Source organism: Schistocerca nitens, chromosome 7 (genome assembly GCF_023898315.1).
Source record: "Schistocerca nitens isolate TAMUIC-IGC-003100 chromosome 7, iqSchNite1.1, whole genome shotgun sequence".
In the NCBI taxonomy this organism is placed as follows: domain Eukaryota; kingdom Metazoa; phylum Arthropoda; class Insecta; order Orthoptera; family Acrididae; genus Schistocerca; species Schistocerca nitens.
Genome location: NC_064620.1, coordinates 285,364,135 through 285,629,373, shown reverse-complemented (window position 1 = coordinate 285,629,373; position 265,239 = coordinate 285,364,135). Strand labels below are relative to the sequence as shown.

Sequence of the window (265,239 nt, the reverse complement as noted above, 5' to 3'; positions counted from 1 at the left end):
TCTAAATTTCCCTCCTGCTTGCTTATCACAATAAAAAGTGCACTTGGTGAAAATACAGCATACGTGATTTGTACACCACAGGCATCATAGACTGAAGGATCCTCTTGCTGGTATAGGAAGCCATGTGTTAGAGGGCAGTGCCCAATTTGGAGGCAGGTCAGGGCCACTTCATTCTGCCACAGTGACCAGCATCGGAAACACTGCGACCGGATAGTTGACTTCAACGACAACTGCATAGTAAGATTATTGTCCCTCACTGCCAGCCACTCTTTCTCCTGCAACTGCATGGATCTCCAACTCACTAGCGAAACGACAGCCCGCAGGGGAACGGCACATTGTGTCATGTCATGTTCCCTGCAGCCCTCCTTGGAAGATTGGTCTGTTTGCTCATTTCCCCAAATTCCCACATGCCCCAGTAAGCAGCACAATGATACCTGCTTCCCCCACTGGTGAAAAAAGTACAGTTGATCATATATTAGCTTAACTATTTTCTCTGCCAGCTGCAAGTTCTGCAAGGCACAAAGGGAATCAAAGCAGATGAGAAATTGTTTGCCCTGAACATGCCCCATCTGCTTGAGCTTTACTGTAAATACAGTATATTCCTGAGGAACACGAGTCCTGAACACATGGCCAGGAAACACCACTAAACAACCAAGGGAGTCCCCTTGTTTGGAACCATCACTGTACACAGCTTTAAATCTGCAATGACTATCTGAAATATTAAAAAACAAAGCTTGAAACGTAAAATCTGGACAGTAATATTTCTCAAAAATTGTGTTTATATCCAACCCTGCTGTGGTAGCAGTATTACAAAACTGAAGCTCCAATCTTTCTTCATGTGTTATGTACAAAATTAAAAAATAGTGATCAATGTAATAAGAACAAGGAGTGATACTCAAATAGAAGTGTTCCCTTCCGTATTAAGTAACAGCTCTATAACATGAATGGTCATACTTGGTTGCATCTTGAGGCAATCTTTTGCAGGGAAGCTCACTATTTGTATCTATTTCTGCTTGAGCATTAAATGCAGTGTGTTACAAAACGATTCATTTAGTTCTACAAGTCTATATCTTGTACATGAATGAAGAGCAAACCTTAGGTTTAATTTTAAATTGTGCGGCAAAACTTAAAGTTTGATTTGGCACTAGCTGCTACTTGCCAGTTCATGTGGTTGTCATTAGGGGTCCATCTGGTGCAGCTAGCTCGATCACTCACTTGCTCCCAAACCGTGTTGAGTCAAGATAACGCAGCAACCAAATACAATTTCCATTCTCTATTTCAGCAGGAGCAATTCAGTTACAGCTATGCAGCATGATTTTCAGGTGCAGCACTAAACCTCCTACAGCATGTGCATTGCACCAGTGGGTGTCCGAGGTCGCCTGATCTCACAGCTAGATCTTGATCTTCACGTGTGTGTGTGTGTGTGTGTGTGTGTGTGTGTGTGTGTAAGGCTCCAGCTATGTGCCGCTCCATACAGTTACCCCCAAAATATGGAGTATGTTTGATTATTGTCTGAATGTTTGTCATATGTCAGCACTTGTTTTGGGTAAATGAAAACTTTGATCCTAAACATAGTTGTAAAAAGTACTCCACAGTCATAGGCGCATGCATATGAAAGGTATATCCCACCATTTTAAGATTGGATTGTTCCTTTGAAAGAATGTAGAGTCCAGACCTTAGTCACAAGCATAAGTGGTAGGAAACAAAATCATATCAATATACCAGGTGATGGTTAGAGAGCTTAAAACACATGTACTGACTAGCAGTAGCTGACAGCACTGTTTGTATTTAATGTGAAACCAAACATCACATGCAGGTCATGACGTGCAACTGAATCCGAGGAGGAAGTGATGACTTGAATATTCATGGGCTCCACAGAACTCTTCTTGAGACCCTCACCTATGACTATTGTTATGCTGTCTTACGGAATACTAAACTTAACATAATGTTTTTTTTCCTCTTTTACAAACAAAACTTTTGCTGAATTGACATGAACCTTCTATTGATTGTATATAGCAGCTGCATGATGTAGTGTAAAGAATATGGATGTGTTAGAGCTGTACATGTGTAAAAACGTGGACAAAATGATGGCAATGAACAGTGTGGATGCTGCAAGCAGCACTGATGCAGCAGCACTGATGCAGTCTTTTTAAACTCTTTGGCAATGAACCTGCTTCTTTAAAGAGAACTCCTTACAAGGTGTTTAACAACATATTTGTGCAAACAGAGGAGACTTTGCTTCTTCAATTACATGTAATTTATGTCTCCCTTAAAGTCCTACAAATACAAAGTACACACAGCCAACTTTCCAGAGACTGCAGTTTATAATCTGCTGTAATTTCTAGAAGGCATAGCGGTATTTGATTTTGTCTACAAGATGTCCTGGCAATATTGTATAGGTGTATTGGAAAACTTGTCACGAACACGTTTGTTTATCCATCTGCCGATGACATACAGCACGTCAGTATGAGGTGTGGTGATCTTGCTTAAAAATTAAGATGCACAACAGTACCCCATACTGCAAGTCAGTCCATCCAGCAGTAATGTTTAAAACAGATGTACATGTGCATTCAGTAGGTGATCAGTGGACCATGGTGGTAGTATTACAGCCGCAAGTCTTCCATCTGGAGGGACCTATGTGCAATCAGCAAGCTTTTTGTCTGGGAATAAGGTGGCTACTCTACATACATAATGTCACAAGTTGTAGGTACTCATCCACTAGAGAATTTTCATGGGGGGTTGAGCCCATCGAAACATTTTAGTCACTGAGTACTTCTTGAAAAAATAATTCTGAACTTTTTTATGACTAGGTCATCCATCACGGCACCAAAAGTTTTTGCTACTTCATTTAATAGCAGTGAGGTAGTTCAAATCCCATCTTATGTCATGTACCATATACAGTACCATATTAAAATAGTGACATCGTAAATACATTACACCTACAAAAAGATGCAACAGATTTTGTACAAAAGTTAAAAAAAGGTGCTTTTGATATTAATTTAACAGTATTTTTTACAAAAAATTAGAGAGAATAATATATCAATATTTATGGTTTCAAGAGCTTGTGTGGTTTTACTTCTAACTACATCCTGTACTCGCTGACATCTAAAAACATACGCTTTATGATGTTACAGCTGCCATTTCCTGTTCATAATTCAGGATCTGTATACAGATGACTAACTAGCCTATATCTTCTCTTATTGTATCTGCGAATGCAAAAAATAATTGTCATGTAAAATGTTAGGATGACTAATGTCAACAGTTAATGCTGTGAATAACCCTTCAGTGATTGAAATATGAATTGCAGTAACAATACTGAAAACTACTTTGCATGTTTAATTTATCGAAAAGTGACTCACATAATGTGATGCATGATGTATAAAGGATTACACTTTGTTATGTGTGGATCATATTGTAAAACAATGCAGTATATTTGTGCTACTAATAACTCAGTAATTGTGATGATTGTTTCAAAATAATTTGCAATTAAATTTTCTCAAAGTGCAATTAATGAGTGCTACAAGATGTTTTGTAGTGGGTTGTTTTAATTCCTTCATTTTCCTAAACATTTTGTACCATTACAAAAAAATGATGAAAAATCACCAGTCATGAAAACAGTCTCCTTAAACTTCTGCTTTCATGAATGGAAAATTAAAAGGAAAATAAATAAAAATAAGAGAGAACTTATTACATTTTACTGGACACATTACCAATTTTGTTGAGTATTTCTCAGTTAGCTAATTGTTCCAAAACTTCTAATGCAGAAAACAATCCAACACTTTCTTATGAAATTCTATGCTTCATACATCATAGGACCCTTTGGATCATGATGATAGGAAAAATGGTTTTTAGTTGTTGATTACCAGTGAGTAGCTAAAAAAATTCCCTATGAAAGTAACAGTCAGTCATCAGTGTACATTAAATTTTCTTAGATTCTGATTATTAAGGCGTGATTATGCACCTATATTTCTTGACATTGTTTCAAATGTTATTTCTTCATTATTGGAGGAAAAATTCTGAAATAAATTGTGCTACTCTGAAGCTGTCTTGTCAATATTTATGAGTCCATGTATAGTTCAACATATTAATACATTTGTTTTCATACAAAATATTTATTTTTCATCTTTTAGTAGTAACTCTTGCACCCAAGGTACAACTGCTTTCTCATAATTTTGTGATGAGATCAGCATAATATTTAACATTATGTACAGTTACAGAATGGCTGTCCATAAAAGTGGAATAAAAATAAATATCAAACTAAAATACATACATGCAATGTACATCATTAACCAAAAAATCCTTATTTCTCATCACAGTTCTACAGGAACCATTTATGCACCTACAATCTATCCACATGACTCAGTTCTAGCATATGGATTATAGTGAACACAATTGGCAAGAAAAATGATTATTGAATGGTTGCTTAAACTAAGTGCTCTTCAAACATAGCAAGGTAAAAGAGCTTCTGTCTCTTATTGGCATCTACATTGTTTGTATTCTGTGTGTATTTCAAATATCAAAACTGTTTTTCAAGCTGTATTCTTACAATCTTTTATTGTTCAAAATGTGACTGAGACTTGGCCGAAGACAACTGTAAACATATTTTACATCAGGAAACATTTAAAATTTAAGATACATTGAAATAATATGCATTTAAGAAATGAACCACCTCCCCCCCCCCCTCCTGACTGTAATAAGTGTTTTTGATTCACACGTCATTTGAAAGCCCTGATTTTCTTACAAATATCGAACTTCTTATCTTCTTTCTGAATTTTATAATTCAGGAAATATTACTACTCAATTAGTTAGTTAGTTTCAAGTTTCATGGACCATTTTGCATAATAAATCATAATGATGTCGAATGAGTCATTTTACATTCAAACTGCAAACTAATTTGTAAATATGGTTGCATACCGAACATTTATAAGACTTTTTTTAAATACACTCCTGGAAATTGAAATAAGAACACCGTGAATTCATTGTCCCAGGAAGGGGAAACTTTATTGACACATTCCTGGGGTCAGATACATCACATGATCACACTGACAGAACCACAGGCACATCAACACAGGCAACAGAGCATGCACAATGTCGGCACTAGTACAGTGTATATCCACCTTTCGCAGCAATGCAGGCTGCTATTCTCCCATGGAGACGATCGTAGAGATGCTGGATGTAGTCCTGTGGAACGGCTTGCCATGCCATTTCCACCTGGCGCCTCAGTTGGACCAGCGTTCGTGCTGGACGTGCAGACCGCGTGAGACGACGCTTCATCCAGTCCCAAACATGCTCAATGGGGGACAGATCCGGAGATCTTGCTGGCCAGGGTAGTTGACTTACACCTTCTAGAGCACGTTGGGTGGCACGGGATACATGCGGACGTGCATTGTCCTGTTGGAACAGCAAGTTCCCTTGCCGGTCTAGGAATGGTAGAACGATGGGTTCGATGACGGTTTGGATGTACCGTGCACTATTCAGTGTCCCCTCGACGATCACCAGTGGTGTACGGCCAGTGTAGGAGATCGCTCCCCACACCATGATGCCGGGTGTTGGCCCTGTGTGCCTCGGTCGTATGCAGTCCTGATTGTGGCGCTCACCTGCACGGCGCCAAACACGCATACGACCATCATTGGCACCAAGGCAGAAGCGACTCTCATCGCTGAAGACGACACGTCTCCATTCGTCCCTTCATTCACGCCTGTCGCGACACCACTGGAGGCGGGCTGCACGATGTTGGGGCGTGAGCGGAAGACGGCCTAACGGTGTGCGGGACCGTAGCCCAGCTTCATGGAGACGGTTGCGAATGGTCCTCGCCGATACCCCAGGAGCAACAGTGTCCCTAATTTGCTGGGAAGTGGCGGTGCGGTCCCCTACGGCACTGCGTAGGATCCTACGGTCTTGGCGTGCATCCGTGCATCGCTGCGGTCCGGTCCCAGGTCGACGGGCACGTGCACCTTCCGCCGACCACTGGCGACAACATCGATGTACTGTGGAGACCTCACGCCCCACGTGTTGAGCAATTCGGCAGTACGTCCACCCGGCCTCCCGCATGCCCACTATACGCCCTCGCTCAAAGTCCGTCAACTGCACATACGGTTCACGTCCACACTGTCGCGGCATGCTACCAGTGTTAAAGACTGCGATGGAGCTCCGTATGCCACGGCAAACTGGCTGACACTGACGGCGGCGGTGCACAAATGCTGCGCAGCTAGCGCCATTCGACAGCCAACACCGCAGGTCCTGGTGTGTCCGCTGTGCCGTGCGTGTGATCATTGCTTGTACAGCCCTCTCGCAGTGTCCGGAGCAAGTATGGTGGGTCTGACACACCGGTGTCAATGTGTTCTTTTTTCCATTTCCAGGAGTGTACAAAGGTGAGTTAGTAATCCTTACCTACTACCTTTTCCACATCACAATAATACAAATTCTTCTACAAAATAAAAGGAGTTTTCAAGTAGACACTTTTTCAGTTTGTTTTGAAAATTTATTTTCCCATCTGTCACAGATTTTTATCACTGGGTAAGAGATGAAAGAGTTTAGCTGCAGCACTCTGCACCCCTTTTTGTACTAAAGACAACCATAATGTGAAGTATGAATGTCATTTTTCCTTCTGGTATTCAGTAGAACCCCTATTTAATGTTTTTCTAGGGACCAGTATTTTTTAACCTTAAATGGGGGTTTACCTTAAATCGAGGTTTTGATAGAAAGCAAACCTTTTCCAGAACTCTTTGCCGGTATTGACATGAATTGCACCAACACACATAACTTACACAATAACAACAATAAAACAAGGATATACCTACCCTACACATTATACTGTAATAACAACTTTTTTGTAGCACTAATACGGTAGTCAAAGATCATAGCTTCCCAGCACACTACATAATTAAAACACCCACAAAATACTTACACAATTACAGTAATATTAAAAATCGAGCTACGTTTCCTATATACAACACATTTATACAACTTTCACAGTGCCTCATTTTTTTAAAGACCTGTAATCAAAAATGGTAGTCTACCTTTTAGCACTGTTGGATTTTAGATTCAAAATGTCTGTCTCCAATTGATTTACTCTGTCTATAACAGAGTTGTCCACTTTAAATGCTGTGACAAATCTCCGGACAATGTCTATGCTGGCAATAGCTTCACTGAATAACGGTATTTACATTTCTTCATCCCAAACATGATTGTCTTCATCATTCTGCTTTACTTCATCTTCACAGATCTCCTCAACATCTCGGATGCATGTAGTAATGGCATCATCATGACAAGCCCCAAATTCATCAAAAGAGATCGTAAAATTGTTAGGTACTGGCACCCAATCATTCATGTCCACTACTGCTTCATTACTGTCTTTGTCGTGAGTGCTCATTTCATTAAATCCACCTTATGAAAGCAGTTTGAGATGGTTTCCTTAATTACCATTTTCCAATCTCCTGTGAGCATATGCATTGCTTGCAGGATGTTCAATTAAGCACTTCATTCCTATCAATAAAGGCAGTGCCATAAGGACAAGAGCTTTCCGATACTTGCTTTTCAGGCTGTGAATAATCCCTAGATCCATGGGCAGGAGTCTGCTAGTGCAATTTGCGGGAAAGAAATGCACTTTCACCATCCACAGAAATCCTAAGTCTGTTGGATGAGCAGGACACTTGTCCACAAAGAGAACAACCTTCCTGTGTCTAGCACCCATTCGTGCATCAAAAGCTTGCAAGAACTTTTTGAACAAGTCTGCAGTCATCCAAGCACGTTTGTTGCTATAATACTTACATGGCAGCACAGCACTGTTCTCAAAGCAATGTGGTTTGTGGAACTTTCCAATAAATATGGGATCCAGCTTGTCACTGCTATCTGTGTTGCTGCATAAGAGAACAGTAATTCTCCATTTGCTCATTCTTCCTCCATGGCATACCTCTCCTTTAACACTCAAGGTTTTAGAGGGCGTGAGTTGGTAAAACAGCCCTGTTTCATCCACACTGTACACATCCCAAGATTCTAAACCTTCTAAGAGGGGTGGCAGCATCTCTTCTTTCCAGTGTTTAACACTTTCATCACTAACTGCAGCACTCTCTCCACATACTGCCATGCAAGTTATCCCATAGCGTTTTTTGAACCTATCCAGCCAACCATTCGAAGCTTTGAACTCTGTTACCCCAAGTTTCCCTGATATCGTAGATGCTTCCATTTTTATCAATGCCCCATCGATTGGTAAATTTTCAGCACACGCTCCATTGAACCACTCCACTAGCTTCCATTCCATTTCTTCGTACGGCGACTTTTTAACATTTTTTCTCTGCTTTGCTTTTGAAACGCACTGTGTTTCTTGATCCAGAATCTTCTCCTTATTCTTCAATATTTCTGACAATGAAGACTGCAAGTCCCAGGCGTCGAGCCATTTCACTTATGGCACATTTGCGTTTCTCTCCACTTCCCGAATCAAGTTCACTTTCTCCACGACAGATAGAGTTTTTCTTTTTGCTGCCATAGTCAACTTCACTGCAACAATGAATGTGATTGAGCAAACTGATACACAGCTGGTTCTCCACGCAATACGCAATAATACACAAACTGATGCAAACCTGCGTAAACTGGCGCTATACTGTAATGCTGCTACGAACGTACAGAATCGGGCAGAGCTTGGCCGTGTGCAAGCATACTAAGTGGCGTGAGTGTTCGCACGCTGTACATTGTTAGTCTTCGGCCGCGGTCGGCCATATTCGAGCTTGGTCGTGCATGTAGCGAGGAATCGATCTGGAAGATCATCGATTGTATCCAATATAAATGCTGGAGTCAAAGGGTCTTGAAGCCCGTGTTACACGATACTTCCATTTGGAGGCAAAGCCTATGGAAAAATCCTGCTAGAAGCCACCGCAAGTACTGTAGTTACCGTATTTACCCGATTGCAAGCAGACCTCGAATGCAAGCTGAACCCCAGAAATGAGACTCGGAAAAAATAAATAAATTTTATACCGATTTCAAGCCACACTTAAAAGTGAAAGATATGGCTCATCATATGACGGATAGAGTATTAAGTGGCCCTACCTCTCAGGGATCTGGGAAACTTGAAATTACAATTACATCGCAAAACACTGACAACAGTAAAAATTCACAATATCTATCGAAATATACAGTATTCCGGATTTACACGCATGTGAGCTGTGAGCAGTGACATAGCAGGCGAGCCCGCTGCACTTGCCGCTGCTTTCATACAAAGCATCATCGTCTGTGCCATCAAGCGCATTAGAAATACAGTATTTTTTAAATGCGTGACGAACAGTTTCACTTGGGAGACATTTCCAAGATTGACTAATGCACACGCACACTTGAGACAAGCTTGCACACTTAACATGTCCTGTAGACGTTAATTGCCTATCTTCTTTCGTTAGGCACTGTGTATACATATTTTTCTGCTTGTCCATAAAAGGTTTGTTTAAACAAACATCTAATGGGTGCAAAATTGACATCAGCCATTGTGGAATTACAACTAAGTCCGTTTTACGCTCTGCCAATTTTTTTTTTTTTTTTTCCACAGCTGGTGTACAGTGACCTGCGTACGAATCTAACACAAGCATACGTGGTAAACCTAGCAAGGTACCAGAACGATGTTGCCAGACAGGTCTGATCCACTCTAAAACCATGTCCTCCGTGAACCAGCCAATTTCGTTAGCACGTACAATAACATCTTTAGGAAACACTTGGGACTTCGGTAAAGTCTTCCGTGTGAAATGAGTGGTGGTAGTTTATGGCCATCGGCTGTACAAGCAAGCATGAATTTTCGGTGCACAGTTTGATGATGTAGCGCTGAAATGCGACGAGTTTTTCCCCATATTTTTCAGGCCCAATTGCGGCTCCCTTTAAAATCCTGGATTTTCTGGCATGCTTTTACTTGAATTACGGTATTTCTGCAGTTACAGGTAAGCACTGTCGCCGCTTCCTCACAAAATCGTTCACTGCAACCTCCAACTCATAGTGGTGGCCATGTTTTGGTCCATAAAATGCTTTTCTGTTGCTGGAACAAGCTGAAAGTTGTTACTTTTGCTTTCTCCATGTCTTACCAAAATTCAAAACCAGACTGAAACAAACATTTTTGTGAGCACTGCTCTCACTAGCTGGAGTTGTCGAAATGTAAAGCGACACTTGTCAAGTTTCTTCAAAACGTCCGTATAGTTAGAGAGTTTTTTTAATTGCTGTGAATATTTGAAATATTGCTAAATTTGCCCATGATTAAAAAATACTTTAACATTCATTACTCGAAACCAACACAACGGCGTCTGTGGCAGCTTCTAGCGGCAAAAAGCAGCAATAAAGGCCGCAAGCGCTTACGGCGGCAATTAGCGGCATTTTTCGGAACGTCGTAGGCTTTGCACCCGAATGCAAACTGAAGGCGGTTTTTTGGATTCCGAAAACCGGAAAAGAAGTGCAGCTCGCATTCGGGCCGCAAAAGCCACTATTGTATTGTTTTCAATATTTAATACTCCTAACGCTAAATGCGGGTTTTGCCGTAATGCGAATTACGTTAAATCGAATATAAAATTGCATAGCACTTATGGAATAATTTTTGGGACTTGAAATTTCTTCCATTAAATGCGGGTTTACGCTAAATCGATGTCACGCAAAATCGGGGTTATATTGTATGTACATTGTTCCTTTTGCACTGAAGTGGCTTATGTACAACAAACTTCATGTGGGGATAAATATACCGTGACGTACTAGTCAGAGTGCCCAACTCATTGAACATATGTCAACAAGACGACGGTGTGTGGCTACCACATATTCTTACATTATGTTTTGAGCAATGAAAACTTTCTTTCTTAACCCTTTCAGACCTGGATTTTTTCTGGAGGAAGGAAAGTCTTTCATTATATGGCAATGCTCTTAGGTGATTTCTTAATGATTTTAGATGCATGATTTATACAAAAATGTATACCATTTTCAAAATATAGTTTGTACACTTGGTTCATTTTATGAACTAAAACAATTAATTATGAAATACTCTCTATTGTAATAAATAACATGATCATTCAGTAATTACCATGCAATATAAGAATAACAGTATTCAATTATACAGTGGAATGTAGCAAACCAACCATTCTGGTGGTCATGAGCTGCTACTCATTCCCACATTGACTTGCTGATGTTTTCACAGTGATGCCCAACAACTGGTAGTGCTTTGGCATGATGAAAGGGTTGACCATTCACAAATGTGTACCACAGACTTCCACTGCCGAAAAATATTTCTGTTGTACACAGTAAAATTTAACATGCACGATTATAACCACAGGGTCTGAAAGAGTTAAAAATGAGTTAGCCCATAACATTATTCCATGTGACATTACAGAATGAAAATATGTCGACTTACTTATTTGACTCTCCCCAAGATTTGGAATTGTTCTAAGTGCAAATATGGCTGAACTAAGAAGTTCCAAAATGTGCTGCTTCTAATTTAAGTTCTCATCAATATGGACATCTAAGAATTTTGAAGTTTACACCCTATTTATTATTTCCTCACCATGTGTTATACTTATCACTGGTGGAGTACTCATGTATGTGCAGAACTGAATATTTTGGGTCTTTTTAAAACTGAGGGTGACATTGTTCAGAGAAAAACAGTCTATGATACTTTTAAGAACATTGTTTACCTAAGTCCATTAAATTTCGGGCATGCAGTTGTGCACACGGCGGCACTGCATGTGTGGGTCACAGATGCTTTTCGGCAGCAAAGAGATACACTTACACACGCGCTGCCTGTGGCAAAGGCCTACAGACATTCAATTCACTTACTGATGTATGTTCGGCAGCGGTGACACGATGACGACTTCTCTGCAGTTTAATTACCCCAAGAGCCAGATTCCACACATTGTCCCAAACCAATATCTCCATTTATTAATTTATTAGCTAATCTAATATCTGTAGCTTCCTTGAAGACAGAATCCCAAATGAATATGTGGATGTTAAAATCGCCACATCACTGTAGTTCATGGAATGCCCAGTATCAATACAATGTTCGATCTCAGCTGACTTGTCTGGCTGTGATAAGCATGTGTATCTTTGATGTTTCACACATATCTCATGAACGGTGCGTTTTGTTTGACCTGTGTATGACTTCTCACAATTTCTGCAAATAATCTGATACACACCCACCTAACAAAAAAAAAAAAAAAAAAAAAAAAATCATCCTTTACAGAGATAGAGATGAGTAAAGCAAAAATCCACTCACTTTAAAAATGCTTTTGAGGTATGTAAGCTCTTCTTGCAAATTATCTTTATTGTATATACAGTGTGCGCTATTCACTAAGGTCTTAAGGACACCTAGGGCCTGTGAATGGTCACAGCAGCTGCTGGAATGTAGATAGAGGTTTTTATGTATCGGTTTATGATATATGTCCTAATGTGCCATCAACTTTACAGCAAATGACAACATTCAAAATGGGGAAGTAGCTGTCTTTTTCTATTTGCATGGCAAATTTGAGACTAGTGTGGATAGGATCAAATACTCAATAAAACGATGTAATTCATTAATCCCATGTGGCCTTACTACAAATGTGTCATCCTGTCATCCACGTACCTCCAGAAGACCACTGGTTTAAAACTTACTGAGTTCAGAGCCTTTTCCTTGAAGTCTTCCATGAGTAAATTGGCTATTAGAGGGGAGAGGGGGCTTTCCATAGATACTCCATCAACCTTTTTTACTGTTTTTATCTAAAATATAAATAAGCTGTACACATACTAACTATCTGTTAACCAGACATTTTAAATGAATCAATTTTATGTTATTAGTGTATTTCCTACTTTTATACTTTGACGATGGCGTCATATTATGAACGCTGATTGGCAGTTGTGAAGTAGTGTGACAGAAAGTAGGCGGAGCCTCTGCATATTTAAGCTCGTGCTCAGCACTCATAACCATCAGTTAACTTCGTAGCAGCTGAGGAGCTCCGCCTACCATCCTAAGGGAGCCATGGGTATAATTAATTTTATTTTATCTTGTTAAATTTTGACGCCATTAGACACTTTCATTTTATTTAAAGATTGGTTTCTAGTATTTCCTAAAATTAATCCACAGGTCTGATGATGTTTATGTAAAAATAACCGAAACCGGTTACCTATATCATTGAAACATAAATGGTGTGATCAAGACTGAACTTTAACAAAATATACTGCTCATAAAATTCACCATTAAATTGAAAATAAGATGACAAAAGAACATGTTCAAACAAGGCTGTGATGTTCTTATCAAAATATTGGCTGATAAGAGATAAAGAGTCCTTTACAGGTACCTTGGTATACAATGATACCACATCAAAACTAACAAGCACATCCGTACTTTTTAACCTACATTGCTAAGTCTCTGAATAAAATCCATAGAATTATGAATGTGGTGACTACATTTTCTTACCAATAGTTTTAATAAAGAAACTAAATATTTGACAGAAAAATATATAGGTGAACTAATAGGGCTCATTATAGGCCTCATAGACAAACCCTCTACACGCTCATCCTTATCCATCTTGTGAACTTTAGGAAGCCTATAAAATCTCGGTGGTACTGCACATCACATTTTTAAACGTCTTAGCCGGCCGGTGTGGCTGTGCGGTTAAAGGCACTTCAGTCTAGAACCGCGTGACCGCTTCGGTTGCAGGTTCGAATCCTGCCTCGGGCATGGATGTGTGTGCTGCCCTTAGGTTAGTTAGGTTTAATTAGTTCTAAGTTCTAGGCGACTGATGACCTCAGCAGTTACGTCGCATAGTGCTCAGAGCCATTTAAACGTCTTATGACTTTCTTTGGTAATGATGAAGCAATCAAGCAAGGCAGTAGTCCTTACTGTCATCTTGTTAGTAGAATCTTTGTTAATCTTATGGTATGTATCAGAACTGAGTAGCCCACATATCCTTTCCTTGTAGACTTCCTATAAGTGGATTCAGCTGAAGGAAACAGACGTGAAAGCTGCTGAGCAATTACTAAATGTTGCCCACAAAGAAGTAATATTTCCAAGGAAGAGAGATTTGTGATACGAAAGTTGTGTGAAGATACTGACACAGTCATCCTGCATGCTAATAAAGGTAATGCTACTGTCCTTTTGCTTCAAGAAGGCTACACTCACTCTCTCTCTCTCTCTCTCTCTCTCTCTCTCTCTCTCTCTCTCTCTGCACAGCTAGCAGAACTGCTCAACAGTGGCAGATTTCCAAAACAATCAGAAACTGATAGGACTCTACAGTAAAATTAATTAAGGAAAAAAGTGCCAATCAAATGCCTTCAGAAGTAATGAAACCTATGTGCAGGGACCTCGAAAATTTTTATTTACAATAAATAAAAATTTTGATGTGAATTCTGGCTCAAAATGCAAAATAAACTAATGGACACTCATAACTGCTTTCCTGGTGATGTTTTAAAATTGCTTTACTTTCAGCAAAAAATGTTGGTAAAGTGACCAATTTGCAGTTAGTATTCTACAACATCTAGCAAAGTTCTATTTAGAAATAGAATTGCAAAATAAGGAGAACAGCTGCGGATGAACACGGTGGTCTGTAACGATGCTCGTAAGTTACACTCTAGTGCTACATAATTTGTCGGGTGGCTGGAAGGTCTTTACAAGATATACACAAACTAAAGTAAGATTGTCTTCATCCATGGGACCTGGACTCGTAGAACAAAGAAACATGTAGTTCTGTCTGTAGCATTAAATAGTATGGGCTGCACAGCCACTTCATCAACATTGAGGTCATTAGGGATGGAGTACACACTCTGAATGTTTTAAGAATGGGAAAAGGATTGATCGTACCCTTTCAAAGGAACAATGCTAGCACATGCCTGGAGCAATTTAGGGAAAACAGACATTATAACAAATGCTACTTAGGCCTTATTTACCACTGATTCGAAAACATTTCTTTTCGGATTTTGCAATTGCTGAACTGGGTTGAAAAAGACAGATAATTTCGAGAAAGACATAAATTAGAGAAGCGTTAGTTGTTGACATAACACACCTGTAAAGACTGCTGTGCACAGCCACTTCATCAACATTGAGGTCATTAGGGATGGAGTACACACTCTGAATGTTTTAAGAATGGGAAAAGGATTGATCGTACCCTTTCAAAGGAACAATGCTAGCACATGCCTGGAGCAATTTAGGGAAAACAGAAAACCTAAATCTGGATGGCCTGACACGAATTTGCACCGTTGTCTTCCCAAATGTGAATCTACATTGCACCACCTCACTTTTTCCTTTTGAAGGAAACATCTGTCACAATATCATGTTCTAAAAAGAGGAGACTTTATGAAATCTCAAAAACACAAAATGTTACAGAAGAATTTCTGGTGTATGTCAAGAATTATAAGAGAGTGCTTCACAAAATCATAAAAGAAACTAAAAAAACATCAAATGATCACCATATAAAAACGGCCAGGAACAAAATGAAAGCCATGTGGAAGATAGTCAGAGAACAAGTAGGAAATGAGACCTCCCAAAATGTAAATCTTCAGGTAATCCAAGATGGCCAAAAAATTACAAATCCAGAAGAAGTAGCCAATGCTTTTAATACATACTTTGCAAATATTAGTGAAAAATTACTCTCTGACATAAAATCTACAAATAAAAATCCCGCTACAAAACCATCAAATCAAAATAGAAACTGCAACTCCCTATTTCTTACTCCAACCAACCCTAAGGAAATTATACTATCAGTTAGAGGGTTAAAAACAAAATTTTCAACAGGTGTGGATGAGATTCCAGATTATGTCATTAAAAATGTGGGTGACCTCATTGCAATACCATTAGCCCACATTTTCAACAGTTCATTAACAAATGGAGTCTTTCCTTCCCGCTTAAAGACAGTGAAAATGAAACCACTGTTCAAAAAGGGAAAGAAAGAAGACATAGCCAACTATAGACCTATTGCCTTGCTATCTACATTTTCGAAAATACTAGAAAAACTTTTTCATAAGACGTTGCTAGATTTTCTAGAAAAGTGCAAAATATTATCCACACCCAACATGGCTTCCGGAAAGGCCGATCAACAGAAACAGCAATATATGAATTTCTGGGTGAAGTACTCGAAAAAATTGATAGTGGACAAAAAGTAACCGGCATATGCCTTGATCTGTCTAAGGCTTTTGACATCATAGACCACACCCTATTGCTGCAGAAGCTTGAAAGAATTGGTATCAGAGGTATGCCTAACAACTGGCTTAGATCATATCTTACTGACCTCAAGCAAGTAGTAGAAATACATTTTCACAAAGAAAATAAATCAACAAGACACTATTCTGATTATAAAGCATTAAAATGTGATACCTCAAAATAGTTATATTTCATAATATGTAAAATGTACACTCTTTGACATAAAACTTGACCGGCGGCCGGCCGCTTCAGAGGCTAAGTCCGCGCCGATCGCGACATGGGACAAAAAAACTGGCCAACTCGCTAATTCTCTAAGTCCGGTTATCTGCACAATCTGGCAACACTGTAGACTGCGGCACTTCCTGGAAGAAAACTTGTCCCATGATAGAGAAACTCTAGGCTGATTACGCCTGTGGTCTAGCGGTAGCGTGCGTTGTTTCTGTTCATAATGTCAGTGGATCGATTTTTATAGCCTCTTCTGTCTGAATGCTGAAGACGTGAATGTAATGGTAGCGCAGATTCAATCTATTTCGCTTTGTGACACACCGATATCAAAATTTTATCCAGTAACGATTTTGCGGCAGATTTCCTGCAGACTGTCCTCCTCTGGACGCCGTATGCAGCAAAGCTCCGGGATCCATTTGCTGGCTACTGGCAGCGGCCGTGGCGACAGCAGCGGCGCTGCACTCCCCCGTTCTTCATCGAAAGCGCCTGCTACCGCTCATCGCTTTTGATGATTTAAAACGCTTTATTATTAAATGTTGCTCCACAGAAAATTTCTACAATTTCCATTCACGCTCAAAAGCAACGGAGACAGACGCCCTGATTAGTAGGCGGGTATTATATTACATTAATCGGCAAGAGCAGAGTATGGCCCGAAATTAATTTTATAGACTGGGACGAAATTAAACCACCTCACTACATTCGATGAATTTATAAATGCTTCATACCTCGTTTCTTTTCCTTTCAAACTCAATTATTTGTGCAACTTTTGGTCAATGTTTGGATGTTTTCGTCAAGCCAGAGTGAGCGTCTGTGGTGTAAAGTGTATTACAGTTCTTGTTTCATTCCTTATGGTAAGTCTATGCGATAAACTGTGTGAATACCTTGCAATGCTTGCTCTGTAGCAGTGCAGTAACACTGCACATTTGGAGTTCCATGTATGGGTTCATGAAGTATTTATTGTTGATCGGAAGTGATAGTTAAGGTCATCAGATTTAAACCAGAAAAATTTGTCGTTTTGAAGGTTTCAGAGAACGGAAAGGAATTGCTAACGCCGGTGTTAGAAAACGTCCACAGTTAAATGCTATTGCAAAAATTTAGAAGAAGGGAACTACATTAATGAACATGTGCACTTCATAAACAACCTTCTGACATGTTAGACCTATATGACGAACAAAGCTCAAATTTATATCGTTGACAGTCGGTTTGAATCTTTTCAGGGTCTATTTTACAGTGAAGCACCTTGGAATTTGCAAAGCAGAAATCCATGATATTAACTTAATTTACTAAGTCGAAATCGGACGAAGATTGATGTTTAAAGGCATTCTTCAGATGTCGCATAAGAAATTTTTACTAGCAGTTTGCAACTCCATTAATTAAAATGGAAAATAAAAGGTTGTAGTCAGCGGCTTCTACCGTGATTCGAACTGCTATGTCTTATAGTACAAGCACTGCAACGCACAAGGGAACCTCTGAGCTAACGACACACTGGCGGCCAGAGGCGGAATATAGTCACTGCGATGTTGCCTGAGCCTCAAAACGCAACCTTAAACACACGAACAGAGGAGGTGGAGATTACTGTTTTAACGTCCCGTCGACAACGATGTCATTAGAGACGGAGCACAAGCTCGGATTAGGGAAGGATGGGGAAGGAAATCGTCCGTGCCCTTCCTAAGGAACCATCCCGGCATTTGCCTGAAGCGATTTAGGGAAATCATTGAAAACCTAAATCAGGATGGCCGGGCGCGGGATTGCACCGTCTTCCTCCCGAATGCACACACAAACAGGTGTTACTTATGTGAAGAACGCCGTTCTTGGAGTCCAGAAATTAAATATACTTTCTAATTGTGTCATCTTGCAGTGGATTATATCGTACGAGTCTTCGATGTGGAAAACGAATGTCAAGTGAATTTAGCGAGGTAACGCCGACCTACACCCGGAAGTAAATGCACTATAAGAGTGTTGACAAATACTTGCTACGACGCTGCCATTTCTAGGCTCTCTGACGAGGCAGCTCTTCAGCGAAATGCTTGCCGTGATTCTCCGATACGGTTCTTCAGAGTGGAGACGCGCGCGCACGTTTGGTTTTTATGCGGCGTTCTCCCCTGATGGTTTCTGACGTCGCCTTGTGGGCTATGTATACATATGAGACATTCAATTATCATTAATCCAGAATGATACAAGTTTCAGCTTCCGGCGTGGAATAAGGCTGTTGACGCCGACATTATATCATTTCAACGTAGGGAAAGCAAAACGGATCATTCAATGTTTCTCATTAACATAAAGCATGTGAGATAATTTTCCGTAACGTTCATAATCATCTAAAAATACAAACGAAGTAAAAATACACCGGAAGCTTATTCGAATTGAATATAACGCTTTGCACCTCGATGTCGAATTCGTCCAGTTGCAATCTTTTGCAGCATACACATAGAATGTCATGATTACCACGAGAATGAAGAAATATGTTGGTAAGGATGGAAGCAAGAAGAGACGCAGTCAACAAATATTCTATTCCTGATGGCATTCATTTCATTTGACACGTAAGAAGAGGTAAAGCGGGTATTTACTTTCGTTAACACGAAAGATATGCCGCACATATTGATAACGAGGAAGTCTGCGTCTTCATACGTTTCCTCCTTGAAATCTGTATGCTCTATTATATACTAAGTAGCCCGATCATTGTTTCAGTAATGTTACCCTCTTGTTTGACCCCGTAACGATGAAAAGATTTCAAATGCATGTCTCCCTTCCTGGGTTGTTTTTTGTGTTTTATTGCTTGGAATTCCTGAAGCAGACCACTGTGCCTTCCCCCCTCGTGGGTTAGGTCTCAAAACTAAACCGCTTTGTATCCAATGGCATAATTTATTCAGACAGCATCAGCATAAGACTATCAAACAAAGCCTTCCATTTACAGTTGCAGCACTCTAACCAGCACTGATCAAAGTGTAATCCACGGTCATGGTCCTAAATTACCAGCTGTCTGCTACTGTGGCAAAGTCCGTACTACACTGTCGATTCCGCAGCACCATTTTATCTGGTAACACTGTGTAGTTGCACAGTTCTGCTACCAGGTATGTCCTCACACTGTCAACTTTATGTATCTCACTTCTCCTGTAGCGTAGATCACGAGGAGCCGAAGTAAAAGAGTGTATTCCGCATGACGTAACATTCAGTATTCCCTTCTTTCATAGCCACTCTTCATGTGCATCGATACCAAATAGGAATGCGAAAACTCTTGCGAGTGAGAGAATGACAATAACAATCGTAACAAGAACAAGCAAATAATGAATGATGTTTATTCCAACGCAGAACGAGAATGGCTTTAAATATAAAAATCTGTATCTATATCTATATCCATCTCTATTGATCTTTGAGTTGGCACAATGCAAATATATTCTTAGCATTTAGTTACTGCATTTAGTTCTGGATGTTTGCAGAGAAAAGGAAAAGTCGGTACTTCCCGCTAGTGTAATATAATGTGAACCAGCAACTACCCTTTCCTTAGAACACAACTCAAGCAGGTCCTCAAGTAGGTAGCAAGGCACTGCTGCATTCTGTTCCCTGACATTGCTCTGATGACGGTTAATGCAGATAGTTCCGATTATGAAATACAAAACGTATTGCAGGTTAGTTCCTAGGATAGTAACATTAAATTTGCGTTGTAGACGGCACATGAACGTGACGACTATCCATATTACTCATCAATATAAAAAGACAATATTTTGGGAATTTAGCAGGATTACTCAAAATGAATTCTGAAATTGGGTGACTGACTGCACAGGTGCTAAACGTCGTCAAGAGTATACGATGTCCTAATCGCATTAGGAATATAAAGAACGTCTTCGACAGCTCGCAACTTTCACATTGCTATCTCCACCCTACTCCAGACAGCCCTCGGTGGAGTTGCACTACGTTGCCGATGTTATGGGAGGCCTTCAAACCGACAACAGACCACATATTGAAAAATATAAGCGAATTCTCTTGCAGCGTAAGCTTATTGTAACTAATCTAAAAATTATTGGAGAGGAACATTGTCCTATTCAAAAAAAGTAAAATGTTACACACTGTTGACGTCAAACGGACATTATCTATGTCCTGTCTTGTGTCCTACTCATCTATAATATCAAGTGTACTATGAAAATGATTATATATAATGGATGATAGGGTAATGCATTGATACCAGATGGTGGGGGCCGGCCGGTGTGGCCTTGCGGTTCTAGGCGCTTCAGTCTGGAACCGCGTGACCGCTACGGTCGCAGGTTCGAATCCTGCCTCGGGCATGGTTGTGAGTAATGTCCTTAGGTTAGTTAGGTTTAAGTAGCTCTAAGTTCTAGGGGACTGATGACCTTAGAAGTTAAGTCCCATAGTGCTCAGAGCCATTTGAACCATTTGAACTATTTAACACAAAATGACATTAAAAATTAAAGTTATTCACGAGCAGCTAGTTGAGAATATGTATGAACATTAAATGACACGACGAACTGAAATAATATGACGAAGAGTTCAGCGCTCACTGGGAATAGAAAAAAATGGTTCAAATGGCTCTGAGCACTATGGGACTCAACTGCTGTGGTCATAAGTCCCCTAGAACTTAGAACTACTTAAACCTAACTAACCTAAGGACAGCACACAACACCCAGCCATCACGAGGTAGAGAAAATCCCCGACCCCGCCGGGAATCGAACCCGGGAACCCGCACTGGGAATAGAGCCCCACACATATCGTTGTTGACTACACACAAAGAGACGTCAGCTACCGAATTTTTCTCCACCAGCTGCTCAGAATAGCATCTTGAACTTACAGTCATCTCGCAAATAGTTCTGTGTCTCACTGGGAGTTAAAAACGTCAGATATCGTTAGTGTTGACAACGAATGAAAATACATTAAAAATCAGAATTATTATCCACCAGCAGATAGGTGTTCTCATGATAGAGCTTGATAATACATAATTAAATCTTTAGTGCCGGGCCAGGATTCGATCCGATTCACGCGTAATATGTGAAGGTGTTGAGGAATCTGCAGTTTTGAACAAACAACAAATTGTAGCCGAGCTGTATTGCCACGAAGGGATCAAATTCCGCGTTAAGGGCGGTCTGAGTTGCATTCCCAGTTTAGAACCAATTTTATCGACATACAGAAGCTCAAATAAAAGATGGAATAAGTTTCCTGTGACCATACATAGCGTTTGTGTCGTCACTTGAAATAAATAACTAGTATAAGAAAGGTTACTGGTGATAGAGTTTCTACATGTCGCCACTCCAGACTTTATTGTGGTTCAACCTACCGTCTACTTGGTAAAGAAGGAATATCATCTTTAATGTGAATTTTCAGACCACGCAGCCATTATATCTCCTTCACTTGGTGTAGCCAGGAGAGAATGGAATCTGTCTCTCCCTATCTAAAATCATTGACGGAAGTGGGAATCGAACCCAGACCATAGGTATAACAACCTACCATCCGTCCAACAGACCACGAAATCCTCTTCTCTACGAGTCATTTTTCTATCGTAACGCAGTTGCGCCACACTGGATGAGAATTCTGACACACAGGCTCCCTGTAGTAATTTGCAGCATGTTCAGTAAATTCATTTACTTGGTTGACCGAATCACCATGAACTAGCTGCCTCGGCTACCCAGTGCATACATTCGACTATTTTGTAATCACAGAAATAAAATCACGTAACTGCCACCTACACACAACTGCCAACAGTGTAGGATGCAGAAGTTTAAATAGGAAGTGTTCCTTTCCACTTGAGCTATTCTATTGCGCTATCTGTTACTAGAAAACGTCGTTCAGTCCAAAAGAACAGCTGTAACTGTTTGTCTCTCAGAAGTCAAGACCTGGCCATATGCATAATCTCACAGTGCTGTGGAATCCAAAAGTTCTGGAGGAATAGTTGCCGAGCTCTGGAGCTGCTGTAGCTACGTGTCAGCTTGTAGCATAGATAAGATGTCGCGAGTTAAAATACATTCAGTGCTACATTTTTTAAAACGCAATTCTGCTCTCTGCTGAAGGTATCAATCTAATGGAACTTTGAAATAATTCCCTTCACTTCTCAACCCAAAGTAGTCGCATGTGGAAAAAGGGCTAACTACTGTGACATTTTGTTCTATTCAGGTTTAATAGACAGCAGGCAGCAGATGCATCTCGAAGATGTGCAGGGAGAGCGCATCGTGCCATAATATGTCAGAAAAGTATTTTCTACATTAGCCGTCGTGTGGTAGTGATATTTTATTCTTCTTCAAACTTTGTTTGACAGCTTTAACTCAGAACAAGTTTTCTACATGCATGTAATCAATAAACTGCATGTGCATTGTCAGACTGTCATAGGTAACATCTGAGAATTCGCATATATCGTTGATGATTAATTTCTCTCTCATGTTTACTATTGTTTTAACAACACTAAAGGAAACCTTAAGAAAATTGTGCACTGTATTATAAGAAATGAAATAAAACTAACCATGATAACCTTACGACGAAAGTATCTGTACACAAGCATGCCTCTATCGACACGAATTAGTAAAATACTACTCACTAAGATTTTGATTGGGTCTGTGTTTAATTGGTATGCTGTGTCATACTCAAGAGGTATGCAAATGTGGCATTTCTTAAATATAGTTACGTATTCCTAGAAACCCAAAATTCGCTTGTCAGCAGCGGAAAGAGGCCTTACCTGTTGTGCAGCATTGTAGGTTTTTCAACATTGCACTATGAGCTGAAAGCATTTTCTTGCGATTTCCTTATTGATGTTTGATCTGACTGCTTGTAGCTCTTTCACAGAAGGGATAAAAACGTTACAGTCAGTGAGACTGGAACTGCGAACCGTAACAGACGCTTTTTCATAGGTCAGCACGTTACCACAGAGCTGGCGAGGAGGTATGGGTCTTAGCTTCCTATTACGAGAGCAATAGTAACTAGAACTCGTAAACCGCTATTTGAAGGTCGAGATTAGTTGCGGTTTCCACCTGCAACGACTTTCCTGGGCTGAAAACCGTAAATTTTCAATCTTTTGTTACCCTTCAAGCGATAATAACTCAGATTATTCAATGGAAATGACACGTAAAATCAAGTGAACTTTGAGGCTTAATTCCGTGCACACCAGGAAGTAACTCGTCGATCTCAGAGTTGCCAAACATACGTTACCTTGTTGCCAAATCTCAGTTACAGTACCAGCAGGAAGAAGACGAACCGATGTGATCCTACAGCGGTCTGGGAAGTGACCATAGCTGGTGTCTCCAAGTCACGGCTGCTACGGCCTGGAATACGTAATGCGTCTGATTCGCTTGCTGTAACTAGGTTTAGGGACTGGAGCGTAGTTTCTAATAATACTCAGAACTGACTGCAAACTGAGCATCATAAATCAGTAACTCTCATTGTTGTTTTTATATTTCTTTCGTAAGTGTACTCAAAACTAAGAAAGTCATTCACAGGCGTTTTCGTGCCTCGCCGATAGTCGAGCACAACATACAAATAAAAATAAAAAAGAATGTGTGCGTGTGTGTGTGTGTGTCTGTGTGTGTGTGTGTGTGTGTGTGTTTGTGTGAGAGAGAGAGAGAGAGAGAGAGAGAGAGAGATAAATAAAAAGCAATGAGAGAGAGTGTAAAAAATTGTTGTAAAGAAATTGAATCATGGTATTTAAAGAAATCTTTCATTAAAATGACACGTTCCACATCATTACGAAATGTCGTATTCATGATCTATGGAACAAGAGTTAATCTAATGTAATCTAATCTAATCACATCATATTGATGATTAGCCATGAAGAGTCATGAATTACCGAAATTTTGGCCAATACCAGTAACCAAATCTAAACTTGAAAATAAACGACGACAATTTTTGTAATAAACCGTGACTCCTATCAAGACCCTTTCGTCCCTGTTATCTAACCACGAAAGATGTCTGATATACCTCCATTCTGAAGTAACAAAGTGTGCATGCATTTACAGATGAAGTGCATGATGTGAAGTTCTGTGACGGAGATACGAACCCAACACGTAATCCGATTGTTAACTAAGAAAAATCAAATGTTATGTATCGGTTTTTCTTACGAGCCGCTAGGTGTCTGAATCTAAAATAAGGATACAAACTTTTGTGCCTAAGCGACAATCGAACTGCACACCTACCGTGCATCCACGAATATAGCTTAAGTATCAGTTGCTTACTCATGAACAGTAAGATGTGTGCGTGTTTGGCCAGAAATAACGACACCTGTTGCGATTGTTGGAAACACATGAACAGACATTGAAATTGCGCGTTAATTTTCACTAGCAGGTGGGTGTGCACTTGATAAAGCGAGAAATGAAATTATGAATATTTTTGTACTGGATCAGGTTTCAGACCCACATACTTACCTTTGGAGGAGACCTAGAGAAGATTGCAGTCTTGGGAAAAGGAACGAAATGACTGAACTATACTGTTCCGAGAGATTCAGATCCTCGAAAGAGGAGATACGAATTCGAATCACAGTCCAGCACCAAATTTTTAAACGTCTCTAGTTCAATCAAGTACAAGTAAAATAAGAGCCCTGTCCCTTTAAATGGCTATCGGGTCATCAAATAAAATAAAATTTTCTAATGTAAGTAAGCTTACTGGCGACTGTATTTCTGTTTACCATGACTTCCGCTGTGTCATTTCCCAACGTAAACCGGCTCTGCCCAGTTGGTAATGAAGGAACGTGATGTTTAATGCGGATTCTGGATTATAACGTCTTTCTCTTGAGGTTACCAGAGGTAAAATAAATCTGTTTGTGCCTCTTAAAAGTAAATGCCTGAACCCACGCATTGCACCTGTGATAGCTCGTTCCACCATACCATTGTGGCCACATTACCCAGCCCCAAGAGTGTGCTGTAACGGATGATGTGCTTAGCTTACAAAATAAGTCACGGTGGAAAAAATGCGAATCTATTACATGGTCAAGTAGAAGCAAGCTTCTGACGCAGAGATTATGCTATTCTCATGTCAGCAGGATGTAAAGACTCTTCTAGGCATCATAGGCTGGATGTGAAGCCATTTTGATTTTTCACAAATTCAGCAAATTTCTTAGTTCGAGAAAATCCACTGTGAAGTGGCGAGTTGCCGGATAATTCGATTATTACTGTTATTATTAATATCATTTTATTCATACCGCTGCTGGAACACGACCGTAGTCTTCAGGTAAAACGCGAGACCAGCTAATATGACGTCTGGCGACCGAAAGCACATATCGACAAAATATTTATCGCCCCTTTCCTCTCGGTGCTGAAGCTATGAGTGTAATTCAAGCGAATCTACAATATCATATTAGCTGGTCTCGCGTTTTACCTCAAGACTACGGTCGTAGTCAAGAGTAATGTACTAAGACTGGAGTCAAGACTTCCTCTGGGAAGTGCCGCAGTCTATATGTTGCTAGATCGAGCATATTGCCAGACATAGAATTCTGAGAGGAGCACGACTGTATTGTCCACCTTACGTGAACGACTCGGCGGTCAATTTTTTGGTCTGAGACTGTATCTACAACACATATTGCACGCTGAAGACCCAGAAGAATTTTAAAAAAAAGTAGTTTATGAGAGCAACGTTAACCATAGCGTTCGAAGTATTCATAGTATTGTATACGTGTGTGTAAACGCCTTCCAGTGACCACTCAAGAAAGACAAGGATACACAGTCTAGCTCCAATATTATAAATACGCCTCAGTTTGTGGATGAACTCAGACTTAGGTTGATAATAATTGTGAAAATTTAGCAGCACTGTACCCATTGGTGTTAAACTCGTTTTCAACCAATGATTCCCACAGCTACAGGGATACAACTTGTGATACCTCTTAGACAAAATACTTAAGCAGTGTTATCAGACGAAAAGGTCAACCTGACACGAACTGTGGTAAGTTTGTTTTACAACCTTCGTACCTGGATATTCAGCTTTTTCCTATTTGAGATATCTGTGAACGTTGCTGCTTAAGACGATTTAAGCAGAAACTAAATTCCCTCAGCTTCGACAATGTTTAAAGAAATCGTCTTATTGGCACTAAATCGTGGTTTGTGAATTGTTTACCGGCCGTACTCTGCCGTATTTTGCCGGTTGGAAGGCAAAAGCTTACTGACAAATTTCACACAGAAATTACTGTTACAGTGTACTTATGGAGCCAAATGAGTGAATTGCGTATTTTCCGGTGAGAAAGAGCACTGGCAAACAGTCTTCGCTACATTAGGTTATTTAAACTGGTGTCACTCTGAGCTAGAATTTATGGTCAGCGACTAAGTGTAAGGTCAACGTTTCGGATGCGAGTTTTGCGACTGTGAAATACTTTCCTACATTATAGAAGCGAATATTAAATTTGAACTAATATTGCGAAAATTTTGTACTTGGACAGCTTAGAATGAAAATACTTCTGTTTATTTCAAAGGGAAACAATAGATTTTCTAAAACACTGTCTGTCATACACAACTTGAAACAGGTCATGTCGACCAAATCATGTGGAAGAACTAACAGCAACGTATATCGGAAGGCATTAAGATCTCTTGCCTTTTGGTTTGTCAGTACTCGATAGCCATTTCTAGGCGAAAGTAAATGAAGAAAGGCAGTGCGTTTTTGTTACCAAGTAACGTCTTCGTCAATTACTTTAGTTTTAAAGTAATCTACGAGTAATTGCTGGTGTTTGATATTAACATGAAAAGGATTCCGTAGACAGGGAAAGAACCTGTTCTTGGGAAACTACATCTATAGTGACCAAAAGGCATTAAATGATGTTCAAGCACTTGTGTTACAGCAGCGGTATGAATAAAATGATATTCATAATAACAGTAATAATCGAATTATCCGGCAACTTCACACTTCACAGTGGATTTTCTCGAACTAAGAAATTTGCTGAATTTGTGAAAAATCAAAATGGCTTCACATCCAGCCTATGATGCCTAGAAGAGTCTTTACATCCTGCTGACATGAGAATAGCATAATCTCTGCGTCAGAAGCTTGCTTCTACTTGACCATTTAATTGATTCGCATTTTTTCCACCGTGACTAATTTTGTAAGCTAAGCACATCATCCGTTACAGCACACTCTTGGGGCTGGGTAATGTGGCCACAATGGTATGGTGGAACGAGCTATCACAGGTGCAATGCGTGGGTTCAGGCATTTACTTTTAAGAGGCACAAACAGATTTATTTTACCTCTGGTAACCTCAAGAGAAAGACGTTATAATCCAGAATCCGCATTAAACATCACGTTCCTTCATTACCAACTGGGCAGAGCCGGTTTACGTTGGGAAATGACACAGCGGAAGTCATGGTAAACAGAAATACAGTCGCCAGTAAGCTTACTTACATTAGAAAATTTTATTTTATTTGATGACCCGATAGCCATTTAAAGGGACAGGGCTCTTATTTTACTTGTACTTGATTGAACTAGAGACGTTTAAAAATTTGGTGCTGGACTGTGATTCGAATTCGTATCTCCTCTTTCGAGGATCTGAATCTCTCGGAACAGTACAGTTCAGTCATTTCGTTCCTTTTCCCAAGACTGCAATCTTCTCTAGGTCTCCTCCAAAGGTAAGTATGTGGGTCTGAAACCTGATCCAGTACAAAAATATTCATAATTTCATTTCTCGCTTTATCAAGTGCACACCCACCTACTAGTGAAAATTAACGCGCAATTTCAATGTCTGTTCATGTGTTTCCAACAATCGCAACAGGTGTCGTTATTTCTGGTCAAACACGCACACATCTTACTGTTCATGAGTAAGCAACTGATACTTAAGCTATATTCGTGGATGCACGGTAGGTGGGCAGTTCGATTGTCGCTTAGGCACAAAAGTTTGTATCCTTATTTTAGATTCAGACACCTAGCGGCTCGTAAGAAAAACCGATACATAACATTTGATTTTTCTTAGTTAACAATCGGATTACGTGTTGGGTTCGTATCTCCGTCACAGAACTTCACATCATGCACTTCATCTGTAAATGCATGCACACTTTGTTACTTCAGAATGGAGGTATATCAGACATCTTTCGTGGTTAGATAACAGGGACGAAAGGGTCTTGATAGGAGTCACGGTTTATTATAAAAATTGTCGTCTTTTATTTTCAAGTTTAGATTTGGTTACTGGTATTGGCCAAAATTTCGGTAATTCATGACTCTTCATGGCTAATCATCAATATGATGTGATTAGATTAGATTACATTAGATTAACTCTTGTTCCATAGATCATGAATACGACATTTCGTAATGATGTGGAACGTGTCATTTTAATGAAAGATTTCTTTAAATACCATGATTCAATTTCTTTACAACAATTTTTTACACTCTCTCTCATTGCTTTTTATTTATCTCTCTCTCTCTCTCTCTCTCTCTCTCTCTCTCACACAAACACACACACACACACACACACACACACACAGACACACACACACACACGCACACATTCTTTTTTATTTTTATTTGTATGTTGTGCTCGACTATCGGCGAGGCACGAAAACGCCTGTGAATGACTTTCTTAGTTTTGAGTACACTTACGAAAGAAATATAAAAACAACAATGAGAGTTACTGATTTATGATGCTCAGTTTGCAGTCAGTTCTGAGTATTATTAGAAACTACGCTCCAGTCCCTAAACCTAGTTACAGCAAGCGAATCAGACGCATTACGTATTCCAGGCCGTAGCAGCCGTGACTTGGAGACACCAGCTATGGTCACTTCCCAGACCGCTGTAGGATCACATCGGTTCGTCTTCTTCCTGCTGGTACTGTAACTGAGATTTGGCAACAAGGTAACGTATGTTTGGCAACTCTGTGATCGACGAGTTATTTCCTGGTGTGCACGGAATTAAGCCTCAAAGTTCACTTGATTTTACGTGTCATTTCCATTGAATAATCTGAGTTATTATCGCTTGAAGGGTAACAAAAGATTGAAAATTTACGGTTTTCAGCCCAGGAAAGTCGTTGCAGGTGGAAACCGCAACTAATCTCGACCTTCAAATAGCGGTTTACGAGTTCTAGTTACTATTGCTCTCGTAATAGGAAGCTAAGACCCATACCTCCTCGCCAGCTCTGTGGTAACGTGCTGACCTATGAAAAAGCGTCTGTTACGGTTCGCAGTTCCAGTCTCACTGACTGTAACGTTTTTATCCCTTCTGTGAAAGAGCTACAAGCAGTCAGATCAAACATCAATAAGGAAATCGCAAGAAAATGCTTTCAGCTCATAGTGCAATGTTGAAAAACCTACAATGCTGCACAACAGGTAAGGCCTCTTTCCGCTGCTGACAAGCGAATTTTGGGTTTCTAGGAATACGTAACTATATTTAAGAAATGCCACATTTGCATACCTCTTGAGTATGACACAGCATACCAATTAAACACAGACCCAATCAAAATCTTAGTGAGTAGTATTTTACTAATTCGTGTCGATAGAGGCATGCTTGTGTACAGATACTTTCGTCGTAAGGTTATCATGGTTAGTTTTATTTCATTTCTTATAATACAGTGCACAATTTTCTTAAGGTTTCCTTTAGTGTTGTTAAAACAATAGTAAACATGAGAGAGAAATTAATCATCAACGATATATGCGAATTCTCAGATGTTACCTATGACAGTCTGACAATGCACATGCAGTTTATTGATTACATGCATGTAGAAAACTTGTTCTGAGTTAAAGCTGTCAAACAAAGTTTGAAGAAGAATAAAATATCACTACCACACGACGGCTAATGTAGAAAATACTTTTCTGACATATTATGGCACGATGCGCTCTCCCTGCACATCTTCGAGATGCATCTGCTGCCTGCTGTCTATTAAACCTGAATAGAACAAAATGTCACAGTAGTTAGCCCTTTTTCCACATGCGACTACTTTGGGTTGAGAAGTGAAGGGAATTATTTCAAAGTTCCATTAGATTGATACCTTCAGCAGAGAGCAGAATTGCGTTTTAAAAAATGTAGCACTGAATGTATTTTAACTCGCGACATCTTATCTATGCTACAAGCTGACACGTAGCTACAGCAGCTCCAGAGCTCGGCAACTATTCCTCCAGAACTTTTGGATTCCACAGCACTGTGAGATTATGCATATGGCCAGGTCTTGACTTCTGAGAGACAAACAGTTACAGCTGTTCTTTTGGACTGAACGACGTTTTCTAGTAACAGATAGCGCAATAGAATAGCTCAAGTGGAAAGGAACACTTCCTATTTAAACTTCTGCATCCTACACTGTTGGCAGTTGTGTGTAGGTGGCAGTTACGTGATTTTATTTCTGTGATTACAAAATAGTCGAATGTATGCACTGGGTAGCCGAGGCAGCTAGTTCATGGTGATTCGGTCAACCAAGTAAATGAATTTACTGAACATGCTGCAAATTACTACAGGGAGCCTGTGTGTCAGAATTCTCATCCAGTGTGGCGCAACTGCGTTACGATAGAAAAATGACTCGTAGAGAAGAGGATTTCGTGGTCTGTTGGACGGATGGTAGGTTGTTATACCTATGGTCTGGGTTCGATTCCCACTTCCGTCAATGATTTTAGATAGGGAGAGACAGATTCCATTCTCTCCTGGCTACACCAAGTGAAGGAGATATAATGGCTGCGTGGTCTGAAAATTCACATTAAAGATGATATTCCTTCTTTACCAAGTAGACGGTAGGTTGAACCACAATAAAGTCTGGAGTGGCGACATGTAGAAACTCTATCATCAGTAACCTTTCTTATACTAGTTATTTATTTCAAGTGACGACACAAACGCTATGTATGGTCACAGGAAACTTATTCCATCTTTTATTTGAGCTTCTGTATGTCGATAAAATTGGTTCTAAACTGGGAATGCAACTCAGACCGCCCTTAACGCGGAATTTGATCCCTTCGTGGCAATACAGCTCGGCTACAATTTGTTGTTTGTTCAAAACTGCAGATTCCTCAACACCTTCACATATTACGCGTGAATGGGATCGAATCCTGGCCCGGCACTAAAGATTTAATTATGTATTATCAAGCTCTATCATGAGAACACCTATCTGCTGGTGGATAATAATTCTGATTTTTAATGTATTTTCATTCGTTGTCAACACTAACGATATCTGACGTTTTTAACTCCCAGTGAGACACAGAACTATTTGCGAGATGACTGTAAGTTCAAGATGCTATTCTGAGCAGCTGGTGGAGAAAAATTCGGTAGCTGACGTCTCTTTGTGTGTAGTCAACAACGATATGTGTGGGGCTCTATTCCCAACGAGCGCTGAACTCTTCGTCATATTATTTCAGTTCGTCGTGTCATTTAATATTCATACATATTCTCAACTAGCTGCTCGTGAATAACTTTAATTTTTAATGTCATTTTGTGTTAAATAGTTCAAATGGTTCAAATGGCTCTGAGCACTATGGGACTTAACTTCTAAGGTCATCAGTCCCCTAGAACTTAGAACTACTTAAACCTAGCTAACCTAAGGACATCACTCACATCCATGCCCGAGGCAGGATTCGAACCTGCGACCGTTGCGGTCACGCGGTTCCAGACTGAAGCGCCTAGAACCGCACGCCAAACCGGCCAGCCCCCACCATCTGGTATCAATGCATTACCCTATCATCCATTATATATAATCATTTTCATAGTACACTTGATATTATAGATGAGTAGGACACAAGACAGGACATAGATAATGTCCGTTTGACGTCAACAGTGTGTAACATTTTACTTTTTTTGAATAGGACAATGTTCCTCTCCAATAATTTTTAGATTAGTTACAATAAGCTTACGCTGCAAGAGAATTCGCTTGTATTTTTCAATATGTGGTCTGTTGTCGGTTTGAAGGCCTCCCATAACATCGGCAACGCAGTGCAACTCCACCGAGGGCTGTCTGGAGTAGGGTGGAGATAGCAATGTGAAAGTTGCGAGCTGTCGAAGACGTTCTTCATATTCCTAATGCGATTAGGACATCGTATACTCTTGACGACGTTTAGCACCTGTGCAGTCAGTCACCCAATTTCAGAATTCATTTTGAGTAATCCTGCTAAATTCCCAAAATATTGTCTTTTTATATTGATGAGTAATATGGATAGTCGTCACGTTCATGTGCCGTCTACAACGCAAATTTAATGTTACTATCCTAGGAACTAACCTGCAATACGTTTTGTATTTCATAATCGGAACTATCTGCATTAACCGTCATCAGAGCAATGTCAGGGAACAGAATGCAGCAGTGCCTTGCTACCTACTTGAGGACCTGCTTGAGTCGTGTTCTAAGGAAAGGGTAGTTGCTGGTTCACATTATATTACACTAGCGAGAAGTACCGACTTTTCCTTTTCTCTGCAAACATCCAGAACTAAATGCAGTAACTAAATGCTAAGAATATATTTGCATTGTGCCAACTCAAAGATCAATAGAGATGGATATAGATATAGATACAGATTTTTATATTTAAAGCAATTGTCGTTCTGCGTTGGAATAAACATCATTCATTATTTGCTTGTTCTTGTTACGATTGTTATTGTCATTCCCTCACTCGCAAGAGTTTTCGCATTCCTATTTGGTATCGATGCACATGAAGAGTGGCTATGAAAGAAGGGAATACTGAATGTTACGTCATGCGGAATACACTCTTTTTACTTCGGCTCCTCGTGATCTACGCTACAGGAGAAGTGAGATATATAAAGTTGACAGTGTGAGGACAGACCTGGTAGCACAACTGTGCAACTACACAGTGTTACCAGATAAAATGGTGCTGCGGAATCGACAGTGTAGTACGGACTTTGCCACAGTAGCAGACAGCTGGTAATTTAGGACCATGACCGTGGATTACACTTTGATCAGTGCTGGTTAGAGTGCTGCAACTGTAAATGGAAGGCTTTGTTTGATAGTCTTATGCTGATGCTGTCTGAATAAATTATGCCATTGGATACAAAGCGGTTTAGTTTTGAGACCTAACCCACGAGGGGGGAAGGCACAGTGGTCTGCTTCAGGAATTCCAAGCAATAAAACACAAAAAACAACCCAGGAAGGGAGACATGCATTTGAAATCTTTTCATCGTTACGGGGTCAAACAAGAGGGTAACATTACTGAAACAATGATCGGGCTACTTAGTATATAATAGAGCATACAGATTTCAAGGAGGAAACGTATGAAGACGCAGACTTCCTCGTTATCAATATGTGCGGCATATCTTTCGTGTTAACGAAAGTAAATACCCGCTTTACCTCTTCTTACATGTCAAATGAAATGAATGCCATCAGGAATAGAATATTTGTTGACTGCGTCTCTTCTTGCTTCCATCCTTACCAACATATTTCTTCATTCTCGTGGTAATCATGACATTCTATGTGTATGCTGAAAAAGATCGCAAGTGGACAAATTCGACATCGAGGTGCAAAGCGTTATATTCAATTCGAATAAGCTTCCGGTGTATTTTTACTTCGTTTGTATTTTTAGATGATTATGAACGTTACGGAAAATTATCTCACATGCTTTATTTTAATGAGAAACATTGAATGATCCGTTTTGCTTTCCCTACGTTGAAATGATATAATGTCGGCGTCAACAGCCTTATTCCACGCCGGAAGCTGAAACTTGTATCATTCTGGATTAATGATAATTGAATGTCTCATATGTATACATAGCCCACAAGGCGACGTCAGAAACCATCAGGGGAGAACGCCGCATAAAAACCAAACGTGCGCGCGCGTCTCCACTCTGAAGAACCGTATCGGAGAATCACGGCAAGCATTTCGCTGAAGAGCTGCCTCGTCAGAGAGCCTAGAAATGGCAGCGTCGTAGCAAGTATTTGTCAACACTCTTATAGTGCATTTACTTCCGGGTGTAGGTCGGCGTTACCTCGCTAAATTCACTTGACATTCGTTTTCCACATCGAAGACACGTACGATATAATCCACTGCAAGATGACACAATTAGAAAGTATATTTAATTTCTGGACTCCAAGAACGGCGTTCTTCACATAAGTAACACCTGTTTGTGTGTGCATTCGGGAGGACGACGGTGCAATCCCGCGCCCGGCCATCCTGATTTAGGTTTTCAATGATTTCCCTAAATCGCTTCAGGCAAATGCCGGGATGGTTCCTTAGGAAGGGCACGGCCGATTTCCTTCCCCATCCTTCCCTAATCCGAGCTTGTGCTCCGTCTCTAATGACATCGTTGTCGACGGGACGTTAAAACAGTAATCTCCACCTCCTCTGTTCGTGTGTTTAAGGTTGCGTTTTGAGGCTCAGGCAACATCGCAGTGACTATATTCCGCCTCTGGCCGCCAGTGTGTCGTTAGCTCAGAGGTTCCCTTGTGCGTTGCAGTGCATATAGGTCTAACATGTCAGAAGGTTGTTTATGAAGTGCACATGTTCATTAATGTAGTTCCCTTCTTCTAAATTTTTACAATAGCATTTAACTATAGACGTTTTCTAACACCGGCGTTAGCAATTCCTTTCCGTTCTCTGAAACCTTCAAAACGACAAATTTTTCTGATTTAAATCTGATGACCTTAACTATCACTTCCGATCAACAATAAATACTTCGTGAACCCATACATGGAACTCCAAATGTGCAGTGTTCCTGCACTGCTACAGAGCATGCATTGCAAGGTATTCACACAGTTTATCGCATAGACTTACCATAAGGAATGAAACAAGAACTGTAATACACTTTACACCACAGACGCTCACTCTGGCTTGACGAAAACATCCAAACATTGACCAAAAGTTGCACAAATAATTGAGTTTGAAAGGAAAAGAAACGAGGTATGAAGCATTTATAAATTCATCGAATGTAGTGAGGTGGTTTAATTTCGCCCCAGTCTATAAAATTAATTTCGGGCCATACTCAGCTCTTGCCGATTAATGTAATATAATACCCGCCTACTAATCAGGGCGTCTGTCTCCGTTGCTTTTGAGCGTGAATGGAAATTGTAGAAATTTTCTGTGGAGCAACATTTAATAATAAAGCGTTTTAAATCATCAAAAGCGATGAGCGGTAGCAGGCGCTTTCGATAAAGAACCGGGGAGTGCAGCGCCGCTGCTGTCGCCACGGCCGCTGCCAGTAGCCAGCAAATGGATCCCGGAGCTTTGCCGCATACGGCGTCCAGAGGAGGACAGTCTGCAGGAAATCTGCCGCAAAATCGTTACTGGATAAAATTTTGATATCGGTGTGTCACAAAGCGAAATAGATTGAATCTGCGCTACCATTACATTCACGTCTTCAGCATTCAGACAGAAGAGGCTATAAAAATATTGTATGCCAGCTGGCCTCGATCCACTAACATTATGAACAGAAACAACGCACACTACCGCTAGACCACAGGCGTAATCAGCCTAGAGTTTCTCTATCATGGGACAAGTTTTCCTCCAGGAAGTGCCGCAGTCTACAGTGTTGCCAGATTGTGCAGATAACCGGACTTAGAGAATTAGCGAGTTGGCCAGTTTTTTTGTCCCATGTCGCGATCGGCGCGGACTTAGCCTCTGAAGCGGCCGGCCGCCGGTCAAGTTTTATGTCAAAGAGTGTACATTACTCATGACGACATCGATTGCATGTAAATGCTTAAAGATGGATAAATAAATAAATAAATAAAAAGGGAAACATTCCACGCAGGAAAAATATATCTAAAAACAAAGATGATGTGACTTACCAAATGAAAGTGCTGGCAGGTCGACAGACACACAAACGAACACAAACATACACACAAAATTCAAGCTTTCGCAACAAACTGTTGCCTCATCAGGAAAGAGGGAAGGAGAGGGAAAGACGAAAGGATGTGGGTTTTAAGGGAGAAGGTAAGGAGTCATTCCAATCCCGGGAGCGGAAAGACCTACCTTAGGGGGAAAAAAGGACGGGTATACACTCGCACACACACACATATCCATCCACACATATACAGACACAAGCAGACATCTCACAAGCAGACATATTTAAAGACCAGTCTGCTTGTGAGATGTCTGCTTGTGTCTGTATATGTGTGGATGGATATGTGTGTGTGTGCGAGTGTATACCCGTCCTTTTTTCCCCCTAAGGTAGGTCTTTCCGCTCCCGGGATTGGAATGACTCCTTACCTTCTCCCTTAAAACCCACATCCTTTCGTCTTTCCCTCTCCTTCCCTCTTTCCTGATGAGGCAACAGTTTGTTGCGAAAGCTTGAATTTTGTGTGTATGTTTGTGTTCGTTTGTGTGTCTGTCGACCTGCCAGCACTTTCATTTGGTAAGTCACATCATCTTTGTTTTTAGGTACATAAATAAAAATTTGGAGTACCACAGGGCTCGGTACTGGGCCCCATCCTATTTTTGATATATATAAATGACCTAACATCAACCAACCAGTACCATAGCACTATCCAGTTTGCAGATGACACAAGCATATTAGTCAGTGGGAAGACTGCAGAGATACTACAGACAAGACTGCCTGAGGCATTAACAAATGTTGTAAACTGGTTCAACCAAAACAAACTAATAATAAATAAAAGTAAAACAGTAGCATTAAATTTTCATAATGTCAAGAGAAACACTGAAGAGGACATACGACTTCAGATGTCAGACACAGATATTGCAAGTGTGCCTAATACAAAATTTCTGGGGGTCTGGTTACAGGATAATCTTAAGATGGGAAACTCACATTGACAACATATTAAAGAAGCTAAGTACCATGTGTTATTTAATGAGAGTGCTGGAAAACTGCTGTCATAAGGACTGTCTAATGACAGTTTACTATTCTAATATACATTCTGTCCTAAAATATGGGATCACTTTCTGGGGTAACTCGCCATCCTGCCTAAAACTCTTCCGGATGCAAAATAGGATAGTGAGAATCATGGCTGGAATAAAAAGGAACAAACCATGTAGACCATTATTTAAAAGGTTGGGGATCCTTCCCCTTCCATGTATTTTCCTATTTGAAAGTGCAATGTTTATGAAGAAATATACAACAAATCCTAGTATCCTCCCCAAAAATGAAAATGTTCATCATCATAATACAAGACAGAAAACTGACTTTCATGTACTCCATACAAAAACCAGTTTGTGTCAAAAAGGAACATTACACCATGGAAAAATTATCTAAAATAAATTGCCAAGAGAAATTAAAGTAAAGACTGATGCAAAAAATTTTAAAGCAGCGTTAAAAGAATATCTGTTGACACATTGCTTTTATAGCATGGAAGAGTTCCTCCAAAATCCTCGAGAGTCTAAGTGATGATTATGCAAATACTGTAACCATTAATACTGGCCTATAAATACATTCAGATGTAATTCTCAAGTTTCTAATGGGATTCAAGTATAAGATGTATACCGACTTGCCCAATATATTAAGTAAAATTCTGCGAATGTAATTATCTAGTGTACGTGTCAATTAATAGTGTAGAAGAGTTCCTCGAAAATCCTTAGAGCTTAAGTGAGATCATGCAAATACTGTAATCGTTAATATTGGCTTATACGTGTATTCAGTTGTAAACTTCAAGTTTCTAATGTGGTTTAATTATAACTTACACATTGAATTGCCCAGTATATGAAGTGCTGTAAAATTTTTTGTACATAATTTTCTAGTTTCTAAAGTGTTTTCATTGTAAGATATACTTTGACCTGTCCAATATCTGATGCGCTGTACTGTACATGTAAGATTTACTGGACCAATAAATACAATACAATACAACCTCTTCACTAAACACACTTATAATACGTTAACTCTCCAATGTCTCATAAAAGAATAACACTCTTCCCTAACCAAATAGTAAACATACAATAAAAAATGAAAACAACATATTACTAAATTTAATTGCATTTTTGTCTGCATATTACAGTTTCATTCAATTTTAGATCCACTGCATCACTGACTTTTACTTTGCTAATTATACAATAAGACCATTCCTTGTAAAACATTGTGGTGTTCAAACCAAACTTTGGTTTGACGACAAATTTACCTGTCTTTAGTTAGATATTAACTTCACAATTATGCACCGCTGCACTTTCAGTCTATCTCAGTAAATAATAAAACCAGCAACGATTCTCCACCAAACCAGTGACCAATCTACATAGTGACAAATAACAAACAAATGATGCAATCACTTTAGGGGAATACCAAGTGGGCTGAAGTGTGAATGGGATTTTGTATTGAGGAGGGAGGTGTGCTAGGGTAGTCCGGGAAACTGCACAAAGCCATTGTGCCAGCATGGTGTATTGGTTAGCGCATCAGCCTAGTGCGTAGGAGATCTGGGTTTGAATCACAGCCCTTGTACAAATTTTTATTTGTCACATCAATCTGCATATTTACATCATAAATGTTCGAGACTTAAAAAGGTCTCTGGAACCACAGAGTTTCATTTGAATCCCATATAAGGTAGGCAGTAATATACACTTTAAACTACAAAAATGGAATCTTCTTATGGTTCTACTCATACAGCTTATCACCAAATGAAAGTGTCAACTAAAATTCATATACTGCAGCTACATATACATTGAAAATAACTGCAAACTGCCTCTGCAGGCATATTCATAAGTCTGCTGCAGAAATGCAACACATAGATTGCTACTCATAGTACAGTGGAGACACTAAGTCACTGATAGGCACACCCCCAAAAACACTGTCAAACAAAAAGCTTTTGGCTGAAAAGGCCTTCATCGGAATTAGACAACATACACACGCACAATCATACAAACACAGCTCGCACACACATGATCAGAGCTTCTGGTTGCGAGGCTAGGCTGCGAGCAGTGGTGCATGATGGGAGAAGTACTCTGGGTGAGAGGGGTAAGCAGGAGGCTGGTGCAGGGAGGTGGAGAGGTAGCAGTGTAGGGGTGGGATATGGTAAAGTGATGCTAGTGGGATCACACAGGGACAAGGTGGAGAGGGGGTAGGGCAGCTAGGTAGCTAGGTGCAATTCGGGAGGTTAGATGGACGGTGGTGGGAGGGGGCGGCAGCAGCAGAAAAGGAGAGAAGTAAAATGATTGTGGGTGCATTGGTGGACTACTGGGATGTGTAATGCTGGAATGGGAACAGGGAAGGGGACAGGTGGGTAAAGGACAATGACTAACGAAGGTTGAGGCCAGGTAACCTCCTGGCCTCCACCCTTCCTGTTCCTATTCCAGTTCTACACAGCCTTCTATACCACCAGTACACACCCAACTGTTTTACTTCTCTCCTCTTCCACTGCCTTTCCCCCTCCCTTCATTTTAACCTCCTGACTGCACCTAGCTGTCCTACCTACCATCTCTCCACCTTGTCCCTGCATACTAGCGGCCCCGAAATGAGATCCATCCTTCATGAAATCCTCCCCACTCCACCAAGAGTGTCCTTCCGCCGTCCACCTAACCTTCGTAACCTGTTAGTTCATCCCTATGAAATCCCCAAACCACCTTCCCTACCATCTGGCTCCTATCCTTGTAACCGCCCCCGGTGTAAAACCTGTCCCATGCACCCTCCAACCACCACCTACTCCAGTCCTGTAACCCGGAAGGTGTACATGATCAAAGGCAAAGCCACATGTGAAAGCACCCACGTGATTTACCAACTGACCTGCCTACACTGTGATGCATTCTATGTGGGAATGACCAGCAGCAAACTGTCCATTCGCATGAATGGACACAGGCAGACAGTGTTGTTGGTAATGAGGATCACCCTGTGGCTAAACATGCCTTGGTGCACGGCCAGCACATCTTGGCACAGTGTTACACCGTCCGGGTTATCTGGATACTTCCCACCAACACCAACCTATCCGAACTCCGGAGATGGGAACTTGCTCTTCAATATATCCTCTCTTCCCGTTACCCACCAGGCCTCAATCTCCGCTAATTTCAAGTTGACGCCACTCATACCTCACCTGTCATTCAACATCATCTTTGCCTCTTCACTTCCGCCTCGACTGACATCTCTGCCCAAACTTTAAATATGTCTGCTTGTGTCTGTACATGTGTGGATGGATATGTGTGTGTGTGTGCGAGTGTATACCTGTCCTTTTTTCCCCCTAAGGTAAGTCTTTCCACTCTCGGGATTGGAATGACTCCTTACCCTCTCCCTTAAAACCCACATCCTTTCGTCTTTCCCTCTCCTTCCCCTCTTTCCTGATGAGGCAACAGTTTGTTGCGAAAGCTTGAATTTTGTGTGTGTGTTTGTGTTTGTTTGTGTGTTTATCGACCTGCCAGCGCTTTCGTTCAGTAAGTCACATCATGAAACTTCCTGGCAGATTAAAACTGTGTGCACCGACCGAGACTCGAACTCGGGACCTTTGCCTTTCGCGGGCAAGTGCTCTACCATCTGAGCTACCGAAGCACGACTCACGCCCGGCCCTCACAGCTTTACTTCTGCCAGTACCTCGTCTCCTACCTTCCAAACTTTACAGAAGCTCTCCTGCGAACCTTGCAGGACTAGCACTCCTGAAAGAAAGGATACTGCGGAGACATGGCTTAGCCACAGCCTGGGGGATGTTTCCAGAATGAGATTTTCACTCTGCAGCGGAGTGTGCGCTGATATGAAACTTCCTGGCAGATTAAAACTGTGTGCACCAACCGAGACTCGAACTCGGGACCTTTGCCTTTCGCGGGCAAGTGCTCTACCATCTGAGCTACCGAAGCACGACTCACGCCCGGCCCTCATCTTTGTTTTTAGATATATTTTTCCCACGTGGAATGTTTCCCTCTATTATATTGTGTACATATATATGTATATACATGTGGGCCTGCAGTCTACTAGTTTGCAAACAAAAGCAATTTAAATTTAGCGAAAACTGAGACTTATCTATATGCTAAACATAGACTGATGTGTTTTAATCCCCTGGTATAAAACATTGTACTTAAATCCTCTTACCTTTTCGATACGTGGAATCAAATGTTAATATTCTAGATTATTATAATCTGTATTAGCAAAATTGCACAGAGATACAAAAACAATAGCTGTCCAGGAATAGAGAGATTTTCACATGATAGACTAGCATATAGAGCTGGATGAAACCAATCACTGGGCTGAAAACAACAACATTTGGAATATTAAGAGAGAAGATTCATACTCTTAACTCAGAATACACTTTGTTGAAAACACACAAGAAGATTTTACATGTGTGTACTCTCATCTGTTACTAAAATACCTTTTTTAACTACAAGAAACAGTACCCTGTACAAACAGATAATAGGTGGCACTCTGATTTCTCCTCATTCTCCAAGTCTATCTCATCTACATATGTGGATCAACAATAGCCACATTACTGTCCCAATAATGTGGAAGGAACTTAAAATTGTCACATTCTTCCCACTGGAACCTTGGATGGTCTACTCCCACTAAAAAGTTTTCCATGTACATATATGATTCTTTTTTATGGGTAATATACTCCATAGTAGCAGAAGACAACATGTTTGCATTGTGTAAAAGCACTGCCGTCAGACTTGCCCTTAAAGCATCAATCAACAGTTGCCATTATTCAGGACAGAGAATCACATTAACTACATTCATCAGACCATACATGCCTTTGCAAAACAAGAGATCACCCTTAGTTTTAAACAATGGCTTCTTTACCTTTACTAGGAAATATGGACACTTTCACAGTGTGTTTTAGACACTCCCGCTGTTTTACTGTGACGCCAAAAGTTTTTCCTTATTTTTAGTAAGTTCTAGGTCACTGGTGAGATAACTGAGCTTCCCTTGAACCAACTTTGGAATAAAGGAGTATGTGCTTGGAATGAAATCTGCAACTCTCAAAGTGCACTGTTGTCCATCTACAGATAAGCATTTATTAGACCTCACAGAAACCATTTCTGGAGGTTCAAGCAAAGGAAATTCTTTGTCATGGGGTACATGTTAACTTCTGTAGCATATATAAGGGGCGTTCAAAAAGAAACAAGACGGAGGTATAATTACAGAAACCAGTACCTGTATGTTATAAGTATTGAGCCTGGCTGTTGAGACACCTGTCCCACAAGGCAGTGAATGGCTGCCTCATAAAATTTATGGGGCTGCGATGTTAACCAGTTCTGCACGTACATCTGGACGTCGCCATCCACACGAGTGCAGGAAAGGTTATGCTGACGTTCTTCTTTGACCAAGATGGCACCGTTCTGATTCACTTCTTGCAGCAGGGGACAACAGTGAATGCCCAGGGTTACTAGCAAACCTTGATCACCCTTCAACAAGCGATCAAATCAAAACAACCTGGCAATCTCACCCGTGGGGTCATTCTGCTCCACAACAATGTAAAGCCTCATACGGCTAACACAGTCGCGGAACTCCTGCAGAAATTCAAATGGGAGGTTCTTGGCCACCCTCCACACAGTCTGGACCTCTCTCCCTGTGATTACGCCATTTTTGGACCCCTTAAAAAGGCTCTGAGGGGCAAATGATTCACTTCGGACAATGACGTTCAGCTGTATGTCTGGAACTGATTAACATCGAAGCCCTGGGAATTTTACGAGACAGCCATTCACAGCCTTGTGTCACAGTGGGACAAATTTCTCAACAGCCAGGGTGAATACTTCTAACATACAGGAACTGCTTTCTGTAGTTACGCATTGGCTCATTTCTTTTTGAATACCCCTTATATTGTAGTGTAGAACTGTTAAGTTTTTTCTGCATGGAGAACTACTAGTTACCAGTATGGTCTTTGGATTCCCAACAAATAATTGGCAATCAAAATGGTATTCAACAGTCTTTTCCACACATCCATGCAATTAGTGTTATTTCATGATATATATATGCAAGTTCTTAGTCTTGCAGCCAAAATACAGTAAATATGGTTTTCTATTGCATAGACAGCATGGAAGGGCATTAACTTGCAGAAAATGTCACTTCCCCACAAGTGTAACAGAAGTTATTGCATTATTTCCACATTTATGAACCACTGTTGTATGTCTATCACTAGTAAATTGCCAGTTCTCATGAGAACACTTTGAAGAGCAATCACTTTCTAATGTAAGAACTGAAAACCCTTTCCGGGCTATAATCTTTCTGATCATGTCTTGAACACCTGAGCAGATAATGGGCCTGACCACATATGCTGTGAAAATTATGTGCTTGAATAATGCTGGGAACTGCTCCACTTTGGGGCCCAATATTTCGTATGTTTCAAATTCAATAGCTCCAAATTCACATGGTTTAGCTCACTTCACTTCCCTGACAATTTTTGTGTTGAACAATGTATGTTAGTCTATAGGAATATATTATACAGCTGAAGTCATTACACTTTTGTATTGTTAAAAAAAAAACAATTTAAATAAAAAATTTATTTTCAAAATGTACAATTATCAGACACAACATATCTGGTCAAATATCTTTCCTTATGTACACAGTTGACCACATTTTTCATCACATGCCATTGATGCTACTCTTACATATTTTATTTACATAAATTACAAATAAAACTCAATAAATTAGAAAATTTACATACATAAAAATAATTACTGCAAAATATTAGTTGCCACATGTAACAGTAAACACTGTGGCACTGCCATATTGTGCTATTATTCCCCAGACAAAATAAATTATGCTTATCTTCGTACAAAATAAGATTACTATACCTTTCAATTTCTTTCAGTAAAAATTCAGTAGGCATTAGAATTTGAATTCATTACCCAAGCTGCTCTGGTGTAACTGATTTCAAATACTTAGAATTAAGCAATTTTTATTGTTGGTTACAGTGCTTTTCATACACTGGTTCGCCAATTCAGCACTTAAGTGAATGTGTCATCAAGGAAAGAAAACAATCACACGTTTCTGACAAAATCAGAGAATGAGACTTGACAGATACTTTACACAAAATACACAGAATTTCAGTTACATATTCTATACTGCAAATGCTGTCAATTTATAACTCTTTTCCATGGTGTTAGCCAAAAAGGAACATATCCGTGCACCAAGATGAAAAATTGCATATACCATGTAAAACATAAAGAGAGATTTTTTTCCACCAGTATTTGTCATTAATTTCACTGTGGTCTCCAATAAATATTGCAACAATATAAGGTTGACAAACAGACACAGATCAAATTAAAATTTTTAAAATATTGTTAAAAATGACTGACTAAAGTCATTGTGGTGATTTGAGATAGACAAAAATCATCTTTTCGAAAATACAATACATAGTATAATAAAAGATGTAACAGCTCAAGGCTGGAGGCAAATATTAATATTGATTTGGCACGAAGACATTGCATGGCATAGAGGAGTTTTCCAACAAACAGAACAAAAAAGGGACAGATATCATCATCAAATTATTTTTTTGTGACATTACCTGTAGGTTTCTTTTAATTCTTTGTAAAGAAACAGTGTATGTAAATTTAACACATATGTAAAGAGGCCTACACTTTGGCTTACAGGGAGGTGGAGCAGTGTAAGCACAATGTGGTGGGTGAGGAGGGAGGGAGAGAATATTATCAATTACTGCTTAATAATACATTCTAAGGTCAAATAATAAAAATGCTAAAGAAATGCGACAATTGATTTTTGGATATTTGTCTTTACAGTGATTGTTGTTTAACTACCCCTTCTATGGAATATGGACGAAGACAGAGGAAATAAAAAAAAAAAAAAAAAAAAAATACAAAGTTATCCATAAGTAAATGAGTGGGTTTGAGATACGAGAAGTCGGATGCTTGAAGAGATACAATGCTAACTAAGATCAGCATGAAGTGACAAGAAGTGTGAAGTGTGATGGAAAAGATAAGACTAACTATAAATATAAAATGCACTAGTCTCATTAACATGGCATTGGCTGTTACAATTATTCCTATGTTCCAGAAGTATTACTGTCACGAGGTGAGGTCCACGTCATCTGAGAGGTCATGTATAGCGTCCACCATGTGGAGAGCTAACTGGTACTCAGGATGATCATCTGACATATGTTGAACTGCCTGTGCCAACAGCTGTGATGTATCCCTCACTGAGCACATTGCCACTGAGCGGAGCGAAAGTCCATTCTGGGAAAAAAAAAAAAAAAAAAAAAAAAAAAAAAAAAAAAAAAAAAGTACAGCCAAATAATATAGTACACAAACATTACACTCATAAGCAGGTAATGGATTAGAAACTAGTGAAACCAAATGTTGAGTATACGTGGCCATGGGTGATGCTCTATCTTCTTTCAAGAGTTTAAATTTAACAAAAACTTTATAGGCTGCTGCTTCATGTCATTACAACATTTGTAAATCAACCTAAAGTAAGCCTTGTTTATAAACCAATTTAACTCAGAGTCTTCTACAGTGTAGCTAATCAGAGAGTCGAATGAAAAGTTCTTGGGTGAATGGCTGTATGATTTGACAAGACAATCATGCCTTTCACCATAAAAGATTTCATTCATGATGCACACTGGGAAAACTGAAGAAGCAGAAAGTTATATGATGAAGTATTCCATCATATGTTTTTTCTATGTGCCCTATAGCCCTATGCCACAGCTGCCTACTAGCACAAGTATCTCAGTAATGAATCTGTGATATATCTTCACGCTTTTCCAGTTTCGGTAGAACAGGAACTCAACCTAATAGTCTCATGAATAAAATGCCAGTGACACACTCCACAAGCACCATCAGATCAAAAACCTCAACTTTCACTTTTTCAGTGTTGACAAAGAGATCATATCATTCCCAAAATACACTAAGAAAATGGAACTTTCATTTGAGGGATGACAAACATAAGTTCAAACCATTCCATCGATGATTTGCAGGCGGTACGGCTTTTGTTAACTTGTTCAATCTCTTATTTTGTAATAATTTTTGTTGCATAACAAAGAAGGGTGGGAAATGCAAACACTTTTTCCATTCTTGTTTATTATTTTCACCCCACAATTTCCATTACTGTAAGATTTATTACATTTTATGTACTACACAACTATCTGCTAAAGTGCACTATTAATAATGTAGCGGCAAAGATCTAATGTATCCAAAATTTCTGCCATGTTACTTCTTTTTATATTGAAAGCCCCCCCCCCCCTTTTTAGTACATACAACTAAAAGCAAAGTAAATGGCATGGCATCAAACCTACATGATTGTTGTTGTAGGTTAGTGCCTATGCTCAGAATTGTTTGCTGGAATCTATGAGTTTAGCAATGGATTAGGTACACTAGTTTTAGTCCTTTGTAAATAGAGACCTGTTGTATGAGTTTATCTCATAAGGGAAGGTTCAAAACTCTCCCATGATATCAACATCAATGTGCTTATTGTCTCTTTTACTATAAGATTTTGAGATGGTACTCTTGGAAACTAAGTATAAATCACAAAACCTATAATAATTTTGGTCAGCAGTAACAATTTTAACAGGAAAGACAAAGGTGTTAAACTGGATAAAATTTGGATGTCAGCATTGCACCAGAAGTGTGACAATTGATTACTTTCAAACGAGAAGGTTGGCATTACCAGAAACAGTCCATAGCCGATGCCACGTGATGGGCTGTGGAGCCCTCTGTACTGCCTATATAAGCAGTGCTTCCTCAAGTTCTCTTTGCAGTTTGCCACTTTACCTTAGACGATGTCTCCCACAGTCGGAGACGAAACGTCTCAACCACAGCCTATCAGCCCAGAAGTTTGAAGTGAAGACAATACCGTCGGTGAAAGCCTACACTGTATGATCAAATGCCTCTACGGGAAGGATATGTCAGCACTGGTTCAACAATTTGAAGGAATGTGCAAGAAGAAAGCACAACAACTGTGTACTCTCACCTTCCTGTTACGCTTTAGGGACAATTCGACGGTTCCAAAATTTCTGAAGGTGAAGAGGATGTTTTGCTCGTCTCAGGCTCATCATATTTACAACCGTATGGAATCTGCAATGTTACGGGAGAGGATTCATCAGACGTGGCGAGCTCTGACAGAAACCAGCAGTAAGCTTTTTCATCTCCACTTGGTTATCAGTAATGGTATGAAGAGTGGTGATCGGAATAAGATTGATGGTCTAACATTCAAAACTATGGAAGTTAGTGCAGAAATATCAGTAAACAGACAGAAGAAGTAGTTTGCTAACTTACAGAAGAACATTTTGGGAGGTTCAGTTGAGGATAATTCTCGAATTGTTGTTAATCTGTCTGATAAAGATTTATCAAAAGTTGAAATTTCTGTACTAGTCAAAGGAGGCAATTTTCCTGTGAGACCCCAAAACGTACCCACAGACATACCCCAGACCAGCAGTCCGCTGATGTAATTAGGATGGAAACAGCTAAGATTTTACGTACATGTAAGCCACCTAACAGTAAATTGTCACAGGCACAAAGGAAGGCACTTAGAGATATAAACGCAGATAAGGGTAATGCACCATCATATTGAACAGTGAGGACTATTATGGAAAGATCAATGACATTTTGGTTCCCTCCAATTACAAAAAATCTTCAAAAGGATCCGACTATGAAGAATTTAAAAATGACCAATCGACTGGTGAAAACATCTTCATTGTCCTCCAACGATAAGAAGCTGCTTTGTAAATCAGAAGCATACCCACCTAGACCTCAAGGGTTACCCAAGGTGCATGAACTTGAGGTTCCGTTGAGGCCAAAAGTCAGTGCTACAGGCAGTCCCACACACGAGTTAGCCTCATTGCTGCAATCTTATGTTGGTAGGATGGACAGTCACATTAAAAAATTCTGCTCATTTCATTGATAACTTAATGGAAATGAGTGTGGGCCTGGATGATATCAGTTTTGATACTGTCTCATTATTTACCATGATTCCAGTAAACGAAGCTATCTTATCCATAGCGGATATTTTTCCTACCAATATTGCGGCATTATTCCGACAATGCCTCTACACAACCTACTTTCAGTACAATAGTGACTTTTAGAGGGGATGGCTATGAGCAGTCCTCTTAGTCCTGCTGTGGCTAACTTGTTTATGGAGACTTTCGAACAATGGGCATTGCAGACTGACTGTAGGAGACCAGCCAGATGGTATCACTATGTTGATGACATGTTTGTAGTATGGACACATGGAGCAGAGGAGTTGGATGCCTTCATGACAGATTTAAATAGCATTAATCCAAAAATCCAATTTAGTATGTAGATGGAGAGTAATGGGCAATTTAATTTCCTGGACATGTCTGTGATTAAACGACGGGACAGAATGTTGGGCCGTAAGGTGTACAGAAAGGCCACACATACTGATCGTTATCTGCATAAAGATTCACACCACCGCACAAGACAAAAAAAGAGTTGCAATAAAAACCTTGGTAGACAGGGTGTACAAAATTTGTGAATCTGTTTATTTAAAAGAGCAGATTAAACATCTACGGTCATCTTTTGTGAAGAATGGGTTTTCTAGCAAGGATATAGATCGAGCACTTCACTCTAGGCAGAGAATCAGGAACTATGACGAACAACAATCGCCCAACGACAAGGTTTTTCGTCTGTTCATTAGTAAGGTCACAGATCGCATTGGGAAAGTGTTGAGCAAGTATGGGGTGGAAACTATTTTTAGACCTACCAAGAAAATAAAAGAATATTTAAGATCGGCAATAAACGTGGGGCTGATGATGACAGTGATCACTACCTTATTGTTGCAAATTTTGACTAAAAATCATGGCTACAAACAGAAAGTTCGAACAACAGAACAAAAAATATGATGTGGGAAAACTTAGAATAACAGCAAAACAAGAAGCTTTCTGCATAGAGCAAAGGAACTGCTATGAGGCACTCCAAGAACCACAGGAAAATGATGAAAATAGTGTTGATGATAATTGGACTCAGATTAAGGACGTCTATTGCAATGTGAGCAAACAGGTCCTTGGCTTTAAAAACCATCTGAAGAAAGATTGGATGTCTGAGCGTACGTGGAATTTGACCAGCTGTACGAAGGAGATTAAGGCAAAATTAAATATGAGTAAAACAAGACAGCAGAGAACTCGAATGCAAGGTGAGTATGCAGCTACTGACTCTCCAACAAAGAGGACTGTGAGGAATGATAAGAGAAAGTGGATGGATGAGCAAGCTCTGAGAGCAAAGACAGCTGCAGCAAGGGGTGATGCAAAAGAACTGTATCACATCACCATAATGTTGTCCAAAAAAGGTTTCAAGAAGAACAGACTTGTGAAAAGCAAGGAGGTTCGACTGTTGACGGCAGAAGAAGACCTACTTAGAAGATGGAGAGAACATTTTTCTGAAGTCCTCAACAGAGAGCAATCTGAAGAGAGGGAGAGGCAATGGCATTTTCCAGATGCTAGTGACAGAATCAATGTAAACACACCAACTAAGACTGAAATTAAAATAGCTCCCAAACAGATAAAGAACAGGAAGGCTCCAGGAATGGATAATAGTGCACCTGAGGTGCTAAAAGCAGACATTGGCACCACCATAAATCTACTGCATCCATTGTTTGAGAAGATAGGGTCAGAAGAGAAAATACCAAAGGATTGGAAAGAAGGGCTGATTATTAAGTTTCCAAAGAAAGGGGATACTACCAACTGTAATATCTGGCGAGGCATCACCCTCCTATCTGTATCAAGTAAAATACTCCGTAGATTGATGCTAAATTGTATCAAGGACTCAGTTGAGGCACGACTGAGAAAAGAGCAAACTGGGTTTAGAGTGCATAGAAGTGGCATCAATCTCATCAACACACTGCATATAATACTTGAGCAGAGTACAGAATGGCAGAACGCACTCTACCTAACATTTATTGGTTTTGAAAAGGCATTTGATGATGATGATGATGATGATGTTTGTTTTGTGGGGCACTCAACTGCACGGTTATCAATGCCTGTGCAAATTTCCAACCTTTGCTCAGTCCAATCTCACCACTTTCATGAATGATGACGAAATGATGAGGACAACAGTCATCTCGAGGCAGGTGAAAATACCTGACACTGCTGGGAAAAGGCATTTGACTCTCTTAATAGGAGAGTTATATGATATACCTTGGAAGAATATAGAATACCATCAAAGGTAATAAATATTATTAAAGTCATGTATGATGGATATGAATGTAGGGTGCTACACAATGGGAACCTCACTGAATCTATCCAAACAAATGCTGGGGTGAGGCAGGGATGTATTCTGTCACCTACCTCGTTCTTGTTGGTTCTGGACAGCATAATTAAAAGAGGAGTTGATGGTAGAAGAAGATGTATTCAGTGGGGAATGCAAGACAGGCTTGAAGACCTTGACTTTGCTGACGATATCTGTCTGCTCTCGCAAAGATTTCGTGACATGGAAGAAAAGCTGGAAATAGTGAAAGAGGAAGCAGAAATTGCAGGACTTAAAATAAATGTTCAGAAAACTAAGGAAATGAAAATGCGATCTGAAAAACAAGTGAAGCTAACAGTGTATGGAAAGGAATTGGAACAAATAGACTCCTTTGTATATCTAGGAAGTACCGTCTGTAAAGATGGAGGGACCGAGGAGGATGTAAAGAGTTGGATACGGAAGGCAAATGGAGCCTTTGTACAACTATACCCTGTCTGGCATAATAAGAACATTTCGAGACGAACCAAGCTGCACTTGTTCAGTATCAATGTGAAGTCAGTCCTCCTGTATAGTTGCAAAACAGGGAAGGTAATAAACAGATTGTAAACTAGGTGCAAGTCTTCATAAACCAGTGTCTTAGGCAGGTGGCCAGATGTTATATCAAATGACGAATAGTGGGAAACGACAAACCAGCGACCAATCCGTGAACAAATGAAGGAAAGAAAATGGGGGTTGATTGGTCACACAATATGCAAACAACAAGGAGCTGTTGAAAAGGCAGCACTGGATTGGAACCCACAAGGCACACGTAGATGTGGCCGCCCGAAAAAGACATGAACATTGAGTGAAGTGAAATGTTTGGCTGCAAACAGAACCAAATGGAAGGTCTTTACTGCTGCCCTATTATCCAACAGGAACAACAGGAAATAAATCAAGTAAGATCGGCAAAAGATGCTCGACACCCTTTGGCTATACCGTGGGTATATAAAATTCCTTGCAGTTGTGGACCGGTTTAGATTGGTACCACAAAGAGTAGTGTGAACAACTGTCTTGTTGAACATAAGAGGAATTGCCACCTGGGTCACACGGATAAATCGGCCGTAGCAGAACATGTTTACCAGGGAGGTAATCATGAAATAAAATTCAGTGAGACTGTGGCAAAGCAAGCTGGGATGATTTCAATTCCCCTCTTGTTTTGCCATCTGCCTCCTTCAATTCATTTTTTTCAATTTTTAACTAATTACCATTAACGTGCATGAATATAATCTGCATTTTCATAAAAGAAAAAGGTTGGCCCTTAGTATTAAAGAATGTAACACCAGATCTAATTTTGTGCTTAATTTTATGTATGCAATTGATTTTCTAACTTATTTTGACTATTACTAGTTAGTATCTTTTCTTATAGCATGAAATCAGTAACTGTTTCGTAATTTAAAGTCTATTGTTGACGTATAAACAAATATAAATTCTGTACTAATTATAAGCATTTGGAAGACGAAACAATAGCATTCTTAAAGGATCTATTTGGCTCTGTTCGAAAACATGTTAGCAAAACCAGCCCTTCATTAATTCCAAAGTAATTAACAGTTTTGTCAAAAGTATTGGTTACGTAACTATATTTGTTAATTTCACGATTTAAACAAATAATTCGGCTTAACTCTTTTAGTAGAGGAAACTGTTGAAAAGAATCAATTTTTCGATATATTCAGTTAATTTAATGAGTTAAGATTTAATTGTGATTTCTGTAAATTTAACTTTAAACAATGCGTAGTTTCAGGGCGTATTATTGTAAAGTTTCAGACGAGGAACCTGTGTTGCTAAGAACGACAATAATGTATCAACTTCACAGTGAAATAAATGTTACACCAATAGGCCGTGTGTTAAAGCAATGACAGTGACTGTTCAATTTAATTGAAGAACTGTGAACTATGTGGTTATGTTTTTACTGCTCATAGGTGTTCAACAAAAAACTATTGTAGCAGTATGTGGAGGTTTGCCTGCAAACTATTAATGAGGCTTATGGAAAGATTTAACAATAGTGCACTCGTCGTACATATATAACTGTGTATTATTGGGGGGTTGTGCAAAGTGAAAGTAAAAGACTGTAAACTGCAACTGTGCATCTGTCGGCTACATTATTTACTGTAGTCAGTGTCCAAATTACAAACCCCATTTTTCAGCCAGCGTAGCAAAGCAGTACATCAACACCGAGGACAACAACCGAAATAAATATAGCAGGTAGAACCACTACAAGACAAGCATCACATCTAAAACCTCGCATTATTATGCGCACATGTATAGAGAGGTTGTCGAGATTGATAAACACCGTAATAATTTTAACAGGTAAGATGAATGTATTAAACTGGATAAAATTTGGATGTCAGCGTTGCACCGGAAGCTTTACGATCAATTACTTTCAGTCGAGAATGTTGGTATTACCAGAGACAGTGTCATAGCCGACACCTTGTGATGGACAGCGGCGCCCTCTGTACTACCCATATAAACAGCGCTTCCTCGAGTTCTCTTTGCAGTTTGCCACTTTATCTTGGAGAATGTCTCCCGCAGTTGGAGACGAAACGTGAGAGGAGACTTTTAAACATCGACCATGGCCTATCAGCTTAGAAGTTTTAAGTGAATGGATTCAGTAGTTCAGGGGAATCTGAGTAACTGGATAGGATTCTAGGCAGTGATTAGTGACATGAAGAAGATGATGCTTTGAGAGTTGACACCACACAAGAGGAGGGATTTTTTAATTTCTGCGTACGTTTGGGATGGGACCTATTGTTTTAGTTCACAAGTTCAAATATCAGAAAACACATCAATCTGCTTGTTCTTTACCTGATAATGACAGAGAAAACAGATACACAAACTTAAGTAATGAGTCAGTATATTGCTTGATTAGGGTTCCCATTCATCCTGATTTTTCCGGACAGTCCTCATTTTTAACAAAACTCTCTTTTGGAACAGCAAAATGTTTCAGATTTTTGTTTTGCATAGTATGACTTTTTTTCTTTCTAAACTGTTCTGATACAATATTTCACTTTGGATGCTGACATTATACTTCATTCATACAAAAAATCATTCATACACAAAATTACTCACAATGTCGATTCAGATCTCCACATTATAGAATATATACTTTACCCTGAGTAACACTGTGATAATCACCACGCGCAATCCAATAATACCAAGAACATTTGCCCATTAAATTGGCTACAAGCTTGTTGCTTTGCTTTAGCCGGCTGTAACTATGATCCTCAATTGCCCTACATACACACCAGGCTAATTATGTTAATTAAAGCAAAATGTGCAGAACTAGAATCATTTGTACTATCAATATTACATGATGTTACGTTCACAAGGGTACATGAAGAGATAAATAGTTCTCCCACATTCAACTGAACATCATTCCCCTAGCAACTGCACTAGAGAGATTTGGTGAAATTTGTGAACTGCACAATTTGTTCAGGATTGTGCAATTTTATCTTATATCTTGCCAATATATTATGTTGCCTTTTATGAAATTATTTTCTGTATTTATTCATTATCAGCAATATGGCAAACAAGAGAGAGAGAGAGAGAGAGAGAATGTGTGTGTGACATACATGAATTTCATTTGTAATTATTTATGAAAAGGATAGTTGCTACTCACCAAATAACAAGAGATGCTGAGTAACAGATAGGCACAACAAAAAGACTACCAGAAACTGGGCTTTCAGCCAACAAGGCCTTCATCGAAGATATAACATACACAAACACACTCTAGCCACAACTCACACACACCTGGCTTTAGTCTCTGGCTGCTGAGGCCACACTGCAAGCAACAGTGCATAATGGGAGATACAACCAGGTAGTGGGGGTAAAGAGGAGGCTGTGACAGGGAGGGGGAGGGATAGCAGGGTAGGGATGGAGGACTACTTCACAACATGTGTCATTTGGATCTTTTCCAACACTACCAACTTTCCTGAATTCTGCAAGTGGGAACTCTCCCTGAAATATATTCTATGTCCCTGTAACCGTCCTGGCCTCAACATTTATCAGTCTTCATCACTACCCTCTAGCCCCTTCCCCATTTCCATTCCAGCACTACACAGTCCTCTATTCCACCAATGCACCCACAGTCATTTTACCTCTCTCCTTTACCACTAACCCTCCCCCACTCTCTGTCTTACCTCCTGACTGCACCTAGCTGCCAAATCCTCTCTCCACCTCGTCCCTGTAAGCTCCCACAAGCAGCATTTGACCGTCCCCCATCCCTACCCTGCTATTCCTCCCCCTCCCTGCTGCAGCCTCATCCTTACACCTCCCCCCCCCCCCTCGGTTGTGTCTCCCACCATGGGCTGCTGCTTGCAAAGTGGCCTCAGCAGCCAGAGACTGCAGTCGTGTGTGTGTGTGTGTGTGTGTGTGTGTGTGTGTGTGTGTGTGTGTGAGTTGCAGTTGTGTGGGTTCTATCTCCAATGAAGGCCTTGTTGGCTGAAAGCTCATTTTCTGACAGACTTTTTGTTGTACCTATCTGTGACTCAGCATCTCCACTATTTGACGAGTAGCATTTGTCATTTTCATAATATTATTACAGTTCATCCTGGATTTTCCATTGTTGAATTTGTCATTTTCTGTTATATTCATTGTAAAATTATGTAGTTCATGCCAAAGTATAACAGACAGCATGTGGCACAGATGCACCAGCATTACACACAAAAGAATGCTTTGAGGTGCTCTGTGAAAACCCTTGCCCAAAGTGCAAGTGATGGAGAAGGCAGATGTCCTAAGAAGAACACTGTTTCCCACTGGAGAGACCAAACTGTGAAAGGCGTACGACTGATAGAGGGAACTTGTTGCCAGCCAGCTTTCTGCACTGCGAAAACAAATTATTTCAGTAAACCTGTGTCTCTGTGAAAAACATAAAAAGGAAACTATCCTTTCTGCAGGTGTGTGTCTGCCATGAAGCCACCCAGGGAGTCCTCGAGGGAGCAGGCTTGTTTGCAACATGCCAAAGCTGCCATCCTGAGGGACAAAACTGTGAGACTGCCTGTTGGATGCATGTTTGTGAAAGACTGAACATTTTTCAGCACAAAGTTGGCACCCTGGAACAAGGTATCAAAAGGAGGAGAACTGCCCAGGAGGAATGATCCATTGGCTGTCACTGATATATCGGCAGCCAATGATGAAACGTGATGACAAAATTTCAACAATCAAAAAGTGCAAGAGGAGGGAGACTGGGATCAAAACCAGACAACCAGAGTGTGGAGAGACCCTTTCAGCACAGTGATGAGATTCCGTGATCAAATTCCATGGAGTTTCTGGGTGGAGATACTCAGTGATGAGTGAGACTTCATTATGATTCTTTTAAGAATCTTCATATTAGAGTTTCATCTCAAGACCTGGTAGTCAGGACTTTGTCTGCACTTGCCATTGGTGCTGATCTGGTATTGTGATGACTCCAGTGTACTCCATGTTTTTCTGAACCCCTTTTCATTCTTTGTTGGATTTCATTCCAGTCTGCTGCTTATTCTCGAGAGCATCTGATTTTGCTTTCTTTTCCGAAGGGTGTGTTCCGTCTCTCACCTGATGCTGCCTTTGCAGTCTGATTCCAGTACTGATCTGAATTTAGACTCCGCTGCCGACAAGCCATCCAACTTGAATCTGATTCCTTGCGTGCCAGCTCCACAATCCAGCCATAAGCAACCCCCATGTTGGTGTGCCGATCTCTCGTAACCATATTACCTGAATGGCGGACATGCTGGCCAAATAGCTCTCACCAATGTTCTGTGGTGCTCATCCTCTTGACTTGCATAATGAGAACAGGGCATGCAACTGTCAATAGCTGTCAATCATCTGTCTTGCACTATCCGCACACAGAGATGAAAGACATCACAACAACCCAAGACACATGCTGCTCAGATAGACGCCTGTCGACAGCCAACTATAGACCATGGGGGTGAAACTAATAGGGACTTCCAATAACACAACCTAGGTTCGCTGCTAGTTTATCAATCCATAACTTTGCTTTGTTATTGGCTGATTTTTAGTCTTCCATGTTTGTTTTTGTTTTGTAGTTAACAGACATCCATTTCATCAGATTGTGTTTCTGATTAAGACTTCTCATGTGTACTGCCCTCTTTGAATGCATTGTAAATATGGTGTTCATATTTTGAATGGGGTCTGCTTACATCCGTAATATGGGGTGGGGTAAATGATTCCATATTTGTTTTGTTTCATATAAAACAGAAGTTATTTTCATTGCATGGTGTTCTATGGATCCATGTGTACCTGTTATTGCTTACGAATCTGTACATGACAAGCTCAATTTAAATGCATTGTAAGTATACTGCTTTTATTCTATTATATTTTTGTTTGCATCCATTTCCCGCATTTAATGGACAACTTAACCTTAGCTGGATTTGGCAATATTGGCATTCAACTTCATTACATCTTGTCATGGAATGAGTATTTAATTCTCCTTTGAATGGTGTTGCTCCCACAAAGGGAAGTGGATTGTAGAGTATGGATGTATGTGTAGGTGAGCAAACTTTGTAGTTTTGGTGACTAGAGCATTCTTCCTTGCAAATGCTAAAAATGTAACAGTAGTTACACAAATGTTTGTGCAAATTATTAACAGGTACTACAAAAAGTAAGATTTTAGCATAAATGAATGAAGATTTTCGTGCCCCAAATTAAATGTGAGAATAAGAAAAACTAATGGGAGCAAAAATTACGCAGAATACGAGCATATATTACAATGCATTTAAATCTAGCAGTTCACACATGGATTCATAAGCAGTAATAAACAGATATCAGTGTACAGAATACCACGAGACAAACATAGCTTTTATTTCTTGTGAAACAAAAACAAAAATGGTGTCAATTACTCCACCCAATATTACAGACAACAGCAAAACTTAAGCAGAATATGGGCAACATATTTACAATGGAATTCAAAGAGAACATACACACAAGGAGGTCATAGACAAGAACATACTTTCGACAGCCACAAGACTGATATTCCAATATTGGGTTTTATAAATAAATATACTTTACCACCAGTCTATCAGACCCACCCACAACATATGAATCAAAAATATTATCACATAGTGATAGAAAATATAGGCTAGAATAAAGGCAATATTATGAAAAGAATACTCGCTACTCACCATACAGTGGACATACAGAGTCACAGATTTCCACAACAAAAAGACTGTCAAACAGGCCTTCATCCAGAATTAGACAACATACATACATGCAAACGCAGCTCACACTCACATGGCCAGTCTCTGGTCGCTGAGGCCAGATTGTGAGCAGTTGTGTACGATGGGGGAAGCAAATTGGGTGGTGGGCGTAAAGAAGAGGTTGGGGCGGCAAAGGGAGGGAGGGATAGTAGGGTAGGGCAGGGGGTGGGTAAAGTGCTGCTTGTGGGAGTGTACAGGGACAAGTTGGGGAGAGGGTAGGGTAGCTAGATGCAGTCTGGAGGTTAGATGAAGGGCAAGAAGGGCAGGGAAAGTGGAGGGGGGGGGGGGTTGGAAAAGGAGAGAAGTAAAACAGTTATGGGTGCGTTTTTGGAACAGAGGGCTGTGTAGTGCTAGAATAGGAACAGGGAAGGGGACAGGTTGGTAAAGGACAATGACTAACGAAGGTACAGGTCATGAAGGTTACAGGAATTTAGGATATATTGTAAGCTTTCTTTGACAGTCTTTCTGTTGTGACTATCTGCGACTCAGCATTGCCGCTATATGATGAGTACCAACACTCCGACTGAGACATGTTATATGTAACTGAAAAGCCAGAGCCTCAGAACACACTTCTGTGCCATGCCTGTCCAGTCTAAGCAACCTGAGACCCTGTATTTAACAATGTTTCTCGTTGTTTTAATAAATTCTTTTGATTTTGCTACCTGTGTTCACCTGTAAGTCACTTCAATGCTTTGCACACATCCAGTGAAGTGGTGACTTTTGATTTATTTAATTTTTATCAGGACTGGAACCCAGCAAACAAGAAACAGTTTTTCCCATATATCACTGCTCAACATTTCTATTACCACATTTTAGCATTTAGTACCCAACATGGGGCTTGATATTATGTGAGTTACCAAAATAATATACTCACCAAACTGTCCAACCAAATAGATAATGAAGGGCTTATACGGGACAGACGATCACAAAAGTTTTCTGATGATGTTAGAAGCTTCCTTAGTCGTTGTCCTACAATTAGCAGCAACTGCGATGCTAACTTTTCCACATCATTCACAGCAGGCAATATCTAAGAATGAAAAAATTGCATTTAATCTTATACTGACGTTAATCTGTTTCTCTACATATTAAAAAGAACTTAATAATCTATTCTTGAAGTGACTGAATGACTATACCTTTCATAGCAAATTTTTGGATTATGGTTTATCATGAACACATGTTTTATATAATACAGGCCACATGCATGTTGCTAACAAAATTGTCAAAAGTATCTTTTGCCTATAATACTTGGTGTGACAGTAACCACATGTATATGCATACAAATGTGAGCTCAAAATGTAAGAAAAAAAAAAAAAAAGTGTAAGTCTCAATCATGTGATGGCCAACAGTTGAAATTGTGATGGCATCAACTGAAACATTCTGAAATTTTTAGTAGAACTTTAAGTATATTGTCCGAGTGTCATTCATCTTCTCAGTTGCCTGTTCTTTTTCTTATCTCAGGCTTTTTACTAGCGTTTCTCCTGCATGTACTACCTAATTTTCAATACATTACCTGTGCAGGCACATTGTGCCTCTCTTAATATATTTAAAAGTAAGACTAAAAAATGGCTGAAAGACAAAGCTTTTTACAGTGTTAAAGAATTTGAAAACTCTTCAAAAATAGACCTGACTTACGAAACAACTTGCAACTCTGTTTGAACCTCTTCCTAAGCTTTTTTTGTCTCTGGAGTTCCACATTTAATTGTTAAACATGTGGAGAAATCCTTATGTATGAAATGTATTTTTTTATTATGCACATTCTTTAAAATGCACACTTTAGTTATGTGGGATATCTTTATGTATCAAATGTATTCCTTTATTATGTATGTTCTTTAAAATGTATACTTTAGCTTTGTGTGATACCTCACAATAGTTATATTTCTTAATATGTAAATTGTACATTGCTCATGACGACATCGATTGCATGTAAATGCTTAAAGATGGATAAATAAATAAATAAATAAATTACAAAAACAGAAGACTTTAAGCACAGAATCATAGTTTTCTTTAAATTATCATCAGTCAAGTGGCTCAAATAAAATTAACTGAAAAATCACAGAAACAGACAGTTCACTGTCACTGAAGTGCCACTAACAAAACATGAATTTAAATATGAGAAAAAAATTATTTAAACACTAATGCAGTCTTTTAAAATGTTATGGATATGTTTTGTCTCTTGTAATTCACTACCTTTGTGAAGCAATGAGCAATAACGGGGCTATCTACTGTTACCTAAAAATTAGGCGCATTTCCTTCACAATTGAAAGCCTTTACAATTTTCTCTTTACTTTTATTTGAATGCTGCTGGGATTAAGCTTTGCCATCTGAGCCCATTCCAACTTCCAATTTCAGTCTACATTTTTTGTTTTTGTTTTTAAGGTCTTTCCTCGTTTCAATGATGTAACATATCTCTAATACCTCACTGGTTTATATTCAGAAGTACTGGAGATATCCAGAAACTGAGTGGGAGTGACAATACAGAAAAACAAACTAACCACATTCCACTTCCTATGTGTTACAAAAATCTTCTGTGAAGACTGATGTGATCTTTGATTTCTTTTAGTTATGTATCAAGCTCTTGAACTATGAATGCGAATTACTAATGCCACCGTTGCAGCTGCAATGGACATGTTTGTCACTGACTGACACTTTAACTGCAGAAAAGCTTTGAAGCTTGAACTTTAACATTAAGTTGTCTAAGGGAATAGAGGTACATACTCAAGGTATCATAGAAAGTTACCACATAAAAAAAATGAATCACTCTCCCACATTGCCTTTGCTTTTGTTGTGTCTGTCTTGACACTTGGCCTCTTCTTTTTTATTATTTTGAATTTTGAACAACTCTGTTAGCTAATCTTTGTTTCTGTTCTGTTTGACATAATAAAGAGTCCTTTGCTAAAATTACAACAGAAACTAAATTTATTTTTATACTTCTCATTTTTCAATTGTTTAGTCGCACATTACATATTTTGTTCAGCTAAATTACAATGTAATTTGGATCTTTAATGTTCTTCAGACATAGTTATGCATTCTACAAAGTATTACACACAGCTCTAGCAATACAAACCATGACTAATGTCCAAAACCCCACCAGTGTGGTGTCACTGCCAATAAATATACTTCAACTTAACATCACATCAGGCTATTCTGAGACTGTTTACTGATTAGATACTGGTATATAAAATTACAATCTGGAAAACTTCATTTATAATCATAACCAAAACGAATCACCACATAATAAGTCTTTTTCTGAGAAGGCTCCATCTATATACCACAAAAACTGAGATAATTTCAGAAACAGCAGCAAAAAGTCAACCGTAAACTTTCATGAAAGACAGCAGGTTTATAATCCTCAAACACAGTTGTAAGTCACCAATGAATTGCAGACAATGGCTGTGAGCAGATGTTGATTTAAATCGATGGGAAAGGTTGATTCAAACCCCGGTCTCCTGCTTACTTGGCAGATGCACTTTTCCTACTGATTTCAATACTGTAAAACCCCACTTTTATGTTCCCAGAATTAATGTTTTCCCTCTGTTTACAATTTTTTTTAATTGCTCGTGTCAAATTTCTTATGGCTACAATGTTAATTCAGACTCAATTTTGAGTTATTGTATTTATAATTTTCACAACATTTAGCCTTATGAAAAAATGTTAATTCCTTAACACCAGGGCACTCTATTCAGTGGACATGAACTGGTAAATGGGTAAAAGTTGGAACAATTTGTGCCTTATCTCCTGTCACTGCCAAACTCTATCTGGCACGGTGGCTGATGGGAGTAACTAGGTTTGTTCGAATAAAGACATCATGGCCAATCACAACCATTTCCAAACTTTCTCTGTTTTGACTGCGTAACTTTGTGATTGTTGTGAGTGTTATGACACCTTTGTTGATCCATATTTAGTGTGTTTCGTTGTTTGGCCACATGTAGTGATAGTTGATACCTTTGCTGACTTTGTGTTACTCAAATGTTTTTGGTTTTAACACAGCACCAATTACATATTTTTTTCATGCTTAGCATGACATGTTTCGAGAATTTATTCTCACTGTCAAGTGCAATACTTACATATGTATTTTTTGCAATGTTTCACAAATAAACAATATGAGTGATAGTTTGCATATGTGCGGTTTTCCACATAACTGAGGAAGCACAGCACCTGATAACCTCAAAGAGACAACTACAGTGCAAGAGATGCAGAACAACACATATGCAAACACCGCACAAAACACTTACATAAATATTTGCACTTGAGAACTTGGAAAAATTCTTGAAATGCACCGTTCTAAGCATGAAAAAATATGTAAGTGGTGCAGAATTCCATTATTTAAATAATGGATAACAGCTGCATGCTTCCCAAAAACACTGATAATGATGTATGAAATTAAGTAAAATGTTTCAACTTCCCAGACAGATACCAGTTCCAGTTACACCAGCAGTTTATATTTCACAATAAACCTTTATTAGGTAATAAACCTCTATTAGATAATAACTAAGTCCCTGACAAGTATTTTGATGGCTATTATGTACATATATCATACATAAAGTGCAAAAATGCAAAGGAATATTCTGTATGCAACTTTTCCCACATTATACACCATCTTTTTAAAGTCCCTTGGAAAAGTGTAACAGTGGAGTTTCACTGTAGCCAGCAGGAGACCCAGCTTCAAATCCCAGTCCAGCACAAATTTCCAGCTTTCATCTTTGATTTAAATCAATCCCCACTCGCAGCCAAAGTAGTTCCCAGCTTCGGACATGTCCAAAAGAACAGACATCACATATAAATATATATAATTGTAAGCATTTAAAAATTCAATGCTGCTCAGTATTACACTTTTTCATTATTGGAAGAAAATTCATCAATACTGTTCATCCTGGCTCCAGTGCTACCTTGCCGAGCGGTACTTACTTCTTCTGCCAGTCTGTCATAGCCACTGGCATAAAGTTCACATACTTGATGTCTCCTTAAGTCATCACTATATACACCCCAGACAGAAGCAAGATAATAGCATTTACTCATCCACTGCACAGCAACTGTGGTATCAAGCTGTACTCCCTGTAATTGATAACAATTAATTATTACTAAGTTTCAGGACCTCATTTCATACATTCATATGTAAATAAATAAATAAATTTATAAATTAATATCTCCTAAATCTTTGTGCATATAAAGGCAATAAAAATAGCACACAATAAATCATTACATTCTTATTTCTTGATTACACATGTTAATGTATGCTAATTTCTCTAATGGTTATTAAAGAAACAAAATGTTTAATTGGTGAATTTTTGGGGGTGAAATACTGATTGGAGTTATGGATCCACAAAATGTTTTGTTTTAAGGTTTCATTCCAGTTGCTTTGTATGATGCCCAGTGCAAATTTTATGATTACAACGGATTGTGCCCTGCATGGTTGGGGTAAAATATCTGCGCAGCTTACAGGAAAGAATATGATATGCTTCAACCAAGTTTCATTAAAGAGCACACATTAGAGTAAATTATGGAACATAGTGACAAATTTATTAAATGTACTTGATAATTACTTAACACTGATGTTTACTTACTACAATTAGTGAGTGGGTTCATGATATACTATTGCAGGATTAGTTATGAGCAATACGGAGGGTAGGGGTGGGGAGGACTAAGGTTTGGGTGGGGGGAGTACAGAAGTTTACCATCCATCCTAATATAGCCCCCTATAGCTTTTCCTGTCTCTCCAGAAAAAAATGGGCAAAAATGGGCAATATTTTCAGGACATGCAAGAAGTTGAAACAAAAATAACTGGAAAATACATTTGCAAAACCTCACACTTTGACCTAACTGATGTTTCCACACAAATTATGGCTAGGCAGAACATGACATTTACCCACAGAAAAAAATTCTATTTATTTTTGGGTGCCTACTTGTATTCCTCAAGCTGACAAAAATGGCTCTGTGAAAACTTACGTGTCCACAAAGTTTAGTTCAACTCTCAGCAGATGATCTACAGTATTTAGTCTTAAGCTTGATCATGCAAACAGGAATCACAGACTGGACTGGTGACTTTCTAAGTAGCTAACACATAAGACCATACACGACTAATCCATATCTTTTGGAAAGAACCTAACTCTATACAGCATGACGGCATTCAGGATTCTAGTGCACCAGTGGCTCTGAAAAGCATACCGTTTAGAAGGAAATGTTTAAAATCTCTCACCTTAAACCACTGTGGCCACAGACATTGAAAGAAAGGTGAGAGAGAAGACGTATTATAGTTACAACCAAACTGTCTATGACATTCATAATAATAGGCAAACAGAAATATCTGCTTACCAAAAGGCAGCAGATGAAACATGTAGAAAGACTCAAAACTGCTACTTTTCAAAACTAAAGGCTCCTGTTACCGGAAAATTCGCCCGGAACTCTTGGCCAAGCTCACTTACTGGGCAATATGAGAAAGGAAAAATGTATTGTTGGTAATGGATGAGATTTGAAAAGATGAAGCAGTAAGTAAAAGAGGAGAGAAAATACACTATAAACAAGTCAAAAAAGGAACAACCAAGTTCTTTAAAAATGGTTGAGGGAGGAAAAAATATAATAAAATGAAATCCAAGGAAAAGAAACATCAGAAGAAAAGACAGAAAGACTAGAAAAAATATCTGAATCTGAGACCAAGTGATTTTTGTAGAACAAATACCCACCTGAGAATAAGTGAGGAACAGATACTGGAAGGGAGAACAAATATCAAGGTCATAACTAGCCTTGCATAGTGTGCTCTGCAACAGGGTTCTGCCCTAGTACTCCTCCAGACTGTCAGTGAGATTTTCCCCCATGCATTGCCATGGCACTGTTCTCCACCTTCTTAACCTAAGCATTACTTTTAAAAAAGCTCTCCATTTACAAAGTCTCTGACTAAACCACATTAATGAGTGTATGGATGTACATATGTATGGACAACAACAGCCTGTGTGGCCCAAGTAGTAAACTAAGCATTTTGCAGAACCTGCAGTAAAACATTTTTTGATAGTTGCCATGCAAATATGGGTGTGGAGGGAATACGCTTTCTTTTTGCACATAGCTGATATATCAAAGTAGTTGCTACACAGGTGGCTTTTCTTTTGATGGAATGGACCTTGTGTAGGTAGCAGTAGTCTCACAAGGAGAAGAACAATAAAGCAAGAAAATGTTTTCAGAAGGAGAGTGCAGTCAGGTCAGTACACTGTGGAGATTTAACACATTGTGTTCGGTCATTAAGTGATGAGTGCTGCTGAGTAAATACTTTAGTTAAAGCTAGTTTGAATAATGTATTACTTGCAAATCAGCAAGATAAATACTGAGCAATCTAGAATGACATATCTATGAAGATTCATGGCAATAATGGAAATTGCTGAATGGAAAACTGTGTAAAATAAGGGAACCGCAACCACTAACCTACAGCAGACTGATATGTGGACACACATAACAGAAAACAGTGTTCACTAGCTTTTGAGCTCTGTCTCTTTTTCTGTTAGAAATTACACGCATTCACCCCCCCCCCCCCTCCCCCCTTTCTACACAGACACACTTGTGTGACTATACTGGGCTGGCTATACACACACTGCTGGAACTGGATAGTGGGTAGAGCATGATAGAGATGGGTAGCAGGAGGAGGGATTGGGGAGGGATGGTAAGCAGCTCAGAGAGAGGCACCTGGTGTGCAGGATATGAACAGGGAATGGGGAAGGGGGGGCAAGCAGCAGGTACAGGGGAAAAGAATGTGACACATGGGCACTGGAGCTGGTGAGATCACGAAGGGCTCAATAATGATTATGTGAAGGTGTGAAATGGGAGGGAGTGATAGGACAAAGGAAGGGGACACTATTGGGTAGAGGGTGTGGGTCCGGTGGGTTTGCGGAGACTGAGGCTAGGAGGAACACGGAACTGAAGGCTGTGTTGCATGAGTAACTCCCATCTGCGTAATCAAGAAAAGCTGATGCTGGGGAGAAGTACTCAGATGGCATGGATTGTGAAGAAGCCACTGAACTCGAACATCCTGTGTCCAGCTGTGAATTGTGCCACTTGATGGCCAACACCGTTTCGATTTGGATTGATAAAACACACTGGTGGACAGAGTATTGTAACCTACACTGTTACGTTGCATGATTATTGAAGACAAATAGACTGGCAGGTGACTTATACCTTTAACTATTATGTCTCTTTTGCTTGCTTCTTTCTCTCATCCAAATAAGTTAATTTTCTTTATTATCCTCTCTGTCTTTATTTCTGTCTATAGTCTGCTTTACCTCTTTTACATTGGTTCTTTTTCTGGTGGTGGTTAGTGTTTAACGTCTCGTCGACAACGAGGTCATTAGAGACGGAGCGCAAGCTCGGGTTAGGGAAGGATTGGGAAGGATATCGGCCGTGCCCTTTTTTAAAGGAACCATCCCGGCATTTGCCTGAAACGATTTAGGGAAATCACGGAAAACCTAAATCAGGATGGTCGGAGACGGGATTGAACCGTCGTCCTCCCGAATGCGAGTCCAGTGTGGGTTCTTTTTCTGCTCATTTCTTTTTTGATAAAGTACAGCTATTTTACAGGCAAAAAATTGAATGCAAAAACGGATTCATGATACTGTCAAAAGGACTTCTGAAGGACCCAGAAGACAAAAACATTCTCTCTTGGATTCTTTGAATAGGCAATGTACAAAGTGATATTGAGTAGACTGGCTATAATTTTTAGAAAATCTTTGGTTTCTAAAATTAAACTTGCCTTGGATGAAGTGGCATCTTCCAGTCCATCAACAGGCCGTATCATCTGCATAGCAGCTGAAATGACTCGCAGGAGGAACTGTGTACGGCTGTTCAGTAACTTTGGATTAGGTGAGTGCCCAGGTAGTTGGGGGTTTGAGCTCATATCTGTAAACATTGCTGCCTGGCACTGCAAGATACAGAAAGTTAAAAAAATTGGCATATTTTAGATAATTATGTATGTATCCAGAAGTATTCTAAGTTCTGTTCAAGACAAATCTCAAAATAAAAATTAAGTACAAGGCAAAATATAGAACTCATTCCTACATAACTCTACCCTTGGCTTGATTTCAGCAGTTTTCCATAGACCACACTAATCCCTGTAGTAATAGCTATACAGTAAAGCTTCATTTATATGTTTTTCACTTATACATTTTTTTTCTTATACTTTTTCTTCAGTCCTGGAGAAATGCCCTCAATGTACGCAAGTTATGACATGCAGTTTGAGAAGGGGCTTGTAGGGATAGGATTGGTAAGCTCTGAAGCTCCGTGTACTAACATCGCACTGCAGACAGAGAGGTGTAGTTGCAGTTGAAGTTGCCTGTGGTGCATTGTCAACTAGAAAATCACATTGTAGGGAGTGCTTGAAGCCATCTAAAGTTTAATTTTTAATGTGGCAGACTTGAGATTGTTTTACTGGCAGATATATAACAACAGAGTCATCCAAAAACCAGTTGTTTTGCATATACTGTTCAGTATAAAAAAGTATACAGTATGAAACTTACAGTTAGGTGGTGGCAATAGCTATACGAAAAGTTAGTACTAGGTGTAGCAGTCATTTTTTTTTTTCTGAAGTTACACAAACTCTGGTGAGTCAGCATTAGGGTGCAACTGAACAAGTATTGTTGCATGTCATTAATGTATCCCAAAGCACATCACAGCACATCATTAGTTTATCTGTATTCAGTGAAGTAACACACATATTAAATGCGACTACTTCATGAAGTCTACTGTATAGGCTACTGTACCATAATTACTGTATTTCTGATTATGGTGACAAATGAATATTATAAGGGAAAGAAAGAAGAAAAGCATTATGATTGCTGAAAAACTATGACTTTTCAGTGCAGTGAAACAGCTGTCTGCAAATAAGGTGTTTTGCTCGCTTGTGCCCACCACACTCATTCACGGCTTGCCAGAGAACGAATGCTCGAAGTGGGCAGACTACGGTTAAATGAAGTGCTGTGGGGTGGGGAGGGCAGAGGCAGCTTGCTCTAGTGCTGCGGTTGAAACTGTTATAGTGGCAGCTCTGCCTGTCTGTGGGCCAGTGCCATTTCTGACATACTCCCTCCAGCTGATGGAACTACTCACATCACATTAGTTATGCTGTAGATGTATATTTCAGGGTAGTAATGTCTAATAGTGAAACTGTTATGATCCACTAGAGAAAACAGTGTGCTTTATGCAATATCAAATATTTGGAAACAATTTCCAGTTTCACAAGAAAACTATGTAACTACCAATTTTTGTTGGTCTCATAATGAAAATTTCAATTACTGTTTTATATAACACCTTCTGCTTTATTGATTCAAATGTATGTTAGTGAACTTGATTGCCAAACAAATTAGAAATCTAGCAATAGCAAAATAGCCTCCAAATTATTCCCTGTTGGTGAAATTACAATGAAACGACTCATTTCAGCTAAGTTTGCTTCATCCATCTGAGATAATTTTCTGAACTGCACTGAAATTTCTTTCACTGTTCAAATTTGAGGCTGGAACACAAAACATTCTTCTCGCTGAATTTGAGAGGTATGGGAAACACTACAGTTACGATTTCACCTTTCAAGACGATCTCCATCGTCACAACTACCCATTCAGGTTGGGTACAAGTCAACTTCGTCACTAGATTGAGTGTGACGCGTACCACAATCTAGTCACTCTGAAAACAGATACTTCATTTTCTCGGCTGCTGAGTGTAGCTGACAGTCTCTCAACAGTTATAAATAAATATCTACAGATACAACAAAAGCAGGGTAAGATGTTACATCCACGTTATAATTTTATTTTAGCTTATCAGAAACCGATATTTCATCGCACATTTGACGCTCAGTATTTAATGTCTCATCTCTATCAGATAAAGACATAATTTTCTGTAATCGGAGGGATGACCACAGAATCGTTACTATCCTGTGCAGTGTCGGAATTTACACCTTCTTATCTGTGAGACAAAGACAACAATGTTTCAGCGATTGTAGAATCTACAGTTAATAGATGGTGATATGGCCATTTTACTGTGCTGCCAAAATGCTGGTAACCGAAATACCCTGAATTTTGCAATTAAGCGCAGTTTTCATTTGCTAAACATTAGGTGTGTCTACAGTAATTTAAATGTGTGTACCTATGTATCTTCAGGCTCTGTGTTACAAAGACTTTTCAGTTTGTGCATCCATAACAAAACAAACTGAATTGTTGGAAACTTGTCACCTTCCAGCATTCTCATCGCATCTTTGAAAGGCTCTACAAATGTCATGGGTTCTTTTGCAATGTTCTTGTCGTAACCAGTACGTTTTTCAGAGATGCTTCTCTCTGGAAGCAGTTCCAGGATTTTGTTGTACTGCCTTACTACACACAGTAGCATTCTAAACAAGCTGTCCCACTTACACTCTGTTTCTTGCTTCAATTTTGTCTGCACTGAATTCACTTCACCAGTTTTCTCCACAATAGGGACACTGTCTTTATCAGAATAAGTCATGGGATAAACCACTCCACACTCATTTATCAAATCCAACTTGTGTTTCAGGACTGTGTTCAAAATGTGTAATGCATGCATAGTGCTGAATGGATTGCAGTGGGTTCCATATATTAGTGCCTCGGTCAGTGGCAAATGAAATTTTATTAAAATGCTAGGGATTTACTCTCAAAAATTTGAATAATGTTTCCTCAATGTAGTTCTTAATAAATTTGTCATATTTTTTTTTTTTTTTCTTTTCAGAAAAGTGAGTTGTCACCAATACCATATTTCGCAGTACTTCATCTTGATAATCAAAGTGCACAGTACTAGATAGGTAACACATGTCCCCATATGTATCGGTCCACATTTCTGCTGTACATCCTCATGCATTCACGTCTATTTCCTGTATAAAGCTGGGCATCATACTCACTCGAATTTCATCAGCTTGTCTTTCAGTGTTTCATACTACCATCATAAGATGAGGCAAAATTTTGGAAACATCTACATGTCCCAGTTCTGAACTGGCACTTACAACCTCCTGACATAAAGCGAGAAATCCTACACCTAATGTTAATGCAAATGGATGAAGGTCTCGGGCATACATTTCTACGCACCTTTTCAATTATTGTAGCTTTCACTGAAACTACTAATGCTTCAGAACATACACTTTATCATGCTCTGTAGACATGTGCCTTCAGATGTGTAGTGGCAGATCTCTAAGACAGGAGAAGAGAGCACTTGCTACAGTACATGTAGCTGACATCCTCATCAGTCACTAATGAAAATCTCTCCCAAACATTATTACATCCACTGTCTTTTGCACTCAGGAGATATTATTTCGAATCAAGTTTCACTTTTGCACTCTCCTTCACCTCAGGTTCAAGCACTGTGATCCTACAATGGGCAACTGAGCGGCACTTGGGTAGCTACAGTAGACAGCCAGGTAATTTGAGCGTGCAATGCTCAAATGAGCGTCATGGAAGTTGAGTGTGATTATTCCCTCAGTCCAAAGCAGCTGTATTGACATCCAATGGACTTAGCGGAACTACATGCACCGAGCAATTCGAGTGAGTGTAAACGTCAGATGCAGAACTGTACAGTGAGGGATGATACCAATTGAAAGTGAGTGGATATTGCCAAGGAATTAGGAATTACCTTAAATTCCATTGCACTTGACGCAAAGGAAACTGAAGACTGGACAAGTGTATTCAAAACTGCTAATAGTACTTGGACACACATTCACCGTGGAAAATATGAGGATGTGGAAGACTGTTTGTTGCACTGGTTTAGGCAACGCAGAGCAGAAGGCCATAAAGTTTCTGACAAAATAATGAAAGATTTATTCAGTTTTGAGGGTACAGTGTATACTGCAGCTGTGGCAAAGAAGAAACAAATGAACATTACAAACTTTTCTTTATGAAATTACAGTTTATTCTGTGTATTTTCTTAAGTACCTAGTAGGACTATATAATGTTTTCTGTAATGTAACTTTTATCTACATTTTTCATGTGTGTTTTTACTAGTTAATCTGCAAGTTTGGCACTTCCTTTCACATATATGTGTTTCACACTTACTCTCCTGTTTTTTCTTTAGTCTTCTGAAAAACATACAAACAACAGAATTGTTACTATCCTGTGCAATGTCTGAATTTCCACCTTCCCATCTGTGAGACAAAGACAGCAATGTTTCAGCAGTTGTAGAATCTACAGTTAATAGATGATAATACCATTTTACTGTGCTGCCAAAATGCTGGTGACCAAAAAACCGGCGTTTTGCAATTAAGTGCAGTTTATACATTAAAAACTTCAGACACTCCTCCTCAACATAATTTCTTATTTTTATCACTTCATAAGCCACAGAACAAGGAAAAACAGAAATTTTCACTAAAAAAGAAATAAGATAATTTCTAATGTGGGTCTCACAGCTCAACAGCAGTGTCATTTAAGATTTTATCAGGTGTGTGTGTGTGTGTGTGTGTCGGGGGGGGGGGGAGTTACCAAAAGTTCCTGAGCTAACACTTACATAGTATCTTATGGGTTTCTCACATTAGGAGTGTCACGCGAACTCCTGGGAGCTTCAGGGAGATTCAGTGCTACTTGTAGCCTTGCCCAGGAACATTTCGTCCACCCATAGAGCTTTTTCTTTCTGCAGAAGCAGTTGTTCCATAGATGATTTGAATGATTTTTGTATCAAAATGATGAGGAATGAATTGGTTTACAGGATATGTACACACAATCAGTTTTAACTTTAATGAACATATTCCTAGTGCAGCAAATACCATTAAAATGAGCTTCCTTCTTTTAAATATATTTTTGGAGTACAGGTTACTTCTCACTGAAAAGCAAAAGCATTGAGTCATAGATATAAACACATGCACAAAAAGAAAAAAATCCTGCCAGCTTTCAGAGCGATATTTTTTTTGAGCTAATGCCCATTCCCATGTCCCTACATGGTGTCAGCTGGATTGTAGTTGTGGTGAGGTTTGTGTTGGGTAGGATGGATAACTACAAAGATAGGAGTTATTCCTGCAACATACCCTTCACTCCCGTAATCATCCTGGCCTATCCTCTGTCAATCACCCCTTTCCGATTCACACCCTCATGTCATCTTCAGCCTGTGGCACTCCCCCCTGGCTTTGATATCACATGCCCAGCCCATGTACCTGCTACCCATCTCTCTCACACTCATATTCGGCATACTGACTTCCTCCCTCCGAGTGCTAGTCACCAACCCCCAATTTCTCTTTCTGCCTCCCACCTCTCTCTCTCTCTCTCTCTCTCTCACTTGACACAGCCCCCACCTGGCAAAATACAGCACTGGCACTGTTCATCCTGCCGAGACTCTGTAGGGCACAGCCGTGTGTATGTGTAGGTGTATGTGTGTATAATTTATTATAGCCCAAAAAAGGTTTATTCTGACAGCTAGCAAGCTTTTTTTCTGTTTGTATGTGCCTATCAATGAATCAGCAGGTTTGCTTTCCAGCGAGTGGTCTCCTGTAATCCAAAAGTATTTACATTTCCCAGAACTTTCCTACAACATTTATATTTCTGTTTGTCCTTACTTTCTCTCTTTAACTTCTTCTTCTTTTTCTTTGAAGGCCACTAATTTTTCAAATTGCATGCAGAAACTGATTGTTAACATTTTTTGTAGACAGTGCTCAGACTGAAACAATTAATGTGTACTGAAATTAATGGACTGTCTGATCATGATGCACAATTAATGGAAATAAACGACATGGAATAATGCAGTGAAGCTTACTAATGAGGACAGGACACAAGAGTTTTAAGAGTACATTAAAAGAGGTAGTTTCGGGTGAAAGAGGTGATAATGTCAAACTCAATTTATTCCTTAGAAAATTTTATGTCAATATCTGAAAATTGCTTTCCTAAAAAGTTATTCAGAAGACAGGGCATGGATGACACAGGGAATTAACATTTCATGCAAAAGTAAGAGGGAAATTTATATCAATATCCAACATTACTTGAATACCACAAAAAAATACTGTGGTATTTTAAGGTTCAAATGGTTCTGAGCACTATGGGACTCAACTGCTGTGGTCATCAGTCACCTAGAACGTAGAACTACTTAAACCTAACTAACCTAAGGACATCACACACATCCATGCCCGTGGCAGGATTCGAACCTGCGACCGTAGCAGTCGCACGGTTCCGGACTGCGCGCCTAGAACCGCAAGACCACCGTGGCCGGCTGTGGTATTTTAAGGAAAGTCACTAAGTTGTCCAGAAGTATGTATATCCTGGCAGAAATAAATAACGCAGACAATAAGGTTAAAACTATATGGGACATTATCAAATAGGAGACAGGATATCCAGTCAGTGTACAAGAAATCATTATAATTAAACTAAATGACAATGGTGTGACTGGTAATTCACAAGTTGCAAGTAGTTTTAACAATCAGTTTCTTAATGTAGCAGCAGAAACAGGATTAAACAATTCAGTTGAAGAGGCAAGAGAATGTATTAAAATGTCTTTCCACACAACTTTAAGCAACTAGATGTAGCACCAACATCCTTAACTGATATTAACGGAATTATAAAAAATTCTAAAAAACATAAGCTCATGTAGTGATGACGGAATTTCAAACAGAATTCTGAAAAGTTGTTCCAACTTAATAAGTAATGTCCTTAATGGGATATATGTAATGCATTCTGGCACGGGGAATTTTCCAAACAGTTTAAAATACCTCATCATAAGAAGGGTGACAAGACCTTTCTCTACTGACATTTTTTTCCAAAATATTTGAAAAGAGTAGTCTCACACGTAAGTAGAAACAGTTCACTTAGCATATCATAGTTTGGATTCTAGAAAGGTTATTCAACTGTGAATGCTATTTATCTTGATAAGATTTCAACATGGTGCATAGACTATCAACTTGTTCTAAATGTTCAGAAATTTAAAATTTTTCACTTTACAAAACAAAAAACTGTCAAATCCTGTGACTATAATATCAATGAGTATTGTCCAGCTCATACAAATATCTGGGTGTAACACTTGTACGGATAGGAAATGAAATGGTCACATAGGTCCAGTCATGGGAAAAGCAAGTGGTAGACTTCAGTTTATTGGGAGAATAGTGAGCAAGTGTCATCAGTCTACAAAAAAAGATTGCTTATAAATCACTCACGCTACCCAACGTAGAATATTGCTCACGTGTATTGTGGTACCCTTATCAGATAGGACTAACAGGGAATACTGAACGTATATAGAGAATGGTAGCATTAATGATCACAGGTTTGTAGTGTCACAGAGATACTGAAGGAACTGAACTGGAGGACTTCTGAAGATAGACATAAACTATACCGAGAAAGTCTATTAACAAAGTTTCAAGAACTGGATTTAAATGATGACTCTAGGAATATACTACAACCCCCTACGTATCATGAGAATAACATTAGAATAATCGCTGCACGCATAGAGGCATCCAAATTATCATTCTTCCTGAGCTCCATATGTGAATGGAACAGGAAGAAACCCTAACAACTGGTACCTTAATAACTGTACCCTTTACCATGCACCTCACTATGGTTTACAAAGTATGTATGTAGATTTAGATGTAAATAAACATTTTTTCAACAAATACTATAATGTTAAATAATAAATTATCACCAGTTGGTATTTTTTGTGATCTTTCCAAGATGTTTGATTGTGTAGATCATGTTACACTCTTAGAAAAATTCAGGTTTTATGGGACTGATAGTTTTACACACAGCTGGTTTGAATCATATGTAACGAAGACAACGCAAAAAGTTGTTCTGAATAATTCAAACAATGTTGGAGGGGCAGAAAATTTTAGTGACTGGGGGGAAATCATAACAAAAGGTCCTTGGATTCAATTTTGGATGAATAACCCTTCAGCTAACATCCAACAAACAGAACTGGTACTTTTTGCATGTGACACTAGTGCTTTAGTAAATTCCATTACAGTGAAAGTGACAGAAGATAGGGTAAAGATATTTTCCAAAGACTTAAGTGGTTATTAGAAAATGGACTCTCCTTAAATTTTAGAAGAAAAAAGCACACTATAGTTAATTTTGTACAACAAATAAGAGTCATACCAACAACAAGTGTAGCACATGAACAGGAGTGTTAAATATGGTAGAATGCTCCAAATTTCTGGGTGTACATATTGACGAAAACTTGAACTGGAAGAAGCACATTACTGACCTTCTCAAACAATGACGTTCAGCTACATTTGCTCTTAATATAATTGCTAACCTTGGGAACATGTGAATTAACCCTGACATACAGTAAACTCTCAACTGTCCATGGTAATTGGGGACTTGAATACTGGGCATAAATTCCATGGATGATCCACAATTAAAATACACAGTCCTGTATTAAGGTTGTTCAAAAACAGAAATCCAGTTTTACCTTACATTACACTAGTTTTAAACAAAATAGTCTTGAACTGATTTCTGTCTCAGAGAGCTAACTTGTCTTTTACATATTGCACTACGAGCTTTACGCGTCACCAACTTGTCAGAATGGGCAACATCTTCTTAATGTTCCAGGTAGTCCAGTAACGCTTTAGCCCACTTACATGCTGATACATGAATGGTTACTGTTTCTGGAATTAGAGGAATGTTGTCATCTTTGTCACTGTCATTCATCTCCTCAGATATCCCTTGTATTTGCTGAACAATAGTACTATTACTCAACATCTCACGATCCGGCTCTGTGCAGCTGATGTCAGACCATTCAGAAAAATTTTATATGTCAACAGTTTCAGATCCTGGTGTACTTTTTGAAACAGCAGCTAACGGCGCTAATGAGCAGTCTTCTCCATCATCAGAATTACTGATTTCACCAATATCTTAGGATTAATATTTTCCAAGGCTTGGCTATAGTTCAACACTTTATAAATTGCGTCTAACACAGTTAACTGTATCTAAAATGTTTGACGATTTCTACCCTCACAATAAGTTTTTGTAGCAGACTTCCTCTATAAATTTTCTTCATGGCAACAATGATGCCCTGATCCACTGGCTGGATTAAGGCTATAGCATTAGGAAGTGAATATTTTACAACTATCATCTCGTCATCTGTTAACAGAACACTTTCATCCAGATACGATGGCACACTGTCCAGTAACAATACAGCTCTCCTAGATAGACTCTTGAACATTAAATGTTCTCGCACCTGTGGTACAAAGCAATTACGGAACCATGTTTGAAATATTATGTGATCCATCTAGGCCCATTTCTGGTGAAAATAATGGGTGGGTAAATTGTGCAATTCTTTTCCTTTGAAACAGCACTGTTTTTAACTTTACCTATCACACCAAGCTTGACTTTAAGTGGTCCTGTACCATCAGCAAAACACAACACAGCTATCCTTTCCTATGGCTCTGAGCACTATGCGACTTAACTTCTGAGGTCATCAGTCGCCTAGAACTTAGAACTAATTAAACCTAACTAACCTAAGGACATCACACACATCCATGCCCGAGGCAGGATTCGAACCTGCGACCGTAGCGGTCGCTCGGCTCCAGACTGCAGCGCCTAGAACCGCACTATCCTTTCCTTGTTTGATTTATAACCAGGTGCACTATGCTCTGTCTTGAAAGCTGAAGTCCTTGTTGGCAGACACTTCTGAAACAACCCAGTTTTGTCTGCACGGTTTATTTGCTTCAGCTCTAAATTTTCCCATGCTATAAACTCCTGGAAATCACTACAAAATTCAACCATATTATCCCCACTAACTTTCCTCTTTGGATAGCAATCTCCAGATACCATTACGCTGTTTAAACCTTGTTAACCAGCAAGAAAATGCATTAAAATCTCCTTAAAACCCCAAGGTTTTGAAGAAAAACTGGGCTCATGTGATACATACTGGGCCAGATACTTGTACTATTCTTTTCTGCTGAAACCATTACAACACAGCTTTATTCAGTTCTGCTTAAGTAGACATTTTTACAGCCTTCCCTGTTAAAACGCTAGTGCACTGAATTATTTTGTCATTGGTTTTCCAAATATCAAGGATCACAGTTTCACCCACATTCTCGCTGCAGTGGTAACACGGTTCCTGTTAGATCACTGAAGTTAAACACCGTCGGGTTTGGTTAGCACTTGAACGGATGACCGTCTGAGCTCGCCAAGTGCTGTTGGCAAGCGGGGTGCTCTCGGTCCTTGTGAGGCCAACTGAGAAGCTACTTGACTGAGTAGTAGTGGTTCCAGTCATGAAAATGGATAATGGCCAAGAGAGGGTTGTGCTGACAACATGCCCCTCCATATACACATCCAGTTATGCTGCTGGCTGAGGATGAGGTAGATCGGTACTATTGGGCCTTCCGAGACCTGTCTGGATAGTCTTCTTTTAGTTTCACCCACACTAAACATCAATTCCGGAGTTTGTGTATCAATATTGGATTTATTGAATTTGTGTATTAGTTCCAGTTTCTCCTATTTCATTAACACAACATGCTTTCGCTTTTCGGATACTATTTGACACTAACAGAAACCAATGACTATGTCCTACAACAATCAGAATCCAGCACTTGTTTGCTACCCTCGTGTTGTAACATGAGATCATCATTCACTGCAACCACTCCCAGATTTTAAAAAAAAATTCAGTGATAAAAGAAGAAGAAGAACAACAACAAGAAAGGAGAAATAGGACATCAATAATCTGCAAAGCTGATAATCTTCCTGCAGATAACCAAGAGTTTACTGTATTTTGCATATTTCCACTCAATATAGTCTTATAGAATAATTTTCTGGGGTAAGTCATCACTTAGAAAGAAAGTAATGACTGCACACAAGAGAGTAGTAAGAAAGATACATGGTGTCTACCTATGGAGGCCATGTAGGTACCTCTTTGAGGAACTAGGCATTCTAACTGCACTCTCACAATACATATATTCACTACTGAAATTCATTGTAAGTAATGCATCACAATTTCAAAAGAACACTGATGTTCATACCTACAGCACTACAGGGAAAATTGACCTTTACTATCCATTATTAAAGAAAGCTATCAGTGGCTCAGAAAGCAGTTAAATGTGAAGCAACAAAAATTTTTGATCATTTACCCAACACCATAAAATGTCCGACATGCAGTAAAGCAAGTTTTAAATATATCTTAAAATGATTTCTCCTGGATAACTCCTTCTACTTCACTGACAAGCTTCTGCTCAAAAACTGCTGGCCAGGATACATATAAATAAATAAAAACTTGTTTTTAAGTGAATTGCATGCATAGGACTAAAAAAAGGGTTCTTTACAGTTAACATTAATAATGTATACATATCCTGAAACTAACTCATTCTACATCATTCCCATAAAAGAATTGTTCAACTGATCTATGGAACATTAACTAACTATCTAACTAACCAAGGCACAAAATGTAGCAGCAATCTAAATTCACCGTCAGCTGTGTAAGTTGTGGGGATCAAAGGTCACAAGCAAACAGGTGGTGCACTGATGGTGAAGGGAATTTTTCGAAGGTCATCAAAGCATCCATATTGAAGAGGGCATCCACGTTTATGGATCTCAGCCATCATTTTCCACAGATAACGCAATCCTTGTTGGATGAAACTATCACTAAGTGCCTGATGTTCAGAAAAGTGTGTGCCAAGTGGTCCCTTCCAAAGGGCAGACTTCTATGACACAGGAATACAAACGTTGATTCCACAATGTGACAAGGTCTCATTTTTGTTGGTGATTATGTCAAAAAATAGCTCATACATCACTGTGTCCGTTGCCATTAAAGTTTTTCATGTAACTGTGCTCAAAAAATAAAACACAAAATTAAAAAAATGAGAAATTTAATTTCTGGGCGAGCCTTGTCCTCTCATTCTGATGACTCTGGCAGTAGAATCTTTCTTTGGAGTGGCCAATAATTCACACCTACTAAGCTGAAGCATAGTTGGGGGTACAAAGTTGAGCATTAAAGTTCACTTAGTTGTATGTGAAGAAAAAGAAACAACCACAAAATACTAACTTTGAATTAAGAGAAAACAACCTGCACATCTCTCCTCATCGAAAGAGAAAGAGAGAGAGAGAGAGAGAGAGAGAGAGAGAGAGCACTTACCATTGTGTCAAAAAGTGTTGCAATTGGTCGTGGCAGCCTCATACTGAACGCCATCATCATCTGCAGTGCTGTTGCTAGCTGCCGGTGTAAGTGCACAAGGTCAAAGTTTGCTAGGGACTGGGAGAGAGCAAGCTGAGCCAGTGGAGGGGGACCAGCATCAGAGTGCCACAGCTCTTCGCTTCTCAACATCCTCAGAACGCACGAAGTGCCTGTACTACCTGTGACTGCCTGTAACAATTACCAGAAGCACTTGAGGTTTAGTGATCAAAAGTAGTCAACTTCTACTACAACATACTCTGGTAGTAAAGACATTATTTAAAAGGAAACAACGATTTCCCTTAAAAATAAGAATGTTTCGCTGTAAAGGATTAGAGTAATAAGTACATAACAGCAGCGTCAACAATATTTTATGCCACTCAGACAGCATAACTACTATAATAATACAACAATATTATGAAAAGAACAGTTACTACTCAGCCATATAGCAGAGATGCTGAGTCACAGATAGGCACAACAATAAGACTGTCGGAAAATGGGCTATCAGCCCCTGATGCTTTCGTCGAAAATAGACGCTGCCGCACACACTGACGCAAACGCAACTCACACACACACGACCACAGTCTCTGGCAGGTGAAGCCTGCGAGCAGCAGTGCATGATAGGAGACACAATTGGGTGGTGGGGGTAAGGAGGAGTTTGATGTGGGGAGGGCGAAGGGGAGGGATAGCAGGGTAGGGGCACAGGATGGGACGGTAAAGTGGTGCTTGTGGGAGCATGTAGGGATGTAGTGAAGAGACGCTAGGGCAGTTAGGTGAAGTCGGGAGGTTGACGGAGGATGGGGGGAGGGGGTTAGCTGAAAAGGAGAGAAATAAAAAAGACTGAGGACTGAGGCTGCATTGGTGGACCACCAATGCACCCTCAGTCTTTGGTCCCCCCCCCCCCCCCCCCAGCTCAGCACCTCCTTACCCCCACCACCCAGCTGCCTCCCCCATCAAGTGCTGCTGCTTGCCATCTAGCTTCAACTGCCAGATACTGTGGTTACGTGTGTGTGAGTTGCGTTTGCGTCAGTGTGTGTTCGTGTGCATGTTGTCTGTTTTCGACGAAAGCCTTGTTGGCCAGCAGCACACTTTCCAACAGTCTTTCTGCTGTGCTTATCGGCGACTCAGCATCTACGCTGTATGGTCAGTAGCAACTGTCCTTTTCATAATGTTGTTACATTTCATCCTGATTTTCTACTATAATGATGATGATTATTATTATTATACTTCATTATTTAATTCCAAATAGTTACAGGGAATATCAAACTGCAATTAATATAACAACATTTTCTACAAATACTGAATTAGTCACGATTTCTCAAATTCTGGTCATCAGTAGCACACTGCACATGCTGGTGGTGTTTCTGAATGCAATGCTTGTGGTTCTTTCAAAGAGGTTAGCTGACTCCATTACCTAAGCAAATATTTGTCTAACAGCCAGTCATCCACAAAAGTAGTGTGCTGTCACTTACATCAACAAAAGATTTATATCTGAAATTCACATAAAATAGGCACTACATTTTTATTAGCGAACCATTTATAAATAAATTCATACAATGTAACCAACTAATACTTGATTCTTACTTTCACTGCCTCCTTTGCGTTATCACCACCCATTTGGGAAGAGAGAGAGAGCGTGATATTACTGTCACTCAAAGTGTCACCAAGCATGTGAATGCTTACAGTCATGCTTATAATTCAACTAATTGTCTGCAGTGAAAATCTGAATAAAGTCAATGTCCACCAGCTGCAACATTCTTCAGGGACCACAACAACAAATTGTACCATGAAATGCAAATATTGACATCTACAACAAGCATAATGTAAGTTAGGTTTTTTAGGTTTTCCTTGACAAAGTTGTAGCACAATTTTATAGCGATGGGAACAATTGAGTGAAAACAATTGATTCAGTCAACTGCTGGAGAACAACGGATTCATTTGGTTGCAGTTTTATGTACTGGCTGAATTAGTCACTCATTCTTTTGAAGGAAACCAGTCTATGGGAGCACTCAAATGAAAACAATCAATTCAGTCAGTTTGACTATTAATTCATTTCTTTCGAATGTATGCAGTCTGTGTGAGTACCTGAGTGAAAACAATTGATTCAGGCCACTGTAGTTTTTCATATTGATTGAATTATTCATTTTTTCTTTTAAAATGAAACCAATCTGTGTTTTTTCTGTTGGTTGAACCTTGTATTCATTCTTTAAATTAAAATCACTCTTTAGGGTTTTTGCTGACTGAGCTACCCATTCATTCTTCTGAGTGAAACCAATCTGTAGTACTTTCATTAATTGAACTAAAGCAGGGGTGTACAACAAGGGCACACGTACACTGTGGAGGGTAGCCCTACCAATTGGGGTAAGTGAAGACATCTGCAGGGGACATGTTAAGTATATATGTCTGCTTGTGTCTGTATATGTGCGGATGGATACGTGTGTGTGTGTGCGAGTGTATACCTGTCCTTTTCTCCCCCTAAGGTAAGTCTTTCCGCTCCCGGGATTGGAATGACTACTTACCCTCTCCCTTAAAACCCACATCCTTTCGTCTTTCCCTCTCCTTCCCTCTTTCCTGATGAAGCAACTGTGGGTTGCGAAAGCTTGAAGTTTTTGTGTGTGTGTGTGTGTGTGTGTGTGTGTGTGTGTGTGTGTGTGTGTTTGTTTGTGTTTGTTATTGTCTCTATCAATGTACCAATGCTTTCATTTGGTAAGTTACAGAATCTTTGTTTAGGGAAACATTCCACGTGGGAAAATATATATAAAAAACAAAGATGCTGTAACTTACCAAACGAGAAAGTGCTGTTAGATAGACACGAATTTCAAGCTTTCGCAACCCAAGGTTGCTTCATCAGGAAAGAGGGAAGGAGAGGGAAAGACGAAAGGATGTGGGTTTTAAGGGAGAGGGTAACGAGTCATTCCAATCCCGGGAGCGGAAAGACTTACCTTAGGGAGAAACAAGGACAGGTATACACTCGCGCGCGCGCGCACAAACACACACACACACACACACACACACACACACACACACACACACACACACATATATATATATACAGACACAGGCAGACATATGTAAATGCAAAGAGGTTGGGCAGAGATGTCAGTCGAGGCGGAAGTACACAGGCAAAGATGTTTTTGAATGACAGGTGAGGTATGAGCGGCGGCAACTTGAAATTAGCGGAGGTTGAGGCCTGGTGGGTAACGAGAAGAGAGGATATACTGAAGGGCAAGTTCCCATCTCCGGAGTTCTGACAGGTTAGTGGGAAGTATCCAGATAACCCGGATGGTGTAACACTGTGCCAAGATGTGCTGGCCGTCCACCAAGGCATGTTTAGACACAGGGTGATCCTCATTGTAAATAAACACTGTCTGCATGTATCCATTCATGCGAATGGACAGTTTGTTGCTAGTCGTTCCCACATAGAAGGCGTCACAGTGTAGGCATGTCAGTTGGTAAATCACGTGGGTGCTTTCACACGTGGCTGTGCCTTTGATTGTGTACACCTTCCGGGTTACAGGACTGGAGTAGGTTGTGGTGGGAGGGAGCATGGAACAGGTCTTACACCAGGGGCGGTTACAAGGGTAGGAGCCAGAGGGTAGGGAAGGTGGTTTGGGGATTTCATAGGGATGAACCAAGAGGTTACGAAGGTTAGGTGGACAGCGAAAAGACACTCTTGGTGGAGTGGGGAGGATTTCATGAGGGATGGATCTCATTTCAGGGCAGGATTTGAGGAAGTCGTATCCCTGCTGGAGAGCCACATTCAGAGTCTGATCCAGTCCTGGAAAGTATCCTGTCACAAGTGGGGCACTTTTGGGGTTCTTCTGTGGGAGGTTCTGGGTTTGAGGGGATGAGGAAGTGGCTCTAGCTATTTGCTTCTGTACCAGGTTGGGAGGGTAGTTGCGGGATGCGAAAGCTGTTTTCAGGTTATTGGTGTAATGGTTCAGGGATTCAGGACTGGAGCAGATTCATTTGCCATGAAGACCTAAGCTGTAAGGTAGGAACCGTTTGATATGGAATGGGTGGCAGCTGTCATAATGGGGGTATTGTTGCTTGTTATATATTTAATTATGTACTGAAGAGAGTAATTTTTCTTTTCATCACTAAAAACTGATTAATGTTTTGCTGTGGATTAAATGGTTCCAGATACAATTAAAAGTAACTAACTACACTGATGCATATTTGGGGACTTAAAATTGAGGATAAAAGTGCCTTAGGGGTACTGGAAGAAGGAGGAACATTGCTAAATTTTAGCAACTGTTTTTCATTCTGTTTCACTGAAAAGGTGTGATCCCAGCTAATTGAAAACTGGTTCTTGCCCTTTGAGATCATGCATGAGTCTCCTGTGCTTCACAACAGCCTCCTGCTGCCACCAAGAGCACAGCCAGCTTGAAGAAGTGGTTGGTATGCTACGGTGGTTCCCAACAATGAGCCAGTGGCTAGGTCACCTCCTTGCACTGGTGCAGTTTGGAACTGCAGTAGCGTAGCAGGTCACCCCTGAATGCTGGATGGCAGTAGGGAGCTGCCAACGGTTATGTCACGTGCCCAGACAGAAAAAAAGGTAAATCATTCAAATCCACAGACTGAGTGAAAACAATCATATAACAGATGTAGCTGCCAGAGATTTGTGTCAGTTAGTTGTCTTACAGTAAGTGAAACCACTCAAGCCTGGATAGTGAATGAAAAACACACATATAGCTGGCTTGGTTGCAGAGAATACTTTCACTTGGTTGTTTCATTCAGCTGAAAAAACTGACTGAATGAAAACACAATCTACTAACTAACTGGTTGTTAAAACCACTCAGCTGAATAATCCCTGTAATTCTATCATTCATATTCAGAAACCAGTCATCAATGTGAACTCCTGAGGATCATTGAAAAGGTATTTATCATCTTTTTATATTGCCTTTTCTGGGCTCCTCGGCAAATTTTCAGGTTCATTATGATTGTTCATCATGATTCTTTAAATCATAAGTTTACTTAACTATTACAAATAGTGCTCAATAATGATGGATGCAATTTAGCTCTTGCCCCCAGTGTGCTGGAACTGTGGCAACTACAACTGTTAGTTCCATTATGTTAGTCCTAAGATATAAAAACTATTTCTGATGTTTTGTACAAATACTTCTGATCTTTTGACATTCATTATTCAGTGTCTATATTCAATGGCCTCTTTCACTTCTGTGGTTCTGTCATCCTCAGTAGTGTATGTTATTACTGAATGTTGGTAATTTTTACCTTGGGACTGAGAGTTGTGAAGAGTGAAAATGAAATTTCAAATGGCAGTTATAAGTAGAAGAACAGCTGTAAAAAAGGAACAAGACCACCACAAATACATCACCATCCACAAAATCTGCCACTGAAGATGCCTTGCAAAGAAAAATGGCAAAATGTGTATGGCACAAAAATATTAGCATATCGTAATATTAAATTATCTACGTAACTTGAAATCACCCAGTGGCCATCGCCCTCATGTCATGGATATTAGTGAAAATTTTATGTAATAAAGTACGTAATCAAGGAGGTTTAAAATATTTTTTCCAAAATTTTCTGATCAAAGCTACAGTTAGGAGGCCATTTTGAAATGTGGGTCATTTTCGCAAAACAGCTTCAATACACAAAGTGGCTTATTAGATTGTAACCACTACAACGTTACTTATGAATCAGTCTGATTAAAAAGATAAAAGAATCAACTACAGCAGAAAATTATTAAAATGCTGGATTAGGCACACAAAGATTTACAAATCTGAAATGAAAGTCATTTTTAAAGTGTCACCCCCACCTCCTCCCAAAACACACACACACACACACACACACACACACACACACACACACACAATCACAAGATTCACTATCTTAATTTTTGTTTCATGTAATGCCTTTTACTATACTCTGCAACACAAAAAAATCAGATGGGCTTTTTTCCTATCTTGGTAGATTTCATACTTTTTCAGTAAAGCGGGAATGAGGGATGCTTCAAATGGCTAAATGACAATAAGTGAAACAACCACGAAAAATTCAGTTAGTGGCAGCACAGGTGGACAAAATGGGCAATGTGTGTTAGTTTTGTATATACGTGTGTGTGTGTGTGTGTGTGTGTGTGTGTGTGTGTGTGTGTGTCTGCGCACACGTTTTTTATCTCTAAAGATGGACTTTTTTTGTGCTTTCTATGTGCCTGTCAGGTTCTCTCGGCACCTCTTCTGTCTGGTTTTGAGTTATTTCAAAGCAATACAAAATTTTTAGCTAGTAACAAAAGAGTGATTGCTATGAATTGGCAAAATTTTTATATTATTTTCACTCTGAGCATGATTTAAATCTTATTTGTACCCAAATGTGTGCATTACACAGCACATAAAGTAGTCAATTATTTCTTGTTTCCTATTAGATTCTTCAAAATACATCTTTGACTGATTCAGTGTCAGAGAATGTTTAAATCATCCAGTCCTTTTTTACACATACACATTCGTCTTAGAAATCAGCATGGGAAAAAAAAAAGGGTTCTATACATTTTGTGTCAGCAGAGGTGTGTCAGAAGAAACATAGCAGTAGCAAAGAGATTGATTCAACAAACATGTCACATCTGAATCAAGCTCATATTGAATTAATAAAGCTAAGAAGTACTTGTGAAAATATTGACACAGTTTGTTCTGCTCATCAAAGCCTCTGTTTGTGAACATTTGGAAACAAACAAAGAATTTGCTGTGACCTGAAGTTTGGCAAAATACTGTTAAAGTATCTTCAAAAGATTTTTCTTTAACCATTGTTGTTGTTGTGGTCTTCAGTCCTGAGACTGGTTTGATGCAGCTCTCCATGCTACTCTATCCTATGCAAGCTTCTTCATCTCCCAGTACCTACCACAACCTACATCCTTCTGAATCTGCTTAGTGTATTCATCTCTTGGTCTCCCTCTACGATTTTTACCCTCCACGCTGCCCTCCAATGCTAAATTGGTGATCCCTTGATGCCTCAGAACATGTCCTACTAACCTACTCCTCTTCTCCCCAATTCTAGTCAATAATTCATCATTAGTTATGTGATCTACCCATCTAATCTTCAGCATTCTTCTGTAGCACCACATTTCAAAAGCTTCTATTCTCTTCTTGTCCAAACTATTTATTGTCCATGTTTCACTTCCATACATGGCTAAACTCCATACAAATACTTTCAGAAGCGACTTCCTGACACTTAAATCAATACTCGATGTTAACAAATTTCTCTTCTTCAGAAACGCTTTCCTTGCCATTGCCAGTCTACATTTTATATCCTCTCTACTTCGACTGTCATCAGTTATTTTGCTCCCCAAATAGCAAAACTCCTTTACTACTTTAAGTGTCTCATTTCCTAATCTAATTCCCTCAGCATCACGCGACTTAATTCGACTACATTCCATTATTCTCATTTTGCTTTTGTTGATGTTCATCTTATATCCTCCTTTCAAGACACTATCCATTCTTTTCAACTGCTCTTCCAAGTCCTTTGCTGTCTCTGACAGAATTACAATGTCATCGGTGAACCTCAAAGTTTTTATTTCTTCTCCATGGATTTTAATACCTATTCGGTATTTTTCTTTTGTTTCCTTCACTGCTTGCTCAATATACATATTGAATAACATCGGGGAGAGGCTACAACCCTGTCTCACTCCCTTCCCAACCACTGCTTCCCTTTCATGTCCCTCGACTCTTATAACTGCCATCTGGTTTCTGCACAAATTGTAAATAGCCTTTCGCTCCCTGTATTTTACCCCTGCCATCTTCAGAATTTGAAAGAGAGTATTCCAGTCAACATTGTCAAAAGTTTTCTCTAAGTCTACAAATGCTAGAAACGTAGGTTTGCCCTTCCTTAATCTAGCTTCTAAGATAAGTCGTAGGGTCAGTATTGCCTCACGTGTTCCAACATTTCTACAGAATCCAAACTGATCTTCCCCGAGGTCGGCTTCTATCAGTTTTTCCTTTCGTCTGTAAAGAATTCACGTTAGTATTTTGCAGCTGTTTCTTATTAAACTGATAGTTCGGTAATTTTCACATCTGTCAACACCTGCTTTCTTTGGGATTGGAATTATTATATTCTTATTGAAGTCTGAGGGTATTTCGCCTGTCTCATACATCTTACTCACCAGATGGTAGAGTTTTGTCATGACTGGCTCTCCCAAGGCCGTCAGTAGTTCTAATGGAATGTTGTCTACTCCGGGGGGCCTTCTTTCGACTCAGGTCTTTCATTGCTCTGTCAAACTCTTCACGCAGTATCGTATCCCCGATTTCATCTTCATCTACATCCTCTTCCATTTCCAGAATATTGTTCTCAAGTACATCGCCCTTGTATAGACCCTCTATATACTCCTTCCACCTTTCTGCTTTCCCTTCTTTGCTTAGAACTGGGTTTCCATCTGAGCTCTTGATGTTCATGCAAGTGGTTCTCTTATCTCCAAAGGTCTCTTTAATTTTCCTGTAGGCAGTATCTATCTCACCCCTAGTGAGATAAGCCTCTACATCCTTACATTTGTCCTCTAGCCATGCCTGCTTAGCCATTTTGCACTTCCTGTCGATCTCATTTTTGAGACGTTTTTGCCTGCTTCATTTACTGCATTTTTATATTTTCTCATTTCATCAATTAAATTCAATATATCTTCTGTTACCCAAGGGTTTCTACTAGCCCTCGTCTTTTTACCTACTTGATCCTCAGCTGCCTTCACTACTACATCCCTCAGAGCTACCCATTCTTCTTCTACTGTATTTCTTTCCCCCATTCCTGTCAATTGTTCCCTTATGCTCTCCCTGAAACTCTGTACAACCTCTGGTTTAGTCAGTTTATCCAGGTCCCATCTCCTTAAATTCCCACCTTTTTTGCAGTTTCTTCAGTTTTAATCTACAGATCATAACCAATAGATTGTGGTCAGAGTCCACATCTGCCCCTGGAAATGTCTTACAATTTAAAACCTGGTTCCTAAATCTCTGTCTTACCATTATATAATCTATCTGAAACCTGTAAGTTTCTTTAACCATGGCAACAAAATACATACAAGTCTTGCACTTGTCCCAAGTATTAAGCTTTATATAACAGGCCATAAGGCAACTTATGTCATACATTATATAGCTTTCCATGGATTGATGAATGTGAACTTGAAGATCCAGATTATACACCACATCCATCTACAACCCATGAGAAACTTAATAAAAGTTGTGAAGTACTTGAAATTTCACCATTTAAGCTGACTGATAAAATAGAACACAGGTGCCCAGAAAACATTTGATCCCAGTACTATTGTTCAGGATGAAAATTCCAGCAAACAGCATCAGAAGTGCTACATGTTCCAGTGGTAAATGTAGTCCGAAGAACATGGCTGTGCGGAATGCACAGACTGTAACAGTTTAGTGCAAGAACTTTAGCAAAAGTTGTGTTAAGAAAAAACTGCAAATGCAAAATGTGCTCAATAAAAAAATGCATCAATTTTTCTCTCAGAAAATGTCGGTCATGAGAGGGGGGTGGCGGGAGGGCACAAAAAAATAAACAAAAAAAATAAAAAAATTAAATTAAATTAAAAAATAAAAATAAAAGAATGCAAAATTTGTTGTGGGACATCATGGAATATTCCTGCTTCAGCCCTTTAGTTTTATGAATTCCATTAGGTGGCAGCATTATATATAGCTTTCAAAATAGCTTCTGCGATGAAGGTGCTTTCCAGGCAGAGAGCAGTCACCGAGTTTCTTTCGGCGGAAAACCAGAGCATCACAGATATTCGTAGGCACTTGCAGAATGTCTACAGAGACCTGGCAGTGAACAAAAGCACAGTGAGTCTTCTGTCTCTGAAGACCCAAAGAAACCAGTACACCTGCCTAATACCATGTAGGGCCTCCACAAGCACACAGAAGTGCCACAGCACGATGTGGCATGGGCTCAACTAATGTCTTAAGTAGTGCTGGAGGGAAATGACACCATGAATCCTGCAGGGCTGTCCATAAACCTGTAAGAGTACGAGAGGGTGGAGACCTCTTCTCAACAGCACGTTGCAAGCCATCCCAGATATCATCAATAATGTTCATGACTGGGGAGTTTGGTGGCCAGCAGTAGTGTTTAAACTCAGAAGTGTTTTCCTGGAGTCACTCTATAGCAATTCTGGACGTGTAGGGTGTTGAATTGTCCTGCTGGAATTGTCCAAGTCCATTGGAGTGCAAAATGGATACAAATGGATGCAGGGTAACGCTTACGTACGTGTCACCTGTCAGAGTCATATCTAGACATATCATGGGCCCATATCACTCCAGCTGCACATGCCCCACACCATTACAGAGCCTCCATCAGCTTGAACATCCCCTGCTGACATGCAGGGTCCATGGATTCACTAAGTAGTCTCCATACCCGTACACGTCCATCTGGTTGATACAATTTGAAACGAGACTCATCCGAGCAGGCGGCATGTTTCCAGTCATCAACAGTCCAATGTCAGTGTATACAAACCAGACGAGGCATAAACCTTTGTGCTGTGCAGTCATCAAGGATCAGAAATGGGCCTTTGGCTCCTAAAACCCATATTGATGATGTTTCCTTGAATAGTTCCCACGTTGAAACTTGTTGATGGCCCAGCACTGAAATCTGGAGAAATTTGCAGAAGGGTTGCACTTCTCTTACGCTGAACAATTCTCTTCAGTCGTTGTTGGTCCCATTCTCGCACAATATTTTTCTGGCTGCAGCGATGTCGCAGATTTGATGTTTTACCAAATTTCTGATATTCACAGTACACTCATGAAATGGTTGTATGGGAAAATTCCTACTTCATCGCTACCTGAGAGATGCGGTGTCCCATCGCTCGTGTGTCGACTATACCACCACCTTTAAACTCACTTAAATCTTGATAACCTGCCATTGTAGCAACAATAACTGGTCTATCAACTGTGCCAGACACGTGGAGACTTATATAGGCATTGCCGACCACAGTGCCATATTCTACCTATTTACATATTTCTGTATTTGAATACGCATGCTTACACCAGTTTCTTTGGTGCTGCAGTGTAGATACCTAAATGATGGCTGCCTCTCTCTACGTCTTCCCCCTGATATGGCGGTCAGCATCATATAGTGGAGGACAGACTGCAGTTCGAGTCTCAAAGCATTCAGTCTTATCCAGACCCATAACATGTTAACTGCTGGATGCAGTTTCAGGGTATAGTTGTTAGTGCAGGTACGTTAGGTGGTAGCCCTCTCCCCTATTAACAAGATTGTCGTGGAGCCTTACCTAATAACGCTCTCCCAAAAGCCAGTAGCTCAGCACAACACTTTTGTTTCCTCAAATTCAAAGGTATGTTATTCATTGGGGCTATGTCCTGCCACTGCTGACTTATCTCTGTGGCCCAGATGTATGCATCCAATGAGTTCCACAGAGCATTGCAAGATAAAGTGCTGTGTTTGACCAACATATTGCAGGCCACACTCACAAGGAATCTATACGTACCTGGTACTTGCAGCTTAAATTTGTCCTTTTCTGACCGAAGCACATCTTCGGTTTTTGTAGTAGTTGAAAGATGGCTTTGATGAGTGGTTCTAGGATTCTCATTATTTGTCTGCAGGAGACCCAATATATGGAATGACAAAAGTGAGTTTCTCTTTCTCTACCTCTTCTTTGCAAATGAGTGCATCACTCATTTTCTTGAATGTGTGTGTAATCTTTGCTTCACTAAACCAATTTTGGCAAAACACATCTTTAAGGCATTGAAGCTCAGTTGGGAGACACACACTGTCACAAATGGCAAGTGCCTTGTTTAGTAGAGTTGCTAGGACAGTTTACCACTGTGCTGGATGATGACACTTCACTGCATTTAGTACAGGTGTGTGTGTGTGTGTGTGTGTGTGTGTGTGTGTGTGTGTGTGTGTGTGTGTGTGTGTGTGTTTTCTTTCTTTTTGTAGACTGCATGTTCTAGTGTACAACAGCTTCTCTTTTTCATTAGAATGTCTGAAAATGGAAAACATCCATTCTGTTCTAGCTTCATTGTGGGGCATGTGCCATCTGTGAAAAAGAGAGCCCCCCAGTTAAGCAGAAACACCTTAAAAGAGGTGTTTCACCAAATTGGTACTGCAAAGACCATATTAGACATGCACTGAAGAAAATGAATGATACCACCATCTGCAAAGAAGATGTAGAGAAAGAGGAACTTGCCTTTATTTTCTATATAGAGCCTCCTTCAGGCAAAATTGCAAGAATTCTCAGAAAAATGGACATCAAAGTTTTCTATTGAGCACCACAAAAAATAAGAGATATACTTGGTATGAGAAGGACATGCTACAACTGCAAATACCTGGTATATTTAAAATCCCTTGTGAGTGTGGCCTCCACTGCTTCAGGCAAACACAATGCTGCATCTTGTAACAATGCGTAAGACACTTAAGATGCACACATCTGGTGGATAATAATAGGTCTGCGGTGGCAGAACACAGCCTCAATGGAGGACATATATTCAAATGTTGTGCTAAGCTAATGTCATATGGTAGAGCATCATTAAAGAATCAAGTGAGATAAGGCTCCATTGAAATCTCACCAACAAGGACGACGGCTAGCAGCTAAGTTTGTCATGGTAGCCTGCACTAGCAGCTACATCCCAAGACCACAACCAACAGTTGGTACTTTATGAGTCTGCATAAGACTGAATGCGCTGACAGTCAAACAGCAGTCCGCTCTACGATGTCAACCTGTCCACCACAGGGAAGGAGTGGTTATATGTGATACCTTAATATGTACATACATCAGTATGTGTATTGTTTTTCTGGGTGTTTATCATTTTTTGTGCAAGTGTTGAAAGGTCTTCCCACAAACACTTCACGTAATTTATGACCTGATGTTTTCTGCAAGATTGTAACTGCAGCAAGACGTAGACTATGCCTACCAGAATAGACTAACTGTTTTGCATCCACAGTTCCACAGCTGACCTGCTGCCCAGGGGAAATTAAGAATTAATGGCTTGCTCTTTCTACATGTACTTGGATGTTCCCAGCCATCTAAAAGCATACCAATCCTAATAGCTACAATAATCAGTCTACAAATTAAGGAAATATTGATGTAATGTTGTTCAGTACACTGTCCTCAGTCAGCAATAAAAATATCTGCACTTATACCCATTACACCCTGTATATATGACACACCTGCATGATTGACACTTTGCCAGAATACTCATCAAAACACTGTCGAATTTCAACGAACCCACCTGGAGAAGATATTGTCAGTGGTATTAGTCAGGAAAACATACGTTTACATAAAAAAATGCATAATCTGAAAAATTTGTACTTATCTTTTGAAGAAAAATATCCTTCTGATAAAATTGGTCTTTACAGTTTAGTTAGCTTCACCAAAAAGAATGTGTTCCATAAACAGCTGAGGAAAGCGTAACACCTGTGTATTCTAATAAAATACTATATAGTACCTTCTCGATTGCATGCATGTGTATGCATTTAGCACCAAAATGAGAAACTTATGATGTACGCAGCTCTTGTAGAATCATGCACTAAACTTTTACAGATACTTGTTTGTAATCTGGAAAATGATGAGTGCATGTTACATCATTGTTTTCCACCAAGAATACTTCCTGAAGAATATGAACTGCATAATTTTTTACTGGAGCTGGAATCCTTAAGGCAATGGATTCAAACTGATTGATTTACACTGGAATCATTAATGAAGACAGTTGATGAATAATATCTCATCCAAAAACTTGAGAACTTGAAACAACATCTTTACACATTGAAATCTCAGAGTTGCTTCTTAAAATCAATCAAAGAAGCACTCCCTGATATTTCACATATTGTTATGGCGGAATTTGAGTAAACTATATACAGGTTTGTTTCATTTGTTGTGCAAGGATTTCACTAGAGATCATTCAAGTTAACCTTCATCCTTTTCTTGTGTATTATAAAACAGTGGATTGCATAATGTCAATGGCATTATGTTGGACAAGTGACTTTGCAACATGATGCAAACACTTTCTACTTTTCCAGAAAACTGCTCTCACCTATATATTGGAATAGCTAGCACACATCCAGCATGTCATTTATTTCAGTGATGGCAGACCTACACAATATAAAAATGTTAAGAACTTTGTAAATTTGTGCCATCACAAGCAAGATCATAGGATAACTGAAAAATGAATTTTATTTTACTTATTTTTTGACACTAGTAAAGGTAAAAATCCATGTGATGGAATCAGTGATAAATCTTTAGGAAAAGAGTAAATTTGCAGCATCCAAATGACAATCACATTGTAAGTCCAAGAGACCTTCTTACATTAGCCCAAACCCATGTTTCTTTAATATGCTTATGTTTGTTTTAGGTATCATTTCAATTCATGACTGCCCAGATCCTGCATGCCCTGGTGCTACTATTGGCAACTGTAATGGTTTGAGCGTATTTGGTTATATTACAGTAAGTGAATGCCATATATGCACGGGGGCTTGCATACGATTGTAAAATATATACCTGTCATTTGTTTTAAATGTGAAAAAACATGTATTCCTTCCATCGCAATGCCACATACTACACATATGCACCATCGGGCAGTGCAGTTTCACTTATCATTCTACTGCTGCACACGAACCAGTTTGCACTTTTGCTTGGTAAGAGTGAATTGCATGTGATACAGTGGTCTGATAAGTGCAAATTCTGCCATCTATATTATTGTAATCAGTTTGTGGTGTAAATATGTTTGTCACTGTGTGCTTTGCCTTTTACATAAGGTTGTTTTCATAATGGTGAAATGCCAAAACATGCAAGGAAGAAGGCAGAAACACAATTAATATTATGGACATTTCAGTAAAAGTGTAAATTTGGGGGGGAAAAAAAACCACTTTAGAAATAACTTTCATTAGAGGTTTCTAAACATTTGCAAGTGTAAGTCCAGAATATTTATAATTTTATACCATAGTTGATCATTTTATCTTTCCAATGACATGAAATTGAATAAAATTGATTCATAAATAAAAAAGTAATAGCGGAAACAAATTTTTATCCTACCTTTCCTAACAATGCCAGTTTGTGAAAATTAATCGAATTTCAATATTACAGCATAACCAAAGTTTTGATCCAAAAATTCTGGGAACCCTTTTTAATTATATACTTCCTTACACTAATTTTTCAATATGTGAAATGTAGGCAACAAAACTTCATTATTTTGAGTGATTTCAAATGAAGTCAGCCAAGTTAGACACTCTCTCTTTGTATCATCTTTAATTCTCTTACATATTTCGACTAATTATGCAGAAACAAACACAAACATCTCATGGAAAATGGGGCAATATTGTAAGACGATGATAATTTTTACTCACATCCATGAAAAGATTCAGGAAGTCAGCACATGTTCCAAGGAATTCTGTCATATGAATGTCTGATATTCCAACATCCTGATAACAATTTGTTTCTTTTGGAATTTTTCCTGCTTTGTGTATCAACTTAGCAGCAGACTCAAATCTCTGTTTCAGATGCATTGACCATATAAGGCTGCATATTCCTTCAAAAAACATAATACAACTAATTAAAAGACTAGTTAAATATTTTTGTAAACTGTACTGATGTGTCATTCAAAAATATTTCATGTAATGTACAATCATTCCATCAAATCCTTACCATGCTTCATGTGGACAGATGGAATGATATTCAGGCAATGTATTGCTGAATGAAGTGCTACCATGTTGTCAGGATTATGTTGCCAGTGAAGAATGTATTCCCAACAAAGATTGGCTAAGAGTATACTTGATGACAAACTATAAGGAAAATGGTGTTTTAAGATTGCCAGGAATTCTGTAAACAATGAAATTATAAAATTAATGCAAATGATTATGTGAAACAATAGAGCAGAAACACAATACTTAACTTTACCCTACTCTAATTGCCACAATAAAACGTGTAACACTTCTTTTTTAAAAGAAAGAGAGGGAGGGAGGGAGAGAGAGAGAGAGAGAGAGAGAGAGAGAATGAAAAGAACTCTGACTGGATGCCGAAAATTTACAATTCCAGTGCAAGTAAATCTACACATACTTACTAGGTGTAAAAGAATGACACCGGAATTTTGTTGCAATAATTACAAGTCTGTTGTTTGCAACTGATAAACAATATTTTATTCAAGATAATCTCCATTGCTATTTATAAATTTCTTTCATCTCTCCCACAGGCTATGAATGCCACACACACACACACACACACACACACACACACACAAACACACAAAAAAAACAGTTCTTTTTTTTTAAGCGAATGAGTCAGCAAGACATTTTCATATGAACTGAAACGTTTTTCCGCGACAGCGTGTCCCAATGATTCAAACAGATGATAATCAGAAGGAGTCAAGTCTGGAGAATAAGCCGCATGCCCTTGTATTTCCCAACTGAATGCCTCGATCATTTCCCTGACCCGTTTTGCTGTGTGTGATGGGGCATTATCATGGAGCAATATGACTTTGTGTTGCCTTTTTCCATATTCTGGTCAGTTTTCATGTAATGCTCGATTTTAATTGACCATTTGCTGTTGGTAGCGATCAGTGAAACACAGATTTAATCTGCCAGGAAGTTTCATATCAGCGCACACTCTGCTGCAGAGGGAAAATCTTATTCTGGAAACATCCCCCAGGCTAAGATGGCTTGTGATGTAAGATGTAGAGTTATCAAAATAGCTACCTTAGACCATATTGCAAATAACAACACATTGTAAGAAGTAAATACCTGAACAATAATAAATTCGACTTCAGCAAATAAATTATATGAAACATGAACAACAGATGAAGGAAGGACAGCTGCTAGAAGTAACAGCACACTGATTCAATGGGAAGGAAGGAAGATTAACATTTAAGAGTCCTGTTGATGTTCAGGTCATGACCAGTGGAGTATATATGCTCAGCGAGGATGATCATGGCAAATGGAACGTGTAGTGGCTTTCTCGAAGGAACCACCTCAACATATGGCTGAAGTGGTTTAGGGAAACAACTTAAACCTAAACCAGAATGGCCAGAGAATGATGTGAACTGCACTACTCCTAAACATGAGTCAGCACTACTCCTAAACGTGAGTCTTGTGTGCTAATCACTGCATCCTCTTGCTCATCAAGTTTAGCTTCCATCCTATATGTAAGAGACAATTACCACAACAGTATCAGAAGAAAAGACAGGTCAAATTATTGGCTTTGCAGTTGAATAAAATATTTTCTCAATGATAACTTTAATTACAAAGAATCCTTTTGTGTCACTGATGTGGAAAATAATAATAATAATAATAATAATAATAATAATAATAATAAAGGCTACTGATGAAAATCTAGTTTGTTGTTAACATTTAGTTCTACAACTTTACATTTCCAGCTATTAAAGGGCCAAGCAAAACTGTCATTAACTGAGTGATGTGTGGCAAGGTATTGTGCCTTCATACTTATTTAGTGCAGTCTTCCTACTGAGAACTCTGCACACCACAATTTTCCCCATTTTGTATCAACACTGAATTCTCATATGCCAGAATGAACTGTTACATAGTTTGAGTGAAAACTTGGCTCATTACTGAAGTTAAAAACTACAATATTTAATATTCTTTTTGTCAGTCGGCCTCAGAGGATCTACATCAGCGTACGATGAATGACAGAAGGTACACTGTACCACTACTAGTCATTTCCCTTCCTATTTCACTTGCAAACAGGAGAGGAAAAACAATTGTCTATATGACTCTGCATGATGCCCAATTCCTCTACTCTTATGTTCGTGATCCTTACATGAAACATTTGATAGTGGCAGTAGGATCATTCTGCAGTTAGCTTCAAATGCTAGTTCTCTAAATTTTCTCAGTAGCATTCCTCAAAAAGAACCTCCCTTTCCCACCAAGGATCCCAATTTAAGTTCCAGAAGCATGTGTTGCTTAAACCTACTGAAAAAAAAAAATCTAGCAGTCTGTCTGAGAATTGTTTTGATGTGTTCCTTTAATCTGACCTGGTGGTAATTCTAAACACTCAAGCAGTACTCAAGAATGGGTCACATTTGTTTTCTATATGAGGTTGCCTTTACAGATGAACCACACTTTCCTAAAATCCTCCCAACAAACTATAAAGTTGACCATTTGTCTTTCTCACTGCAATCCTTAAATGTTCATCCCATTTCACATCGCTTTGCAACATTATCCCTTGATATTTAACCAACCTCACTGTGTTTTCCTACTCATTTGCATTAACTTACATTTTTCTACATTTAGAACTAACTGCCATTCCTCATACCAATGATGACATCTTCCCGTACACCACAACATCGTCAGCAAACAGCTACAGATTGCTGTTTACCCTGTCCATCAAATAATTTATGAATATGGAGATAATAGCAGTCCTATCACATTTCCCTGGGGCACTGCTGAAGACAGTCAAGGGCAACATACTTCCTTGAGAAGTCTTCACACCATTCTCTTATCTAGGAAGATATCCCATAACCTCATACCTTCATTAACAGCCTTTACCATAGCACTGTGTCAAACCCTTTCGGAAATACAGAAATATGGAATATGCTTGTTGTCCTTCATACAGAGTTTGTAAGATATTGTAAGAAAAGGGAAAGCTAAGTTTCACACGAGTGATACTTTCTAGAACCATGTAGATTCATGAACATAAGCTTTTTCATCTCAAGGAAACTTATTCAGGGTCTATAATATGTAGACAAGGAAAAAAAAATTCCAGATTTCCCAGTTAAAAATACACTTTTTCACAGGTGAAAAATACCCATTTTTCCAAGTGAAAATACACTTTCTCCTTGTTAAGTGACAATATACTTTCCCTAGTAACTGTAAAACATGTCAATCCTTTGAATGGTAAAGGTCTTTGATGCACAGTAACATGTACACTGCATATTTTCGTGTGATGAAAGTATAAATACGAATTCCATCAAACACAACATGTTAGTTTCCAAAACACTGAAATCAATATTGTGGTGTGCTTTTGTCAGCCAATCACAGCTCACGTCACTTTACCTTGCCAGCAAAATGACAGCAGATACTCAGAGCAGAGGACACGTGATGTAGTCCGCCAATAGCAACATCACTGTTAGATAGTGCAAACACACAAATACAAAAAGTTCATGGTTTAAATTAATATACATATAGCGTAGCTACAAAAAAGCTAAGCTTTCACATATCACATTGGTCTTTTTTTTACACATGTTACCCTTTAAGATATATCAAACACAAATATGCCATTAATATTTTAAATGATGACATAAATGTCTAGTCTTCTGGATCCAAAATTTTTCTATTTGGTTGATCCTCTAAGAGCCAAGTTTTGAATGAGAGTCAAACACACTGTGATTTAAGAAAGTCACTCCCCATTGGCACACATAACATAATTCATGTTCAGTAAAAGTAAATTTACTTTGGAAGTGTTGCTTCTCAACCACCATTTGCAATATTTTCCTGTGACCTGTTAGAAACAGGTTCATTTGAGCAGTTGCCAGAGAGCACCAGATCACAGGCGTTAACTGCTCATGCATACTTACAATGACGTTTGCAATATTTTCCTGCGACCTGTTAGAAACAGGTTCATTTGAGCAGTTGCCAGAGAGCACCAGATCACAGGCGTTACTGCTCATGCATACGTACAATGACGTAGAAAGCCTTTGCTTGGTGTTTGCTCCTACACTTTTCGCTGCATTTCTGTTTTGAATTTCATGTGTAGTGGGGCATCACGTGACCATGTGCGAAAGTCAGGCATGTTGTCTGATGGGGACATAGTGAGTTATTTTACTTAGGGCAACTAAACTTATCATATCCTACCCAGATAAGGAAAGCAAAACTAGAAATCATTCCTTGGTACAATATTCATTTCAAAACTAGACTCTACAACCGGAGTATCCTAATATTTTGCTATGTGCTGACTCTAATATAGACTTGTTTTTTTAATTTGTACTCCACAATACTGTTGTGTAGCATTTCCAATCAAAGTTTACATCCACACAACACTGGAAAGAGCTAGTAAGAAGGAATACAAATTCCTTGCAAAATAAAGTTGTTTGTACACACCAGAACTATGTACAATAAGCTTACCATAATTTTTAAAGCTGTATAAAAATTAATAAGGTTATTTGCAAAGCCAAGATACTGTATAATTGGCAGTTTATATTCTACACCAGGAGTAAATATAAAGGATTGTGGGCAGTTACAATGATATAACACGATGTGCTGCTCTTCTTTAATTTACTGAAGAATGGCATTCTGTAAGTTTAGACTATAAATGACAAATTAAGAAATAACGTCAAACTTAGAGGAGGTACCAGACAAGCGTTGAAACATATCTTATGACTGAAAAACATTGTGTTCCATGGAAGGTAGATATGTAAAATATTGCTAAAGTATTTTAGTGTGGTTTTTAGGAAGCTAATTTTGTTGGAGTACCATTACTGTATTATGTCACATTTGGTTCTTTAATATGGCACAATGCCGTAAGTGCCAGAAGATGACAACCAACATATGAAATTCAGCGAACAGTTGAAGCTAGCTAATATTGTGGAATGAAACATTTTTCAAATAAACTGACTGCCTCTGCAGAAAGATTAATAAAAGCCAAATTTCTTTAGTAAACCAACAAAAATAACTTCATTGTTCTGCAAAGGGATTAATACTTGATTGCCAATAATATGGAAATAAAAGAAAATCATAAAATTGAAACTAACAACATATTTTAGTCTCCTGTAATTATGTGAATGTATTTAAACTCATTTGATATCTTCAAACCACAAAAATCAATTTTGTTTTTATTTGACATGAGGGCTGTAAATGAAGAGAGAATGCAAAAACCAAAATGTAAACGCAGGTCACATAGAGACCACTCTCATCTACAACTCTGACTGCTCTGTGCATTCATGAATCTGGTAGCTTGAGCACATCAGAATTTTTTTTCCTGGGAGCATCTGCGTGCTTGCAGCTACTGCTTATACATTTAACAGCCACACTCCAGGCAGTAAGAAACAGGAGAAAACGCTAGTCATATGTGACTTCAACTCTGTGCATGTGCATGAGCCTGCTGGCAACTGCTTAAATGAACCTAATTTAAACAGTTAAGACACCACACTCATTGAAACCAGTTTGTTGTTACAAAATACTGAATGTCTTCATCCTAAAGGCTTTGACACATTTTGCTGTCAGCAGATGCTTGTGGGCGCATTGCATTTTTTTGTTGTAAATGACACATCTTCTTTGCAACTTAAGTTTTATATTGGCATTTTTCTCTTTCTTTGCAACTTAAGTTTTATATCGGCATTTTTCTCTCGTTCAATGTTTCATTACTGTATTATTATTATGCAGTAGGGGGCTCAGCTAAAATTCTTTGTTAAATTATCATTTCTTACCAGTCAAACTTACAAAAATTTAATTCAAAACTAAAACAATGAAAAATTCTTGAAATTCTAAAAAATTTCCAGGTTTTTCATGGTTTTCTTCCTGATGAAAAATTTCCCAGGTTTTTCCACGATTTCCCAGGGTGTATACATCCTGTTATTATGTTTGAACTAACACATTTAAGAACTCTGCAGCAAACCAATGTCGAGGACATTGGTCTCTAATTTTGCAGGTCAGTTCTTTTACCCTTCCTGCACACAGGAGTCACCTGCACTTTTTTCCAGTTGCCTGGGACTTTGCTTTGGGTGAGAGATTTTCAATAAAAGCAAGCTAAGTAAGGGGCCAATGCTGTAGCGTACTCTTCATAAAACTGAACTGGAATCCATCTGGACCTGGCAACTTATTTGTTTTCAACTCTTTCAGTTGCTTCTCTACACCAGGGATGCTTATTACTATGTCCTTCACACAAAAGTCTGTATGATGCTCAAATGACAGTATGTTTGTATGATCTTCCTGTGTGAACAATTTCTTAAACGCAAAATTTAAAATGTCAGCTTTCCTCTTGCATTTTCTATTGCCACACCAGATTGGTCAACAAGTGACTGCATAGCAGCCTTCGGGCAGCATAGTGATTTTACGTAGGACCAGAATTTTACCGGGTTCTCTGGTAGATCATTTGCTAAGGTATGGTGGCAGTAGCTTTGTATGCTTTGCACATTGATCTTTTTGTTCTCTCTGGAAAAAGAAAGTTCATTTATTATGGCATGTCAAGATGTTTCTTTTACACTTTGTTTCCCTTTACATAGTGGAACTTAACTGGTTCTGCTACATAACTCAAAAGATTAGTTAGAACAATAATACGCTTATGCTAGCCGACTCACCGAGTACCCTTAGCTGCCTCTCATCTGCGGCTGCAGCTTCCATCCCTGGATCAGCTTCTACTTTATCTCCTTCTGTGATTTGATGAGAGATGAGCCGCTCCTTTCGTGAAGGCATATCCTCGTCACTTAGAGGTGCTTGGGCTGCTGCACCTTGCTGTAATTCCAGTGCATCAAATTCTGCGTCCCTCAAATCCACTAGCGATGCTGCTTCCAGACCTGCTGAGCTTAGCCAGCGGGCGACTAGTTCTGAGATAGAGCCTAAGGAATGAATATCGTAACGAGAACTGAGTTCCAACTCAATACAAGCACATTTTGAAAACTGCTCTTCTCCTGACACAAAATACTTGAAGCAAAATAAAATTACCCAAAATCACACTTTTATTTAGAGTTTATCACATTCTTTCCTACATCACATAAGTTCTGATGAAACGTATGCTCTTTAGTTTATAAGTAAAAGAAATATATGCTGGTACTTCATTCAGGTACAGTAAACAGTCTACACCCTGTATAAACATTACCCCTCAATCTCTGCATAATTTCCAACATATGACATTACAACTGTTTATAACTATGTACATGCCCTTTGCTATTACACTGATACCACTTTCACGTAAATGTACTATAAATAAGTGCATGTTTTAGTATAGTAATAACAAATTTTTCTCAAGTTATGAATCAGCCATATTGAGGCAATTGCCTGCATATGAGTATTTCACTAAATCAGTGCATCTTCTGCATCAATCACTTTTTAACTGCCCAATAAATCTGGCTCAATATATTTCATGAGCATTAAAAAAGTTTTTATGTAGGCACCATAATTTGAAAGCATGCTACTGAAACACTGCATGTAGAAAGGTAACTAGTAAAGAGTTTTGGGCTGGCTTAATCAAATAATTATAATACATCCACAGTTAGTGTAATTTAAATTATTAAGTAAGATAAAAAATAATATTTTTTAATTTTTTATGGAGCAACTGAAGTGCAACATAGAAGCATCTACTCACAGCAACACAACACGTGGGTCCCCTTGTCCTGGTTTATGAGTAACCAGTCATTTCTTTTTAACCTTCCCCAACACATCCCTTTTTCCTACCCGAGGAAGGAACTTATAGTTCTAAAAGCTAGGATGCTATTGTGTAATTTTACTGTTATATGACAAAACTGAATATTTCATCTCCTGAAGTTAATGCATTACTGGCCAGTAGTTCTTTCTCATAATTTAATAGTTTTCTCAAATTAATTTTCCTTTTTTAAGCTAAGAATTACAATTAATCTCTTACATGAATCAACTAATTAGGAATCGAACACTGTGCAGTAGATTTTTCAGAGAAAATTCAGGACTAAAGGTAAAATCAAAGAGCCTTTCACAGAGAAGAACAAGCACACTCACCTTTTCCTTTTTCCAGAACATAATTAAGTGAAATTATGGGTTTGGTAAAGGGTAAGACTAGAAGACCCTTTCTAGGATTTCTCATAGCAGCTGCCAGTCCTTCATTAACAAGAGGTTTTTGCCTGAAAAAATAGCAACCCTTATAGAAACTACAACACTTAGAATTAAAAATGTCCACAAAGGCCGTGCACATAACAAAGTTCGCGGTCACTGTAACACAGAAAGAACAGTCTGAATGAATACTAACTCTAAGGATGAATAAGGTGTAATTTCAGCATGTGATGATTAGCCTGCAGGAAATGTCTCTGATATTGTGACATCTTGTCTACATGTTTTTATGAGCCATACGACTTTGCACACATTGTTGGCTCAAAGTTGGACCAATGTAATGGGTGCAGATCTGCCCATGTTGATGAGCCAAACACCATCAGTTATGGGCTGGACTGGTGGAATGTACATTATAACACTGGTTTATATTGTCCAGTAACCACAAAACCTCAGATTTTAAAGAGTATGTGTGTGTCAGAATTGACATGCTGATTGGCAAACTACAGCACTTTTTCATGATTTCTGCTTCAATCTGTTCTTTAGTATAGCAACATGTGTGTTAGATACTACCATCTTGTATGTTTTGAGGCCAATACCAAACATACATCTAGTGCGATGGTTGGGTCACTATCTACAATTCACTGTACAGTGCATGGCAGAGGGTACCCTGTACCATTACTAGTCATTTCCTTTCCTGTTCAACTTGCAAATAAAGTCAGGAAGCTGTCTATATGCCCCCATATGAGTCCTAATTTCTCATATCTTCGTGGTCCTTATGTGCAATGTATGTTGGAGGCAGTAAAATCATTCAGCAGTCAGCTTCAAATTCTGGTTCTCTAAATTTTCTCAATGGTGTTCCTTGAGAAGAACGTTGCCTTCCCTCCCAGAATTCCCATTTGAGTTCCCGAAGCATTTCCGTAACACCTACATGTTGTTCAAATCTACCAGTAACATATATAATAATCTAGCAGTCTTCCTCTGAATTGCTTCATCTTATTTTAATCCGATCTGGTACGGATCCCAAACACTTGAGAAGTAATCAAGAATGGGCCGTACTAGCATCCTATATGTGATCTCCTCTACAGATGAGCCATACTTTCCTAAAATTCTCGAATAAGCTGAAATCAACCATTCGCTTTCCCCACCAAAATCTTCACCTGTTCAATATTTTCATACAGGTGTGCAGCATTATGCTCAGGTACTTATATCACATGACTGTGTCAAGCAGGACACTACTAGTGCTGTATCCGAACATTATGCGTTTGTTTTTCCTGCTCATCTGCATTAACTTACATTTAGAGCTAGCTCCCATTCATCACACCAATTAGAAATTTTATGTAAGTGATCTTGTAACCTCACATAATCACTCAACTTCGACATATTACCACAGCATCATCAGCAAACAGCAGCAGGTTGCTGCCCACCTGCCTGCCAAATCATTTATGTATATAGAGGATAAAAGCGGTCTTATCACAGTTTCCGGGCATCTCCTGATGATACCCTTGTATCTGGCTAACACACTCTGTTGAGGACAACATACAGGGTTCTCCAACTTAAAAAGTCTTTGGGCCACTCACATATCTGTGAACTCATTCCAATGCTCGTACCTTAGTTAAAACCCTGCAATGGGGCTCTGCGTCAAATGTTTCCCTGAAATCTAGAAATACGGAATCTGCCTGTTACCCTTCATCCATAATTCACAGTATATCATGCGAGAACAGAGCAAGCTGAGTACCACACAAGCAATGATTTCTAAAACCATACTGATTCATGGATATAAACTTCTCTGTCTCAAGAAAGTTTATTATATTAGAATTAAGAATATGTTTATGGATTCTACAGCTAACAGAAGTTAGGGATAGTGGTCTGTAATTTGGCGGGTCTGTTCTTTTGCCCTTCTATTATACATGAGTCATCTCTGCTTTTTTTCAGTTGCTTGGGACTTTGCTCTGGTTGAGAGATTCACAATAAATGCAAGGTAGGTAAGGGGCCAATGCCATAGAGTACACTTTAAAAAACCAAATTGGGATTCCGTGCGGACCAGGTGACTTATTTGTTTTCAACTCTTGCTGTTGTCTACCTACGCAGGTATGCTTATTACTATGTCATCCATACAGGAGTCTGTTTGATGGTTAAACAACAGTATGCTTGTACTATTCTCCTGTGTGAATGATTACTTTTATGACAAATTTAAAACTTCGGCTTACGTTTCGGCATCTTCAACTGCCACAACACACTGGTAAACAAGTGACTGGATGGAAGCCTAAGAGCCACTTAGCGATATTGAATAGGACCAGAATTTTCTCGGTTTCTCTGCCAGACCTTTTGCTAAGGTATAACAGTGGTAGTAGTTGTATGCTTCACACACAGGTCTCTTCCGAAGACGCGTGAATCTCTACTAACCATTGCCTATCATTATTTAGGTGTTCCCTTTTGAACCGAGAGTGCAACAGCCTCTGATTCCTCAGCATTTTTGAATTTTGTAAAATCATGGTGAATCCTTTCCATCGTTAATCCACTTACTAAGCATAAATTTTCCAGACGATGATTAACAATCTGTTTAAACCTTGCCCATAACTCCTTTATGTCCATCTTACTGAAACTAAGTGATGTCAGTTAACCATGTAAATGAGACGCTGCTAAATGGACCCTTCTTAGTTTATTTATTAACTTTTGTAACAATAATTGCTATAATAACCTCAAGATCGCTAATCCCCATTTCTGTACTGACATTGTAGATAAGGTCTGCTTTATGTGTAGCTACAAGGTTTAAGATATTTCCATTGTGTGCGGGCTGATTAACTAGCTGCTAAAGACAGTTTCCTGAAAACGTGTTCAAAGGTACTTTGCACGATTGTATCTGTAGGCTACACAATGAATCCATAGACATTCCAGCCCATATTGGGTGGGTTAAAGTTGCCTCCAACTAGTATTGCATGATCTAGGTACTTGCGCGATATCGACCATAGACTCTCTTTGAATGATTCAAATTGTTCAAGTGGACTTGGGTGGCTGTAAAAAATCCAACAATTAACTTAGTTTCACCTACATCTGTTATACACAACCAGATAACTTCACTGTTTCACTCAACTTCGACCTCAGCAGAGACAAGGATTTTGCCAGCTACAGTGAACACACCCCCACCTATGGCCTCTAATCTGTCTTTCCAATATCCGTTCCATTACCCACTAAATATCTCAGAGCTTCCCACTTCAGGTTTCAGTCAGCTCTTGGTCCTAAAGAGTAATATGAGTGTGAGAACTTTCTTGGAGGGCAGTAAATTTGGGAACTTTGTTATGGATACTTTGACAATTTACTGATAAAATTTTGACATTCAAAGTGTTTTTACTCTGAACGCGGTTTGACTTACCTTGCTGTGTATGTCTGACTTAATTTGCAGCATATTGACTGCTGAATGCTCATCAGAGTACCACAAATTACCGCATAGCTTATGAAACCCTTATGTGTACTCCACAAGCACTCTGCTATCGAAGAAGCTGCTTCCGTTGTGTAGTGCACCCCTGATCTATTGATAGGTGTCCTACAAACCCTAACTAATAATGCTGATCTAGAAATCATAGCCAAGACTGTCACAGAGTCAATGAAGCCTTTGGTTGAGACCCTTCACATGACGCCAAAGCAAAAGGACCACGATCAGCTCGGGGAACAATGCTGCAAAAGGACCATGATCAACTCAAGGAACAATGCTGCAAAATGGTTATAATGTGTGAGCTCAACTCTCATATACAGAGGAAGTCCATGCTGTGTCCACTATATCAGGATGGGTATACAAACAGGGATACTGTTCCTTCTTCAGGCAACTCCACATTGCCATACTTCAGCAGGATATTATCTCACTCTGTGTGTCAAGGAATCTGCAAGGTTTCTTTGAAGACCAACATATACCACTGATTCCCAGACCTGAATGATTGTCTGAAGTTTCACCCATTGGACATGTAAGGCACTTGGTTGGTCAGTTCATCAGAGGTTTACAGCAACTACTGTTGACACTTTGTGGACCCACAAACAAACTGCATGACAGGAGCACATTTAGGCCCTCTCTGATTCATAGAAACTTTAGAGATTCTGATTGCAGCACATGGGGCTTCAGATCATTCTGAAGTTCCCAACAAGGAGCAAATTATATAATTTCATATGTGTGCTCTGGTAGTTTAGTTTTTGAATTTCTGTGGGTTAATTTAAAATAATAGACACAGTTTTCATGTTTTTGTTTGTGTCAGAAAGTAACAAATTTTGTGACATTTTACAAGTTCCTAACCATGAGCGAATTACTCAATCATCACCTGTGGGCTTTGGTAGTTTAGTTTTTGAATCTCTGCATGTTAATCTAATTTACTAGGTACAGTTCTTGCATTTTCCTTAGTGTCAACCGTAGAGATTCTTAGCATGTGTTGATGGTCATTTGTTTGTCAGTGTAGCGTAGTATTCCACCATCTTTAGTACGGATAGGGACTGCAATTGCTGTGAGTTGAGTTGGTGACGCTCTAGATACTATCTGTGGCTGACGCTGTCCCTCAGCCAGATGCAGTCACTTGTCCTGTCTCAAAGAAAACCATGCAGTCTGCAATATCTGGGCAGTCACAGAGGGTGGGATTAATGGTAGCTCCAATGTTAGGCATGTTATGAAGTCCCTTAATAACATGGTTGCCAGGAGGGGAAGAAAGCCAATGGCCACTCCGTATGCATACCATGTGAAACCATTCCAGATGTGGAATGGGTCCTGCTAGATGCCACGAAGAGCACAGGTTGCAGACAACTATCAGTGGTGGCTAATGTAAGTACCAATGATGTGTGTTGCTTTTGACCATAAGAGATTCTCTCTGGTTTCAAGTGAATATCAGAAATGGTGAAGGCTGCCCGTCTTGCTTGTGGAATGAAAGCAGAGCTCACCATTTGCAGCACAGTTGACAGGACTGATTGCGGACATCTGGTACAAAGCTGAGTGGAGGGTCTGAACCACAGCTCAGGCAGTTCTGCGACGGTATAGGCTGAGGATTTCTCGACTTGTGCTGTATGGTGGTTGGGTATCAGGTTCCCTAAATAGGTGAGGAGTTCATTAAACACAGGAGGTGGTTACATGGGTAGCTGGGAACTGTGTTTTTTGGACTGGACTGTTTTTTAGGTTAGAGGACCTCGGGGAAACACAGAAATGGCCTCAGTCTGAAAGGATGCAAGTCGAACACAGGAAGAACGTAGATCTTGGAACCATTGGTATAACAGTTGTAAACTGTTGTAGCTGTGTTGGGAAAGTAGCAGAGCTCCAAGCACTAACAGAAAGCACTGATGCCCAAATTGTTATGGGCACTGAAAGCTGGTGAAAGCTGGAGAGAAGTTCAGCTGAAACTTTTGAGAAGGACCTAATAGTGTTCAGAAAGGATAGGCTAAATACAGTTGGTGTTGCTGTGTTTGTTGCTGTTAGAAGTAGTTTAGCTTGTAGTGAAATTAATGTAGATGGTTAGTGTGGGTAGAGGTCATTCTTGGCGACCAGAATAAAATAATAATTTGATCCTTGTACCGACATCCCAACTCAGATGATGTAACTGCTGAAAGGTTCAAAGAAAACTTGAGTCTAATTTCAAGCATGTTCCCATTTATACAATAACAGTTGGTGGTGACTTCAACTGACCCTCGATATGCTGATGAAAATTTATGTTTAAGTCCAGAGGTACGCATAAAACATGACCCCAAATTGTGCTAAATGCATTCTCTGAAAATTATTTTGAACAATTACTTTATGAGCTCACTTGAATAGTGAATGGTTGTGAAAACACACTTGACCTCCTAGCAACAAATAATCCTGAGCTGATCAAAACAGATACAAGCATTAGTGGACATAGCATTGCCACAGCAAGACAGAATACCACAGGTTCCAAATCCACAAAAAGTAAACTTAAAATACATATATTTGTAAAAAGCAAATAAAAATTCACTTGATGCCTCGCCTCCCTGAGAGACAATCTCCACTCCTTTGAAATTAACAATGTAAGTGTAAACCAGATGCAGCTTCAGTTCAAAGAAATAGGATTGACAGCAGTTGAGGGATTTATACAAAATAAATTAAGAAACAACAGAGCTGATCCCCCCAAGGTATACAAAACAGGTCAGAACACTATTGTAGGAACAACGAAAAAAGCATGGAAAATTTACATGAATGCAAAACCCCAAGTAGCCTGAAATTTAGTGCAGACTTCAATGTGAGATGCTTATAACAGTTTCCACAGCAAAATTTTGTCTTGAAACATGGCAGAAAACTTCAAGAGATTCTGGACGTATGTATAGTATACTAGAGGCAAGACGTAATCAATGCCTTCCCTGCAAGATAGCAATGGGAATATTATCAATGACAGTGCTGCTAAGGCAGAATTACTAAACACAGTCTTCCCAAATTCCTTCACCAAAGAAGATGAAGAAAATACTCCAGAATTTGAATCAAAAACAGCTGCCAACACGAGTAACTTGTAAGTAGGCAGGCTCGAAGTACTGAAGCAACTTAAATCATTTAACAAAAGCAACTCTTTCAGTCCATATTGTACATCAATTAGATTCCTTTCAGAGTATGCTGATGCAATAGCTCCATACTTAAAAATTGTATACAACCGCTCACTTGAAGAAAGATCCATACCCAAAAACTGGAAAATACAGAGGTCACACCAATATTCAAGAAAGGCAATAGGAGTAATCCACTAAATTACAGGCCAATATCATTGATGTCGATATTCAGCAGTGTTTTGGAACATACATTGTGTTTGAACAATATGAATTACCTTGAAGAGAATGACCTACTCACATGTAATCAACACGGATTTAGAAAACATTGTTCTTGTGAAACAAAACTAGGTCTTGACTCACACAAAGTGCTGAGTGCTATCAACAAAGGATTTTAAATTGATTCCATATTTCTAGATTTCCAGAAGGCTTTTGATACCTTACCTCACAGGCAGCTTGTAATCAAAATGTGTGCTTATGGAATAATGTACCCAGTTATGTGACTGGATTCGTGATTTCCTGTCAGAGAGGTCACATTTGTAGTAATTGATGGAAAGACATAGAGTGGAACAGAAATGGTTTGCTGTGTTCCCTCCTTATCATGTATAAGTGATTTAGGAGACAATCTGAGCAGTTGTCTTATGTTGTCTCCACGTGATGCTGTCATTTATCGTCTAGTAAAGTAATCAGAAGAACAAAATCAATTGAAAAATGATTTAGGTAAGATATCTGTATGATGCAAAAATTGGTAATTGACACTAAATAATGAAAAGTGTGACATCATCCACATGAGTGGTAAAAGGAATCTGTTAAACTACAGAACATGATAAATCAATCAAATATAAATTCTGTAAAGTCAACTAAATACCTAGGAATTACTATTACAAACATCTTGAACTGGAAATGACACATAGAAAATATTGTGGTTGGTTGGTTGATTGATTTGGGGGAGGGGACCAAACACCGCGGTCATCAGTCCCATTGGGTTATGGAAGAATGGGGAAGGAAGTCGGCCGTGCTCTTTCAGAGGAACCATCCTGGCATTTGCCTGAAGTGATTTAGGGAAATCACATAAAACCTAAATCAGGATGGCCAGATGCGAGTCTGAACTGTCGTTCTCCTGAATGCGAAGCAGTGTGCTAAGAATTTTGTGGTCAGGGCAAACCAAGGACTACATTTTATTGTCAGAACACTTAGATGCTAGCCATTAGGACAATCTCACAATTTGGAGACATAAATGTCATGAAGTCCACATACTTTGCATACTTCCACTCCATTATGTGTTATGGCACCATGTTCTGGGGCAATTCACCCTCATCTAAAAAAATCTTCCTCATGCAGAAAAAAGTAGTCCGTATAACGCGCAGAGTCCCCCCGAGAACCTCCTGCCGTACGCTCTTTAAAAAACTTGGAATACTTTCCACAACCTGTCAGTATATTTTTTCCCTAATGAGTTTCTTGGTTGATAATCCTGCCCACTATGAAACCAATGAAAGCTTCCATTATCACAATACAAGAAAGAAGGCTGACCTCCACTTTGAACTAAAAAGTTTAACTCAGGTACAGAAAGGAGTGCATTACTCCAGTGTCAAAATATTTAACTTATTACCGAGCTATATAAGAAGTCTACGTAGTAACAGTGCATCATTCAAAAACAATCTAAAGACGTATTTAATCGAGAAAACGTTTTACTCACTTGATGAATACTTCAACAGAGAAAAGTAGTCTTTGTATGTATTTATATTTACAGTTGTTTGTTTATGTTTGTTTTGTTCCTATTTGTAACCATATACTTACTGTGACAAAAAGGCTTTTGCAATTTGATAAACTTTGCATAATGTATTATTCCTACAACTTTATTTTAGTTTGTTATTATTTTTGCAAGTATTATGTAATTTATGTCTAGTTCTGCTCTTGTAAACTAATTGATACCATGGTCTGTGAACATATATTACTCAAGTCGTTCTACATCTTAGTGTCATATGCATAACAGGATCTATGGAATTTGTAGATAAATACATAAATCTACTAAAGAGACTGCCTACACTGTGCTTGTCCGTCCTCTTTTTGAGTACTGCTGTATGCCAGGCACCTAAGTGTGATCTGCTGGGTAGCGATGTACATGTAGAAATCACTTCAGGGAAATGTCAAGCTGACTCAGTTGAGGAATCCACCTGTTATTCCTTCCTGCACTGTCCAACATCTGAGATAATTCTCAACCCATAATGATCTCAACATTGACAAGATTTTAATCCCTAAGCTGCCGTGCGCTTCACACTGGTTTGCAGAGCATGGATATAGATGTAGAAGAGTCCTTTCTGCACCAATGTGGGTAACATTTGAGCTGCTAAATGGATCCCATGCTTTCACCCAAGTAACTGTTTGGTATTGTGACAAATGTTATCAACTTCTGACAAAACTAGGTATCAATTATGTTCAATTATATGGGAAAGATTGTGCCCCACAACCATGATGTAATCCTAGACAGAAAGAAAGCAAGCATTGGTCATAATGTCATCTGTCTTTTTTATTGTATTGTACCTCTAGATTTCAACTGATATGCAGCTATCATCAGTACATTTTAAGTAGTCATGTAGTTTGAACATAGTTATAATGACACACTTTCCAATCTAACTCAGGCATATACAAACATTAGTCCTTTCCTGTGCATGCCTGAGTTACAAAGGAATGTGTATCATTACAATTGAGGTGTTCTCTGGAACAGCAATTTAATTGCAATATATAGAAATCGAGATACAGAGCATCAAATATTTGACGTCATGTTTCCATTCATTTCACTCCCTCATATATGGATGAAACTTCAATCAAATAGAAATGACGTATTGTTGTTTCAGAATAAATGATGCGATAATGTACTTCATACAACTTACATATTGATCTGAAGTGATAATACAGTACCACACTCAAGCTGTTCTTCCATAGATCATGAACAAGAGGACGTTTTCCATATTTGACTATTAAACAGACGTTAAATCTGAAAGTAGTGTAATCAGACCTTAACGAACAAAATACATTTTTATTTGACAAACATAATCAGATTTCAAAGCAACAGTAGACTGTAAAAGTGTTCCTGAAGGCATTATATATAGCAACGAACATAACATATAATAATCCTCCTTAAAACCCTAGTATTAACATAACCATCCACAAAGTGAAAGACATGCATATATTCAGTACATACATATACAGGGTGTCCCAGCTATCTTGTCCACCCAAAATATCTCTGGAACAATAACAGCTATTGGAAAACGACTTTCACCGGTATCAATGTAGGGCTGGGGCCCATGAATGTACATATTTGGAAACATTCTAAAACGAAAGCATATGTGTTTTTTAACACAAACTTATGTTTTTTTAAATGGACCTCCTGTAGTTTTTCTTCAGCAATCCATAGCATGACAAAGCACATACACAATGGTGTTGATTGCATCGCAATATTCCCATTACATCCAGAGATATTAAGACGCAAAGTTAACGCTTGAAACACCCGACATGCGCTGCTAGCGCACATCCTGAGGCTCAGGAGTGAACCCCATGCTGCCCGTAATCGCGATGTGATTGACATGCGTAATCACACTTCCATACTTATCAAGAGGTCCGAAACGAATAATACGGTCTGCTGCGCGATTACGGGCAGTATGGGGTTCACGCCTGAGCCTCAGGACGTGCGCTAGCAGCGCATGTCGGGTGTTTCAGGCGTCAACTTCGAGTCTCGATATCTCGGGATGTAATGGGAATATTGCGATGCAATCAACGCCATTGTGTATGTGCTTTGTCATGCTATGGATTGCTGAAGAAAAAATATAGGAGGTCCATTTAAAAAAACATAAGTTTGTGTTAAAAAACACATATGCTTTCGTTTTAGAACGTTTCCAAATATGTACATTCATGGGCCCCAGCCCTACATTGATACCAGTGAAAGTCGTTTTCCAATAGCTGTTATTGTTCCAGAGATATTTTGGGTGGACAAGATAGCTGGGACACCCTGTATAGAACACAACATCTTCCTCAACAATGATCTGCAACAGTCTATGCATGGTTACTGGTGATCATGTGTTTGTTTTGCATCCTGAGCAGTCATTGTCTGTTGCAGATGCATTAACTATTGACAATATTCTTCAGAATTTCTGCATTGTTGTCTCAAAGGAACTTGAGTAGTGTTAAGATATCTTTCTTCTTTGCATCTGTTATACCAGGACGATAGATCTTTACCACTGCTATGTCCATCTTCCATATTGACAATGTACATCCTCGTTTCTTTATTTGGTAAGGACCGAATGTTCCTGCATATGTGAATGAGACGGAAATGCATTTCCACTGTAAAACAAAATTACATATTTCTGAATTCCAAATAGTGTCTTTTTTGTGCCATTTCATGGTGACAAAGCTGATTCCCAGTCCTCAGTAATGTCCACTCCTTTCACCACCTCGAAGGGTACTGGACTTTTTCTGCAGCTCTGAAACATATTGGCACATATTCTCAATGTTTTCAATATTCCTTAGCATTTTTCCATATAGGCTGAAGTTATGGTCACATTGACTGTATGAGTGTCTCCAAACTGGAAATACGTGTTGTTTGCTTATATTGTTTGATTCTGAAAGCCAAGTACAACATTGTACCACCATCATATTTTTATTCTACCCTCCACATGAATCCAATAGAAGTATAGTCTTACTATGGTTTGGCTCCTGGAGTTTCCTACTTATGAAGCCATATAAAAAGGAACAAACAGAACTTGAATCTTTTTTAGCTGAACCTTCAGGAAACCAATAAAATGTACTTGATTGGTCATTGTAACAGTGAACATTAATTACACAGAGCCACAGTAGCCTCTTATATAATTGCGCAGTAATGCTCAGTTTAGGCAGAGGCAGGTTCTGTGCGTAATCAAACTCGAACACTAAGGGATCTGTGATGTCAAGTTTGCCTGACGTCAATTACTTGTCCTTGAGTTTATTGTACTCCACAACCTTTAGTATGTGTTCTTCATATTATGAAGATCATTTGGATTGACAATATAACTTCACACTCCTGGTAGAAATTCACATGTATCAGTTCTTGGTTTTTGAAATGAATACAAACTATTTTCCCTAAAGAACTTATGATAAGTTTTATGCTTCATCCGGAGTACCATACTCATTTCATGGAGAAAATGATCTCTGAAAGATGTGAATAATTTTGCAACATTAAGGTCAGGATTGTCAAAATGTTTCCTTTTGGACTTGCCTTAACAATAATGCGATGGTTTAGAAGGAAACTGGTCTCAGTGAGAGCGAATCATGTCCCAAACTTCTGTACCAATTTTATGCAGTCTGTTGCTGTGTTTCTCGCTTTTGCCTTCTACTGTAAGAGCAACAGCACTGAATGCCTTTAGAACTGTTTTCAAATTTGCAAGATACTTTGGAATAGGGATTTACAGACTACTGTCTCGTTATTGTTGCATCTTAAGATTATAGTTCTTGTCACCTAAGGCCCAAATTCGTTCATGGATCTGTTCCTGATCTGTTGGGCATACTTTTACATAGCATTCCTTTGGGTAACATATCTTAGTGACTGCAAATTTCTTAGAACAGACCGTTTTTAGTGAAATATAGCACTGCCCTGAATTCTCTTCTTCTTTGCGACCTCTTTCTTCCACTTCCTTTTCTGAATTTTATGTTTCCTTCCAATTAGGTGGTTCTCATAATCACACTCTGTTCTGCATATACTATCACAATCACTTGCCATACTTTGTTTACAGTCACTATTTACTTCCTATGTGATGTTGGCAAACATAAATTCCATGACACAGATATCCCACCTCTGACAAATATGTCTCAGCACAGTGCACACGCAACACTGGTACGAGCAGTGTGGAAGTTGTCTACTTGCTGCAGCGGTTGGTGGAACGACTTGGAGCGGCATGGTCATCAAATGTTTCTAGAGAGCGCTGTGTCTGTTGCAGAGTAATAATAATTTATATGAGCACAAAGACTGGTTTGTATAAATGCAGTTACTGCAGGAACAGAGAAAATGACTTAATGGGCATTAAGTTGTTTTTCCAGGGAACGCCTCAATTATGTTCAGTCTACATGGATACTTATAATACACTGATGATAGATGCACATTCAGCTGAAATCTGGATTGTCACTGCAAGAAAAAAGACACGAGATTATGACAGATGCAAATGTTCTTTCTACAATGAACTATCAATAAATTTACATGGCCAAACTTTCACGATAGTTAGTATACCTCTTACATGAAATGGATTCATTAAGTATTTGTAAATGATCCGGTACAAGTAAACAAACCTGATGTTTATTCAGATGAATGATAAATTATTTATTATTTCTGATTAAGAGGCAATGCGGGTAAGCTACTACAAACAGCTTAGTGAATGCATTATTGTGGCCAAGATAGATACGAAGCCCACACCTACTACAGTAGTACAAGTTTACATGCCAACTAGCTCTGCAGATGACGAAGAAATTGAAGAAATGTATGATGAAATAAAAGAAATTATTCAGATAGTGAAGGGAGACAAAAATTTAATAGTCATGGGTGACTGGAATTCGAGTGTAGGAAAAGGGAGAGAAGGAAACGTAGTAGGAGAATATGGATTGGGGCTAAGAAATGAAAGAGGAAGCCGCCTGGTAGAATTTTGCACAGAGCACAACTTAATCATAGCTAACACTTGGTTTAAGAATCATGATAGCAGGTTGTATACATGGAAGAACCCTGGAGATACCAAAAGGTATCAGATAGATTATATAATGGTACGACAGAGATTTAGGAACCAGGTTTTAAATTGTAAGACATTTCCAGGGGCAGATGTGGATTCTGACCACAATCTATTGGTTATGACCTGTAGATTAAAACTGAAGAAACTGCAAAAAGGTGGGAATTTAAGGAGATGGGACATGGATAAACTGAAAGAACCAGAGGTTGTACAGTGTTTCGGGGAGAGCATAAGGGAACAATTGACAGGAATGGGGGAAAGAAATACAGTAGAAGAAGAATGGGTAGCTTTGAGGGACGAAGTAGTGAAGGCAGCAGAGGATCAAGTAGGTAAAAAGACGAGGGCTAGTAGAAATCTTTGGGTAACAGAAGAAATATTGAATTTAATTGATGAAAGGAGAAAATATAGAAATGCAGTAAATGAAGCAGGCAAAAAGGAATACAAACGTCTCAAAAATGAGATCTACAGGAAGTGCAAAATGGCTAAGCAGGCATGGCTAGAGGACAAATGTAAGGATGTAGAGGCTTATCTCACTAGGGGTAAGATAGATACTGCCTACAGGAAAACTAAAGAGACCTTTGGAGATAAGAGAACCACTTGTATGAACATCAAGAGCTCAGATGGAAACCCAGTTCTAAGCAAAGAAGGGAAAGCAGAAAGGTGGAAGGAGTATATAGAGGGTCTATACAAGGGCGATGTACTTGAGGACAATATTATGGAAATGGAAGAGGATGTAGATGAAGATGAAATGGGAGATACGATACTGCGTGAAGAGTTTGACAGAGCACTGAAAGACCTGAGTCGAAACAAGGCCCCCGGAGTAGACAACATTCCATTGGAACTACTGACGGCCTTGGGAGAGCCAGTCCTGACAAAACTCTACCATCTGGTGAGCAAGATGTATGAAACAGGCGAAATACCCTCAGACTTCAAGAAGAATACAATAATTCCAATCCCAAAGAAAGCAGGTGTTGACAGATGTGAGAATTACCGAACAATCAGTTTAATAAGCCACAGCTGCAAAATACTAACACGAATTCTTTACAGACGAATGGAAAAACTAGTAGATGCCGACCTCGGGGAAGATCAGTTTGGATTCCGTAGAAATACTGGAATACGTGAGGCAATACTGACCTTACGACTTATCTTAGAAGAAAGATTAAGGAAAGGCAAACCTACGTTTCTAGCATTTGTAGACTTAGAGAAAGCTTTTGACAATGTTGACTGGAATACTCTCTTTCAAATTCTAAAGGTGGCAGGGGTAAAATACAGGGAGCGAAAGGCTATTTACAATTTGTACAGAAACCAGATGGCAGTTATAAGAGTCGAGGGACATGAAAGGGAAGCAGTGGTTGGGAAGGGAGTAAGACAGGGTTGTAGCCTCTCCCCGATGTTATTCAATCTGTATATTGAGCAAGCAGTAAAGGAAACAAAAGAAAAATTCGGAGTAGGTATTTAAATCCATGGAGAAGAAATAAAAACTTTGAGGTTCGCCGATGACATTGTAATTCTGTCAGAGACAGCAAAGGACTTGGAAGAGCAGTTGAACGGAATGGATGGTGTCTTGAAGGGAGGATATAAGATGAACATCAACAAAAGCAAAACGAGGATAATGGAATGTAGTCGAATTAAGTCGGGTGATGTTGAGGGTATTAGATTAGGAAATGAGACACTTAAAGTAGTAAAGGAGTTTTGCTATTTGGGGAGCAAAATAACTGATGACGGTCGAAGTAGAGAGGATATAAAATGTAGACTGGCAATGGCAAGGAAAGCGTTTCTGAAGAAGAGAAATTTGTTAACATCGAGTATAGATTTAAGTGTCAGGAAGTCTTTTCTGAAAGTATTTGTATGGAGTGCAGCCATGTATGGAAGTGAAACATGGACGGTAAATAGTTTGGACAAGAAGAGAATAGAAGCTTTCGAAATGTGGTGCTACAGAAGAATGCTGAAGATTAGATGGGTAGATCACATAACTAATGAGGAGGTACTGAATAGGATTGGGGAGAAGAGGAGTTTGTGGCACAACTTGACGAGAAGAAGGGATCGGTTGGTAGGACATGTTCTGAGGCATCAAGGGATCACCAATTTAGTATTGGAGGGCAGCATGGAGGGTAAAAATCGTAGGGGGAGACCAAGAGTTAAATACACTAAGCAGATTCAGAAGGATGTAGGTTGCAGTAGGTACTGGGAGATGAAGAAGCTTGCACAGGATAGAGTAGCATGGAGAGCTGCATCAAACCAGTCTCAGGACTGAAGACCACAACAACAACAAAACAAGAGGCAAATAATAATAATAATAATAATAATAATAATAATAATAATAATAATAATAATAATAATAATAATGGGGAATGGGACCATGTGATTGTGATGCGCAATGCATGCATAAAATCATTAACGTGGTCCATAATTAATTCAATTTTGGAGGAAAAGTCTAGAAAAAATGCTGATGAGCTGTTGCTTGTTCTTACAGTTAAAAATAAAGTCTGTGAGGGATATGATAAGGAATACAATATAATAATAATTGTTGTTGTTGTTGTTGTTGTTGTTGTTTGAGTCATCACACGTAAGGCTGAAATGACAACATTTCTAAATTCCTGTGATAGCTATACTCTTTCATTTCAGCATAACTACTGCAGCCAACATTATCAATGATCTGTCTTGAATACTCATAGCTACAGTTGCACCAGTAATGCTTTCCTGCAACCATCACTTGTACTGTAGTTTTTAAAATTTTACATTTTAATACATGCTCAATGGTTCCATTTCCTTGATTGACAAAATTCTTTATTAAGATTTGTTTCTCCCTGGCTCGTAGCAATAAATCTTCACTCCTTACTTGCTCATTCCATCTTATCTTCAAGAGCCTCCAGTACCATCATGTCCTGAGGACTTCTAATCATTTCATTATTGTGTTACCGACTGGAAATATGAGGCATGTCTGAGAAGTAGGTACTGTTTTGGTAAAAACTCATAACAACATTTTTAAAGCAAAATTTATTTTTGCAAGAAATAGCATTTCTTAAACTATTTTTTCTACATAGTTGCCACCATTGTTCAGACATCTGTCATACAAGGAAACCACTTTTTTGTGCCCTCCAGTGAAGACAGCCACTGCTGAACACCGTTTTTTGTGTCAATTTGTGCTTGTTGAGTCCCTTCCCAGAGGTGAAACCATCAATGCAGTATGATGCTCTGAAATTACTGAGAAAACGTCAGCACACAATTTAAAACACAAGGCGTAGAATGCTCAGTCAAGGTACTATGTTGCCTTATGACAGCACACATCCCCATTCTAGTGGTGGTTCTAGAAACTTTATTCAGCAATTCGGTTGGGAGAATTTTGATCACCCGCTGTACAGCCCCAATCTCGCACCTTCTGACTCACTCATTCTTGAACATCGAGCACTATTTTGGAGGAAGACGCTTTGACAGCAATGACAATGCAAAAAATGGTGTTCGGCAGAGACTGTCGTAAGAGGTGGCATCTTTCTATGAAAAAGGCATAGAACAGTTGCTTTCCCCCCACTGGTGACATCTTTCTATGAAGAAGGCACAGAACAGTTGCTTTCTCCATATGACAAGTCTCAACAGTGGTGGCAGCTATATAGAAAAATAGTTCAAGAAATGCTCTTTTCTGTAAAAATAAATTTTAGTCTGGAAAAAAAAAATTTAAGAGGTTTTTTTTTTTCTTTCTTTCAAAACTGCACTTATTTTCCAGACATGCTTCATGTATTACATCTAAGGTCAACAAATAGACCTGATCTCTTTGAGGATATCCACATCAAAACTGGTATCAGTGACCACGACGCAGTTGTGGCAACAATGATTACTGAAGTACAAAGGGCAATTAAAAAATGTAGGAAGATATATATGTTCAGTAAACTAGATAAAAAGGCAGTAGTGTCATGCCTCAATGAGGAACTTGGAGCTTTTAGGTCAGGAGCTTGTAGAGGAGCCATGTCTCAAGTTTAAAAGAATAACTGACCATGCACTGGATAAATATGTACCCAGGAGAACAGTTCATAATGAAGGGACCCTCCATGGCACACAGTCACTGTACAGAAACTTCTAAAGAAACAGACTGCTGCATAACAGATGTAAGACAAAGCTTAAGGCTATAGATAAAAGAGATGCTCAATGAAACACATTTGGCTGTCAAGTGAGGAATGCATTCTAGTCTACACTGCTGGAGATGGCGATCATGTGAGCGTGTGTGTGTGTATGTGTGTGTGTGTAAAGAATGCACATTCAAAACTTGAACTGTCATGTTCCAGTTCTTTTTTATGTGCCTCTCTGTTGCACAAGTAAATTTAATATTAAGCAACTTATGAGAATTTGTGCATCTAAAACAATTTTAGCAACAACTAATACAGCTGAAAAATAAGATGAACAAAATATATTTTTTCTCAGTGGAGAGAAAAACCACAGTACCAAATTTTGCTTTTATTGTAATGCAAATTTATTTTGTAGCACACATGAAAGATAAGGAAGTGTGCAAGTTGTCAGAGCCAGTGGCTGCTTCTTCTGGAGGAAGGACTGAAGGGACAGGAGAGGGGATGACAGAAAAGGATTAATGATAGTTAAGAAATGGGATGAGTTATGGAACACTTGTCCAGAATCCTGATCAGGAGAGACTTACCGGATGGGATGATAAGGGCAGACTGATTGTTGGGACCCGTATGGGACAAGATTTTAATATCTGAGTACTTAAAGGTGGAAAATAGGGTAATAGGTAAGACTTAAGTATCGGAGGGGGAAGGGAGAGGTGAGAGGGGGGCGGGGGGGAGACATTGTGAAAGAGTGCAAAAAAGTAACAGGATTATATACGATTGACAGTTACGGGGGTGGGGAAAAGTGATTAATTGGAAAAAAAGTGACAAAAATAAAAAATTAAAAAGGAGTGAAGGAGAGGAATAGGTACTGAAGGAAACGATGAGACTACAGAAATCAAATGAACTTAGTCAGATGGGTGACAGGAACCAAGTACATATTGTAAAACCAGTTCCTATCTGTGAAGTTTTGAGAAACTGTTATCAGCAATTACCTGAAATGAAACAGACACTGAGGTCACAATTGCCATGTTGTACAGTGTGCTCTGAAACAGGATATTGTGTACTGCCCGTACACACCCCATGCCTATGCCCATTCATCCTTATTGATAACCTGGCAGTGGTGACACCAGTACAGAAGGCAGAACAGTTTTTCCATACCATCTGGTACACAACATGTGTCATTTCCTAGGATGCTCTCCGTTTGATAGTTTTTGTTTTGCCAGTTATGTGGCTAGAGTAGTTGGTGGTAGGATGGTATATCAGACAAGTCTTATAGTCAGTCGAGCACAGGGGTAGGAGCCATATGGCAGGGAAATGGATGCAAAAGGAGTGTAAAGTCTGATCAGGATATTGCAGATTTGGAAGTGGGGCATTGCAAAGCTATTCCAGGTGGCTAGGTGAGTGGCCAAAATATCAAACAGAATGGATCTCATTTCAAGGCATGATTTTAGGAAGTCATAGCACTGTTGACACAGCTGATTAATACATTCCAGGCAGGGATAGTACTCAGTAACAACACAGTTGTTATTTATTTATTTATTTTTTTTTTTCCTGGAGGTAAGAGCAGTACACTTTCTGGATGCGATGGCCAAGGAAAACTACTTATGGACATATTCACAATGCTTCTATTCATTTACTTGTGGTAGTCATAGCACTAGAGTAAATAATTCAATTCTAGATGTTAACAGGACGTGAAATGAAGTTCTCAAACTATTCATTAGTCTATTTTTATAAATATCATTTTCAAATTTTCAAACATACCTAAGAACGGCATCAAGCAAAGCTACATCTTCAAGTTGTCCAATTAAGAGAGACCACTGACATATGTCTCGTGACACATTTTCCCATTCACTTGCAGAGCTCCGCATTTCATCATCTGGTGTCAGTGACATTTCTTCAGACACACTATTACTTGCAACAGCAGCATCTTTTGCAGAGTTCTTGTTCTTCAGCAGTCAACAGAAGATGAAAACAGATAATTTATAAAAACTATAAGACATATAAAACTAACGTAGGAGCTACATAAGACTAGTGTTTTATTTTTAATGAAAATTGTTGGTAACAAACAATAATCCTTTATGGGTGTTAATAATTTTACTCATGCTGCAGAATAAAAAGTGCTGTGTATTTTTGCACTCTCAAAACTAAACAATCAAATGCTGAAAATTGTTGTTAAATTGTATCTCATCTGAAAATTACACTTCTTGAGTTATTAAAATCTAACTTAAAATTTAAAGAGGATTTTTGTGTAAATATTTTAACAATGCTGACTGACAAACCTAAATCATTTGTGAGTGTCAAGAGTACTTTCAAACATAGCTTGAATAAAATAACTTTGGATGACCATGTGCTGATATCCACTATTGAGTTAGTTCTGAAAATACCTAATGAAAAGACAAAACAGCGAGCACACATCACATGAGAAAGAGCTGCGCCCAACACGCAGCTCACCATACAACTTGATTTGTTGAAATGTTAATCACAAAGTTATTTTAATTGGACTAAAACATTTCTGAAGCAGAAAATATTATTTATTGCCTGATGAAAGAGATCTTAACCTAATTTCAAACTCTTCTGCAGTGTTCACGTCTACTATTCAGAACAATATCCGTAAATATTTACAGAAATATAATAAAGCAAAGCCAACTAGCAATAGGTGACTAATATACTAGAATCAAGGTTTAGTCTCAAAAACATTCATTTTGTAGCAGTGACCCTGCAACACGGGGAACATCTGCCACTGTGGAACAGACATCCAATCTCAGTTATTATGTCTGTAACTTCTCTGTTGGCAAAAACACGGTACAGTAAAAGCCTGTTAATCCCATATCTGACAGTCCGGCACACTCAATAAATGGGCATCACTTTATACATACTGAATATTTCAGACACGTTCACTAGAATATGGTTAAGCTCGGCAGCAGTGGTCAACAATTTCGAATGGAGTAGTGCCCACAATTGCTTCAGTCATGTGTCAGACAGCATCTGTCAAGCACCAATTGTCTACAGCAATGAAAATGTGGTGTTTTATAGTGTTATCATGATTAGTGGTGTTCTATATTGCAAATACAGCAGTGCTGCATATTGCTGTGGGAATGTTTTTTCACTTGAATACTCTCAAAACAAAGTTGAAGTGAAATGTGAACATGTTACTTCAAACGTTTTCCTCACAGACTGTTGCAGTAAAAAACACAGAATGACAAAAACCTTTGGAGAAGCCCAAACTCGATCAGTTGGGTGAAATTTTTAACAACTGGTTCTGGATCAAAATGTCTGAAGGAAAACCTGTAACTGAACCTATGACTAAGGAAAAAGGTAAACATTCAGTTTCTGGGGTTATCAGAAACTGATTGTGTATTTTCTTACAGTTGGCTGTACCAATTCAAAACTTGTCATGGAATTTGGAAACTTGACATAGGTGGGGAGCTACTATTGGCAGACCAAAAGGCAGCTGAAAAATACAAAGAAACTTTTTGCAATTTGGTTAAACGCCATAACTTAACTGCTAGTCATGTCTACAATGCCAATGACACAAACCTACTTTGGCATTGCTTGCCTAGTTCAACATTGGCAGGTAAAGATGAAAAGTGCAAAGGGGGAGATCAGTTGGCACTGTATTGTGTTCAAATGCTTCAGGTGATCACATGTTGACTCCATATGTTACTGGCAGGTACAAAAAGCCAAAAGTTTTTTAATGCGCTTTAAATTTTCTTGTAATTTGTGCAGCTAATTTCAATGCAGGGATGATTTCAGAATTGTCCAAGGACTCGTCTTTCCATAATTTTGTACCTTCTGTGAGATCCTGTTTAAAAAACTTGGTTTGCCTGAACAAAGCAGGGTTATATAGTTGACAGATATCTGTACATTCCACTTTCCAGTGCCTGAACTGATCTCAGTGAATATATTAAAAAAGACAGTATATTTGGAACAGCTTTGGTGTGGAATAAAGTTAAGCCTGCTACTCTTTGGTGGGCTTGGTGGAAACTCTGGCCAAAAGCCTATGAAGAAGAAACAGACTCCACTATTCCAATCAAAAATGATGCTGTTGTAAAACTGTTAGATGTTGCTCAAAACAAAATACGAAATTCACCTTGAGATGAAGTTTTGGACTGGACAGATATGATGATAAAGAATACGTAGCTGAAGAAACATCAGTCAAACTGATAATACGAAGTGTAATTGGGCAACAACAAGAACTTCCAGCACCAGATATCAAATCTAATGAAGAAGGGGCTGGAAAAAAAAAACCCTCACCACCTCCACCTACCTGGAATTAAGCAGTTGCTACTACTGATACATTTATATGATCTGCTGAAAGCAGCAAATTGTCCAGTACTGAAGAACTTGTAAATTCGTGTACTACATGTAACAAGTTTTTGAAGGGAAAAAGTACATCAGGTCTTATTAAAAATGAATACAATACGGAAATACTGTATGTACTATAACATACATAAACTGTCCTTTACTACGAATAACATATGTGGTACTGAACTGTAGTATAATACTGTACTGTCCTGAACTTAACATAAAATCTTAAAATTAATTAACAGGATGCAATGAAGTTTCTACATTCGTTCTCTAAAATGTTGTTTTTTATATAGTATTGTACATTTTTATCAATTTAACAGAAGCAGAGAGATCATATGATAAAAGACCAAAGGCCGCTCGACCAATGCTTATCTTGTGTCCCACACACTGCAAACTCCAGGTAGGAATATCAACAATGCAGGAAAAGACTGATTGCTACTTACCATATAGAAGACACATTAAGTAGCGACAGGCACAATTAAAGGAGAGACGTGCACTGCCTGGCAGTGTGTGCATGGACTAGAATGCCAACAAGCACAGCATCAGGAAGCTGTGGGGCTAGGAGGTGAGGAAAAATGGGAAAAAGGAGAGGAGTGGGCAAAGATGGTTTGGGTGTGTTGGCAGAGGGTGGCAAATGACCAAGGCAGGAGATAAGAATGGGGAGGAGACGATAGGACACATGGGGTGGAAGCTGTTGGGTGGAAGGTGTGAGGACATTATGTAACTGTAGATAGAGGCCTGGATAGTTACGGAAGCGAAGAATCTGTTGTAAGGATAACTCCCATCTGTGCAGTTCAGAGAAGCTGGTGGTGGAGTGAAGGATCCAGATGGCTCAGGTAGTGAAGCAGACACAGAAATCAAATGTGTTATGTTCAGCTGCATGTTATGCCACACAGTGGTCTATTTTGCTTCTGGCCACAGTTTCGCAGTGTCCCTTCATTCTGATGGGCAGCTAGTGGGTAGTCATATCAATATAGAAAGCTATGCAATGATTGCAGCAGAGCTGGTAAATGACATGGCTGCTTTCACAGGTGGCCCAGCCTCAGATGGGGTAGGATAAACCTCTGACAGGACTGGAACAGGAAGTGCGTGGTGGGTGGATTGGGTAGGTATTGCAACTGGGTGTTCCACAGGGATATGATCCTTGTGGCTAGAGGTTGGGATTGGGAGTGGCATAGGGTTGGACTAGGATGTTGTGGAGGTTGGGTGGGTGACAGAACACCACTTTAGGAGGGATGGAAGTATCTCAGGTAGGATGTACCTCATTTCAGGGCATATAATTGGTAATCAAAGCCCTGACGAAGGATGTGGTTCAGTTGCTTCAGTCCAGGGCAGTACTGGGTGATGAAGGGGACACTGCTTTGTGGCTGGTTCTTGGGGGTGGTGGGAGGATTGGGATGTGAAGGGAAATGGCACGGGAGATGTCTGAGGGGATAGTGACTGTCTGTGAAGGCTTTGATGAGACACTCAGCATACTGAACAAGGGAGTTCTTGTCACTGCAGATACACTGTCCCCGCATGGCCAGGCTGTGTGGAAGGGATTTTTTGATGTGAAAGGGATGACAGCTGTCAAAATGCAGGTACTGTCGATTGTTGGTGGATTTAATGTGGACAGAAGTGTAAATGGCACCATCAGAGAGGAGAAGGTCAACATCTAGGAAGGTGGCACACGGTTCAGGAGGACCACGCGGAGCAGATGGGAGAGACGGTGTTGAGGTAGTGAAGCAACAAAGATAGGGTGTCTTGGATTTAAGTCCGATCATGAAGATATCTTTCATGAACCTGAACCAGACTAGAGGTTTGATGGCTTAAAAGGTCTCCTCTAGATGGCCCATAAAAAGGTTGGCATAGGAGGGTAGCAAGTGGATGCCCACGACTATGCTGCAGATTTCTTTACATGCTTTCCTTTCAAAGGAGAAGTAGTTGTGGATTAATATAAAGTTAGTAAGGTGTATGAGGAATGGGTAATGGGTTTGGAGTCTGAAGGACACTGGAAAAGATAGGGTTCAGTAGCATAAGCTTGAGGGATGTTGGTGCATAGGGAGGGGGCATCAACAGTGACGAGCTGGGATCCAGGAGATAAAGGGGTGGTGATGGTGGAGAGTCAGTGAAGGAAGTGATTGGTGTCTTTGATGTGGGTGGCTGGATTATAGGCAATGGCTTGGAGGTGTTGGTCAGTGAGAGCTGAAATTCTTTCAGTGGGGGCACAATAACCAGCCACAATGGAGCATCCAGGATTGTTGGGTTTGTGGATTTTGAAGAGGATGTAGAAGGTGGGTGTGCAGGGTGTCATAGGGGTGAGGAGGGAAATAGTTTCAGAGGAGAGGTTCTGGGAAGGGGTTAAGGCTCTAAGCAGGGGTTGGAGTTTGTGGTGCACTTCTGGGATGGAATCACTCTGGCAGAGTTTATAGGTGGAGGAGTCAGATCACTGGTGGAGGTAGTCTGCTAGGTAGTCACTATGATTCGTGGAACTTTTGTCTGCAAGTAGGATGATCAGATCAGGATCTGCAAGTAGGATTATCAGATCAGGATTTGTTTTGAGGTTGTGTATGGCTGTTCTTTTTCCTACTGAAATGTTGGTGTCCTCGAATGGTGAGGCTAAGTTGGAGGTAAGAAATTCCTGGAAGGTGGAAGGGTGAGGGTGAGAGGATCACAGTTGGATAGTGGGATGAGCTGGAAGAGGCATGGTTCAATGTTGGAATTAAGGTGGTTTTGGTTGGAGGGATTGGCGGCAAAGAAGTGCTTCCATTACAGGGATCAGGAGAAGGAGAGAAGGGTGCCAAGTGGATGCCCGTGACTATGCTGCAAATTTCTATAGATGCCTTCCCTTCAAAGGAGACATAGTTATGGATTAGGATAAAGTTAGTAAGGTGTATGAGGAATGGGTAATGGGTTTGGAGTCCATCATGGTTAAATTTGGGTGTACAGCTAAAGGTGAGGCCTTTGGATAGGGCTGAAATTTCTGTGGAGCTTAGGGTTTTGGTGGAAAGGTAAACAACAGTGTTACAGGAATGTTTTGGCACTGGATTTGATGGCAAGTCGGAAGGGCTTTTTGAAAAGGTCAGCTGGGCAAGGTTTAGCTGCTACAAGAGGTGGATGAGGAGGAACACTGTGGGTTCAATAGGGGTTGGATAGTGGTGCCCCAAGGTGGCTGTAGGATGTCAGCAGATTGGATGACTTATGGAGGTGGTGTCTGGGTTGCGCCTCCTGGTGCTGGGGAGCAAGGGATTCAGTTTCAGATATGTGATATATGGAGTAGGGATTGCACAGTAGTAGTAGGATCTTGTGGAGGGACCTGAGGTTGGTTCTGCGATGCCTGTGCCATGGAGATGTGTTTTTGCAGTACCAAGTTTGTGAGGGTCGGCGGAATTCCATGGTTTAGCAAGCATTTGAGAAACAGGATGTGGGATTGGGTTTTAGCCAGGGAATGGTATACTTTTTCGAACTGGTGCAGAAATATGGAGCAGGGGTCCACTATGACAGGAATAGTGTAAAGGAAATGGGAAAGATGCAGAAATAGGTAAAATAGTTGTTGATGGTTGGGAGAAAGAAGAAAAACATATTAACATCTAAGAGCATCAGCCTTGAAACCAGGAAAAGATTTTTGAAATCATATGTGTGGAGTGTGGCATGCTATGGGTGTGAAACATGGACTCTCGGGACAGAGGAACAGCAGAAGCTAAATTCTTTTGAAATGTGGTGCTATAGACGCATGCTCAAAATAAAATGGATCGACAAGGTCACAAACGAAGTGGTTCTGGAAAGAGCAGGTGAGAAGAGAAGCTTCTGGAGTTTCATTGTTAAAAGAAGAGTGCAATTTACAGGCCATCTATTAAGACATAAAGGACTCCTGAACACAATCATAGAGGGATATGTCGAGGGAAAAAGACCAAGAGGAAGACCACAACTGAGGTACATGGATCAAATCTTGAAAGATGTGGGATGTAACACCTATAAAGAAATGAAGAGAAAAGCTGAAAGACGCACAGAATTTGAGACAAGCTGCCATTGTAGCTGTTGCAAACCAATCCTTGGATTGACCACTACAGAAGAAGAAGGTTGGGAGAGGAGCTGGATAAGCAAAAAGATGTGTAAAAAATGCAAAAAGCCGCACAGAAACAGGCAAAGATTTGCAAAAATATGCACAGATAAGTAAAAATATGCACAAATGTGTTAAAAATGTACAGAAACATGAGATAAAAGGAACAATGAGGAATGGGAGTGTATGTGTGTTGCGATCTTAGCAATAATCCACATGGGTCACTCCTCCTATTCTGTTGAGGAGTTCATTCAAAAATTAAGCTGAGATTCTTGTTGTATTGTTGACTGCGTTTACTTAAACTTATGGATTGACTTTTTATGGTTTATAAACATTTTATTTTTATCTGTTATTATTGTTATGATGTAATTTCATGTACTGACTTGTTACATGACCTTGGAGATTTGCTCCTCAATTTGCTCCTACGGAACTTGACGTGTAACTAAATAAATACAATAAGCTAGAGAGAGAGAGAAAGAGAGAGAGAGAGAGAGAGAGAGAGAGGGGGAGGGGGGGGGGGAGGCAGGTTAGGTCGAGGATCAAAAGTTCGTGTGGCATGAAAATAGAACTATAGGAGAAAAGAATTTGGGGCATCAGGTCACGAAGTCTGCATAGTGCGCAGAAGTTAGTTGATACAGTGTGACTCAGAAGTAGATGTGGTTTGGAAGGTGGTGAATAAACACAGGAAAGAAGAGAAAGAACAGGCACTGAGATGCGTAATGTTACAGAGAAGAGTAACAAAGGAAAACATCACAGGGTTGTAGGATGGAAGATAAACTGTTCAGCAAAATCAAACAATGGAAATTCCAGGTAGGATTATCAACGAAGTAGGAAAATATAGATTACTATTTACCGTAAAGACAGGTACAATTAAAAGACACTTACATAAAGCTTTCAGAAACAGACTTCTCCAGCAAAAGAGAAATAAATGCCATTCATACACACAAGCAAGCACAGCTCATGCACACATGACTGCCAACCCCAGCATCTCAGGCCGGAATGCAATTATTATGTGGGATGCAAGCAGCCATCTGGAGGGGGCGGGGATGGGGAAGGGATGAGAGCGTTTGGGTGGGGAGAGAGATGAACACTGTCTGGTGGAGTGTGCAGGGACTAGAATGCAGCGTCAGGAGGTTAAGGGCAGGGAGGTGGGGGGAAAAGGAGAGGAGCGGAGAAAGATTGGCAGAGGGCAGCAAATAAACAGGATGAGGGACAAGAATGGGGAGAAGATGATACGACAGAGAGGGTGGAAACCGTTGTTGGGAACACTATGTTACCATAGATTGAGGCTGTGATAATGATGGGAGCACAGAATGTGTTGTAAGGATAACTGCCACCTGCACAGTTCAGAAAATCTGGTGGAGGAAGGAAGGAAGCAGTTCCTTCACCAACTCTCTACTATCCCCACCCCTTTTGCCTCATGGATCTCTACTCATCACTGCTGATGACACCTCCCTATACACCATCATACCTCATGCTCGTGGTCTTACTGTTATTGAACACCACCTTTCCCAAAGTCCTTCAGACTCCAAACCCACTACCTCATTTCTCATACATCTCAGTAATTTTATCCTAACCCGCAAATACTTCACCTTTGAAGTGAAGATATATCAACAAATCTGTGGTACAGACATGGGCACCCGCATGGGTCTGAGATGATGTAGGTGGTTGTTGTGTGCATGAGGTGTGCTTGCTTACGCATACAAATGATATGTGTGTCTCTTTTGCTGAAGACAGCTGTGGCTGAAAGCTTTATGTAAGTGTCTTTTAATTGTGCCTCTCTGAAACTTAATATGTCTTCTTTATGGTAACTAGCAATCTGTCTTTTCTTACATTGTTGATACTCTGCACACTATTTTTAGATGATGAAAATTCAGGATTTTTAATAGTCCAGCACCATCAAGGTCCCAAAGGAACTAGATTAGTGGGTTTCTAAGTACATGCCTCACTAGAAATTAGCTGTTGGTGAATTATAGCTGCAGATAAGGAAACCAGAACACTTCACAGTGATCTTCAATACAGCATTCTGCCACAGATGTTACCATCACAGCCACAGACACACTCAAACTCATGTAAGAATGATGTGACACTGGATTTTATTACATTACTAAGTCATTTGATGAGACTAGATTATTTTGTTAAATAACAGAGTTGCTATATCTTAGTATATCTTATTTAGATCATTTTTCATTCTCTCTCTCTGTTTTTTCTCTTTCTTCCTTTCAGACACTCTGTCTTGATTTACAGAGCTTCTTGTCACATCACCTCTTAATTCTAACTATAAGTGACATACTTGTTTCAATATCTGATAGGCCCTTCAACTATGTTCCATCCATTTTCCAACAGAACTACAGGGTATTAGTTTTTTGTTATGTTCAGGATTCATATGACTGTTAAACAATTTCAGCATGTTATTTTCGTCATTTATTGGATTAAATAGCAAAACACAATGAGATACAAATATATTTTGTACTGACTGAATTACTTCTGAATGCCCCATGGGAGAGTATCTTCTCTACTACACCTGCAAGACAAGATGAAAATGGATGTTCACAGGGCAATGAGATGTTAGATTACTTTTGGGCTGTTAAGGCAAGGTCATATATCTTGAAAATGGCACTCAATATGTGTTCCCAATTACACAAATACTGAAAATAAGAAAATGAAGGTGACATAACACTGAGAAACAATCTCAAAGCACACAATGAACAAAATGAAGCTAAAAAATATAAGGAAATGGCTTCCGATGATAATGTACAGCAAATGTTATTATTTCCTACAGTTCCATGACTCCTTTTTTCATCTGCAAACATTCTCTGAAAATTCTAAATAAAAAGAAAAATATCTATATATTACTAGCAAGAAAAAGGATTACTTACTCCTAGTTCCTTAATTTTTTCAAGTGAAATTGCAACAGCACGACAAATTATAGCACCTGTTAGTGCCATAAATGGATTTGTTGAGTCTGTCAGCACAGCCCGTACTTCTTGCCACCAGGGTGATACTTCATTGTATTCAGTACAAATATGATTCACATCTAAAAATAAATAAATAAATAAATAAATAAATAAAATAAAAAAATTAAGTCAAGTTTCAATCCATATTTCATTCATGCACATATTTTCCTAACACTTTCTACATTATACATACAATTATTTTGTCATTACATAACTGACAGTAAATAATGACATGTCTTTTGCAATTGCACCCACCTGTCAAAGAACATATTGCCTGCAAAAGATCCATAAATCTCAACATTTCTGCCTGGAGAGCAGCACCTTCTCGTTTCTGCAACCAGAATTGCAGTGCAAGTTGCATGAGGTTAAGTGGCTCTATTCCACTCGTAGCAGCAGCTGCCCGCCATGTGTCAACTGTTACATCACTGTACAAGCTGCCTTGATACACTAGGTTGCCTGCACAAACAAATGTCAATTTGCCAAGTTGGTTGTGTGTGTGTTTTTCATAATGAAATAAATTTAGTAAAAATAAAACAATAACGAGAAGAATATTTTGCTTGCTGAGACAGTGAAGATGGCTCCCAGCAGAAACACCAAAAAACATATGTACTTGGACGGACACACACACACACACACACACACACACACACACACACACACACACACACACACAGGACAATTGAAGATTATCAGCACGATAACCTATTTGATTCCTGTGCCAAATCATAAAGGAGTGTTATGTTTTAATGAGCCCTCCCCCCCTCTCCATACTTTTTCACTTGAACAATGAAATGAATAAAGATCTTGGTGAAGAGATCATCCTGGAATTCTTCTGAAGTAATTTACGTAAAGAATAAGAAATTAAATCATATTTTATCATACACGGATTTGAACACACTGATCCTTCTAACTAATAATATAGCCACATCGCAAGTTCCATGAAAAATATGAAGTCTTTTGATTCAGACTGGCATTCCACCCAGATTATCTCAATATATATCTGCACACTTTTAAATTTGTATTTTCAGTGGTGAAACATATTGTAATGTGTTCTCACTGAAATACTGGAACATTATGCTAAACAGGGACAGAGACTATTTCAATAACTTTCAATAAAATAATAAACTTCAATTAGTGTGATTTTTTTGCAGCATTACCAAAAAATCCACTGTACAAGAAAACAATCACTAGCTTCAGTCATTTGCTACAGAACACTACAGATAACAGGGTAAAAATTTCATCTTGTGTTTCAAATTAAGTGTTGAGTTTTTGGGTTGAACTAAGTTGTAAAACAAAATAGCCTCTAGTTGAAATCTATCTTTTCCTACATCGTTAATATTCCTACCTGGAGTTTCAACTGTTTGATTAACCTTATCATGGGTCACTTGGAGGGGGCTTTCCTGGGATCCATAAGCCTTCAGCCCCTGGTTCGGTTTAGATACATTGATGACATCTTTGCCAGACTGACCTGTTAAAATTCTAGAATCCCTAAATACCTTCTTCCAATTAAATTTCACATGGTTCTATTACGAATCGCATGCCACTTTCCTTGATGTTGATCTCGTCCTCACCAAATGCCAGCTACGCACTTCTATCCACATTAAACCTACTAACAAACAACAGTACTTATTTTTTGACAGTTTCCGCCCTTTCCACAGCTTCGGCATTCAAGGCAAATGTATTTGTTTCGGATGCAGACTTTTTACAGCAATACACCCCACTCTCACCTCATCCTTCACTGGATGTACTTACCCAACAGCCTATTTCAAAAGCAGATTACCCAGGCCATCACATCCAATTCCCGGTACTGCTGATCCCTCCAAAAAACACCTTCGGAGCACACCACTCGTCACTCAGTACTGTCCTGGTCTTGAAGGTATTAATCATCTACTTCGACAAGGCCGTGACTTCCTAAAATCGTGGCCTGCAATGAGATCCATTCTGTCTGAGATTTTACCCAACACAGCTAGAACAGCTTTTCGTCACCCTCCAATCTCCACAATATCCTCATAAGACCCTACACTCCTTCTGCACCCATCTCCCTACCATATGGCTCCTATCGCTGTGTCTATTCCCACTGCAAGACTTGCCTTATGCACTCTCCTACCACCAGTCCTGTAACTGGCGAGCTACCTTTGAAATGACATCATATACCAGCTGCTGTGTAAACACTGTTCGGCCTTTTGCGTTATCGTGACTACCACCAAGTTATCAGTCATGATGAATGGGCACAAGCAGAAGGTGTACACTGGCAACACACAATATCCTGTTGCACAGCATGCTCTACAGCATGACAGTCATGATCTCGCTGCCTGTTTCACCACACGCACCATCTGGATTCTTCCACCAGACACCAGTTTCTCAGAACCCTTCAGGTGGGAACTAGCACTACAATGTGTCCTTAATTTTCACCACTGACATGGCCTTAATCTGCGTTAATTTCTTTTGTTTCAGCATTTCTTCACAGTAACTAGTCATTTCTTCACTCTGTTTTAGTTTTATACATTTTTCATTTTCTGACCTGTCTATTTTTCACTACCCCCCTCCCACCCCTGTTACATAAACTGCACTTAACTTTCCACTCTTATAACTTGTTCACAATGTTTTAGTAGTAATTTCTGTCTTGCATATTACCCTGTCTTCCACCTTTAAGCTCTCAGATTTTCAAATCTCATCTGATGGAGTCCCCAACAGTCAGTCTTCCACTGACCTGCAGTTCTGGGTGACTTCTCCAAAGTCTACTCCTTTTTGTAAACCTCTCCAGTCCTTTCCCTTCGCCCCTCTTCTTTCCGCTCCACCCTTCTGCCGGAAGAAGGAGCCACTGGCTCCAAAAGCTTAAATAGGTATAACCTCATTTTATGTGTGTGTTTTCTTTCAATTATGAAGAGTTATTTATAGAAACTACTATGTTATGTGTTCTTCATTCCCATCAAGTTAAGTTACTTATGAGGGTTGTACCAAAAGGATGGGTCCCAATGAGCTGCACCCTCGAGGGAAGGTGCTAGGCTAAATCCAACAACAGTGCATACTGCGCAGTGGTTCCCCCACTCTCACACCTGCCCGTCCGTGCTTGGCAGCTGTCAGAGATGAAAGTGTTGATCACCGTTCCCACCAAATGCGTGGTTCGAGCAATAAACCAGTTTCTACATGCAAGAAAGTTACCACAAGTGGAGATTCATCAGCAACTGACAGAGGTTTATCGTAAAGAGTGCATGTCCGTTCAGCATGTCCGCAAATGTGCTGAGGCTCGCATGGAAATTCACAATGAAGAACGGAGTGGAAGACCACTGGTTTCGGATGCGACTGTCAAACGCTGGGTTATCGCAAGGTGTGTGCTGCCTGGGTCCCCCGGATGGTGACTGACAGACACAAGGAGCAACGCCTTGACTGTTTCTGCAACAATGTGAGGGGGGAGGCAACAAGGAGAAGTGTTGACTCTTATCATCATGGGAGCTAAAATGTGGGTGTTTCATTACACCCCGAAAACAAAACAACAATCTCGTCAGTGGCCTCACTCCAGTTCACCACCACCAAAGAAAAAGCAGTCGGCAGGAAAGCGAAAGGTTATGGCAATTGTGTTTCGGGATCAGAAGGGGGTACTCCTAATATATTTCATGCAACCTGGAACGACAATAAACACAGACAGATATTGTGAAACGTTGACCAAACTCTGGTGAGCAATCAAAAATTGCCGGAGAGGACGACTGATGGAGGGAGTAGTGTTTCTTCATTACACAGCTCAAGTCCACGTCGCTTGTCAAACACAGGAGCTTTTGAAGAAATTTGGGTGGACTGTTACGCCTCATCCCCCGTACAGCCTGGACTTAGCCCCCCAGTGATTATCAGCTCTACCCCCAGCTAAAGGAACACTTAGGTGGAAAACGCTTCAAGAACGATCATGAAGTCTGAGCAGAAGTCATGCACTTCCTCAACGGGTTGGTGGGAGGCTTCTTCGACTTAGAAATACAAAAGCTGGAGTCCATCTCCAAAAGTGTGTAAAAAAAAAAAAGCTTTTCAACAATGTAAAAATTATTAACAATAAACAATGTTTTCTATTTGTAAAAAATATGGGAACCTTACTTTTGGTACAATCCTCGTATTTATCTTTAATTTTGTATTCATGATCACTTTCTTCTAAAATCCTGTAAATACAGAGTCTGAACAATAGTTCAACAATATGATTTTCAAGTTATTCATTTATTAAAAATTAGTTTTCACTGAAGCTTATCACAACAAGCCATATCAGTTCTATTACCAGTGTTTTACATTTCAGTTAGAACAGGATATTATTGTTATATTGTAGTGTTTAATTTCCATGTAAATTCTAGAATCACTCGGCCTTCCACCGTCTCAAACACGATATTTTAGATGTGAATGGGAGAAAGGAACCCTATCTACTGCGCATCACCTGTCTGTGTGCACAGGTGTGAAATCAGTCGTGAGCAAAAGGTCAAGGCGGCTGTTGAATGACACCCACAAGTACTTGTCGGGCGATCCATGGAAGGCGTAGCGAAAGCACACAGAAGAACCAACGAACTTATGTGTTATTCTGTGCTGTTTGTAACTGTGACTATAGTAAGTGACAAAAGAACAAATGAGATTCCGAATTGTGGAAAACTCTTATCTTGGGCTTGCTGGAGGCAAGACATATTTTACGATATGTTTGTAGTACAAACATGGTTGTTAAACCAACTCTTTTCTAAATTGACTTAAATCTGTTTCTAATGTGAGACGTTACGAGTTACTCACGAGAAGTTAAATGTTTATGTGCGAAGTGTAAATTTTGTTCTTATGAAGCTCAAATAGACCAATAGTTATTGAAAAGTATTCATTGAGTGCTGAATTACTTCACAATTGGTGAGAGATTCTTTAAGGTTCCTGTAGCTAGCATCATTCTTCAGAGAAGAAGTTTGTAGAGATTCCAGAAGCCAGCTATCCAGAGAAGATTGGCTGTATACACCAGGTAAGTCGACTCTTATAAGAGAAGTGGGAAGTTTGCACACACATTTCACACACTCTTAGTTATCAAAAACGTTAGAACGTTGCGAACGGTGTGAAAAGATCAAAGAAAACAGGAATTTTGAGACGAAAAAGCTATCCAGTGTTACCATAGCAACCGAGCATAACAAGACAAGAGAACCACTAAGAGAAACTGGATTATGTCGGAGCATCCACGGGAGGAAATTTGTAAAAGCAAATAAGGGAGAAGACGTAAGAAAGTCACAACGTGAAAAACCAGAGAGAAGAGTTCAACGTATTAGACTAAGAAGAGATACGCCTAGAATGATATGACTAAGATCTGGTGTGGGGAGTATACAGCTTTCACACATATCGCGGGGACGCAGACATGGAAACCAGCCTACATCCGACACCACCGACACCAGCTCCTGTTCACTGGCGCTGACCTATCGTCACATCCGCTCACCTACACTGTGAGAATTCTGTGCCACGTGAGTGTGAAACAGAACTTTAATACTTTATCAAGAAGTGATATAAACTATTTCATGAACTTTATTAATGTAGTTATTATACTTAAAATTAAATTTTAAATGGTTCCAAGGTCTAAAGCTTGTAAAATCATGGATCACGCTCAGCAAATTGGAGAGATGTCAGAACCAGCCATGGCTATGAGAATTACTAAAGAAGGGCCTGCCTGTCAGAGTTAGTAAATCCAATCAAAACTCAAAATGCTGCTCTAAGTAAAGAACTATATTCAACTCTAAGTAAAGAACTATGCTTAGTACATTCTAGTTTAAATGCTCAGAATGAAACTTTAGGATTGTTAAATGCCAAAGTTGACTCTCAGAGCAAAGAATTTGGTAATCTATGTGAAGGAGTGGATGCTTTAAAGATTGAATTTGACACCTGGAATAATAAAGTAGAGAATCTGAAATTAGATTTAAAGAAAGAATTAACCAATTCATTGGACATTCATGTAAATCAACTGTTCATTGACTTTAGTTAGAAAGAAACAGAATGATCAATTACAAGGTTTAGCAAAAAGGTTGGAATTTGATACTGAGGAAAAATGTAATACTGTAGAATAAGAAATCAATGAAAAGTTAGGATCATTTGAAAATGTATGCAATGTTAATTTTGATGCTGTAAAGCAGGGATTGAATACTTTAAAAGTGTTGAAAAGCAAGATAAGTTAATGCCAATAATCCAATCGCAAATTACAGGCATTAATACATGAGTAGATAATGTAGACAGAAATTTCAGAGAGAAACTAGCAAACTCAGACATCATAAATATAAGTAGTTTGGAAGACCAAGCCGAAGAAATTATAGAAAGAAAAGTTACCGAGACAATAACATCCGGGAATGTGTTGCCTATGGCTTCTTCCGAACTTACTGATACCAGGAAGGGCATAGACAAATTCTGGAGAGAATTCAAACTTATCCAGGAACAAGTAGAAAAATGGGTAACTTCACATAATGTAGTATTAACTAATGAAGTAATGACTGATCTACAATGGGGGGCTAATTCAGGACTATCTAGACAATTTGCTAAATTTAAGCCAGACGAGAATGTACATCCGACCCATTCATTGAAAAGATTCAATCAAGCTTTGCCCAAGAATTGGGAAGATTCTAAAAAGATCGCATATGCTGTGACGTACCTACTAGGAGAGGCCTCCAAATGGGGAACAGTAAATATTGAGAATTTTTCCTCTTGGGAAGACTTTCGAAAGAGATTTAAAGAGAATTACTGGTTTGCCAGTGCACAAGAAAAGTTAATATCAGACCCAGGCAGAGTCATATACCCCCAGGGACGTTAACATTCTGGGTTAACGGGCGGAGTGACGGCTGTCAGATCCCGAGTTGTTTTCGGTGTTTCTTCCAAAAAAAGTTTTCCTGCACCAAATTTCTTTAAAATATTAAACTGTTCTGTCATTTATTCCTAAAATCGTAAACTATCCTGTAATCTTATATCTTAGAAAACCGGATGACAGTCGAATAAAAAACAATCCTAGAGAAACACAGGTAAAAAGTGATATTTAGATAAAGTGAACTGAATGGAATATTATGTTTGTAGAAAATATAATATTGTGTGACTAGGTAAAAAACTGTGATAATGTAGTATATAGATTTTCTACTTTGTACAGAATATTTTATACCTTTTATGTGATGTGATGTAGATGGGATGGTTTGTATAAGTTTTGAAAGGGGTGGGTATTGTGGATACAAGGATGATTTACAAGTACACACTAATCATGACTAACACGAAACGCACATCACACCTTTCAGACAACCCTCACAAACAAGTGTGCCAGATTTGCCATTCCCATAGGGTTGTTAAGATTTCCTTCGGGGACCTCAAGGGTGAAGGTGGGAATGTCCATTCTGCAGGAGATGATGTAACACCAAACCTCCTCGGGTGTCTCACTCAAGTACCTGAGGGGTAGGGATCCTGGGGAATGGGGGTGGTAAAGATTTCCTGTCTTTGGGGCTATCTTATTTATTTTATATGAAGTCTTCACGGGTTGTCAGCCAAGTTGATTCGTCGTTTCGTAGCAACATTTTGATGGACACAAACATTGAAATTACAGGCTAGAAACCTGTTGCGATGTGAGAAGTAATTGACTGTGATTGTCATTTAAGAAAAGTCAGTATAATAAATACTCTGAAAACTGATTAACAGTAGGATAGTAGGACTTGAATTATAGCTAGACACGGTATCTACTGGAAGTATAGAAGTTGATAAGTAGAGGAGGACTCTAGGGATTAGATGAAGTATTAAGAAGTATATGCGAAGTGTACAGTAGATTTGTAACTTTACCAAAAAATACTTAATTATAGTATACATAGGAACGTATATTGGGGTAATGAACCATGAGGCCTACTCAGGCAGGATACGGGGGCATACTCAGCATTTGCTAAATATACGGGGCAGGCATACCTACTCGGAGATAGGACGACCTGTGGCCTGAAAAAACAGGAGTGTTTTATAAAGGGGTACACCTACCAAAATAGAAAGAGGAAGTGCTCTCATATGGTCAATCCACAGGCATGATATAGGTACTGATCCTCGGGGAAAGAGACAGTATTGTGAGAAAAGTCACAAAATTTTGTAGGGATCGTTCTGGAAAGTTTGAATTCTAGGCACAACGAGCATTATTACATTTTATGTACGTTCACAAGTGTCAAAAAGAACACTTTCATTTTGCCCAGAGTTCCTCCAAACTATAACAGATAGTGAAGCTAGTACATACTAAAGAAAAGGTAGTACAAAGGATATAAATAATAGAACACTGAGTGTCACGAACACCTGCAGTTTACGATTGGAAATAAGGAAACAGTCCTCACAATTCTTAAATATTACAAAAGATGACTAAAAACATGAAAAAATGTCCAGGTCTTGATGTCAAGGTGAAATAAGAACAGAATAAAGGAATTATCAGCTAAAGACTGTTCTAGAGGGAAAAAAAAAAAAGATTGTTGTTGAAGTTAAAGATGTATGTAGAAACATGTATGAGAAAGCATATTGTTATGATATGAAATTTTGTTGTGAGTGATGTTACGTACATAATGATTATGTATAAAATATCATGTGTCCAATCTGAGGGGGCGGATATGTAGTGTTTTGAGAATTTCCGTGTAAATTCTAGAACCACTCGGCCTTCCACCATCTCAAACACACGACATTTTAGATGTGAGTGGGAGAAAGGAACCCTATCTACTGTGCATCACCTGTCTGTGTGTGCACTTGTGAAATCAGTCATGAGCAAAAGTTTCACGCGGTGGTTGAATGACACCGACAAGTACTTGTCGGGCGATCCATGGAAGGCGTAGTGAAAGCACACAGAAGAACCAACGAACTTCTGTGTTATTCTGCGTTGTATGTAATTGTGACTATAGTTAGTGACAAAAGAACAACAGAGATTCTGAAAAAACTCTTACCTTGGGCTTGCTGGAGGCCAGACATTTTACAATATGTTTGTAATAGAGACATCGTTGTTTAACCAATTCTTTTCTAAATGGACTTAAATCTGTTTCTAATGTGAGATGATATGAGTTACTTACGAGAAGTTAAATGTTTATGTCCAAAGTGTGAATTTTGTTCTTATGAAGCTCAAATAGACCAATAGTTATTGAAAAGTATTCTTCGAGTACCGAATTATTTCGCGTGGTGAGAGAGTCTTTAAGGTTCCTGCAACTAGCATCATTCTTCGGAAAAGAAGTTTATAGAGATTCCTGAAGCAGGCTATCTAGAGAAGAAGATCGGCTGTATACAACAAGTACAAGGGGGATTTGAAAAGTTCGTGCAAAGTCCGAGAGGTGACACCACCGGCGCGTATCAAGGTCATGTTTAGTTAGCAGCATCAATGGAAAGAACGCACACCAAGTTTCAGCCATATTAGTCTATTTCTTTGTGTCTGGCATTCGTGTGAATCAAGGAAGTCGAGTGATTGTCAAAAAATGGACGAAAAAGAATTTCGTGTGGTGATTAAACATTACTTTATGAAAGGCAAAACGCCTCAGGAGACTATAAAGAGAAGCTCGATAAACATTACGGTGACTCTGCACCTTCGATTAGAACAGTTTGTAAGTGGTTTCAAAATTTTCGGAGTGGCCATATGGGCACAAGTGATGCTGAATGTTCTGGACGCCCTGCGGAGGTTACGACTCCAGAAATCATTGATAAAATCCATGATATGGTGACGGACGACGGAAGAGTTAAGGTGCGTGAGACTGCTAGTGCTGTGGGCATCTCGAATGAATGGGTACATAATATTTTGCATAAACATTTGCACATGAGAAAGCTATCCGCAAGATGGGTTCCGTGATTGCTCATGCATGACCAAAAATGGAATCGTGTGAAGTGTTGCAAGGATGGTTTTCAGCTGTTCAGGAAGAATCCGCAGGACTTTAAGCATCGTTTTGTCACTGTGCATGAAACATCGATATATTACTATACTCCTGAGACCAAAGAACAATCTAAACAATGGGTTATCAAGGGAAAATCTGCACCAAGAAAGGTGAAGACCATTCACTAGGTCAGAAAGGTTATAGAGACTGTCTTTCAGGATTCTTGCAAGGGATGATCCTCATTGACTATCTGAAAAAGGGCAAAACTATTAAAGGTGCAGATTATTCATTGTTATTGGATCGTTTGAAAACCGAGCTGCAAGAAAAACGTCAATGATTGGACTGCAAAAAAGTCCTTTTCCATCACGACAATGCACCAGCACACCTCAGCAGTTGTGGTCGCAAAATTAATGGAAATAGGATTCCAACTCGTTTCACATCCCCCGTATTCTCCAGACTTGGTTCCCACGGACTACTATTTGTTCCCCAATTTGAAGAAATGGCTGGCAGGACAAAGATTTTATTCAAACGAGGAGGGGATTGCACAACTAATAGCTATTTTGCATACTTTGACAATTACTATTATTCGGAAGGGATCAACAAATTAGAACACTGTTGGATGAAGTGTATACGTCTGAAAGGAGACTATGTCGAAAAATAAAAAAGGTTTACCCCAAAGACGTAAGTAGTTTTTATTTTTATACTGACTTTTCAAACGCCCCTCGTAAGTCGACTCGTATAAGAGAAGTGGGAACTTTGCATATACACTTCACACACTCCTAGTTGTCAAAAATGTTAGAATATCAATTTATATTCTCAAATACATATATGATAAATCTTCCACGTATTCTGTTGTTATTGGATTACTACATGCTGGTTTTCTCGCACTATGCTCTATGTTTTAATCAAAATGAAAATCTCAATACCTAAACAAGTAAAGTTTTTCATGGGATACTTACTACTATGGTGCAAGCTAATAGTACTGGACAAAATATATTTATGTTTCTGAGCTCTTGGACATCATTCATCCAAGACGTAATTATTGACTGTAAGCTTTAAGTTTTTGACTTTATCTGAGAAATTCTTAGAAGAACATTGGGAAAAAGAACTAGGATTTACACAGTAATGAAATTTTACAAAAAAGATTGTTTTAAGTCAAACCATGGAAAATCCAGGGTGGAATAACGACATGTACAGTTGTGTATGTGGCAGTAAGGAATCAGTAATAGATGGACAAAAGCATAACCCAAGAACAAGTGGAGGAAGCATGTATGCAGGATGTCTACCAAAATAAGACTCCATTACCACCCAGACGGAGGAAGAAAAGTGGTGATCCAAACACAAAATGAATCTAGCACATGGAATGGACTGTATGGTCAAGGAAGATACAGAAAGAAGCAACTTAAGCAATCTCAGCTGTTGTTGTCACATGTCCTTCAGTCCTCCAAAGCAATGCATTAAGCATTTAGGTAGTAAGCTTACCATTGTCATTGTCATTGTCATTGCCATAGCCACCACCACCGCCACGCACCCTTGATACATTATAATATCTACAGTTGATAGCTGTTTTCCTGTTCCTGCCTTCAAGAAGGTATGTATTTTCTGAATGGTGTCTCTTGCTTTTTTATTTATTATTTGTCAGTGAGCACTACCAGAAGCTGTAACTACTTGTAACATCTATCGTTAAGTGTATCAACTCAAATGCTCTGAAGGAGTCTGAACTCCTTCACCTTTGTATGTGAATTGGCTAAACCATCATGTTCTCTCAACTGTAGCATCCACGATTTACATACTTTTGCTTTGCCATTCTCATAAGAAAGCAGCAGTGAGCAATGAATTAATGTAGGAGACCATCACTACGAGCACTATGTCTCTGGTTGTCTTGCCAGTAAGTGGGATTTATAACTTGTGTTTAATAAAGAGTGCTGAGTGAGGTTGAAATTAACCTGTAGAGCAACAGGTACTTAAATTTTTAATGAAATCAAACTACTTACATCTATATACGGACTCATGGATTGTGGCAAATTGTTTCATTATTCCTCTTATCAAATAATAAATAATTTACATAAAATATCATTTTCGATGCAAGTGTTACAGAGCAAAGTATGCAACAGGTATGTTCAACTGCTCAGGTTGGGAGCAGGTGAAGCAACCATACTACCTGCTTGCACATTCTGCACTGAACAGCTAAAGACAAAGAAGATAGTGTGGAAAGTACTGCATACATTAGTGATCATGATGATCTATTTACATTTTTCCGTTTTGACCACAACCACTGGACTTCATCTGCTCAACAATACAGGTCACTGAAACCACTACTTATAATTTTTCTAGACAGTCATTTAGAGTAAGAGTATTTCACTTGACAACCAAAACTTACTTATCCTTTTAATTTTGTCCTCAGGAGTATCCTTCTTCAAACTGACATTATTTGCTGAGGCTGCATTATTTGTAACATTATTTATTTCAAAGCTGGATAGGAAGTCCACAAAGGCACTCTTATCATCTGGGAAACCAACTCTTGCCTCAAAATTTCTTGGTGATTTGCCTTCAACTGTATCAATTGTTGCCAGCAGACTGAGTAAGCTGTTCATCTCCCGTTCAGGAGCTCTGAGCAGACCAGACAGATCCTTTAAACATTTCAAGCAAACAGCAGCAAATTATGTATAGGAGTGCATGGTCAAAGTTTTGTATGATAAAGTGTATTATTATTAGTAATTAACAACATACATCTTATAAAAAATTGTCAAGAATATATAACTTTTTGATCAACCAATTGAAGAGCATTCTGAAAAATCAGCAAAATGCAAAATATTAATTATTAGCTACATTGACTGTTAATATAACTAACAGGATTACAAAATGCAGTGAAAGTAGCAGAGCCACCAATGACACTGTGGGACAGCAACAGTTGCATGAAACCTTATTTTTGCAGGAGTCCCATATACATCTGTGACTGTCACCCACTCAGCAGCCATTTGTAGTCAGCTTTTTAAATCAAAAAAGTTGATACATTTCTAAGTGTTCTCATGCAAGTATGTTAGAAAAAGACAGTTAAGTGGGTTGGAACTAAAATGTTTTGAACTTTCAGTAACTTTTGTTTAATGTCGTAACTAATGGCACTCTCTCTAATTCTCCCAATTAAATCAATTTAAACTCCATTATTCACAAAAATATTTAAAGTGGATTTTTAAAAATACTGTTCCAAAATATATGTTTCATGCATGTTGATCTTTCTATACATCTGTAATGGGAAAAAAGGTCATTTCAATTCAGAAAAATCTTCTACTTATCTCCTTGTTAATTCCTACTCAACATAAAACATTTGCTCTCTAAGTGGATCTATGAGCCGCCCACTGACACCAAGAATTATTAATCTAAAGAGTGTATTTGTAGCAAATGCACATCTCCTGAAAAAGGAAATGAGATGGCTTGGTTGGTTGGGGATGAAGCAACTAAAACATCAAGGTCATCAGTCTCTTGGTCCATTGGTAGTACAGCTGGGATTAGTGACGTCAACCAGGAACATGTTCTGATGACAAAAGTACATAGGAACTGAGAAAAAAACTGACAGCAAAGTATACCAGGGTGTATATGCAGACAAGGAAAAAAAATTCCTGTATTTTTCCCGGATCTCCCGGTTAAAAATATTTTTTCTACCGGGTGAAAATATACTTTTTCTGTGTTAAGTGACATTATACTTTCCCTTGGAACTGTAAAACTTGTCCTTTGAATGGATATGGTTTTATAAAGCAGCTTAGAATTTCCCAGCACTTTAGAGAATGAAACTCAGGGGGAAAAACATGTTTTGGAAAGATCTTTGATGTGCAGCAATATGTACGCTGCATATTTTCGTATTACGAAAGTATAAATTCGAATTCCACCAACAGAAAAAGTTAATGGTTTAAATTAATATACATAGCGTTGCTACAAGAAAAGCAAAGCTTTCGAAAATACTATTTGTTTCAAAGATTAATAAGCTACAAGAGAAGCAAAGCTTTCGCATATACTATTTGTTTCAAAGATTAATAAGCTACAAGAGAAGCTAAGCTTTCACATATAATGTTGATCTGTTTAGCGCATGTTACACTTTAAGATACATCACACAAATACACCAGTAAAATTTTTAATACTGACATAAATCTCTGATCTTCTGGGCTCAAAATTCTTCTAAATGGCTCATCATCAAAGAGCTGATTTTTAAAAGAGAGCAAACGCTCTCTGATTTAAGAATTCATCGTACATTCTCGCACATAGTTCATCTTGCATAAAAGGAAATTTACTGTGAAAATAACGCTTTTCGAACAACGATTCGCAATATTTTCCAGCGACCTGATAGAAATAAGATTCATTTCGGCGGTTGCCAGAGAGCGCCAGATAAGAGGTGTCACCACACTTGTGCAGCTACGGTGACATAGGAGGCCCGTATGTTCATATGTGTAGAACTTTAAAAGATCTTACATTATGTCATAAAAGAAACAAGACATCAGAGGATACTCCATGAGTGTCGGAATTTCATGAAGTATACTAAAATGCATAGTTCGTCTTACAGTGCTCATTTGTATGCCCAGATCCCAAATGACGTAGGCCTCGACCTGGTTTTTGGGACGTAAATTTTCTTGGAGTACCAGTACTGTATTATCTCATGTTTGGTTCTTTATTATGGCATAATGCCGTACATGCTAGAAGATGAAAATGTGTACTTGAAATGCAGCGAACAGTTGAAACTAGCCAATAGTGTGGAATTAAATACTTTGTTTCAAATAAATTGACTGCCTCAGTAGGAAAGCTTAATGAAAGCCAAATTTATTGTTCCGCAAAGCGATTAATGCTTGACTGTCAAAAAGTTGGAAATAAAATAAAATCTGAAACTAATAACATATTTTAGCCTTCCGTAATTATGTGAATGTATTTTAATTCACTTGATAGGTCCCAGTCACAGAAATCAGTTTTGTTTTCATTTGACATGAGAGCAGTAAACAAAGAGGAAACAGAAAATCACTAAATGTAAACACGGGTCACGTGAAGACTACCCCCCCCCCTCCCCCCCCCCCCCCCCACTATAACTCAGACTGCTCTGCGCATCAGAACGTCAAAAATAAAAAACAACGACTTTTAAAAAATAAGTTCATTTTGTAGCGCACATCTTTCTAAAGAGTCTGTTACATAATACATATATCGTCGAGGAAATGTAAGACACATTATTTCGTCTTAAGTGTGCAGTGCAGTGCCACGCCTCTTCAAACAATATACCACATGTCTCTGTATTTCGCTCTGTGGAACTCAAAAGTGTATATTTTGTAATGGATGGCATCAAACTATTTCACGACAGTGGAAATTAAAATGTCCTGTAGTGCCTCTCCTGCTCCCAGTCAGCCGGTTCGACATTTTGCCCCCCCCCCCCCCCACCTGCCTAAAAAAAACACCTCACAATTAATACCAGATAGGATTATTTGTAACCAGGATAACAAGAACTCTTCACAAAATCTGGACTCTTTATTGCCTATTAGCTAATAACTTGCTCTTCTGTGTGACATAAAATTAAATATAGGATACCTAAAACCAGTAAAGACAAGAGACAGGCAAGACAGCACACATTTCTTCAATCCTTAGATCCTAGCGATTTTTCTCTCTAATCTTGCGACAGCTTTACATGGCATGCTTTCCTTTCTGCGAAAGAACTATTATCTTACCAAAGTTTGTCAAACGTTTAGCTACATGAAAAATAGAAACGTTGTTGTCTAATTCTGAAAAAGCTGTTAATACAAATAGTACACAAGACTGGTGTGGTTTCTCGATCTGATTACATCTATTTTGTCACTGTGTGCTGGATACAACAAAATAGGCCTTTCTAATATTGCAGCAGTTGTAACACACACCAAATAAGCGAGACTGATTTGGCAATATTGATCATTTTTATAATATGACAGAATATAATTCACGAGGTACCCATACGAAATACCTATTTGGCCTACTACAAGCAAAAGGCTTTACGTTAGGAAATAGTTTCAAATTTCATTCATACGTTCCAGTTTCTCATGGGCGGAACCAAAAAGTAGTAGAACGAAATTTTTGTATAAATTTGGAATCGTCATATTCTTCCATAATTTGTGTGATGTCCCCATTTCTTCTCCTTCCTTGTTCTAACAAACAGTCTTGCCATTACTAATTCTGTAACTACTCCTTCCACTGTCAAAACTCATTCTCCGGTTAACTTTACTAACACTGCCACAATCGCCGGTTTAGTTATCCAGCAATTATTCTCCGGTTAGACGTTATTACGTGTTCGTACAATGAGTTTTCCATGCTACTCCCAGAATGGAAGTTAAGCGGCTGCTGGCCGGGGACTACAACTGGCCCTGTCTAGTGTAGCAATCTGGACAAAAATTTTCTGTCAAATTTTCACTTTCTTGGATACACCGAGAAGATAATACATAACCTTTCTTACCTGTTATTCCTGTTAATTATTCCACTATGGTAGTCTGAATCTATGGATTTCGTCAGTAATTATAACAACGCTGAACATTCGCAAACCGAATCAAGCACATAAACAAGCAGCAGTTGGCATTCATGGGTTCAGCTTTATTCCGCTCAGCTCTTATAGCCCCGTCCTGTTTTGTCTGCAGGAAAGTTTATTTCTACATGAGACGAGGATTCCCCTGGCAGAGACATCACATACCGCATCCAAAAATCAACTTATAATTCATTCAGAAATCAACTTAGAATGTGTTCAAAAACCAGCAGGGGTATGTTTCAAAATCATATGAATAATCAATAGACCGACGTGCGCTGGATGCTAGGTGCTTTGTGAAACAATGTTTTTTCCTCAATAATATGAATTTGCCCCCTCCCCCCGAAATTGCTGCCCGGTTCAGATACCCCAGTTTGCCCCCACCCCCCACTAGATCCGGGCCTGCTGCGCACACGTGAATCTGGCAGCTTGGGCGCACCAGCAAAATTTTTCCAGGTAGCATGTGGCTGGTTGCTGTTACTGCTGCTTACACAGTCAACAGCCACATTTCTGTAGCCAGAAGCGGGAGAAAGTACTACTCATATGCGACTCAACTGCGCATGTGCATGATCCCGCTCGTAACTGATTAAATGAATCATGAAATCATGCTCATCGGAGGCAATTTGTTGTTATGAATATTGCATAGTCTTCTGAAAGCCTTTGACACATTTTGCTGTTGGCAGACGCTTCTATGAGCACTGTGTTATGTTATATGGCGCATTTCCTTTGCAATTTAAGTTTTATTTTTGTTTTTTTTTTCTCCTGTCCATGTTTTAATGTTGCAGTATTATTCTGCAGTAGCGGGTTACAGTAATATCCTTTGTTAGAGTATCGGTTTTTACCAGTCAAAATTACAAAAATTTAGCTGAAAACTAAAACTATGAAAAATTCCCAGGCTTTTCCCAGTTTTCTCCTGGATGAAAAAATTCCCGGTTATTTCCCGGATCTCCTGGTTGTCCTGGGTTGTATACACCATGTATATGGATTGGACCAGTGTGTAGGTGAAAGCAGACAAGGGAATCTCACAGGGCTCATCCATGGTGAGAGAAACGCCAACTGCATCCGACACCCGTCAACTCGATTAAGGGCGAAGACAGTGACAGAGCAAATAACATCTACCAGTCAGGATATCCAGAACAGCAAAAGTTCGAAGGCTTAAAATGTAATGTACATCAATAATAAAAATAGGATGAGAGGAACAGGTTAGGCAAAAGGTGGATTTCCCCAGGGCTCTGCCTGCAACAGGAACACCCCATCCCTCATCCAGTGTAATAATGATATTAAAGAGTGCCTACCATTCAACAGAGTGCTACCCCAAAAATGGAAAATTGGGTGTGACCAAAAAAAAAAAAAAAAAAAAGAGGGGGCAATCTAAAAGTAACTAAAACAGAATAAAAGAGGGGTGAAAGATGCAGCTTGCAAAGAAGGTAGAGTCAAGGATCCCCCAGACTGATCATGCATCAGGTAATGTCTCAACCTGAACCAAACCACTGTCATCCCTACAATAATTTAAAAGCTTATATCCAAGAATAAAAACCATTTTCACAGAGAAGACGAAGAATGAGTTGAACTTCACTCATATCATCTGCCAATATTAGAGGCAGAAGAGCATGCTTACTGTGGAGAGCCAGGAGGTGAGGGCCAGGGAAATGCTGGGAACGCATTCTAAAGAGGTTAGGCAAAGGTCCCAGCAAAGGTCTGAGAGGTACATTCCATAAAGTAATCCCACCTGCAAGCAGGTGTCAGAGGAGTGATGCTCTCAGATGGCAAAAAAAAAAGTGATAAGTTGGATGATGAGGAAATTGTAATGGTGATACCATAAATGAGCAACAATAGGTATTGTGAGACCTCAAGAGGGATGATTCCTGCTTCAGCAAGAAGACTGCCTATGTGACTAGTTCGGAAGGTGCAGCAGCAGCAGCAGCCAAACATCACAATAATGGACTGAGCTCAAAAATTTCAAAGCTGAAGATGCCACTGAGCCATCAACCTGGAAACCATAGTCCAGTCAGGAATGAAGATAGTCATGGAGAATAGAAATTCGCATGTCTGTAAAAGGATCAATTTGTGGAGTTTACAACAACTACCACTGTCATACCTCAGCAAAAGATCTTGCTGAGAACCCAAGAAAATTCTGAGTCTCCAGGTCCTCATGGAATCCAATTTCAGTTTTACAAAAAGTACTCTACAGCACTGGCCCCTAACATAGTGTGCATTCATTGGGAATCTCTCAGCCAGAGCAAAGCCCCAAGCGATTGGAAAAAAGCACGGGTGACTTCTGTCTATAAGAAAGATAAGAGAATGGATCCACAAAATTAGAGACCAATATCCTTAACATCTGTTTGCTGCAGAAGTCTTGAAGACATTTTCCATTCACATATAATAAATTTCCTCCTCCTCCTCCTCCTCCTACTGCTTCCTACATTTCTTCTTCCTGTGCATTTATAATTTAGAGCCTTTACTGGGAATTTTTCACCACCCACACCATCTACAAGTTTCTTCCATTTTCTCCTGTTTTCCTTTTCTTTTGTTTAGGTTATATATGCCTAAATCTTTCCTCGTATCTTCATTTCTTTTTTCAATCTTTCCTTGTACAATCTTCCACTGTTCTTAGAAATCTCATTTCTTGAGCCGGTATTCTACTTTCTTGGCATGTTGCTGCTGACCATGCTTCACTTCCATAAATAAGTGTTGATACTGCTATTGTTTTGTAAAACTTCAGCTGAGTTTCTTTCTTAGCTTTATTCCGCAAACTTTTTACCACGTTCCACTTATGGAAGTAAATTTATTTAATTTTTTCCACATCAGGGTTACATTCATAAGTGATGCTACATCCTAGGTATTTAAAATGTTCTACTTGCTCCAAGATTTTATTATTTTTTATCTACTGACAATGTTGCGTTGTAATCTGAGACTATCTGCTGCAACTTATAGACTCCCATCTGAAGGTCATCATCATTTCCTGTAATCAGAGTTAGGTTATCTGCATATAAACTTACATTTATTCTAGTGTCATGATCTAAAAGAACTCCACCTATGTTCAACATTTTCTATTTGGAGATAACTTCATCTATATATTGAAGAGTGTTGACAGAGGCTTTTCCCTGTCAGTAAATTTCCTCCAGTGGTAAAAGCTTCTACACACAAATCAGTACAGTTTTAGAAAGTACTGTTCATGTTAATCTCAGCTTGCCCTTTTTTTACATATCATCCTGTGAAATATGGGTGAAGGGCAACAGGGTGATTCCTTATTCGTAGATTTCTGCAGAGTGCTCTAGGGAAGTGCGACAGCGCTGCTGTTATTTTCTGTACACATAAATGATCTGGTGGATAGGGCAAGCAGAAGTCTGCAGTTGTTTCCTGATGATGCTGTGGTGTTTGGGAAGGTGTCATGGTTGAGTGACTGTAGAAGGATATAAGATGAATTAGACAAGATTTACAGTTGTTGTGATGATAGGCAGATAGCTCTAAATGTAAGTTAATGCAGATAAGTAGGAAAGACAACCCTTAATGTTCGGGTACAGCATTAGTAGTGTGCTGCTTAACAGTCATGTCAATTAAATATCTAGGTGTAATGTTTCAAAGCAACAAGAAATGGAATGAGCATGTAAGGATTGCTGTAGGAAAGACAAATGGTCAATTTCAGTTCATTGGGAGAATTTTAGGAAAGTGTGGCTCCTCTGTAAAGGAGACCACATACAGGACACTAGTGCGAGCCATTCCTGAGTACTGCTCGAGTGGTTGGGATCCGTACTAGGTCAGATTAATATATTATCTCAAAGCTCCTCATCTGTTTGGAGTGTACAGTCTCTGTGAGAGATAGCTCACTGTACCATATTCAAAGTTCCATGAGAGGCAATAGTCACTGGTAAGTCACCCAAGTCGTACACATGTCTGAAGAGCTTGTGAGTGTGCAGTAGAGGCCTTTATCAATAGTGATTAATTACAAGATTTTCCTAATGAGTCAACTTCTCCAAATCTGATTACCATGTGTTTCACAAAAAAATACCAGTTACGTCACCATAAAATTATCACCACCTGTTCTACTACACACCAGGTACTGGGTAAATTGTTTCGCTTTCTGTCATCTGGCTTGTCTCTCTCACCATGTGGTATCCAGGGTAGTAGTAGGATTGTTAACTGTCAGCACAGGAATGTATAAACCTGTTTTGATATGGCCGCATTAGTGTGTCCATTGTTTTGGATCTGTGTGACATGTTTCATGTGTGAAATGTCCAAAATAATGCTACTTACTCCAATCAGGAGCTCTCCCCAAGGGCAACACCTAGCCACAGCGAGGGTCATCTGACACAACAGCTGTCGCAGGGAGTGCTGATGCCCCAAAAGGATGGGCATCTACTCCTTGGTATGCAAGGAGAGTTAGCAACTCAGGCATCAGAAGTACGATCACTGTGTTGTCACGAAGCTCCACCAAAATTGTAAATAATGATTCCACCATAGCAGATTGGTTACCGATTGGCTTTTCTGTGCACGCATGAATCTATGCAGTAATCATATACAGATGTTTGTCAATACTGTAGCTGTAGGTGCTAGTTAAGGTGTTCTTCCCCACTTGGTCCAAACAACGGAAAAAAAAATTTTGAAAATGGAGGTCAAGCCCAGAAGGGTTCAACTGAAAATTGATGTAAGGAGAATGGAGACCTTGGTGAAAGAAAACATAACCTGGTGAAACACCCGGGTCAACATCAAAGGCTGCTACCATGAGAAAGAAAGAGAATTGAGGACAGTTGTGATGAGAAGAAAACACACACAGTTACGAAAGCTAATAATTAAGCAAAATAAATGAAGGGAGCACAAAGAGAGAGAACTGTATAAATATCCAGTATATATATAAAATATATAAAAAAAACCAAAGGCTTTTAAATACAGGGGGCAATGAAAATTAGTGATGAAATCAAAAGAATTTCTACTAGAAAATGTGATATCACTGATATTACCAATGCCTCACTCTGTCAATTTGTGGTTTGATCAATATTAATATGAAACGAAGACCATCAAACTGCTCAAAAGTGCAGGAGGAGGAAATTAGTGTTTAACGTCCTGTTGGCGATGAGCTCAGATTGGGGAAAGAAATTGGCCATGCCCTTTTAAAGGAACAATACTGCCATTTGCCTAAAGTGATTTAGGGAAAACATGGAAAACCTAAATCAAGATGGCAAGATGCAGGTTTGAACCATCATCCTCCTGAACGTGAGTCCAGAGTGCTAATCACTTGCCACCTAATTTGGTCTGCTCAAAAGAAAAGTCGTAGGTAACAAGACGAAATATCATGAGTGTATCTATGCACGCTGAGAGCTATTTGTCATGTTTCATAGAACAAGAAAGGTCGCGATCAGGAAGGGCTGTGTCCATGAAAGCCCACTACCCCTGAAGTATATTTATGTATATATAGGGCAAAGTAAAATTATACAACAGTCATTACACTCGTAGGAATATGGTTTAAGTAAAGAATTTGAAATGGTACACTTATAAGATGTGATTAAAAATACTCACACAATTTTAAGTAAACAAAATTAGATAATTATAATCAGAATATTATGTGTAACAGAAATGTATAAAATAAAGTAAGAAAATATTTCTACTTATCAGCTGAGACAATGTTTCTTTCCAATCCAGAGGTTCCTTCATCTGATACAAGAAAGGAAAGTGTTCAGAAGGAATGAGAGTATTGGGAGACTAAGCAAATAATGGGTACTGGATCAGTCACAACCTAGCAGAATAGGAAACTATGTCATTGCAATAAACTATCATCGGTTCTCATTTACATTCACTTTCCATTTTTTGTTTCTTTTATGTGTTGTTAACCTAAATTACTGTGTATACTGTGCTCCTAAAAAATTACGCAAAAGAATATTTTTCTTTTTTCTTTTAATTTTCCTTGTCACACGTACATGTCTCAATTAATGGGGCATATTCTGGGAACATTTAGCAAAACGTAAGGCTAGATTTCAGTTTATCATTGCAATAGTTAAATTTGAATGAAAAAATAAATACACAAATAAAACGAAATATGAATAAAGAGGAAGAAAGTAATTCAGACCTGGAATAATAATGGAGAGGACTGTTGAAATAAATAAGCTTCCTACACAATAATTTAGGTTAATAAAAGAAACAAAAAATGGAAAGTGAACATAAATGAGAACCAATGATAGTTTATTGAAATGACATCGTTTCCTATTCTGCTAGGTTGTCACTGATCCAGTACCCGTTATTTGCTTAGCCTCCCAATAAATGGTTCAAATGGCTCTGAGCACTATGCGACTTAACTTCTGAGGTCATCAGTTGCCTAGAACTTAGAACTAATTAAACCTAACTAAGGACATCACACACATCCATGCCTGAGGCAGGAGTCGAACCTGCGAACGTAGCGGTTGCTCGGCTCCAGACTGTAGCGCCTAGAACCGCGTGGCCACTCTGACCAGCAGTCTCCCAATACTCTCATTCCTTCTGAACACTTTTCTTTCTTGTATCAAATGAAGGAACTTCTGGATTGGAAAGAAACATTGTCTCAGCTGATAAGTAGAAATATTTTCTTACTTTATTTGAGAGATCATTTTCTTTCTATGTAAACAGCAAATTTAACACATCTATACCTACCTGTGGGGTCTTCAGATCAGTGGCAACTACTGCATTATATGATGGAGGTTTGTCTTGCTGTTGTCTAACAAACTGATAGAAAGACACTAACTTCTGCAGGTTTTGTGTGGTTCGCAGGAGCAGCTTTCCTGTATGGTCCAGTGTTTCAGGATCTGAGAAGAATCAGAAAAGTTACCATTACTATCACTAACTCTCTATAGCGATTAAATTATTTTGTGTGTTATAAATACACCCTATCAAATATTTCACGGTACTGTACATTATAACTACATGTACATTATAATATTCACATATATGGTTTCTTCTGTAAGGACTTGTAAAACTGTAATTGTTTTAGCTGTGTAACTACCGCAAGTTTACGTCTTTTCAGTTCAAAATATTAACATCAAAATTTTCAAACAACAAGAACTGAAATGTGGTAAATGGACACATTTTCAGAGGTGGAACAGGTATAATCAAACTACACTGCCAGAAAAAATACGCTACTTTACAGGTTTCCAATGCAGTGACAGTGCATATGGAGTATATGAGATGATTACACTCACAGATTAACAGCACAAGAAGTTCTGAGGTATAAGGTATCAAGACATGCTGAAAAAACCATATTGATAAATGATGTGGCTTCCAAGAGCAGCAATGTTGATGTTGACTCTGGGATTCAGGTGATCGTGCTGATGGTGAATAGTGTTCACAGGGACACATCTTGCCACACCTGCTTGACCTGTTCATGTAGTTTTGTAAGTGTTATTGGTTGACGAGTCACATGATTCACTTCTTGTCCAATCATATATCACACATGCTCAACTGGATACAAGTTGGGAAACCATGCTGGTCAGGGAAATTGCTGCACATATTGCAGAGTATATTGAATTGCATAGGCAGTGTGTGGGTGAGTATTACCCTATTGTAACAATGACACGTCGTCTTCCTGTTGCAAGAATGGCAAAAGATTGAGTCTAACAACATTCTGCACATACCAAGTCCTGGTTAGTGTTCCATCCAGAAACACAATATGCGAATGAGTGTCGTAGCCTATCGCACCCCCAACCAAAAGGCCTGTGGTGAGGCCAACTTTCAAACTTGGACAAATGCACTCTACAAGCCAGCACTCATCATCTATACTTCATATTTGCAAACAACCATCACTTACATGCAGGTAGAATCTGCTTTCATCACTGAACAGCACAGTAAGCCAGTCCATCTTGTAAGTGATCCTCTGATGGCACCAGTTGAGCCGTGCTCGTTGATGCTGTGGTGTCAATGAAAGACAGGATAGAGATGTGCATGACTGTAGTCCCGCTACTAAATACTGGTTCGTAAAACTTTGTGTTGATACGTTTGGACTAAAAAGGCCTCTTATCTGTGTTGTGGAAGCTGTATGGTCTGCCACTGCAGCCCTTACAATACGACGATCCTGGTGGGCATTTGCGGACATCCAGAACCTCACCTCTGGGTGTGTGAATGTTCATGCAATCACTGGTACCAGCATCACTGCACAACTGATGCAGCATGTCCAACTTGTGTGGCAATTCTCTAAAAGGACCATCCCACCACTCAGAAAGCCACAATCTGATCCCTTTCAAACTCGCTCAGCTGGATACAGAAAGCATGAGTGCACCTCTGTAGCATGGTTGCCTGCTGCTTCACATGTTTGCGCCATATTGAGCCTTCTGGCTGTGAGCATTCCCTATTAAAAGGTAGACACAGATGGTGCTATGGTAGCTATGAGACTATGCTATATGTTGGCCGATCATGTTGAAACCATTATCAGTACACCTACTACCCACAGGTACTGTATGCCATCATCGAATCAAAATTGATGTCGTCGTCATTATCGTCATTCCAGATGTACTATTTTTTTCCTAGCAGTGTATATATGCAGTAATTTTGAAGTGAATGTTTAATACCATAGAAGATATTAATGTCTCAAGTGTATGAGAGCGTCTGTCTACCTCTGTAGCAGAGTGGTCAGTGCAAATGACTGAAACACTGAGGATCCAAGTTCGGTTCCCGGTACTGCCATGGTTTTTCCTTGGTGGGAGGATTGGAACAGGATGCACTCATCCTCGTAATGCCAACTGAGGAGCTTCTTGACCATACTAGCTGCTCCAGGTCATGAAAAGTGACAACAGCTGGGAGAGCTGTGTGCTGAACTCATACCCCTCAATACAGCATCCTGTGGGACCTTTGGCGGAGGGTGATACAGTTGTTGGAGGGTACTGATCGGCCCGCCATAGCCTGTGGATGGGATTTGTTTACAAGATAGCATCTAATGCCATTTATATATGGGTCTTCCTTTCAATGTGTGCAGACTTTGTGTTAGTGATGTTGAAACCAAAGTAGTCAGAACTATGCAATAAAAACACAAGAACATCTGGATAACTTAGTCAACTTAGATATTAAGAAGAAATATCACATTTATTTTTCGAAAATAAATAGGTTTCCTGTTCCACAATCTTTGATCTGTTCCACAGTGATGTCTCCTCAATCAGCATTGATATTCCAAGGTGTCATCAAACAAAAATGCTAATTTACTTTGCACAAGTCAAATTTAGGCATGCCATTGATAATTTTTAACAATATGTTTCTGCTTTGCACTTCCAATACAGTGTCCATGAATAATGAGGAAGACAATGTTGCAGAAAAAGTTGAAACCTACACACAATTGGTCGAGATAGCGCATTTCAATTAGCTCATCCTACTACAAAACAATTCTGTTTGATCTAAGAAGCTAATTATTCAATAGTCTCTTAAATCTTTGCAGATCATATTGGATACACAAAAGACAACAGTAATTCAGTCATAGAAGTTGGTATTGTAAAATAATGAAAAAATTGTGACTGTATTAAAAAATTATTGTGACTGTATAAAAAAATTTTAGTTTTTGCATTATACTGCATTTCATGCTATAATCATAGCACTTTGTCACGGCATATTATCAGTGTTATCAAATATAAGATCAACAGTACTGTTTGTAAATTAAACTTACTTTTAAAATTTTCTAAAAATTTCTGACTATAAAATTACACCAGATAGATATGAGAGACGAATGCTCCTTGTGGGTGGCATAGTTATATAGACCTGTATGTATTATTTGGTGCCAGGAAGCTCTATTTGTCTTGTAACAATGTATGGTGTGTCCCAGGAGGAGTGCTCAGTATTCAGGGATAAAACAGGAATGGTTATTCGAAGCAAAAATGTCTAGTAAATGTGTTCTAAAATGCATACCATAAGACGTATGAGCACTTTTTCATCTTTGATGCTGTGAAACAAATTTCATCTACTGCAAGCTCTTTGCTTTCCACATTGAGAGGTGATAGCACAGACCAAAACAAGAAAAATATGTCCACTAAAATGGGTTCTAATATGGATAACTTAAGCGCTAAGAGCACTTGTTCATCTTCGCTGCTGTGAAACGCATCCTTTCTGCTTACTAAGCAATTTTTCTTGTTTTGGTCCATACTTTATTCTTCCAAAACAAGGACAGCAAAGAGCTTGCCCATAAGAGATTTGTTTCACAGTATCGAACATGAAGAAATGTTCATAGCTTGTAACATATGCATTTTGGAGTCCATTAATAATAGACTTTTCTTGCTCTGAATAATCATTGCTGTTATATCACTGAATACTGACCATTCCTCCTGGGACACCCTGTACTACCTTACCCATTTCTTGTTATACTCCACAACAGTTCTTCACCCTTACCTTATTCCAATAAAGGCAATCATTATCTATATTACTAACACACTATCCTGGAACACAGTACTAATTGCACACTGCCTATCTAATGATTGCTAAGCACACCAAAAATTTCATTTTCAATATTTTGCATAATTATTGACGACATTTAAAAATTTCAAATGCTGTCACAATCCACTCTTTAAAAGATGTGATCTTATATTCGAAGTTTAGCACATCAAGAGAAGGATTACAGTTAGGAACTATGTGTGTGTTTTGAGGCAGCATAACTGATGGCCCACAAATACCAGACTATATTCATCCAGTGTTTAAGAATGAGAGCACTTAGTGGCTACCAACAAACTTTACACACAGTTTCAAAACCTGACTCCCCCCCCCCCCCCCCCCCCGGCCCCAGCACGCCTCCCTATGAACAGGCATGATATTTTAATTTATTAATTTTTTTATTACCAAGTATATTTGCAACATATTTTGCAAACAGTGTCCACATATAACATTGAACAAAATTACATCATTTTACAGCACATAGTTTGGGATAGATGATGTCACAAACATTAAAATTGTGAAAAACTAGCTTTTGCTTAAAACTGTGTGCAGTAAAATTTCAACATCACACATGACATTTTAATTTATTACTTCTTTAACACTAACTGTATTTGCAACCCACTCTGCAGACAGTATCTACATGCAAAATTTTTGCTAAACTTTTTCTTCTTACACACTTTTAGTCATATTTTTAACATATTAACTAATCTTTAAAGTAATCAGATGCTTCAAACTGTTTTATAAATGGAGTACGATTCTTTAAAGAATTGGGGGTTACTAGTATACTCATTATAAATAATTGAGGGTTTGGCAAAATCATTCACATGGGTTCTAGATTTTCCAATACACTGCAGAGCTCGATATGGTATCATGCCTGCTCATTTGACTCGTCTACCGTAAGTGCAAACAATATGCAAGAAACACAACTAGCCATACTTAAAATCTGACAGCTTCATCAAACACATGAGAAAAAGTCTTTCAGTTCTATTGCAGCTGAAGAAATTTGCAATAAAAAATTCTTTATACATACATGTGGATGTATAAACATTCATGGTGATTTAAAGCTGTCCTTCAAAAAAGGATCTTTTACTCACTTATTAGTTGCTATTTTTACATACGACCTACCCCTTAAAAGATACTGCAGTCCCTGTTTCACAGTTATTTTTATTTTTTAAATACAAAATAAACTAATACCCTAACAAAGGTTGAAAAGGCAGTAAGTTGCTAGATAGCAGGGCGACTTACAGCTTGAGCAAAACACAGAATTTTTTGAGGGCTGACGTAAAATGCTCAAGCTGTTTGAGAAATGCTCAAGCTGTTCGAGCTGTGCTCAGGCACGGCATTGCTAGCCAACAGTCTTTTGTTGGAACTAATTTAGATACTTCTAGCAATCAAATCAGAAAGCGTATATTAAGGAAACTCAAGGCAAAGCATAATGTACTCACAAGCACATTATGATTTGCTTAGTCTGTTTACAACTACATACAAAAGAATATAATTTCCAGCTATTGCATATTACATCTCATTTCATGGTTTTGGAAGTTCTTTTTTGTATTTATGTGTGACAATAGTTCGCTATTTGCTTCACTCGTCAATCATCATCAGGTGCTGGACATTAGTCATCTCCTGATTTTTCGTTAACACAACCTCTAGCGAAAATTTAAGCACTTTCAAAGTGCCGATGAGTTGATTTACATATACCTTAAAGTATCAAGAACAGTCCAGCATAAAATAGAGAAAGTGCATAAAATAATAAGTTATTTGTATCACTAACCTTGGACAGAAAGTTTGTCCACGCATTCATTTAAAGCAACTTCTAAAGCTTCTGGAATGCTATACTTATTAGAAGACAGCATTTCAATAGCTTGCAGCCTGATCTCATTTGTTTTCAGTTCGCTCATTGTTTTTTGTACTTCTTCCAGCAATCTGTCATCTTCAAAATCAACTTCTTTTAAGAATGTTTTCAATTTTTTCAACAGATGCAGATCTCGCGCTCTTCTGCTGTTTTTATCACTGACAGAAAGGAATGAAAACTAATCATTAAGCTTGTAGTGTATAAATGATAAAATTAACTTCCTTTAGAATACAAATAACGAAGAGCAAACAAAAAAGATATTGAATACAAAAATTTCTTAATATTTGACAAATAATGCTATTCTAAGCAGCTGAAACTGTACAGGCATGTATATCACCTCTGACTTTTACAATTTTCTAATATACATCACCCAATGTTTGTTAGAACACAATGCCTTATCAAATGAAAAATTATTAAACATGGATCAAAAAGAATATTTTTAATACTTTTTTCTGCTTTGTTTATCCTTAATCCACATTTTACATTAACTAGCCCTTCCAGTTCATTCAACAGTCGTGCAAAGTCTTCTCTACTTTCATCAAAAGTGGGTATGTCATTTGTGGATCTTAACAGTAGTACTGATTTAGTAGCAACTTTATTATTTTTAGAATGAAATTTGCACCATTTGACTGCATATTGAATTTTGGGCAATCCATAAAGAAAATGTGCCGTTAAGACCGATACTAAGTGCCATTGGTTCACCCACCTACTCGTTAGGTGGGTGAACCACGTTGGGAATTGACACAGAATTCATCAACCGACCACGGCATAACAGCCCGAATAATTATAATGGACATGATATTTCCGGCCGTGAAAGTCTACATTTTAGTATTACTACACAATGTCCGACACACCTGACTGACAGTCTACATATAACAACATGTGAGGTGGAAAGCAAAAAGGGATCTCCTGTCGGAAAATCTTGATTTTGAATTATAAATATTTCCAAATTATGCATAAAAATCTAAATAATTTGGTGTAACAATAAAAAGTTTTTTTAAAGTTACAGACATTTAAAATTTGTTACAAGAAAATGTATTAAAAGTTCCTAGTAATACAAAACCTTTATATTTTACATTCAAGAAATTAATTTAATAGCAAAATACTGCTGTAAGTGTCCTCTTTTAAGTAATAAAAAAAATATGTTTCACAGCTCCAGCTTGACACTTTTTTGAGGGTCCAGGAACTGCTTGCAGATCATCAGGCTTGGGGTCAACAGCTGCACTACTGCTGGCTTCAGCAACAGGTTCAGGTTCAACTTCAGGACATAAAAAGTCTTTGAATTCTTCTTTACAGTATGGTCTGACATTTTTGAAGAGGCATTCTTGACATTTCTCTGTCATTACTTATGCAATTACTTCATCAGGAAATCTGTGAGGTTCATCTTCTAATGGAAATAGATGGTGCACAAACACATTCCCTGCAATGTTGACTTTGGGATACACTTTACCTTGGTTCTCAACAATGAAATCGAAGTAGTTTACTGAGTTACAAGGGGCCTTTCTTGGCACCATTGTTGTGAAAAAAATGTAATCATTCACATATTTTTACAAGAACATCATCTTTTTCAGTTTGAACCTTCACAGCAGAATCAACATTAGTCAGTGGTGTTGATTTTTCAATTCAATCGACCAAGTCTGACAAAGAGGAGATTTAAGTTCCTATGAACCCACAAGAGAGAGAGAGAGAGAGAGAGAGAGAGAGAGAGAGAGAGAGAGAGGAGGAGAAGAAGAAGAAGAAGGCCCAATCACAAGTAAATTTTACGTTGCCTACTGGCATGAATGACACAATCATTTTTTAATTTTTCTTTTAGCAAATCTTCCATGCCAAGTACCCCATCAAGATGGTGTTTTTGTTTTTTTGTCCAACACAATTGTTGGCTGGATAAACATTGTTTCTTCTCCTGAACCGTCCCCCCCCCCCCTCCACAAACTAGAGTCTGAGGCTGGACAGCAAAGCTGACCTAAAATCATTTAATCAAATAATTAACATTGTCATGGTAATGACTGATTTTAGTGCATTCATAGCTCATTTGCAAAAAGTCATTAGCAGAAAATAATTGACAGTAGTTTTCTTTATACGCACAGCCAGTTTCTAGAAAATTCACCACGATACTATGATTGTTTTCAATATCAAAACTGTCAAATAATTCAATGCAATTATCAATTGTTACCAGGTTTTTCCCACCATTATTCTCAACAATTACCTTCTGAACATCATGACTTCTTTCTATTTCAACTACTACATCATCAATATTAATAAAGTTATCGAAGTTACTCACTGGAAGGTCATTCACATTTAGAATGTTTTTTAACAAGAAGTTTCTGGAACGTTAACAGATTCTTCTTACTCAGGCAGGTCTTCATCTTCACTTGATTTGTCACTGCTTAAAATTCTTGCCAAAAAATAATCTGCATATGCATTATAATCACCAGTGATGCTGTAATTATCAGAACCTATCTTATTTCATATATCTAAAATCTTATCTTCACTCTTTTCTATTAGGCACATATCAATCAATCATAAATTATATCAATCATATATTGTTACATTATACAGAGGGTGTACATAAAGTCCGGGAACATTTTCAATTAATTATTGCACAAGAACTAAACATTGTACAGATGTCATACATATTGCATTTCGAAGAGAAACTGAAAGTTTCTTTTTTACTAACATTCAATATGAGAACCATGAGTGACCCAACAGACATCAATACGGTAATCGAATTCTTTGTATATCTGTCTCTGAATGGCATCGTCGACTGTGGCAGTTGCTTTCCGTATTCTCTTCCTGAGCTCTGCTACACCATGTGGTAGAAGCAGTACGTACACCAGATCTTTAATGTGTCCCCACAAAAAAAAGTTACACAGAGTGAGATCTGGTGATCGGGGAGGCCATTTCATGAAACAGCTGTACCCTTCGGTAGCACGACCAATCCATCGACACGGCAGCTCCGTGTTCAGGTACACACGAACTTCACAATGAAAATGGGGTGGAGCCCCATCCTGCTGAAAGATGAATGGAGATTTCAATAGCATTTGAGGCATCAGCCATTGCTGCAACATGACCAAGTAGGAATATCCAACGACAGTGCTCTCGGTGAAGAAGAATGGCCCATACAGTTTTCGACGTGACAAGGCACAAAAAACATTTACCTTTGGGGAATCACATTCTAATCCAATGCATTTGTGTGGATGATTTGTACCCCAAATTCGACAATTATGCCTAACACACTTTCCCATTAGCGTGAAAAGTGGCTTTGTTGCTAAAAATTAAGTGATCAACAATGCCATCCCCATCCTCATTCAATTATTGCAACTGTGAACAAAACTCAAAACACTTGTCTTTGTCGTCGTCACTGAGCTTCTGCCCTAGTTCCAATTTGAATGGTTTCATAGACAGCTTCTATCGCAGGACTTTCCACACTGTCACTGGAGCCATTTCAAGTTCACAGAATGCATGACACACAGATTTCTTTGAACTCTCTATGAATATCTCTCGTATGGGCTCCACATTCACTTCACTCACACTGGGACGTCCGATTCTCTTTGCCGGGCACAAGCAACCCGTCGTAACGAATTTGTTGTGCCAGTGGTAAATGGCCTTCCTTGTTTGTGGCTTTTTCCCGTACTTGGTTCTAAACGTCCGCTGAACAGCTGTAGTCCATTTGTTTTTGTCGAACTCCCACACACAGAAAGCTCACTCTACATTTGAACTCGCCATGTTTTCGACTAGCGCTGACTATCGGCAAATTACCAAACTATAATATGTGCAATAAATAATTGAAAGTGTTCCCAGACTTTATGTACATCCTGTATTGTATCAATCAATCACAGGCAGACACGTAAAACTTTATAATCACTTTCAATTTTAACTAGACACTTAACACACAAGATAGAAACAAACACAACTGGTTTGTTGCTCTGCTAATAATTTGCAGTTGCTTGCATGATTACCAAAACTTGTTTACAAAAGCTAAATACAGTATGCTAAATATTTAAAATAAATAACCATTTGTAATAAGTAACTCTTAAAAAGATATGTGCAGAGTATAGGTTGAATATCAGCAATATTACTGGCTTGAAAACCTATGAAGGAAGAGGAACCTGCAGTCAGGACAGACATTGCTGTTATCAGAAAAGCCATTAACAGTTGCCTCAATTGCTGCTAGCATTCAGGAGAGACTAGTTTTCAATGTGATGTGTATTAGCCAACTACATTAATGAAAAGGGGCCTCTTGTCAGTCTATGTTATTTCCCCATAAGTGACAAGAGGTACCTCTTTCTAGGCTCGACATTTGCTACTTTAATGGTGGATTTAAGTGTTTTATCTATTGGAAATTGTTTTATTTCTGATTGTAGCTCATAGAGGACAAAGAAAGGTGTATTAAAATTACAAGGGGAAAAAAAAACCAACAAAACCCATAGTTTTCAGGCAAACAACATTTTCCACGAAATTGAACAACTGACTTTGCTGACAAGAGGTCCCTTTTGGCTCTCACCTCACATATATGTGTTCTTAAAAACAGTCATTGCATTACAAGATATGTGTACAGATCAAAAATGCATAATACTTCTGACATTGTGGACAGAAGTAAACAGAAAACTTTAACACACTGCGTTGTATATATAACAGCCAATACAGTAATGTGACACACATGCACCACATCAACTGACGTTAACATGTGTTAAAACGATGTCAGAGAATGTTACAACGTAGCACCACTGTATGAGTGATATGATATTTGGAATGCCACTGGCATTACCAGGGAAAGAGAAACAAATTTATTTATTTAGCTTTCATTTCCTATGGCTTACTGATAAAGGGACATTCCAGTTGCACCACAGAAATTCTGGTGGTGGTGGTGGAAACTGGGGGGGGGGGGGGGAGGGGGGGAATGAGGGGGGGGGAGGAATGGCGGGGGCAGGAATTGGGGGGGGGGTAATTGGTGGGGGGAGGGGGAGAAATTGGTGGGAGAGGGGGGGGAGAAGAAAAGAAATGAGAATAAAGAACAAAGTGAATTCTAAGGACCACAGTCAGACTGTTGTAAACGGACGTATACTGTTTAAAGGAGTTCGACACCAGGGAGAATATGGACACCAGAGGCACTCAGTACTTTGATATACTGAGAGAGAGAGAGAGAGAGAGAGAGAGAGAGAGAGAAATTGTCATTGACTGCAACGTCACATAAAATAATGTGCTTAAAATTTTTTAATAAACCTCCAGTATCTGCTTGGTCCTTGCCCATTTGTATTTTAAACGTTACAATTTATGACTGGTTACACAAACACCCATTTTACAAGATAGCAGAACTATTTGAAATTAACATAATTAACAATATTGTGAAAAGGAAAGTTGCCACTCACCATATAGCCGGAGACGCTGAGTCACAGATAGGCACAACAAAAGACTGTCACAAATATAGCTTTCGGTCAGTAAGGCCTTCATCAAAATTAGATGACAAAAACATACATACACATCCACACAAATGCAACTCACACATACATGACTGCAGTCTCAGGCAACTGAAAACACTCCGTGAACAGCAGTACCAGTGCATGATGGGAGTGGCGACAGTGTGGGGGTTTAACATTATTGACATTAGTTTTTAAGAATATTTCTAAAAGAAGTGTAATCAAATTGTAAGAACTTCTATGAAAAAAATTATTAATTGCATATTTAATGTCCAAACCTATTCCTCTGGAAGTGCTCAATGGTGAATAAAGAATTGAATATAATATAGCAAAGCATAACAGGGAAATATAATTATTTTGTCAAAAAGATAAATCAGTATAAAAATAAGGGTTTAAAATTTGGCATGTTAGACCAACCCTGAGCAGACTTACCTGAGAGCAAAGTGGAAAGGGACTATAATTTCATTCAGTGAGCCACTAGAATCAATGAAAACACATGGGAATTGACTTCTGTTACCGCCTTTCATTGAAGTATTATTGAGTCCCATAAATCCATGACCTAAATATAATAACCTGAAAAAATGAAAACATGCAGTAATCGGGTGATATGGTAGGTATATATACACTCCTGGAAATGGAAAAAAGAACACATTGACACCGGTGTGTCAGACCCACCATACTTGCTCCGGACACTGCGAGAGGGCTGTACAAGCAATGATCACACGCACGGCACAGCAGACACACCAGGAACCGCGGTGTTGGCCGTCGAATGGCGCTAGCTGCGCAGCATTTGTGCACCGCCGCCGTCAGTGTCAGCCAGTTTGCCGTGGCATACGGAGCTCCATCGCAGTCTTTAACACTGGTAGCATGCCGCGACAGCGTGGACGTGAACCGTATGTGCAGTTGACGGACTTTGAGCGAGGGCGTATAGTGGGCATGCGAGAGGCCGGGTGGACGTACCGCCGAATTGCTCAACACGTGGGGCGTGAGGTCTCCACAGTACATCGATGTTGTCGCCAGTGGTCGGCGGAAGGTGCACGTGCCCGTCGACCTGGGACCGGACCGCAGCGACGCACGGATGCACGCCAAGACCGTAGGATCCTACGCAGTGCCGTAGGGGACCGCATCGCCACTTCCCAGCAAATTAGGGACACTGTTGCTCCTGGGGTATCGGCGAGGACCATTCGCAACCGTCTCCATGAAGCTGGGCTACGGTCCCGCACACCGTTAGGCCGTCTTCCGCTCACGCCTCAACATCGTGCAGCCCGCCTCCAGTGGTGTCGCGACAGGCGTGAATGGAGGGACGAATGGAGACGTGTCGTCTTCAGCGATGAGAGTCGCTTCTGCCTTGGTGCCAATGATGGTCGTATGCGTGTTTGGCGCCGTGCAGGTGAGCGCCACAATCAGGACTGCATACGACCGAGGCACACAGGGCCAACACCCGGCATCATGGTGTGGGGAGCGATCTCCTACACTGGCCGTACACCACTGGTGATCGTCGAGGGGACACTGAATAGTGCACGGTACATCCAAACCGTCATCGAACCCATCGTTCTACCATTCCTAGACCGGCAAGGGAACTTGCTGCTCCAACAGGACAATGCACGTCCGCATGTATCCCGTGCCACCCAACGTGCTCTAGAAGGTGTAAGTCAACTACCCTGGCCAGCAAGATCTCCGGATCTGTCCCCCATTGAGCATGTTTGGGACTGGATGAAGCGTCGTCTCACGCGGTCTGCACGTCCAGCACGAACGCTGGTCCAACTGAGGCGCCAGGTGGAAATGGCATGGCAAGCCGTTCCACAGGACTACATCCAGCATCTCTACAATCGTCTCCATGGGAGAATAGCAGCCTGCATTGCTGCGAAAGGTGGATATACACTGTACTAGTGCCGACATTGTGCATGCTCTGTTGCCTGTGTCTATGTGCCTGTGGTTCTGTCAGTGTGATCATGTGATGTATCTGACCCCAGGAATGTGTCAATAAAGTTTCCCCTTCCTGGGACAATGAATTCACGGTGTTCTTATTTCAATTTCCAGGAGTGTAGAAGTAAAACTTCCAGTTTTTAATCTGGTGAGGGCAACTAACAAGTTCTTTGAATAACTTAAGCTGTAACACAGGCATGCAAACCATGAAAGTGACTTTAAGTCAAAAGGACAATTTTATGAAACAGACAGATTGCTAATTACCATATAGCGGAGATTCTGAGCTGCAGAGACGCCCAATAAAAAGACTGTCAAACAAGACAAGTTAAGCTTTGGAAAAAATGGCTTTCAATGGAATTAGACAATGTACACACACACACACACACACACACACACACAACCACTCACTCTGGCTGCTGAGGCCAGGTCTGGCCTCGGCAGCCAGAGACTGTGGTCATGTGTGCGAGAGTTGCATTTGTGTGTGTGTGTGTGTGTGTGTGTGTGTGTGTGTGGTCTAATTCCAATGAAGGCGTTTTTGGCCAAAAGCTATCTTGTTTCACAGTCTTTTTGTTGTGCCTATCTGCAACTCAGTATCTCCGCTATATGGCAAGCAGCAATCTATCCTTTTCGTAATATTGTCATTACTCCATCATGGAGTTTCCACTGATTAAGTCAAAAAGCTCACACCAAACTGCAAAGTGCATGATATTATTACCGGTAAATGAGAAGGAGAACTAGGCAAAATAAGGATCAATAACAAAAAAGCTAGCAATGGATAAAGTCTGAAAAATCTAATAAAATAGTGTTGCAGAAGAAGCTGAGTAGCACCATGGTGTAGTGGGTATGATACTAAACTGTCGCATGGAGGGTCGTGAGTTGAAAACTCACCTGGACTGTACAGTTTTAATTTCTATGTTCGGTTTGAGTACATTCTAGAAGCATCCACAAATGTCAAGAATCATCGTACTGGAATGTTCTGTAGCTGTATATATACTGTATGTGTTCTGGCCGGAGGCAGTTCGCTCCACGCTCTTGTATATGCAAGTGCTGAATAAACCTTCGTTAAGCGAAGTGAGTGTTCATCATTCATTTAATTAAACCTTCTTCTTCGTGACATTATTCTGGCGGATACGCTGGGTATTGGAATTTGTGATAGCGCACATTATCGACGACACAGTGGCTCCCATCAGGCCACGACAGAGCTGCCGTTTACGTGGCGAGAAACCCAAGTTTGAGCCATATTCAGCAGATCGCAATCTATCAGAGACAGAAGAAGAAGAGAACGTTATGATGACAGCAACTGTGTGCCACCACATGAGACATCCTTCCGGGTTCTCTGGTGACGATGGTCAAGATCCAAACAAGTGGCTGAAGGTATATGAGCGAATAGCCAAATTTAACAAATGGGATGCCACTATGTGTTTGGCTAACATATTTTTCTACTTTGAGGGCACTGTCAAGCAAGGGTATGAGAACAACGAGAAGTTCAGCTGGGAAATATTCCCGGCTGAACTGCACAAGTATTTCGGCGACACACAACAACAGAAGTGCAAGGCTGAAGATAAATTAAAGTGCAGAGCACAGTGTCCAGGAGAAACTACAGCATCCTACATTCAAGACGTCTTGGAGCTGTGTAAAATAGTGGATCCTAGAATGAAGGAAGAAGATAAGGTTGCACATCTCATGAAGGGTGTTGCTGAGGACATGTATCAAGCCCTACTCCTGAAGGACGTTTCGACAGCAGACGACTTCATAAAATGGTGTCAATATATCGAGACAATAAATCAAAAAATAATTACACGCAAGAAGTATGAATGGCTTCCAAACGTCATATTGATGTCTGTGCTGGAGGAAGCAACTGATTTCACAAGTGTTCTTCATCAGACAGTGAGAGAGGGAGTTCAGAAGGCACTAGGATTACACTGTGAGCAAAAAACCGAGACACTTCAAGAGGTCATAAGGGAGGAAGTGGGACAGACATTGAACCCAGTCTCTCGTTCTTCATTTCCCTTTAAAACAGTGAAAAAGTCGAGACCCAGGCAAAGTTATGTTCCTACAATGCCACATGAGGAACCTGTTTGAGCACCAAGGAAGACTGACGCCTGGAGGACCCAGGATAACCAACCAGTTTGCTTCCACGGCGGACGACCGGGACATGTGGTGCGCTATTGTCGAGAAAGGCGGCAGATACTTGATGACGCGTGCGCCAGAAGACAGCAGACCGATCTTAGCCGATGACAACTCTGGGACGACAAAGATGAACAAGAAGATGCGAGTGCAGGACAACGTAGGTCACCATCGCCGCAAACCAACCACTGGAGAGGACACTCCCCAACATGCCAATCAATGTCTCCATCATCATTTAGAAGCTCCAGACGATCACCTAACTGCCACAACCTGGAAAACTAAAGGGTGCGACCTTCCTTGGAGATGTAGCCACTGAAGAGAAAAATCCTCTGCTGTCATCACTACAAAAATGATAGGAATTAGGTCGATATCCTCACGGATGGCTGACCAGCCCAAGCTCTTGTGGACTCTGGAGCATCATATTCAGCCATTTTGGAGAAGTACCGTTGTCAGTTGCAGAAAACCGTATTCGTTGACAACAAAACATCTCTGCTGAAGGTGGCTATTGGGTAATATGTAAAACCTACAGGAAGATATACCATTCGTGTGGGTATAAGTGGCCACACACGGCCCTTAGAATTCATCATCTTACAAGAGTGTAGTCATGATGTCATTCTCGGATGGGACTTTTTGAAAGCTTCTCAGGCAATTATAGATTGTGGTCGCTCAAAGATTATGCTAGACAAGATGAGATACTGCGGACAGAAAGATGGACATCCTAGTGTATGGAGACTATGTGTGCTGGATGAAGTGATAATTCCTGCAGTCAGTGCTAGAAAGGTAACTGTCAGGTGTCATGTCATGCATCAACCCATGGATCTTGTAGTGGAATGTAAGAGAAGCATACCACTGAAGAATAACTTGGTTATACCAGCCTCTGTTGTCTCGTTTACAAATGGATTCGGCGAACTGTGAATAGTTAACTGTCCCCAAGAGTCACAGATCCTTCCATGATGCATGTGCGTAGCAAACGCTGAGCCATTAATTGAAGAACAGCTGAGCATCTTAGAAACCTCCATGCTGAGTCTGTGGGTGAAATTAGCGCTACCACTATGAGACAAGATCTTCTAGCTCGACTATCACCAGATCTCACTAACGAACAACATAAGAAAATACTTGCGATTCTTCAAGAGTTCTCTGAATGCTTCAATCCACAGATGAGAAGCAAATCAGACAAATCAACGGTGAAGCACCAGATTAGCACTGGAGACCATCAACCAATAAGCCAGAGAGCATACCGTGTGTCAGCAATGGAACGTCGAATAATTTGTGAAGAGGTAGAGAAAATGATGAAGAATGACATCATTCAGCATTCACAGAGCCCATGGTCATCACCAGTGGTCCTCTTCAGGAAGAAGGATGGCAGTTGGCACTTTTGTGTTGATTACAGGAAGATTAATAAGATAACTAAAAAGGATGTTTACTGTCTTCCACGAATTGACAATACACTAGATTGTCTGAAGGAGCCTAAGTTTTTCTCATGTACTCGGGATACTGACAGACCGAAGTAAATGAGACTGATCGTGAGAAAACTGCATTCATCACCCCTGAGGACCTGTAGGAGTTTAAGGTAATGCCGTTTGGTTTGTGTAATGCACCAGCAACTTTTGAATGAATGATAGATAATATTCTACGGCACCTGAAGTGGATGATGCATCTTTGTTATTTAGATGACATTATAGTGTTCTCAGAGACATTTGATGAACATATAAAAAGACTGAGGGCCGTCCTTAAGTGTCTCCAACAAGGCGGACTGAGATTTAAGCCAAGAAAGTGTCTCTTTGGAGCAAAAGAAATCAAAATACTTGGACACCTTGAGTCAAATGAAGGTGTACAGCCAGACCCACAAAAGGTGAGATCTGTAATGGAACTTCCTATTCCTAAAAGTATTAGAGATGTGAGAAACTTCCTCAGATTATCTTCTTATTACCATCGTTTTATCAAAGACTTTTGTATCAAAGCCAGGCCACTCCAAGAGTTGTTAAAAGCTGATGCTAAATTTATCTGAGGTGGTGCTCACCAAGATTCTTTCGATGAGCTACGAAAAGCTCTGACGACTGACCCTGTACTTGGTCTGAATGATGAGAGAGCACCTTCAGAATTACACACAGATGCCAGCGGGTATGGGATCGGTGCTGTTCTCATGCAAATTTCAGATGGAAAAGAGAAGGTTTTAGTCTATGCTTCTAGGGCACTTACAAAAGCCGAGAGAAACTACTCAACTACAGAAAGAGAATGTCTTGCTGTGATCTGGGCCATGTGCAAATTTCGACAGTATCTCAATGGAAGGCCATTCATAATTGTTACAGACCATCATTCACTTTGTTGGTTGACAGGTCTTAAGCATCCATCAGGACGACTCGCTAGGTGGGCACTATGTCTTCAAGACTATGACATTACCATAGCATACAAAAATTGAAGAAAATACCATGATGCCGACTGTCTCTCAAGAAACCCTGTGCAAGGCCATCAAGACTTTGATGAAGATAGTGACTGTATCGCTGCACTCCAGCATCTCTCTGCTGAGCAGAAGAAGGACGCCAAGACATCTAAAATTATGCTTGCCTTAAATTGGTCAGAGGATGTGAAAGGACAATTTAAGGTAGTTAATGTATTGCTTTGCAAGAAACACTTTGATCCGTTTGGAGAGAGGCGGCTACCAGTGATTGCGGCTACCAGTGACTGCTAAATACATGCACTTAGATGTTTTACAGAAATTCCATGACACATCTGAGTTTGGACATTTAGGATTTATTATGATAGATTCCGCAAGAAATTTTTCTGGCCAGGTTTATTCAGGAGTGTCCATCACTATGTGTCGCATTGTCAAGATTGCCAGAGAAGAAAGGCAGTTTCTCAGAAACCACCTGGCTGACTCATACCAATTCCACCAGCCGAAACACCTTTCCAGCACATTGGGATTGACCTCCTCAGATGATTTCCAACGTGTGCTAGTGGCAATAGATGGATTATTCTTTGGACTGATTATCTGACACGCTATGCCATTACAAAAGCCGTGAAAACAGCAGAAGAATCCGAGGTACCCAAATTCATCGTGGAAGACATTGTATTAAAACATGGTGCCCCAAGGTCATTAATTACGGATCGAGGGAAAGTTTTTAAATCAAATCTTGTGACAGAGATAAACCATCAGTGCAACATTACTCATCACATGATGACTACCTACCATCTGAATTTAATGGGCTTACTGAATGCCTTAATAAGACCTTGGCTGACACGCTAGCAATGTTCGTCAATGCTGGGCAGAGTAACTGGGATGAGGTGCTGCCTTTTGTGACGTTTGCCTACAACACCGCCAAACAAGACACCACAGGATTTACGCCATTTTTCCTGGTGCAGGGGCGTGAGGTGACTACGACGATGGACACTGTGTTTCTGTTACATCCTGATGATGTGGACAACAACAACTTCAGCCAGGTGTTAACCAGAGCTGTGGAAGGTCGGCAGTTAGCTCGACTCCGCATGCTGCAGGCTCAAGAAAACAATCACTGAAGGTATGACGCGAACCACTGTCCTGTTGTCTACCAGCCTGGTGACCTCGTCTGCATCTTCACTCCTGTTTGGAAGGTTGGTCTCTCTGAGAAGCTCCTCAGGCGCTGCTTTAGACCTAATAAGGTTGTAAGACAGTTGTCTGATGTTACTTTTGAAACTGAAGATTTCGACCCCAACACAAGACGATGAAAGATCAGAGGTACAGTCCACATCCTTTGAATGAAGCCCTATAAGGATCCTGCAACTCAGGATAAATTCGAAGCTCCAGCGACCGGCAACAAGCGGAAAGGTGACGAAGAGCATAGTGACAAAAGAAGTTCTAAGAAGATAACTGCCAGGGTGAGCATCAGTCATCGGGAGTCAGAGTATGCAGGACCGATGACTCATTCCTGGACTAGGAGGGCATAACACTGAGACGCTGTTCGTTAAAGGAGGGAGCAATGTCGCAGAGGAAGCTGAGTAGCACTGTGGTGTAGTGGGTATGATACTACACTGTTGCATGGAGGGTCATGAGTTCAAAACTCACCTGGACTGTACAGTTTCAATTTTTATATTTGGTTTGAGTACATTCTAGAAGCATCCACAAATGTCAAGAATCATCGTACTGGGATGTCCTGTAGTTGTATATATACTGTATGTGTTCTGGCCGGAGGCAGTTCGCTCTAAGCTCTGGTATGTGCAATTGCTGAAAAAACCTTCATTAAGTGAAGTTAGTGTTCGTCATCCATCTAATTACACCTTCTTCTATGTGACAATAGTAGTGGAGTGGGTGGGTTTTGAGGAGGAGGTGGAGGAAGGGTGAAGAGTCAATGGTGACGTCATTGGAGGTTAGCAGTCAGAGAGGCAGCAACTAGCATGTGACTTGTAAGTGTAGGACAGACGAAACAAAAACAAAAGGAAAACTAATAAGGAAGCAGGTAACAAGCTCAAGCAACAAATGTAAAGTTGGTGCAGTTAAATGCACATCACACTGTGGCAGACCATTATCATACACCCACACACAGAATAGTTATTGTAGCTGAAAACAAGCCGAGATTATGCTGGAGTTTTGTATGACTGAAAGCATCAACATAAACATCAAAATATTCTCTTTAAGAAGTGTGTGACTGACATTTTTGTCTGCTGCCATTTAAAATGAAGCAGTTATCATCTAACGCTGAAAGTCTGCCAAATGTAAACCAATATTAACCTGTTCCTTATGGATCAAGATTAGCAGTTGATTCCTAGTTGGGTAATTTGATACATTATCTACACTCAGGAATACTCATTACTGGCAATGAAAAGTCATTTTCCAGTACTAACAGTTTATTCACATATACACTGAAGAGCCAAAAAAACTGGTACACCTACTTATTATCATGTAGTGCCCTTGGGAGCACACAGGACTGCCGCAACACGACATGGCATCGCCTCAACCAATGTCAGAAGTAGTGCTGGAGGAAATTGACACCATGAATCCTGCAGGGCTGTCCATAAATCTGTAAGAGTATGAGAGGGTGGAGACCTCTTCTGAACAGCACGTTGCAAGGCATCCCAGATATCTTCAATAATGTTCATGTCTGGGGAGTTTGGTGGTCAGCGGTAGTGTTTAAACTCAGAAGAGTGTTCCTGGAGCCACTCTGTAGCAATTCTGGATGTGTGGGGTGTTGCATTGTCCTGCTGGAATTGCCCAAGTCTGTTGAAGTGTACAATGGACACGTATGGATGCCGGGTGATCCTCACGTGTATGTCACCTGTCACAGACATATCACAGGCCCATACCCCTCCAACTGCACCACTACAGAGCCTCGACCAGCTTGAATAGTCCCCTGCTGACATGCAGGGTCCATGGATTCATGAGGTTGTCTCCATTTCCGTACATGTACACCCACTTGATACAATTTGAAACTAGACTCATCCAACCAGGCACCATGTTTCCAGTCATCAACAGTCCAATGCCGATGTTGACGGACCCACGTGAGGCATAAAGCTTTGTGTCGTGCAGTCATCAAGTGTACACTAGTGGGGCTTCAGCTCAGTAAGTCCTTGTGGACTGCCAGGGGGGAGGTTACTATGAGAAAGAGATTGAATAATCAACAAAAGGATAATGTTCTACGAGTCAGGGTGGAATGTCAGCAGCTTGAACGTGGTAGGGAAACTAGAAAACCTGAAAAGGGAAATGCAAAGACAATCTAGATATAGTAGGGGTCAGTGAAGTGAAGTGGAAAGAAGACAAGGATTTATGCTCAGTTGAGTATAGGGTAACATCAACAGCAGCAGAAAATAGTATAACAGGAGTAGGATTCATTATGAATAGGAATGTAGGGCAGAGAGTGTGTTACTGTGAATAGTTCAGTGATAGGGTTGTTCTTATCAGAATCGACAGCAAACCAACACCGACAAACTATAGTTCAGGTACACATGCCGACGTCGCAAGCTGAAGACGAAGAGATAGACAAAGTGTACGAGGATACTGAAAGGGTAATACAGTGTGTAAAGGCGGATGAAAATCTAATAGTCATGGGGGACTGGAATGCAGTTGTGGGGGAAGGAGTAGAAGAAAAGGTTACAGGGGAATATGGACTGGGAAGAAGGAATGGGAGAGGAGAAAGACTAATTGAGTTCTGCAACAAGTTTCAGCTCGTATTAGCAAATACTCCGTTCAAGAATCACAAGAGGAGGAGGTATACTTGGAAAAGGCTGGGTGATACGGGAAGATTTCAATTAGATTACATCATTGTTGGACAGAGATTCTGAAATCAAATACTGGATTGTAAGACATACCCAGGAGCAGAGATAGACTCAGATCACAATATAATAGTGATGAAGAGTAGGTTGAAGTTTAAGACATTAGTCAGGAAGAATCAATACGCAAAGAAGTGGGATATGGAAGTACTATCAAATGACGAGATACGCTTGAAGGTCTCTAAGGCTGTAGATACAGCAATGAGGAATAGCTCAGTAGGCAGTACAGTTGAAGAGGTATGAACATCTCTAAAAAGGGCGATCACAGAAGTTGGGGAGGAAAATGTAGGTACAAAGAAGGTAACTGCAAAGAAACCATGGGTAACAGAAGAAATACTTCAACTGATCGATGAAAAGATGAAGTACAAAAATGTTCCAGGAATACAGAAATACAAGTCGCTGAGGAATGAAATAAAGAGGAAGAGCAGTGTAACACCCCAGAAACCCGAAAACCCAAATAAGAATGTCATAATAATTTAAAGTAGGGAACAGTGTTATCCTGACAGGTACAACAACTTTGACAATAATATAACATCTAAAAGTTTTGATGAACACCAATTTCAATAATTACTGAGTATGTCATGATATAAAGGTAGAAAGAAAGAAAGAAAGGTTATTTTTAATTAGCTATCAAACATCTCAGTAATAACTGCCAATCAGTACGACGAAAGTTAAGTCCAAAGTAGTATGTCGGTCAGAGACAACATTTATTGTGAAAGAGAGTTGTAAATGCGGTGAAAAGGAAATTCAATGCCTCTACAATGCTCGATCATGGAAAAGTTAGTCGCTTGCTAGCTTGTTTGCTATCAAGTCGAGAGAGAGCACCGTTTGTTATAGTACTTGAAACGGAATGCTATGAGAGTGTTTCTATTTTTAAAAAAAGTAATATTGTGTGATAGAGACGCGCGGACTTTGTTCTCAGTTATTCTGACTTGAGAACTTGAACTGAAGTGATATTCTGATAGTGTACGACGAGTTAATGAACTTTAAATATTGGAGATATTATTGTTGGACTCAACCTTCATCAAAGTGAACACTTACAATGAAGAATGGACATAGCATCAAAGATTGCAATACCTGATTAGCCTGGAGTAGGAAACATTAATACGAACACATGAAGATAATACAAATACACCGATTGTAAAAGTTGTTGTAATTGTCACGATCACCAAATTGAAAAGAATCGTAATTGATCTGATCCATCGGTGTGCATGTGGTGTGATGATTATAAACTAATTGCTAAGAAGGAAAATAAAATTGTTAATCAGTAATGGAAATCTCACGTGTTGGCTCTATCATTAATTGAACTGTGTGATAGTTGATAATCAAAATTAATTAACTATGAACATTCTAATTGAAAGAGTGACTTAATGAACAGTGAGTACTGAAAGGAGTGTTTTGCCGAAATAATATCGCGATGCACGAAAGAAAGATAGCATTACAGATTATCTCTGGATTTGCGTTGTGCGTAGTGAACAATTCTGTCTAGCAACATAACAACAACTACTGATACTGAACCGCAAATGAATTTTTCCTCGCTACAGTGGTGTGTAACGATGCCGGTGATGAATGAATATTGCAATAACTAACCGTGCATAGCAAATCTTCACAAAACCATAACAGACAATTAAATTCAGCAGTTGGAATCGCTGAGAAGACTGTGTGGACTCGCAAACGGACTTTCATACATTGCGCGAGGAACAATTTTCTTTAGAGATTTTCAGGTGCTGTTCCACGTTATCTGACAGGGACAACCATCACTGCGCGTCGTGCCTCTACTTTACCGACCGAGCTGTAGCAGTAGCGGCTCAACATCAACAGTGACAACAAAAAGGGGAGAGGGGACATCACAGCAGGGAAGCTAAGATGAAATGGCTGCAGGAAAAATGTAAAGACATCGAAAGAGAAATGATTATTGGAAGGACAGACTCAGCATACAGGAAAGTCAAAACTACCTTCGGTGACATTAAAAGCAAGGGTGATAACATTAAGAGTGCAACGGGAATTCCAGTGTTAAATGCAGAGGAGAGAGCGGGTAGGGGGAAAGAATACATTGAAAGCCTCTATGAGGAGGAAGATTTGTCTGATGTGATAGTAGAAGAAACAGGAGTCGATTTAGAAGAGAAAGAGGATCCAGTATTAGAATCAGAATTTAAAAGAGCTTTGGAGGACTTAAGATCAAATAAGGCAGAAGGGATCAATAACATTCCATCAGGATTTTTAAAATCATTGGGGAAAGTAGCGACAAAAGGAATATTCACGTTGGTGTGTAGAATGTATGAGTCTGGCGACATACCGTCTGACTTTTAGAAAAGCATCATCCACACAATTCTGAAGATGGCAAAAACTTACAAGCGCGAGAATTATCGCACAATCAGCTTAACGGCTCATGCATCCAAGTTGCTTCCACGAATAATATACAGAAGAATGGGAAAGAAAATTAAGGGTGCGTTAGATGACAATCAGTTTGGCTTTAGGGAAGGTAAAGGCACAAGAATGGCAATTCTGACATTGTGGTTAATTATGGAAGCAGGACTAAAGAAAAATCAAGACACATTCATAGGATTTATTGACCTGGAAAAAGCATTCGACAATGTAAAATGGTGCAAGATGTTCGAAATTCTGAAAAAAGCAGGGGTAAGCTATAGGGAGAGATGGCTCAAATACAATATGTACAACAGCCAAGAGGAGAAAATAAGTGTGGACAATGAAGAACGAAGTGCTCTTACTGAAAAGGGTATAAGACAAGGATGTAGCCTTTCGCCCTTCCTGTTCAATGTGTACATCAAGGAAGTGATGATGGAAATAAAAGAGAGGTTCAGGAGTGGAATTAAAATTCAAGGAGAAAGGATATCAATGACACGATTCACTGATGACCTTGCTATCCTGAGTGAAAGTGAAGAACAACTACATGATCTGCTGAATGGAATGAACAGTCTACTGAGTACATAGTATGGACTGAGAGTAAACTGAAGAAAGACAAAGGTAATGAGAAGTAGTAGAAATGAGAACAGCGAGAAACTTAGCATCAGGATTGATGGTAATGAAGTAGACAAAGTTAAGGAATTCTGCTACCTGGCAGTAAAATAACCAACGATGGATGGAGGAACGAGGACATTCAAAAGCAGACTAGCAATGCCAAAAAGGGCATTCCTGGCCAAGTCTACTATTATCAAATATCAGCCTTAATTTGAGAAAGAAATTTCTGAGAATGTACGTCTGGAATACAGCATTGTATGGTAGTGAAACATAGACTGAAAAACGGAACAGAAGAGAATCGAAGCATTTATGATTAGGTTCTACAGATGAATGTTGAAAATTAGGTGGACTGGTAAGGTAAGGAACAAGAAGGTTCTGCGCAAAATCGGAAAGGAAAGGAATATGTGGAAAGCACAGATAAGGAGAAGGGACACGATGATAGGACATCTGTTAAGACATGAGGGAATGACTTCCATGGTACTAGAGGAAGCTGCAGAGGGCAAAAACTGTAGAGGAAGACACAGATTGGAATACATCCAGCAAATAATTGAGGACATAGGTTGCAAGTGCTACTCTGAGATGAAGAGTTTAGCACAGAAGAGGAATTCATGACGGGCCGCATCGAACCAGTCAGAAGACTGGAGAGGGAGGAGAGAGAGAGAGAGAGAGAGAGAGAGAGAGAGAGAGAGAGAGAGAGAGTGAGAGTAAGAGAGAGAGAGAGAGAGAGAGAGAGAGAGAGAGAGAGAGAGAGAGGGTGGGGGTGGGGGGAAGAAAGAAAGAGGAGAGAGGACATGGTGCCGCTAAGTACAAAACTACAAAACGTGACATTTCTTATGACAAATGCATCCAATGAAAGGAGTTTTACAATAAAATTTAAATTGATAAACGTGTATTTCATTACCATATTATTTGAATGTTAAACATAAAAATAGAAGATGTTGATGAAAATTACTTATTTTTCTTTTCAATAAATCATCAAAGTTTGGTATCACTTTCTGAGCACTGCTAATGCAAGTGTGGTGTGTGTACTGTAAGACCTTCGGTACACACACCATCAGATTATTTGACTTGTCGCTCTAACGAAGTAGGCGAGTGTCAGCAATATGTCTCGTGGTCTTATTGTGGCATGTTTATCTTCTGCCGTTAGGTCAGACGATAGAAATGCCACTTGCACGCTTAAAGTAGCAGACTGACGGTGACCAATTTTAAACAGAACTTGATTGATTTTCACACACATTTATTAAAATAAAAAAAAGGATAGACATTACGGAACTTAATTCTGGATGCTGTTTACAATTGAAAATCTGAAGTTCCTTTGGTCTTGGTAAGTTCATCTTATTCTCACATATCTCTGATACTTGACAAAGTGTCTTTACATTTATCTTCATGGCAATGTACAGGAATATGATAATCTTATTAGGCACAGACTGAAACTTGACTATAGACTGATGCAGACTAATGCAGACTGACTAACCGGAGGTCTGTACACTCGTTATAATACCTCGCGCATTAATGTATCACTGCACAAGTCTGAGCCGCGAGGAGAAAAGGTTCTACGTTAGCAGCAATCTCATTGGCTGCGTTACATATTAATACGCGGATCGGCGGAAGCAGAATTTGGTCTGTCTCTAAGACACGCCATCTCGTAGTGCGGAGACGGATGAGTGCTGCGCCTGCGCTGTTGTGCTTAGCGGGGCGCGCTCTAGTGGGACAGTTGTGTACGCGCTGACTACGTGGAACCATGTACACAACACCAAGACAAGCACTTAAGTCAAAGTCTGCCGGCCAGACTATGTGGGAGGATTTCACTCTCTTTATTGTTGGATAATGTTGCTTGCACAAGTATGTAGATTCAAACATCAACAAAACTTTAGCTGCAGGCTTGTAAAGTCATGGAAATATATGTCGACGAAAATTCTTATAGAAGTCTGTGAGGCTAATTTAGTTACGAAATTTATCATGCAGCTGCCTGTAACACTGTAGATCCATAAGTTCCAACTGAAAATGGAAGTGAAAAAGACATTGAATTGTTCTTTTAACTTTTCAAAATCCTGGTAATGAACCTCAGATTTGTGGAGAAGATAATGAGTATTTTGATATTGTTCGAAATTCTGCTTTGCTACCACTGTTAAAGATGACAACTTGGAGAAGCACACAGTGATCCCATTTCCTAGTTGTCTATTCCACAAAGAATGTTTCCGCTTAAAGCCCTGAATGCAGTCATCTCTGAAATTAACTTATTTTTACACTGTAATGCTAAATTCAGGGTCTATACAAGGGCGATGTACTTGAGGGCAATGTTATAGAAATGGAAGAGGATGTAGATGAAGATGAAATGGGAGATATGATACTGCGTGAAGAGTTTGACAGAGCACTCAAAGACCTAAGTCGAAACAAGGCCCCGGGAGTAGACAACATTTCATTAGAACTACTGACAGCCATGGGAGAGCCAGTCCTGACAAAACTCTACCATCTGGTGAGCAAAATGTATGAGACAGGCGAAATACCCTCAGACTTCAAGAAGAATATAATAATTCCAATCCCAAAGAAAGCAGGTGTTGACAGATGTGAAAAATTACCGAACTATCAGTTTAATAAGAAACAGCTGCAAAATACTAAAGCGAATTCTTTGCAGACGAATGGAAAAACTGGTAGAAGCTGACCTCGGGGAAGATCAGTTTGGATTCCGCAGAAATATGGGGAACACGTGAGGCAATACTGACCCTACGATTTATTTTAGAAGCTAGACTAAGAAAAGGCAAACCTACATTTCTAGCATTTGTAGACTTAGAGAAAGCTTTTGACAATGTTGCCTGAAATACTCTCTTTCATATTCTGAAGGTGGCAGGGGTAAAATACAGGGAGCGAAAGGCTATTTGCAATTTGTACAGAAACCAGATGGCAGTTATAAGAGTTGAGGGACATGAAAGGGAAGCAGTGGTTGGGAAGGGAGTGAGACAGGGTTGTAGCCTCTCCCCGATGTTATTCAATCTGTATATTGAGCAAGCAGTAAAAGAAACAAAAGAAAAATTCGGAGTAGGTATTAAAATCCATGGAGAAGAAATAAAAACTTTGAGGTTCGCCGATGACATTGTAATTCTGTCAGAGACAGCAAATGACTTGGAAGAGCAGTTGAACGGAATGGACAGGATATAAGATGAACATCAACAAAAGCAAAACGAGGATAATGGAATGTAGTCGAATTAAGTCGGGTGATGCTGAGGGAATTAGATTAGGAAATGAGACACTTAAAGTAGTAAAAGAGTTTTTCTATTTGGGGAGCAAAATAACTGATGATGGTCGAAGTAGAGAGCATATAAAATGTAGACTGGCAACGGCAAGGAAAGCATTTCTGAAGAAGAGAAATTTGTTAACATCGAGTATAGATTTAAGTGTCAGGAAGTTGTTTCTGAAAGTATTTGTATGGAGTTTAGCCATGTATGGAAGTGAAACATGGACGATAAATAGTTTGGACAAGAAGAGAATAGAAGCTTTCGAAATGTGGTGCTACAGAAGAATGCTGAAGATTAGATGGATAGATGACATAACTAATGAGGAGGTACTGAGTAGGATTGGGGAGAAGAGGAGTTTGTGGCACAACTTGACTAGAAGAAGAGATCAGTTGGTAGGACATGTTGTGAGGCATCAAGGGATCACAAATTTAGTATTGGAAGGTAGCGTGGAGGGTAAAAATCGTAGAGGGCGACCAAGAGATGAATACACTAAGCAGATTCAGAAGGATGTAGGCTGCACTAAATACTGGGAGATGAAGAAGCTTGCACAGGATAGAGTAGCATGGAGAGCTGCATTAAACCAGTCTCAGGCCTGAAGACCACAACAACAACAATGCTAAATACAAAGTATTCCTATGGTGCATAATATCACAGTGGAAGGCCAGATGTGCTACCCAACTTTCAATTCTGCACAAGGCCTGCGTGCGACTCACATCGGTAAATATATTGATTTCACTACAAAGTTCAAAAAAATCTGTCAAGGACTTTACCTCCACTTTCAGCCAGCATATTTCACTGTGGTATGGTACATCACCATAAATGCTTTAGAGACCTTCCAAAAAGACTTCAAAATGATAATGTTCTGGGAAATGAAATCTGTTGTACAAGTCACCACACTCATTATTTTCTTCATGTTCATATTCTTTACACATGAATATCTTGGTGGAGAACACAATGTATTGCAAAAATCTCATGTGGAATAGATAATGATTTCAGCACTTCTTGTAGAAGCACTATGAAACTGATATTTCAGCGAAACATTGTATGTACCACCTATAGCTACAGAAGCGAGATTCTTTCACTACAGAAACATACTATCAACATTCACTTGTGAACATTTGAGAATATCAGCCCTTGTTGTTGTGTCTTCCATTGGAATCGTGTCCAATTGTTGTTCTGTGACCATGGGCTACAATCTAGTCTCTGAATGTAAACTGCCAACTGAGCAGAATCAGAAATGTCTGTAGGCTCATCCAGCACCAAAGAAAATGCAATACCTTTTCTGCAAGAGCCATTACCAAATCTGAAGCATTATTAGCTATTTCTTGAATTATGAATCAAACAGTTGAACGAAAGAGACTAATTGCCTGAAACTTTTCAAGTATTTCAGGAGTAATATTTTCAGCTGTGAACACTAAAGAAGTCTTTATAAACTCTCCTTCAATGAAACTGTGCAATGTTTTGCCAATATGAAAAGTATTAAAGTAACTTACTCAAACTGCAAATTTGCCTGTTGAGCATTCCTCCTGAATACAAAAATATATTTTCATAGTGAAAATGTTTGGGAAAATTACTCAGATTCTCTTTCCAAAGTACCCACAATCCTTTGCATGGAAGACATTGTAATGCCATTGTAAACTGAATTTTTTCTTTGTATTCAGAGTTTCGAAGCACACTGAGCATCTCATGGCACCACTGTATACCATAAACATACAGGTAACCTGCACTGACATGTTGTAAACTGATGTTCATGTGTTTGACCTTCCCTTTGAGGTTCGTAACCCAGCCATCATGCTACTTTTCATTGATAAAAAAAAAAGTTCCCTCCACTTGAAGCACTGCACCATATAAATAAGCGATCATGTCTTCTCTGAAGACAGTGCACTGTTTGTGCTTCCCCTGCATTACATAATGACATTTGACAGCATCATTTCACCGCGAGTGCTCACACGCCAGATGGAAATCAAATGTAAGTTCCCTTTCTTCCTTAGCCACAACCTGAACATGCTCTTGAAACTTCTGAAAGATTCTATAACATTCTGGAACATGCTACAGCATTCTAGAAGAAACATTCTGACCAGTCTCTGGCAGTTCAAGTACTCGACTCACATCTGCTCTCTGACCTCCCGTAACAAGTCAGTTAGGGCACTGACCTATTTTGATACCCTTATCTTCAAATCCAACCCTTCCAATTTCAAATCTAAATTGTCTTCATGGATGGAGGATGGAGTGCTACTATACCTTGTAATCCTCACAGATCTGTGAGCATGGGTTGCAGATTCATAGTAGCAAGCATGAGCAAACCACACTTCCATTTATTATTATTATTATTATTATTATTATTATTAAGTGAAGAATCGAGAAATATAATACAGCTCCCCACATATCATTCCTGTAGGGTCTTCCAAGACAATGTTTGAGTAATTAAAGTTCTTAATTCAAGGAGAAGAAATTGTTGGTTTTTACTTGTTCATCATTATCATTTTTACCTTCCCCCCCCCCCCCCCCCCTTTCAGTTTCATGTCCCAAATTGAAGATCTTCAAAGCTCAAGTACTTACACAAAAAAGGCATGTGGGCCGAGTTCTTTTGGCTGTACTAGGCAGACTTTCTGCCATTCTCTAGAAGTCATTTTGGAAAAAATTAAAATGGCTGATTAGGATGAAAATTGTTTCAGCTCTAAGTAACATTGAACATTCACACTTCATCTCGTTAGCACTAGAAATGAAGTATAAGGTGTTATAAACTATTGAGCATTGTGACAAGAATATGTAGGAATATAAACAGTGAATTTACCGTCCATGTGCACTGACTTTGAATGTGGCAACCTTTGGACCTTGCTCCATTGCCCAAATTTCAATACTGCCCCTCTTGGGTGAAAAAATAACTAGGAAAAGAGCCAAACGAGGCTGTATGCCAGTGCTTCGCTGTCTTATCTCTTCTTGAACTTCAATCCAACTGCACTGGGCTTCACGATAACCTGTAAACAATGGTTATTTATAATAATTATACTTGCCACATTAATACCATAAGCACATATATTATTCACATAACTAATAACAGCAATAGATGACAGTATTACATTAACTACAATCAGAAGTAAAAATTACCACAAAAAGGAAATATGGGAAAATGTAAAGAAATAAATGCAAAAGAGAAGAAAGCAAAATGTGAACTGAAGTTCTCAAAGTTCTGGGAGAGAGACTATGAGAGACAGCAGGGATTTGGTGAAGGATTTGGTAAACAGGGGCTCACGGGATATGAATAATGAACTACCATCATTTTTGGTAATGTACTCCAATGTTTCAATGCATGTTATTCCATGCTCATGCACTTGTAATATACAATGTGGCATATCATTTGTCATAAGACGTAGACAAAATAGTTCAAAGTGGAACAATGGAGTGCCTTGTGTGTTACACATTGATGGATGTTTCATCCAAGGACCACCAAGTGTGGTTGTAAATGTGGATGAAACAACAGAGGAAAATAGTAATTCATATTCTTTTCTAAGGAAAATTTATTTAACTAACAAAATCGCGGTTGAGTAAATATTTCTAAAAAAGAGTGAACTGACAGCAGATTCCTACATAGTCACGATGCGATGCTGTGTGTTACACAAAACTTAAGAATGAAAGTAACTTTCACTTGATGTGTCACTTCTAGTGTTTTGATTAAATACAGCTAATATTTACACAAAGCTCTATTTATTGGCGGACACTGTAGCTGGGCATGTTCGGTCAGAGGGTCGACTGTCCTCTGTAATAAAGAAAACTGAGTAAAGGAATCAACCATCAACTTGAACGGAAGAATCCAGATGGCACGTGTGATGAAACAGGCACCAAGGCCACGACTGTCATGTTGTAGTGCATATTCTGCAACAAGATATTGTGTGTTGCCAGCCTATGGCCAATCATTGTAAATGATAACTTGGTCATAGTCATCCCAAGATGGCCGAACAGTATTTACATTACCAGGGTGTATATGTGGACAAGAAAAACAAAATTCCCGGTTTTTTACCAGATTTCCTGGCTAAAAAAAACACTTTTTCCTATGTGAAAATATGCTTCTTCAATGGTGAAAAGTTCACTTTTTCCATGATAAGTAACAGCATACTTTCCCTTGAAGCTGTAAAAATATCAATCTTTTGAATGGTAAAGATTTTATACATCAGCGTAGAACTTTCCGGCACTTCAGAGAACGAAAAAACACAACAAAGTTTTGGAAAGATCTTTTATGTCCAGCAACATTTACACTGCATATTTTTGTATTTGTATTACAAAAGTATACATTCGAATTCCACCAAACACAGCACATTAGTTTCTGAAGGATTGAAATCGAGACTGAAATGCACTTTTGTAAGCCAATCATAGCTCATGTCACATGATCTCACCAGCCAATGACAGCAGATATTCAGAGCATAGGACACTTGATGGAGTCAGCAAATAGCAACATGACTATTAAGTAGCATCAACACACAAACAGGAAAAGTTAATGGTTTAAATTAATGTATATAGTGTACCTACAAGAAAAGCTAAGCTTTCACATGTAATATTGGTCTTTATGCATGTGTTACACTATACGATAGATCACACGAAAGTGCCAGTAAGATTCTAAATAATAACATTAAAGACTGGTCTTCTGGGCTCCAAATTCTTCTCAGTGGCTAGTCCTCAATGTATCACATTTTAAATTAGAGTTGAATGCTCTGTGATTTAAGAAATTCATTGTAGGTGACATAGCCTGTTTGTTCATATATTATTATGAGATATGACATCATAAAAGAAATAGAACATTAGAGGATGCTGGAGCATCAAAATTTCGTAAACCATACTAAAATGCATAATTCAGCTTAAAGTGCACATTCATATGCCCAGATTGACAATGAGGTAGGCCCAACCTGATATAAAGCCTTTCAGTGCTGTTTTCAGGATGCAAATTTTCTTGGAGTACCAGTACTGTATTATGTTTGGTTCTTTATTATGGCATAATGCTGTATGTGACAGAACATGAAAATGTGGATTTCAAATTCAGTGAACTGTTGAAACTAGCAAATAATGTGGAATGAAACATTTCGTTTCTAATAAACTGACTGCCTCTGCGGAAAAGATTAATAAAAGCCACCTTTATTTAGCAAACTGATAAAAATAACTTCATTGTTCTGCAAGGCAATTAATGCTTGACTACCAAAACTGTGGGAATAAAACAAAATCAGAAAACTGAAACTAATAACATATTTTAGCCCTCCTTAATTCAATGAATGTATTTTAATTCACTTGACAGCTCTCAGCCACAGAAATCCGTTTTCTTTTAATTTGACATGAGAACTGTAAACTAGGAGGAAACAGCGAAAATCACTAAACGGGAAAATGGCTCACGCAGAAACTACCCCCATCCCCACTACAACCCAGACTGCTCTGCGCATGTGCAAATACTACAGCTTGTGTGTGCCAGAAAATTTTTTCCATGTAGCATCTAGCTGCTTGTTACTACTGCTGATACTGCTAACAGCTACACTTCAAGTAACCTGAAGCAGGAAAAGGTACTGCCAATACGAAACTCAACTGTGCATGGCAACTGCTCAAATGAACTTAATGTAAACAGTTGTGATGTCACGCTCATTAGCAGCAGTTTATTGTTATGAAGTTTTCCATAGTCTTTGTCCCGAAGCCTTTGACGCATTTTGCTGTTTATCAGTTCTTACCAATCAAAATTGCAAAAATTTAACTGAAGACTAAAACAATGAAAAATTCCTGGTTTTTACTGGTTAGCTCCTGGATGAAAAAGTCCCAAGTTTTTCCCATATTTCCCAGTTGTTCCAGAGTGTATACACTCTGATAACACTCGGTATAAGACAAATGTCGTTTCATAGGTGGCTCTCCCTTTGATACTACATGTTTTGCCAGTTACAGGGCTGGTATAGGTAGTGGTAGGAGAGTGCATAGGTCAAGTCTTGCAGTGCGAACAGTACAGGGACAGAAGCAGTATGGTAGGGAGATGGGTGCAGGAGGAGGATAGGGTCTGACAAGCATATTGCGGAGATTGGGAAGGTGACAAAAAGCTATTTTAGATGTAGTGGGCAAAATCTCAGACAGAATGGACCTCATTTCAGGGCATGATTTTAGTAAGTCTTTACCTTGTAGAAATGGCTGATTAATACATTCAAGACCAGGATAATACTGAGTGACTAGTGGTGTATTACCAAGTAATAGACCCCTTCCCACCTCTTATCACATACAACACACTTGTCTTTTCACTCTTTTTAACTTGTGCATGAAGTTTTAGCAGTCATCTCTGTCTTGCATATTACCCTATATTCCGCCTTTAAGCTCTCAAGTCTACAGATAGTGTCTGGTGCAGTTGCCAACAATCAGTTCTTCTCCTTATCCCATCTGGTAAGTCTGCCCTGACCCGGGGTTCTGAGTGACTTTTCCAAACGCTACCCCTTTTCCAAAACCTCACCAATCCTTTTCCTTCACTCTCTTTCTTCCCCTTCATCCCTTCAGCCAGAAGAAGGAGCCACTGGCTCCAAAATCTTGGATATATGTTACCTTTTTTGTGTGTGTTCTCCTGCCGCCACTTGGTAAGTAGGTTTTTTTTTGTTTTTTTTTTATCTATCCAATTATTTTATGTTCTTTGAAGTACATTACGCAGCACCCATACTGAGGGGAAGTACGGCATCTGTTAAGAAAGCATGCCTTTCAGGAAAGGTATGGGCAGTTAGATACTGTTTGAGAGAACTTGCAGTTAGCAGTTAGTTTTACACAAGTCCTTCACATGGGCCACACTGAAATACTAGTGTTTAAGATGAGATATTTAATTGTTAGGGACCAGAAAATGTGGAATCTATTGTTGGCAAAATTTGCATCTATTTTTTGCAAAATTTTCATCTATTTTTGTCGAAATTTGTATCTATTTTTTGTTTGTTTGTAAATGGTTTGACTCACAAATTTAAAAGGTTTTCACATCACATGAGTTATGTCAGACAAAGCCTTAGTTCTTTGAAGCTGATTATTAAGTAAGTGCTGCCTGGAAACTTTTCAACTGGATTGTTTGCTTTCGAAAAAACTTAAACAGCCTTTTCTTTTTGTCTGGCTTTATTTAAGCTTTCAACAAATGTTTGTTCTTTTGTAAAGCAGCAGCACTTTCCTGTTGGTGAATTGAATGCATCTCCAATTTAAGGTGTTTCTGGACATTATTTGTATTTTTTCACCCAATTCAATTACTACAAAATCTGGAGAATATTAATTTCAATCTTTTGTGGACATTCACATGCATGCAAATCAGGCTTGACAATGCTGCAGATAGAACTGGCAACACACTTAATACAGAACTAGAACCAAAAGCAGCTCTACTTGAATGTTACAGGAAGAATGTCATTGCTGTCAAAAAAGTGACATTATATAGTGGCACACCATGGCAAGCATAAACCAACTAGAATTTTGGCCGAAAGAGAGGATAGTGGCAATGATGGGGAAAAAAGCCGCACCTCCCTCTCGCAGGACAGCAGCCTACATCCATGTTCTGAGAGAGCAGAACTGACACCCTGACACAGGGATCATTGACCTCTTTTGGTGTTGTAAGGGTCATAATTGTAATCCGTGATTTACCAGTATTAATCACTTCACCAGTATCAAAATAGGAACAGAAAACAGTGAACAACTCACAATACAAAGCATTCAGGAATAGTACTGGGCAACTTCTTGTAGAGGTTAGCAGAGTCTGAGCCTGACGAAACAGCTGTTCAAATCATCTGCCACCTAATTTTTCACATTAAAAATGTCCACATTGTACCAACTTCTGGATTTCAGCTAACAAAAATATATGTTTCCTTCTTATAAAATGCTAGTTCCCATGTCTGAATACTACATTGCATCTATTTACAGACCATTCAACTGCCCATAGACTTGGTACTGCACCAGAGCATCAACCACAGTGATACATCGTCATGTTCGTGCACTTTTTATTTTTCAACCAGATTCTTACACACATTATCTTTCCAAATTGGGCTTTGCCAAATGATGTACAATAGCAACATTTTCAGCATGATATGCGGAGAATAAAGCTATTTCAACCCATCCCTCATAAAATAGTTCCCCTGGATACAATCTGCATGGCAGAAGAAAGAAATCAGGTGCATGGAGGGGTTAGCACTTAGAGAGTCCTGCAGAAATTATTTTAAATCTCTTGGTGTAATGACAGTGCCAAGCATGTACATATATAACTGTCTAATATATGCCAGAAAAAATCTGAAAAAAATTGAACATGAGACGAGATGTGCATGCACACAGTACAAGAAACAGTCACCTGCTGGACTTGCCTTCCACAAGATTTGCTGTAGTCCATAATAACTATAAGTACTTAAGCATAAAATTTTTCAATAAGTTACCATGCTCAGCTCGTACAGTACCACTAAATAAATATAAGAATACATTGCAAACCTGGCTAAAAAACAACGAATTCTATACAACTGAAGAATTCTTAGAAACTAATCATCAAAATATATGTTTTACCTAAGTTATGAAGAAAATGTTTTGATATTATATAAGCTAGTTATTTACTGTGATTCTTTTCTTATGTGTGCATTTAATTACTGTATAAAACATTGTTTTACATAATGCTGAAGAAAAGGTCTTTAGTTCCTTTTCTCCCCTTTCTGTAACTATTTGAATATCGTACTGAAACTAAAACCCTCTGTAAACTTTGACGAAGCCAACTGTATGAAAAATATTGAAAGGTTAATAAAAATATTCTATTCTATTCTAGCATCTATTGCGTATTTTCACATTTTGAGGCACAATTCACATCTGCAAAGGTCATTGTAAAGGTCATGGCAACTTTTTTATCTCAAAATGGTATTGAATCAAACAATTCTAAAATATGTAAATGGAAGGTTAATTCATACATACACATTACATGTAGGGAAATGGATGAACACACACACTGCCATAAAGATATAGCATAAGAAAAAAGACGAAACAAATGTTGTCATTTAAAACAAGTTTGACAGCCAATTACAACAGTACACAATAATGTAGGGCACTAACACGGACCTGTGATATCTTGAGAGTACCTAGAAATAGTCTCCCAACAAATCTGTCACACACTGCCAACACTGTGGAGGATGCTGAATACCCGTGGTCTCACCATGAGCAAATTGTCAGATCACACATCACTGCTGTGGTAATGTCTTCAGTTCTGGTATGAGGTCATCAATCGTATGGCAAGTATGGTGGATGCTCCTCTACTTCCCAGCCCCCTTCATGTGAGCAAATTCCACACACACACTGCCACATAGGCTCTCGTGTTATCCTCAAGAATTAATGCATGTGTAGACATTCAGGACGTTTCTCCCGAATAGCTTGTCGCAGGTGTTGTTGCAGGAAAGTGCGACAGTAGTATAGTGTATTAACAGTTCATCCAAGTGAGATGAAACTGCACAAAATCACTGCTCAAATGTCATAGGCTATGACGACAATTAACGTGACAGGAGAGGGACTGCGACAAAATTTCTGCCTATGTGATGAATCTGTATGATTCCATTCCCTGGACTGGGATTTCAGTTCTGGCTCATTAGGTAGAGACAGTGGTCATGTGTGTGCAAGTTGCATTTGTGTGTATGTTGTGTAATTCAGAAGAACACCTTACTTGTTTAGCAGTCTTTATGGTTTACCCGTCTGTGATACAACATCTCTGCTATATGGTGACTAAAAATCTATCCTTTCATAATATTGTCATTATTCCATCCTAGATTTGCCACTGTTAGATTAATTTACGTTAGATACAAAGCTAAAATGACAGCATGATATTTGACATAAGTACCTAGTAATGCAACTGTAGGAACTTTCACCATGATATTCTAATTTCACAAAGATACAGAAATAAAGAGACAGTTCAGGGGCCACTATCTATTCCCAGCTCCAGTTGAAAAATTCTTAAGGTTAAAGTTTAAGAGTTACTGGGGTGAGAATTTTATACAATATGAACAGAATATACATTTACTGGAGAAAAATTGCTATCACTGTAGGTCTTAGACTAACAGTGATATAAATAATTTTGTAATTAAAAAGGGTGCTGGGTGACCACAGCTTCCAATGCTGTACGCAACCACAAAGTGAGTGTTTCATTTGCTGTCTGCACCACATCTATATAAAGACCAAAGTTTGGAAGTTATTTGTTCATCATCAGTCAAACGGAATATGTTACACTCCTCTATGGAATGTGCTGCGATTCTTTCCATGACAGTCCGCTTAAGACTCACAAGGTGTTAATGACAAGTGACATTATTGATTTTTCAATCGAATGAGATATTGCATCTAACTTGTGAAACTGTGTAAAAGTGAACCTAGTTGGGTAGTGATTTACTGGCAAACCTAAGTATCATTTTTAATGTTCTGTTTCATGTGCCACCCGCTATATTATAGAAAACTGTGTGGTGAGGTCTGAGATTATTTCTCCACTTTTAAGATTAACTTTACATAACTAGGGACAACATGTAGTAACCGAATTTGAACTGCGTCAGGTGCTCACTACGAGAGAATAGGCTTTAATGTTTTCAAAACCTATACTTGTGCTTGTGATAATTTGTCAGAATATACTTCTCACTGAAACGATAGCAGACTTTTATTTATTGATATTATTCCCGACTTCTCTGCACTACTCTTTGAGAGTTAGAACATTTTATTTCATTTTCAGTGAGCTGAATGGTGAACCTAAGGACTGAAGACTAAGAACAATATGTTCTCCATTGCTTACTGGCTGTTCAAGAATAGTTTTCAGGCCTTTGTAAAAGGCTATGATATATATACAAGATTACCAAACATTTCAACTTACAAAATTACTAATGAACCAAGCATTTTTACCTGCTGCCCCACACCACAGTAGTACAAGTTTGCATGTCAACCAACTCTGCAGATGGTGAAGAGATTGAAAATTGTATGACAAGATAAAATAAATTATTCAGGTAGTTAAGGGGGAGGAAAATTTAATTGTAATGAGGGACTGGAATTTGATAGTAGGAAAAAGAAGAGAAAGAAAAATAGTAGATGAATATAAACTGCGTGAAAGTAATGAAAGAGGAAGCCTCCTAGTAGAATTTTGCACAGAGCATAATTTAATCATCACTAACACTTGATTTAAGAATCATGAAAGCAGGATGCGGCACGGGTTAATATGATCCCCATATATTACTGGATACACAGATAATGTGTCAGCACTCCAACCATCAACTGCCAACTGACACAAGAACCATTCAAATTGTATTTGAAAGGTTCTTGAGTCAGCTGGCAGTGCTGACACATTATCTGCGTATCCAGATGTGATATACATCCAACTGATGTGATGTATATAGGGATCATATCAACCCATGCCACAGCAATGACAGCCTGAAGACAACGCATTGAAGTGTTGAAACTGGTTGCAACAAAATAAAATAAAATCATACGGACAGCTGTAGGTGTTTTATTTTGTCACAATGAAGAAATTAAGGAGATGGGATCTGCATACGTTGAAAGAACCAGATGTTTTTGAGAGTTTCACAGGAAGCTTTAGCAACAATTGGCTGAAATAGGGGAAAGGAAAACAACAAAGACAAATAGATAGCTTTGAGAGATGGGTATTGAAGAGGCAGCAGAGGGTCAAATAGATAGAAAGACAAGGCTTAGCAGAAATCCCGGGATATTACAGGAGATATCGAATTTAATTGATGAACAGAGAAAACATAAAAATGCAGAAAATGAAGCAGCTGAAAGGGAATAAAAACAGCTAAAAAATGAGATTGACAGGAAGTTAATACGGCCAAGCAGGAGCAGCTACAGGACAAATGCAAGAATACAGAAGCATATAACTAGTGGAGAGAACAACACTACCTATAGGAAAATTAAAGAGATGTTTAGAGAACAGAAAAGCAGCTGTAGGAATTTCAAGAGCTCAGAGGGAAAAGCAGTTCTAAGAAAGAAGGGAAAGCTGAAAGGTGGAAGGATTATATAGGAGGTCAATAAAAGGGAGACGAACTCGAAGGCAATATTACAGAAAGAAGAGGCTGTAGATGAAGATGAGATGGGAGACATGGTACTGAGAGAAGAATTTGACATAGTCCTGAAAGACCTAAGTCAAAACAAGGCCCCTGGGGTAGATGACATTATCTCAAAACTACTGATATTCTCGGGAGAGACAGCCACAAAAAAACTATTCCATCTGATATGCAAGATGTATGAGAAAGGGGAAATACCCTCAGACTTTAAGGAGAATGTTCCAACTTCAATGATAGCAGCTGCTGACTGGTGTGAATATTACTGAACTATTAGTTTAATAAGACACGGCTGCAAAACACTAACACAAATTACTTACAGAATAATGAAAAAACTAGTACAAGCCAAAATCAGGGAGAATCAGTTCGGATTCTGAAGAAATGTAGGAACACACAAGGCAATACTGACTCTATGACTTATCTTGGAAGAAAAGTTAAGGAAAATCAAACCTATTTTTAAAAGTTTTTGTAGATTTTGAGAAAGCTTTTGATAATATTGACTGGAACACACTCTCTGAAATTCTGAGGGTAGCAGTGATAAAATACAGAGAGCAAAAAGTTACATACAATCTGCACAGAAAGCAGATGGCAGACATCAGAACAGACAGGTATAAAAAGCAAGAACTGGTTGAGAAGGGAGTGAGACATGGTTGTAGCCTATCCCGGATGTTATTCAACATGTACATTGAACAGGCAGTAATGGAAATCAAAGAATAATCTTGAGAAGGTATTAAAGTTCAGTGAGGAGAAATAAAACCTTTGATGACATTGCAATTCTGTCAGAGACAGGAACGGACCTGGAAAACCAATTGAACAGAATGGGTAATGTTTTGCAAGGAGGATATAAGATACAAAAGCAAAACAAAGTTAACAGAAAGAAGACTAATTAAATCAGACAAGACAGAGAGAATTGGATTAGGAAATGAGACACTAAAAGTAGTAGATGAGTTTCGCTATATGGCAGCACAAAACATGACATTTTTTATTGCTTCCGTCAATTTTCCTACATTCTAAATGTCAATTCGCACCTAATTTTACTTTATCGTAATTATAATTTTTCAGCAATTTATGCTTTATGAAACAATGTTCGTGGAGACAAAAATGGCGTAATTGACATAAAATGATGCAGGCATGGCATTGGCCTTTAAGCAGTGTTTACAACTGTTATTTGGTTAAGTTTGTTGAAACCACAATATTCTACTCAAAAGGTGTGAATTCGTAAAAGTCGGAACAATTCATGCTTTATTTCCTTCCAATGCCAACAACTACTTGGCTTGGTGGCTGATGGGAATAAAAACATTTGTTCGAATAATGTCCAATCGCAACTCTGTGATTGTTGCTCTCAATATGACAGCTCAAAAGCACATTTCACATGTTTTGTTGTTTGGCCACTTGTAGAGTTAGTTTACATCTAACCTCAAAATGGTGATTAGATTGCAAGAGATGCACATCAGCAGATATGCAAACATCACAAAAAATATGTATGTAAATATGTGTGTTTCACAATGAGAATAAATTCTTGGAAAGCATAATTCTAAGCATGAAAAAATACGCAACTGATGAAATATTTCATTATTTAAATAATTAATCACATTTGCATGCTTCCCAAAAACAATGATTATGCTGAACGAAATTAAGCCAAAACGTTCTACTTCCCAGACAGTTAATCAGTTCCATTACGTCAGTGGGAAAACAATAGAAAATTTAGATCCCTTTACTGGATAATAAACAAGTCCCTAATGAGTATTTTGATACCTATTATGTAAATATACCATAAATAAACTATGAAAATGCAAGGAGGGGGGAGCCTATATGTAAATTTTACAGCTTAAAACATTATTTCCCAAAGTTTACATTTTACCGCATTTTACGCCTTTTTAAGTCCCTTGAAAATTGTAAAAGTGTAGTTTCGCTGTAACTGATGATAGCTGAAGTAGAGAGGATACAAAATGTAGACTGGCAATGACAAGAAAAGTGTTTCTAAAGAAGAGAAAATTGTGAACATTGAATATCTAAGTGTTTGGAAGTCTTTTCTGAAGGTGTTTGTCTGGAGTGTACCCATGTATGGCAGTGAAATCAAACAATTCAAATCTCAGGCTGGAATATCAACAATATTCTGAGGGTAGCAGTGATAAAATACAGAGAGCAAAAAGTTACATACAATCTGCACAGAAAGCAGATGGCAGACATCAGAACAGACAGGTATAAAAAGCAAGAACTGGTTGAGAAGGGAGTGAGACATGGTTGTAGCCTATCCCGGATGTTATTCAACATGTACATTGAACAGGCAGTAATGGAAATCAAAGAATAATCTTGAGAAGGTATTAAAGTTCAGTGAGGAGAAATAAAACCTTTGATGACATTGCAATTCTGTCAGAGACAGGAACGGACCTGGAAAACCAATTGAACAGAATGGGTAATGTTTTGCAAGGAGGATATAAGATACAAAAGCAAAACATGCATGGTCACCAATTAAAATTAAATAATTTAATATACACTTTCCATAGTGCTCTACATAACTATTTCAGTAACGATGTATGTAAATATTGCCCACAGTTAAGATGGCCCAAAGAGTTGCAGGCAGGCACAATGAAAAGACTGTTACACATTATAGCTGTCGTATGTGTGTGATATATGCTTGTTTGTGTGTGTGTGTGTGTGTGTGTGTGTGTGTGTGTTTTCTTTGCTGAAGAATGCTTTGGCCAAAAGCTACAACGTGTAACAATCTTTTCATTGTGTATGTCTGAAACTCAACGGGAGTGGGTCCTTTTCCTAAAATTCTTGTATTGAAATGAAATGTGGAAGATAAACGGTTCACACATGAAGAGAATAGAACCTTTTGAAATGTGGGGGTACAGAAGACTGCTGAAGATTAGATAGGTAGATCAGGTAACCAATCAGGATAGAATTGGTGAGAAATGAAATTTGTGGTATACCTTGATTAAAAGAAGGGATCAGCTGATAGGACATATTCTGAGACATCAAGGAATCACCAATTTAGTACTGGAGGGAAGTATTGGGAAGGGTGATAAAAATTGTAGAGGGAGAATATGAGATCAATATAGTAAGCAGGTTCAAAAGGATGTAGGCTGCAGTAGTTATATGGAGATGAAGAGGCTTGCAGAGGATAGAGCAACATGGAGAACTGCATCAAACAAAAAACAAAACAATAACAACAACAACTACTACTACTACTACTACTACTACAAGATCTTCTCTCGGTGTTTGCCATTTAACAGTTTGTACAAAAATAAAGAGAGACATTATTTTGTTGTGTTCAAAATGTCAACAGAAATTCTGAAATCATCTACTCTTTTGGTAAGGCAATGTATAAGCTAGAAAGATTACATCTTTACCAGGTTAACACATTGCACATATTTGGTGGCCTCGTAACTTTTCCTTGCAGTAAAACATGCATCAATTATAGTTGTTTGGTATATAATACACTAAAATCAGTGTAAGCAATACCAAGTTAGCAGTGGCAAATGTTAGGTTCAGATTACAAGCTGGCGACAAATTGTTAGAATGTTTATGTTGCATCTCGTTCATGTGTGTACTAACCGTGATAAAAGAGCAGTTTTGAAGATAGTTAAACTTTGTACTTGGATTGCTCACAGATGATTCAAAACACAGACAGACATTACGTGTGAATTTTTGTGAACATATACTTAGACATAATCATCACAACCAGACATAATCATCACAACTCTAGTTTGATATCAGAAAAGCAATAAACATCAGTCAGGGCACATCCAGGGCCAACTGTATCTATTGTGCCATACTAGCATACATTCACCAATGTACTTAGTTATAGACTGCACAGAGGGTTTGAAATGGGTTTTCGATGGGATTTCCTATGTTCATAGAGGGACACAGTGAAAATACCACTGGCTTTCAAGTACCATTTACAAACATTATGTGGATGAGTCTCTCAAGGTATGAGCTCACTAGTCCCTAGTTCTAAATTGGTAGAAGTTGTTACAAGTCAGAACAATTTGTGCCACTAGTGCTTTGTCGCCTAACACTGTCAACCTAACACTAACCACACTGAGTTTAGTATTGTTTGCAGCCATTAAAATTAATGAAGTAGTACTGTTTTGGGCTGAACTTCAGCATTAGTCCAACAGAAGGGATACTGGTAAACAATAAACAAGAGCCAAGGCAGCACCTCTTCTGGGTAACATACAAACAAGTTTCAAATCTTCACAGATGTAGCACCTACTGGCATAAAATTTATGAAGCTGTTGGGAAATTATTTAACGAAAAGATGCAATAACTTTGGATTGGAGGGAGATATTATCAGGTGGTGCATGGTATACATCTTTGCATGGTCACCAATTAAAATTAAATAATTTAATATACACTTTCCATAGTGCTCTACATAACTATTTCAGTAACGATGTATGTAAATAACAAACATGAACAAATGACGATGAAAAACATGAGAAAAATAATTTTAAAATGAATCAACATATAACAGATTGGTAAGGATTGCTGAAACAGAAGAAATAGAAACAAACATTTTAAATGCAATGTCAGTCAAGGAAAATTTGTAAATAATGTTAAATGTGACTGCAAGTGTCTCTCAGACAACTATTAAAGTACAGACATTCAACATTGCCATGATGGGGGTCCTAAATGCGTTTCCCATAAATTTATCTATCTTTTCTTTTTCATGCACATGTTTAGCAATAAGGAACTCTGCTGCTTGGGTAGAGCATCAACTATGTCATGAGAGACGGAGGTATTTGCAGAGTAAGGTTGCAATATAGTTCCCAGTGGTGTGCAGCCACCTAACCAGAGTAAACAATTACTGAGGTGGCTACCAAATTGTTGCATGAACAGGACTTACGTTTTACTGTCTCCTATTCGTTATACTTCTGTGCCAGTATTTGTACAAATATTTCATGTGAGGCTTAGGGACCCTAATTACAGGTGACCATGGTAACTACTACCACCAATTTGGCCAAAGCTCATAAGAGTTTTGTTAGCAAGCATTTAATCCAAAATTACTATATTTTCAGTATCATCAAACTGTGTCATCCAGTGGTAATTACAAGCTATTGAAATATAATTTACTTTCTTTCCAGCTAGAGTTACATTTTTTTTTTTTTTTACTGAAAAAGTATTGTAAAAAAAATTTTACTGCTTGTAATATCTCAAGTAAGTAGTTTGAAGATAAAAGCACTGTCGTGTATAGAAACGAGAAAAGCCTCAACAATTACAGTTAAGACAAGTACTACAATACTTTGAGTTTTGTAGCCCATTGTTTAATGTAGGCAATTTTCAATAACAATCATTGTTATTTTAACATTCATGTCTCACCTCTTCATGCAGTGTCAGTTTACGTACCCAGTACCATACTGTGGTATGCAAGTAACCACAACACATTCCACAGTGGACTGCCATCACAATTTAGAAGTAATAAGACCTACGCTCAGTTGTAGAGGAAAAATCTTTGAAATGAAACAAAGGCATAATCTGTATCACTTCAGGCAGGGGGTTTATCTTCACAGTCTTGGATATTATTGAATTTAGCATATGTTGAAATTCAGAAGTAAGAAACACTTTTTTTTGTTTTTATTTTTTGTTTTCTCCGAAAAAATTCCTGCCCCAAGATACAGGCCTCCAAAGATGACACTGCAAACACCATTTTGAAGATGCAAATTTCGGAAAAAATTTTAAAATGCTGTATCTCTGTAGCAGCTCTAGATATTTTGTTAGAGTTTTTTTTATTTGAAAGATACTTGCTTTATGATTACAATGGTATCCTCCATTTGGACATATCTGTTAAAGTTCTTTTACTGTTGCCTTTAAAAAAATTTTTATAATTTACAGAAAAAATTTTTTTTCAAAAATGCCAGTCCAGAAAAGTTAGATTTTTTTATTAGTACCATTTAGTACTATATTCTCTGGAGAGGAGAGCTTCCACTTTTAAGTTGGATAGGTTTTATTAAAAAAAATTAACTTTCAAGGGTAATGTATGTCTTCACTGAATTTGTTTCTTACTGATTTCTCTGTTACAATGTTTATTTCTATTGTCATTGTTGCAGTTATTTCTTATCACTTCCTTTACTGCAGTTATTTCTTTTCACTTTCATTACTGCAGATATTGCCTACACTTTGTTGTAGTTTCTTGTCAGTTTCTTTGTCGTGGTTGTTCATTGCAGGTTTCTGTACTGTAGTTGTTCAGCACTAATTTGTTTACTGAAGAGACTTCTAAGAAACCTGAGGCCATCCAGTGAGTTCTGTGTTTTCATATGGAATTTGCCAGTTGACACAGTTGTAGTGTGTTATGTGAAAAGGACTGTTTGAAATGTCTTCTGACGAGGCCACAGGAGAGTAAAGTGTGCTGACTATTTTCATATCAGTGAAAGAGAGATATATATGACAAACAAAAAAACAGACTTTGTTCAGGTTGGGAATAAGTGTTCTCACTTGAAGACTCTGTTTCAAAGTGAAGATGTCCCAGTGACAACTTTTAGTGTTCTAAATGTTTAGACAGAATAACAACAATGATAGTATCTGAACAAGGTGAAGCCTCCCTTCGTGCAGATTTTGTATCAATAATGGAAGAATTAAATACCCTGAATCAGTCAGCTACAGAGGTAGGTGTTAGTCCCGTTAAGAAACCATGGTCAGTGAAGTCGAGTCATAAGATCTATGCATCAAGAAAGCACAGAGAAATTACTAAAGCTATGGATGAATACACTACAGCAAAACTGACCACACTTCAGAGTAGAAATTCCATCTTCTGAATAAAGTGAAAAAAAAGCACTCTTGCACCTCTTGCAATGAATTTTTCACAAATATCAATTCAGCTGTTGAATACTGTGCATCCTATAGTGAAAAGGTGCAAGTTTTAAATATTATTCCAGAGAGACTTTCAAAGAAAACAATTTTGAACCATGTTCCATCAGTATTAAAGTACATGGTAGACAAATCAAGAAATGTGAGATCTGTAAAAGGAGTCTTTGGAAGACCAGATCTCTATTATGGTCATCTTGTAGAAGCAGCTCAAGTTGAAATAGTGTAGTCATTTTATCTGAAAGATAAATGAGACTGTTCTCGCAAGAGTGAAAATAAGACACTATAACCGTACCTGTAAGGTCAAAAAGTTGTGAAAGTGAAGAGCTACATGAATCACAGTATTAAAGAAACTTTTGCAATTTATAAGAGCAAGTATACAACTTCACATATTGGAAGATCAAAATTTTATGCACTACAACGTAAGTGGGTAGTTCCACACCCACCCAGAGATGTCTTTTTATGTGTGTACTGCATGAATTTTGAGCTTTGTGTGATAACTTTGAAAAACTTACGGGAGTATGTGACATATGACACCTTGGTTGGGCGTGCGAAGTCATTAGTAGTCTGTGACGTAAAGTGAGAGACTTGTTTGTTGCAAGAATGTGGTGACTGCTCTTGAAAGGGAGGACTGTCTTTACAGACACTTGGCCTAGAAGATGTAGCAGATAACTCTGCAGAAATTACATATGCAACATGGGAGGAAAATAAACTAATTAAGAAAACTGTTACCTTTGACAGTTTCATTGACAAACCTGGTAAATGGTCAGTGAAAGCAGTGACACATCAGCATCTGAAGAAATTGCAGGAACAACACATTCCAGAAGTGAAAGGGTATGTACAGGCTGATGAACAATGTTTAGTGCTTCACTGTGATTTTGCTGAGAACTGGTCTGTAATTCTCCCACAAGAAGCACAAGGGTATCATTTGAGTAATGACCGGGTTTCAATTTTTATAGGAGTGACATATTTTCCAAACAAGACCACAAGTGTTGCAGTTATAAGTGATGACACAGGACATGACTCAGCACGTGCTTTGCTAGCAATGCACAAAATTCTTCAACTGCAAAGAGGGGCAGAGAAGATCATCACTATTCCTGATAGTGCTCCTACACATTTTAAAAACCGTTCGCTTGTGCCAACTGACTAGGTACACAGTGCTACTGGCCACGGGAAGTGGCCTTGTGATGGTGTAGGTGGCCTGCTGAAGTACCATGCTACAAAACATAATCTTTCCAGACAAAATACAGCTGCAATTCAGAATGCTGAGGATTTTACGAGCGTCGTGAAATCTTACACATCCACAGCCCTTATTCTTTTGTCCAAACAGGAAATCAAAGAATTCAGTGAGCAGAAAGAAGAAGAATGGTCCAAGCAAACTACTCCTGTGAAAGGAATTCAGAAGATACATTTTTGGACTCACAGTGATGTACGAACTCATACTGCATGCACTTTAAAGAGCAAGAAAGAAGAAATTTCGTTTGTTCGGCCAACACCTCAGAAACAGCAGGATAATATTCAGATTCACAATCTGAGAAGGGAGGATGTTTGTGGCTTGTGTATATGACTGTGACTGGTAGATTGCAGAGATTATAGACACCAGTTATGAGTTAAAGATAACTGTAGTGAACTTCATGCTACCACATGGACCAGCTGCTGGATATAGGTTTCCAGCTGAAGGGCAGCAACAACGCCATCAGTGCTCACTCCCCATTCACAATGTTTTGAAGATTGTAAGTGCTCCAGTTCCTCTTGGTTCAACAGGAAGGCATCACTCTATATCAAAGGAAGATACTGAAGCAGTGGAACATATTTTTAGTCCACTGACTGGCTAATTTCAGTACAAAACAGAGTGCACAGAGGTTGTATAAATTGAAAATTTTAAGTCTTTGGACCTTTCACACATATTTTGTAACCATTTAAAATGCTTGAAAAATGAGTGTCTTCTTCATCTTTCGAAACTAAAATTATGTTAAATAAGGCTAGGTTTTGATTTTTGAGAGCCTGTTATGTGATGATAAAATGGGTTTTATGTACAGCAAAATTTCAATTGTTTATAAAAGCTGTTCAACCTAAAAGTGGGAGCTCTCCTTTTCAGGGAATGCAGAACTATACAGTAGTAATCAACAGGGAAGAGAAAAAAATTATGGATTGGCAAAAAAAATGAAGAACTTTGACAGATAAGTCCAAATTGGGGGTTTCTTTGTAATCATAAAGCAATTCTCTTTCAAATAAAAAAAAGCCCAACTAAATATGTAGAACTATTGCAGAGATACAGCATTTTAAAATTTTTTCCCCAAAATTCGCATCTTCAAAATGGTGTGTGCAGTGTCATCTTTGGAGGTCTGTATCTCGGAGCAGAAAAGCAGAAATTGTTTTGGAGGGAAAAAAAAGTGTGTTCCTTGTTTAGTCATTCATTTTAACATATGCTAAATTCAAAAACATCCGAGACTATGAAGGTAAGATTTTTTCCAAGCCTGCCTGAATTGATATGGACTATGCCCAAAGTGCAATGCAACAGTGAACAAATACTTTTCCATGTAGCAAGTATGAGAACATACCTTTCCACATACGAAGTGCAATTCCTTTATGATTGTCTATTAAAACAATTCTTCCAAGACTGTCTGTTACAACAGACAGTCTTCTATTTGGAGAAATAATAACTTTATCACCATTCCTCATCTGATCACACAGACCAAACCTGAAATATAACTTACATGTATGTTAGTCGATTCTAAAACAATGAACAACAACAACAACAAATCAAACTAAAAACTTACTTATTAAGTTCCAAATTACCAGAAACAATCTAAACTGTGCGTGACAGTTATTAATGTGTAGTGAAGGCTCACTCCCAAAAACAGAACCAATATTTCATATTAGCCGTATATTTAGTGTAAGTTCAACATAACATTATTGTAATTAGAACAAAAATAAATACCAAGAAAGAGCTTCTTTTTTCTTATTATTGTCTTCTTTTAATCAAAAAATTCAATTAACACTACTACTGCACTTAACACTGTAGGACTGCTTATAACAGAAAGTATAATCATTACACTCTTGAGCACAAGCTTGGTGTGTGACGAAATGTCCTTTTCAAAAGAACCATCCAGGTAACTTCTACAAGCGATTTCGAAAAACCGCAGAAAACCTAGCTCTGGATGGCTCAGTTACCCTACATGATAATCCAACATCTTAACGACTGCACAGTCATGCTCAAGTCTCCCAAAAGTTACATTTGTCAACTGTTATTTATCAAGCACAGTGTTATGGCCGCATTAAAATCCACCAACTTCATCTCCAATGTAACTTTACTACCAGCAGCAGTGTCATAACTTGGTGGCCATGACAGGTTGTCTGAAGAAGGTGAATTGAGAAAGGCAATAATATGATGAATACTGTAAGAAACCATACAAGTCAATCAAAAGTAAGTTTATTCACCATTATCTAAATCTAAGGAGAACTAGGGAGGAGGGTGGAGGGGGGGGGGAGAGGGGGGGAGAGGGGGAGGGAGAGGGGGAGAGGGTGGGAGGGGAGGGGGATAGGGGAGAGGGGGAGGGGGTGGAGAGGGGGAGGTGAAGAGGGGGGAGGTGAAGAGGGGGGAGACGGGGAGGGGGAGAGAGAGGGAGAGGGAGGGGGAGGGGGAGGGAGAGAGAGAGAGAGAGAGAGAGAAACTGATTCTGGTTATGATAATGGCAATACTGAGAGAAATTAATTTAGAAAGACAGTAAAAGCAATATAAGACAGTTAAGCATTATACATAATGATAACAAATGAATTCACTTAAAGTGGGTAATACAACAGAAATAGTCGGGAGTCAAGTGAAATAAATGTATTGCCAGCAACCAGGCACATTTTTATGTATGCCAAAATGCGTTTCGGGCTTGCACCCATCTTCAACTGGCATAATACATATTTGATCCTGTAGTAACTTCATCATTAAAACACTGACAACTTGGATCCCGCAGCAAGCCAGCACAAAATTAACAATTTTGTTTAGCTACTGCACCTCACGAGTTGTGTATTCAGAAGAAAAAGTCAAATTATTATCATAACCAAGAGTATTAATTGAATTTATGGTGTGCTATTATGTCCACAAATAACCGCAACATGCGACAGCCATATTTCTTGGGCTGTAACTGACTACTGAGGTCACATGACGTATGTTGAGATTGGCTGACAGAAGCAATTGGAGCAGATGTGATACTGATGTCTGTGCTTGGAAAGTTAATTTGATGGTTTTCATATTTATACTTGCGTACTACAAAAATATTCAGTTTCCGTGACACACTGAACTGAAGATTCCACCAAAATGCGTCAGTTTTAGTACGGTTTGTTGTGCTAAAGTGTCAGGAAATGTTATGTTGGCATATAAAACCGGTACCAAACAATCTTTACTTTAAAAATGTAACTTGGAGGTTTGGATAGCCCAATTCAGACTTCCAACAGACAGTGATCTCTCTCGTTATCGGAGTAGTCACATCGGAGTAGAGAGAGTAGCGGGACGCATTCTTGGTGCCATGGAGGAGCGCAGCCTTGTGCTGTGTACTGTGTAGTGATGGTGGAGTGGCTATGTCTGTGGGAGCAAAAACCTGTTGGGACCTTGACCGGCCCCCTGGTGGCACGTACTTCCACGATCATTGGCCAGCCAACGGAGGCACAATGCGGCAACAACACTTCACATTGCGCCGTACCGCCTCTGCGGAGCATTCGCCTTCCACAAACCTGGTCACTGCTCTGTCTTCATGTGTTCACTTCATACTCCAACCTGCTTACATAACCATGTTAACATGGGTGCCACAGCCTTTTTGTACCAACCACTCACCGGTACAATCACTTGACAGGAGTTAGCCACTGGCAAGCTCCTTCACCAAAGAAGATGAAGTAAATACTCAACAATTCAAACCAAGAACAGCTGCTAAAATGAATACTGCAGAGGTAAATACTATATGTGTAGCACAGTAGCTTAGATCACGTAATAAAGGCAAGTTCTTCCCTACAGATAGTATACCAATTAGCTTCCTTTCAGAGTATGCTGATACAATAGCCTCATACTTGCCAATCACACAATCACTCACTTGACAAAAAATCCGTACATGAAGACTGGAAAGTTGCAGAGGTCACACCAAAACCCAAGAAAGAAAATGGGAGTAATCTGCTGAATTACATACCAATATCACTAATGTCATTATGCAGTAGGATTTTGGAACATGTACTGTGTTCGAAGATTATGAATTACCATGAAGAAAATGATCTATTGACACATGGGCGACACGAATTAAGAAAATATTGTTCTAGTGAAACACAACTAGCTCAACAGTCACAAGACGTAATGACTGCCACCAACGGACACTCTCAAATTGATTACATGTTTCTTAATTTACATGAGGCTTTTGACACTGTTCTGCACAGTTTTGTGACTGAATTTGTGATTTCCTGTCAGAAATGTAATTAATGGAAAATCATTGAGTAAGACAGAAGTGATATCTAGCATTCCCCAAGGAATTGGTGTAGGTCCTCTGATGTTTCTAGTCAATATAAATGGTATAGGAAACAATGTGAGCAGCCTTCTTAGATTGCTTGCAGATGATGCTGTAATTTACATTCTAATGAGGTCATCAAAAGCTCAAAACCAATTAAAAAATGAATTAGGCACAATATCGGTACGGTATGAAAAATGCAGTTGCCTCTGCATAAGGAAAAGTGTGAGCTCATTCATATGGGTACTAGAAGAATTCTGTTAAATTTCGGTTAGACAATAAGTCAAACAAATCTAAAGACTACCAATTCAATTTACAATTATGAACAATTTATACTGGAACAATCACATAGATAATGTGGAAAGGCAAACAAGGCTGAGTGTTTTATTGGCAGCACACTTAGAAGATGCAGCAGGTCTACTAAAGAGACTGCTTACATTTCGCTTGTCTGTCCTCTACTAGAGTATTATTGTGCAGTATGGGATCCTTACCACATAGCATTGATGGAGGAGATCGAAAAAGCCCAAAGAAGGGCAAGTCAACGTGTGTTATTGTGAAATAGGGGAGATAGTGTCACGGATGTGATATGTGAGTTTGGGTGGCAATCATTAAAATAAAGGCATTTTTCGTTACGGGGAGGTCTTCTCATGAAATTTCAGTCACCAACTCCCACCTCTGAATGCAAAGGGAGAAATGATCATTGTAATAAAGTAAAGAAACAGAGTTCATACAGAAAGATTTAAGTGTTCATTTTTCCCATGCATTATTAGAGAGTGGAATGGTAGAGAAATAGTATGAAGGTAGTTTGAAGAACCCTCTGCCAGGCACTAGGGTGTGAATTGTGAGCAGTCATGTAGTAGTATATTTAAAACTGTAAGAAATACAGAATCTCAAAAATATTCGAGAATACTGACCAGCTATCTATGGTAATTAGTGTAATCTGTAGCTCAGACACACAGTCAATTGCAAATGTTTATTTAAAGTAAATCATAATGGACCAAAAGCAAGCCAATGCAGTAACAATGCATTAATCCAGCTTTTGCTGAAGATAAGTCAGAATAATGAAGAAATCAGCAGAATCAGTCATGAACCTAAAGTTTCCTTCACAGATATGAAATCATAGCTTGGAGAGTTAATTATAAAAAATAATGATGAGCTCCAACAATAATTCAAAGATGTGCACCATAAAGTATAAAATGAGTTTCAGAGCAGAAAGAATAATGTCAAAATGTTTCCACAGAATTTTCAAATCAAATTAAAAAACAAGATAGTGATATTAGGTCTTCAAACAAAATGCAATGAACTTTAAAGCACATTATGTGATGCTTCAGAACTTTTCAAAACTGCACAGAATTGCACCTACAGGCAACAGAGATAAAAATGGAAGGAAGTAAAAAAAGGAAAGACCTTAAGGTTACGAAGGTAGGTATTACCACTGGCAATTATTGGAGTCATTTAAACCATCTGAATTAACTATCTGGCAGCATTTACAAATTTTGAGAGGCTTATCTCCAAATTGGGGCAAAATGATAATTTTCTTTTTATGTGTGCAACAAGTGCAGGAAGAAATGCATGTGTAAAGGGAACAAAGACACTGAATAATATGCAAATCATTTAAAACTTGAAACGACATCTACCAACTTCTCAAGAATGTGTGGTACAATTAAAAGACCCGACCCCCCCCCCCCCCCCCCAATGAACTCTCAACGTATATTTTGATGATCCCTGAAAAGATTATGAATAGATTGAAATTTTGATGAAAAATTCAGTAAGTGGTGACTGCCAACAATAAAGCAACAGTGAGTACCGTTGTAGAGAATTTAAATCATAGCGCCATGATTACAGAAATTTTAGGTCTCACAAAACTGATATGAGCATGTTGTTGATTCATCTTGCAGCCACGATAGCTGTCGATCATAACAAAATTACTGATGAAATTTCTGGAGTGAATATAAAGGAGATCAGATTAGAAGACTGCCAAATTGTTCATGATACCAAGATGAGCATGCACTATTGTGATGGGTATAGTTAAGCCAGGCAGAGTTTTGGATCAAATAAATCCATAACTACACTTAAAGATTGGTAAACCATTAACTGCGAGAAGAGGACATAGTTTCAAAAGAGATGACCTACACCTACATCATGCTTTATAATCAACTACCTCATTACGACTATAAACAAGACAGAGATATGTGGCATTAATTTTTATGCATCAGCTGTTAGCAGAAGATACGTGGGCATAAATTCAGCAAAACTGTACATGCAGTGACGCAAAATGGCGAAGATTCCAGTCTTTCCTGAGCAGCGCATTTGTATTATAAGAACAATTGGGTTTAAGAGCAAGCCCATTAACAAAGAGACACTTTTACACTACAAACTACAAGACCATGAACATGAGCAAAGCTTTTTAGTGCAAGGGTTAACTAAAAGCTTTATTCTGGGATTACCTTTCTTTGCAGAGAAATGAGCTAAAATAATGTTATCCTGGAAAAAGTTAATGGTACAAGAAAATACAGAAGAAAGAAGACAACAAAGGATTTATAGTAAATAGGAAAGAACAATAAGCATTCAAGGTGCAGAATCGATTTCACTGTTTATGAAGAAAGGGGAGGAAACTGTAGTTTCATGTGACGAATTAAGCAGTCAACTTTAATACAGACAATAAAGTAAATAGTGCTCACCAAATAAAGGAGAAAGTCAACAACATATATGAAACATGGAAGAGAATAAAACAAGAACTATAAAAATGCTGAAATGCAATGACACAAGCCAGGCAAGATGGAAGTGCCAAACACTAAATTTTTGATAGCGTGCCAAAAGGATCACGAATACACTAAAGCTTAGAGAGAACTGGTTTAGTTATGTAGAGCATACTGTGGGAAACACTGTAAAGCATTGGTGAAAAAGATACCATATTTCAGATGTGGAAAGAGTAATCCCAATCATAAGAGTCATGGACTAACACCTTGTCAAGTACTTAGCTGAATAATATTTTAGATGAACCATTCAGTTTCTGTAGAGTGTAGAAGTGTATACATAGGGCCTAATTAACCCAGTACAAGAAAAGGTTATTAAAAAAGCAGAGGAATGAAAAAGGAAGCAAGACAAACTAGTCAAACCTACAGTATACTCTGGGAAGAAAAAAAAAAAGAATATTTGTAAAATCTAAGGTAATGCTACCTGAAGTCAATGAAGAGAGATGAAAATTCCTCCAATATCATATTGGGCTCTTGTATATTGAGTGTATTGTACATCTGAACATGGTAGAAGTTGTCCAAACAGGTATTTTATGGACTACAAGACACTTTTTTCTTTGAAAAATTGCCTCCAAAATTCAGGTGTGTCTTACACTCAATATTAATATAAAAATTTCCAATGATTGATTTAAAATTCCAACTAGTCTTAAAAATGGTCCTACATTCAATGCTGCAGGAAAACTATCTCTATCGAGCAACAAAGGATTCAACTGTGCACTGACGCGACGAACATGAGTTTTGGAGATTCACAAGCTCACTAACACAGTCTCCCTCCTGTCCTGCCATCACAAATCCAGAACATTGTCTAGCCTATGATGTGTCATTGCTACCTACAGTGAGAGTAAACTAGAATTGAAAGTGATTTGTGTTATCAGTAACAGGACAATATTTTTGTTAGTAGTTAGTTTCGTAAAGGAAAAAGTATTCATATGATGCAGGCTATAAATTGAAAGTAATAGCATATGTGAAGAACATGGACACAGAGCAGCTGAGCGGCATTTTGGCTCCCCGCACCAACGGAAAAAAATTCGTTATTGGAGGGCTAGTAAAGAAAAACTGAAAAAAATGTGGAAGACTAAATGTGCAAAAAGAAGACTGAATGCAAAATGGCCAAGACTAGGAGCTGTATTGAAATGGATTCAAGTGTAGTGACAAAATGACATTGGAATTAATACAAAAATGATTCAAATACATGCTTGTATGCTAGCACTACAGTTGAACTTAACAGACTAATTTAATGGTGGAGTTGGTTGGTGCTACAGGTTTACGAAGAGTCACAAATTTAGCTTGTTAACCAAAACCAAAATATTTCAGAAAATGCCATAAGAGTATGAAGAGAAAATATTATGTTTTCATAGATTTATTATTCAACATCGAAAGAAAACCAGTGTGGAACTAAGCCAAATAGTGAATATGGAAGAAAACTCCTCTAACGTTTGATGCGCCGAGTAACAGAACTGTTGCCCTGAAAGGTGCTAAAACTGTAAGTACAAAAGCAAGTGGACATGAAAAAATGCAGTAGACTGTTGTCCTTTCATGTTGGTACTACACTTAACCCAATGGTCATTTTCGAGTGCAAAACAATGCCAAAACCTTCTGAAATACATCAGGTGTTGTTCACATACATGGGTTGGATGGATGAGGCTGGTATGAAATAATGGATTCACAAGAGTGTGGGAGAGAAGGAAAGCTGCTTTATTGAAGAAGAGTTCTGTTTTTGAACTAGATCAGTTTAGCAGACATTTGAACAATTCTATGAAAGAGAAATTGAGACATGGGCATACAGAGCTTGCTGTTATTCCGGGAGGACTTACTTCACAACTGCAACCTCTTGATGTCACAATAAATAAACCATTTAAAGTGTATATGAGAAAGGAATGGAACAAATGGATGATGGATGAAACCCAACATGAACTCACACTGAAGGGAACTTTAAAATGACCTTCAATCAAACAAGATTGTCAGTGGATAAAACAGTCTTGGTCAACAGTGACAGAAGACAACATTGTTAAATCTTTCAAAAAGTGCAACATAAGTAATGCTCTTGATGACATTGAAGACCATCCTATACACAAAGAGGACAACGATGATGACAAAGAGGCAGATGAAGAAGAAGAAGAAGAAGAAGAAGAAGAAGAAGAAGAAAGATCAGCTGACAATTTTCAGGGATTTTAAAGGTCAGTTTGGTTTTATAAACTAAGAATTTTGTTAGTCTGACTTTGCAATCTAATAATGAACATGGAAAAAATGTTATTTCTTAAAAAGTTGCTAAAAATTAAGGTACATCTTATAGGCTGTTGTGTCTTATAGCCCGTAAAATATGGTAGTATGATATACAGCATGCACAAAATATTAAAAAGCATCACTCCAAGGAGGCAGGATGCCTGACCAGTACACACCTTCAAGAGGTGAAATTACTTGCACTGCTGACAGAAATGCTTAAAGTAAAACAGTAATCCTAGCTGCACGAAATAGAGGTTTCTTCTTCAGGCACGAAAGGGGAACATATAGCTCACAAAAACAGAATTACTGTTTCTGCTTCAAGTGTTTCTACTTGTGTTACCAAAAAACTCACATCCTGAAGGTATGTAATAACCAGCCATGAAGATATATCAGTGCAGTTACAATATGGTGATGGTAACACTAGAGATTGACATTATGGAATAAAACTGAATCCTGCTCTTTAAAGAGCTCCAACAACGTTTAATATTAATGAACGTGTGAGATGCAGCTGCAATTATAATTTTAAGTTTTATTTCTTCAGTGCAAAGTGAATTTTCAGTTTACATGAAACAGCTGTGGCAACAACAGAAGAATAGGACTTGCTTGTGTGTGTGGCTTGTCCTAAATAAATATACTTTATGATGTGTCTGCTGAGAGGTGTGGCTGCAACCAGTGCTGACATCAGTGACTTTTTATGGGGCTGCCACTAGTGGTACGACATGGAATGCTGTAGCCAGCTCGAGAGTGCAAAATTCACTCAGTGATTCCTCCTGTCAGTTACCTATGTGATAGTTGGTTCAGTTATTCAGTCTAGTGACAATGGTTTTACAAAAACTGAAACATTGAGTGTCACCTGTTAGGCATAAGAGCAGCAAATAACCATGCTCTCTCTAATCGTCCTAGAGCAAGGTCCGTGTGAGCATCAATCCCCATGTCTTACACCTACTCACTGAGGATCAGAAACAAATTTATACAACAGTCTTCCAACAATACGTGGATTTAGTACAATGGATGAAACATGGATCCACAACTACACACCACATCAAAACAAAACATTATCTTTCACTGTAACATGCATCTACCCACAAATAATGTCTTAGCAATGGTAAAATTGAGGGATCTGCACTGTGTAATGTGACTGTAATACAGCCAGATGAAGTATATTAACATTGTAGGAGACTGCGTTGAAAAGTAAAAGCTTTCTGTGTTGAAGAGTAAAAGCTTTCTGAAACTTAAAATTCTAATTTTCACTGTAATGGCTAGAACTTTACAGACCACCCTTGTTTAGCTGTGATTAATTTTAGTGCTGGTGTCAAGTTAACACATGCTTAAAAGGGAAATATTTCTTGCTCAGATTATTACATTACATACAACTGACATAGTTTTAACACATTACCATTTTGTATATCACCATCATCAACCATTTGGCAATTACTGCTGGATAAAAGACCCTCCCACATTTTTCCATGTTTTACAGTTTTCAGCTATGCACACCAATGTTTCTCATGCAAAATCAACAACTCACTTTCCATTAGGACATGTACTAATCTTTCATCTCTTGGGATGTAGAAATGAGCTTTTTCACTGTTCCATCAAGCAGACACTCACGTGGCTGTATGTTTCAGCCACCAGCATTTCATTTTCACTACAATGATAGCTTAGTCTTCCAAACCAGGCTGTTCTGTGATCCATTTATTTGTTATTCTGTCCCTTCTAGTCATTTTCAACATGCATCTCCCCAATGCATCTCTCCAATAATAACTGAGCAACCTACAGTTTTTGAATGGGCTTCACATTAAAAGTTTATGCCTCTCTATGTCAAAATTGGTAATTGAAACTAATATTAAACTTTCTTTTCCATATACATTGTAATCTTAGTTTTTAAGGCTTTAGTTAGAAATGGAGTGGAAATAGTGGTCAGAGAGGGTCTGCAGGAGGAGGTGGAAGGTATCAATGATCGAATGATAAAAGCCAGAGTACGAGTGAAAGGAAAAAGCATTGAAATCATCCAAGCATATGCCCCACAGGTGGGGTGTACAAAAAAGGAGAAGGAGGAATTTGAAGATGACATGCAAAAGCACCTAAATGGAGGTAATCAGATTATAATAGGAGACCTCTATGCACATGTTGGCACAGACAGGAAAGGATTCGAGGAGATAATGGGACCAGAGGGCTGGGGGAACCGAAATAGAGAAGGAAAATTGTTGCTGGAATTCTGCAAGAGGAATGGGCTGGCGATCGCAAATTCCTGGTACAAGAAGAGAAGTAGCCACAAAATAACTTGGGTACAGTGGAGACTGGTCCCAAACTTCAGTAGTAGACTATGTACTAGTGGATAGGCAGATGATGAGCAGCCTCACAGATGTTAAGGTCATTCCATCTGAGGCCTTAGACAGTGACCATCGGCTGTTGGTAGCCACCCTGAGAGAGAAAAAAGATAGGAGGGCAACAGATATACAGGAGAAAAGGTTGAAGACATGGATGCTGAAAGAGGATGAACGGAGGACCCAGTACCAGACACTGATCAGGAAGAAGCTGCCAAAGGAAGATCAGAGAACAGTGGAAGAAGAATGGGGAGATTTTAAGAGGGCTCTAGTTGAGGCAGCTGAGACTGTGTGCGGAAGAACTAGCACAAAGAGGAGAAGTAAGGAAACCCCATGGTGGAACAACATATGTAAAGAGGCAGTACTTCGAAAGAACAAAGCCTTCAGAGAATGTTTCCAGACCTGAACAGAGGAAGCTAGGGTAAAATATAAGGAAAGCAAGAAAGCGGCACAGACCATAGTAAGGGCGGAGAAGAAGAAGTGGATGGAAAAATGGACAAGAATGTTAGAAGAGGACAGTGAAGGGAACAAAAAAGTACTTTACACCATGGTAAGAAATAAGAGGAACGACAGAAGCGAGTGCCTGAGGATCATGGATAATAATGGAAGAGTTGAGGAGGAAATGCATGAGCTCAAAAAGATTTGGAAGGAGTACTTTGAAGATCTGTTGAATGCTGCCAAGCGGGTAACTAACAGCGATGGAGAGCCTAAGGCAGCAGACGATTATAATAGTGGGGAAATTGATGATCTAACTTGGAATGAAGTGGAAGAAGCCATAAAGAGGATGAAAGGGGGCAAGGCACCAGGTTGGGACGAAGTAACAGTGGATATGATACGAGCAGCAGGAGTAGTAGGAACCCAGTGGCTATACAGAGTGCTGAGGGTGGTGTGGAAGGAGAACAGAATTCCTGAGGATTGGAAGAAAGGAATTATAGTCCCGATCTTCAAGAAAGGAGATAAAAGGAGATGTGAGAACTACAGAGGAATCACCCTGCTATGCCACTGTGGAAAAATCTATGAAAAGATCCTGGAGAAGAGAATAAGAAGCAGTATTGAAAGTAGACTGCAAGAGGAGCAGTACGGTTTCAGACCGGGAAGATCAACAACGGACCTCATATTTGCGGTAAGGCAACTGCAGGAAAGGCACTATGAGTATGGGAAGGACTTAATCATGGCCTTTTTAGATATTGAGAAGGCGTATGACAGTATCTGTAGGGACAAGCTCTGGGATGTGCTGAACGCAAAAGGGATAGATGAAGAGATAACACGAAAAGTCAGAAAAATGTATGAGGGAAGTGAGAGTTGTGTGAAAGTGGGGAGGGAATGTACTGCATGGTTCAAGCTGGAAAATGGGCTGCGACAGGGAAGTGCACTTTCGCCTTTATTGTTTATTATTGTTATGGATGAAATCCTACAGCAAGTATCAGATGCAATTGGAGATCATAAAATGAAATCAGTGGTTTTTGCCGATGACCTGATGTTATGGGGAAATTGCGAGAAGGAGGTGCAAGAGCAGTTAGATGTATGGGAGGCAACGGCAGCACAATATGGAATGCATTTCTCTGCAAAGAAAAGTGAAATAATTGTCACAACAAGGAAGAAGAATAGGCCAAATGTGGATATAACTTGTGGAGGTGAAAAACTACAAGTGGTAGAGAACTTCAAGTACCTGGGAAGCATGATTGAAAGTAAGGGGGGAAACGCAATGGAAATAAATGAAAGGTGTAGAAAAGCAGGGCAGTTCTACAAATGCATTAGGGGGCTTATTTGAAGCAAGGAGGTGCCACAGAAATCCAAGGGAATTATATACCGAACCTACTTTGTCCCCATATTGACATACGGAAGTGAGACATGGGTAATGCACAAAAGCGACAAAAGTAGAATACAGGCTAGTGAAATGAAGTTCCAGAGGAGCAGGTTGAGTGTAACAAGACGAGACAGATTGCGAAATGTGTATGTGAGGGAAAGACTTAAGGAGGAACCAGTACAGGACAGGATAGAAAAATCAAGACTGCAGTGGTATGGACACATGAAGAGAATGGATGAGGGAAGAATTCCAAAGAGGATGTTTGATCTGCAACTGGAGGGGAAGAGGCCCAGAGGAAGACCAAGAGATAGATGGGTGAAGGGAGTGAAGGAATGTGTGACGAGAAGAGGAGAGAATTGGACGAAGGTGGAAGAGGGGGAATGGTGGAAAGACAGAACACGATGGAGAGGCTTGTGTTCCCGACAGACCCAGCCAGTGGCTGGAAACTGTCCAAGATGATGATTGAAAGAACTCTAGGCCATTTTTGCCTTTCTGTTCATTATCTTCCCTATCCATACAACTGCCCTAGACACAAAAGCTCAAAAAGTGGTTCTACAATTACACTGTTGATTATTTTGAATTTCTTTTTGTAGTTTTAATTGTAGGTTATTTTAGGTTTATTATAATTTATTTTCACATGTATGGCCAAACTTTCTTTATTAGATTCTCTCATTTGTTGTTGCATTTTTCCTACACCATAGACAGGCAGTGGAAACTTATCAGCAAAATGAATATGATCCAGGTATGTTCCATTAACATGCATTCTTTCTTCTTTTTCTCAGTTTAAAGATCTGTAATCTTCAATTAGGACTTTTGAGCAAGGTTCTGTATACATGGAATCTTCTGGCCTGACTACTCTATCAATACTAAATATCTTTCTCTACTGACAAAGTCTAATGGATATTATAGGAATAACAAATAGATTATTCAGTGTACTAACATAGGCATGTCAGCAAAGGTTTTTTTTTTTTTCTCTGAAACTAAGTCAGAAGCATACTTGAAATGAAAGAACCCTGACAAAGTGTTCACTCATGCACATTGTTCTATTCTGCTTATGACTTGCATATGGTCCATTGTGCTATATCCAAGTCTAAAAGCAGGCTTAGTTAGCAATGTGATACCAATGGCACCTGTTGGAAACTGTATCTTTACATGTGCATGCTTGGGTCTCAGCTCATTTGTCAAATGGATTCTAGTCATGTGATTGCTCTCTATGTACTCATATTCTCACTGTCAGCCCATGACCCAAGAAAACTTTAAGTTATTTAAGACTGTATTTCCTTGTGTTCCTAGTTAGAACACAAGTGGCAACGAACAAGGACAGGATTTTCGTGTGTTCTGCATCATAAGGATTTAATGCTGTTCGCCCCTACCACGGAGGGTCTACTGAAGTTGCTCACCCAACAACAGCAGTGTACAGCAGCTGTGTGGAACAGCTGTTGGCTACACTGAACCAGGCCTTGCCCCTGGTTGCTCACCCACTGGTGTTCCCACCCTTTGATGAATCTGCTGAAGACTGGGATGCTTACAAGAAGTGGCGTCATCATAATTTCATGGCATTCTGCATGGTCAAAAAGTAAGTCAGTAAGGCAGCAGTTCTCATTTCTTCTGAACCGTCAGCTACATAGCAATTAATGCATCAGTGTCCAATGGTGACAAGAATGGTAGCAATTTGCACATCTAGGATTCTGTTTGCTTTTACAGTTTACTTCTACAGTTAGGCTTGGTAGGATGGGTAGAATGTGTGCAAGTTGTGTGCAGACGCAGGTGGAGCTGTCTGCAGTTCACAAACAGCTGAATGGGTTTTTGGCTATGGTCACATTCAGCCTGCTGCCTTGGGGTGTAGTGGTGGCGGAGAATCCAAGCATAACATGGGATACCTCAAGTGTTACTTGTTTCATCCATGGGCTCTGTTGCCAAACCACCTCCTAGTGTATCTGACACAATAGATACACCCTCACAGTAGGGTGTGTGGAGGATAGTAACACACTTATGTCACTTGAGACAGATGGCTAATGTGCGTCTGGCTTCGCCCATTCACCCTGTGAGTCAACATTTGGCCACTGCTTCGGCTGGGTCCGAGCAGCCACATGATGTGAGGGGCTTACTAGTTATCAGGAGCTCCACCATTAGGCGCATTATGCCCCTTAGACAGATAGCGCTCAGAATTGGAAAGAAAGCCAATGTACACTCAGTGTATCTGCATGAGGGCTCATGCAAAATGTTGAGTTGTCCCTGCCTGTAGCTATTGAGCATACAGGGTGCAGTTGTCCGCAAATATGGCTCATGTTGGCATCAATGATGTCTGCCACATGGGTTCTGAGGCCATCCTCAGTTCAAATCGGGCTGCTGGGGAAGGTGGTGAAGGCTGCTCGGCCACGAGCGTGAGAAGCAAGCAGAGCCCGCAATTTGCAGCCTTGTTCCCAGAGCTGTTTGGAGTCCTTTGGCACGGAGCCGAATGGAGGGTCTGAAAGAAAGGCTTTGTCGACTGTGTGACAGTCTTGGTTGCAGATTTCTAGACCTGCATTATTGGGTGGGTCAGAGGTCCCCTACACAAAGGAAGTAGCTGCTCAGGTAGCAGAGTACTTGTGGAGTGCATATGAGGGTTTTTTAGGCTAGGCGGTAGTTTGTTACTCTGATAAACAGTCACCAGTCAATACGCAGCAAGGGAAGTCAGACCGCGTTCAGAGTAAGGACACTTCAACTGTCAAAATTTTATAAGTAAATTGTCAAAGTATTCAAAACAAAGTTCCCAAATTTACTGCCCTCCAGATACATTCTTGCACTCAAAATATACTTGGAACCGAGAGCTGGATGAAACCCAAAGTGGAAAGCTCTGACACGTACTTAGTGAATCACAGGATGTACATTGGAAAGACAGATTAGATGCCATAGGAAGGAGAATGTTCGTTGCAGTTAACAAAAATATTGTCTCTCTATTGAGGTCAAAGTTGAGTGTGGCAATGATGTTATCTGGTTGCTTGTAACATGTAGGTGAAACCAGGTTAATTGTTGGATGTTTTTACTGACCGTCCAATACCGCTGTGACTGTTCTTGAGTATTCAAAGAAAGTCTATGACTAGTAGTGTATAAATAACCAGCTCCTGCGATACTACATGGAGGTGAATTTAACTAATCTAGGATGGATTAATTGCAGAGAGGTACAGACAGACAGTCATACAAAGTGCTTCTGAACATGTTTTCTGAAAACTGCCTTGAGCAGCTAGTTTGGCAGCCCAAATGCAATGGAAATATCTTAGATCTTGTAGCTACAAATGAGGCAGACCTTATCAATAATATCAGTACAGAATTGGGAATTAGCGAACATGTCGTCATTACAGTAACTATGGTTATGGAAGTTTATAAATCAATGAAGAAGACAGGAGAATGTTCCTGCTAGAAAGAGCAGACAAGCAGTTGTTAGCATCTCACTTAGACAGTGAACTGACATTACTTTGTTCCAGTGAGATGGATGTAGAGGAATTATGAGCAACGTTTAAGCAGAATGTAAATCATGATCTGGAGAGTTATGTGCCTACTATGTGGATTAAGGATGGAAAAGATCCACCATGTTTTAATAACAAAATGTGGAAAATGCTGAGGAAGTGGAGGCTGTTGCACTGTCAATTCAAAAGAGAATGCACAAACAATGACAAGCAAAGGTTAGTAGAGATTTATGGATCTGTAGAAAGATCTACGCCCAAAGCATACAACAACCACCTTAGTAAAAGGGCTGGTAGAGAACCCGACAAAAGACTGGTCCCATGTTAAATCGCAAAGAGGGTCTAAGGCTTCCACCCAGTCCCTTGTTGACCAGTCTGGTACAGTATTGGAAGATAGCAAAACGAAAGCCTAAGTTTTAAACTTTGCATTCAAGAAATTGTACACGAAGGAGAACCATACAAATGTACCATCTTTTTGACCAAGTGGCAGACTCCCATATGGATGACATAGTAATAAGCATCCCTTGTGTAAAGAAACAACTGAAAGATTTGAATGTAAATAAGTTATGGAAGCCCAATATGGCTTTACAAAGAGTACTCTACTACTCTATGGCACTGGCTCCTACCTACAGGGTGGCGCACGAAATGTGTTACCATTTTGTTTTTGAATATAAACTTTACTATTAATACAATCTGAAAGGAACATATACTACAATGAAGAGCCGTCCATGGAGATTTGTTCTAACTCAGCAGATGCTCAATATGTCCACCATTTTGTTTCCTAACTTCCTTCAAATGAACACTGAAGTTAGTGATTACCCTACGGCACATGTCTACTGTAATTTCACTGCAAGCCTGAAGAATAAGTCTCTGAGCTCCATTAAATCACGTGGACGTTTCGGGAAAATTTTTTCCTTTAGGTACCCCCAAAGAAAAAAGTCACATGGATTGTGGTCTGGACTATTGGGGGGCCAATTTCGTCCGTCACTGAAGCGACCTGGAAACCTGAGTGAAATGATCCGCATGCCGAAATGCTCGTGCAAAAACTCCAACACAGTGTTTGCAGTATGTGGCCTTGCTCCATCTTGCATGAACTTCTGTGTGTTGAAGGGCAAGGCAGTAGCAAGACGCTGTGGAATTTAATGGAGCTCAGAGGACTTATTCTTCAAGCTTGCAGTGCAATTACGGACGACATGTGCCGTAGGGTAATCACTAAACTTCAGTGTTCGTTTGAAGGAAGTTAGGAAACGAAATGGTGGACATATTGAGCATCTGCTGAGTTAGAACAAATCTCCATGGACGGCTCTTCATTGTAGTATATGTTCCTTTCAGATTGTATTGACAATAAAGTTTATATTCAAAAACAAAATGGTAACACATTTCATGCGCCACCCTGTAGATTGCATTTATCGTAAATCTCTTGCACAGAGCAAAGTCCTAAGTACCTGGACAAAAGCATAGGTGACTCATATATATACGAAGGGTACAAGAATGGACCTGCAAAATTACAGACCAGTATCCCTAATGTCAGTCTGCTGCAGAATCCTTGAACACATTCTCAGTCTGAATATAACAAATTTTCTTGAGACCGAGAAGCTTATGTCCACGAATCAGCATGGTTTTAGAAAGCATCACTTCTGTGAACTATGGATGAAGGGTGACAGGCAGATTCCATATTTCCAGTTTTCCAGAAAGCATTTGACACGGCACCCAATAGCGGGCTGTCAACAAAGATACAAGCATACGGAATAAATTCACAGATGCGTGAGGGGCTTGAAGTCTTCTCAACTTATAAAACTCAGTATGTTGCCCTCAATGGTGGGTATTCATCAGAGACAGGGGTCTGAGACAGGGGTCTATCACAAGTGCCCCAGGGAAGTGTGAGAGGACTACTGTTGCTCTCTATATACATAAATTATTTGGCAGACAGAGTGGTTCACAGTCTGCAGCCGTTTGCTGGTGGTGCTGTGCTGTATGGTAAGGTGTCAAAGTTGAGTGACTGTAGGAAGATACAAGATGACTTAAGCAAAATCTCTAGTTGATGTGATGAAAAAAAAAAGAAAAAGTAAGTAAGTTAACATAGATGAGTAGGAAAAAGAAACCTGTAGTGTTTGGATACAGCATCAGTAGTGTCCTGCTTCACACAGTCATGTGGTTCAAATTTCTATGTGTAATGTTGCAAAGCGATATGAAATGGAACGACCATGAGAGGCCATTAGTAGGAAAGGTGAATGGTCGACTTCGGTTTATTGCAGGAGAATTTTAGGAATGTGTCGTTTATCTGTAAACGAGACCACACTGGTGTGACCTATGCTTGAGTACTGCTCAAGTGTCTGGGATCTGTACCAGGTAAGATTAAAGGAAGGCATTGAAGCAATTCAGAGATGGGCTGCTAGATTTGTTACTGGTAGGTTCGAACAACATGTAAGTGTTACAGAGATGCCTCGGGAACTCAAATGGGAATCTATGGAGGGAAAGCGACATTCTTTTTGAGAAACATTATTAAGAAAATTTAGAGAACTGGCATTTGAGGCCGCTTGTCGAATGATGCCACTGCCACCAACATACACTGCATGTACAGACCACAAAGATAAGCTACGAGAAATATGGGTTCATATGGAGACATATAGACACTCGTTTTTCACTGGCTCTCTTTGTGAGTGGAACAGGGAAGAAAATAACTAGTAATTGCAGAGAGTATCCTCCAACCATATGCCGTACAGTGGCTTGCAGAGTATGTACGTAGATGTAACCTGGATAGCCCCTCATATATATATCACCTACTGTGCCAGTTAGCTCCTCTGCAGGAACCAGTGTTGCTTTCCTTTGACAATATGTGTCGTCTGCTGTCCTCTTACCACAAAAAGTGTATGAATGTGGTCACTGTGCATGTCAAATTCTACCAACATCACAAACAGTTGCAGCAGTCATATTGAGCTTGGGCAGCCAAGCTTCATGCCCTCAGTTGTAAATGCCGCTCTGTCATGGCCAAGTCTCAGGAGTCATACGCAGACACCCTATAACAAGACGCATTCATCTGTTCAGCCTCTGGTAAGGAAGTGCACCAGCATGTCCTTCAGTTTGAGGACCCTACATTGGAGGAAGTTTTGAATAATGCACAGCCGTTCGAGGTTCCCCACGTGGCGAGCTGCCAGGTGGGGCCTTAGAGTGATGTCACCATTGTTGGCAGCATACAAACACGAGGTGTAGAGCCTACTGCACTAGAGGACAACGAGGTAGCCACAGTACAAACAGGTTCATCAGGCCACTGCACACAATCATCAGCAGTGGAAACAGTGAATGCCTCTTTTATCATGTCACTCATTTTGTACAGCACGAGTGAACCTGGCACAGGCGGTGGGCCAATTGCATAATGTAGGAAGAAACATCAGATAGCAGCAATGTGTTAATCTTTAACCCTTTATGAGTCCTTGTAGGAATCAATGAACATGGTTACTGATGCCATCTCGTTGTGTCCGCCATTGTTTGAAGGCAAGAACAAACTTTTCATTGAAGTGAAGGTGATGAACTAACTTCACTGAAGTGCTGATGATTACCAATCATTGCACCTACAGGGCAACACATGAGCCGCCGTGTCCCTACTTAAGTCAAAGACATACACCAGGCTTGGGTCCCCACCACTGGCACATATCGATTGTCGGCTGGTAAGCTATCACAAACAGCAGATCCCTATTCTCTGCCAAATCATGGTTGACACAGGTTACAAGCCAATTGTCCATTCTGTTACATACTTGGTGAGCAACACGAGTACCCAAAATTTATTTGGGTTAGATGCTTTTGCTACTCTTGGATTTTCTGTGCCAGATGCAGTGCATTTGGTGTCAGATTAAGTGCTTTATCATGAACTGCAGTCTTTACATTCTAAGTTTCCGGATCTGTTTGCCCCAAGATTATATTAAGAAATTTCATGGCACACATCATCATCAAACTCTCTGCCTGCACTTGTTTGTTTTTTTTTTTTTATTTTTTTATGTGGCTGCTGCCAGTTGCTTCACATGACCATGTCAATGCACAGCAAGACTGCTTAATGTCAGTGGGAGTAATTCAAGTGATTTCTTCAAGTGCGTGGGCTATACCTTTAGTAACTTAGTGACTGTAAACAAACCGTTTGGTCAGCTTCAGCCCTTTGGTGACTCTGAGGTCACTATTAATGTGCAAGCAATTGTGCAATTGTGGACACTTACCCCCAACCTTGCCTGGAGGAGTTGCTCACAAAGCTGGCTGGGAGTAATTTCTTTTCCAAAGATGATTTGGCCGAAACTACCAACAGATTCTGCCGGATGAAATATCAGGAAAGCTGCTTGTGCTCAATATCAGCAGCTAATGTTTGGGCTCATTACTGCGCCAGCCATCTTTTAATATTTTCTAGAAGAGAGTCCCAAGTGCATTAACTGTCTTGATGATTTGTGATGACAGACGCTACCATGGAGGATCATCTATGTAACCTGTGTTCCTTGTTTACTGTTCTGCTGGCCGTAGGCCTCAAATGTAACCATGCAAAGTCTCATTTCCTTTCAGCCTTCCATTGTTTATTTGGGTCTGCAATCTCCCAGCATGGAATAACATGTCACCACCACTATGGCTTTGCCCCCCATCCCTATAATCTACGAGAACTTCAGGCAATCCTCGTAAAACTGGTATACTATCACCCTTGGCTGATACTATTGGCCACCTCTTCCATCTGTTGTTTCAGGAAAATACTCCCTTTGTTTGGTCTACAGTCTGTGAGTGTGCATTTGTGCACATCAAACACAGTCTTCCCTCTGCACTGTCTCTCACACATTTCAAGTCTGCAAGCATCTGGTCCTGGTCGCAGATGTGTCTGAGTACAGGGTGGGGACAGTTATGGCCCTTTGCCATTCCTATGGCTCCAAACAGCCCACTGCTTTTGCATTGAAAACACTCATCATGGCTCAACATTATTCTCAGGAGGAAAAAAGCTCTTGCCACTGTCAAAGCTGAAAAAAATTCATGGGTTCTTGTATGATGCAAAATTTCATTTAATTCAGACTATTAGCCCTTGGTTTCTCTTTAGTCCTTTGATGTCCTTGCTGGGGCACAACCATCAACCATATTCAGCATTGAGCCCTGTTCTTGTCCTGGTACAATTTTCATACCATATCACAACATGTGAATGTGGAGGCTCTGAGTGGATCTGCTGCTCCAGCAGGTTGTGTGCATGGTACAACAGGGGTGGCCTGACTGTCAGATGGGTTGGATATCAGACCTGCTTCGGAATTATTATCCACTGCACCATCACCTCTCGCTCTTGGATGGTATTGTTCTCTTGTAGACAAACAAGTTTAATACTAAAATGTAGACTTTCACGGCCGGAAATATCATGTCCATTATAATTATCCGGGCTGTTATGCCATGGTCGGTTGATGAATTCTGTGTCGATTCCCAACGTTTGCCAGTGGGTGTGTTGGACCTTCCATCGAGCTACGGACCCCCTTGAAGATGTCTCCCGCAGTCGGAGATGAAACGTTGGGAATCGACACAGAATTCATCAACCGACCACAGCATAACAGCCTGGATAATTATAATGGACATGAAACAAGTTTAACTCCCCGCGTCATGATATCAGTGGCTCTGTGGTAAGAGGTCCTCTGTTTATATCATGGTCACTGGGGCATCTCTTGAGTGAAACTGATGGTGCACTGTTGAGTGTTCTGGCCAGGCATTAATAATGAGGTGGAAAGTTTGTCTCGGCCTGCTACAAGTACTTGGGTCAACCATGGCTGGCTCCTATAAAGCCATGGAAAAGGAGTCCACATAGAGTTTGCTGGTCCAGTTTTAAAGACTTTCTGGTTGTTGGTGCTTCAACACTTTTTCTCATTTTCCGTATGTCATTTGACTGTAGAGGCTCTGTCAAACATAATCTCCATTTAAGGCTTGCCTTGCACTTTGGTTTCAGGCAATGGTCCTCAATTCACGGCTCAATCTTTCAAGGATTTTTGTAACCATAAACGCATTTGCCACACCACGGTACCACCTTTATATACAGTAGAACAGGGAATGTGCTGTCCAGACGTTTAAGACACAGATGCACCAGTACATGGCAGATTTTTCCCCATGAGGAGGCTCTTACATTTTTCTTAAGATTTTACAGAATGACACTGATTGGAGCCAAGAGCCCTGCTGAGCTCCTGCATGGCTGACAACCACGGACTCTTATTCAACTTCTTGCTGCCAAGCAGGAGTCCCCCAGCAGCACTGGTTTCATCAAAGCTCATGCCCAGCACACCCATCTGATTCAGGGGTTTTGGGTGGTACCTGCACTGGATTACAGCCATCATCCACAGCCAGCGCATTTTCGTGGTTCACACCGAAAATCGGCTCATGGCATGTCATTAGAACAAACTGCGTCCCAGGATGGGTGCCAGACCTCTTCAACGGGCCTGGGAACCATTAATCCAGTACCACCATTTTCTTGTTCTCTGTCACTTTTCCTGCAGCCAGCACTAGCTCCTCTCTTTGCTCTGTGCCTGCATGACCCATGGCAGGGTTTGCAGCCAGGCCACTGTCTCCAATGCCTCCCGTTGCCAGTCCACCATAGTCTCCAAAAGCTGGTGCCCTTTGCCGTGGGCCCCCACTTCAAAATGGCTTCCATCACCGGTCCTGTATACCCATTATCCAGGACTGGGGGTTCCCTCACCCCACTCACTTTCATCCATATGCACAGGTCCTAGGGGACTGAGAACTCAGAGCACCTTTGGCTGCTGCCAAGGATGTCACAGACGCCTTGGTAGTCGTAGCATCAGACATGGCGATACCTGCCCTCCCCTCCCCCCCCCCTCTCAGAGGAGGAGGAGTGTCATAACCCACTGGTTACTAGATCTACCATCGTGTGATTATTGTCTGTGTTGTCATATTCTCAACACTTCATGACCTAATAAAACTAAAGTTATTTATGACTGCATGTTTCCTTGTGTTCCTAGTTAGAACACAGCTACTGATAATTTTAGTGAATATCTTTCACCTTATGGAGAACAAAACTAATAGGTCTGTATTTTTTGTTTCGCCTGTCACCATTCTCAGGCTTTATCCATTTCTCTTGAATCATCAACAACTTCTCTTTTTTCATACCTCAAATGGCTTTTTTTTTGCTGGAATGTCATCATTTTCATAATTAACTATCTGTATTTCTGAATTATCACTTGCACTACATAAACATTCAAAGAAATCATGGAATGCCTGAATTACAAATGAAATATGGTGGCTACCCAACATAAGCTTCTGCATAATCTTCATTTTTTATTGCTTTTAGTTGTTTCTCTTATCAAATTTTCATTCTATCTTTTAATATTCTCTGAAAGACATTTCAGAACAGTTTTGTTTACTTTAAAATATTCTATCTTGGTCATATTATTATTTGCTTCAAACTCTTGTCTTCTCTTTAATAGCTGCTATACTCCATTTGAAATTTTCTTTACTTTCTCCTTCATATTCGCACCATATTTTCATATTTGCTTAAGTAAATATGTTCAATATTTTCCCCTTTCATCTATGACTGTATAACCTTCCATTTTTAAGTTTGGGAACTGGTTACTAAATTTAATCTAACAGATTTCTGTATTCTCAATTAATTTCTCATAATCTACATTTCTGAACTCCTGCTTGATGAGTATTTGTTTCTGTCACATATTCTCAAACAATACTGTCAATGAAAAGCTTCAGTTTCTTGTGAAAAAGAATCGAAGTTCGATGAAATTTCTCTGGTTAAATATGATGAGACCAAATATACACTTAAATGTTTGACAGTTTAAAGTACCTGTTAATATACACTCCTCCAACAACAAAATATATCAAAACAAGCTCACCTACAAACCATTGGTTCCACAGCCTCTAGTGCAACTTTATCCTTTGGGCGCTCGGCACCATTTGCCTTCTTTGCACCTGACCACCATCCACTGAAACTACAAATAAATAAATAACCAAACAAAATAAAGGAATAAACATATGACAGGAAAAAAACCAATGAACAAAACTGTTAAACCTTGAGGCTGAGAACTGTTTGTAATAAAAAGCCATTAATTTACAAGACACGAAACAGATATAGATCCTTCAACACACAAAAAGAACCAAAGAAGACAACAATGTTTCACAAGTGATACTGCTGACTGCCAATACCCAAATGTCCAGTCTCTGTAACAGAGAGTATCTTTGGCTGGTAATATGTTACATACATGGGAGTGCTACATGAGGCTTCTTGGTATAATATGGATGATTCACTGCCAGGTCTTGGAAATCACATGAAATGACTTTTTATGACACCATCCTGTAGTAATACCTGTTACTGAGCAGTATTTTCATTTTATTATGGAATGGAGGGGGCACCTTTAGAAATGTCATATTAGAGTAGGCTGTTGCAATGCTGCCCCATGGGGCACAAGTGTCCTCGATTGTCTGTCAGCTCACCCATGTGTAGGAACTGATAGCCTGTACTATCTGCCACACAGCTATCTGCCTAAATTTTCTAACTCATTACCAGCGTTAAAGTAACTATTACTCAACAAGAAACTGGACTGCTAGGTGGACTGTGAAAAAGCTGCTCAAGTACATGTCATCACCAGACAATGACTTTATGTGGCCAGTGGAGGACAACTCATTCTCTATGGTCAGGGATCTGCATGTAGCATTTGTCGATCGTTTTGTGTGTGTGTGTGTGTGTGTGTGTGTGTGTGTGTGTGTGTGTAGACCTTGACCGCAACCATGCTTGTGTTCTGGGTTGGAGTGGACCACTGGCATTAGCAGTAATGATGTTCACTAGTTTATTGCTGATGTGGCTACTCTGAAATCTAGAAATGAAATGTTACATTATGATTAGCTACCTCTTAAAGTGTTCTGTGGGTATTTCTGTAAGCATGTCCATGCATCTGATTGGTCAGCTGATGTTTTCTTTCTCAAGAATCAAATTATTTAACAGAAATGTTCATAACAGTTGTGTACCATGCTCTTTTCACAGACTAAAAAAAACCACACACACTCACTAGAAATTCTTTCTCAGAAGGCATTCTTGTCTTATGGCAAGTCATGTTTTCCCCAGTGCCTGGAAATGTCTTGGTCCTGTGGATGTGTCAAATTGTCACTTCTGTTTTCAGAAAGTGCCTTTATATTTGCAAATATCTGTTTCTGCTCCAGCTGAATGATATTTATTGGGTCTATGTCCTATCAGTTACTGCCTGGACATAAACTAAAGGCTCCGAGTGCCAGGCAAGTCCTGGTGGCTTAGGTGCCACCTGGTTACATCTCCACCCCTTCCCTGAATCTGGGCAAAAGGTGGCATGTCTGTCTCATACAGTGTCTGGGATTGAATGAGTATCTCATCTGGCTGGGTTGCCAAGGGCGTTATGAAGAGTGTTATGAGAACGTCCAAAGCTTTGAACTCTCAGCTGATGGTTCTACATGCTTTATTATCCAAAACACACTAACTGATGTGTATTTTAACACATCAGTTAGTGTGTTGTGGATAATAAAGCATGTAGAACCATCAGCTGAGAGTTCAAAGCTTTGGACATTCTCATAACACTCTTCATAACGCCCTTGGCATCCCTTTGCCCTTTCTAATTTCAGTTGCATTTCTCTTAAGCAATTGTCAGACAAGGTCACTGCTTGTATTCAAATACTGGAGTATTAGACTGTGATAGATTATTGTAGTAATTCTTGTTAATTGGACACCCCAAGTAAATGTTTCATAAATCCTATCACAATGTTCTTTATTTGTACTGTGATTTGTACAGTATGATTGTGTGTTCAACTCCCCCCCCCCCCCCCCCCATGGAGATGAGAATAATGTGAAAGGTCTACCACTTAATTTGATTTGTTACATGTGTCAATGACTGCTGGTTCCAGTTTTCCTTTAACACACATCTTTTGTACCTGAGGAAAGCAATATTTTTATATCCTACTTTCCAATAGCAATTCCACCACATAGCTCTTTCCCAGACTCTGCCCCCCCCCTCCTCCCCCTTTCAACTTTTCAGTACAGGCACCTAATCTGCTTTCTTTTTAAGGAGCTGCTTTGTTACAAGAGATACTGATGTCAAACAATTTTCTGTAACATCGGAGGGAGGGAGGGAGGAGACATTGTTGGTAGCCCCTTGGTTCATCTGGGCCGTCAGCTGTTAAGCAGCTGCATGTCCTTTCACCCGTACACATCACCGCAGCAGTCATTCACCCCTGGCACCTATGGCCCGTGGTGCAAGACAACTACCTCGGTGCCTGTTTTGAAAAGTGTCATTTTGCCATGCACGGTATGCTTTAACCACGGCAGCACGCATTAAGTTTACAGACTCAGCCATTTCGGAACTATTTCTACCCTTGGCCAGACTCAACACAAAAAAGAAGAGACAAACACTCAGATCAAGTGATAAAAGCACCCTGCTTGAATAAAACTCAAAACGAAGCCTAAGATTGCAGCGTCATCTGTTAAACGTGCAGGGAGCTTATCAGGCAGCGCAAAACTCTGCCTGAACGCATTTACAAACGGACAGTCCAACAATATGTGAACCACTGTCAATGCTGAACCACAGTGACAGAGAGGTGGGTCCTCGTGGTGCAATAAATAACTGTGTGTCAGCCAGATGTGGCCAATGTGTAGCTGGCAGAGGACAATGGAGTCCTTGCGAGAGGCCCGCAAGGAGGAGTGCCACACACCGGTAGATTCCTTGACGATCCGAAGTTTGTTGGGTGAAGGCAGTGTGCGCCATCCATCACCCCAGGTGCCAAGGACCTTCTGCCACAAAACTGACTGGAGATCACACTCCGAAAGGCCAATCTCCAGGGCCGGTGTGCTGATAGCCTGTTTGGCCAGCGAGTCAACACATTCATTACCCGGGATGCCGACATGACCAGGGGTCCACACAAAGACCACGGAGCGGCCGCAACAGGCAAGAGTATGGAGGGGCTCCTGGATAGCCATCAACAGATGAGAGCGAGGAAAACGATGGTCGATAGCTCGTAAACCGCTCAGGGAGTCAAACAGATAACAAAGGACTCACCTGAGCAGGAGCGATATTCTCTAGGGCACGAGAGATGGCAATGAGCTCTGCAGTGAAAACACTGCAGCCATCCAGCAATAAGCGTTGTTCAGATTGTTCCCCAAGAGTAAAAGCGTACCCAACTGAACCAGGAACCATCGAACTGTCAGTATAGACTACGGCAGAGCCGGGAAACGAGGAAAGGATGAAAAGAGAGCGTCGACGGAGGGTCTCAGGAGGGACTGAGTTTGTCGGGCCTTGTGCCAAATCCAACTGAAGGCATGAGTGGGGCACACACCACAGGGTAGACGTATATGGGCCCAGAAAAGAGGTGGGAGAGGGAAAAACTCTAGCCCAGACAGAAGAGACTGGACGCCAACTGCAATCGGACACCCCAAGGCTGCTGTTCAGGAAGATGAATGTCCGAGCTGGGGAACAGGAGACAGTAATTTGGATGCCCGGTCAAGCTACCAACATGTGCAGCATAGGCAGCCGGATCCACAATGGAGGGACACTAGCCTCCACAAGTATGCTTTATACAGTGCTTGTGCAGAAAGCTCCAGTTGTGAGTTGGATCCCACAGTGGAGTATGGGGTCAAGCAACCGCAACGCGGAAGGTGACGCTGAACAGTAAGCCAGGCTCCCATAAGGAACAAGCTGCAGCTAGGGCCATCAGGCAAGATGGCCATTGCCAAGAGTTCCGATGCCCCAGGGAGATAGTCATCTACTCCTTGGCATATGTGGCGAGTTAACGGTGCAGGCATCAGCAGAGCAATCCCTGTGTTGTCAGGGGGCTACAACCAACAGGGTACATGGTTTCCCCACCACAACGGACTGGCTACTGTGCTGGATATCAGGTGCAAAAAAGTCCGTGGTCGTCGTCGGTGCAGAAAGCAAAAATGCTTAGTGCATTGGGGAAGTCGCACCCATGAATGTAGTCTTGCCCAGGAGATGGAGAATGAGTGGGACAGCAATGCGACAATGAGACAGGGGGCTAAAGATCTCAACACACTATGGACACAATGCACCATGTAAGGCACCCTTCCCCAACTGGCTCGCTCTTCAGAAAAATTTAGAAGTATGGAGGTCAAACCCTACAGGGGACTATAATATAAAGGCCAAAACATGTGAGACTCCTTTTAGTCACCTCTTACAACAGGCAGGAATACCGTGGGCCTATTCTAACCCCTGGACCCGCAGGGGGAAATTTCTTCATGTCTACTCAACTGATGGCAAGAATTCTTGACTCTATTGTCACTGGGGATGAGACCTGGGTTCACAACACAACCGCTCTAAAACAAGAGGCGAGTCATGCTCATGTTGGGACTGTGTTTTCACCAGGACAACGCTTGTCTGCACGTCACCCGTGTCACAACCAATCTTATCAACAAATCTAGATGAGATACTGTCACACACCCACCCTACATCCCAGATATAGCCCCAAGTGACTTCCATCTCTTCCCTGAATAGAAGAAACAGCTACGTGGGCCACATTTCACAACCAGAGGAGCTGAGAGAAGAGGTTTTAAACTACCTTCACGGTGCGTTGGGAGAATTCTACAATTCAGGAATACAGAAGATGGTACACCGCATGCAGAAATGCAATGAATTCAACGGCTATTATGTCAAAAAATAGGTAAAAGTCCAAACTTTCCACATATGTATTATTCAGTGGCAATAAACATGTTTTCCATTCTGAAAAATAATTGGAAACCTTGTTTTATGGACAACCCTCATAACTGGAGTTTTCTTTCTCTGCTACTCATGTTTGAATGATAGTACTGATGCAACTAATTTCTGGCATAATATAAGTCTCCATCACTATTTTAGGTTTTTACAGCCTCTACAAAAATATTCCTACACTTCTATTAAAAGATCTATGGCATCATTTACACTTTAATGCAGAATTACCTTGTTGCATAACTAAGCATAATTATTTCAACACCTGACACCATCATTTGTTTCGTTGAGTAAAATATTGATAGTTGTTCAATGACTGCCTGGATTCTATTATTTTGAAACTCTTTCTTGTGATCCAGTGCATTTCCTGATGCCACAATGATACCTTACTCTAAAAAATTAAGTGATTGTCATGTGGCTGTATGCATACAATTTGTTTATTGCTTTACTTATGTCATACAGTTTGTGTGCTTTCTCTTCTGAAGCACACAGGTGAAACTGATGGATCACAAGTTCCACTACACCAATATTTGACAACTTAACAACATAAAATTCTAAACCACAAAATCATACACACGCTTTTGCACACACAAGAAATGACACATTGTAAACAAAACACATGAATATAATCTACAAAGAACATAGAGGAAAACACCACTGACACCATGCATGTGACATATGATTGCATGTTTCAAAGAATGCACTGACAGGCTTCAGTGTTTACTAGAATTGCAAACCATACCACTGACTGCTCAGAATGCAGGTTTTCCTTGCCTGGCTCCTCTTGGAAATTGGAAGTTGAGTAACTTCATGTTAATTATATGATAGCTACAAAAGTGGTACAGTGTTCTCCTGAATTTAATGTATGCAATAATTCAGACAACATACTCACGGCACAGCTTGGCCAATGGCTGTCTTTAATTTGGTGGCAACAGCTTTCGCCATGTCAGTTAGAACTGGCTGTGGCCCTCCTTCCAGTGCATAATGAAATCCAACAAAAGGTTTCTTGCCAGCTCCAACAACAAGCAATGTTTGGGGTGCACTAGATCTGTAATATGCTCCAAAGCCACCACACACTGATGCTGTCACCAAGTGATCAAAAGTATTTGCAGTGGAAATGCCCACCATTTCACTGTCTGCTGTCACTTCTTGCTCCTGAAAACCCCATTTCTTGTACATCAGAGGTGGAGCTTTTAAAACCTCTGCACAGTTAGCTTTCACTGAAATAAACAAGAATATGCCTCAGCAAAGGAAATATTTTGTGAAACCGCAATGATCACTAATAATTAATATTATTAAAAATGTAGTTCAAACTGTTAAGAGAAGAACATTCTGCTTGTCTTTATAAATAATTTATCACTGTAGAATAAGATTTTGCAGTAATTTTAATCAAACATTACAGCTATATGGCATTATGCTATATACTAAAATTTACTCGGTAGCTCATGTGTCACTTGTCAACACAGGGTTGTGACATACACTGTCAGCAGATTTATGTTTGCTCAAACAGGGACTGGGCTGCTTGTGCAGGTGCTCTTTCCCACTGCTGTCAGTGGCAGTAAGGTTATTAACAGGGCTCAGCATCATAGCCGTTAATGGCACTTATACCATGGGCTTCAAATGCAGCAGTCCACTCAAAACACTCCAAGTAAACTAATGCTTTACTGAGCACACTAGCTATACTGGATGGATCACAAGTAATGTCGATAGTTTTGATTGAGACTGCAGTCGCTTGTGGGAGTTGTGTTTTTGTGTGTGTGTGTGTGTTGTCTATTGTTGACAAAGGCCTTACTGGCCGAAAGCTATATTTGTGAGCATCTTTTTGCTGTGCCTATCTGTGATTCAGCATCTCCGCTATATGGTGAGTAGCAACTTTCCTTTTCATAATATACTATATTCCAGCACAGTTTGAACAATCATTATATTAATGGCAGCTAAGACAAATATTCCTGGACGATTTAACTAACCATTACTTTGAAAAAGTATAATATTCAAGTTGATGTTCAGCATTCATGTAACTTACTTTGCATATAAGTGCATTTCTTAATCTGTGTTATCAGAAGTTAAGATTTTTTATAGGCGAAGTAGTAAAATGATTCATAAGTGTAAAACGAAATTATAGCCTTTAGTCCAACAAAGGAAGTGTGCTGTTTTGACATTTCCTATACTCTAATGTAGTGTAACCTAAATAAACTGCTTCCTGTATTTTTATCATTTGAATCAAAATAGGTGTGCCAACTTATCATACTTAATCTGTGCAAGCCATATGGTGATTGTTGTATCCTATATTAAAATGTTTAAATTCCAATTGTTTTCTCTAAAGGGTCCACACCATATAAAATTACATAAACAGACAAGTTTTATTTACAAATAAAATTTCCATGTACCTGAAAAAGAGAAAATACTAAACACACTTTATCAGAATTAATTACAATATTGTGATATCAATATAATAGAGGGAAACATTCCACGTGGGAAAAATATATCTGAAAACAAAGATGATGTGACTTACCGAACGAAAGCGCTGGCAGGTCGATAGACACACAAACAAACACAAACACACACACAAAATTCAAGCTTTCGCAACAAACTGTTGTCTCATCAGGAAAGAGGGGAAGGAGAGGGAAAGACGAAAGGATTTCCCTCTCCTTCCCCTCTTTCCTGATGAGACAACAGTTTGTTGCGAAAGCTTGAATTTTGTGTGTGTGTTTGTGTTTGTTTGTGTGTCTATCGACCTGCCAGAGCTTTCGTTCGGTAAGTCACATCATCTTTGTTTTTAGTTACAATATTGTGAAGTAGACAAACACAATACGTGGGTGACATCACAAGCCCAACAGAAAATAACCTCTTAGGAACAAGAACTACCATATATAAGTTCACATACCACGTGCTAATTGATTACGGCAAGCTCTTAGTGACTGGAACAAACCAAATCCTGGTAGACTGCAAATAACAGTGTTGTACGCTACATAAACTTCCTCCACCTGTTCTTGTACCATGCCACCTCTTGCAGGATGAAATGACTGGCATTTTAATGAAGTTACTGGTTCATCATGAAGCAGCTCTTCTGCTAGTAGATTTACAGTCTAGAAATAATAACATAATAATCAAAATTCAGGAAGCGTCAAAAATTAATTCTCTAGAAGTGCAGTTGTTTTAACTTACTTCACTGTAAAGCCGCAAAAACCCAGTAGAAAAACCTACTGCTATACAGGTCCAGTCGGGTGCAACATGTGAACTCTTCCCTGGTGCTATCACTGGCAGGCACAGAACAGCAGTGATCTCTTCACTGTAACAAGTCACAAACCAAACAAAAAAATCTGTTGTGTGGATTTGTGGTAAGAGTATTCAGCCAATTAAACGAATACAATAAATAAGTTCATGAATATTAACTCAATACTTGAATGTAGCCTACATCAATCTACAACCGAAAGAGGACTACCAAAAAGTAATTGCAGTTCCACCAGCTTCTACAAAAGCAGTTCTCTATGAAGTGAATTGACAGATAAGCCTACATAACTCTGGCAATAAAAACTGTAAATTGCTAAACTTACTCTTCTTCCTTACACGGATTTCCATGCCATACAACATGAAATTTCATTTTCACTTCGCCCTCTTCTTGAGTATCCCATTTCGCTAAAAAAGAAAAAGATAATTTGGTTAACTAAGATGACAATCCTTCACCATAAGGCACACAGGAGTACGTGCGAATGTTGAGGTTACAAATTAGAAGTAAAATAACGTTCTAGATTATCAACGCGCGCACAATTCAGGAATCTGATCAAAGAGCCTTCACGGTATATGAGCAATGTGGGTAGCAATACGTAGATCCATATTGTCGCAAGAATAAACAGCATACAAAGGTACTCATGTACATGCTTTATGTTGTCAAAGTAGATCGTGACAAGCAATGAGGAAAGCAAATTTCATCACTGCTGGTGTTTCACTTACACATGAGAATGACAAGCGTCGATTTACGTGCTATGGCTAGAACATCTCCGAATGGAGACAACGAGACATGACATTCCTGAAGCCATGCCGATTCTTTGTCATTGTTGACAACTGCATTGTCATTGACATCATCCTCGGGCCAGTCCCACTCTGTTGGGCAAACAAAAGACCAAACACTACAGTTGTCACACAACGTAAACAAATGCTGCAAATAACAAGAATGACAATGTTGACGCACGGTAACACTGTCAGCCACATACCATCTTCTACAAAGTTTGGAAACAGAAATCGTTTAACGTTATCTATATCAGCAAAATATGAGAAAGTTTTTATTTGACAGGACATTTCAACGCACCAGACATAAACTACTCAAAGATATCAATCTAACAATTCGAAAATGAAAACATTCAGAGATACTATTTGAAACAGCTAAAAAGTCAGAGCCTCTTTAAAGCGACTTTTCTTTTGTCTCTGTCGACTGCTTAGTACCTTTGGCGAGTGAATCTACAGCATCGTTCGGGGATATTATTTATATGTCACTCCCAAAACGAAGTATGTGTTCAGTACTGTCTGTTGTGCAGTTTAGAGCACATCTCTTTAGTTTATTAGGACGATTTATATTCGACGTCAACGGAGCGACAGAAGGAAATATCTCCTTTAAATAACTGTTGGTGCATTCAATCTAGACGAAACGCCAACATAATGCCACCTCGTTTAAACAATACTGAACGGTGAAGGTGAGATATGAGGAACCGAGCTTCATCCACAAGTCGGAATGCAGTAATATCGTAAAGCCGATCCACACTTTATGCAACTTAACGTCAACCCTACAAATCTTTAACATAATGCAGCGCGTCATCAACCGTATATGTATAGAAAATAAACATTTTTTTCAGCCTTCAGTTGCAAGGTAATTTTTACTCGTTTACCTAGGTTTCGATTCCAGTAATGGAATCTTCTTCAGAACAAAAATTAAATTATTTTCAGAGCCAAACACTGGCCATGTCACAGATTAAAAATTAAAACAATAAAGACGCGTAATCATAAGATTATGTCTGTCAAATTAAAACCATTAAGGCGAACGTAGACGAAGCTACGCCGGCCAGAAATAAGCTTATTTCTGGCCGGCGTAGCTTCGTCTACGTTCGCCTTAATGGTTTTTATTTTGACAGACATAATCTTATGATTACGCGTCTTTATTGTTTTAATTTTTAATCTGTGACATGGCCAGTGTTTGGCTCTGAAAATAATTTAATTTTTGTTCTGAAGAAGATTCCATTACTGGAATCGAAACCTAGGTAAACGAGTAAAAATTACCTTGCAACTGAAGGCTGAAAAAATTGTTTATTTTCTAACGTCAACCCATTCAACAATGCATTTCAAGGCCATTCACTCTGGCCGCCACGTCGCGCCACCGTCACTTTATGGTAGCACTGACTATGACACTGTCCGTGACGTCACTTCAAGTCTCTTAGTGCCGTACCGAAAGGTGACAGTGAAGCTATAAGTTATCGTCCGTGATACATAAAGTCGGAGAATAGCATCGGAATTGAGGAACTAACGACGAAAAAGTTTATTGGTGGCCAAAGCTAATTTTATAAAGTGTTTTCTTGATTAATTTTGTGTGGTAAAATGCTGAAAAGTTGATTGATTGATTGATTTATGTGTTTATTCATGCGAAGAACAATAATAGTACAATTTCACAGAGGTCGCCAATCGTTGGTACAATGTTTCATAGCAAATATGTGGATTCTTACAATTTTTAAAATTCTTATAATTAGTTTACCACGAATTCTCTTCAGAAGAATGGAAAAACGACAGAATCCTCCCTTGAGGAATATCAGTTTGGATTTTGGAGAAATGTAGGAACACACAAGGCAGTACTAATCCTACAACTTATCTTAGGAGATAGCTTTCTGGACTTGCAATCTCTTTGAAATCCTTAAGGTAGCAGGCGTAAAATACAGGGAGCGAAAGGCTATTTGCAACTTGTATAGAAACCAGACAGCAGTTGTAAGAGTCGAGGGGCAAGAAAGTGAAGCAGTGATTGAGAAAGGAGTGAGACAAGGCTGTAGCCTATCCTCGATGTTATTCAATCTGTACACTGAGCAAACAGTAAAGGAAGCCAAACAAAAGTTTCTAGTAGGAATTAAAGTTCAAGGACAAAAAAAAAACATATGTTTGCTGATGACATTGTAATTCTGTCAGAGACAGCAAAAGACTCGAAAGAACAGTTGAACAGAATGGACAGTGACTTGAAAGGAGGCTGTAAGATGAACATCAACAAAAGCAAAACGAGAATAATGGACTGTAGTCGAATTAAATCACTTGATGCTGAGGGAATAAGATTAGGGAACGAGACACTTAAAAAGGTAGATAGGTTTTGCTGTTTGGACACCAAAATAACACAACAGCCGAAGTAGAGAGGAATAAAATGTAGACTGGTAGTGAAAAGAAAAGCATGTCTGAAGAAGAGAAATTTGTTAACATTGAATATGGACTTAAGTGTTAGGAAGTCTTTTCTTAAGGTATTTGTCTCGAATGTATCCATGTATGGAAATGAAACATGGGTGATAAACAGTTAGACGAGGAGAGAATAGCAGCTTTTGAAATGTGATGGTACAGAAAACTGCTGAAGAATAGATGGATAGATCACATAACTAATGAGGAGGTGCTGAAAGGATTGGGTACACAAGAAATCTGTAGCACAACTTGACTAAAAGAAGGGGTTGCTTCATGGGACACATTCTGGGATTTCAAGGGATCACCAGTTCAGTAGTGGAGGGAAGTGTGTGAGGGTAAAATTGTAGAGGGAGACCAAGAGCTGAATACAATAAGTAGATTCAGAAGGACTTAGGATGCACAAGTTATTCAGAGACGAAGAGGCTTGTGCAGGGTAGAGTGGCATTGAGAACTGCATTAAATCATTCTTTGGACTGAGGACCTCAACAACAACAACAACAACAATTAGTCTTACAATATTTATTATTGCACCCCTACAGTATGGCTTAATATATGGGTCTTCATGAATATTAAGTGGCTACCTAAATCATTACGAACAATGTAACAGAACATTACAGTAAATCATTACGAACAGTGTAACATACTTTACTTAATAAACATGTTTTTAGGCTTTGACTGAAGGTATGAAGTTTATTTACACCTTTAATTTTCCGCAGCAACCTGTTTTACAGTTTTAGGCTGTTATATAGCATATAATGCTTATACCCAAATTAGGTCACTGTGTATTAAAATGTGTAATAGGCACGAAATTCTTGGGATTGAATGTACAGCGTCAGCTGACATGACAGAATGCATAAAAGCTTTCGCAGAAAGAATGTCCACAACATGTTACACTTTGTGTATACTTGCCTAGTGTGCAATATTTCATGTCCCACAGTGACCTAATTTTGGTATAAGCATGCAGTCCTCAGTTACAGAATCATGCTTTGGGGGACAAGTTCTGGGAACACTCAGACTGTCTTCAAGATATAGGAAAAGACTGTGTAGTTAATAACAAATGATAGCAATAGGTCCCATTGTACTGATTTATTTAAAAAGCTAGGAGTTCTGACCGTCCAATTTGAATACACTTTCCAGACTATAACTTATATAAGAAAAAATATACATCTGTGGTTTTCTACATTTTCCGCTTCACCATTTCTAAGTATGGATATTACATTTGCTTGCTTTAGGTGCTTGAGAAAACAACCAAATTTGAATGATTCATCGGTAATTTTTGTTAATTGAGTTCTTGTGGCTTTTATGGTATCTGCACATTCCTTAACGATACAAGGTGGGATTTCATTTAGACCAGTTGATTTTTTTAAACTGGTGTATAACTTGTGCCAACTCTCTCTCTCTCTCTCTCTCTCTCTCTCTCTCTCTCTCTCTCTATCTCTCTCTCTTGCAGGATAGAGTACCACTGCGTTTGGTGGCTGATGCTGGACAGGAAAGACATATATGTCTGAAAATTTTTGTTGTAATTTCTTAACGATGTAATTGAAGTAAAAATTCACAAAGTTGTCTATTTCTTTTTGGTTGCTTAATTCACTAACTTTGTTTTTAATATGAATTCAAATGTTTTTGCCCAACATTTGCCATCTCCCATTTGATAATATTGTATACTACTTTGCTTTTGTTTTTATGGACAATATTATTTTATGGTTTGTATGTTTTTAGTAGCTATCAGTACCTTTCTCTAAATTCTCCTATAGTTCTCATAAAATTGCAAAAAGGCTGGATCAGTGATGGAAGTGAGATACCTAAGAGTTTCAGAGGATTTTTTGTGGTGCTGCTGCTTACTCATATATATATCTTTCTGAAGGTTCAGTGTTTTGAGGAATGTAAATATTTTCAACATTTGGCAGCTCTGTCAGCAACTGTATCAATATTAATTTTAATTTTAATAATCAACAGCCTCAGTTACACCTCAGTTGCACTGTTTACCTAGAATTTACCTAGGTTTCACAAATGTTAAGACAGTCAATCTAAGTACATTCTGCACAGGATAACGTATACACCCTGTTCCTCAGCTATACCTTTTATTTCACTTTACTAGTATATTCAAGGTCAGGAGTTAAGTTTGTGTCTTGTCCCAACAAGTAGCTATCAAACAGTTTATGCGTAGGCGCAAGATATTGTGTCCACCTAGGCGGGTCTCATGACGCTACGGTCAGTTCCAGTACAGCTGCCGCATCACAGTCGCCAAGTGGGCCCGAGGCAGTTTCAGATATGTTTTTACAGTCTGACAATAATTTATGGATTTTTAGTTGTAGCTTGACAATGTCCACTATGGGCAAACGGAAGTTACTGTTATTCTGAAGAAGGTTGTGTTATACTGACTGAAACATAGGTAAATTATAGGTAAACAGTGCAACTGAGGCTGTTGGTTATTAAAATTAAAATTAAGTTTTGAGGAATGCTTCTTCAAATTTTAGTTTCAACATGGATATGCAATTATTACAAATATTTTGTTGACATTTGTTTCTGCGAGGATTTTCTCCCATCATTCATATTGTAATTCAGATGAAATTTCATGCAAGTTTGACTTTGAGAAGACCCTTGTACACATTTTTTAGGAGGCCTTTCTAGTTAAATATTTACTTTTAATATCTGACACAGATGATCTGATAAGCCTAGAGTATGAACAGGTACATAGCATTGTTTCCTATCTATACCTCTTGCTACATTGTCTATCAACTTAAAAGATAGTTTGGTTACTCTGGTGGGACAATTTACAAGTGAAGACACGCCATAACTGTACAGAATATTTAAGTAGAGGTCGCTGATCATCTGACTTCATTGTATTGATACTTAAATCCCTACTGTTCATTATGTTTTTTTTGTTTTTGACCAAGATGTATCAGATAGTGTCTGGTTTAGTTTGATAAAAAAATGTCAATATCACCACTGGTGTATCAGTGGACGTATGTACATGTAATTTTGAGATGCTTTGTTCTGTTATTTTAACAGCTGATAGTTCGAAATGGTTACCAACACTTAATGCAATAAGGTCATTTCTAACTTCAAATGTTATTCCTCTTTTCACACAAATACACGAATTCCTACCTTTCATGGAGAGCCTACTAAAGACACAAGCAAGTTCATATGAGGTTAAAAGGACGCTGATAATCTGACTGTTGAGAGCCCATAAGCTCCAACTCTCTCTCTCTCTCTCTCACTTACACACACACACACAAACACACACACACACACACACAAACGCGTGCGCATTTGAGGTTAAAGCTAAATATAAACTCTCATTCCCTTCGCATAAGTGTTCAGTACCACACTGTAATGTATCTATACATAATGAAACAAGAGAGAGTCGCATTTTTCTTTTGTTTTGACAGTGAACTTTATCATCTTATAACAGCTCATGGAGAATTGTGCAGAATACTATGAACCAAAGGCATAATATCTACGAAATAGCAAAAGTGAATTAGCAAATATACTACATTCAGTTTTTTTCTTAAGTTTCTTCTGCCTGCAATGAAATTGCTGTTTTAGTGAGCAGACATAACAGTGCTCTGTAACAAAAATGTTCATGTGGAAAATATAATTGCGAATGTTGTTAAAAGTCAAAATTTTTTACTTATTTCTCTGTGAACCTTGAAGCAAGAACTACTGTTGTACAAAAGTCGGAGCATGGCGGAACGCAAAATCGAATCTGATCCTTGAATCCAAGCCACATGGAAACAACACAGGGTGAGCTAGGCAGACCACAATTAACTCAGAGGAACTGAAATAATACGAAATGCAGAGGTGAAAGCTGATCCTCATTATTTTCAAGCCTGTCACCACTAATGTTTGTCCATAAAGGACAATACACTTACCATAAATGTTAACATTGTGTGTCCTAAAGGTCATTGTCAATCTTGTATCTAATTTTTTTTTCAGTTCCTGTGAGTTATACCTTCATTAGAATATAACTGAGTTGTCTAATCTTTTCAAATTTACTCCTAGTCGCTGAATATATTTTATGAATTGTATATTTTGGTGGAAGACTGTTAAACATTTAATTGTACTTATTGTGGTGACCTCCTCCTCGTGATTGAGGCTAAAAAATCCTTCACATGGGATCTTGAATCTTGAATCTTGGAGGCGCTGTTTTTCATCTGCTTGGTACACTGCACATTCCACTTTCTGTTGCTTCCTCTTGTTCTGTGGTGATGCTTCTGTGTCACTGCTGTTGTTATTAGTATAAATGTACATGCTGTGACCATTTCCTTTTCCTCTCAAGACTTTGGTTTTAGGACTTTTATTGATACTGCCGCTATTCTTACAGCTGTTTTTCTGTCGTCAATTAATTCTGTTGTTGATGTTTCTTCATGTTCTATTACTGCTGCAGCTGGATTAGTTAGTAGGGAAGGGTTCTCCAGAACTTCGACAGCCTTGGTTTTGAAAGATACTTTGCAGGTCTCCTGTGTTGCTGGCAATGACATTGTATCATATTTGCTACTTCTAGAGAAAACAGTTATCACAAACATTTGATCCTCTGGCTGGGTAGTCATTTGCCCCATTTATTTAGATGCGTACCATATGCTGAAATGCTGATTTTTTGCAGGTTATCTAAGGTGAGAAAAAAGTGGACTGGCAGATCTTTTTGAAGTCCTGTTGGCTTTGCCTTTGTGGATCCCTTGTTTACATAAGAAGAGTCAGACATTTCATTCCCATGTGGTGTAGTTAACACAATCACTTTCTGATCCCCTAACGTACTCTCTTACTACTGTTGTCGTTATCTTGAGTTTAGTCTTATATACATCGTTTGCACAGCCTGCTATGACGATACATGAGACACAGTTACTGTTTTGACAGTCCTTGAGAAGTTCCTGCAAGCCTCCTCCAGATTCCAAGACACTTTTAGTTTTGAGATCTTTCTGGTAACAAAGAATTCCTGCAGTTCTTGTGCCATGGCTGTCAGAAAGCAAAACTGGTATTCAAACAGCGGCATTTACATAGTCATCAACAGATCTTAACAGGATAGTAACTTAACAGGACATCAACCGCATGGTTTCTTGGGAAGAATGTGTTGATGCAGGGGGAAGGGGAGGTGACACTTTTTGATGTCTCTTTGTTTAAGTTGTTCCACTGTTTGTTTAACTTCACTTCACAAAAGTCAGTTTCTACAGGTGTATTATGATATAGCAGGGGCACTGTGTATTTCTTTGCTGCCTACTTACATCGATATGTTTCATCTGAATTGCAAGACTCTTCAGTTTTAAGTTCACTGTCCAATGGTAGATGCTGAAATCTGTTTCGTTTGAAACAAGTTTACGTTTTGCACATTTTTTTGGTTCACTGTAGGTTCGAAAATTTCCAGTTCATACATACATTATTGCTTGTTCCATAGATCATGAATACGAGATTTCGTAATGAAGTGGAATGTGGAATGTGTCACTTGAAATTAAGTTTTCCTTACACAAAATAATTAATTAATATTTTTTTACAGTTACTACTTCATATCTAAGAATTCATCTATTGAGTAGAAGGAGTTGTCATTCAGAAATTTTTTTAACTTGTTTTTAAATGTTGGTTGGCTATCTGTCAGACTTTTAATACTATTTGGCAAATAACCAAAGATTTCTGTGGCAGTATAATTCACCCCTTTCTGTTCCAAAGTGAGCTTTAATCCAGAATAATGAATATCATCCTTTCTTCTAGTGTTATAGCTATGCACTTCACTGTTATTTTTGAATTTGGATCCGTTATTAGTGACAAATTTCATAAGTGAATATATGTATTGCTAAGGTACTGTGAATATCCCGAGTACCTTACATAAATGTCTGCAAGGTGATCTTGGGTGGGCTCCAGCTATTATTCTGATTACACGCTTTTATGCAATGAATACTTTCTCTCTGAATGACGAATTGCCCCAAAATATGATGCCATTTGAAAGCAGTGAATGAAAATGGGCATAGTAGGCTAATTTACTGATACGTTTATCACCAAAATTTGCAATAACCCTAATAGCATAAGTAGCTGAACCTAACCGGTTCAGCAGATCATCGATGTGTTTCTTCCAATTCAATTTCTCATCAATGCACACACCCAAAAATTTTGAGTATTCTACCTTAGCAACAGGCTTCCGTTCATAGTCTATATTTATCAATGGTGCTATGCCATTTACTGTACAGAATTGTATAAATTATGTTTTCTCAAAATTTGGTGAGAGTCCATTTGCAGAGAACAACTTAATAACTTTCTGAAAGACATCATTTGCAATTTACTCAGCTGATCCTTGCTTCTTGGGTGTGGTTACTGTACTTGTATCGTCAGCAAAAAGGACTAACTTTGCATCTTCATTAATATAGAGTGGCAAGTTATTAATATATATTAAGAACAATAAGGGACACAAGATTGAACCCTGTGGGACACCATTCTTGATACCTTCCCACTTAGAGGACTCTGCTGGTTTTTGCAGACTATCTGTACTGTTAATTTCAACCTTCTGCATTCTTCCAGTTAAGTATGAATTAAACCATTTGTGCACTGTCCCACTCGTACCACAATACTTAAGCTTATCTACAAGAATAGGGACCGATGACCGTCGCAGTCTGGTCCCTTTAATCCCACAAACCAACCAACCTACAAGAATTTGGTGATTCATACAATCAAAAGCCTTTGAGAGATCACAAAATATACCAATGGGTGATGTTCGGTTATTCATTGCATTTAATGTTTGATCAGTGAAAGCGTATATAGCATTTTCTGTTGAAAAGCCTTACAGAAAACCAAATTGATATTTTGTTAGTACTTCATTTTTACAAATATGTGATGCGACTCTTGAATAGATTACTTTTTTCAAGAAATTCGGATAAAGCTGTCAGAATTGAGATTGGGCGGTAGTTGTTAGCATCAGATCTATCCCCTTTTTCTATAGAACGGTTTAAGAATAGCATATTTCAGTCTATCTGGCAAAATTCCCTGTTTCAAAGAGCTACTACATATGTGGCTGAGTATCCTACTTATTTGTTAGGAACAAGCTTTTAGTAGTCTGTTGGAAATGCCATCAATTCCATGTGAGCTTTTACTTTTGAGTGAATTTATTATTTTCTTAATTTCAGTGGGAGAGGTGGGTTGATATTCTATTTTATCAAATTGCATAGGTATTGCCTCTTCCATATACTGCCTTGCATTTTCTAAAGAATAGCTGGAACCTATTTTCTGTACAACACTTAAAAAATAATTATTAAAAATGTTTTCTACTTCTGACTTCTTGTTAACGAACTTTTCATTGTGTTTGATAGAAATACAGTCTTCCTGTGCTCTCAATTGTCCTGTTTCCCTTTTCACAATATTCCAAATTGTTTTAATTTTATTATCACATGTGCTAATCTCAGACATAATGCACATAATTCTGGACTTTTTAATAACTTTTCTTAATACAGTGCAGTAGTTTTTATAATGTTTCATTGTTTCGGGATCATTACTTCTCCTAGCTATAAGATACATTTCCCTTTATTGTTTACAAGATATTTTTATCCCGTTAGTAAGTCATGGCTTTTTACATGGTTTCTTACAATTATAGTTCACTGTTTTCTTAGGGAAACTGTTTTCAAATATACTCACAAAGGTATCATGAAATAGCTTAAATTTTAAATTAGCATCATGTTCCCTGCACATCTCATCCCAGGCTAACTGTTGCAAGCTTTCCCTAAACTTTTGAAGTGTTAAATCATTAATGGAACGCACTATTTTGGAGGACTGTTTTGCATTACTGTATGGAGCTATATCATATACTGTAACTAGCTGTGCATCACAATCAGACAGACCATTCTTAACAGGAAAAGTTTTTATTTGATTGAATTTATCTTGGTCTTTGAAAACGTTATCTATCAGTGTGCTACTCTCCTGTACCACCCAAGTAGGAAAATCAATAACTGATGACAAATTGAAAGAACCAAGTAATACTTCAAGGTCAAGCTTTCTATCTATTTCAGAAAATCTGCATTGAAATACCCACAAACAATAATTTGCTTTTCTTTGTCTGACAAGTAGCATAACAAAGAATCAAAGTTTTTCAAAAATAGTTGACAATTTACCAGTGGGGACCTATACACAGCTACAATTATAAAAGTGCCTTTCTTTAGTTTAAGCTCACATGCACATGCTTCTTTGTGTTGCTCTATGCAAAAATTTTTAGTTTCTAAATTTTTCATGCTATGACTGATTTTAACATATATGGCAACTCCTACTCTGTCTTCTTATTGGAGTGCTTTAAACAAACTTTTCATCATGTTTTTTTAGCAGCATAACGTGCCCTCTTTCATCTTTCAGGTCTTTCTGAAAGTCTTATAGGACTTCAGGCTCACAGTTATAACTGCCCATTTTATTTGCATCCGTAAGGTCGTTACAATTTGTTCCACATGCACACAATATGTTATCGTGATGTACTTTCGTGAACTAATGTGAATGATACCACTGACCATGCAGCTGTGTTTAGGATTGCTCAACTTTTTTGGCATGTACCGTCTTTGCATGCTTCCAGAATATCTCATTTAGTCACCATTTTATCAATGCGAAAGATGGAGTGACACAGGCTAGTGCCAGTCTTTGGTGACTTCGTGAGCTTAGATCTGATCCTAAAAGTACGATACAATATACTAACCCTACCCACTAGCGATGACAGCCTATTTCTCATCAAAATCCGAGTCAGAGTGGTGGCCCTATATGTCAATGCAATGATAAAATCCTGGACCCTACGTTGGCGCAGCTTAACAGGCACCCTCATCGAGGAGCTGGTTGTCCCCTCCCAACTACCACCCTATGCAGTGGAGCATATTTCCTCATCACTTTTCCAGGTCAAGACTTTTTTTGTTGACTGAAGTTACATCCTCACTGATCTCCCACGCACGAGGATCTCTTGGCACAAGATGTTTACTGGCTGATGATGGGAGGAGGTGAGCGGAATGTGATGAAATGCCATCAACCTACGACTGCTTGGCCAATGGCCTGGTATCCAGTACTTGGCTCTCGTCGATTTGGACGCCCAGGTGACCTGGCATCTAGTGATCGACCAAAAACATATGATGTGGCAACGGCTTCATGACATTAATATTGCCAACTCTCCACTGTGCCAACAGTCTTGACTGCCAGACATGGATGTACAAGTACATCGCCTGGAGTGTGGTGTGGGTGTTGATAAATCTGACACTCAGTGATCCCATGGTCGCTTTTGTTCCCAGAAGAGATGTATTCCCTAGAACTAACATTAAACCTGTGACATGGATTGAAGGGATATCGATATCAGATCTGTTCCACAATTTTGACAAGAGTGTTCTAGATTTGTGTGTGTGTGGTTTTTTTTTTTTTTTTTTACAGAAGCGGTTTACTTGTCTTCAACACCACCCGTACTACTGACAATACTGCGCCAGTTTTCCTTGGATCCTCCCCACAGCTGCGGAATGTTGGGCTTGAGAAGATAACTTCATTGTGAACGTCTAACTGTCAGCACAAGGCCAGTGACAGAGACCTATGACGTTTTTTAAGGGGATCAACATATAACTACTCGCATACACGCCAGGGTGTGCGGCATTTTCGTTTGTTCTCCTTGGAGGGCAGTCTATTACATTCTTCATTATTGTACATTGTGTTGTTTTCTTATGAAAAGGAACCAGCTGTGCAAAATAACCTTTAATGTGCCCCAATCCTTAACTATTTTTCATTATTGTACATTTGTCTTGTTATTGGAAAAAAACTACTACTCACTAACTTGCAATGAAGGAAGATGAGCCATATACAAAAAAAGTAGTTAAGGCGAGAATTCACAATAAGTGGAAAATCTAGGCCTGAGAGCCCAGTTGCCACAAATTTTTATATTAATGAAAAGCTGCTCTAGTTGCTTAATTAGAACTTAATTAAGACCACCCTGACTGATTTCGTTCTTTATATCACAGAAGGCCATTATCAAATGTTTCTGAAAGTGCCAAGTATTAATACTAGGACATGTGCAAACATATTTTTTATCATAGGAAATGAGAGAAATCATTATATACAAGTATAGCACAAGTGCAGGAAGGTAACATCACTTACATTATGCTGTAGAGAAGCAATGTCAAATGATAAAAACACTGAAAGTCAAGTGGATTTAAAAAAGCTTCACACTGAATGATGTCAACAGAAAAATGGACATGTTGTAATTATAAAAACTGTACAATCTGATACATTATCATTTTTAACATGGTTCAGCTTTAGTTTTGTGACTCATTTCAACATTATATTGCATGTTTTTCAGAAAAGTGGTGATAATAAATGATAAAATAGTGGACTAAAAAAAGTTTCGAACACAAAGACATCATGAGGATAATGGATGCGTCGTAATTATAAAAACTATACAATGCAATACATTGGGAAACTATTAACATGCCTTAGCTTGAAACATCACTGGGCATACTAGCTGATGAATTAAAGTGGCAGCTCATTTAATTTCTGTTCTGTGAATAAATACTGATTAAAAACACTAGCATAATGAAGATTTCACGACAACACGTCGAAGTTGGTAAAATGTGTTGTTATAAAATGACAAAATATATCATATTTTTGGTTAATGATGTACTTCAATAGATGGCATGCTTGTTTGGCTAAGAAATGTTCTGAAAGAACTAGCTTATACATTATCTTTTATACTTCAACAGTGGCTGGGTCTGAGTTATTTTTTAACGGTTTTTCGAGTATGTCAGCCTTTTCCACGCTTTTTATTCTGGATGGTAGTTTGTTTTACCAGATGATTTACATGTTTTGAATATTTTCTCACATTTATGTGTAATTTGCAAATTATTGACAATGTTAGCTCACCGCTGAGAGAGCACTCTTATACTATATTAAACCAAATATTACAGAACATATTTCTATTAAATTATTAAGGCAGTCCCAGAATTTTTGACAAAGCGAAAATGGAAGAAATAGGGAAATTGTAAACAGTTGGACGTGAATCCACTACTTTACTCAATACTTTCCTTTTGTAAACACTAAACACCTGTCATGTCAACTCTTATGTTGTAACTTACACCTCACGAAAGCTTTAACTGCCAATATGTCATTATGTGACATTTGCTTATAGAAATCGTATGAAGAACGGCGTGTTTTTATAAATCATCTAAGTGGCGTTGCCTTGAAAATGCATACTTTCATAAAACACAAGTTGTGATATGAAATCCAATATGGCGACTCCCGAGCACCCTGCATTGAAGGCTGACAAAAGTTGATAGCAGTACCTGCTATCTACGATATGGCATGTGATGACCAAATAATCTCACTTGTGCATGAAGTCTTGTGAAATGAGTGTCTCACTGATATACACACTCATACCTCTATCTCTCTAGCCCCCACCTCAACCACACCTTTTTTAGTGTCATTCAAGATGGTGGGTTGGGACTGTGGCCGTCGGTAGGTCTCTGTCTGAGGTCATATTTTTCAGGTTTTCCCGTCACTGTCATTTCACGAAATGTGTCTGTGAGAAACTAATATGTCACCTTACTCTTCTTGGAACACACTCTTGACATTTTGACAGCAAACCTCTACGTTGTGTATAATGCCCCTTCGCATTTTCGTTAATGTTGTAAAATGGGCATCTCTGTGGCAGTCTCTCACTTGCTAAACAAACCAAAAACAAAAGATGCCTGTCCTATTTGAATTTTATCTATCTCCTCTCTTAATCTTGTATGGTAAACATCAGCTCAGGAGTTCATGCCACAAGCAGAGGCATCGACAAAAATGTGTGCAAGAGGGGGGAAGATTCCAAAACCGTAATTTTTTGTAAAGTCTATTCAGTGAGTTTGGAAACATGTCATGTCCCAAGAAATGAATTTGACAGAAACTATACAGAATTTATTGTATATCAAATGGTTAATAGTTAAGCGTATTTCGATAGTGTATCCAGACATCTTTTCTATTATTCATCTTTCATTTGAATACTTTTCATTTTTAGTTTTGACTTGTGCAAGCGAAGTTGAACAAAAATCTATTTGTAAGCTGCATTTTTTTAGGGTTGGTTGGTGAAAGTACAACTCACAGGCAGTATACGACTAAATAAGAAATCTCCCAAAACCGCCCACAATTTGGCCGAAAACTCCACTTTTAACATCCTAGGACTTAACCAATGCAGTCATTATCTCTTCAGTTTATCACATTATTGTACAACTGGGCCAACTAGAATGCATACTTTTTAGCTCAATGTCTGCATTTACCATGAAGAGTGTAACAACCAAAAAAACCCAAGATGTATACTAGTTGCTAAGCTCCAGTATTTCCTGACCTTGGCAGTGTTAAATACCCAGTTTAATAGAGTCGCAGGGAAAGTTATCTAAATAAATAACAATTAGACTTTAGTACTGTTTCTGATTATAAGATCTGAGATGTAATAATAAATTAACTGTCATAATGAAACTTGTACTGTTGTAATGTGAAGACAAAGCAGCACTGTAATAATAATTAATTGTTTACTGTAATGGGAAATATTTCATACTTTAAAAGTTAACAATCTGAGTGCAAGAATTTTGAACAGTATAGAGTGCCTGAATAATGAACTTTGACATAAAACCTACGATAATTACTTTTGGAAAACAGATCACTGATCCCAGAACTAAAACTGATATAGAACACAAAAAAATCTAACTGTCTCAGAATGAAAGAAGTTGGCCCTCTGAACACTTAAAAATATTTAATCCTTACCTGTACTATTTGCAAATCTGGATTGCAAATTTGGTTGCTGTACTGCTCTGCCTTGTGCGCCACTGTGCTAAAGCTGAAAGTTACTGTCTCTCTGCAGAGGCACTAGTGAGGTGCAATGAGTTCCCTGTTAGCTGCAAATTTGAGTATTTTCGAAACAGACTTGATTGCTTTAGTGCTTTTGAAAAAATTATGATCAATTAAAAACTCTAATAGAAAGGTAGGTGAAGAATAGTGCTGCAATAATTAAAGAGTGACTTCAACAAAATTATCTTGTAATTCCTCTTCACATAAATAAGAGATTTCATTACACTTCTTCCTTCTCAGATCAGTTACCATTAGATAATCATCTTAATTAAATACATCGATAAATCGACATTTTTGACATTTGAAATATAATGTCACAACTGCTTCCTCACTTTAACACAGCTAACCACTATTTGCCACTGTCTCTTCACGGAAACCAAAAATAGTAACCTAATATCTGTGATACAGCTTTACAACATCTTTGCTCCCCCACAATCGGTTTGGATACCAAAACTATACATGACACCTATCAGCAGCAATCAGAAATTTGTGAGAATTTTGTGATCAATAAAAATCTGTAAGAAAGATTCCTCCCATCCCCCCCCCTCATGTGGATGCCTATGGCTACAAGTTTTTTTGGTCAAAAGAGGGTTTTGTAAGGTACCTCTATTATGGATCAATTACATTTTGATAACAGTGGCTTATTGGCTCAGTGTCTAAGTGGCACACTAAAGACCTAGTTAACAATCAGTCTATGAATATTTATTTGTCAGTTACCACTTCTTTCATATCTAGCAATGAATGTTATTGTGAAATATGACTAGTTGCACCATTGGTCGAATTCCATGTTAGATGTCAATTCTCCTATAAGTGGTTCAGTAAGGCTGTTCAAAAGTTGGTGGATGGCAACAGCATATTAAGCCCAACAGGACCATGCTCCGTAAAACAGTATGGTGTTCAGACCAACCTTCAGGATTATGAAAGCCTTACCTTTAACAGCCCTTTTTTCTTTTACCAAACATATCTGTTTGCTTACTACAGTTATGAACAAATTTGATAAATAATATTAGGAAGGGTCTATTTCATGGGATGATCGAGAAAGGGGGGGGGGGCAAAAAAAATTGGTGATGGCTATACCGTTCGTGTATGTGACATATATCACAAAAGTAGACTAATTGCCAGTTTCTTTAAACAAGCTATGTCTTAGTTGCTGATCCTGGCTGGGAATAGCCTCATTCTAAATTTAAAAACAAATATATTCTAATTGTAAGCGTAGGCTTCCGCGGCCGTTGTCTTCTTCAATAAAATTCTTCAGGGTATCAGACCGCATCGTCATAATTTAAAATGCGCCAACGTTTCGGCCAGCGTTGCAGCTAGCCTTCATCAGGGCCTTACGTTAACTGCTAAATGAACACACTTGGTTCCTTAAATAGCTGCACGAGAAAACCGTGTCGTTACTTGATTGGCTGTAAAAGGAGGAGGAGGAGGGGCACCATGTCGACAAGGGTGAAGACTAATAGGGAAGAGGAGAAGGAGGCACAGAGCATTGCTGTGTTACCATATGTACAAGGGGTCACCGAACGTATTGGCAAAATTCTACGAAAAGCCGACATCAAACCAATTTTCCGAAGCAGAAACAAAATATCAGACATGCTCGGTTCTACCAAGGATGCAGTTGACAAACTACACACAGCTGGCGTGTATGAAATTGGTTGTGCGTGTGGGTTAGTCTACATAGGTGAGACGGGACGTCAGATTAGCACAAGGCTCTCGGAACATGAAAGATATATCCGCCTGAAACAACACACTAAGTCAGCAGTGGTGGAACACCGAGACGAGTGTGGGAAACCAATATTTTTCAAGAAGCCCGCGTCCTGGCGAAACAGCCTCTCACTTTCAAAAGAAAGATTAGAGAGGCGATAGAAATAGCCAAAAGACCCGCCAACATGAATAGAGAGGACGGGTACAAGCTTCCGAGGTCTTGGCTGCCTGCAATAGCAGGGCTACGGAGCGGCGGCAGAGCCGTGGCGGCCCATGCAGACACGCGGAGAGCCGCAGTAGTGGTCGCGAGCACACAAAGCAATGGCACGCCGCAGCCGGCTTCTGGACAGCATGGAAACAGTGTGACGTCACAGCCATCACCTGTTCGCTATTCGTCCGTCTCCTCCAATGGGGTGGATTAATATAAAGACCAATAGAAAACAGCTATTTCAGCCAATGACAGATAATAAAGGAAACACCAATAAAGCATACCTTTCACCCCTCCTCCTCCTCCTTTTACAGCCAATCAAGTAACGACACGGTTTTCTCGTGCAGCTATTTAAGGAACCAAGTGTGTTCATTTAGCAGTTAACGTAAGGCCCTGATGAAGGCTAGCTGCAACGCTGGCCGAAACGTTGGCGCATTTTAAATTATGACGATGCGGTCTGATACCCTGAAGAATTTTATTGAAGGAAATATGAGGCACTGAGAGCACAAGCGGACTAACCCCGGAGAAGTCAATATGGAGGAAACAGGTCTCATAATACGGGCCCACAAAATAATGTATGTTTGTGATACATTGCAGCCTTGTAACATGCATATGATGTAACTGTGGTTTTATTGAACAATATTTTGACATAGATAAATTACAAAAGTACTATATAGTAGAATATTAGCAGTTTTGTTGTGGCTTAGTCCATTTTCGCTCCAAGTAGTTGAACATTCTCAATGACAGGTCCGTTAGTACGCTGATGCATGTGACAATAGTATTCATTACTAGTATACATTGTACACATTACATGTAACATTTTACATTGGTTTCTGTAATGTTACGCATTGTGTTACATTTCAAAATCATCCACAGGCAATGTTTCTACAGCATTTGATGACGTTTGTAAAGTTTTGTAGAAATCATGATGAAGTGGAGGTACATACGGAAGCAAACTTAGCAGATCCTTCTTTTTTGCCTCTGTAATTACATTTCCATTAAAATAAAGCAGTTCGAGATTGCTGATGCATGTGGATGTTCGTTTGGCCACATCAATTTCCTGAAATGGCTCTTGGTTTTGGTTCGAGTATTTATACAATATTTTGAATCTGTTGGTTGCTTCATACCGCAGCCACTGTATGTTCAACCATTGTACTTTACAATTGCCAGAAGACATTTTTCGATTCGTGATGTTTCTTTCGAGTTGTTTTGTTGAAAAGAAACATTCCGCATTCATATTAATTACCTTGAATGGATTCCTTTTTCTGGCACTCACTACCACATCATTCCAGTGTTTAGGACGGTAAATATTAGGAAAATACTTTTTTCGTTTCTGAACTAAGCCAAAATCCTGATCACAGGGCAGGTACGAGTGTCTGCTAACTAAAAATTTATGGTCTATTTCCTTCACAGAGAACTCTGAGCTGTTGACAATGTATTGGCACAGTACAGCAACCTTTATGTTTCTATTCTGGCCTCCGCACTGATCAGAGTACATAATTAGTTTTTCAGTCCTGACAAAATTGCGTATGAAGTACAGCAAACAAGAACCAATTTCTTGTGGCCCTCTCGACGCAATGGATTCATGCCACAGAAACATGTATACATCATCATTGTGCATATTGTGGATGCCAAAGCAATATGTCCACAACTGACGTTTGTAATAGCAAACTCCAGTTGAGATGATCGGTGTAGGCAAAGTTTTCATCAAATCAAATGTTATCACTGTAACGTTACCATCTGATTTGCTAAGCAATGTATCACTATGTAAACCTGCCCGTGCATACGCAGCTTTTTGCTGATGGAATTCACGTTCTGCAATTAACTCCGTCCTCTCCTTATCATTATCGGCAGCTGTTATTTTTACCTGCAAAGCATCACATGTTCGACAAGAGTCGGACACTGGTGGATGAAATGACAAATTGAAGTTTTCGTAAAAAATTTTGCGGAAAATAAAATGAGAAACGGGCATTTGCTCCTCTGCACAGTACAGTGAATACATGACTGATAAATTTAAATCTGGTCCTAAATACTTTCTACCGTTATTTTTATGATACGCATAATGGCTTTCATACGCCGGGAATTTTTCTATGAAACGTTTTACTACATCAACTTTGTGGCGAGGTGTTTTATTACCAGGTTCACCTTTACCTCTACCATCACGAGGAGGGGTGGCTTTTTCCCCTTTATTCTTGAGTACCCTATCGATTCTTCCAGCAGATACGGCTAAAGTATTCTGAAAGAATCTTTTGCATACCCTCGTTTCAGACCCATTTGAATTGAGCAAGTAATACAATCTCGTCTTCTCCCTACGTGAATGTTGCTGACCTACGTAAGACCGTGCTTTATCAACGACTTTAATCATGGTAAACAGGAAAGCCGACTGCAGATCGTGGCTGCCTAAATTATAAAACTCATTGAACACTTGTTCCTGCTGTTCTTCGTTGATGTGTTTGTGGCACTCATACCGGCACGTACACTCGCTGATTTTCCGCAATTCCTTTCGAGGTACAAGGTTACCCTTACGGTTTACATACTCTTGACCTAGAGCTCTCCGTTCTTTCCTAACGTTACGAAGCCATTTATCTTCGTTTCTAAGGCGCTTCTTTCCTCGGCTCCGTACCACGGCATCGTCGTTCGTCTCTGGCACGTCCTCTGGAACAGTTGTTGCTGCAGCCGTGCTCGCTCTCGCGTCTCCCGGCACTTCCCCATCGGACGCAAACATCTCCGTAATAACAATATCCATCCCTCAATGTAATATTAACTACACTACAGTAATGGTCAACGTGTGCATTGGTATCCACAGGCGAAGCAATTGCTCAACACAACTCGGCGGGCGGTAAAACATTGTTGTACACATAACATTACAAGTGATCGTTACTTGATTACACAAAATAGCAATACATAAAGTATTGTTTGTATGTCATTCTGTTTTCGTATGGAAAACAACCTGCATTTTCTGAACAAAGTCACCATTCGAGATACGGTACATCTAGACGTGTTTGCATATGAACGCGTTAGTGTACAATCGACAATGTTATCCGCAAAAAAGGAATGGAACACAATAAAAACTAACCTTCCAATTGCTCCTCCACGCTTTTCGCAGGGGCTGCCATGCTGATCAACTGAAATACACGTCCACGTGGTCACTGGTCCAATACGTTGTTCCACACTAAATACACAAGTCTTTCGTTCGCCGGCGTCACGCGCAATGGCAGTGGACGGAGAGCATAGAGCACAAATGGACTATGACGCATAGTCCACTCCTGCTCTCAACGGTATCTATCGGCGGTTGAGTGCAACAGCAATGTTTACGTTGCTACATTAGACAAACCTTCAGATAAACAAACAGATCAACATGCATTGCATAATACTCGTATACTGTTATCACAACATGTCAATACCTCAAATTCACAAAAAGTGTGGGTTAGTCCGCTTGTGCTCTCAGTGCCTCATATATTCTAAGTTCTCCTAAGGAAAATTGCAGAGGTATGAATGTAGATTATATCCAGAACAGATTTGGAACTTGAAAATTGTGATGCAATAAGTAGTAATGAAATGAAAAATCGAAGACAATATTCTTAGAGTTAAAAATGGTGTCACTCAGCAGACAAGATCTCCAAGATTGTGAGATTGACACAAACTCCCACAGACCCTACGTCTAAGGGCAGATTTCAATGTGATATTGACGAGGAATTCAAATTAGAGGAGGAGACGATGAGATAGGCTTCTCTCTGTTGTCTTTAATAGTATTGTGGGGATCTGGTAAGAGATGTTCCAAAAAAGGGATTACATCATGAGTTCATTCTAGGATCAAGCTTCAAAGGGGTAGACATCAGTTGTTTGGCATTTATTAATAACACTCCTATATTTTCCAAAAATTTAGTTTAAGGACAGCAACTAGTAATCCTGCTGAAGAAAAAGAAGAAATATGTAGCACAGGGAGTTCGATTTAAAACATATGTTGAGAAACCAGAAGTCATGGCAAATATGAAAACGTCTTCTAGTTTGTTAGTAATAGAACACAGAAAAATAAATGTAAACGCCTAATTGAAATTATACAAGAATATAGATGTGTCTTGTTCTTTTCCATGGTTCAGGTGAATTTTTAATATGTCACTCAGGAAGCACTTAATCAACAATAATTTAAACATGAAGCACTAACAAGAAAGGCACCATCTCAGACTGAGAAAGTCTAAAATGTAATGATGTAACACAATCAAGTCCACAAGGATCTTGGCAGATAATAGAAAACTGATCCATATACACCCTCTGCTCTTATGAGTCAAATGCCAATCAACTTTCAGCAGAATGAAGGAGTTCACAGCTAACAGTTCTGGCATGAGCCTGATAAACAAACTTCTGAACACTTAGTTCAGAACCAAAGGAGTTAAAATTACTTTTAATTTGTTTCTGGGACAATATTATTAAGTGCGTGTGTGTGACTGTGATTGAGGGAATATGTTTTTGTGCATAGTATTTATGGGTAGATGGGTTGGTGGTAGTGTGTGTGTGTGTGTGTGTGTGTGTGTGTGTGTGTGTGTGTGTGTGTGTGTGTGTCCTAAATAAATAACAATGATTTGCAGTCTCCAAACACCAAAATAAAATTTTCTGTTAAATAAAACAAGATATGTAAAACAAATTGGTGTCTCCAAAGTACAATAAAGTTTACATACAGACAAACATACAAATGTACATTTCACTGAAGAGCACTACTGTGTAGTAAATTAACATTACAAAGAATGATGTTGCTAATGTTGATTGTAAAAAAACCTACAATCTTAATTTTGAGAATTCTTGAAGAGATTTTTTATTTACTGGAATAGAAACAGCTGCCTACACAAAGTTCTTTAATTCATTCTTAGGCTTCACTACAAGACCTGTAAGATATCTAGTAAGCTGGGGCAGGTTCCTGAATATGTATGTACCCATGTATCTTATCTTTAGAAAAGAGAAAGTACCTTAATGATTACATCTTCAACTTCATGAATCTATGCTGCACGTGCACTTTTTCTGGTGTCAATACTCACCATAAATTTAGTTGTCATCTCAGTCTTTCCTTATACCTCAAAGAACTGCTTTTCTGATCTTCTTAGCATTCACTTGCCCTGTTGCATGTTCCACCCAATTCCATTTCATTTTCGTTATATTCATAATTACATCTTAATCCAGTCTCTTTCCTGATCACTTTCTCTGTTTACCTGTCCCTCCAAGGAATACACAACATACACAACATGCATCATGTCTATGATCATTAAGGAAAATTAGTATTAAAAGTCCATTTCTCACTGCAAAGAAACAAAACGTGTAATAGGCAGGGATTGTAAACTTTCCTTTTCAGGAACATCAGAAGTTTGGGTTTAGAAACCCCACATAGATTACCAGAAGCACTCCAGGTCATTTTTGTTCTTACTTTTACTACTTTCCTCTTAATCCTCTAGTCTTAAATACAAAAATTCGTTAAGAAGCTCTATGACTTCACTATTAGTTTGTACCTTTCCTTTTTTAATGTGATAATTATTCATTATTTTTGATTTACTGTAAATGATTTTCACACCGAGTTACAAGCATATGCCATTACATTTTTTCTGTTAGTTGAAGTTTATCAGAATTTGAGACAAATAGTAAACTATCATCAGCAAAGTGTTGGTGTCACAGCACACATCCATTATCATAGTTTCCATCTTTGGATACTTCGCCTAGATCTTATGAAAGCAGTTTTGGTGATACAGAATTTCTTAACCAGATTTCTCTTTCTTTTGGTATTCCTTACTATATGGTACTGATGAAGTCCAATTGTTGTATATATATTTCTGCCTTCTAATATAGGTCTCATCATTGTCTTGTTTCTCAATGGCTGTTGTACAGATTTTTTTGAAACTGAGTCAGTAGCATTCTCAAAACCTGGGAATAACAGACAAAGTGGTAATTGATAGTAATTGCTCCATTGCAAAAATTCCACTACAACTTTCAAAAATACTGCTACAATCACTTTTAAAGCCGGATTGGCCCTGTGTGTGCTTCTTTTCTTTGAAGTCACTGAAATTTTTAGTGAAAACCATGTACATTACATGGATAAGGCTGGTGAATCTGCAGTTGTTTCATGTCTCATTATCTCATTTTATTTGAAATAGAATATTCATGGTATCTGTTTCAGTTCTGGGAAGTTTCTTCCTCTTCAGACATTCTGTTAACAATTTATATTACATTGCCTCTATTTTAATTATATCCACTGAAATACAATAATCTCTCAATTTTTCAATGCAATATGTTTGATAATGTCCATATAAGATTCCAAGCTGCCGTCATTTGTTATATATTTCATAGTGTAAATTCCAGAGTTTTCATGATTCTTTTGAAATATTATAGAGTTAAACGGTCAATAACACCTACTGAGCGTGACTTTTGGCTGTCCTGAAAAATTGAATTAAAGTTTCCTAGACAAAACTTCGGCGGCAACACTCGAGTGGTATTACTTTGGTTGTATGAGGAAATCTGGCTTAAAGACACAATTCAGTGTGGAAGAAAGCTATTCACTGACAGCTCATGACAAATAGTTCTATAACAACTTTAGCAATCTCCTTTCTTTGTGATAAGGTAATACTTATTGTAAAAGAATTCTCAAAGCAACTGCCTTTTTAGAAGGTATCTCTTCGTAAAATTCTATGATAACAACAGATATATACAGTATATAATCTTTAGTTTATTGATATCTGCGGTTTAACATTATTAACTATTAGTACTGGATGTGGAACAAGCAACTAGACTGCAATGTTTGATACTATGCATATATGTACCTAGTATCATTCCAATTATATGCTGTACATTCATGACTCTTTAATCATCCAATGGTAAGCCAAATTCATGATGCCATAAACAAATATCAATAAATGTTTCTTTTGTTAATATTTTCATAAATCTAGTTTGAATCTGCTTTTTCTCAATCCTACCCTGTATAAATTCAGTGCTGTACTCTACATTTACATACAAACATTTTAAAAAAATGTTTGATTTACATCTTTGCAGGATGCTGAAGAATCCTTATTAATTGTCGACATTCAAAAGAAGACTATGAGCTTATTTACAAACAGGTCTTGGGAAATCATCCACAATTATCATGATGTCAGAACCACCTTGCTATAATACAGCTAAGCCTATGAGCCTAGACCTATGTGTCAACATTTTGATCATTAATTTGAAGTTGGAACAAATCAGAACTTATTTTGTTGAAGTAAACAACATTCATAGAATAGATGAAAACACATGGAATGTAACCAAAACATATATCCTCCAAACAGTAGAAAGAAGTAAAGCAGAACAGTATGGAGCAAAGGAATCCAACTAAAAATATGGGAGGATATTTGGAAAAAACAGTTACCACAAAGGTTATCAACATCCATAAGGTCTACTTAGTTGGCCACAATGACACCAACAAATGATAGGTAATGTGCCATACTAATAAGCAATAACAGCTTGCATAATAAATGTGGCTTAGTAGACACATTAATACATTAATTTACATGCAAGGTGTATATACAGGGTGAGTCACTAACTATTGCCACCTAGAATACCTCCGAAAGTATGGTAGTAGCTGAAAAGTTTATGGGACAAATGTTGCATGGGACAATGAGGCCCATACATAATATGACATTGGTTTTTTGCTGCTAGGAGGGGTTGCATCAGAGATATGAAGGTCAACTTTGTTTTTTTTAATGGGATGCTATAGTTTGATATTTATTTTCTAATAGTGGCTATTGAGACGATTCCAATGATGTGTAACAGTACGGTCTTTGAAGGTCAAGGAAGGTCAAAAAGGTGGCATGAATGTCCATTTACAGAAGGTATTCGAAGTGATGACCATTGGGATCAGTGCAGTGCTACAATCTTCTTATCATGGAATCAGTGGTATTCCTTATCACAGCAGCACTTATCAAAGCACATGCTGACAATTCTTTCTCGTATATCTAAAATTGGGATCTGGAATAACCTTCAAGCAAATAGTGACTGCAGCTCATCGCACACTAAAGAAGAAGATCAAACCTACAGGATGTTTATAAAATTGTATAGAATCAGCTGTGGCAGTAGCGAAAGGAGCTTTGAGACAGAAAGGAGGAAGATTGTTAAAAAGCCCAGGGGTTTGCCAGTATCTAAGACACCTGGTGGAACAATTCCGTTTCTAATCCCCACATTTTCTGGTTGTCAGCCAGAGTCACTAACTATTGCCACCTAGAATAACTCCGAAAGTATGATAGTAGCTGAAAAGTTTGTGGGACAAATGTTGCATGGGACAACAAGGGCCATACATAATATGACGTTGGTTTTTTGTTGCTAGGAGGGGTTGCATCAGAGATATGAAGGTCAACTTTGTTTTTTTTTAATGGGATGCTATAGTTTGATACTTATTTTCTAATAGTGACTATTGAGACGATTCCAATGATGTGTAACAGTACGGTCTTTGAAGGTCAACGAAGGTCAAAATGGTTGCATGAACTTCCATTTACAGAAGGTATTCAAAGTGATGACCATTGGGATCAGTGCAGTGCTACAATCTTCTTATCATGGATTCAGTGGTATTCCTTATCACAGCAGCACTTATCAAAGCACATGCTGACAATTCTTTCTCGTATATCTAAAATTGGGATCTGGAATAACCTTCAAGCAAATAGTGACTGCAGCTCATCACACACTAAAGAAGAAGATCAAACCTACAGGATGTTTATAAAATTGTATAGAATCAGCTGTGGCAGTAGCGAAAGGAGCTTTGAGACAGAAAGGAGGAAGATTGTTAAAAAGCCCAGGGGTTTGCCAGTATCTAAGACACCTGGTGGAACAATTCCGTTTCTAATCCCCACATTTTCTGGTTGTCAGCCAGAGTCACTAACTATTGCCACCTAGAATAACTCCGAAAGTATGATAGTAGCTGAAAAGTTTGTGGGACAAATGTTGCATGGGACAACAAGGGCCATACATAATATGACGTTGGTTTTTTGTTGCTAGGAGGGGTTGCATCAGAGATATGAAGGTCAACTTTGTTTTTTTTAATGGGATGCTATAGTTTGATACTTATTTTCTAATAGTGACTATTGAGACGATTCCAATGATGTGTAACAGTACGGTCTTTGAAGGTCAACGAAGGTCAAAATGGTGGCATGAACTTCCATTTACAGAAGGTATTCAAAGTGATGACCATTGGGATCAGTGCAGTGCTACAATCTTCTTATCATGGATTCAGTGGTATTCCTTATCACAGCAGCACTTATCAAAGCACATGCTGACAATTCTTTCTCGTATATCTAAAATTGGGATCTGGAATAACCTTCAAGCAAATAGTGACTGCAGCTCATCACACACTAAAGAAGAAGATCAAACCTACAGGATGTTTATAAAATTGTATAGAATCAGCTGTGGCAGTAGCGAAAGGAGCTTTGAGACAGAAAGGAGGAAGATTGTTAAAAAGCCCAGGGGTTTGCCAGTATCTAAGACACCTGGTGGAACAATTCCGTTTCTAATCCCCACATTTTCTGGTTGTCAGCCAGAGTCACTAACTATTGCCACCTAGAATAACTCCGAAAGTATGATAGTAGCTGAAAAGTTTGTGGGACAAATGTTGCATGGGACAACAAGGGCCATACATAATATGACGTTGGTTTTTTGTTGCTAGGAGGGGTTGCATCAGAGATATGAAGGTCAACTTTGTTTTTTTTAATGGGATGCTATAGTTTGATACTTATTTTCTAATAGTGACTATTGAGACGATTCCAATGATGTGTAACAGTACGGTCTTTGAAGGTCAACGAAGGTCAAAATGGTGGCATGAACTTCCATTTACAGAAGGTATTCAAAGTGATGACCATTGGGATCAGTGCAGTGCTACAATCTTCTTATCATGGATTCAGTGGTATTCCTTATCACAGCAGCACTTATCAAAGCACATGCTGACAATTCTTTCTCGTATATCTAAAATTGGGATCTGGAATAACCTTCAAGCAAATAGTGACTGCAGCTCATCACATACTACTGGTTCATTAGGTGGGTAAGCAGGTGCCATGACTCAAGCAGTAAAGAATGTTCAAAATGCACAGTAGCAGCTACTGGAGGATAAGAGACATAATATGGCCATGGAGGCCATAGCTATCTGTAAAGAACTATATGTAAAACCATGCAGCAAAGGACTTAGGCTGTATATAAAAAACGATTTAAGGTCACCAGAAAAACTGTGTCGTTACTTCACTGTCACTACCAAAACTTCATTGATACATCCGTAGACAATTCTGCCTAACGTTTCTCGTGACAGTCACATAAAAATCTAGCAGTACTCACGCCATTGCATCATTTGAGGTTGAGATGCCATGTCATTCGCTCTAACTCTACTACCCTACTTTCCTCCAATAGATCTAAGAAAGTTGGAGTGGAGTATTGCATTAATCGGTCTGTAAACGTACAACAGCGTAGCTAAGGTCACCACAGCAAATAATAAACTGCATCTATGGAGTGGCAAATTTGCTGTAATACCTCATGGCTCCTATGACAACGACGATTTAAATGCATGTATATAACAATCCGTAAAAAGATTTGAGTTACATGAAAACATTAATACTCCTAAAACAGAGATGAAAATAACAGAAGAAACAGTGAACTTTAGTCACGAAGGTTTAATAGGATCACTACAGTATTTTTTTGGAAGGGTCATGTGCTGGGGTATAATATTGATAAGATTTATGGAGAGAATCAGCCACTGGGCGTATTGCAAGTCAGTACACTTCATGAAGATCATAATATTGCAACGAACTCCTATTTTAACAACAGATTAGTCCATGTTATATACATTTTTCCTACAGTGGGTCCAGGTTATATCTCATTAGATCAAGAAGAAATCTAGTCGACTTCTGTGGTGAGGAATTTATAGTGCGTGTTCATCTGAAGTAGCATTATGGGTGTTAAGCATGAACAGGCATATTCAGCTATCAGAAGACCACTTTGCAGTGGAGGCAGAACGTGACAATGCAGGAGAATTATGAGTATCTTAAATCAATAAGACTGAAACATCACAATGACTTCACTCAACTGATCAAATGTAGTTCAATATGACAAGCGTATTATAAGCCAGGAAATTTTTCCCACAAACTATTTGCCTCGACAATATTTAATAATAATGATGCTATACGAATTATTACTCAACATTAAGAAGAATTGACATTCCAAGCAAGAGTTTCCTATATTTGGAAGGGGTATTTACACCTAAGAAGGCTTCAACAACATCAGTAACATTGCACTTTGCACGTAATGCCTTTCTATTTCAAGAAATAAGATGTGAACTTAATGGGATTGTTATCAACTGTACCAGAAACATTGATATCACATCCTGATGCTCAACATATACGTCTCTGCATCGAGATCGGATCTGAATGCCCTACAAAACGTTGGATGGCTCATAGGCAGATTGATAGATAACTCCTTTAGTGTGTGTATTCCACTGAAAAACTTGATGGCCTTCTTTGAAGACAATAATTTTGTTATTATGAACGCTAAGCAGGAGTTGATTGTAGTTTGAAGTACTGCTGATAATAACTTATACATTCTAGGAGAAGAATAAGAGAAGCATAAGACTGTGCTGGATAAGTTGAAATGGGAAGTACCATAATCATCTCTATCAGATAACGTACATCTGGAACTTTTAAGCGTACTAAATTCTAGAATCCAACTGCCATTAACTTTCCATTCATGGGAGCTGTTCGAATATTCAGCTTTTACACAACCATCTTGCTAAGCATGGACGATTAAGACTTCTGTTCAGCTGGCAATGACTTGCTTCATTATTCTAACGCTGAAAACAGACAGCAAAGGGGCTCCTGAAAAGGATTCGAATATATTTGGCAGCTGTCAACTAACCAGTCTCAGAGTTTACCTAAGCTCCCAGTTTTTTCCATACGACAAATTACAGCATGACTGGAACAAAAGCGCATATCGACTGTTGTACGACATGTGCAAAAGATTTTATTCATTATATTACGAGACTGGCAGTGGTTTCTCATGTAATCTTATCCCATAGCAATTTAACGAATTATCACCCATAGTGGTGATTGTTCAGAGCAATGCCAGGTGGAGAAGCCTGCAACTGTTGTCATATGTACTTAATTCTAATCATCACAAAACTTCGCTGCAGGCACTGCAGTATCACGACCATTCATAAACTACTTGCCGCTAACAGGAACTGTACAAGTAGTACAAATGTAGAAGTATTATGCAGCATGTGGACCAATATACAACGATACCTCAAAGAGCAAAGATTGTTGCAGACATACAAGTGTTTTACAATGAGTATGGACAATTTGTGTTTAAAGATGTTATATACTTGCATTCTATTATTCCAGAAAAATACTAGCAAGGTATTTCACAATCGTTGTTTAATCCAAACCATATAGTACAGTGTGGTGTACTAAAACTCGAAAAACGGCAGTGTGGTTGACTCGATTTTACGATGGAAAGCGCTGAGATGAAGAAGGAGCGGCATATAAAGATATGGTGTCATCGCTCTGAACTTGTGATCATAGAGACAGTATAGTTTACATCGACAGTCCTGGTTTCAAGAAATTTATAAAAGTGAGTGTATCCTGTAGACTCTCGAAATAAAAGGACGTCCTGCCCTCAAGTAACTGAAGAATAGATATGGACAATATGGGTTTATGAACATTTAAGGAAACGTGTAGCTATTGTTGAGCTGGCTCACCAAAAATTAAATAACTTCCTTTAAAAAAACTTTGTATTTATTTATTCATGTCCTACTTTCCACTTCCTCACTTACAGGCTTCAGGTAAGTGTTTAAATTACGTTATCTGCACTTCTCATGACGAAGTGTCATCTGTAATAGACGTGACACAGTTGGGGCTCATAAGCAGAGGATCTTGCGCCAGCAGGTGCAGACAGGTACCAAAAGGACATAGCAGGCATGGTGCTGGGTCAGATGGTTCTTGCGTTCTCGACCTTGGTTGATACCTAGAAGAACCTTGCAGAGACGATCTGTCTCAGGCTACACTGCAGATAACGTCCCGCCATGTCCCCATGTGTCAGTGTATGTGTGTCTGCACCCAGATGTACAGGGTGTTTCAAAAATGACCGGTATATTTGAAACGGCAATAAAAACTAAACGAGCAGCGATAGAAATACACCGTTTGTTGCAATATGCTTGGGACAACAGTACATTTTCAGGCAGACAAACTTTCGAAATTACAGTAGTTACAATTTTCAACAACAGATGGCGCTGCGGTCTGGGAAACTCTATAGTACGATATTTTCCACATATCCACCATGCGTATCAATAATATGGCGTAGTCTCTGAATGAAATTACCCGAAACCTTTGACAACGTGTCTGGCGGAATGGCTTCACATGCAGATGAGATGTACTGCTTCAGCTGTTCAATTGTTTCTGGATTCTGGCGGTACACCTGGTCTTTCAAGTGTCCCCACAGAAAGAAGTCACAGGGGTTCATGTCTGGCGAATAGGG

At 39.1% G+C, this 265,239-nt stretch overlaps 1 protein-coding gene and 2 non-coding genes across 4 annotated transcripts; all 3 read right to left on the bottom strand.

Moving 5' to 3' along the window:
* Positions 1 to 40,465: 40,465 nt before the first annotated feature.
* On the bottom strand, positions 40,466 to 40,539 carry Trnas-cga (transfer RNA serine (anticodon CGA)). The gene has a single exon. It is a non-coding gene; the product is annotated as a tRNA-Ser (tRNA).
* A 228-nt stretch (positions 40,540 to 40,767) lies between these two features.
* Positions 40,768 to 40,841, bottom strand: Trnas-cga (transfer RNA serine (anticodon CGA)). The gene has a single exon. It is a non-coding gene; the product is annotated as a tRNA-Ser (tRNA).
* Positions 40,842 to 44,769: 3,928 nt separating this feature from the next.
* Positions 44,770 to 234,949, bottom strand: LOC126195001 (rab3 GTPase-activating protein non-catalytic subunit). Of its 2 annotated transcripts, none has more exons than XM_049933421.1 (25): positions 234,830 to 234,949; positions 234,570 to 234,719; positions 234,173 to 234,254; positions 233,784 to 233,907; positions 233,503 to 233,704; positions 231,511 to 231,838; positions 225,780 to 225,875; positions 202,464 to 202,603; positions 183,864 to 184,047; positions 165,000 to 165,140; positions 159,070 to 159,308; positions 153,552 to 153,703; positions 142,803 to 143,052; positions 130,866 to 131,066; positions 130,533 to 130,690; positions 121,068 to 121,252; positions 101,957 to 102,078; positions 100,567 to 100,824; positions 93,969 to 94,142; positions 93,671 to 93,852; positions 78,341 to 78,568; positions 66,074 to 66,245; positions 62,258 to 62,400; positions 58,227 to 58,379; positions 44,770 to 45,167 (listed from the first exon to the last, which is right to left on the bottom strand). In XM_049933421.1, exons 1-25 carry the CDS (start codon positions 234,912 to 234,914, stop codon positions 45,000 to 45,002), a joined length of 4,317 nt encoding a protein of 1,438 aa, XP_049789378.1. In that variant the 5' UTR covers positions 234,915 to 234,949; the 3' UTR covers positions 44,770 to 44,999. The 2 variants fall into 2 exon arrangements, with proteins under 2 accessions (XP_049789378.1, XP_049789379.1); XM_049933422.1 differs by having other exon boundaries at positions 225,780 to 225,869.
* Positions 234,950 to 265,239: the final 30,290 nt, after the last annotated feature.

Excerpts from the sequence above, each read along its gene's own strand:
- LOC126195001 (XM_049933421.1), bottom strand. The coding sequence starts at position 234,914 with ATGTCCTGTCAAATAAAAACTTTCTCATATTTTGCTGATATAGATAAC. Across the intron at positions 130,691-130,865 it reads GGCAATATGTTCTTTGACAG|ATGTGAATCATATTTGTACT; the intron begins GTGGGTGCAATT and ends ATTTATTTTTAG. Across the intron at positions 121,253-130,532 it reads AAAAAATTAAGGAACTAGGA|AACAAGAACTCTGCAAAAGA; the intron begins GTAAGTAATCCT and ends TGACTGCTGAAG.